The sequence below is a fragment of the Hippoglossus hippoglossus genome, chromosome 18 (assembly GCF_009819705.1).
Source record: "Hippoglossus hippoglossus isolate fHipHip1 chromosome 18, fHipHip1.pri, whole genome shotgun sequence".
Classification (NCBI taxonomy): Eukaryota; Metazoa; Chordata; class Actinopteri; order Pleuronectiformes; family Pleuronectidae; genus Hippoglossus; species Hippoglossus hippoglossus.
This window is the reverse complement of record NC_047168.1, coordinates 10,530,206-10,806,998: the sequence shown is the minus strand read 5'-3', so window position 1 is coordinate 10,806,998 and position 276,793 is coordinate 10,530,206. Positions and strand designations below refer to the sequence as shown.

General features: G+C 44.6%; 24 protein-coding genes across 44 annotated transcripts; 10 read left to right on the top strand and 14 right to left on the bottom strand.

Moving 5' to 3' along the window:
- Positions 1 to 355: 355 nt before the first annotated feature.
- ponzr1 (plac8 onzin related protein 1) lies at positions 356 to 2,815 on the bottom strand. The gene is made up of 3 exons (XM_034569242.1): positions 2,653 to 2,815; positions 2,243 to 2,388; positions 356 to 764 (listed from the first exon to the last, which is right to left on the bottom strand). Exons 1-3 carry the CDS (start codon positions 2,786 to 2,788, stop codon positions 624 to 626), a joined length of 423 nt encoding a protein of 140 aa, XP_034425133.1. The 5' UTR covers positions 2,789 to 2,815; the 3' UTR covers positions 356 to 623.
- A 1,960-nt stretch (positions 2,816 to 4,775) lies between these two features.
- Positions 4,776 to 8,170, top strand: zgc:194312 (uncharacterized protein LOC794943 homolog). The gene is made up of 2 exons (XM_034569212.1): positions 4,776 to 6,089; positions 7,211 to 8,170. The coding sequence occupies exons 1-2, from the start codon at positions 5,131 to 5,133 to the stop codon at positions 7,365 to 7,367; spliced, it is 1,116 nt and encodes a 371-aa protein (XP_034425103.1). The 5' UTR covers positions 4,776 to 5,130; the 3' UTR covers positions 7,368 to 8,170.
- An 896-nt stretch (positions 8,171 to 9,066) lies between these two features.
- acadvl (acyl-CoA dehydrogenase very long chain) lies at positions 9,067 to 20,596 on the bottom strand. 5 transcript variants are annotated; one of them, XM_034569188.1, is made up of 21 exons: positions 20,499 to 20,596; positions 20,178 to 20,277; positions 20,001 to 20,070; positions 18,312 to 18,383; positions 17,846 to 17,918; positions 17,673 to 17,737; positions 17,441 to 17,575; positions 17,165 to 17,309; positions 16,860 to 16,989; positions 16,617 to 16,742; positions 16,324 to 16,522; positions 15,626 to 15,730; positions 15,085 to 15,171; positions 14,686 to 14,748; positions 13,277 to 13,378; positions 12,136 to 12,233; positions 11,324 to 11,396; positions 11,047 to 11,119; positions 10,647 to 10,719; positions 10,430 to 10,505; positions 9,067 to 10,270 (listed from the first exon to the last, which is right to left on the bottom strand). In XM_034569188.1, the coding sequence occupies exons 2-21, from the start codon at positions 20,249 to 20,251 to the stop codon at positions 10,133 to 10,135; spliced, it is 1,977 nt and encodes a 658-aa protein (XP_034425079.1). In that variant the 5' UTR covers positions 20,252 to 20,277; positions 20,499 to 20,596; the 3' UTR covers positions 9,067 to 10,132. The 5 variants fall into 5 exon arrangements, with proteins under 5 accessions (XP_034425079.1, XP_034425080.1, XP_034425081.1 ...); XM_034569189.1 differs by having other exon boundaries at positions 20,178 to 20,274; positions 20,502 to 20,593; XM_034569190.1 differs by having other exon boundaries at positions 20,178 to 20,274; positions 20,488 to 20,586.
- Positions 20,597 to 21,548: 952 nt separating this feature from the next.
- dvl2 (dishevelled segment polarity protein 2) lies at positions 21,549 to 39,299 on the bottom strand. The gene is made up of 15 exons (XM_034569179.1): positions 38,682 to 39,299; positions 33,431 to 33,500; positions 31,191 to 31,345; positions 28,939 to 29,048; positions 28,583 to 28,712; positions 27,941 to 28,031; positions 27,665 to 27,734; positions 27,384 to 27,523; positions 26,840 to 26,916; positions 26,681 to 26,748; positions 26,467 to 26,601; positions 25,862 to 25,993; positions 24,247 to 24,423; positions 23,775 to 23,999; positions 21,549 to 23,247 (listed from the first exon to the last, which is right to left on the bottom strand). The coding sequence occupies exons 1-15, from the start codon at positions 38,840 to 38,842 to the stop codon at positions 22,688 to 22,690; spliced, it is 2,301 nt and encodes a 766-aa protein (XP_034425070.1). The 5' UTR covers positions 38,843 to 39,299; the 3' UTR covers positions 21,549 to 22,687.
- A 918-nt stretch (positions 39,300 to 40,217) lies between these two features.
- Positions 40,218 to 44,471, bottom strand: si:ch73-335l21.2. 3 transcript variants are annotated; one of them, XR_004611979.1, is made up of 3 exons: positions 40,748 to 41,655; positions 40,576 to 40,679; positions 40,218 to 40,540 (listed from the first exon to the last, which is right to left on the bottom strand). XR_004611979.1 is itself a non-coding variant. In XM_034569234.1 (2 exons), exon 2 carries the CDS (start codon positions 41,374 to 41,376, stop codon positions 40,735 to 40,737), a length of 642 nt encoding a protein of 213 aa, XP_034425125.1. In that variant the 5' UTR covers positions 41,377 to 41,470; positions 43,591 to 44,471; the 3' UTR covers positions 40,583 to 40,734. The 3 variants fall into 3 exon arrangements, 1 of the variants encoding a protein (XP_034425125.1); XR_004611980.1 differs by having other exon boundaries at positions 40,218 to 40,544; positions 40,580 to 40,679; XM_034569234.1 differs by lacking the exon at positions 40,218 to 40,540 and adding an exon at positions 43,591 to 44,471 and having other exon boundaries at positions 40,583 to 41,470.
- A 2,778-nt stretch (positions 44,472 to 47,249) lies between these two features.
- Positions 47,250 to 48,549, top strand: si:ch73-335l21.4 (RING finger protein 227). Its single transcript, XM_034569237.1, has 2 exons — positions 47,250 to 47,752; positions 48,138 to 48,549. Exons 1-2 carry the CDS (start codon positions 47,296 to 47,298, stop codon positions 48,194 to 48,196), a joined length of 516 nt encoding a protein of 171 aa, XP_034425128.1. The 5' UTR covers positions 47,250 to 47,295; the 3' UTR covers positions 48,197 to 48,549.
- A 274-nt stretch (positions 48,550 to 48,823) lies between these two features.
- LOC117752043 lies at positions 48,824 to 52,725 on the top strand. The gene is made up of 3 exons (XM_034569166.1): positions 48,824 to 49,326; positions 49,425 to 49,495; positions 50,097 to 52,725. Exons 1-3 carry the CDS (start codon positions 49,298 to 49,300, stop codon positions 52,595 to 52,597), a joined length of 2,601 nt encoding a protein of 866 aa, XP_034425057.1. The 5' UTR covers positions 48,824 to 49,297; the 3' UTR covers positions 52,598 to 52,725.
- A 10,117-nt stretch (positions 52,726 to 62,842) lies between these two features.
- Positions 62,843 to 106,416, bottom strand: si:ch73-335l21.1 (insulin receptor substrate 1-B). Its single transcript, XM_034569162.1, is given in 6 exon segments — positions 62,843 to 63,148; positions 90,433 to 92,446; positions 92,449 to 92,487; positions 92,490 to 93,614; positions 93,971 to 94,272; positions 105,045 to 106,416. Coding segments are annotated over 6 exon segments (3,906 nt in total). The 5' UTR covers positions 105,463 to 106,416; the 3' UTR covers positions 62,843 to 63,140.
- Positions 106,417 to 108,976: 2,560 nt separating this feature from the next.
- On the bottom strand, positions 108,977 to 123,289 carry agfg2 (ArfGAP with FG repeats 2). 2 transcript variants are annotated; one of them, XM_034569204.1, is made up of 14 exons: positions 122,815 to 123,289; positions 121,843 to 121,936; positions 120,230 to 120,345; positions 119,298 to 119,442; positions 118,819 to 118,939; positions 118,606 to 118,710; positions 117,990 to 118,022; positions 115,125 to 115,367; positions 113,170 to 113,242; positions 112,981 to 113,024; positions 112,688 to 112,786; positions 112,255 to 112,374; positions 110,254 to 110,324; positions 108,977 to 110,121 (listed from the first exon to the last, which is right to left on the bottom strand). In XM_034569204.1, the coding sequence occupies exons 1-14, from the start codon at positions 122,979 to 122,981 to the stop codon at positions 110,074 to 110,076; spliced, it is 1,479 nt and encodes a 492-aa protein (XP_034425095.1). In that variant the 5' UTR covers positions 122,982 to 123,289; the 3' UTR covers positions 108,977 to 110,073. The 2 variants fall into 2 exon arrangements, with proteins under 2 accessions (XP_034425095.1, XP_034425096.1); XM_034569205.1 differs by lacking the exon at positions 117,990 to 118,022.
- A 3,386-nt stretch (positions 123,290 to 126,675) lies between these two features.
- acap1 (ArfGAP with coiled-coil, ankyrin repeat and PH domains 1) lies at positions 126,676 to 142,806 on the top strand. Of its 2 annotated transcripts, XM_034569176.1 has the most exons (24): positions 126,680 to 127,433; positions 130,500 to 130,557; positions 131,460 to 131,579; positions 131,803 to 131,856; positions 132,025 to 132,083; positions 132,481 to 132,664; positions 132,999 to 133,043; positions 133,148 to 133,243; positions 134,193 to 134,267; positions 134,492 to 134,604; positions 134,751 to 134,802; positions 134,944 to 135,044; positions 135,188 to 135,299; positions 135,456 to 135,676; positions 135,767 to 135,836; positions 135,989 to 136,083; positions 137,720 to 137,913; positions 138,331 to 138,381; positions 138,551 to 138,732; positions 139,282 to 139,391; positions 140,450 to 140,560; positions 140,644 to 140,705; positions 142,026 to 142,186; positions 142,298 to 142,806. In XM_034569176.1, exons 1-23 carry the CDS (start codon positions 127,381 to 127,383, stop codon positions 142,121 to 142,123), a joined length of 2,316 nt encoding a protein of 771 aa, XP_034425067.1. In that variant the 5' UTR covers positions 126,680 to 127,380; the 3' UTR covers positions 142,124 to 142,186; positions 142,298 to 142,806. The 2 variants fall into 2 exon arrangements, with proteins under 2 accessions (XP_034425066.1, XP_034425067.1); XM_034569175.1 differs by lacking the exon at positions 142,298 to 142,806 and having other exon boundaries at positions 126,676 to 127,433; positions 140,644 to 141,706.
- A 1,136-nt stretch (positions 142,807 to 143,942) lies between these two features.
- Positions 143,943 to 149,899, bottom strand: slc16a13 (solute carrier family 16 member 13). 2 transcript variants are annotated; one of them, XR_004611977.1, is made up of 8 exons: positions 149,767 to 149,863; positions 149,390 to 149,508; positions 147,946 to 148,185; positions 147,258 to 147,401; positions 146,836 to 147,092; positions 145,985 to 146,516; positions 144,650 to 144,935; positions 143,943 to 144,611 (listed from the first exon to the last, which is right to left on the bottom strand). XR_004611977.1 is itself a non-coding variant. In XM_034569206.1 (7 exons), exons 3-7 carry the CDS (start codon positions 148,181 to 148,183, stop codon positions 144,709 to 144,711), a joined length of 1,398 nt encoding a protein of 465 aa, XP_034425097.1. In that variant the 5' UTR covers positions 148,184 to 148,185; positions 149,390 to 149,508; positions 149,767 to 149,899; the 3' UTR covers positions 144,638 to 144,708. The 2 variants fall into 2 exon arrangements, 1 of the variants encoding a protein (XP_034425097.1); XM_034569206.1 differs by lacking the exon at positions 143,943 to 144,611 and having other exon boundaries at positions 144,638 to 144,935; positions 149,767 to 149,899.
- Positions 149,900 to 151,318: 1,419 nt separating this feature from the next.
- On the bottom strand, positions 151,319 to 157,069 carry bcl6b (BCL6B transcription repressor). The gene is made up of 12 exons (XM_034569202.1): positions 155,661 to 157,069; positions 155,252 to 155,329; positions 154,956 to 155,164; positions 154,428 to 154,682; positions 154,174 to 154,293; positions 153,701 to 153,893; positions 153,376 to 153,587; positions 153,172 to 153,278; positions 152,940 to 153,083; positions 152,700 to 152,830; positions 152,324 to 152,461; positions 151,319 to 152,228 (listed from the first exon to the last, which is right to left on the bottom strand). The coding sequence occupies exons 3-12, from the start codon at positions 155,156 to 155,158 to the stop codon at positions 152,088 to 152,090; spliced, it is 1,644 nt and encodes a 547-aa protein (XP_034425093.1). The 5' UTR covers positions 155,159 to 155,164; positions 155,252 to 155,329; positions 155,661 to 157,069; the 3' UTR covers positions 151,319 to 152,087.
- A 1,812-nt stretch (positions 157,070 to 158,881) lies between these two features.
- On the top strand, positions 158,882 to 166,791 carry trip6 (thyroid hormone receptor interactor 6). Of its 3 annotated transcripts, none has more exons than XM_034569199.1 (11): positions 158,882 to 159,137; positions 159,641 to 159,685; positions 161,682 to 161,910; positions 162,394 to 162,497; positions 162,614 to 162,727; positions 162,825 to 163,418; positions 163,611 to 163,704; positions 163,800 to 163,969; positions 164,067 to 164,245; positions 164,368 to 164,488; positions 164,823 to 166,791. In XM_034569199.1, the coding sequence occupies exons 3-11, from the start codon at positions 161,691 to 161,693 to the stop codon at positions 164,952 to 164,954; spliced, it is 1,728 nt and encodes a 575-aa protein (XP_034425090.1). In that variant the 5' UTR covers positions 158,882 to 159,137; positions 159,641 to 159,685; positions 161,682 to 161,690; the 3' UTR covers positions 164,955 to 166,791. The 3 variants fall into 3 exon arrangements, with proteins under 3 accessions (XP_034425090.1, XP_034425088.1, XP_034425089.1); XM_034569197.1 differs by having other exon boundaries at positions 158,885 to 159,137; positions 163,608 to 163,704; XM_034569198.1 differs by lacking the exon at positions 158,882 to 159,137 and adding an exon at positions 159,154 to 159,487 and having other exon boundaries at positions 163,608 to 163,704.
- A 573-nt stretch (positions 166,792 to 167,364) lies between these two features.
- Positions 167,365 to 171,069, bottom strand: sst5 (somatostatin 5). 2 transcript variants are annotated; one of them, XM_034569243.1, is made up of 4 exons: positions 170,941 to 171,069; positions 169,713 to 169,874; positions 168,272 to 168,432; positions 167,365 to 167,908 (listed from the first exon to the last, which is right to left on the bottom strand). In XM_034569243.1, the coding sequence occupies exons 2-4, from the start codon at positions 169,735 to 169,737 to the stop codon at positions 167,699 to 167,701; spliced, it is 396 nt and encodes a 131-aa protein (XP_034425134.1). In that variant the 5' UTR covers positions 169,738 to 169,874; positions 170,941 to 171,069; the 3' UTR covers positions 167,365 to 167,698. The 2 variants fall into 2 exon arrangements, with proteins under 2 accessions (XP_034425134.1, XP_034425135.1); XM_034569244.1 differs by having other exon boundaries at positions 168,272 to 168,427; positions 170,941 to 171,068.
- On the top strand, positions 170,918 to 176,190 carry LOC117752051. Of its 2 annotated transcripts, none has more exons than XM_034569182.1 (19): positions 170,918 to 171,007; positions 171,203 to 171,250; positions 171,872 to 171,966; positions 172,043 to 172,167; positions 172,249 to 172,395; positions 172,596 to 172,646; positions 172,848 to 173,009; positions 173,087 to 173,183; positions 173,266 to 173,483; positions 173,603 to 173,756; positions 173,914 to 174,134; positions 174,219 to 174,336; positions 174,545 to 174,759; positions 175,024 to 175,141; positions 175,229 to 175,398; positions 175,479 to 175,576; positions 175,654 to 175,781; positions 175,881 to 175,922; positions 176,097 to 176,190. In XM_034569182.1, exons 1-18 carry the CDS (start codon positions 170,982 to 170,984, stop codon positions 175,907 to 175,909), a joined length of 2,220 nt encoding a protein of 739 aa, XP_034425073.1. In that variant the 5' UTR covers positions 170,918 to 170,981; the 3' UTR covers positions 175,910 to 175,922; positions 176,097 to 176,190. The 2 variants fall into 2 exon arrangements, with proteins under 2 accessions (XP_034425073.1, XP_034425071.1); XM_034569180.1 differs by having other exon boundaries at positions 171,002 to 171,116.
- A 2,007-nt stretch (positions 176,191 to 178,197) lies between these two features.
- On the top strand, positions 178,198 to 180,878 carry LOC117752166. Its single transcript, XM_034569357.1, has 12 exons — positions 178,198 to 178,335; positions 178,440 to 178,536; positions 178,619 to 178,836; positions 178,914 to 179,064; positions 179,128 to 179,336; positions 179,422 to 179,539; positions 179,615 to 179,820; positions 179,910 to 180,027; positions 180,102 to 180,274; positions 180,366 to 180,463; positions 180,536 to 180,654; positions 180,733 to 180,878. Exons 1-12 carry the CDS (start codon positions 178,198 to 178,200, stop codon positions 180,876 to 180,878), a joined length of 1,791 nt encoding a protein of 596 aa, XP_034425248.1.
- Positions 180,879 to 182,839: 1,961 nt separating this feature from the next.
- On the bottom strand, positions 182,840 to 187,077 carry LOC117752048. Of its 2 annotated transcripts, none has more exons than XM_034569177.1 (18): positions 186,831 to 187,077; positions 186,695 to 186,750; positions 186,532 to 186,618; positions 186,184 to 186,311; positions 185,958 to 186,098; positions 185,813 to 185,884; positions 185,554 to 185,724; positions 185,326 to 185,422; positions 185,026 to 185,243; positions 184,796 to 184,946; positions 184,524 to 184,732; positions 184,321 to 184,438; positions 184,040 to 184,245; positions 183,833 to 183,950; positions 183,586 to 183,758; positions 183,397 to 183,494; positions 183,194 to 183,312; positions 182,840 to 183,101 (listed from the first exon to the last, which is right to left on the bottom strand). In XM_034569177.1, exons 1-18 carry the CDS (start codon positions 186,851 to 186,853, stop codon positions 182,950 to 182,952), a joined length of 2,337 nt encoding a protein of 778 aa, XP_034425068.1. In that variant the 5' UTR covers positions 186,854 to 187,077; the 3' UTR covers positions 182,840 to 182,949. The 2 variants fall into 2 exon arrangements, with proteins under 2 accessions (XP_034425068.1, XP_034425069.1); XM_034569178.1 differs by having other exon boundaries at positions 186,695 to 186,746; positions 186,830 to 186,973.
- Positions 187,078 to 187,152: 75 nt separating this feature from the next.
- On the top strand, positions 187,153 to 191,949 carry LOC117752046. The gene is made up of 18 exons (XM_034569174.1): positions 187,153 to 187,302; positions 187,392 to 187,447; positions 187,522 to 187,611; positions 188,141 to 188,268; positions 188,367 to 188,507; positions 188,579 to 188,638; positions 188,730 to 188,894; positions 188,968 to 189,064; positions 189,144 to 189,358; positions 189,773 to 190,132; positions 190,247 to 190,364; positions 190,441 to 190,646; positions 190,739 to 190,856; positions 190,948 to 191,120; positions 191,230 to 191,324; positions 191,395 to 191,513; positions 191,609 to 191,764; positions 191,848 to 191,949. The coding sequence occupies exons 1-18, from the start codon at positions 187,280 to 187,282 to the stop codon at positions 191,892 to 191,894; spliced, it is 2,367 nt and encodes a 788-aa protein (XP_034425065.1). The 5' UTR covers positions 187,153 to 187,279; the 3' UTR covers positions 191,895 to 191,949.
- Positions 191,950 to 192,909: 960 nt separating this feature from the next.
- On the top strand, positions 192,910 to 194,652 carry LOC117752074. Its single transcript, XM_034569233.1, has 4 exons — positions 192,910 to 193,080; positions 193,189 to 193,309; positions 193,382 to 193,470; positions 194,108 to 194,652. The coding sequence occupies exons 1-4, from the start codon at positions 193,054 to 193,056 to the stop codon at positions 194,534 to 194,536; spliced, it is 666 nt and encodes a 221-aa protein (XP_034425124.1). The 5' UTR covers positions 192,910 to 193,053; the 3' UTR covers positions 194,537 to 194,652.
- A 664-nt stretch (positions 194,653 to 195,316) lies between these two features.
- On the bottom strand, positions 195,317 to 208,626 carry si:dkey-38p12.3 (rho guanine nucleotide exchange factor 15). 2 transcript variants are annotated; one of them, XM_034569164.1, is made up of 16 exons: positions 208,440 to 208,626; positions 204,174 to 204,702; positions 201,924 to 202,898; positions 201,757 to 201,811; positions 201,480 to 201,535; positions 200,699 to 200,961; positions 200,207 to 200,367; positions 199,846 to 199,998; positions 199,257 to 199,386; positions 198,424 to 198,498; positions 197,987 to 198,079; positions 197,742 to 197,896; positions 196,572 to 196,745; positions 196,373 to 196,458; positions 196,180 to 196,284; positions 195,317 to 195,769 (listed from the first exon to the last, which is right to left on the bottom strand). In XM_034569164.1, the coding sequence occupies exons 2-16, from the start codon at positions 204,598 to 204,600 to the stop codon at positions 195,600 to 195,602; spliced, it is 3,078 nt and encodes a 1,025-aa protein (XP_034425055.1). In that variant the 5' UTR covers positions 204,601 to 204,702; positions 208,440 to 208,626; the 3' UTR covers positions 195,317 to 195,599. The 2 variants fall into 2 exon arrangements, with proteins under 2 accessions (XP_034425055.1, XP_034425056.1); XM_034569165.1 differs by having other exon boundaries at positions 196,572 to 196,742.
- A 2,405-nt stretch (positions 208,627 to 211,031) lies between these two features.
- On the top strand, positions 211,032 to 225,857 carry hdlbpb (high density lipoprotein binding protein b). The gene is made up of 28 exons (XM_034569163.1): positions 211,032 to 211,293; positions 214,180 to 214,259; positions 215,417 to 215,518; positions 215,803 to 215,954; positions 216,231 to 216,446; positions 217,725 to 217,931; positions 218,217 to 218,432; positions 219,817 to 220,023; positions 220,166 to 220,273; positions 220,564 to 220,668; positions 220,774 to 220,852; positions 221,001 to 221,140; positions 221,222 to 221,326; positions 221,436 to 221,549; positions 221,640 to 221,726; positions 221,948 to 222,079; positions 222,218 to 222,436; positions 222,543 to 222,764; positions 222,874 to 223,092; positions 223,487 to 223,628; positions 223,859 to 223,992; positions 224,075 to 224,179; positions 224,317 to 224,451; positions 224,645 to 224,788; positions 224,911 to 225,090; positions 225,180 to 225,296; positions 225,418 to 225,576; positions 225,718 to 225,857. The coding sequence occupies exons 3-28, from the start codon at positions 215,443 to 215,445 to the stop codon at positions 225,808 to 225,810; spliced, it is 3,813 nt and encodes a 1,270-aa protein (XP_034425054.1). The 5' UTR covers positions 211,032 to 211,293; positions 214,180 to 214,259; positions 215,417 to 215,442; the 3' UTR covers positions 225,811 to 225,857.
- Positions 225,858 to 228,812: 2,955 nt separating this feature from the next.
- On the bottom strand, positions 228,813 to 244,831 carry neurl4 (neuralized E3 ubiquitin protein ligase 4). 3 transcript variants are annotated; one of them, XM_034569156.1, is made up of 29 exons: positions 244,627 to 244,831; positions 239,250 to 239,772; positions 239,087 to 239,152; positions 238,530 to 239,005; positions 238,328 to 238,439; positions 238,139 to 238,227; positions 237,841 to 237,913; positions 237,314 to 237,587; positions 236,570 to 236,751; positions 236,342 to 236,427; positions 236,059 to 236,221; positions 235,761 to 235,971; positions 235,306 to 235,382; positions 235,062 to 235,158; positions 234,773 to 234,942; positions 234,532 to 234,660; positions 234,270 to 234,415; positions 233,856 to 234,074; positions 233,242 to 233,340; positions 232,948 to 233,100; positions 232,679 to 232,846; positions 232,368 to 232,526; positions 232,044 to 232,223; positions 231,750 to 231,843; positions 231,458 to 231,565; positions 231,233 to 231,377; positions 231,027 to 231,139; positions 230,717 to 230,876; positions 228,813 to 230,603 (listed from the first exon to the last, which is right to left on the bottom strand). In XM_034569156.1, the coding sequence occupies exons 1-29, from the start codon at positions 244,789 to 244,791 to the stop codon at positions 230,399 to 230,401; spliced, it is 4,842 nt and encodes a 1,613-aa protein (XP_034425047.1). In that variant the 5' UTR covers positions 244,792 to 244,831; the 3' UTR covers positions 228,813 to 230,398. The 3 variants fall into 3 exon arrangements, with proteins under 3 accessions (XP_034425047.1, XP_034425048.1, XP_034425049.1); XM_034569157.1 differs by having other exon boundaries at positions 234,270 to 234,412; positions 244,627 to 244,791; XM_034569158.1 differs by having other exon boundaries at positions 235,062 to 235,140; positions 244,627 to 244,791.
- Positions 244,832 to 245,998: 1,167 nt separating this feature from the next.
- Positions 245,999 to 249,875, bottom strand: shbg (sex hormone-binding globulin). Its single transcript, XM_034569209.1, has 8 exons — positions 249,694 to 249,875; positions 248,927 to 249,024; positions 248,327 to 248,516; positions 248,047 to 248,208; positions 247,354 to 247,510; positions 247,005 to 247,141; positions 246,705 to 246,918; positions 245,999 to 246,425 (listed from the first exon to the last, which is right to left on the bottom strand). The coding sequence occupies exons 1-8, from the start codon at positions 249,793 to 249,795 to the stop codon at positions 246,292 to 246,294; spliced, it is 1,194 nt and encodes a 397-aa protein (XP_034425100.1). The 5' UTR covers positions 249,796 to 249,875; the 3' UTR covers positions 245,999 to 246,291.
- Positions 249,876 to 252,613: 2,738 nt separating this feature from the next.
- zbtb4 (zinc finger and BTB domain containing 4) lies at positions 252,614 to 275,954 on the bottom strand. Of its 4 annotated transcripts, XM_034569145.1 has the most exons (4): positions 275,850 to 275,954; positions 271,351 to 271,481; positions 270,764 to 270,857; positions 252,614 to 260,515 (listed from the first exon to the last, which is right to left on the bottom strand). In XM_034569145.1, exon 4 carries the CDS (start codon positions 260,497 to 260,499, stop codon positions 255,019 to 255,021), a length of 5,481 nt encoding a protein of 1,826 aa, XP_034425036.1. In that variant the 5' UTR covers positions 260,500 to 260,515; positions 270,764 to 270,857; positions 271,351 to 271,481; positions 275,850 to 275,954; the 3' UTR covers positions 252,614 to 255,018. The 4 variants fall into 4 exon arrangements, with proteins under 4 accessions (XP_034425036.1, XP_034425037.1, XP_034425034.1 ...); XM_034569146.1 differs by lacking the exon at positions 275,850 to 275,954 and having other exon boundaries at positions 271,351 to 271,482; XM_034569143.1 differs by lacking the exons at positions 270,764 to 270,857; positions 271,351 to 271,481; positions 275,850 to 275,954 and adding an exon at positions 267,009 to 267,089.
- Between the last annotated feature and the right edge of the window lie 839 nt (positions 275,955 to 276,793).

The following is a 276,793-nucleotide window of genomic DNA, read 5'->3' as shown; positions in this document are numbered from 1 at the left end:
TCTCTCTGTATTTCACAAACTTCTCCGGACCTTTTAATTGTCTGCAAAGAAACAAAGGTTCTTTTACGGCTGCTTCACAATGTGGTGGCACTGAAGCGTTTAGGCAGCACCACCACTTCCTGTTCTTAATGTATTTAGTGAAGAGGCAGGATGTGGTCTGTCAGCCACATTCCTCCTGTTCTTGTTCTTAGTGATCACATCAATCTGGCAGTGTCGCAGTGAAAGCTCTTTGTGTATCGACGACATTTTGTGCCATTTCAACATCATGAATAAAGACAGAAGTGACGTTTGTGACTCAGGGAGAAGGAGGGTTTTTTTTAAGCTGTTTGAGAGAATAAAGTGATTTTGTTGTGCGATAAAAAATTTATTTGAAAAAGATTATTTTGCTTTCAACACAAGTTATACAATGCAACAGCAAAGAGTGTGAAGGACGGGGGTAATATCAGTCAGTATCACAGAATGTAACATGGTCAGTCACGACGGTCTAAATTAAAACATCTGCCGAAAACAAACGTGAATCTGTCGGCTTCCATCTAACACTGATAACAGAACACTACAACTACAACTACAAAAAGGCGCATGAAGCTATTATGACCTGGTGTCATATTCCCGGAGGTTGCATCCTATACATTGATGACCTGCGTGGTGACCACGGTGGAGGCGCCGCCCGGCCTGGCGCCCCTGATCTTCAGCTCTCGGTGCATCTGGCACCAGACTAACATGTAACACCAGTTGAGGTCACAGCAGTCGCCGCAGCACGAACCCTGCAGGAGGAAAGAAAGACAGAGGGGATGGATCTGTGTAAATTAACATTTTACCACCACTTGATAAAAACTACGATGCGCAGCAAGAATGAAAATACACTTGTTCCAAGTAAAATCATTTATGTCCTGTTGACTCCACCGCCTTGATCCCCATTGTCTCATGTTTGCTTCATCAGAACGTCCAAACACTCGTCATTCTCAAGCCACTCATTGATAAACTTCAGTTCATAAACTAGTTAGCCCGCCGGCATGAGAGCCATCAGCTTTAGAGATAAACTAAACCAGAAACTACTAATTCTTCTTCAGTCTGGCACAGTAGAGATAGTTTCTCTGTCTTTTAGGGACACAGTGACTTTTGACCTTTAACCACCAAATTCTAATCTTTTCCTCCTCCAGTCGAAGTGAATGTGTCAGATTTAATAAAATCCCCTGTGGACAGAATTACATGGAATTGGTTTCTCACCAGCCCTCAGTTGCTGTGTGTATTTAAGCTCAAGTCTGTTTGAGCTACGGGGGTTTGTTTGGCTTTCGCAATATTTGAATGCTCTGAATTTGAATCCCTAGATACACAGCAGCAATCACGCACATTGTGGACTATATCGGTTCATCGTCTCCTCATTGTCACTGTTAAAAACAAGTTTTATGCAAATAAAAGATGTAATAAATAAGATATATGTTGGGCGACGAGACGCTGATCCGATTTCTAATAAAACCTCAGGGAATTGTGTTTTTAGTTGTTACCTATCACAGAGATTGACCCAGTGGATGTAGCAGTTTACAATGAGTGAAGATTTGTACAGTTTTTCTGCAAAGGTTTATCTCTTTCTATTAAAATCCAAATTCAGAAAACTCTTCCTCTTGAAAGATGCAGATGGGGCAACTGAGTAAAAGTGCAACTTAAAGTCCAACAGCTGAACTCCCAACATTTGAAATGAAACTCAGTGCTGGTCCTCAGAGAAATGCAACTACAGCCGTTACTGGATGACAAGAACAGAAAGTTCCTCATTTTTCTATTACCTAACTACAGATATTAAACGGTTTACGGTTACAATTTTGTTTGCCATAATTTTCAGTAATTAAAAACCCCAAAACTCAACATTCCACAGAAATCCAGATTTGTTTTCTTTAGTTTGTAGTTTGTTTGATATGTTTCTCATAGTCATTCTTGAGACTTAGGGGAGATACCTTGCTAAACTTATTGAAAACCCATAAAAAAAAAATACATGCACAGATATTATGATAATAACAATAGCAATAATAGCAATAACATTTTCCTCAGTTGCATAATAACAAAAGTTAAATATATATAAAGATTATTTAGGCATAGTAACAATGTATAATAGATAATTGGTTTGAATGATCGACATCAGATCTGTAAAAACTTTTTTCTGTTGAACAAGTGATTGTCATCCTCTGCTCTAAAGACAGAGGATGACCCCCCCACCCCCACCCCCCACCCCCACTCAAACCAGCCTTACGTGGATGCCGTGGCGCTCCCGAATGGAGGCGCGGAGGCAGCAGGACACCACGCAGCAGACGTCCAGGAGTGGCATACAGCAGCACCAGCCATGCATACTGGCTGTCTGACACTGCATGCAGGGGAAACACCAGAGCCCACAGCAACCTTCAGAACCAAGAAGAGAGAGAAGAATTAATGACATTTAGCAGGAGACATTTTCCTAACAGTGAGAACGCAAACGTACGGGTCAGATGCTCCAGAACGAGTGAGCACATGTGAGAATACAGCAGGAAAGTGTCCTTAAAACCGAGCGAGTGGGCGTGTCGATGACATTCATAACACAAATCGACGGATGTGAAACTGTGAGGAATAGAAATATCTCAGCATGAAAAAGAGATGCAATGCACAGACGCAGAAGAAGATACTCACAGGTGCCCATGTCACTGCAGCAATCGCAGAGGCTGGTGCTCCATGTCCCGTGGCTTGGGACGTTGGTGGTGGTCACCGTCACCACCTGGGCTTGGCTGACGGGCAGAAGAGGGGCGGGCTGCTGGTAGATGGCCATGGCTGGAGGATACAAGGGAGGAAATTCAGAAACTGGGAAGGTGGGACTGGTTGGTCCCAGTACAGAAATAATCTCAGGGTGTCGGTTTCTTATCACTAAATCTCTTGCAGAGCCTTCACAGATGAGAGGAAGTTGTTATAGCAACATGTTACATGTGTTTTATTACAATGAGGTGTTGGACGATCACAGTTGGTCGGTGTGGGACACAAACATGCGGTGAGACAATGCTGTTTGAGGTTTTAACATTTTTTTTACAAGGGCATTGTGGGTAATAATGCAGATGCTTGATATTGTGGCAGTATTGAGTTTTAATATTATTCCTGCACTAAAGTGAAGTCTCTTTAACTGGTGTTCAGCTGGATGCACTTTATTAGTGGGAGACAAAATGGCAGGAACACATCCCTGCGTGCCTCCCTTCACTCTTTCCCCCTGTTGGATTTCGTGATTATTATATAGTTATATAAAGTTCTTCTCTTGGTCTCATCCCTTAACAAAGGGCGCGGCCGAGTCCATTGAACAGACAAATGCTCCACTGGTTTCAAATCCCTCTTTTCAAAAGATGTTTTACAAATTACAGCAATTGGCTCTTATTAACAAGGTTGTGGAGGAATGCACAAAAACTACTAGATATACAAAGCTACTATAAATAGTACTATATTAAAAGACAGAAAGCAGAAAATCATCCTGAGCTAAGCTATTTTAGCTAATTTAGAGCTACAGTTTTGGCAAGCTTAGCTAAAGTAACAGGTTTAGCTAGCTATAGCTAACTTGGAGCTAAAGCCACATGCTCTAGCTAATAATGTTCAATATACGTTGTTTTGAACACGGGTCGTCTCGTGCATTCATCTTGTTTCCTCACACACTCATTATTGCATATAAATCTAAGGTGTTTAAATAACGTTAAAATCCAACGTTCATCCTCTAAATCGGATCAAATTGGCCTTAATCACATCAATGGTTTGGATAATGGGTCTAAATGTTGGTTTAGTCCCATTAACTACCACATTAAGTTGTTAAAGAAGAACTTTGTTTACTCTAGTGAAGAAGCAAAGTGAGAATAGAATCAGTTGTGGTCAGGTTGGAGCTACTTAATGGTTCCCGACTTCATTCTCCTGTTTTAATGGAGAACTGACAGTGAACCAAAGTGACTGATGTGGTCAGACCAGCTTCCCACGAGTAGAACAAACCGTGACCACAGTTTGACTGAGACCGATGAAACAAACGTGCTCTTACCTTTCCTTGTGGATCCGTGACTCAAGAAGGGAAGTAGTGTGCAGCTCCAGCAACCTGACTGCCCTGTGTGTGCGTGCGTGTGCGTGTGTGTGCGCGTTTGAAACAAAAAAAAGTTTAGTTTCTGTTTCCCGTGAAAACGAGAGAGTGAAGCAGCGTCACAGCAGCACGAGCATCTTCACCCCGAGCAACGCAACCTCGTTATTATATTACACTGATCGAAAATAAGAAACACTGGAGGAAAGTAAACAGGTAATAATACGTTTTTAAAAAAGAAACAAGGTTACTATCAGTACCTGCGATTTAAAACATAAATAAAAGATGTATCCACAGGGTGATGCTGCATTCAGGTACTGTTAGGCTTTACACGATTTAAAATAATAGAATCGAGTACTAGAGTACAAGTATAATAGAGTACAATAGAATAGAAGAGAATGAAGTAGTGTCAAGTGTAGACTAGTGTAGAAAAACGGTATCTAACATTGTGGAGTGGAATAGAGTAGAGTTGATTAGAATAGACTAGAATAGAATAGAGTAGTGTTGATTAGAATAGAATAGAATATGAATAGAATAGAATATGAATAGAATAGAGTACTGTTGAACAGAATAGAATATTGTTGAGTATAATAGAAGTATCATTCGTCTTTTTACTTTTATCTAGTTCTAACCTTATAAACTCATTTTTATTTTGTATAATCTTTTATAAATATTTTACTCTTCCCATCTGTAACATCTTTATTTGTGTATGTTGGCACCTGTACTTGTAACACCTGCTCTGACCGCTTGATGGGGCCATGGGCTCAGGTACAGGTACGGGTTGGTATCTTGTCATAAAAACGGAAATAGATCTAATTTAAAATTGAGCAAGACAATTTTGAGAGAGCGACAGACAGAGGGAGACAGAGAGAGAGAGAGAGAGAGAGAGAGAGAGAGAGAGAGAGAGAGAGAGAGAGAGAGAGAGAGAGAGAGAGAAACGTGAGCAGCGGTGTTTCTGACTCAGTCTTCGGTGAAAGAGCAATGAGAGAGGATCATGCAGGGGATAAGTGTTCTTTCCCATCTTCACCATCACCATCATCATCTTCATCTCCATCAGTCCATCCAGCCGAGGGATCATGTCAGTGAACAGCACCGAGGCGACAGCAGCGGCGGGGAGGGACTACACCTGTGTGCGCTTCTACGTGTCCACCGTCTCCTTCTCGGTTCTCCTCTTCTTCAACCTCCTCATCAACTGGACCATCTTGCGCGAGGAGCGGCTCCGGACCCGTGTGCGCTTCGTGCTGGTCTTCCAGCTGCTGGTGTCGGCTCTGCTCCACCTGGGCATGAGCAGCGTCTTCTACTCCCAGCTGCACCTTGACGCGCGGCCGGGGCGCACCGCCTGCCTGCTCATGGTGACCGTCCTGATCAGCAGCGCCTCCTGCATCCTCCTGACGCTCACGGTGATGGCGCTGGACCGCTACTGCGCCGTGTGCCACCCGATGCGCTACACCGACACCTGCACCGCGGGGCACTGGCCCTGGCTGCTGGGTGCGCTCACCTGGATGGTGGCGCTGGTCATCCCCCTCAGCCTGCTCCTCCAGCCGAGCCGAGAGGACAACCACCAGGGGAAGTGTGGCACGGAGCAGCTGAGGAGAGGCGGCCTGCAGAAGGTGCTGTTCATCGGGCTGTGCACGATGCTGATTCTGTACAGCTATGTGCGCATACTGGTGGAGGGGCGGAGGTTAGGGGTGCTCAATCGGCGCAACCGTGCCGGGTGTCGGACCATCGCCCTGCACGGCACCCAGCTGGCCGTGTACATCCTCCCCAGCTTCGTGAGCTTCGTGCTGACGACGCTGCACAAGCACGATCTGATCCGGACGCAGACCCGAGAGATGTCCGCGGTGGTCACCTTCGCCTTCTTCAGCCTGGCGCAGTGCGTCGCGCCAATTGTTTACGGTTTGCGCAAAGAGGAACTCCTGGAGAAGTTGAGCTACAGGTTCCCCTGCTGCTCCCGGTACCTGAAGAGTGTCCTGGGCTGGACGGTGCGAGGCAGCTGGTTACCCCCCCACCACAGAGCACGGTACGACCCCTACAGGTTAGTGCTCACATTTAGTCTTTTTCTCATATAAAAGTTCTGATAAGTTACTAATACTTTGGATTATAATCGGTAAGAGTAACTTTGGGGTAACTTTCCCTCCCCTCTCTCCTCTTCTCCCACCCCAACCGGTCGAGGCAGATGCGTAAAGGGGAGTTTTATTCTCTCAGTCTTAGTGGAATCTATCATTTTGTAGTGTCTCCTCCTTAATATCTAAAGTGCCTTGAGGTCATGCATGTTGTGATTTGGGGCCACACAAATAAAATTGAATGTAATTGCACTGTTGCGAGTTCTATTAGTGCAGAGACATTGATTAATAAATATGTCTCACCTTACAACCAAAGGTTATCAAAATCAAAGTCAGTGTGCATTTTAATTGTGTAATTAAGATCATTTTAAAATCACCTTTTTCACAAATGATAAAAACACGACTGCACAACCTTCTTAATGGGCTCAGGTTTAAATTACATATTATCAAAAACCCACATATGTACGAGCACTTCTACAAAAACTATGCAAAACAACATCTTGACCAGGAGCAGTGACTCTGAGGTTTATGATGAGATAAAACAAGATCATTTAAAACTCTTCCTGTCATTTTATATTAAACACAGACGTCAGTGGTGGAATCAATCTTCTCAAAACGTCAACAAAACTGCAAATACGTGTGTTTTACAAAATGTCAAAGGATTTCTTTAACTTACACCAGTACAGAGATCATTTATCAATATTTTATAAACAGTACATTCATATTGCAGAGGCTACTGTAAAGGTCGTGAACAGAGTATGCAAAACTTTACAGGGAAATACTGACTTGAGGTGTTGTAGTGGAAAATCGTCCCTTGTTCAAAGTGAAGGACGAGTAAAAACAAGACAAGGGGACTTATTTGACCAAAACATGCAGAACTAGTTCATTTCCACGAGGCTCAATATTACTGTGACTACTGCTACTGCATAACTAAATGAGTCCTGCTACATGCTTTTTTAGAATCAAACCACAAACAGACAACACTTCCCCTTTCAGTGTTTCGCCTCTTGCCACACAACAAAAAACAGCACACAATTTAATCCCTGAAACTGTTGTGTAACTTCATGTTCTCTCCCCCCCCCCCCCACCCCAGGGAGCGAACACACACAGCCCAGACGATCATCTCCCAAGAGGTTCCACAAGTCCCAGAGGAGGAGGAGGAGGAGGAGGAGGAGGAAATGAAGCCAGTGTCAGTCAGGAGTTCCTCACATGACTCCCACTCATGTCAGGGTGATATGGACAATGCCTGATGGGGGGGGGGGGGGACAATCAGGTCGCTGCCGGGATCCTGAGTGGCACAGGGACGTTTGGGGAAGTGGCTGGTTTTCTCAGGGCCTCGTGGAATCTCCTCGGACTTCATGAGGAGAACATTCAAACCAGGACGTGCAGCAACGTTATATTTTTGACGAATCACAAGCACAACATGTGGACTGACAGCAGAGCACAGTGTGGTTCAGGTACTTAGTTCTCTTACTGTGAAATTACCTTGGCTAGTCCAGGGATTTAAACCTCAAACTCTTCAGCTCACAAGTCAACCTCTCAGACCTCTTGGCTACAAACAGTCCTGCATCATGTGACTGCGATGGAGGAAAATGTTGTTTCCATGTGTTCTTTACCTTGTACATATTAAAAAAAGGAAAGCTCTAAGTCTAATGGCCTTGATCCACTGAAATATTTCCACCCCCCACATACTGCTGACATTCTGCCACCTTGGTCGATTTGTGGCTGAGTTGCAGAGTCAGTCACGCAGACTTTTAGTCAGACGGGGGGGGATTTTCCACCTTCTAACCACACGGCTCCTGAAGCAGTGGCTCAGCATCTCCATCTCGTAGCAGCGACACTTAACAAGTGTGAAAAGGTGCAGGAGGGAGTTCCTGTTTTCAAGTTCACGGCTGCAGAGGCCCCAGCAGCCATGTGGTGGCAGAGCACTTACTGGTGTTCCTGTAAAGTGAGCGTGGAAGAGTCTGGGGCTGCAGAAGTGAAAGCAAACGCTGCAGATAATAATAAATACCGAAGAAACAGGAAATATGTCTGGCGGGAAGGGGTTTGGAGGAGATAATATTGGGGTTTTTTTAGGTTGGATATTTAATACGTTTTTACAGGTTTAAAAGCCACATCCACTGAAATGACAGAATGAGTTACAAGAACCAGGTCATTACTATATCCCAGTTCAGGCAAAGGCCAAACAAAAAATATGTTTAGTAAATATAAAGTAGAATCCACACAGACGTCAGATTAATGGCCATTTTATTTATTAATCCCGATAGAAGTGCGTCGTTACACCACAAAGCTCAAAGCAGATCTGCACAAACATCCCAACTCCTCTCTTCAATCATCGGGTGTGTGTGTTCATATCAAACAGCGGCTCTGTCACAATACAAACACGGAGCAGATCCTTTGAAGTTGTATGGATCCTGAGCAGATACAGTTTGCGATGCAACAGATAACTATTTACAGTTAATGATACCGGTCACCTTCAGCAGAGACCGTAAACTCTTGCAATTTGGAAACTGAAGCTCACCTCAAGTCATAACAGGAACTTCAAACAGCATCTGTGGACCAGTTTGTAAGGCAAAGGCTTCTTTAGCGTGCAGAAGACCATGAAAGTACACAAACTATTACACTGTATGTACATCTCAACACAACGCAGACAAAAGTGTACAGATTCAAAAGGCTAAGTTTGATCTTTAAAGCCCCGTTGAGTATAAAGTAAAACAGATTTGTTCAAAGCTTCCTGTTAACTGACCTCCAATCTCAGAGTTGCATTGTTGTTATGTATAAATTCATCTAGTAATCACACAAATAGAACAGCATTAGTTTCATGTTTCACCAGATTAAATGAAATCTGATCTGAGGTGAATTTACTCCATGCACCTGTTCCTATCTTGATGTGTCCTTGAAATTACAGTACCAGTAAAGTACAGCACCACTGACTTCAGACAAGGTTTGGTTGGTTAATCACACCTTTGCGTTTCGCTGCCTCGAGGTAGCAACATGCCAACAGTTCTCAGGTGGGTGCAAGTGTGTTTGCCATTTAAACAACATGGCCGCTGGACGGGAAACTCAATGACGAATTAGTCGGTCTGAAACTAGCAAAGACATTTTAGTCGCATCGTTAAGATAGGGCCAAAAACTGATGACAATGCAGATAAAACATAATGGAGAACGCAGCGTTGACAACAACAGGAGAATATCAGGAACATTCAGGCAAGGTGTGGCGCCTGGGAAGAGCGTGAAGGAGGCTGGACATGACGTGTGCATTCCGCTGAGGAAAGCGCAGTGTTTTTGTTTACAGCACATTGACATCTGTTATGGCCCTTATCGCCAAAAGCTCTCGTGGTGTTTCCAAGTTCACAACTCCGTCAGCATCTCTTACGTGCATGACAGCTCTTTTTCATCCTGAGATATTTGTATTCTTACAATTTTGCGTCCTTTGCATGATGGAAAAATCATCAACATGATGGTCGCTGTGACTTTCAAAGACATTTTCCTGCTGTATTTACACGTGGGCTCACTCGGACATTTTCCAGACATTTTCCAAAGGGGCTGCCAGGAAAAGTCTGGACTGAATCAGACATTTGAATTCTCATGTATAACACCCCCCAGGAAAATTGCAGGAAAATGTCCAGCCCTTAGTACCTGTCTGAAAGCAGCTACAGTGTGCTGAACCAAATTAAAGATTAAAATAATGATTATTCTATAAAAACTATGAGGTTGCAGATGTATCTCACTACATGAATGCTTAATCGTACAGAGGGGATCATGAGCTTTGACCCCCAGCTTCTCCTGTCCACAAGTCAGTGCCCTTGAGCAAGACAAAAATGATCTTGCCTTATGTACATGAGTGTGTGTGTGTGTGTGAGAGGCAAATTGTCCAAAGGCGCTTGGGTTAAAAGCCTTACATAAATACAGCTATGATGTGTCATCACCGTGGTGCAATGATGAATCTAAATTTGATCAAGTGTGAGAAGAGCTGGCACAGTTGACAAAAACCAAAAACCACAGCGTAGTGTGTTTAGAAACCCAGAGGGTGGGGAGCCACCACTCCTCCGTTCTCCACCATGGCGGCAGAGATGGAGCGCAGGTTCTTGAAGAGTTGTCTGGACTCACTGGATCGCAGGTTCTTGGTGTCACGCATGATCCTCTCATAGGCCTGAGGGACAAAAGGAAGCGTTAGAGAATAATAATAATTTATCAAGAGCTGTTGCCAAAACAAAGAAGCACTAATATTAGATTGTTTTTTCTCACTTTCACTAAACAACAATCAGTCTAAATGTAGAATTAAAACCACTTCAGGCCTCGTCAGTCTTACCTCCACACACCAGGTGTCACACAGCATCTTCTCGTGCTGAGCCGAGGCTTGACCCTGACTCAGAGAGCGTGAAGCCCTGCAGAGGACAAAGAAATTAAAGAAACGTTAAATGTGTACAGAGGGTTAATCATGTCTTGTAATTCTCCTCTCCCTCATTCACTTCTATTTTGAGCAGAGCCAGTTCCTTAAAACTTCTCTTATCTGATTTCACTCATACCTGGACAGGACCACCACCATGGCGTAAAGGTCAATGGCGCAGTCGGCGACTCTCATTAGGACAAACTGTTCATCTGAAACAGGAACATGCGTGTTGAGTTGACTCATCACAAAACAAACACACCTAAAGGACAAGAGGATTCCTCATTTGTTACCAATAAACCATAACATTGAATTTGATTGTGACAACGTTCGGCGCAGGTTTGTGTGGACAAATCAGAATTCTTCTTTTATTTCATTATTACAAAATCAAACACATAAAAATGACTTTACCCAACAGCAAAAATGTACCGGATGGGGATATTCCTTACAACCACAACATCTCTCACCTTCACACATGCACGCATACGCGCACACACACACACACACACCCACACACACACACACACACACACACTTACCAATGATCTTCTTGCCATGTTTGATAAGCAGCTCTTCAACGACGCCTCCGAACTGTTCGATGGCTTTAATTGTCTTAAAAGGGGGGAAAACACACGCATACAATCAAATGGAACGTGGTAATTAAAGGCAACAAAAAAGAAAAATCCTACATCACACCATTAGTAAAAAAAAACTTTGTCCTGACAAACTGTCATATGGATACCCACCCACTCACTCACTCTTTCCAAGCTAGCTATAGGGAAACCCCTTAAATCAATGGCTGAATCAGTAACGTACCAGTTCACCGCTCTGTGCCAGCTCAGGGTGCACAGTTCCCTGCAGAGTCAGACCTGTGCCCAAACCTGCCTTCCTACAAACACATCAAAACATACAGACACGTTGTGGTAACAGCTCAACAGCGTTCAGTTTGGCATCAGTGTCCGCACGCTAAATCTTTTCAGCCACAGGACGACTGTGCAGTGTGAGGCATTCAAACACTGCACATAAACCGACACGTCAATATACAATTATGTTTCCTACTCAAAGCCAAAGAAAACAGACTTACAGCCTAAATAGCTGCTTCGAGTTGCAGTTACAAATGTCAAGTGAAGCAGGAGCAATTACACATGTAATTTATTAGATTATAATTAGATGGATGACTGAAATCTATATGCATTGTTTGTAAAGGGTCGGGCTAATTGCATAAGAGGTACTTTATATGACGTGTTGTTCAACCACATCAGAGACTAAAGTTGTTATGGATGTTATGGAGTAAAGAATTTATAACATATGTATATGTAACCTATATATATATCTCATAAAAGTGAAGACGGATATCTGTGGCCACTGTGTGGTGGCAATACATAAATGTAAGTCAACAATCTCTACACACAATTCTTAGAAGGAGGAAGTGAATATGAAATATAACCAAATCCTGGAAATGTGGACTTTTTGTATTACGGGAGAGCAAATATCCACTGATGAGCAGTCAGGTCAAATCTGTCATGAACAATAGAGAAGGACTCCATCTCCCTTTTTCAGCTAAAGCAGGTTTGCTCTCTCCCCCGCGTAGAAGAGACAAAGAAAGTGAAGTGTGTGTGTGTGGCAACCTTTTAGCTCTCTTGGAGATTTCTCCTGCGAGAAACCCAGCATTGCCAAGCGGGTTCTTCAGGGCCTTCTGCAAACTCTTCAGCTGGTTCCCAGCATTCTAGAAGGAAGCCGAAAGGGAAGCACGAGATAAATCAACAGGGAGGGAAATTGATTCAAGGTGTTAACTTTGATCGTGGCTTATTAAGTCACAGATATCTAATGTTGAAATCAAAAGCAAGACGAGAAGTATCTTGAAAAGGACCTTTAAAAAAAATGATATTACATGATACACTGTGGAACAAGCTAACGAAACTTCTTGCATCATTTCCCTGTTAACCCGCATATATGAGACATGCACTTTTCTCTTTTGTTATTTAAAGCAACACAAGGTAAGAACTTCCCTCGGGTACATTTTGGCATCCGTATAAGGTTACAGCCTATGTTTGACTGTGTCATCAATAACTCTGGCAGGGATGTTTACTCTGTCGGATTGTTGTCACCAGTCCAATAGCAAAAATATTAGGTTGGCATCTGTCCTGCATCTTCTTTGCCTGTTCAAGCTCACAAAGAGGGGTTCTGTGAGCTCTATGGCAATGACATAGATGCCATTCTCCCTCTTAGAACTCCTCAAATCTACTCCCCACATTTACAGGATAATCCACGATTTTGAATAGGAAAATGGTGTCAGTGTTGCCAGATGTGGAAATTTCCACTAAACTATTAGGATCCTTTTATTTGAGTAAGTGATACCAATTTCAGCAACTTTTTGACTCATTTGAATTTTTTAAGTTACATTATCATTGGAAGGAACTGTCCCTTCCTCTCCCTGTCCCTTCAGAGATGCTCCCTGTATCCTCTTTTAAGAAATATAGGGGAAGAGAATGAAAAGACACTTGGCATTAGGAAACACAATTTTAACACAGACGCTTGGTGTTCAAGAAGAAAAAAGGAAGCTGCGTCTTGATCACCCGTTTTAAAAGTTACGAGACGCAGCAGTGTCTCGTATAGGAAGTAGTGTTAAGAGTCTTAGATGGCAGAGATCACTTCCTCTAAACAGAACATCTGTACTTTTCCACACAGACGTTATCAGATCACCACAGCTGAGTCCGCAGAAAAAAAAAACAACAACAAACCAGTCCAACAAAAGGGGTTTCATGTTACCTGGAATCCATTGAGGGCGACAAAGAGCCTCAGAATGTCGTTGGTTCCCTCAAAGATTCTGAAAATCCTCAGGTCCCTCATCACTCGCTCCACTCCAGCATCCTTCAGAAACAGACTCAGACATTTACATTTCTCTTTCAACCAAATCCTGTGCACACTTCAGCAGCAACAATAACATGTAACCCATAATTTAAGGCTACATACATACAAATATGTTTTTATCTTAAAATAAAAACAATCTCTGGCCACATGAGTGTTAAGCATTTCCGTTGACAAACTAAAACGGAGTCATTTCCAAAATTCTGTTTTAGACCCTCGTGTGCAGCAGCCGTAAACAGTTACGAGTTTAGAAGCTACAACACAGTAGTATGGATGGAGCCTAATTCTAAAAAACATGCTGCATTGAACTTGAGAAAACTCTGCACTGCAATCTGCTCTTTATTTCAGTCTGTGGACAAACCCTGTATATTATCTATATTAAAACTTATAGTATCTTACACATACAAGACATTTTGACGCATGCAGGTTAAAGAAGGTGGTGAAACTGCAGCTGCAAACAGTCAATAAGGCAACATTTGTATTTTAGGCAGCAAAGATGATATATTCTGTCCAGAGGAGCAGAAATGAAAATGTATCTGACTGGTCCTCCCTGGTGAAATGAAACTCTGAGTCAAAATGATAACTTGGAGCAGAACTTATATCATGTTGGTATCACTGTTTCTTAACCTCTTCCTTTTATACAGCTCATAGCCCACAACTAATTTGACACTTATCTTGCAAAAGCATGAAGGACGAAAAGCATGAACCAGGGTTGCCACCTCTGCAGTTATTCAAGTGTTGTTTCATGATTGGGCATAGTTTCCACTGTGCTGCACGTCTGCTCTAGAAGTGGCCTCCTGCATTGTTTGGTTTATTTTAAGAACAGCAACAATCTTGTTTCCATAACTTCACATAACTTCCATAACTTAACATCACCCACATATCTTTAGCTACTTCGTGCACGCTCTAGTCTTGGGTGCTTGCCTGAGGAAACAATTATTTAATGATTTAGTATTTTCTGATCATCTTGCACGCAGCAACAATATAGCTCAACACCAGACTGGTAAAATAAGAGCATATGCTGCTGTTCCCATTACTAAAACTATGTACTTGTAGTAGCAGTTCAATGCTTATAGTTCTCATCTGGGTTTTTTTCAATGTTGAGTTCATCAAAAAACGTTGCTACTGATTCACACATCGCTTCTGTAGAAAAATGCACAAATATAACACAAAGAGTTCAAGTCAACTGTTCTATTAAATCATTGTGTTTGCTTTCTGTGAGCTGTATAGAGAAGTATCTGCTTCCACTTGGCGTCTTCTTTACTTTGTTATCTGATGTATATGTAGCAGGATGTAGACTGAGCACTCACCTTCATGAAGCCCATGCCGCCCATAACCTGAATACACTCGTCAGTCACGGTCCACGCCGCTTCCTGTAACAGTTGGAGGGAGAGAAGTTTTTGCTTTGACAAATACAACAATTGTATTAATTCAGTAAACAAGCCTCGAAACTTCCAACTTCCCTTTCTACCCCGTTTCTTCAGTTTTCCAAAGAATAAGGAAGATTATAAATGTTGTGAAAGATGTGGCTTTTTCCCAGAGCACTAAAATAGAAGTAATTAACATAAATACAAATATAAGTCCTCGCTGATTACTACAGGAGATAGAAGCAATTAAGCACATACAGCCGGGCCCCTTGAGAAATATTATCACCTCTACCATCTCTTCCTGTTAAACCAATGAGAGTGTTGTGCTGCAAAAGCTCTTACAGAAGCAAAGATCTTGCTGATGGCAGCTTCAATCTGGAACTCAGACGCTCCACTGTCCATATTGCCACTGATCATGTAGGCCATCGACTGCAAAAAAAACAACAACAACAGAGGATGCAATGTCAGTTATGTTTTCACTTGTCTCGTTGTTGGTTAATTTTTTGGTTAATTTTTTGCTCTATTTTTGAGCAGGGTTACACAAAAACTACTAAACCAATTTCTACCAAACTCTCTGGAGGCCTGGGAAGTTCCCATTAAATCTGAAATCAAATTAAAAGGGCAGATCCAGGGGATCTTTTTCTCTTCTTTAACACTGGGGATTTTCCAATTTTTCATTAAAATTTTTAGGGAATAATGCATGAATATTGCTTTAATTAATTGACTGTATCATTTACATATTTTGCTATGATAAATACATCTGTGTTTACTTTATTTCTCTAGAGCAGATAGATGTAGTTAATGCGAACTGAAACTAAACATCTGTGTTAAAATAGATGACTTTTGGAGAAGGGGAAGAAAAAGCACTGTTAGTTACTCTGACCTCAGTCACATATTCCAGCATCGCCATGCGCGCCAACTTCTCCTGGATGGCTCCGTAGTTGTGGATCTTGCTCCCAAACTGGGTTCTGTTGGCTGCGTGATCCACCTGATGTAAAGAGGGGAAATGATGCTTACTGTCAGAAATGAGGTCACAGTTACGGGCTGTAGCTTCACCTTAGAAACAGGTCGTTCCTCTTACTGTAGCACATGAGATCATATGCTTCTGCTGCTCAGCTAATAAAATATACTGAGGACAGAGATTCCCTCGTATGAATTTTTTCTATGCATCAGTATTACAAGTTCAATACGAAGGATTCAAAATGATCAGATACACAGCAGTTTTCTTTTTCTGTACTTGTAATTAAGAACCTTAATAAATGAAGCTGTTTCTGACTCAATGACAGACATATTTGACAGATCTGAATCGTCGCCGCCAGTTAACTCAGCAGGAAGTTGCAGCGCAGAAAAAAGGTCACACTGAACTACAAAATGGGGAGTTCCCACAAACCCACAACGAAAGACATACATGGGTGAAAGAGGGGGTGTAACACAGACAACACAGATGAGAATTTGATGCAGCACATGCAGAGACATAAAAGAAGATGAAGAAGAAGCTCATCCTCTGCTGTCACACTTCACACCACAACACTTCACTTCCCTTCCTGTCTACATATATTGTGCTGCCTGTCGTTTACTCACAGCTTTGGAGATGACTCCCTTCATGGTGCCGGAGAGGGCGGCCGCCATGCCGAAGCGCCCGTTGTTCAGGATGTTCATGGCGACCTTGAAACCTCCACCGACCTCGCCAAGCAAACAGTCGGCTGGCACGCGGACATTATCGAAGTAGACCTCGGCCGTGTTGGACGCCTTGATGCCCATCTTCTTCTCTGGGGCGCCACTGCGAGTCAGAGGAGAGAAAACAGACAACGATTCATTAAGATTAAAAAATTAAAACAATCAGAGCTTGGTGACAAACAGAAAACAATGCTCACTGCGTCACTCCTCCAAAGCTCCTCTCCACGACGAAGGCTGAGATCTTGTCCTTCATCTCGCCAGTTTTGGGATCCTTCATGGGCGTCTTGGCGAACACTGTGAAGATCTCAGCCAGGCCTCCATTGCTGAAAAGTGAAATTGGTTGTTTAGTTAAAGCAAAGCTCCACATCAGCTTCCAGCCATTACATCATGTTACAGTGCTGCCTCCTTGTGGTGAAAGTAACAAGAGCCTGTTTCCTCACCTGATCCAGATCTTGCTTCCACTGAGGGTGAAATATTGTCCGCAGGGGGACTGGATAGCGGTGGTCTTGATAGAGGCGGCGTCAGAGCCACTGGCTGGTTCCGTCAGACAGAAGGCCGCTATATGCTCGCCTGCAAGGACAAGTACACACAAGCAATGTCAATCATGCACAAAACAGAAATGATAAGCAGCTCTCAATCTTTCCTCCAGTGAATTAAATAATTAAGATAATGGTTAAACTGTTAGATATCAAGCCTCAGTTACATTTCTTTGTCAAGGGTTTGACAATAACAATAGGAATCATACCTGTGGCGAGTTTAGGCAGGTACTTCTGTTTCTGGGCTGGATTCCCAAAAAGCAGAATGCCCTTGAAGCCAATAGACTGGTGGGCGCCCAGAGTGATGCCAACGCCCAGGTCGTGACTGCCGACGATCTCAACCAACCGGGCATACTGATGGACAGACGGATATTATCGCGTTAGACACACGGCTCACGCCAGTTAACATCTCTGTCAGACACAATATTTACTCATGTGGGAGTGTAACAGAGCAAATAGCCATAAGTCTAACGACCAGACGTTACCTGTGTGTTTGAGAGGCCGAGGCCATTGAGGTCAGCTGGCACCTGCAGGCCAAAGGCGCCCATCTCCTTCAGGCCCTCCATGGTGTGATCCTCCACCTTCTCCAAGGCGTCATTCTTGGCAGCATCATTCACCTCCTGTTCACAGGGAGGACAAACACAAAAGGTGAGGGGTGAGTAAGAGGGTTGTAAAGCATGTGATCAGACAAACTTGTCTATGAGCTTTCAAATTTACCTCAAAAAATTTGGCAACGGGCCCCACAAGCTCTCTGAGGAACTGCTCCTGCTCCTCATTGAGGGCTACGGCACAGATAATAGTGATTACACTCTTTTAAGTTATACAGAGATATTTCATCAATTGTTGCCATCTTTTAAAACAGATATTAACAGGAACATCCTCTGATTTACCTGAGGGGTAGGGAAACACTTGGGCAGTGGCGATCTGCCCCTTGAAAATGTTGACAGCAAATGATTTGGATTCCTGTAAAGAATGAAGTTAACAAACTTGAGTTTTCTTCCTCTGAAACATTTTTAAAGCAGATTTGTAAACATGCCACGATCTGTGTTTTTTTTAGATTTATGTTGAGTATCTTGCGGTCTTCCCCCCCCCGGGCCTGAATTGGCACAGTGGAATAGTGTGGAAGTATTGGTAGGACAGAGAGTTGCATCACCCAAAAGAATGTGCATGCGACTCCAAATAAACAGGAACCCATCATTAAAAACACTTATCTTCAGCAGCTCAAACATTCCACAGAAGATTTAACTCTCAAGTTGTGGTCAATATAGATTTGTGCGTCAACAAAGGCTTAGTGTAAAATACTCTTTAGAAGCCACAATTAAACATGATTTAAAATATAATAATAAAATAACATACATGAGAAACTATCTTCTTTTCAACTTTAGTGGCAGCATCAGTTCCGACTGCTGCTGTCTTCTCTATCACAGCCTGAAGAGAAACAAGCAAAACAAATTAAAAGAGAAACAGACAATGAAGGTGCACAGAGTTCAGCCCAACAACTGAAAAAATAAATACATAAAAGAAGCCTGTCCATTGCACATGCTGCCTAAATAAACTGATACCTGTCAGGCTGATGAGATAACAAACGTATCTTACAGTAAGTCTCGTGTTTCTTTTAGCTGGCAATACAAACTTTCATCTTAATGTGTACTTTGCTATGTTGAGCCCTGAGATGAATCATCAATATATGATTCACTGTTGACATGAACTGACACCTTGGAGTGAACCTGTTATATAATTGTGTTTGTCAAAAGTATAATACAAATAAAATAAAGCGTTGAGGGACTGAAGCAAAGTCATATTGACTGTAGAGAATCAAACATCACAATGAAACGGAGTGACTCAACTGAATTGTTCAGCTTCATTTCAGTCATAGTGAGAGCTAAGCATTTTAAATTCAGAGCCTTAAATATAATAAATACCTGTGTTTTTATGAGCAATTAGACTTAATATTATTTTTTAAAGATGCACTTACAAACATTTTCACCACACACACCTGCCATGATAAGACTAAGGCAAAGAGCTTAACCATCTTTGTGCTGGGCTTAAACTGAATGAACATTCCACTGTGACTAAATTCGTTTACAGAAGGTTGTTTTTCCAGTTTATCCTGCAGGAGTTTCTGGAGGCTGGGGTTACAAGTTAACACAGAGGAAATAATTTCATGAGTGAGACTGAGTCCGTAGCGTCTCCTGATGATTATACTGAAGAAACGAAACAGATGTGAAACAGCGAAGAATGACACGTTTTAAAAGACAATTTTGTTTTATCATAAAATTCTCCAACTTGTTCAAAATACCGCAGTCAGAGTTCTTACAAAAACTCAAAAGCATGAGCACATCACCCCCTCACTGCACTGGCTACCTGTCACACTCAATATTGATTTCAAACTTATATTACCAGGTTTTTAAATCTCTTAGTGGCATTGCCCTGTCTCATATCAGTGACCTTCTAATGCCGTAAATACCTGCTTGTAATCTAAGGTCTGCAGATCAACTCTCTGTTCCCAGAGTGAGGCGTCCACGACTATGGAATAACCTTCCACCGGGAATCAGACACGCTACCTCGTTGTCCTCTTTTAAAACTTGCTTAAAGACTAATTTGTATAATATGGCTTGTGCCTAGACTTCTCATGTCTTTGTGTGTGTCATTTCCCCGTCTCTATGTTTGTGAAGCACTTTGTAAACTTGCTTTTTGTTAAGTGCCACGTAAATAAAGCTTATAAGTAAATAATAATGATGAGATGACATCTTCCAACAGCTGAACCCTGTCCTGGAAAAAAACTCGGCGTCACCCACATGTGTCACCTTTACTAACCCAGTCACGTGACCAGTGAACCTTCACCCACTTCCAGCGGGAGGGGATGGCAGCGTTATGTCACCCTGACACTGCCATCACCAAAACAAGGCGAATGAACAGACACTGGAACATCCCAACCCCACAGAATGCAACATGTACCTCTGACGGAATGTGAATTTAAAGAGTAAACACTGTTAAAATGTGATTTAAAGCGTAAACACTGACTTAAGGGTAATGTTACTGTACCTCTGCAGCCTGGCTGGCGTAGAGACGGGAGCTTTGCACCGCCGCCACAGCCCCGACCGGACGGTGACCTCTGTGGTCCAGACAAGAAACGACATTAGTCCTCGTTTCTCTGTGGACACGCCACAGTCTGTCATTGTAGCCTGGAAGCTAACGACGGCGGCTTTGAGAGATACGTACCCAGACAGGCCGGGGGGGATCCGGAGAATGGAGCCGCACAGGGCGGAGGACCGGCTCACCTTGCGAAGCAGCATGGTTGTAATGTGTTGTTGTTGTTGTTCTGTGGAGGAAGAAACACACAAGATAGTTAGATCAATAACACACCGGCTGCTAGCTAGCGGCTAGTGTGGGTTAGCTAACGGCTGTTTCTGTGCGCAGCGAGGCTACGTACTGTTTTCTGACTCCTCGCACAATAAAGCGGGTAATGTCGGTTTTAATGTTTTTAATTCATTCCGTCGCGAAACGAAAACCCTAATAGTTATTAAAGTACCTGCTCACGTTACGTTTGTCACGTCCTCAAGGTCCTGGAAGACGTCGACTGTTCGATTCCCCCGATTTCTCCTCTACTGTACTCTTCCCTGACCCGCGGTGCTTCCTGGGAGGTGTAGTTCTAGTCCAAGAATTTACAGAACCAAAATACATTTAAAAGAGCTACGACACCATTAAGGAGATTTAAGAGATTCTAAATTGTCATATTTATGCAATGTATACATTTTACTAACACATATCTAAACAAATAAATAAGTGGGAGTCATATTTATTATATTTATTCTACATATCGACAATATATATATAGTGTTCTGTGATTTTGTCCTTTGTCTCCCCAGTACTTTTAATATTGGATAAACCCTTAAATATTATTCTGACAATATTTGCTTTATTGATCCCAAATTGGGAAATGATTGGAAATGATTATTTATCAAACATCCCATTCCAGATTTATTTAACAACCATTAACCTCGCATCTACAACCGAGACCCATTTCCTCTTGATTCAACTTCCCAGAATAGTTAACATGCAGGCATCTTCACCTGATAGAAATCTTCACATCAATAATTCACAGTTCTCAGTAGTTTTAAACTGAACTGGGGCATTTTTATTAAGAATAATAATCATTTGGATTTTCAGAGGGGCCTTTAAAGATGAAGGTCACTTTACAAAGTTCTGAAAATGAAAAATATAAAAAAGAACCAAACCAAGGACAGAAATAATAGAAATGTTTGTGTTCTCTGTACTTGACCCATCATTACACCTTGTAGTGACCATTGTGGATTGATAGGTTTAGTTTTTCAACTACACTGAATAAATCCTCCTGATGTTGTCACAAAGCTGTAATATGTGCATCTTTACCAAATGTACTCAATGCACGCCCTATACTACTATTTACATTTAATGCTTACAGAGTTTGTCCATTTTCCATCAACCTGATTGGTCAGTTGCAATGATGAACCTAGAGCAACAGTCAACCACCAAAGTCCTTCTTAACCAACCTGTGTTTCCAGCTATCTGGCTGTTTGAGAGGTAAATATCTTTCACAAACTGAAGCCTGACCAGAGTGCGAGTATCAAATTTATTCTCAAATACACAAACAGAGGTGGCAATATGAAATCAAACAATGTGACACTGTCAAAATGTCATTCTTTCTTTTTTTTTTTTTAATGTTGACTCTTCATTTAGCACCTTAATAGTTGGGTTAAAAATGATTTATATAGTCACTCATACAAAAAATGAAATAGGCGAATAATGCGAGTCAGTTACATAAAAATAAGCACGAGGAGCCGGGGGCATTTGGATCACAGTTACTTAAGATGTACACTGTATGTAATCAAAAAGTACCGTCTTTCAGTATCTCATCTTCACTGACTAGTACCGTAAAGCCTCGACAGTACCAGACCACAAACCATAGCACTCCTCACAATACATGTTTATTTGAAGACTAGGCCTAGACAGTGATTACTAAACACAAGTTCACCTGACATATTTGGACCTATTTTCTTTTCACATTAGAGCTTGCTGTTCTGTATTATTGCATTTACATTGGAGTAGTAGATATATACAGAGAGGTCATTGTCAAACAATGCTGGTACAAGAGGAGTTGTTTCTATGTACTTGGGAGTGTGAAGATGAGTAAGGCACTTGATAAACTCCGGTGCTGCCAACGACTCTGGCGAATATGATCCAGATCTATGTACAGGATTGAATCCTTTTCAAGTACACGGTGTGATGGGCGCCCTCTAGTGTTAAGCTGTGGTCTGTGCGCTTCCTGGATGGGCTGCTCTGACATTCATGGCTGATTTGTGAAGGTGCTCAACCCTCCTAAAATATATTTGGAATTGAAATAAGCAGAGTGCTAAGCAGCTCTGGCAGGCACTCGAAAAACTTTACTGAGAGTTTGCTCCGACGAGCTCATTGCAGGGATTAAAAACTGGTCTTTGTGGATTTAGGAGTTATTTAATGATTTTGAACTGACTGGACGTTGTGAATGCATCTAGTCTGACCATTAATTATGCTCTAATTTTGTCATAGTTTCTTTGTCAATGTTAAACCCTGTTTTCACCAAATTTGTAACAAGCGCCCCTCATCCAATAGGAACTTGCGAGCTCAACAGGCTACCACCAGACCCTCGTCAAAAACAAGTGGGAACCGTACACTAACTTCACATGAATTGTCACTCAACACAGACTGAACGACTACATGACATCCACAAAGAACTCGCTGGGGTTGCCCATGGCCAGATGGAATGACTGGCGTGATGCCGTCAGCTCTGGCGGTACCGAGCCGAGGTCACGGGTGGGCGGGGCGCCGGGAGGTCCCCCCGGAGTGGAGGAAGGGAGCATAGGTAAAGCTGGGTGCATGGCTGTGGGCATTTGCTGCGCGTGAGGGAGAGCGTGAGCGGCTGCCATGGCCGCGTGCGGGTGCTGCGGCACCATCATCACCATCATGGGGTTGTAGGGCAGGATGCCCGGCGGGTATGGAGACATGTGGGGGGGTTGGGGGATACGGTGATGATGCGAGCGCTGGGAGGAGGCGTGGCTGTGCTCACTGGGCGCAGCACTGTGGCCTCGCCGCAGGCTGCTGCGGGTGGAGTACTCGGATTCGCTGCCGCTGCCTGAGCGCGAGTCGGCCCCGCCACCACCTTCTCCGACACCGCCAGAGGGAGATTTCTCCCCTCCACCCACAGTGCTGCCGGGACCTTTATTGTTACGACGTCGCTCGCCTTCGCTTCTATTCGATCCACTGCTTCGGCTCCCTGCGGTCAAACAGAAAACGTGTTTTAGAAAGAAAATACTGTCCAAAACAGCTGTAATGGTAGAAACTTAATCCTTTACTTAAAGATAGATGCTAAACAGCAAAAAGCCCAAAACTGAACATTATCTTTTCCACAAAATCCACTTAGCCTTTGTTCTTCTGGGTTTCTTACAACAACGCGGCTTGTGAATGGTTTATAAATGGTACTCTCGCTATTTAATACTGCAGTTCCACAAAGTTGGAGGACTCTTAAAAGACAGATTCAACATTTAACGATAGAAAGGCAATAAAAGTCTAGATATCCTGACTTTAAGTTCCCAGTATTGGTCCAAAAAGACTTGATCCCACAAATTTACAAATGCAATTCAACAGTGTATTTTATAAATAATCCTGATACCATCAAGAACCACAGAGGACATTACGCAACTGTACAATTGCAGTGCCTGTAAAACAGGCACTACAGAAATGTAATCAGAGAAGGCGATCAAAGAACACAACATGCGTCTCAGCTGATCAGACTGTTCTCACCTTCACTGTGCTGGCTGCCGGTGCTGCCGGGGGCGTAGCTGTAGCTGGTGAGCTCGTGGTAAGGAGGCGGCTGGCTCGAGTAGGGATGTGTAGGGTAGGGCTGATAGGGGAAGGTGTGCATCATGGGCCACGGGGAGGCCCCAGGGAGGGGCAAGGGGGCCAAAGTGTCCTGGTCTGAAGCCCCGCTGGAGCCATCATTGTCGTTCAGCGACAGATTGGCCATGTCTGGGTGGGAGATAAAAGGGAGGAAATTGATAAATGGGTATAAATTATACTACTTCTGCAGAAACAACATGCTCATTTCTGTTTTTCCCCTAGTTTTTGGTACAAAAAATAAAATTTAAATTGTTCCATAACTGAAATGTCACAAGATTGACCCCTGCAACAGCCAGTGTGGCCTCAATAGGCCAGTGTGCAAAATGGGAAAAGTACCAACACTCAGCAGGTTGAACTCAGCCGGTCTGTAACTCACAGTTCTCACAGTCGCTCAAGTCTCCGAACACGTAGTAGCACTGTTCAGAGAAAGTGATCTTGTTGACGGTGTGTCGAATGAAGCCAGCCTTCAGAAGGTTGCTGGCGTACTTCCTGGCTTCACGGCGGTCCTGGAATCCCTCGATGTGATGGAACAGCCACTCCACCACGTCTGAGCCTGGCGGACGCAGAGACAAGGTAGAGAAGATGAGAGAAGTTCACTCATCCCGAAGGGAATGTTTCAACCACAGAGTTAAAAAATGTATTACACATAATTGATGACAGAGTATTAGTGCTGGGCGCCCTCTAGTGTTAAACTGTGGTCTGTACGCTTCCTGGATGGGCCGCTCTGACAGTCATGCCTAATTTGTGAAGGTGCTCAACCCTCCTAAAATATATTTGGTATTGAAATAAGCAGAGTGCTAAGCAGCAGTCTTTGTGGATTTAAGAGTTATTTAATGATTTTGAATGAGAGACTCAAGTATATAGGGGTGTGTGTGTGTGTGTGTGTGTGTGTGTGTGTAAGTAATAGTACACTGCATGTGCAGCCTTGAGCTATACCTGATAATTGAAATCTCCTACTTTTCCTACACGCCACTGTTTTATAATGTTAATAGTTTTTTCTTTTTATTTATTACTTGAAGGCTACATAGCCACTGTGGTTTTTTGTATGTTCAAATATTTTTTATAAAAAGGAGTATGTGCTGAAGTAAATGGGATTTATTGTTTAGTTTTTTCACATGGTATCAAATTGGACATCGAGAATAGTGGAAATTTCATGGTATTGTTATCTAAACTACTACTAAAGTTTTGGTATTGTCCCAATCGCAGGCAGCCACTACCAAACAGCAGAATTCGATTAAAAGGGGGTTATCCTGTACTCAATGTGTAATGCAGCACAAGTTCAGCAGCCGAGAGCAACATCCAAGGGATCCAAAAAATCTGTTCTACTCAGTTAATAAGTAGCAGTACAAATCAGATTTGTGTGATCCAATCTAGGATTACATAACAAAAATATGAAACACAACCCCCTCAGTCTGTTTGTATTGCAGCAAAAACAGTATTATTTCAATGCACTGGGCGGCAGTTTAAGTCTGTTGTTCCCATGATACTTTGTGAGTAAAGTCGGTAACCATGCAACACCTTCAAAGAGAATTTGGCATCATTAAAATTTTACAGACACAACAAACTGTAGCCTCTAAATGAGCAGCTGAGTTAACATCTCTGACATTCCCAAAGAAAATATATGATCTGCCTGTCTGAGCAACTATAAGCTGCTGGATTATTACTGTATTAAGAATGAAAATAGATGTAAAATCAGACATTGCATACAACTCAAAACTTCTCCAAAAAACAAAACGTTGCAAACGTGGTTTATGTAATTACTTCTTGTGATTCTGTTGCAGGTGATTCCAATTTAACAGATGTTTCCAGTCAAAACAGGCGCTCACATTAGTTCTTGAGGGGTTTTTTTTTTCCTCCCACAAGTCACACGGCTTTAATTCTGTGAACATAATGGCTGCCCTGTAAAATTCTTCGAAGCACAGAGTGTTCGGGAAGTTAATGTCCTCTCTTTTTTGCCCTTCTTTCCCCCCCCACTCTTTTTTTTGTCTTACCGAGGAAAGCATTGGGGATGGTGATCTTTAGCCACATGCGGTCCCGGACCTCCAGACCGGACTCCGGGGAGGCCATGGCCTTCGCAACCGAAGCCATGTCAGAGTGTAGTGATAAGTTGAAGTCGTCAAAACCTGGAGGAAGAGAGGGAGGAGCACTTTAGGAAATCTGAAGAGGAAGAAGTGCAGATGTGCAAGAATAAATGAAGGAACGACGGAGAGACGAAATCAGAACTGGGTCAAAGCAAGGCGGCGAGGAGTGGAACTTTGAAGAGAAGATCAAAAGCAGGAGACATCATTTATCACATCGGATTCAAGCGGCGTCGGCGGAAAAGTTAGAAAAACAGATGTGAAAGACGAGTCCTGTGCCAATGTCATTACACGAGAAAGATGGAAGACAGAAACAGGAAGAAGGAAAAAGATACTTTACAATAACGACCATCACTCAAGCCGAAACCATGACAGACCGACAAAGGAACTTGGCTCGGTTTAGCATTGGATACAGTTTTATGAGAAGATTCTATGGATGTGAAAGAGCTAAGAATAAAGAGGAGGGGTCGGTTACAGCGCGCACAGAAAGGGAGACGATCACTGAAAGAGGCTCTCACGTTCAGTCTCAGTGACGGAGGAGGAGGAAGTGATGGTGCTGAGGGAGGAGCTGCCTGGGTAGGGAGGGTAGGCCCCGGTCATAGCCACAGAATGGCTGACCCACGCTGCTGGGTCGATGGGTCGGATCGGTTCATCTACTCGGGGAGAAAAGACATTAAGAAACTCAGTGACACAGACATCAATAAGAGATAAACAGTTTTTTCAGTTACTCACTGCGAGGCAGAGTGAAGTAGCCCTGAGGAGAGGGGTCCCAGCACTTAGCCACTGTGAGGATGATGGGTCTGGAAAGGAAAACAAAATCCTCCAAGTTAAAAATCTGTTCCCAATAATGTTGATCTTATCACGTTCGATAAAGGAGAGCAGTAAACTCACCCAGGCTTGTGTACGATCTCTCTCAGCACTCGTACCGCATCGTCGTTACTCATGTTTTCAAAGTTAATGTCGTTCACCTTGAGATAAAGCACAAGAAAAAGATTTTACTCCGACACACAGGCACTAACTTAATTTTTACCAGTCACAACAGTGTAGCTGGTGTTGCTTTCATCTGGTGTGTTTGTTTGTGTGTCTCATCAAGGAAAAATGTGGTCCAGGAGATAACTTAAGTAGCAGAAACTACTACAGAGGCAGTTTGAGGACTTGTTTTCAAGATGCGGTCATGATTACACGTGTAGTTGAGATCAGAATGATGGCTGAGTTTGAAATTGTGTAAAGTCAAACCCGTGAGTACTCGTGCAATATGTAGGATGGTCTTGCAGGATGGTCTCTAGTTTGTATGTAAAAAAGACAAAATCTGTTTCTTCTTTATCTTTTTCAGAAGTTGTACAAGTGTACGAAGGCGACTGGACTTGCTTGTGTTCCTTTGTGACGTTTTCACAAAATATGATTTCATAAAGGGTTAAGCCTGAGTCACGCTCACCTGCAGCAGCATGTCACCAGGTTCAATGCGTCCGTCTGCAGCCACCGCTCCTCCCTTCATGATGGAGCCAATGTAGATGCCTCCGTCACCTCTTTCATTGCTCTGACCCACAATACTGATGCCCAAGAAGTTGTACTTCTCTAAATATTTTAAGAAATTAGAATATTGTCAATGCTATGTTCACATTTGTCAAAAAGAAAGTCTAAAATTCTCAACTAAAAAGTGGAATATTTGGCAAAGCAACTTCCTATAAACACTCAATAGATGAGGAGTTCACAGACCCATGTTGAGAGTGACGGTGATGATGTTCAAGGACATGGTGGAGTCTGTCACGCTGCTGAAGGAGGAGGCCTGGAGATGAAAAGCACAAAATTAAACCATGAAATCTGCTTACAAATTCCCTGACATACATCTGACAGCGATCTATTAGAAAGCCCCCCCTCTAAGAATTCTTGATTCAGTGTGGTACAGCAGGGGGCAGTCACACAAATACATTAAGACTCAACCCCCCCCCCCCCCCATAAAACATGAGAAAAATGTGAGGCTTATGTACATACCCTCTCCAGGCGTGGAGGGCGCTGTTTCCTGCGTCGACGGTGCCGCTTGAGAAGCCTGGAGGCTGTGCTCTGCTCTGTTGCACTACTGAACCTACAAGTTCAAGGGTCAACAGGAGGGGAGAGGTCAGATGTAAAACTTTTTATAGGCGTGTTTCTGTCTCCCCTTTTGTGTTGCTATTTGTGTGTGAAACCCAGTAAGATAATGAGGAGGTTAACTGGGGATTCGTGAGCAGTTAAATAGAATTAGAACACACGTTAAGAAAAGCTCAACTGGCGACTAGAGGGTTTTAAATTGGAGACACAAGAGTGTAAATACATCAGATCCATATTGTCACATAGTCCAGAAACAATCAGCTTATATTATTAAAGCTGGCCAAGGCAAAAACAGTCATCTTCTTTTTACAGACAAACATTAATTAAAAATAGTGTTTTTCAATTTAGCACATGGATGCACAGAGATCATTTTTAAATGTATGCAAAGTTAAACATTAAGTGCTGTAGTCATAGCAGACTTTAAAATGAACGACAATTTACAGAAACATCATTCAGACTACATCTCCTGAATTAAACTTAAAACGACTCGGAGATTGAATTCCTTAGTAAACGCCGCCTCTCATCTTTCTCAGTTAACCCGCCTCTCACCTGCTCATGGTGTCGTCGTCCTCAGAGTCACAGAAGCTGGTCGTTTCCAGCTCGCTGCTCATCACCGTGCTGGAGCTCTCGTACCCTGCCAGATGGCGCTCCAGACGACTCTGGCCATTCAAACGAGGCCCTGGGACACCACAGGAGCAGCCCCACACACAAGGAGGAAGGATACACACCGTGAATTTTCATGTTTCTGGAGTGAATATTTTTTTTAAACATTCTTTGCTTCTCAACATTCCATGATTAAATCTCAATCTATTCAGTGTTTGGATGTTGGGAGCGGGCCAGATCTTGATTCGAGCTCCATCCTAAAGCAGCATTTTTCATCTGCGCTGTGATGTTGCGTTTCTCACCGTGTTGCTCCATGCCCTCTCTGTGGCGAGGTCTCTCTCTCCTAAAAGAAACTACAGACTCAGTTTCGGTCTGGTCGTCCAAAGTCTCCACGCTGCCGGTGGCGTTGGGACTGTGAAAGAAGAAACAGGAGCACAGTTGGAATTAGAGCAAACCACAACCAATTAACCTATTAACTTAGAAGTACTCCAAACGCTTTCTGCATTATCCACAGTACAACATGTTCCCCTCAGCGAATCAGGTGTGTTGTGCTGTGCTGTGTTAGTAGCAGCTAATATAGCCCTAAGCTGCTAGCCTCCAGCAGATGAAGACCAGGCTACAGAGACATGCTGCCTACTAAAGTCACTTCTTTCCATCTCCACACCAGTTATTGTTTTCAAACTTGTCCCCTTCAGCTCCACTGATGTTTCTATCACACTCTGGAGACACAGAATTGGACTTTATGTCGTCCTGTTCACAGACTTTGATCATTTAGCAGTTACTTCTGAATATATTGGATAGATCCCTTTTTTAAAACACTTTGCAAACTGCAAACTCTATAAAACAGGACGAGCTGGTTCAATGGCACTTATGATAAAACCTCAGTTTTATAGACAATGTGATTCCAGTTTCACTTCAGTGCAGTTCTTGTTAAACTATAATAAGGTCTGATACTACGAGATCAAATTACATGGAATTCAGAGATGGTCTGAAACTGAAACGTTCATGTCTTGTGGCTGAACTTGAACAGATCAGATGACTGACTGTGTATTAACCTGTCAAGTGTGAGCACGGCTTCATGTATGAGGACTATAAAGATCAAGTTCAGGTTTTGACTTGGAGTGATTTTAATGATGAGGACATAAAGTGGGTATTTGTCCTGGTTTGCCGGAGTTATGATGTCGCCCAGACTCGTTACTACATCACCGACCACAATGAAAATAAATCATTTGACATCTCTGCAGCTGTGTGTGATTTAATCTCCTTCTCATGCTGTCAAGTACCAGTTGAACTAAAAACATGAAAATCAAATATTTAGCTTGAAGTCACACATCAGACTAAAAGCAGCAGGGACAAATTGTTTGTTGTATCTCGGAAACACACTCAGCATTCTGCATCAATGTTTGTCAGATTTTTATCAAAAATGTTTGCAGTCTGTTGTAATGTGCAGAAATCCACTGAAGTGAGTAGATCTTCGATGTTTCCCATCCATAACTGGTAAGAGGCCAATACGAGTATAGCACCAAGCAAATGTCCCAGTAAAGCCACATGGGGCAGCAGACCTCAGCAACATGCACACACCAACAATTTAGCTAATTTCACAGGTAGACAGAGTTTGTTCATGAGGACAGCGAGCTAAAAAAAAAAAAGACTTTACATCATCAGCCATTCGCAGACCCTGCAATTAGTATAATTACATTTAACTTTCCACTATAAGCTACAGCGTTGAACCAGCACGGAAAATAATAACTACTGTGGCTAATTCTCCAGCAGCTGCAAACCACAGATTTAGTGACGTTAAAAAGAAATAGTTTGATTTGAAATTGGATCAGACCAACATCCAGAAGCCAAAGGAGACAGACAGGTCCAACGTAAGTGAATGAGGGGAGTGCGGCCTTAATGAGAGGTTGCACTGATGTGTGTGAACTCCAAACGACCCCTAAACCCAACGTTATGAGCTCCAGACAACATAGTTTCAGGATGAACTTAGAGCTGCGGTAAAAAAGTAATTTAATTAGTTTGTTTTTGGACTTAACAGGCCATGCTGAAATTACAGTAATACGTTTCATCACCTCCGCCAAGGAGGTTACGTTTTCGTTTTGTTTGTCTGTTAGATAGTTAGCAGGATTATGCAAAAACTAGTGGACGGATTTAGATACTGGAGGTAAGATCCCGTAAAACTTTGGTGCGGATCCGGGAATTTTCTTTAGTAAAATATTGAACTATGTGTGAGAATAAAAAAATCAGACTGTTGGTGTTAAGTGTTTTGAAAGAGCTGGTAGCTGAGCTGGTCATAATAACCAGGGCGTCCCCAGCTAAGATCGGGTTCAAATGAGCTGCAGTGTTCTTTTTATTCTTCTTGTAACCTGATAATGAGAGTGAAGGAGATATTCAGGTAAATGATACAGTGCTTACATTACAACTATGTGAGAAGCATGGGTGCATGTTAAGTAAGTTTTCAGGTTTTGAGAAGGTTTTTAGCCTTGTGCTACTCCTCTCTGGGTAATTGTACAGGACAGGAAGTGCCTGAAACGAGTATTCGTGTAATGCTTACTGGAAGGAGGGCGGTCTGGAATCCCCGATGCCCCCTGTCCTCTCTACAGGTGGGGGAGGCAGGGGCGGAGGAGGGGGCGACGGCTGGGTAGTCGTTTCCACAGGGGGGACCACTGCCACTGGAGGCTCTGCTGCTGGAGTGTCGGAAGATACCAACTGAAAAAGAAAGACAAAAAAAAAAAAAAAAATTCAGAGACAAAGAGAGACGGGGTGAAAAGTAGTGAGGGAAAGGATGTACGTGGAGAAAGCAAAGTGAGGAGAGAGAGGAGAAAGGGTGAGAAATTGAGAGGAATGAAAGGAGGAGTAGGAAGGAGGTAGAGGGTACAGGGAGGGAAAACGGCTAAGATGTCAATTACTTTGACACACAAACACTGCACTCTTTTCAGCTGGACGTCTCAAGGGCATACTGAAACGCTATCCTACACTTAACCTGTCTCTCTCCATTATACAACAGAAGTGCCCACAAACGTGCACACACATACAGAGTCACACACAGTAACAATTAGGCTGAGAAATCACACAGAATCCATTACGTGAACCACAAAAATAAAAGCAGGAAAGGTATAAAATGGAGTTAAAATGATCGACTAAAACACGGAAAATGGAAATGTTATTAAAATCCATGCATTTAACCAACAAATCACTGCAGAGCACTTTGAAACGCCTGCGTTATTACACTGTTCTTTCCATGTTTTTTGGAAGTTTTGTGCATTCACAGACTTTGGATAAACACACTTAGCATTACCTGTCAAAACAATTCAACCAAATGGAGTCCATCAGCCTTCGCAGACTGACGTTCGCCCTCTTTTCCGAGTCCCTCACAGCCCTTTCCCTCCCCACTAATGGCCATGTGACAGCGAAACACTCGTCTTCTGGGATCCCTCCGGCCGACTCGGCGTGCAGATCACATATCAGTCCCCCTGGTCTCCGAGCTTTGTTCGCCTCTCCCTTTAAATACCTTCCCTCGTTCTTATGCACTTAACAGATGCTTTGGACTCAAACCTGCTTATCTGGGCCAAGTCCCCATGTTTTTGTCTCGCATTCAGATGTAACCTGCTGGGTGGGGTACAACAACTGCAGACATGGAAAGTATGAAAACCCGTACCTGGCAGTTCGGTGTACTGTAACAAGCAGTGCTACTCGAAGCTCGCATGCTCGAGTATCGCAATGAGAGAAACACATATCGCACACAAAGAAAACGTGGCTGACAAAGAACCTTCAATGCATTAAAATGGATGAACATACAACTGGGAATTATTGTGATGGAGAGAATAGCTTCACTGCAAATCAACAACAACACAATTGTCTGTCCATTGACATAAAATGTTTCCTTTTTTGTAAATCCTTTCCTCTGCCTCTTTTCGTTTGTATGTCTGTCAGCAGGATTATGTGAAAAACTAGTGAACGGATTTACTTGAAACTATGTGGAAGGGTGGGGTAGTGTTTGTGTAATCCTGCAAACAGACAGGCAGACAGAAAACTGCAATGAAAACACAACAAACACTGGAGGTAACCAAACAGGAGCACGATGAAAGACTCAGATGATGATGAACGGACAGTGTTTGCTATTGGCTACAGTGACTCACATTGTGGCTAAAACTTTCTCATAGATGTTTTCTCTAGTCTCTCTCGTCTGTTTCATGTTTCCCACTCTTTCCAAAAGAGTTTTCCTAACATATTCTTTATCGAACACTTTTCCACACGCGAGCCTGCACAACAAAACACTGAGGCTGCAACACAATATGCAATTATGCTAATTTTGTGACCGAAGTCTGAACTTTAATTACGCCCATTTTATTGCTGCTCATTAGACGAGAGCATTAGTCTGAGAGGGGTCTGGGGGAATGCACAGGAAATGGCACAGTGGTTTGTGAAAACAGCCTGTGGCTCATAATGTTGGCTGGCATTTGAAACAAAAGCTTGACATTTTCAGACAAACATTTGCGGGTATTGGTTGAAATTAAGTCATTTCTGAATAGGCCTTTTTTCACAGAAGTCATTTTGATGTATCACGCTGGGGAAAGCACCGGTTTACTTAATTTACTTCACATTATTGGGACTGTTGAATAGAATGGACACATCTTTAATGTTATCAGGAACATCAGGGTCTTTCCTACGGTGACAAGTCAAAACCTCGGCTGGGAAAAAAGGGCCTGTGTAGAACAATGGTCACCAGTGAAATGTAGAAAGCTCCCATTCCCCCTGATATGAGAAATATGCAACAGGTTTATTATTTCTTACCCATGACACCACTCTGCCGTTGAAACATGGCAACTTGGCACTGTCATCAGAAATCTCTTCTTTCACCACCCTGAAAAAACAGAGACAGAGCGAGGTTTAGGACGTATAAGTTGTTCTGCCCTCACAACGTTTTGGAATGGTATGTGGTGTCTGGATGGTACAGCAGAGCGGAGGAATGAAGGAGGGGAAACTATACCTTGGATTTAGTGTAGTCATAAAGAAAAAGGTAAAACTGCAGGAGATTTAAATGGTTTACATTGCTGACACATCACGTAAAATGTATTAGGCTGAAATAAATCAAATACCAGGCTTATGACATTTTCCTTTTAGTGTGTGGCTAACACAAGTGAACAAAGTGGCTATAAATGACCAGTTTGTCACATATAACACAAAGGCAGAAAACTCAAGAGCAGTTTTGAGTGTTGTGTGTATTTGTGTTTTGTCACACTTGCATGTCTTGTGTTATATTGATTTTTCACCATTGGTCCACATTTTCAATTTGTTTTGTTTTCACCTTTTTGTCTTTAAAAAACAACAACCATTCACTCATTTAGCTTAAATCTGCATCATTAAAACAAAATCTCTTAGTTATGAATGTACCATTACATGACTGAGATTATACTCGGATATTATTACCATAAGACCACCCACGCCTGAAGCCCTGACTCAGCAGAGCCAATATCAAACAAAAGAACAAATTAAACCAATTTGCTTCCTCTGGAATGTGGGAGACTGAATGAGATTTCTTCCGTCTCGGCGATGAGCTAAATAAACACACTTTTACTGCTTTTATGCCTCCGTGCAAATTACACAACCTGGTCACTAAATATGTAAGCAAACATAACCCGAGCTCTGCGTGGGACAAAGCTCCTTAAAGGTAGCTCCCTCCTCCAAGTTTGCCAGAAAGACAAACATTGGGCTTCAGCTGTGTTATCCCCCCCCCCTCCTAGCAGACTGCCAATACATTGTTACAGAAGTCTGTCTGGACAGGGGCCGGGTACGAGTTCCACTGAGAGGACGCTAGACTTCTCCAGAAAACCTTCAAAACGTTTGTTTTTCCAGCTTCATCTGACAACCTCCTTTCCTGCGTGTGAGACTTGGTCAAGCTCCACCGGGCTTTCGTAAGCAGCTGCTGAGAGCTGGTTTTGTGGGCGAGTGTTAGCATACGGCCAGATTGTTGTGGGCACTGGAGGGGAGCTGCTGTGGAGGTTTCAGAGCGGCGTGTACGGCTACTGAATGTTAAGCTAGCAAACAAATATCCCCCCCCCCCCCTCCTCCTCATACGCCGCGAGAGACTGCACCTCCACGGCGGATGAACACATGCAACATTCTTCTCCTGAGAGTGTAATTGTCTTCATTCCTCGGCCCTCCAAACAAACAAGTGACCACAGTTGATTATTTCACGCACACTCTGAAATACCTCAAACAATGCACAAGGAGCCCGGAAATATGCTGAGTCCAGTTGGGTTTGCTAAAACCTTTAAAACTTCACCCCCACTTCCCTTCTCCCCAGTTCCCTTGATACCATTAAATTCCTCACACCCAGCACCGCATCTCATTTCTTACAATTAATCTTACTGAAACAACTCGCTGAGCACCCCCCAGCCCCCCCGCCATGCAAATGAACCCAGCAGAATATCCAATAACTTCTAGTGAACACCAGCCCACTCCTTCTCGTCTTCCTTCTCCCCGTGGACAACCCCAGAAACCCAGCAAATGGCCTCTGTCCAGCCCCTGGTTCCCAGCATCGGTGCTGGCCTGCTCTGCTCCACGGACACCCCCCCCCCCACTGCCACACACACAGCTCTGCTCGACAGCTGGCCTCGTACCAGGGCAAATGAAAACATACACTATTACACACTCCTCTCCTGGGTCGGAGAAGAAGAGGCGGAGGGGGGGAGAGAGAGAAAACGTCCCTGCTTTGATTGGACAGCTGACTCAGAGCTATGTTTGAAACGTTTTCATCTGAACTCAGCTGGAGATATATTCAAATGGGCTTGAGATGTGAGGCTGTGCGATCTAAAGACCAAAAAAAAGGGAAATGTTCTGCCATGTTCACGTTGAAAGACTTTAACTCGCTCTGTGGACAGAGTTTGGCACGGGTGGCTCTTTTGAGATGTGGACATTTTGCCTTTGGAAAAACACTGACGTGCTGTGCTCACTTTCGGGCGAGCAGAGTCTTAACGTAATAACGTCCAGTTACACAGGGACAGGCTCCAAATTTGACAGGAAATGACACTGGGGACTGTGGTAGGGCTCGTCAAGTTTGAATAATTGAGACCATTAGACGCCTCGTAACGGTTGCAGATATTAGCATCACAGTTTACGCAGTTGTCAGTCAATTGTGTAAACCTAGTCAAAGTAATGTAGTCTGAATCAAATCTTCATGAAGGTTATAATGTTCAGTTTTCTAATCTGCCCGTATTAATATAAATGCCAGAGACATTGTCTATCCATAGAAACAACATTGAACTGGACCAAATTGTGGGAAGAATGTTCTGTTTCGACACTGGCGTCGGTCCTTATCGCCAAAAGCTCTAGAGTCCTGTTGTGTTTCCATGTTGACATCTTTGTCGGCTTCTTCTAAGCACATAACACCTCATTTTCATCCTGAGGTATTTATATCCCTCCAGTTTCGCATGTAATGTCAATTTCAGACATTCTCTGGACTTTGCCCTGAACATATGAACAAACACTGGAGGACATTATTAGAGTTAGATGCTTAGAATGATGCATAAGTAGCGTGTTTGGTTTACAGCACAATGACACACATACATCATCAAAACCTCTTAAATCTAATTGTCTTTCCAAGTTGACATTTTCGTCGGCTTCTTCTACCAGACGACACCTCTTTTTTATCCTGATATTTTTGTGTTCTTCCAGCTTTGTGTCTGCTGCATGTTAGAAACCTCATCAACGGGGCCAACTCGCATTCACATTTTCTCAACAATTTACTAAGGGGCTGGCAGGAAACGTTTGGAAAATGTCCAGAGACTCTGACTCGTACATTTGTGGTCTCATACACAGCCCCTCCAGAAAATGTCTGGACTTTAGTGCACATCTGAAAGCAGATAGCGAATATTATTCTGCAATTACTCAGATAATAGCTTGTTTAAGTGGTTTTGTGATGATTTTAGTTTCTTTTCTGCAGTCAAATTAATCTCTTTAAGTTTCCAACTGATGTTTGAACAAAACGATTCCTTAGAAAATGTCACCTGGAACTTGAAATGTGCACTTCCCAAAAATGCTCAGTATAGGCTAAGGAGATCTCTTCTGTAGGGCTACACAGGATTAGTTTCATTGTCTATTATAATCACAGTCTGAAACTTGCCAGATATAAGGCAGAAGCCAAAAAACAAATCCCCATAGCCAAAAATGATGTTGTAACATAGCGTAGTGGTCTGGGCGAGCACCATGCATCATGATGCGGCTCACTTCATTTGATAAACTGTATGTTTACTTGATCAAAATGGGTTTTAATCCCATGTTTAATCATTTTATATAACCCACAGTCAGATGCTAAGTATTTTAAAAGTCACTTGAAATAGCTTTTCTAAAACAGACATCTCTACAAGTCAGTTATTAATGTTGCTGCCATTAAAGTTCCAAATGATCCCCATATGTGGGGCAGCCCCGGCCAGGCAGCTCGGGCAAGAGCCTACTGAAAAAAGCCTCTCATCCATTTCCTCTCCGTGTTGCAGAGTTGATATTGCTGCTCAGCTTGGCACAGGTTTCCACGGTGCCATCCAAAGAGAAAAAAGAGGCAAAGAGCCCAGGCGTAAGGCTCATTCAAGACTACAATGCATTTAACAGAAGCCCTGAGGGTCTCACTGGGTGAATAAACCACCAACATGCATTCCTCTGCAGGAAAAATGCACAGCAGCAACACAAGAAAAAAAAAAAAGATTAATTGATAGAGGAGAGGAGACAGCTCTTTCTGGAGGAGAAAAAGGGGGGGGGGAGAGGGACGGGAGGAAGCCAGGGAATCAAAGGATGGCTAGCAGGCCAAAGTGTTAAAGAGGGGGAGACAAAACCCTGGCTTCAGTCCTGAGAGAAAGGAAAGGCGAGGATTTCACAAGATGATGGACTGAAGGAGGGAGGGAGGGACGAGGATTAGGGTGAAGAAAGGCAGCAGGGACAGGGAATGCCTCCCATTGTAATGATGATGTTTTCTGAGAAATGTCCCCGGCCTAAATACCCTCAGTATTTATAGAAGCACTCAGCATATTCATCGGCAGTGATTATAACTTAGCTGTTTGTGATTAGGGGTGTGTTTTGTTTCAATGGGGATTGGGGTGACTTCATTCAAGTTCAGTGTCCCCGGTATAAGTTATTACCTGTGACAAATACACAACAGCCGGTCCCAGGGTAGGATTGCAGGAGTTTTTGACAAGTAAAACCCAGCATTTCATGAAAGATAGATATATTGTTGGCTTTTAAATGAGCTTCAGTTAAAGTGCTTCTATTAGGAAAATAATAGGACATTTTAATTGACTGTTTTCCAACTTTTGTCATATGCATCTGTACTAAATACGAGGCGTTTACTGGATTTCTACCAGGTTTTATAAGCCTTCATTTTGTATGCAAACCACTCTCAAGGTTAGGTTTTAGTCATAAAGTATTGTTGTGACATGCATCTGTACAAAATAGAAAGGTGTTCTTCTATATCATGTTTTATTAGCCTTCATTTAGCATGAAGGCCACGAGTATTCTTAGTTTATATTCAGGTTAAGTAAAAAAGCTTCTACTCTACGGATTGTTTTCATGTATCTGTACTAAATATGATCTTTTATAATCCCTCGTTTTTCATCCAAACCACTGGCATGGTTAGTTTGTAGTTAGGCCAAGTTATAGAACTTCTACTGAGAAAAGTATGGCACGTTATAAAGTATTGTTTTCCAAACTTTTGTCACATGCATCTGCGCCAAATATGATCTTTTATCAGCCCTCAGTTTACATGCAAACCACTAAGCACCCTTAGTTAGAAGTTCAGCTTCTATCCAGAAATAAAACGGCACGTTATAAAAGGGATTGTTTCCAAACTTTTGTCACATGCATCTGTACCAAATATGAACTTTAATCAGCCTTCATTTTGCAACCTAAGCATTGTTTGGGCAAAGTTAAACAGCTCCTACACATTGTGAAGGGATTGTTCCCAAACTTTTGTCCCACGCATCTGCACTAACTTTTATCAGCCTTCATTTTGCATGCACACCACACAGGCTGGGGGGGTGAAATCAGTGCTGCTCACCCGAAGTCCTGGTCCATGGACTTGAAGAAGAATTTGTAGTTGGGCTTGTTCAGGACCTGCTTAAAATCCAGCAAAGTGATATTTTCGGCAGCGATGGGTATCTTCACCAAATACGGCGTCTCCTCCTCGTCGATGTGATAAATGATTTTGGTTTCCGCCATCGCTGCGGTTGCTTGGTTTTTCCCCCTTTCCCCACCTCACCTTCCCTTCACCCGACGCTGGAAGTCACCGCGAGAAAAACAGGCGAGCGACCCGAGAGGCGAGGCGGCGGCGGCGGCGACAACTTTGTTGCGGAGTTAGCTCGCTAGCTAGCTCGGTGGCTAACGAGACGGCAGAGGTGAAACGATGATGGCCACTGGGGTTTTTTTTTTTTTTTTTTTTCCTCGGTCCGAAGCCGGAGTGAGGTTGCAGCGTTAAAAACAGGAGAAACTCGGCCGGGAAAAGCTCGATGTCGGTCCGTCTTCACCGAGCCGAACACTCCGCAGGCCCCCTGGTACCGAGGGGACACGCTACATTCACACGACCGGGACCACCGACTACTTTTCCCCCAACAAAAACACACAGGGGAGGGGGTCCGAAAACTTTTTTCTCCACTGCATGCGAGCCAACGCGGCGTGTGACGTCAGCACGTAGCCCCCTCTCCTCTTACGCACTTTCCCCAAGCCTCCAACTTTTGGATTATTATCTTAAATTATAAGATAAATTATATCAATATTATCATAGAAATGACCATATATCATAATCATAGACTTGTAATTTATATTGTAATACACGATATATTTACATTTATATTGATTGATTGATTGATGTACTTTATCAATCCTTAATTGGGAAATAATGAATGATGTAATATACAAATATATAAGCTATTGGCTATGATGGATTGTTTTTATCAATGATGTCCTTTGATGGATAATGATTTTATGGCTCAATAAACAGAAGATTAGACTTTGAGCAAACAGTGGGAAATGTGTTATATAATGCTAAGAAACTTCCTCCTTTTTATGTTTTAGTTATTGAATATCTTAGGTAAACAAGCACTCAATGATGGCACAATAATACAGAAAAAAGTGCACACAGACACGCAGGGGAAAGCACAATAAGCCTTCAACCACTTCACGTTGTTACTCTGATATATCTGTGACCTCTCAGCTAGATTCATCACCAGTCAGCCATAAAGAATCATCTGGAAAAGGGACTTGGGAACTGATTAACCACTACAGCGTCTCGCATGAAGGGTTTAAATCACCTAGATAGAGTTTATAAATAGCCTGTGAAGGGCCACAGATAACAAGGGTGGACACACTGCTCCATTGAAAAGTGGTTTTGAAGAGTTACTGTGTCACATAAGGTTGAAACTTATAACTCATATTTTAGCTGCATTGCCGAACTGCAAAGGAGAAAAAGAGATAATTGAATCTGTTAAACAAATACACCCACTGTCTTTCTTCCACACACAAACACACATACACACTCCATTATGATTACCTGCCCTAGTTTTCTGTAATCTGTAATTATCTCAATCAACACACTTGACACAGTTCAAATGTGCTACGTAAGCCATTTCTATTTTATTCAGTAATGGTACAATCATCAGCTGTGGACTCTAATAACATCATCAAACAGGGACAAAGTGCAAACAACATTGAGATTGACAATAAATAATAAACATCAGTGAGAAGAACATTTGACAAAATATTAAATATCATTGATTATTATTTGTGTGAGCTTAGTTTATCTATTTCCATATAAACCACTAGAGGACACTCTTCATCAGTCTAATTTTCACCAAAGAGCTACATATATTTGGGGCCGTGATTAGGGACGAGTAAAAATGGTGATTTGGCCTCATAAAGAGTGAACAGCAAAGACAGAGGTGAAAAATATATTCATAAAAATATAACTGAAAAGCAAATTTTCTTTTATGAGCTCAATAATTTCCCATTTCAAACTTGAACATGTGTTTTTCACAGTGTCTTCCAGTAGAGTTAATCACAACTTTATATCAAGAAGTCCGTCTGCTACAAAAAGGAGATAACTTGTATTTCCTATATTAAAGTTTCTTGTTTAAGAAATGTGGCCCAAACACCACCCCGACCACGCAGGTGAAGACAAACAGCACCCAGAAGATGACAGCCAGCAGCTGCACACAGAACAGGGTCTTCTTGCTCTGCTCTATGACCTCGTCCTCGCCCACCAGGCCTGGTGCCGTGCCGTACGGCCTGTCCGGGTGCATCTGCTGCACCCGCAGGCTCACAGTGGGTAGGATGATGAAGCGGGTGTCCCTGTTCTCGCCCTCCAGGGAGACCACCACTCTCTGGGTGACCGTGGCCAGGCGGGTCGCCATGGTCACAGGCATGCGGAAGGCCAAGGGGGGCAGCCTGGCCAGGATGCGAGAGTTGGAGGGTAAGGAGAGGGGATCCCCGGATTCTAGAGGGGTGAGGTGGCGGCACAAGGGGCAGGGGACGGCTGGTGGGATGCGGGGGTCCGGTGGCTCGAAACGGCTGAGCTGGATCCTCTGGAGGCACTCGGTGCAAAATACGTGGTGGCACTCCAGCATGCGGGGACATTTGTTGTACTGGTTGTACTCCTGGTAGCAGATGGGACACTCCACATCCATGGGCTCCCCAGGGGTGGGTGCAGATGCAGCAGCTGGGCCGGCCTGCTGGGATACTGGGACAACATCCCCTGTCATGGTGGAAGCGAGGGTGAGCGGAGTCAGCTTCGGGGGAGCTCAGTGATGGCAAGATGAAAGTTGTAGATGAATATTTAATGGATGAGGGAAAAATCTGTAAAGAGAAAAACAACTTCAAGATCAACTTTGAGTCTGTGAGAGTGAGAAACCTCCAGAAGCTCACGTGGCGTTTACAAACACCAGCATCTGCTCCCCCAGGGATCCTTATGTGTTCCTTCTACGTTTTATTAACAGATTCCACAGCGTGTGAGTCATAGCAATCATCCAGTTAACCACTCCAACCATCAACCCCACCAGCAAACCCCCCCCCCCCCCCCCCCCCCAGACGCACTGTCCCCCTTGCTCCGTGTAGTGTGTGCTGGCCTGCACGTCACAATCAGAGACAGTCCAGGAAGTTGGGAAATACAAAAACAATCGAAGCAGCAGAGGAACTGTTGAGGGAAGTAATACGTCCCTGCACTCAGACTTTCAGCATGTGTTTCTGAGCGTTTAGATCTGTTTTACACCGGTGACTCACCGAGGAGATGACACAACTCTGACAGGCCCCAGACGCATTCAAATGAATTAACAGCCAAACCAAGCAGCCAAAACGTGAGAGTGAGGGTCAAATAAATGTTTAGTTAAAGGATCAGTTCCACATTTATTGAAATATCCAGATTTACAGTCCTGTGTCTCTCTTTATGTCTAGCATCTAGTCAAATATGCCAAATAAAAATACAAAAATACATATAAAACTTTTTTTTGATCTGATAACTGTAATAACAGACTGACAAAACATACATCACACATGGACATACATCAGTTTAATAAGAACTACCTTAAAAGACAGAAACCATCTTTAAGAAAAAACTAATGGACACACACTTTTACCTTTCAGTTTTGCTTACGTCTCATCTGATAACATGGAGGAAGTAGGGTTGATGTAGTTTACTAAAAAACAACATTGTCTGCTGCTCGGAAATATGAAACTAAAAATGTTTTCCCATAATATCCATGACCCAACTATCGACCCCAACTCCCTCCCCCTGTTTGTTGCCACTCTATGTGACTCATTCTTTCCTCCGTTCTTCCCGGCAGAAAAGAGGCAGAATTCCAGAATGCTATCAAACAAAATCTAATTTTGCTTGGGGGCAATTGATGAAAACAAGTGATGTGTTTGTTTTTCATGGGAGGACAATATTCAACGAAATATGAAAAATCAAAAGTGGAAAATAGGTTGCAGTTTTCTGTGGGTGGATTTTATTAGCTCGCTGTTTTATAGCCTTCATGCTAAGCTAAGCTAAGTGGCTGAGCTAGGTTTTTTATCGGATAGAGAGACATGAGAGTAGTATCAAGCTTTGAGACTTGTCCCTCCCAAGAAAAAAAAGAGTGTCACTCGTTTCAGGAAATGTCCCAAAGAGATGGGTGTTTGTGTTCGATGACAAAGCCCCCTGGTGGCCAGAGGAGTTCTGACTCCTGTCTGTTGGGAACAAATGAGGAAATGGTGAGTTACATAAATTGAGAGAGGGAGTCGGGGTCGATAGTTGGCTCGATGAAATGTTGAGCTTAAGCGGAGGAGACCACTTAACGTTTCATATTTCCTAGGAACAGATGAAGGGACAAAGGGGACAGTGGTTGATGTCATCGTCCAACTTTTAGCAGGAAAACAAATGAGCGTATTTCACGAAATAACAGTTTCTGTGAGTTATGCAGTCTGATCTGATGCCGATTCATATTTTCACTTGGCACAGAAGCCATATTTGAAAGTTTGTTTAATATGACTTAAAAACATCATTGGATTTTTTTGGGTTATATGAACACATTTTTATCTGTTGCTCACACGGGACCATAAGGAAACCCATGCTGCCTCATCGGGGATTGTTGCTGAGCAGACGGGGTCTCCTTTGGATTCGTCCGTGGCAACACGTTTGCCTGAAACCTTTTCTTTCAGAAGTAAAAACAATAGTTATGTAATCAGAGCTAAAAAGGTGGTTTAATACAGCAACAATAAGGATTTGGTTTCACTGAAAGAAAAACATTAAATATCTAATTAGACACAAGCTTTGAAAAAAACAACAACTCTGGCACCAGTTCTGGATGTTTGCTTTGTGTAAATAACTGAGCCCTCTTGTGTCTTGTCTCTGTGTCGGCCTCCAGTTTCAATCACAGTGTACAGACAGAGTATGGCAGCGCTCCATTATTACACACTGAGAAGCAGATAAGAGACGCACTTACCCTCCACTCACACACTCCTTTGATCAGAGCACTTTGATGCCCACTTCCTCTCACACTTCTTCTTCACATGTTGGTGCAGATCTCTTCCTGGCAGGGAGTCGTCCTCCCTCTCCGTCTTTGTGAGCAAATTAGCCGCTCAAATTTCTGCCTTAATACTCCGCAGCTACGTGCCTAAACCTGGCTCGCTTGTATCCTCCTGTTTTCACTCCGTCTCACCTGATTTTACTCATCCCCGTCTGGCCTCCCATGAGGCCTCTCTCTGCGGTTTGCTGAGCGATAATTAAACCCTTGGTGATCTGAGCGTAACCAGGACACACAAGACAGAAAATGACAGGCTCTGGCAAATCTTACTCTACGTGCGCCATACGTTATTATGCTTCCTCGTTGTCAGCATGTTGGGTCTTTGAAATAGCAAAACCTGGATTAGGGTGCAATTATTAATATTTTTCTATGTTTCAAGTCAAGTTAATGATGTGGAAAATGGTAATTTAACAAACTAAAGTGGTCACATTTTTTAAATTCTAGGGCATGTCCGGAAAAACTGGTAAAGGTAAATAAGCTGCGGGGACAGAACAGGACAGCACAGTGTGTGTGTGTCCAGGGGGGCTGTTCAGAACAGAGTGAATGTTCCTCTCAAGTGTAAATAGATGAATTATTGACAGATAAATAACATCACACGAGTCACAGCCTGAATACGTGCATGTGTCTGGCACTCTGAATGATTTACTTGTCCCCAGTTCGGCCTGTTCAGGCTTGTTGAACACCCAAGCTTCTATTTTCGCTGTAATTATTTGTTACTCACTATCAGACCGAAAGTAATCAAACTCAGGGGTGTTCATTTTACTCTCCCTGCCAGTTTCTTATCGATTTAATGGGATACTTGAAAGAAGGAATGCTGTTCCCCTGAGGTTACTTTAAGTCTCATGTTGTGTGACAGATTCCTCAGCTTTCACAACAAGTTTATGAAAAGAATTAGAATGAGAAGGTTTTACACTCACCACGTAAAACATTTAAATCTCATGTTTTATCTACAAAAGACAAGAGTGCAGTCTTATAACAATAACGTTAATTTGGCTAAGGAGTGTTGAAAATTTTGACCAGATGAAGGCGCTAGATGAAATGTCGGGGAATTACAGAAGCTTTGTTTTGAAGAAAAGTTAGGGGGTCGTCTATGTCAGTAGGATTCCTCCTCGAGAGACCATGGTTGTGTTAGGAACATTCCTAACTGAGGGGAAATGACTCGTAATTATTTCAGCAGAGGACATTATAAGAGCTGCTCAAATTCTCACGACATGTTCCAGAACTGATCCTCACATGATGGTCTGATTTCTTCTCTGTCACGTCTATCCAGTCAGGAGTCACAATTAACAACAGACATAGTGGATTTAGAGTTCACAACATCATCGTCACAACTGAAGAGTATGTTGTTATTTCCTGTGAATAAATGAGGATTCCATTTTCCATCTGTCTGAACGGAAAACACCTTTTCTCCAGATGTGTCATTCTGTTTTGGACAGGAAACGTTTATTATAACTGTCAGCACATAGTACCGTACAGTTTGTGGATACATGACTATCTGGATACATGGTTTTCACAGGACACTGCTGTTTGGACTTGTAGTAGGAAAATCAGGTGTAAATAATAATAATAAAACACAACTCTGTTCTATTTACGTGTTCCAGTAGAAACCATGGCAGTGTGACAGTGAGCCGGCAGGAACAACTGAAGCAGCTACATGGAATTCAGCCATCACGCATTGTATTTATATCTTTGATTGGCCTATTGTGACATGTTGAGACATGTTCGAAATTCAATATCGCTCCAAACTAAAACAAGGTTTCACTACGTCACGAAGAAAACAAACATCCTTCAGAAACTAAAAGAATAACAACACAACATTCATCCTCAAAGAAATCACACAAACAAGACACTGCTAGAGGCTAAATCAATTTATTGGAGATGTTACTGGAACTGTTGATATTTTTCTTTCCCGTAATGTTCTCCTCACTTAAATATAATTAACCTTGACTCTGGTTGAAAAGCCGTTTTTTGTATAACCTAACACACTTACAGTAAGCAATAGAATCAAACAAAAGCCGGGAAGGTCTAAAACAAAAGAAAATAAACACACACACACACACACACACAGAGAGAGAGACAGACAGACAGACAGACAGACAGACAGACAGAGTGAGAGGGGGAGCCAAGATTTCAGCGGAAATCACCATGAAAGGAGTTCAGGTTGAACAACTGCCAGCAGCAGGGAGAGGTTGTTTGGGGATTACCATGGCGAGGGAGGAGCTGACACGACGTCATGCCTGACACACCCTCACATGTCAGGGAGGGCAATGACGGCTGACAAAGTGCAATACAGTGCAGGAATCTTAAGAAGGGACTGCCTGGCTGGGGATTCCTCAAACACTTTTACTGAACTTCATTTAAAAATAAACTTCCTCAATAGACCTTGTTTAATGTCCTGCTTCCTCTTCTACCTGCTCATGTGTTATCATTATCAGGGTGGTTATTGGATCGTGTGTGGGTGAATGAATGATTCAGAAATTCAAACAACATGATGTGTTTAATGTCCGACTGTGGAGATACACATGTGGATGTGGGTTTTTGTTTGTATCTCTGTGTGTGTGTGTGTGTGTGTGTGTGTGTGTGTGTGTGTGTGTGTGTGTGTGTGTGTGTGTGTGTGTGTGTGTGTGTGTGTGTGTGTGTGTGTGTGTGGATGTGTGTACTTTTCTTTCTGCAGTTGTGATGGCCAATTGTAATTCATAACAATCGTTGTGAAGACATTTTGGTTGGTTCTCACACACAAAGTGTTGTTTGAGGGTTAAGACTTCAGTTTAGGAATCAGGCTAGAATTAGGCTTATGTTAGGGTTAGAATTAGGTTCATGTTAGGGTTAGAATTAGGTTCATGTTAGGGTTAGAATTAGGTTCATGTTAGGGTTAGAATTAGGTTCATGTCAGGGTTAGAATTAGGTTCATGTCAGGGTTAGAATTAGGTTCATGTCAGGGTTAGAATTAGGTTCATGTTAGGGTTAGAATTAGGTTCATGTTAAGGTTAGAATAGGTTTATGTCAGAGTCAGAATAATGTTTAGGGTTAGCGTCAGAATTAGATTCAGGGTTAGTGGTTAAGGTTAAGGTTAGAAGGTTAGTAGGCATGAATTGGTCATGGTTAAGGTATAAGGCTTTTGGTCAGGAGGTCCACGATGAATTTTAGGACTTCAGGGGATCCCATGCAAAAAGGGACATCGTATAATTTCACTATAATTTCATCAATAATCTACACACTGAGAGAATGTATTACTGTTCCTGAAAGAAAACAATGATATACGAATAAGGGTACGTGGTCTACTTTGTGTCAGTGAAGTAAAAGTAAAAAAAATAGTAAAGTAAACAAGCTGAATAGGGCAGTACAGTTTCTGTGTGTGTGTGTGTGTGTGTGTGTGTGTGTGTGTGTGTGTGTGTGTGTGTGTGTGTGTGTGTGTGTGTGTGTGTGTGTGTGTGTGTGTGTGTGTGTGTGTGTGTGTGTGTGTTTGTGTGTGTGTGTGTGTGTTGCCTGGTGACTCACTCAGACTTTCTGGCCCATATTCAAACCCAGTCCCTCCCACACGTGTCCTCTGAGGTATAAATATGTGCCGCTCACTCACTCACTCATTCATTCAACCCACTGAACCAGACACCACCGCTCAGCATCATGTACTCACACATCGAATGCGGGATCTGTTACCGGACCTACAACGCCGGTCGCCGGTGTCCCCGGGAGCTCCGCTGCCGTCACACCTTCTGCGAGGGCTGCCTCCTGGCTCTGTCCCGACCCGGCGAGGGAAGCCCGGGGGCGGACACCGCGATCCTCTGCCCGCTGTGCCGACAAACCACCTCCATCCCTTGCGAGGGGAGGATCCGATCGGAGCTCCGGGTGGATGAGAGTGTCCTGGCTCGGCTGATGGAGGCGGAGGTGCTCGATCAAGAGGAAGAGGAGGACCCGGAGGAGGCTCCGGACCAGGACGAAGACGAGGGGGCGACGCTCCAGGAGACTCAAGCCGAGGAGAGCGACTCTTCCGCGGGCTCCAGAGGCGGGAAGGTCCGGCGGTCCTTGAAGAAAGTTTGGAAGGTGATAAGCGGGAAGAGCTTACAGCAGGGCGGTGGACAAAGTGAGTACACACTGCATTAGTTCATGGTTCAAATAGTTTTACAAGATTATATTATTATTATTATTACTATTGACATCAGGAAGGGATGTTAAGTTATGATGAGCAGTGGCGGATCTATATTTATAAATCAGGGGCCATAAAGGGGCCTACAATTTACACAGAGGGGCCCAGTTTATAAAAAAAATAAATACTACTGACAAGACAGGGGCACTTCAGGGGCCAATCAGATTTCAACTGGGACCCTAGACCCGCCCCTGAAAATGGGTACTTTTTGAACAGGGTTTGGTGACTTTAAAGAACACAAGTAAAGGTTTCTGTGTTTATTACAGGCTGTGACATATTTTTGACTAAATCTGTGTCTAACACGTGTCCTCCCTTCTTCCAGACTGTATGACCAGCGATGACTTGAGGAATCTCGCCATGATGTCCTGCTACATGTTCTGAACAGGCCACAGCCTCACATACCCTGGATACAATGTGATAGCCTACTGTATTTACTATGCAATGTTCTCCCTGCCAACATGGACTGATGATGATGAAGATGATGATGATGATGATGGCTGCCAAGACACATGGACAAGATGATTTCAGCGTTCTGACTGCCTGTTGAATTGTTGACAACTTTGTAGATGTTGCACTCAAATAGGATAGAAAATGGAAAACTGTGATTGACCAAAGTGGCCCACAAATGTATGTGATATTTATTGTTTTCATAAATGTATTTATTTCATATTCTTTATATATATATATATATATATATATTTAAGGAAAAATAAATGAGCTCTTGTTAAAATTTTGACGTTTTCTGTGCCTTCATGCTGAGTGGTGGGTGAGTCAGCGTCTGCATCACTCAAGTCTAGACTAGAATTATTCTGTGCATGCAAATGTATGATGAAAAGAAGATTGCATAATGCTCGGCTCTGATTAAAATTAGATTCTAGAGAAATTCACGTCAGATGTCGAAACGATCCTCCTATTGAAAGAAAACTTAAAATACATGCAGAGGAAAGGATCTCAAAGATTTAAAGAAACTATGAAGTCTTCTGGCTCCAGCCCCCCCCCCCCCGTGAACCCACCGGAGTCAGCAATCACGTGATCAGATCACACGATGTGTCTTGTATGTATGTTTGGGTCCAATATTCTGATATACTACGTCAAAATGATAAATTAATTGACTGGCCATACAGGCAATGTTGTACAGAAAAAGAAGATACCAAACAAAAGCTAGTTCGACCTTTTTGTAAAATGATATATAAAGGCAAAATCACTCCTAAGGGTTAAAAAGAAGCAGTATAGATGGATGCATATTTCTACATTAAAGGGGCTGAAACAGGAAAACTAACCTTCACAGACAGCTCCAGGAAGTGGGTAACCAGAGACCAGGTGACCAGCGTTGCCTCCAATCAGACTCAACCAGCAGCAGAGCAGCAGAGCTCCTCAACACCTCCTTTGTTTGACGAGTAAAACACATGGATCCACAATACTTCTGTGACTAATATTAACATCTGTTGAGGGTCATATAAAACCCGGGAGGAAGTGTCAACCATGTCCGGAAATCTTGCCCCTCGCTCAAGGTAAACATCACATTTTACGCATGTAATCATAAAAGTGGAAACTGTGGGATTCGCCTGCATTACAGCGATACCCCTCTCTGTCTTCTTTCTCTCCGCAGACATGTGTCTTCTTCACTGTCGCTCTGTGCAGCCGTCATGTTGTTTATCGTGTGTTCGGATGCTGCAAGAGGTGAGAGTCAACAGGCCGGTATCTGCCAAGGCCAAAACCACAGAGTCAGCAGTTTCACAGGCCTTTAACCGGGCAAACTTATGAGTTTCATATATATATATATATATATATATATACATACTTATATGGGGCAAGCAAAAGCAACTGTTCACAATATTTAGCTCCATTTTAGTCACATTTATTTGCAAAATTTGTAAATAAATATTTGTGAAGTTTGTCATATTTACCTTTTTTTGTAAAAGAAAATATATAAGATAGTGGAAGCACTAAAGTAAAAGCTTGATGATCCAGGGCCTTCCCCTATAGCATATATATATATATATATATATATATATTGTGTGTGTGTGTGTGTGTGTGTTGGTTTGTAGTAAAATAATAGCAACTTATTGTAAAGGAATTGTATTTCCTGGTGTTGTAAATTTAGTGTATAAAATGAGGATAAAATATCACATTGTGGTGCTAAATATAAGATAATTTGTGATAAAGTGAAGTAACTGCAAAGACTAACACTTTAAACCAGATTTTTCTTGTATAGTCTATAAGTGATGCCACAAATATAAGGAATGAAAGATTATATCATATTTCCCCTATTCTTTTTCAGCCTCAGCCAGTCCCATATCATCACAAGCAAATAGTGGAGTGAGGCAAAACATCCTGAGCTCACTTTTTCCCTCAAACGACCAACACCATCCCCTCTCCACTGGTCGGCTGTCACCTGAAACTGGAACTAGTAGTGGAACTGAGATGAGCAGGAAATCTGGAGAAGCTCTATCAATCGCCAACCATCAATCAAACCCTCCGTGGTATACAGGAGGCTTCTTTAGTTACAATCCAAACAGCCCGGACCGGAGACAACAGAGCCGAGGAGGAATAATCAGAGCGCAGAGGGGTCACGGCTCAGGTGGAGTGAGGCCGGCGAGCGAGGGTTTCATCAGTCACCCTGAGCAGAGAGGACAGAGCGCAGAGAGGCCACAATCCAGATTACATTACCAACCGCTCTCTCAGAAAGAAACGCAAAGTGGAAATTCGTATAACTCAAACCCATCAATTGTTAGAGTATCATCTCAAAATCTAATTTGGCATTCAAAAGATGCTCCGAAGTCTTACAATGAAGTAAAAGTTCCCGGAAACGAGGAAATATCTTGGGTGTCACAGCCCGGTATATATTGGAGTAATTCACTGTCAACTCCGAGAGGCCATCGCGGCGGCTATAAAGAGACGAATGAGCTGTCTGCGGTCGGAGTGCAGAGCACATCCAACGGGATTCAACTAAGTAAATTTTTCGGCCCTGCAAGTCAAACCGCCTCTCGTGCACCGTCAGCCGGCAACACCTTGGACACATCTGCTTTTAGAAGCAACCCCAGGACAGAAAAAGTGGCCCAGCTGCCGTCCGTCACAGATTTCTCCCTGCGGCTGAACTCGATGACCAGCGGCGATACGTCAAGACCCAAAATGGTGCAGTCGTATCTCTTCAAGGACTCCCAGGCCTCATCTATGGTAACAGGTGATGAGCAACAAGCCATGGCAACGATGCCACAGAAGCAGAGGGACTACGACGCTCAAGTTCACGGCAGATTTGCTTCGAATTTTGTAAAGTTACGCAGAAACGATCCGAAAGAGGAAGATAATGCCAATCCGCTGCATCTAGACAAGAACGTGGCTCAGGACAGGGCTCAGAGCCACAGTTTTAGGAAATATCAACCCGTCTCCATCACGTATCCTCCTGCTCAACCCTCTCTGCAACCCACCTCAGGCAATGACAGGACTCTGGAGAAGTTTATCCCGGTTCCTTTCGCTGCTTCCCAGGATAACTATGCCACAAGCAGAGAGAAGTATCCTGCAGGAAGCTCGGTGTTAACTGCAAGAGGGTCTGCACATGGTTACGAACCAAATAGATCCACAAAAAGCATCTATGGCCTGAGAGGGTTTAAAAATCTGAGGTCCAACTCTGGGCGATACAGCTTCGACAAAGGAAAGGTGTATAATAAATATCCCTCTTTGTCCTCAGGTCGAATCCAAGCCGTTTCTCCTCCAAGCCCGTTTACATCAGGTCTTAAAGACGTCCAACCTCTGCTGCCTGAAAGTGACGCCAGTCCGGACAAGAACCCAGATCCCACACAGGTCACAAGCAAAGTAATGTCTGGTTTTACCGCTCGACCACTTGAGGGAGCCAAACCTCCAGTTAGAGAACCAGACAGGCCTGCCATGAGCTGGCGAGGTGTAGAAATTGTGAGCTCGCAGACCTGGCGACACAAAAGCAGCAGGGTTAACACATGGAAGAATGATACAGGTGATTTGGAGGCAGAGAGCAACAGTATATCAACACAAAGGCAAAAAGAACAGAGCAGCAAAGATATCAAACGTAAATACGAGCACAGCAGATTTACACCAGACAAATACAAAAAGAAACACAGCATCTACACTTTTATGGGGTTTCAGTCCCTTCAAGGCAGAGTTGGAAGGGTACACTGGAATTACACAACTGCGGCACCACCAACTAGCATAGTTTCCTCATCTCACCTCCGATCAGGCCTCCACCTTGAATCCAGCCCAACAACAGAGCCCAGAACGCATGACAAAACCAAACCTGTTGCGACGAGGGCGAGGCAGTTCTACAGAAGCCCCAGCAGAATGGTGATCGGGAAACGTGTGCGAGCAAAACCCGACGAGAGCCAAAAGCTCAGCGGATCTTCTTTTCCCGCCAACGATACTGTGGACATAGCCATCGTCAGGCTGCCCAAGCTCCCTGCCAAGGTCAAAGCCCTCACGTTCTATGATATTATATTATATATTCTTGGAATCGTCTCATTCGGAGGTGAGACCAGGCCGGAGGAAGGCCTGAGTTCCTGGACCTCTGACGACAGAGTGCAGAGCGGGAAGAACACGAGCGGAGGTGCCAAAGATGAGGTGGAAGATTTCAGCAGAATTAAGGAAAAGACACCGGGGTTTCAAAGCCGAGCGTTTGAAGGTGGAATGCAAACATTAGATGCTTTTCTGGATAACGAAGGAAGTGGAAGCGGGGCCTTTGATGTGTTTGATGTTTTGTCTGCTGACCGCCCACAGAGTCAGAGCCTCAGTGAAGATTTGTTAGAGTTTGACTAGAGATTATCTACGAACAGCGACGGGGAACATCTCATTCAAGTCAATGAAACTGTCCCGACCTGAGAAATGATGGAAAAGTGTTGAAATGTGATCGACAGTTCAAATAAAAGCTGGAAATGTCATTGAGATTATGTTCTTGGCTTCACAATTACTCTTGAGGATAATGCAAAATGATGAAATAAGTCATTTTCAGGCTATTTTATATAATAAATGATATGGAATTATTCAGGCTCAGGGTCCAGATAAAATACAACACAACTACATAGAATAAAATACATACAAAAGCAGAAAAAAGATTAAAAAACATATGTCTCCACACCTAAATCTAATATTTGATGCAGCAAATATAAATAATAAAGTAGAGACGAGTATTCAATTTCAAGTTTGCTTTTTTTGTAGGTTGACCACAAGTGGGCAGTATAGAGAATACATATTTGCTAGATAAACTTTAATCTGAGTACTGAGGCATTTTCTAACAAAGTTCATCAAAATAAGGCTGCAGGATTTTCAATGTGAGGTTATTTAATGATGAAATAAATGTATTTTTAGCTGCAGTTCTGTCGTCCAATCGATCGCCAGAGAATCTACTATATGTGAAAATAAATGAAACAGCTTTTTAGACACTTTCCTGATATTTACCCGAGCCTCTGTTCATTCATTGAAGTAAAACCCACTCGAGAAGAAGGAAAAACATGACAAGAGGATGCTGGGAATAATGTGACAACACTGGGGGGGGGGGGGGGGGGGGGGGGGGGTATGGGGTTTTCCGAGCCTTGAAGTTCTGCCTCATTCTGCAAATGATTTGCATAATGTGAAGTCAAGTATGAAGAGGGAACTGAAGCAAGGTCGTACTCTGGGCTTTTTATAAATTGATTGTATTCCCATTCCTTGTGACCTCATTCCCAGGCAGTGGCCACTTCACTGTGCTGACACAGATTTTCCATCTGGGTTTTCAGCTGCATGCTGGTCTCGACAAGTCGTTTAACATGCTGAGAGATGAGGGGGGGGGGGGGGGGGGAAACCGTGATCTTTCACTTTGTGAGAGGAGCTTTTTCTAACTCTGCTGAAATGACTGATGACTGAATGACTAAGACATTTAGTTTCAAGTTTCAAGTTTTATTCGTCATGTGTAAGTTAACACAGGGTCGACGGTGGAGGACGGGTCAACTCAGCAATGTCATAGAGAATGTAAAGTAAGAAAAGAAAGAAGATTTCAATAAAGTAAAAGAACTCAATATGAAAAATCTAATTCAATTCTATAATACTAGAGGATGCAAGTGATAAGGGTTTACTGTATAAGAATGTGTGTGTATAACCTATGGCACATTTTCCAGACGTGAGTAAACAAACAGTACAAACAAACGTGCAGATATGCGGAGGATTGTTGAATAGTTTAGAAGCCCGGTGATAAAACCTATTCTTTACTCTTCACTCTTAAATCATTAAAACAAATACTTTGTGTTTTTTTCTATAGGTGTGCTTTCTCCCAGTTCTGATCTTTCTATTTTAATCATTTTCGTTTTATTTTATCTTGTTTTTACTCCTTTCTCGTTTCTTATTCCCGTATCTGTGTCCTATTGCTGTGTGATTTTCAAATTGCTTCTTATTGTTTAGCTTTTTAACTGTTTTCTATTGTTTGCCTTCAAATGTTTTAACTTAACAGTGTTTTGAAAGATGCCACATAAATACAGTTTATCATTATCTTTGAGGTGAACACTAACTGAGGTGAATGAAAAATGTGGATTAACACACTTTCATTGACCTGATTTGGCATTTACAGCAAAATCAGGCCCCAAATCTTCCACTAGATGGCGTCACTCACCCATTGTATTATTCCATGTATGACCTAAGGAGGATGTTAAAGTCCTCATGTGCTGCTGCTCCTGCATTAACTCTCAAGCAAAATGCAGAGAGAGGACAGGAAAACTACAGAATTATTGTTTTGGATTCGGCTGTTTTAAAACCTTAAATACGTATAATTAAGAGCAAAGCTGACGTCTGAGCCAACCACATGTTCTGTTGCAGGGGGGCATCGGGTCCACGCTGTAAGCCAGGATCCCAGTGCCCTAACATGTCCATTCACACCGACCTGACCCTTCACCTTTTCCCAGTCAGCCAGCTCCACCTAAATACCAAGCGCCGAGCTTGTCCTCAATCTTCAGGTCTGGAAGAGCATGGGGCCCCAAAGTGAGGAGGAGGAGGAGGAGGAGGAGAAGGAGGGTGGAAGGGTAGGAGAGGGAGGCTGGGGGGGTTAGATCTGCCAGTCAAAGTTAAAACACATTGTATTAATGCCCCCCACCACCACCACCTCCACCCTGCAAATACCCGTGGAAAGCGGGAGCGTCCACTTTCCCAGAGGTCTGAGGAGGCATTAAGGTGATATGATGTTGTAGCTGACATGTCGGGGCCGTGGCCCTCGCCGGCACCTTCAAAGTTCTCCTCTTTCTCTCTGTGCAGCCTTTTGTGTGTGTGTGTGTGTCTGGTTCACACACACACACACCTGCGGCCTTCTTTTCCTGATGTGTGTATACTTGCTTATAAAAGTCCCCCCCTCCTCCCCCCAAGTGTGTGTGTGTGTCTGTGTGTGTGTGTGTGTATGTGTTTTTGGGTGTGTGCGTTGATCACAGACAGTGTGCCATTCTCTCTCAAAAGCTGCCCCCACCTCACCCCCCCCTCCTCTCCCACTGTGAGGGGAATTCTGTACCATGTGTCTGTGGCGTTCAGGGAGCTTTCAAGGAAAATAATGCACAGAGGCCTCACAGTCGCCTCTCACCCTCCACCCCCCCCCCCCCCCAAAAAAGCCCTCCTCCTCTTTTCTCCCCCTCTCATTTCCCCTCCCTCCCTCTCTTCCTCACCCCATGTGGCACTTTTTTTTACAGTTCTAACCTCCCCTTTTTCTCAGACCAGCCAGCAGAGCTAATTTCGTATGCAGCCTGTAATAAAGCTAAATCCATAATCACGGCAAACACTCTCTCATGAGGCTAGGGAGAGGGGGGGGGGAGACAAGGGGGTGAGGGAAGGGGGGGGGGGGGAGAAGACAGAGAAAAGCTTTTTGTTTGGCTAAGTACACTATGTGAGGGAGGGGGCGTCGAGGAAAGGAGAGCTGGAAATACATTAGAAAAATGGTGGCGTCGCCTGTGGCATTTGTGTATCAGATTACCTCACATTCCACGGGGCGGACGGAACCTGCAAGCAGCGGAGCCCCCTCGCTTTGACCATGACTGTGTGTGTAAACTAACTTTATTGAGTCTACACAGTGATTAACTTTGTCCTGAAAGCCTCGTACGGAAGGACGGAGGGAGGGAGGAGAAAGTTGGGAGGATTAACAGAAGCAGCTTGCAGCACACTGACTTTAATCCACAGCCTCGTTGGCCTGGTCCACATACAGAAGGTCCTCCTAAACTAAAACACCTGCAGCATGTGCTGCACTGTGGCTGCTTGTGTATGGAAAATGAGTTAAACACATACACAGTTCATGTATTATGGTTTACATGTGGTATCTGTGTCTCTCTGTCTGTCTGTCTGTCATCCTTCCATCCCTCTCTCTCTCTCTCTCTCTCTCTCTCTCTCTCTATCAATCCATCTATCCATCCATACTAAACCAAGGTCTACAATATAAGTGTGAATGATCTATCCATCCATCCCGCTCCCTCTCACTCTCTCTCTCTCTCTCTAGCTGTCTTTCTGTCTGTCATCCATCCTTCTCTCTCTCTCCATCCATTCATACATCTATCAACACTAAACCAACATCTACTATATAAGTCTATCTATCTATCTATCTATCTATGAATGATGTGAAGGAATCATGGTGGGAGCATGTGGGAGCACGGAGCAGTGCTGACATGTAACCATTCCCACATCTGCTGTGGGAGCAAAAATCTATTTCCATGTCACACATCCAGCGAGCTTCCTGTGGTCTGAGCAATGGAGGAAGTCATAAAGAAGGGAAGACTTCCTGTATTGTTGCCAACGTGCAACAGGGAGGACTGTACACGATCGGCAGGGATGTTAACACCATAGAAATAGCAGCCTCTGCCCTATCAGGACGTACATCTGACCACAGAATCATACCACTACTTTCTACCACACAGCTTGGAGATGTATTTTTGTCAGGCTCAGCAGATATGTGACGATTCCAGCTTTTTTATATATTATTTATGGAATCATACATTTGATGCATATGCAACTTTGTCCTTGAGGAATACTGAACTGTCAACATCCTGTCCAGTATGCCTGTTGTCACTGTTTCTCTGTGCAGACCATCTTCTGCAGGTATTTCTGGCTCCAGAGCTGCAGGATCCAGATCTTATAATAAGAATAATGATGATATTAGGAGGAATAATCATGTCTGAGATGGGATTTCTGGATGTTTTCTCAATTCACCATAACGGTTAATATGAATTCCTGCTTCTAGATTCAAAGAGCCTTTAATGCCTAGAGATCTATAAGCATCACTTTTATAATTGTCACTATAACAAGCAGTCTGACAAACCGCACAAATATGACGGTTACACAACAGAAAGAGTGGAGGTGGTATTTTTAAGTTCTCTTTTGGCTGAAGGTAGCGAAGCCAGATTTTTTTGTAGAGCAGAGGAGGGTCTGTTCGTTTTTTTTTCTTGCCCTGATTTCGTAATACTTTCCTGCTTTTGGGACGTGCTTAACAATTACATAAATAGCTGCATCAAAAAGATGAAAAGCTCAGCCCCTCACTCACTGCTCCAATAATTTCCATACAGTTTGATTAGGAAATTAAAGCCCTCTCATGAAAGAGAGCGTGTCTCAAGTAGAAGGCATTTTATAATGAGTGTGACTGTTCTGCTCTGGATGTCTTCTGCAACTAAATTCATCATGAGACAGGAGGCATCAGGAGACGCTGCAGTTCAGAAATTGGGTTTTGCTTCTCGGGTTGTTTCTTTTGAAGGATGAAAAGGGGGGGAAATAAAAGCAAAAATGTGGGAAACATTCGCTAAAATTAACATTCATTCTTGTAAGAGAACTATTTTCTTTCTTTATTTTATCCCTTGAAACATTTTAAGGTCCTGACCCCGAGACGGAGAACTGCTTTTGAGCAGCCGCTCTGGAGCTTTCAATCACATTGTCGTCAGCACAGTTTTTCATTTGCCTTTGTTCAAATTGAATGTGATGCGATAAAAAGCTCAAGAAAAACCACTAAATGGCTCTTGTGGCTGTTGAGTTCCATCAGTTCACTCGACACTGTGTCCGCCCTGCCGTGTGTAAACAAGTACGGTTAGAGAGTCCAATTCCTGCCGCCATCTGCCCACATGTGCATCTAAAATAACTGTGTTTGGGTTGTCTCCACCTTTACACTGATGGCTATCTCTCTCTCTCACACACATGCACACACACGATGGGGAGATGATAGGCCGCCCACTCAGGCTCAACAGGTCTACCTGCCTGCACACCTCTGTGATTGAACTCTGTGTCCTCTTGTTTTGGCTCCCGTCCACTATCCCTCCTCCTCCTCCTCCTTCTCGCGTCCTTACCGGAGATGTTGCTCCCATAGCACCATACCCAGCACTGGCGCTACCTGTCTCCACGACAACCTGACGGCAGCCGTGTCCATTATCTCATTATTTAAAGAGCAGTACTGATAAAGCTGCCTACATTTCCCTCGTCCATACAGTAATAAGGATTTAGGTCAGATTTGAGATCACATGACTTCTCGTGTCAATCAAAAGCCGCTTTGTTGATCTCCGGAAGTTCAGGACTTTCTGTGGATTTTCTCCTGACAGTAAGAATGAGAAATGTCAGAATGAGCTCATGTGGAAAAACAGCTGTAGATCCTCCGAAGGATTTATCGCAAGCACCTCCAGAGATTTCTGTGTTGTTGTGAACGTGTCTGAGCGGAGAATCCCCCGCTGCGTTGTTCCCGCGTGAACGGCAAACTCCAGAGAAAGTCCGGAACCCAATTGTGCGGAGTTTCTGCGGAGATATTGTCTGAAAATGGCTTTATTGAGGGTGGAAAGCAACCACTTTCCATTGCCTAAGGGCGCATCACAAGAGCCATGTCATCCGTTGATTAAAAAGGTCATAGAGGGAAATTCTTTTGCTTGTGCAAAGTGCATCATGGGAAAAGAGGGGAATGCTGCAAACAAAATCAGATGTGGGGATGAAACCCTCCTGGGACTCACTCCCTGTGTAAGATGCAAGTGACCAAAGCGGGAACATGAGCCGTGAGGAAAAAAGAGAGCGGCTGCAGTGTCAGTTTCAGTAACCTTTGAGACAAGGGTGTGACGGCTTCTCCTGCTCTCACACAGGTGCCACCGGGCTTTTTGTTGTCCGCGGTAACCTTATTTATACGCGGCAAGAGACTGATCCGTGTGTGTTCTCATGTCTATTAATTCCTGCAGTGTCCCAGTCCGAGTGTAATCACACCCGGCTGGGGCTTGAATTACTTGGCCATCTGTGTGGCAGTGACGATACAAGATCCCGTACATGTCAACAATGAGAGGAGGAGTGAGACACAGATTGATCAGCTTATTTAATTAAGCTGAGTGTCGAGCAAGAGAGCAGTATCAAGTAAGACAGAGGAAGAGGAGGAAGAGGCCTGATGGTCGGTGTCACCCAGCAAACACGGAGTTGGTCAAATTACCAGTAAGACTAGTGATTAACTCCGCGGGGCAGCCTGCCAACCCCGGGTGCAAATGATCTTATCAATGGGAGTAGTGGACGTGACTAACGTGGCTAAAAAAGCTTCCCGGAGAACAATCAGGCTGTTTGCTTTCTCCACATTTAAGTGAGACATCTGCGCCGTGGTCGCGAGGCCTCCACGAGCGATCGAGTCAAAGGCGGCGAGCACGTGGCATCAAACGCAGATGTTCACACTAAATTGCGGCCCCCTTTTCTCCGCTCGTCCTCTCCTTCCCCCTGTCGATCGGCAGCCGTTGTGTTTCTGTCTCACTTCCCCCTGTTACATCTCCAACTCAGCAGCCAGTCACAGGAACAAAAAGAAACCACAAGTTTGTTTGTTGTTTGACTGGTTTTTTTTTTTTCTTTTAGTCAGATTTTTCTTTTCTCTCAAGCAACAGAAGTAAAACTGTTCTACATCAATGGCAAAAAAAAAACAATCCCACAATATTCCCATTCAGTACCATCCCTCAGGGGAACAGGAGGATGGGATACAAAATCTTTTTAGAACAGCAGCATTTTTCCCGCACCGTTTATGAATATCTCTACACAATGCAATGAATGAAGTCATGCAGCCACTTGCACTGTTAACCCCCCCCCCACCACCCCTTTATTCATGATATGTAGCTGTGACCATCGAGCCCTTTGCCACAGGGGCCAACACTTTCCAGCCTGTGTGCAGGTACAACAGTAAAAAAAAAATTGTTTTATTGAGAAGTTCATGAGACGCTCAGAGCTGGAAGGAGGCTCCAAACTGCAGGAAACTAACGTCTGCACCTGAATGCAGCATCTACTTGTGCGATTTCTCGACTGAAAGTACCTTCAAGCGTGTCTGTTTTGGCAGAAAACTGCAGTTTCAATATGAGAACATTTCCAAAATACAGTTAAACTTATCACGTGTTTGTTTGTTTGTGTGTATGCTAGCGTTTCATGTGTTTGAGTCCAATTGTTTTTTCCACTTCTGCATTACTAACCACTGTTATGGGGCAAGTCCGACCACAGATCCCAATCTGCATGTAATTAAGCTGCATTGTTGTGCTCCGGGGACGCCGACAGTTATGTAACCAGAGTGAGAAAGTTCATGAACTTCCCAAAGCAGGCAGATAAACACATGAGTACAAACTTAAGAGCTACATAGATGTATTTAGACATGAAGACATTTTGTTGTGGTTTTTTTTCACGGTGGCCTTGTCTTTCTCTTCATGCATTTCTTTTTTTTCTTCTGACGCTCTGGTAAAAGTCATAAGAATATCCAAGGTTAAAGCATACGCAAGTCTCCTCGATGACCTTTATCTCCGGGAGTCACATCAGCAGACTGCGAGGGGAGATATGTCACAGTTCTCTCCCCCCCCACACTGCAAAATAAAAACATTGGGGGGGACACACAAAAAAGGTTACGTCGTTAAAACAAAACAAAGCAATACGTCCAGACTTGAAAGCTGAAGGTTGCTTTTCGAGGTGCTGTCGGAGAGGAGGACAGCTGAGTCTTTTGTTTTTTTTGTCCTTTGTTGTTGCGATTTGGCACTGGTGGCCCCGCAACGATTCCCGACGAAATGAAAACAGTCCAAAACTCCACCGATCGGGGCCATGGCTGTCGGTCGAGTCATCTGATAGTTCACTGTCACACTCGAACAAACACCAACAAGTACATTTTTTTTTTGCTTTTTTTTGAGAACTGTACAGTCAAAAGAGACAAAAATAGACACAAAAATAGACTTGATATATTCTGCTAGGACAGCCCTATTAGTGCTAGCTGCTAAGGCGGGGCAGAGAGACAGGCAGGCAAACAGGACAGACAGGCACTTAAGTGCTGATGCATAGCGGAGATTAAAGTAAGACCTATAAGCAAAGACAGAGGAGGCGGGAGGACATCGAAAGTCTTAAATTAAAGGTTCAGTGTGTAGGAATTAACGATCTCTAGTGGTGAAGTTGCATGTTGCAGCTGAATATCCCCTTCCAAACATGAAAGAGACCCTGCGGCAGCCTTCAGTTGTCATAAAAACTCAAAAGATGTTTAGTTTGTCTAGTCTGGGATACTGTAAAAAACATGGCAGCCTCCGTAGAGAGGTAAATATAAAGTATTCCAATATAAAGGGTCAATTCTTGGGTAAAGAAAACAACAATTCACAAAATTTACGTGATCACACACTAGTGATTTATATTCCATTTCTGCCAATAGATCCCTTTCACCTAAATCTTACACACTGAACCTTTAAAGGACTTAGGAACGACGTACTTTCAATTCAACCTGATTAAAAATTTGTGTAAAAAGTGTAAAAACTTTCTTTCATAAACGTTTTGGTACCTTAATGTATAAAATAAGTGAGGACAACAAATTAGGAGTTTCTATAAACTGACATTGTAGAAATAACAACTGAGCCCCTTTCCGGTGCTAAAAGCAGTGTGCTGACCGCTACAAAGCTAGCATTAGCATGGCTATAGATAGGGTCTCTATCCTCACTGTACGTACCTTATGTTATTTTGCATCCTGAGACAAAGGGGATTAAGTGAGACACACGTGTATGGAGCTAATAGCACTAATGGGATTGCTTGGCTCTGTAGCAGGGGTCTCACCCTGAGCTGGTCAGCAGGTTGGTGAATTGACGTCCTGGCATGGTGGTAATGTCTTAATCTGAGCTGGCAGCCTCCAGATAGCGAGCAAGATAGTGTCAATGCTGACAGAAGTGCCCTTTTTGTTTTCAAGCCTGTGTGTGTTTAATACTTTCGGTGTATGGCTCTGGTTCGAAAAGTTTAAACGTGAAAGAAAAGGGAGACGGACAGAATAAAAGTGACACAAGTTACAATGAGCAGTAAGCTAACAGTCGCTATGCTAATATTTCTCACAGTAGACAGGAGGTCCTGTAGATTGCTAGTACCATTGTATCAGTTATGTTAGCGCAAATGCCGCGTTCACGTCACAACAGGTTCATCGTTTACTACGGTGTCATTCGCATCAGCTTAAAAGTGGTGATTACGTGAGAGGAGAGGCGTGACCCAACTAAGAACCCATTTAAATTTGGAGCGGATACGTTTTGTTTTACTGTCTTTAACATATAGGCTGAATGTGAGGTAAGAGACCTCTGAGCATCCTTTTAGTCATGAATAGGGGAAACTTGAATATTTATTAATAACTTGGCTCAAAATTAAACAGAAGTGCCAATAATCCATAAAAATAGATGCCTCACATCAGCCAAAGCCCTTCATTCACAGTAACCCAAATTTAATGGATAGTGTTTATATCGACAACATACCATGGATCCTATATGACATTAACGCGGCATTAAGTGCGATTCACTTTTGTCAATATCTTCCCTCTGCATATTTTTTGAAACTACATCAAATTAAGCACAAAGAAAGAATCCAAAGTTTAACTTAGTCAAGGCTAAGTTGAAAGTTCTTTGCAAAACAGCTACAGTCTGAAAATGAGGCACTTTTTTTTAGCAGTTACTGTAAATAGTTCTATATATATTTTCTTTCTCATACACATGATAATCAGCCACCTTTGTACTCTTTATGATTGGATGTTTTTTTTTTTCCCTTTGAGGAAATCTAGAAAAAAAACAAAAACAAATCTAAACAAAATAAAAAATACCATTCTCCATTTTTGTACCTTTCTCTGATTGGCTTTCACTCAACGAATGAGAGCAGAAAGTATCTTTTCAAGAATGTCATTTGGCACACGTCTCCGCTGGTTTCCGTAACCAACCAGATGAAAGCGAAGAAAGAAAACAATAAAAAAGACCCTTTTCCATCAGTCTCTATCAAAGTGCTTCATCGGGGGGCGTGTCCGATCCAGTTGCTCCTTTAATGCAATTGGTTACACGGAAAGGAACGGGCGGGGCTTTCGAAGTGAGTGGTACCAGATTGTTTCCCCCCCAAGGACGACGCACCAACATCAGCACTCTGGAGGGAAGAGAAACACAGAGGGAAAGGGGAAATGGTTTGGTTAGATGCAGAGTAAACAATAACTGTGATATGAAGGAAGAAATATTATGACATGTATACACAGCGCGTCTTGCTTATCGGGGTAATTATAATATCTTTTGTGAGATACGTGTCTGCTTATCGGCCCGGGAACACCGTGACCTTCCAGTGAACAACAGGAAAATACAATAGGGCTAAATAGGCGTGAAACAGACGCAGACATGAAAGTGATGAAGAGAACAGCAGGAAAGGAGAAAGTGAGGACACCTATTGCTGCAGGCACAGAGTCAAGTGTGTGTCTTTGTGTGTCTGTGTGTGTGTGTGTGTGCCAGCAGAAGGGAAAACTGAGATCCAGAAAAGATGTCAGGTCGTCAGCGCTTCACATCACATCGAACATACGAGCACGTAGGCACGCGACGTCTCGAAAATGTCACGTCTCACCAACACAAACCCGGACGACTGTTCCCTGGCCTCGTTTGCACAGTGGATATGATTATCAGGAGCGCAGACTTGATAAATCTGCTTCAGAGCAGATACAGCAAAAGAATCGCGTGACGTCACACATCAGACATCTGCCTGTTTATATGTTGAGCCCTGAACCAGACACTGTGCAGTTGGAAAAATACGTTAAGAAATGAAAACACAGATTCAAATCAAACATTATCTGCCGCGTACTGATACATCAGGAGCCTCAGGATGTCTCCACAGTGTCTCCCAACTTGTTTGACAATTTCTATGACATGTTCCTTAACATCCACTTATCTGTGCAGAACGGTAAACGAAGAGGGTTTATCTCCATTGTTTGTCACGTCTCTCGTCAAAAACATAAACAACCAATCTGATCTGGGCATTTGAGTATGAAAGCCTGCGTTGGGTCAAGCTATGCTTAGCATAAGCACCGTCTTTCTTTCTTTCTTTCTAAGGATCCCCATGAGCACCAGCATAAGCATCAGCTTTTCTTCCACAGCCACATAAACAACCAAAAAACAGCTCATCTCATTAAATCGTTCAAGTTCATACAGAAGACATTTATGATTCTTCTAAAAACGCGTTTTCCCTAAAAAATTTGAGCTTCTCTTAAATACTCAAACTCATTGACAACGGATGGACCCATCTGTCATCGTCGGGCTGGTCATCATGGAGCAGCGTGAGAAACCCTGCTACAGCGTTGGACCATCAAAAAAAAAAAGAAGACCCACAAAGTTTTTACCATCCCTGTCACACACTTTCCCCTCCCTCTCTTTCTGCTCATGAGAGTGAGCTGAGTGGTAGTTCTGGGAAATGGCTCACAGTGACGGTTGTTGTTTGTTTGACGCAACGTGAAACAATGTTGTATATACGCCAATCTGTCACAACATGAAGACCAGTCACCGGTTTTCATGTTGTGGTTGACGACTCTTTAAACAAACTGTCTTCTGTTCATAATAATGTCTTGTTTAATAAGATTGCTCCGTGCAGCACTAAAGCTTTATCACACCTCCAGAGGTCATGTATGTCACAACGTTTTTTTTTATTAACGAGTCAATGGAAAATGCTAAACAGTGGGTTGTAGACTTTGCAATGGAAGCAGGATCATGACCACTATAAAGATTAGTCAGTGCTCTTTAAACTGGGTTGCTTTCTGTCAAATGTGATGACTCACACTAAAGACTCGATGGCAGCCGTCGGCCCGAATAACAAATCTACAAAGCCAGTAACAGAGAGCGGGCTCAGAGAGAGTTCCCCGCGTCGCCTTAACCAAAATTTCCCAGCAGTGCTCGACTCTCTAATTGCACAAGATTACTCTACATTTACATCCCTCCCTCCCTCCCTCTCTCTCTCTCTCTCTCTCTCTCGTTTGTGTTCTTCCTGGTGCAGTGAGCTATATTTAGTGCCCCCCTCCCCGGTGCAGACGGTGCTTGCCAGCCCGGCCAAAGCCACGGTGGCCTAAAGCTGAGCAGAACGGAGCAGAACGGAGTGCGGAGTGCAGCGGCTCCCTGGTTCAGGCAGCCAGCTCGAAAACAGCAACACAAACAATCAAAGCAGCCAACCAGGGGGACCGGAGGAGACAGGCAGGACACACACTGGTGCACTGCCATGAACACACACATGCAAACTCTCATGAAACCCGGGACACAGAATGCGGCGGGCGGGAGGAAGATGCTATAATTACGCGGTCGACATTCGCTTAATGACGACCTGTCCCTAAACACAGACGTGGAAAATGATACGCTGAAACATGCTCAACAACTGCCTCATCCTAATGCACGTGCACTCTCAGAGACGCAGCTACGCAAGACATGTTCCCTCTTCTGGCCGCAAGCATCAGTTATTGCCTTCTTATTTTCCCCAAGCCGCCACATCCATCGCTCTGTACCCACCCTCGGCGGTTTGTCTATTGATCGCATTCATTTCCCCTGCATCGTTTCTCCATCTGTGGGCAAATCGATTTAATAATGACCGTGGTAACGATTGCGTGCGAGCGTATGTGTGTTTCTGTTCCTCCATCCTCTCCCAGACTGTTTAAATCAAGAGGTTAGACAAGGCTATCTGCCTCCGCACTCCGTGTCTAGCCAATAACTGTTCTCTAGCCGCCTGGGTATGTGTGTATGTGTGTATGTGTGTGTGTGTGTGTGTGTGTAATTAGGAGAGTCTGGGTCTATGTGATGTCTCAATCGAGGGCTGCCTAAAATTTAAAGCCACCCTGTTCTCTGGTTGTAAATCCAGTGTGTCAGTCTATCATTTTCATGCCGCCCCAGCTCCCGCAAGACACAGAGCTGGTCTATGCAACACGATGTGAGTCACTGAGGTCACTGGTCATTCGGTCGGTTCGGATTAAATCATGTTTTATTTTAAAAGGAACGTGCTCGGGATCAGATTCACGTTCGTGCTGTTTGAGTTCATCGTCTTGTTACAATAAATGAAAACCGCAGCTGAGGAAAAAGGCAGAACGAATGCTGCGGAGCGGAAAATCATAGGATGCCAGCATGTGGACAAAAAGCATGAGGCTGTAGTAGGTTCTGTGAACTTCAGTGGAAATCCCCAATGAGTTCATCACACCATCTCATCTTTTTTACAGACGTCTCATTGGCCCCGGGGCAGAGAGAACGTAATCCTGCGGTTTTGAAAGATTTATCATCACGTGCAGGACTCGCACCCAGCCGGGCAGAAACAACTCCCTTCCAACTCCAAGAGTAGCTACCCCCCCGACCTTTGACCTGCACACTGAGGAAAGCAAAGAACTTTCTCCTGGAAAACATTAGGGAATTGTATTAATACAAGGATGTGAAAAATCCCCCTGCATTCCCACTCAAAAGTGTTTTTCCACAATGGCAGCGATTCTTTCGTTCCAGCAGCTTGAGCTTTTTCGCAATCCTCCAGCACTGTTATTATACTTGACTCCATTAAATCATCAATCCTGCGAGGAGGACGAGCGGGCGAGAGGTGCAGCGGCGCAACATGAGCCGGGATCCTGCGTCAGGACAGCTGCAAATACGAGGAATGAACACTGGCAGTTCGGAGCAGCGGGGTAGCTCCTGTGTCGCCTCGTTTGATTTCTCCCAATGACGCCAGAAAGTCTGTCGCTTATGAAGATATAATGTTCTCAGGCTGACCGCGGTGCATGAATCAAATCTCACAGTTCTTATTTGTTAGTTATGAGTCCGGCCCGTATGCACATGGCAATTTGTGCATTACACGTTTGCCTCCTGTGGGTTTCAAAGGTGATGTTAAAGACTTCGGCTTCTTCATGGGGGGGGGGGGGGGGGGGGCAGCAGCTCGGTTTCACGACCGTTACAATGAATTCATATCTTGACCCAGTTTCCCAGTGAAGCAAAACTTCTGAACCGTCCCCTGCAGCACAATCCACTCCTGCACAGAATTATTTCAGTGTTATATTAACTTTAATTCTTAAGCACATGCTTTCACTTATGCTCTGTTCCCTCCACTGGGTCAGCAGCATCGAGTCGAGCGCGGTTCTGGTCCAAATGGAGAAAGGGCCTGACTGAAACAAGCTGGTTCTGCATACGACGTATTGTGCAAACACGTCTAAAAGGTTAAAGTGTTTGTAGCGGCTCCAAAAGACCCCATTTTAAAGGGTCAGGATGCGATAATGGCTTTAAATTGGGATAATGGGGCACAATTATCCACATAACAGTCTTTCCTCAAATGCGTCCACAGTGTTTCACTGGGTTCTGTGTAAACAGCGGTGATATAACAGGTACGGAAACAGCTGCAGGAAAATAAAATGTGGGGGAAATACAAAGAAAACGTTACTTATGAACGACGTCCAAATATAGAACTCAGTGATTACAGATCTGGGGCCAGTGGTTCAGACCGGTTTCACTGTAATAATGTGAAGCCATTCTGCATCAGGTTCGAGAGGAGTTCAAGGAGTTCAGTTCACACATGGCTTTCTCGCATTGTGCTGTGTCCTCTGAGGTCTAGAGCAGGTCACTAGGAGGGGGGGGGGGGGGGGGGGGGCGTCTAGACCTGGACCTAGAACTGAAAATTAATCAAAGGAAGAAAAAGGGAAACTTAATTTACACCTTTTATTTTTCCCGAAAATGAAGTACTTTTGAAGATGTACTTTTTAATGAAAGCTTTCTGTTTTGTACAGAAATCATTTATTTTATTAGAGCACTTATAAATCATTTCTCCTGTTCAATGTGAAAACTGACGATAAAACCACAAACTACAACCTTCACTCAGGAGCAAAAATCTGTCTTTAAACTGAAAAGAAATAATGTGACATTTATCGTCATCATTGACATTTTCTGAGGACGTTTGTGTACGTAGCACGAGGTTAAAGAAGTTTAGTAAAAGTTCATAAGGAGTGTAATAAGAGACTAATTCGGAGAATCTTCGTCCGACCCACCCGTCACCGCACTCAAACAAAGTTTTACATTTTGCCGACGTTGGCCCTGAGGGTTTAAAACACACTTCAGAATAAGTTGTGTTTTGACCCTGAGGGCCAACGTAACATGCTGCCCTGCACAGGCCCGGAGCGGACGCGTCTTTTCTGGGAAAAGTCCTCTGGGACACGGGAAACTCTTTTTAAGTCTGTAGAACCACCAGCAGCACTTTGTTTGGAATAAATACAAGAAGAGCTGATACGTGTACGTGTGTGTGTGAGTGTGCGAGTGCGTGCGCATCCCTCTTCACACGTTCGAATGGGCCGCAGTACCATCCACCACACTTGACTGACAAGTGATTCCTGGTAGGTGCAGTTTATGATAATGTCGTCTTTATGGAAAATGAAGGTGCTAACCACACAGCCCATAAATGCGAGCAATCAATTATCTCACTGGAAGCTTTTTATTGTTTTAAAAACACCCCCCACATTACGAGAACAGTCAACGCAGCACATTTTCCCTTTATGTTCAGCCGTAAATTTCCATAGAGCAGGGTGTGTGTGTGTTGAAAGACGAGTGCTGTGTGTGCTTATTGCACTTTCACTCACTCTCTCTCACACACACACAGACACACACACACACACACACACACACACACACACACAGTCATCCTGCCAATGACAATCACACCCACAACGGCTACAACAGCCACGTTTCAAGGTATCTCTCCAGGTGTGTGTGCATGTTGGAGTGTGTAATAAGTATGTAAACAACTACGACGAGGCGCCATCAAATCTGAGGGACCCAAAGCGATCTTCACTCCACATATTAAACGATATATCTGAAATTAAATGTTGTAATTTCAGTCTGTAAGTTGTCACATTTTCTCGACGTGATGATACAATGATTCAAGTAGCAAAAAAAACTAAAAAACATTAGGCCTGAGGCGAGTTTTCATTATGCACAAGCGACAGCGGGAGAGAGTAAGTGGGTGTGGGTGTTACGGCACACAGACGAGCAGGAATGTGTGGGGACAGGAAGAGGCAGCGCAGCAGTGCTGAGCGGGGGGGAAACAGGGGGCGGGAGAGTTGCCCCACGTGCTGCTTACTTAGATCGTCCTTGCGCAACATCTGAAGTTAAGAGTTTGCGTTCCTCATCCTGGCAGCCACGTCGGCCTTTGAAATATTTGACTGGCAGCGAGCTGTAAATTCAAAAAGGCTCCATTTAATTTAGGAAAGTATTTTAAGAAGCCGGTCACGCTGCTTCAGAGGTAACCGCACGCTGAATAGGCCCCAGAGAGTGTGAGAGCAATCTGTGCTGTCCTCAGGTACGACATAAACTAAGTGAAGTGCAGCTCAGGTTGTGATTTTCTGTCCGAACTCGGACCCAGACCCGAGAGGCATGTCGTTTTTTAGCGTCTGAACCCGACCCGAGCCCGATGTTTTCACAGATAACTGACGTGCGCAGTGTAGAAAAAATTTGGACATCCCAGCCAACTTGGCCAAACTCGACCGGAGCACAGATATCATTTCCAAATTTTTTTCTCTGAACCCGACCCACAGGAATCCCTCTTGGATTGAGTGTCCACACTCTTATATAAAGATGGACAACATGACATCGCCCAAAAAACTAAGTCAAAGGGGGCTGCGTGACAGATCAGAAACCCCGCCTCCTCCATGTTAGTGGATCAAATTTCCCGTAAAGATGGTTTCTGGTATTTTAGATAGTTCTAAGAAGATGTTTGTTCAAGTGCTTGTTATTCCAGTAGGATTTGAATGACTTATTTTGATTGACAGCTGAGACTGACTCATGATTTGTTGACTACATGTATTGGCCGGGCCCTCGCTGTCGCACGGAATGAAGTCCCCGGCATAGATACTATATCTTCATTTCTGGACTGTGGGAGGAAGTTGAGACACGTTGACCATCCTTATAAATAGTTTATGGCTGAGACGATCAACGATAAGGGGATCATCAGTAATTTGGAAATGATTTATGAGGTAGAACCGGAACATTCTCTGGTTTGTGCATCTTCAAATCTGAGAAATTTGCTGCTGTTCTCTATTTTGAAGCGTTTATGAAATCCAATATCTTTGTTGGTCGGCCATTTTATAGTCTTGAATGGGTTAGCTGCAGCCCTACTTCTCATATCCTTGTACGTCTGTCCGGAGACGGTTTATAAAAATAGAAACTGTGTCAGGTAAAAAAAAACTGCAATTAGGTTTATTGGAACAACAGATTTACTGAGTCGGTGCCTGGAACTGTCTTTATCTGATAAGAGAGGACGATTGGCTTTAAAGTGCCAATAAAACATGCTGCAAAAACAAATGCTTTGTGGGTAAATGATTTAACTGCATGTCCCACATTCAAATATGTGCTTCAAGAGAAAAGAAGATGTATTTGTATTTTCTTATAAGCTTAAACCTGTTGGTTTGCCTTTAGCGGTTTTAAATATAGCATTTTAAAATGTGGTTGTCCTTGTGTAACAGAAACTGGCTTCTGTGCTGAAATCTGACATGGGACGTCCTGTCCCTGGACGGGACACACACAGTTGAAGCCAGAGGGGGACTAACGGGTTTGAAAGAATGTTATCTCGTTCAGTCTCTCTCTCTCACTCCTGCACACTTTCACCGTTTCCAGTCTCAGATCAAAAATGTCTCTCGGCCTCGGTGTCGTGCCGCTCCACCAGTTCCGCCGCTATCTGTCCACACACAAACACAGGCTTACACTTTTTTTTGGGGGGGGGGGGGGGGGGGGGGGCGTCTCGGGTGACATATGGAGTGATAGCATGAGCAGGTGGGGGGTCCTCACTTCTGAGTAAAGCTTTTGCCCAGCTCGCTCGGACTGGAAGGAAACACAAGACGCAGTTGCACCACCTTTTAAGAAAGAAAGCCAAGTGACGGAGCTGCTCTTGAGACGTGTCCGTGTCACCTCACTCGACCCCCGTGTCAGATCAGAGTAAATTAAATAAACAGTAAACTCAAAGATCCCTTTGGTCTTTGGAAAAGTTACCACAAAGCTTCCACTTCAGTCGGACTCAGATCTGCTTCACGCTCACTTCTGCTCAACTGTGGATCTTCTCCCTCTGACGACACCGTGCGTGACACTGACTAAAAAAACAAATATTCCACCAGACTAACTCAAACCTTTATTTTCCTGCTGGCATCAGTATTAACTGTGTTCCTCAGTGAACTACTAAACCAGAGCCGTTTCACTGCTGAATCATTAAAGTGATGACGGGGGCTGACGGTGCAGAAACAGAATTGTGTTTGGAAACTGATGCCTATCTGTGTCCTGCAGTGTGTGTGTGTGTGTGTGTCCACGTGCCAGATGTTGCTCCATGTTGATAAGGAATTGTGTAACTATTAGTGGAGACACCACACCGCAAACAAACACACACACCCACAAAGACACACGCACACACAAAGCCTTCCCACTCGTATTAAGTTATATTATATAGAGCTCTGTGTTTAGAGGAAATAACAAGGAGAATGATTGTAAATGTGTATGTGTGTTTGCGTGTGTGTCTGACTGTGGGTAGACGGCCAGACTTGGCCAACGGGCACCGCAAATATTTATTTATGCACCTTCTGGAGTCTCCTGTAGCAACGCTTCTCTCGCCCTTTCCTCGTCTCCACAGGAGGAAAAGAAATCAGTAAAAGAATCTCTTCTTCTTTTCTTCTTCCTCGCCCTCAGCGTCCTCGCTCTGCTCCATCCCTCCCCTCCTCCCTCCGCAGCCCTTAGCACGTTTACTTGAAGCTGAAGTTCCCTCTGCACTTGTTAATGGAGGAGTTTCTGAACCAGCGGTTTGAGCTCTGCTCCAGCAGATTGGATGTGAAATGAAATAATAACTATGTGGTTTCGACTTCCACTTTTAAAGCTACACAAAGCGTTATCTTTGTATCAACACTGACTCGATGTGACACGGTTGCCCCCATTTACACCCGAGTCTCTGGGACTGGAAAGTGCTCAACCACATGAAAGTGGAATCACCAGAGACGCACTGAGGCCTGATTGTGATCTGATTGGCCAAACCGCTTGTGGAGATGAGACCATATTCAACGCAAGTGTAGATGCTATTGTGTTGACAAACAACAACTATGTAGGTGGAAATTTCACATCTACATTGATAGCATTTTTCCTGTAGGATTCACAGTCCTTTTCTGCCATATTTATTTTAAATTATTATTTAAAAAATCGGCCGATATGAGCCTTTTGCAGGCACATCGGTATCAGCGTATCAAAGATGTGTATTTAAGTTATTTTTCTTAATTCAAGTTTCATATATTTTATTGCATTCTTGTTTTATTTTTATTCAAATTCATTTGAAGTATATTTTATGGTTCAACTGTAAAATATCAGGCCACAATTACATTTCTTTGTCATAAGGGTTTGATAACGACTTCTTAAGAGTCAATGCCAACTTTTAAAAACATCTATATTTAGCGATATGTCATTATTGGAAATGATTCCCTTTCCTATTGTTTGAAGTAGCTATATTTTAATCAGCAGACGTCTAGTCTGCATTTTTTTCGTAATGCAGTGCAGACTGTTTCTGATCGATCTGGAGTTCAAAGATCATGTGACTTGGACAAACACCAGTCAAACGTCTGCTCCGAGATTTTCCTCTTGTACGGAAGCAAATGGAAATCAAAGAAAATCCAAAAGCTGAACACACAGACGCATGGTTCGCATAAAGCTGTGAAGTAAATCTGACTCGTGTTAAATAGACAAAAACACGTAAAACCACTGGTCTGGTGCTTTAACCACATGAGGACAGAAATTCTGAGATTTATTTGAGTCTGAACTGAGACAACTTGTAAAGAGAGAGCAGCCGTTAAAGAGATATAAATGGTGACATGCAAGTGTCAGACGGATTGGTTACAGGACACGCCGATCACGTGTGTAAAGTGTGAGTCAATGAACCGCAAGCTGTTGGGAAATGTGTGTGTGTGTGTGTGTGTGTGTGTATAGAGTTGAGGTGGGCTGTGAGGTGACAGTAGTTGCAGGTTGCACAAGCATATTACCACATGGACTTCTATCTTTGTGAGGACACTCGACATGATGTGTTTACGAGCACCTTGAGGCTCATTTGCGTTCAACCCCTTGACCCAATCCTGACCTTAAACTAATTCTAACCTGAATCCTACCGCCAGGGTGACACGGTGGAACAGTGGTTCGATCAGAGCAATACAGTTGTGTGCCTCTGTAAGTTTACAGTTTGCATTTTGGCCCTGGGATTCGCTGGCGACCTGTCCAGGGACGTACCCCGCCCCCGCCCCCTGGTATAGATGATGCATTGACCCTAAAACCAAGTCTCAACCCTTAAACAGCACATTGAAGTTGTGAGGAGCGGGGTCCTAACAAAGATAGAAGTTCAGGCACACACACCACAGACAGCAGGTGAACAACGTCAGCCAGAGAAGAGCAATTTGGTGTTTTTTTGCTGTGACCACTCTTTCCTGCTCGCACGTGCATTAGTGATATCCCTGCAGACACAAAGTCCCCACGTCATGTAAGTGAGCAGCGGGATGACGCACGCCCGATCATAGCCCTGTGTGTGTGTGTGTGTGTGTGTGTGTGTGTGTGTGTGTGTGTGTGTGTGTGTTGTTTTGGTCAGGAGGTGATGATTCATATTCAGATTCTGCTGGACTCCAAAAAAAAGTCCTCCCCTCCCCCATCGTCAGCGTGCACAGGAAAGGAAAACAAGCCGTTACCGTGCTGCGTCGACGTACTTGCTGCCCTCCGCTACGCTCACACACACCTGCAGACGCTGTGGACCATTCGTGCACGTGCAAACAAAAAAGGTTTTAATGAAGAAAGCATGTCACGTTCCTTTTAGCTCCTCTGGACGACAACTGCTCATGAATACAAACAATTTCATTAATGGCAAATGAAATTCAGCACGGACCGAAGCAGCAAACAGGGAGCGTGCACGCGCCTACGGAGAGCGTGCGCCGCCTCTCAATCAACCCTCGCTCATCCACTTTCCTCTCAACCTCCTGACCTTCCATCTCTTCCACATGCAATTTCTGCTTGTTTGTTCTTGACCAGGTCTGACTAATGAGGAAACAGGGGAGCCGAGCACATGTCATTTCCTCGCTGCTGCCGATTGCGAGGCTTTTAATGCTCTGGTTAGCGGCTGAGGGCGCCTGCAGCCCAGAAGAACATTGTGCTATTAGCAGAGCAGGAGTGTTGTTGGGTGTAATTGAAGATTCCAGAGAAGGTCTGTGTTAGGGAAACGGAGGCAGAACATTGAGTTTCTTTGAAGCAGAAAAACGATGCAAAGATTTAAAGACGTGCACGATGAACAGCTCGTAGGCAGTCGGCCTGCAGCAGCGCATATACTTCGATAAGAGTTTAAAAACGCACAACACAAAGCAACACACCTGAAAACACGCGAGTGGTGGAGGAGTCTGAGCATATGTGCAGGAGATCACACCTACAAACATTTCAAGTCTGGGAAGTGGAAGGCGGAGGTTGTGCCAGTTGTGTGTTTTTCCCATCATTAACATCTGGCAAGTGAAAAGACACTGTACCTTTCCCACAACCTGAATATGAAATGAAAATTTAGCATTCATGATTATTAAATATAAAAGAATAAATATGCGTTAGAAATACTGTTAACCTGAATTGTACCCGTCTGTCTCTACTACAGCTCGTCCTGCGCAGGGAGCTTCACCTGCGCTGCTGGAGCGTGTTTGGTCCTCAGCTGATCAGATTTCTGTGTTAATCACTTCTGCCACCACAGCAGTTTTCTCTGCCCCTCGCTGCCGCCGGACGTTTGCAGCGAGACCCGGCGGTGCGTGCACGTCCACCTCAGCCGACCGGTAAGTGTGGTTTGATCCCTGAGACCCATCGTTAATTATGTTTTCACCCCTGTTGATTTGTTTGTCAGCAGGATGATGCAGAACTTGAACTTGAACTCCAGAGGAGCTTTATGTGATGATGTAAATGTCAGTTGCTCTGGACTTTTTCCAGAACTTTAATAATGATACAAATTCAATATTCTTTATATTTGAAACTCATTATTGACTTAACTGATTATTGATTACATGGTTTGGCTCAGCTAAAAGTACAGACTTGTCTTCTAATGCGGAAAATCACGAACACTACTTCCAGTCACATACAAAAACACACACAGACCAATTAGCAACTTGTACAATTGAATAAATGAGACCCTGGAGAGCACGGGAGGAAGCTGTTAGTTCTACCTGCACGTCCCTGGTCACCGCGCTGACACCGGGGGGGGGGGCGAGGGCGAGGCAGAACTCTCTAAAGGTTAACGACCGTTTTCAGGCCAGTAATGGCAGCGGTGAGCAAACATCCCTGTTCCCTCGTTCGATCGGAGTTACATAAAGCGAGGCGGGCCGGGGGACTGTTTGTTCTTTCCTCTCAATCACATTATAGAAGATTTCAATGATCTCAAGACAGGAAAACGTTAGGGTGGAGGGGGGGTGGGGGGTGGGCGCTGCGAGTAGGGTTCTGCTCCTATTTGCATGAACACGGCTGGAGGGTGTAAGTGGGAACTGTCGGGGGTAAATCTAAAACTCTCTGTCCTCGTTGTGCAGATTGTAATAATTATCCTCTTTCCTTTCTCTGAGGTGAAAACAGAAGAAAAAGGTTTTGACTCTATCACTCGAGGAGAAGCGGACCCTGAAGGTCGCCGTGTCAGAATTAGGTAACTGACACGCAGGCTGTGTGTGTGTTCAGCCTATAGCCCCCCCCCCCCTTCGAGGCCGTTAAGAGTTGAGCAATCTGTGTGAAGCTGAGGGGGAGATGGCCCCACAGGTCCCATGATCCTCGGCTCTTTGCTGCTAATTTGAAACACCCAATGTCCAAACTCGACTTCTGCTTTGCAAGAGAGCGCTCCGGGCTCCGTGCGTCAGAGTCGTCCGGCTGAAGCTGCAGATAAAAAACTGCTCAACTTGCATTCTCACTTCATGCTCGATTTTTTGTTTTTAGAGATAAAAGGAACTAAATGTTCTGATAAAGTCTAAACCTTCAACCGACATGATAATTAAGAGATTATGAAAAGCAGATAGACCTGATAGCTGGATGTTTTTCATTGGTTTGTTTTAATCGTATGATTGTTTTTCATTTGAATCGACATCTTAACAAGTTCTCGAGCGACAGATAACTTTTATGTCACACTTAAGCTCCATTCAGACATGCACTGAAACTTTCCGGAAATTCCAGAGTGCACCCAAGTGAGGATACAGCAGGATGAAGTCCGGAAAATGTTCAGCAAGCGAGTGGACGCATTGATGACGTTTCTTTTCAGCTGCAACCAATTCAATGAAGAGGAAAACACTCCTAAAAGTAATGAAAGTAAAATACTTGGACAAAGGAAGAGACAGAATTACTAAAGATGTCAAAGATTAATAAAATGGTGATAATCTGAATCAAGATGTTGGCCGGCAGCGCTGCGACTTATTTCTTCATCATCAGCAGACACAAATAACATTTTATGTGCAAATCTGATGTTTCCACATCACAGAGACACTCAAATGTGGGTCTCGTTGGTTGAAAGGGAGAGTTGGCTGTTGAGGGAGTTGCTCTGGGCAGCAGTGTAATGAGGCGGAGGCCATGAATAATATACCGAAAACACCATGGTAACGCCAGTGATGTAACAAAATTAGGTAAAAGTTACACGACAGTAACTGATGTGTCGTCCCAAACTGTCATTTCTGAATCCAACAATAAGACAAATGACTCAGTCGAGCGCAAACGTCTGCCAAGGCACAACAGTCACTACACAGTTGAATTCACTCAATCTAGATTTCTATTTGGATCTGCCCCAAATCGCACACACTCATAAATAGCGGTCCCCTAAGCATGTCAGTTTTTTAAAAATCAAGATCCATTAATTATTTTCAACAATGGAAGACCTGGTTTGATGAAGTGGTGATGCAGCGTGGGATCATGGGAGTTCTTCAATGTTTTCCGATAAAAATCTACCTTCACAAAATCATGTTCATGGATGAGGTCATGTATTAGCATTTTATTCCCGTAATGCAGGCGACTGGCTAACGGGGCTAACAGTGTGTTTTTCCCTCGTCATACATCAACAAAATATATTACATCTTATATCTTTCAATAGGTTTTGCGTAATCCTGATGACAAACGGACCGGGGGGGCTATTTGACAGAGGTAAATATTCAAGTGTCATGTGATCACCTGTCAGTCGGCAGCCACAGATGTCGAAAAAACTGCTTAATTGGACCCAATTCAAAACAGTCTAGTCAGATCAGGGCTCTACTGCCAAAGCCCGACTAGAGGGAGCGAGGAGGGAAAAAGGGATTTGATGGCAGCTCATCTGAGAATAACTTGACCCCCGTCACAGGAGTCTTATCTGGATTCACACCCTGTTGTCCACGTCAGCACTTCGGCTGACCCAGAGATCAACTCTGACCCCTCCTCATCCACTGGACCGTCTCCACCCCCCCGGCCTGAGCACAGCTGAAGACACACACACACAAACACACGTGTGCTAAAGCCCACACCCAGCCACATAAACAAATAACGCAGTACACACACACACACACACACACACACACACACACACACACAGAGAGACTTCAAGCGAGAAGCGTCTCATTAGTAGACCGTAATCAGCTTAGTGGTCTCCAACACCCACTGGCACTAAGCTCTTTACGGACCAACCCAGTTAGAGAAGTGGCAGCTGAGTGATGTCATGGCCCGGGATCCAATAAGACACACACACAGTCAGACGCACACAGATCAGAGTGGAGACATGGGGAGAAACACTGCGGCTATGTTGACATCAAGACAATCACCTGAGAAGAAGTAGTGTACAGTGTACAGTGTGTGTGTGTGTGTGTGTGTGTGTGTGTGTGTGTGTGTGTGTGTGTGTGTATGGGTGTGACCAGGGAACAAACTCAAGAGCGTGAAGAACGCAGAGAACTTGTAGCTCGAATAAAGCAAAAGGAAGCCCAAGCGTTTTCCTGAGGGAGTGTGTGAGAATTGAAGGAGACAAATAAGTGTGTGTGTGTGTGTGTGTGTGTGTGTGTGTGTGTGTGTGTGTGTGTGTGTGTGTGTGTGTGTGTGTGTGTGTGTGTGTGTGTGTGTGTGAGAGAGAGAGAGAAAGGAGGGGAAACATTCCCTCCCTCCCTCCTCCTCCTCCTGTGGACTCAGTAACCCCAGTGGGTTGGTGGGTGGCTTCTCCGTTCTTTTAGGAGGCACCCGATGCTCTCTGAGCCCGGCATACATCCCATACCACAGCGCACAATCAGCACTCTGTAGCCAGGATCCCGCTCATACAGGGCGCTGGCACGCTGCCAGGCATGCACACGCACGCACACACACACACACACACACACTGACGGGCACAAACATCTCACACACTCATATATATATATCGAGATGGAAACGCACACATACACAGAAGATACTTAAACTAAAAAGGGACACACTGTATACGTCAATGTAAATTGACCAAACCACAATGAGCGGCTGCAACTAACAAATCATTTTGTCTGTTTAGTCTATGAAAACTGAAAATGGAGAAATTGCACATAAACATATAAAAGTCACTTTCCCCAAATAAAGGATTATTTCTGTCGCGGACTAATCCAAACCCATTTTGACTCCAAAGAAAAGCAGCAGAAACTGTGTAAAATGGTTTTAAGCATAGTTAAAAGCACTTTATAAAGAAAATGCTAAATTATAATCATTGTCAATTATTTCACTTTACTGTTGAACCCCTCAAATCATTGCTAACTGTTTCTACCTGTTTTAAGTCTTTATGCTAAGCTAAGTGATCTAGCTGTTGCTTCATATTTATCGTTAAGATAATTAAGGTGGTAATGATTTCACGAAATACAAACAAATGCACCAAAAATTCAAACTATGACGAGTGTGTATTATGCAACAGAGTCCAGTTATGAGAGATGCATTCAGCAGGTGCTTCACCTTAACTTGGCGGGTGAGCCGACTTAATGAAACAGGAAGTGTTAGGAAGTGATCTCCTCCTAATGCCTACATGCTCCGCTCAAATCTTTCCTCTGATCTAAATCAAATCATGTAGTTTATATTATATCTGATGGAAGTTCCTCGGGCCGCGGTGACACGACAGGAGCTTCATTCATTCATTCATTCATTCATTCATTCATTCCAGCACAAACATCTCTCACACACACTCCCCCGCCCGAGAGCTTCGTAATCTGCGCGACATGATTGTGAGAAAGACCCCCCCCCCCAAAAAAAAACAACAACTGAAAAGTCGGATGTGAAAATAAGAAAAAAAAACAGAGCAAACAAAAAGTCCAAAGAGAAAAAGAAGAAAAGGCAGGAAGAGGAGGGGAAGAAAGAAAGAGAGGTCTGGAGAGTGGAGGAGGGAGGCATGGTGGGGGGGAGCGGCTTTGTTCAGAACAAAATGAGCAAAACAGTATTGACAAAAGAGACAGGAGGTGTGTGTGTGTGTGTGTGTGTGTGTGTGTGTGTGTGTGTGTGTGTGTATGTATGTATAGACAGGCTAGACTGGGGGCAGGTAAGTGAAGGTTACTTTGGCCATTAGCTGAGGAGCTTTTGGCTGATCCCTGCTTCCTGAAAGGTGATTGGCCTGGATGATCTGTCTCAGCTTTTCCGATTAAGAGCAGCAGTGCCTCGAGAATGTGTGCGTGCACGTGTGTGTGTGTGTGTGTGTGTGTGTGTGTGTGTAAACCAAACAAACCCCGACTTTGTAGTGTTAACCAAAGAACTCTGAATTGAAAAGAAAGCACATACAGGTGTGGCCATCAAATACCTTTCTGTCACATCAATGACAAGTTCAGGGGCCAAAGTCCTTAAGACAAACACACACACACACACAAACACAATCACAGAGACATATAAACACACACACAAGCACACAGCGGCGGGGGAATGAATTGTATTGGCAGCTTGGTCAGTCAAAGAGGCGCCTCTGGACAAACGAAATGTGTGAATCTGGTGGGTTTGTGTGTGTGTGTGCACGCCAAATGGATGTGAATAAGCCACTAGTCAGTCAAAACCTGACTAGAGTACTGAACTGTTAGCTGAGGTTTTACTACCTAATTAACATTCGCTTGGCCGGGCAGCTCAGCTCAGCTCTCTCTCACACACACACACACACACACACACACACACACACACACACACACACACACACACACACACACACACACACACACACACACACACACACACACACACACACACACACACACACACACACACACACACACACACACACAGTAGCAAGGGCCGCTATTGAGTTCCTGTCGAGGAGCCCTTGAGCAAGCTGTTAAACCCTCAGCCGCCCATTTGGCTGAACAGGAAGTAAGTGAGGGATTAACAGCTGAAAAAGAAAAGTTCAACCATGAATAGATGAGCAATTTTATAAAGTTTTTCTTAAGTCGAGGTAGAGCTCGTATGTTCACGTGATGATGTCACTCAGGTTCTGCTGCTCTGGCGCCGGCCTTGGATAAGTCGCCAAAGTCACACGTTATTTATGTGCCACTATCAGCAAGATCATTCCACGCAGAAAGAAACCCAGCGTGTTTATGTGTGTGTGAGGAAATAAAATCGCCTGTGGTGAGAGATGAGAATCCAGCCTTGTCAAGGTCTTGGGAAGATAAGTGAGTGAAAATAAAACAAGGCGTGGGAGAGAAGCACAAACACAACAGAAAGAACAGAAAGAAAGAGAGAGTGACAAGACGTCAAGAATCAACAAATGAATGAGTTTTCTTCACTGGTAAATCACCACGGTAACAAGCATGTGACACACAGCTCCCTCTGCTCCCTGTCAAAATTGATTTTTCACAATAAAGCATATATGAGAGGAAGAAAAATGGACCATTCAAACTCCGGCATAACTCGCGTCAGCATTTCCAGGTCGTAGAAGTCTATATTTCCATTTTAAAAGTTTTCTTTCAATGACATCCTCAATGTTCCTGCACACAGAGACTTCTGAATAATCAAATAATACTAGAGCTCATTGTTCATCAACTTATTTTTCCCCTAAGTTTGGTATTTTCTTGAAAAAAAAAAAAGATATTTTATGGATTCGGTCTTTATTTTATTGACAGTGTTGGATGATTCTTGAAACTCTGATCCCCACGAGGCTCGACCAACGTTGCTTTCAAAAAGAAGTCAGTCAGAGGCTAAAATCAGAAGTGACTGCCCGGCTCTGTAGTTTCATCCGAAGCCGACCCAGAATACACAAGAGAGCTGATTCAAGAACGTTTTTAAAGTAGGGCTGCAACTCATGATTATTTTTATTAAACCGCCGCCAAGGAGGTTATGTTTACACTCCTGTCTGTTTGTTTGTTTGTTACCAGGATTATGCAAAGCTACAGAACATATTTCCACGAATCTTGGTGGAAGGATGGAACACGGGCCAAGACAGACCCAATTAAAAACGAGCACGGGTCCGGATTAAAGAGGAGATGCAGATCACTTCCTTTAACATTATGAGATAAGGCTTTTTTTTTTTCACATTTTCAACAATTTCCATGGGAATAATTCCTGGATCCTGATGAAAAAAAAATCAAGCCTATAGAAAGGGGTGGATACAAATGAGTTTGTGCAATGTGGTGCAGCTTGATTTAATTCCAAGGGACCGCTGGGCACTGGCGGAGGAATGCAAAACGTTGGAAATCCAGAGAAATGTCCAAGATACCGTTCTCATTCGTCTTGTTTTGTCCAGCCAACAATCAAAAAACCCAACAATACACCGTTTTACGATAAATGGAGTATTAACATCAGTTATCATCATCGATTCCCCTCAATTAAAAACAAAACAAAACACTTGTTTCCAAGGAAAGCCACAGATGTGCACCCGTGTTCTGGAACAGCGCCACACAGAGGCTCCCGAACGCAAATGATTATTAAATTCCTAACGAATGACTATTTGGCGCCATTTGTGGCATCAAAATAAAGTTTGGCCCGAAGGGGGTTTTCTGTTTGTACAACTGTTGGAGTAACTGCTCGTGATTGTGTAACGTTACATAAGACCCACCATGGACAACCGTATCATACCACAAGGTCACGCTCATTTATTCGAAGTAAAGAACAATTTTGAAACTCTATCAGAAGAGGATCTTATGTAAGAGCCGTACAAGGACGCTTTCATAGCCTGATGCAGCTTACGTTCACATGATGGACAACATGCGACGCACACGGTTAAGACTTAGGCTCCATTTATTCATCCTGCAAAATCAAATCCAGCCGTTTCCTCTTCTCCCCGACACTGTCGTCAAACATTGCCCAACCAATGCGCCATGAAGGAGATATTTTAGATTTTTCTCTTCTGCTTTTCTCATATGCAGCTATGAATACTTTCCTTCTTCCTGTACAGCAGGAAACTCGTATTTCCCCAAAGACCCATCTGATTGATTTTGTGTTGAAGGCTGAGGCACCACCATCCATCACTGGATTTCATATTCAAGGGACGTATTCATGACAACTGCACATGCAAACGGGGAAGGAGCATTTGGAACACTTCATTGTTGAGACGCAGCATAAAACGATTGGCAGCATAATATTTCCTCTGTGTATCGTTTTGGCGTCTAAGTCTTCAGATTCATGGACGTGTCACTCAAAGCAGTTTCCCTTCAACACTTTTCATCATTTTATCCACATCTGCTGCAGCAGGGCCACACCAATGCACGCCCACGACATTTTGCTCTCACATGATATCACTAAAATCTAACTAGGGTGCTGGCAGGAACCGCTCTGGGAAACCTCCAGACCATCGCACTCGGACATTTGCACACTCAGCTCCTCTGGAAAATTTCAAGACAAAATATCCAGACTTCAGTTTGCAGCCTAATCGTGTGCGGTGGTTTCGGACATGTCTGCTCGGGTTGAGGCGGACAGGCAGATTGGGGTTCGGTTGATTGGAGACTCTAAATCAAGCGTAGGTGTGAATGTTAAGACGGAGGATAAATCAATTCGCACCAGAACTCCAAAACCCTTTAAATCCTTTCCAAGGATGAAGCCTGGATGACTTATTGATCGACAGCTGATTGTCACACTAACATGCATCCAACAAACTCAAGGTGAGAATGCATGAAAAAGGTACCCTGATATATATCCCCCTTACAAGATCAGTGAGAAGAGAAAGCACCAGAAACCTGCACAATACTGTCTCCATTAGAAGTAAAGAATAATAATCGAGCAAACATCTTAAGTTAAACGCTTGTGGCTGTGACATGATGACCTGTAACATCCCGTAAACTCCCTCTGCAGCACATGTTCTCCAGGTGTTTGCCCTGTTGTTCAGTGGCTGTTTTATATTTAGCACGTTATTTGCACAAAGCCAAACTCTCCAGTGGAATCTCCATGATGGCGCCAGATGTGGCTGGCGGTAAAAAAAAAGAAAAAGATTTGTGATGCCACTGCAAAGCCTGTGCCGGCTGCTATTGTCCTCTATTCTTACACGGTGGACATTCATTGGCTCACACAGGTTTGTAGAAAGCTACTAGAATAAAGCCGCTCTGTACTTCTAGAGATTTGCACTGTTGACCCCATACTGCTGAATGCTGTCACACTGCATAGTGTTGTGACCAGTGTTGTGTGTGTGTGTGTGTGTGTGTGCGACGGCTTGATCATGCATCACAAATCAGTATATGTGTGTGTGTGTGTGTTAGCAATAAACTCGGATTACTCCTCTACCCCTCTGATTCGCCTAATTGGACGAAGGCGAGGGGGCTGCAGTGAGACCATGCTGCCGCTGCGGCGCACGCAGATGACCTCATCACATGGTCCGGGGCTTGAAGTCAGTGGGAAAGGAAAACGCCTCAGACCTTTCGAGTCCTCTCACACTGATATGTTGCAGTGGGACAGTTGCACACACAACCTTCGAGGCTCAAACCCAAACAGAGGAGAGTGTGAGCTCAGAGACTCGCTGAGCGGACCACCCAAACAAAGCAGACTGGACCTCGGAGAACGACACGTCCCTGACTTCAACCAAAACAAACCCTGCGACCGTGCGTCTGACCTCCTTCGTTTTCTGAAAGGATTCACAGCCAGATAAATGAGTTTGGGGGGGGGAATAAAATATTAGTATGAAAGTATGAAATATGGCTTTTGTTTCCTCAGACTGAAAATCAAATAGCTGTGGGCTTCTCTGCTGTCCACTCACTTTGCATCCTCCCGTGCATTGGGGCAAATCGGTTGTGTAACTCCGTAATTAGGCTAATGAAGGAAAGTTGAGTTTGCAGTGTGGAGCTCATTTCCAGCTTTGTACAGATTATGTAATCATAAGATTCAGGGGAGGACCTCCTGCCTCGTCCTGTTTATTTTTATATTCAGCTGATTATACAGTCCAATACAAAGGAGCTGGAAGTCTCCAAGGCCAATTAGTTGCTAAAATTGGAATTTATCAAGCTGCCGTAACTAAACGATCGTTTAGCTTTGTCTCTCTTTACCTCAAAAGGTCCCCGGCGAAATAAAGAAATGATCAAAGATGCTGGAACTATAAAGATAACAGCGCTGACTCATGAGCAAGAAATTAAGTGGGTTTTATTTTCCAATAGTCAAATATCAGTCTTGGTTTTGTCCTCCACATGTTCACTTCTGCTGCCACGGCTCCACATCTGTGCTGCTGTGACACTCAGCGGAGGAGGCGGGAGCTCCGTCTGCCTCCAGCACCAACAACAAACACAAAAAGAGATAAACAACACACGCACTTGCACACTCAAACACAATGGTTCAGCTGGGATTGATTGTTGTTAAGCAAACTAACAACCATAACCTACACTGTAAACTGTAAAGACTTAGTCCCAACATCCCAAAAATAAACCAAAATATCCCGGGTACAAACGCTGCCATCTTGCACATTTGAAGCCAGAGGCTGCACAGTAGTGATTGGAGGGTGGAGTTCTCTCTCTGTGTGTGTGTGTGTGTGTGTGTGTGTGTGTGTGTGTGTGTGTGTGTGTGTGTGTGTGTGTGTGTGTGTGTGTGTGTGTGTGTGTGTGTGTGTGTGTGTGTGTGTGTGTGTGTGTGTGCCCGGAGCCTCACCCTCTTTAGGGGTCACGTCCCGTCCACGTGGTCGTGTTTTACGTAACTCCACCAGAGCTGTTAGTCTTTGGCCTGCGTTACACACACGTCTGTCATCTCAGTCTATATCAGTGTGGAGTGTGGAGGGGTGAACGTATGTCACAGTGTTCGTTGCATAATGGATTTCCATAAAGAATATATTATACTTAATGAATGTAGTGCTTTCAACAATGCCAACCCTTTACATGGGTTAAAAACTGAGAAAGAAAATCATTAGAAATATAAACTCTCAGGTTAATTTAAAGGGAAAATCTAAGGTCAAAGGTCAAACTATGACCCTGAATGTTGTGTAAATGTCGCAGCGCAGTTTACAGATCGTCTTCCAGCTTCAACTTTGCCCCGACACACTTAGCTTTCACAGCTTTCCTTTTCAATGATGGATTATTACTGACACTACCGATGCATTCACGCTCTGTTTTACTTCCTAATAATGTGGTTAAGTGAAGGTGTTGGCTTCTTCGCAATTTGTCTGATCGTGTGAGGGCTTGTGCCTTTTGTCCCGTCACTTATCGTAACAAAAGAAAAAAAGGTTTCGCCAAAGCGATGAGGTCTAAGATGCAAATAAATGTAATCTGCTTCAGACAGGTGAAGACTTATTGCTGGAGAAAACGTAGGAAACTGCTCCCTCAGACAGAGATAGATAGATAGGGAGGTAATGGGATCAATTACACAGCTCTTCTAATGTCTATAGTGAGCAGGATTTGGTCAGTGAAAGAACTTTGTTGTGTGTGTGGGTGTGTGTGTTTTCCTGGTCGCTTCACTCACTGACTTTAAGTGAGCTTTACCTCTTCGCAGCCCACATAACCCTGAACTCTGAGGATGTGGGAATGTGCCAAGCAGCTGCCAACTAGGCCAAGGAATCCTGCAGCGTCACCAATAAAACAACGTGCTGCACAGAGAACCAGGGTCGATAAAGTTTCTGATGTTAAATGTACTTTATCTTTAAAGTTCAACTTTAGAGTTCAGCAGTAGATCTTACTTGCCCTTTTAAAGTTTTTTATTTGAATGGTTAATTTGCATATTTCAATTTAATTGATGTATTTATTTGCATTTAATTCATTTATGCATCAACAGATCTCGCACATAAATGTTCCAGGAAATATATAATTTTATATGAGAAAACATTTTATCTACAGTTTTAGAGGTTAAAGCTTTCACTTGGGGCGAAAAGCTGTCTTTAAACTTAAAAATTAAATAATGTGACATTCATCGTGATAATTCTTGATTGACTGATAATGAAAAGTTTTATCTTGATATAATTTTTTGGTCATAAATCTATAACCTGTGTTACAACGTGACAAATGATGAGTCTAGACACAAAGCCACACACACACACACACACACACACACACACACACACACACACACACACACACACACACACACACACACACACACACACACACACACACACACACACACACACACACACACACACACACACACACACACACACACACGATACTGATCCAATTGGTCAGTTATGCATGAGTTTTGCCCAATTAGGCAACAGTAAACAAATGTAAACAGCCTCGCTCTGTGAGCCGTCAACAACAAAAACAACAGAGTTCACGTGACTGGGAATCGAAGGACGAAACGCGACAGCATTGATTTCCGTTTCCATCCGACAATAAAATTCAAGTCACAGTCTGAATCATGGGCTAAATTCTATCCTATAGATACATATGCATGGACGTCCTGCAGGGGGAACTAGTCTCAGGGCAGGACTTTTAAAAGGCTCGATGTTATTTTGAGACTGGCACACACGTCTTCTCCCTCCAGATGGAGAAGAAATAAAATAATAGTCTGGGAAGGGGACAGCTGCGAGCGCGGATAATAAAATTCTCTCATGGGTTTCTTGAGGGGGAGATTTGTGGGAGTGGTGGCTGATTTAATTCAAATTAACATTTTGTCCCGAAAATAAAGTAGCAAGCTCACACTGTCTGTTCGGCTCAAGGTCACGGCAGTCCACTCCGTCACGTGGGAAACACACACACACACACGCACACATGGATCCACACGGCAAAGTCATACACGCATTTCCGCCACTGCTCTTAAAAAAATACACATCACACAGTGTTTACTGCATCCACACTCAAATGCGTGTCACGGGGCGAAAACGCAGACACACATCACATCTGTTGCAGTTGATTCGCTCTGATTCGATTCTCGTCTTTTGAGTTATTTGGAGTGAAATGACTCCCCCTGCGTTTCCTCAGTGTCTAAATCATGGGAGGTTCATTTTGGCCATTACATAAGACGTTACCAGCGTCCAACACAGAATTGTTTTTGGCACATATCCCACTACTGATGTCCAGATTTAGCTTTCGGGCCGCATGTGCCAAAACTATGTACCCCCGAGACATACACACACTCTTTCTCCTATACAAGCCGGTGCCTGTCGGAGGAAAAAGTAACCCTGTAATTACGACAGACCAAAACTCTGCACAGGATCCACACAAGACAAGATAATTAATAGTTTTTGAATGGTATTTTTGTTGGTAGATTTGTGCCATCTCTGTGTGGCCACTTTTCTTTTCTGTTTTTGCCTCTTTCGCTCCCTGTGTTTTGGATGCTCAGAAGCAAAAAATAAAGAGAAAATCTATTTCGAAGTGCCTCTGCAAGTATTTAAAGGATGGAAGGAAACACAATGTGAGAAGGGAGGAGGACGAGAGGCGTGAAGACGAGCGAGAGAGCGAGAGAGAGAGAGAGAGAGAGAGAGAGAGAAATAAGCTGCACAATAGTGAACAGAAGGGAGGGAAGGAATTTCAAATATCCATCTGCCTCGATGTTGGAGCAGGGTGAAGATTGTGAGGAATGAGTAGGTGTGAGGACAAGTAGAGAGACACAGAGATGAAGTGGAAAATGAGGTGAGAAAGAATAAAGAATAGCAACACACACAAATGATAGAGTGCGAGGGGAGAAAAACAGTTTCAGGAGAGTCCACCCGTCCCGGGGCTCGGCCCTGCAGAGGCCCGCCAGCCCACTGTGGTAAAAACACTCAAACAAAAGGATCATTTATTGAAGGAGGAAAGAGGGGGAGGCGGAATGGGGGGGATGAAAGGAGGGGGGGGAAGACTGTACAGAGGCATTTGAGAGCTGTGTGAGTGAAGCACTGGCCCCATCTCAACATTCACAGCCAATGTGTAACATTCTCCCCCCCACGCTGCCCCGCTGACGTACGCGGCAGCCAGATCCCATATGGTCCCGCAGCGGTAGCCTGCAGCACTTCCATTTAAAATACACCCAACAACCGCTGCATGCTTCCACCAGCACGGCTTCCACTTCCCAATAAAAAAACTCCCAACACTTCGACATATGGATGCGGCCTGATGCTTCGTTTCCATGTGGGGAATCTATGAAAACCAACTGTGGAGCTCAGACACTCGCCGCAAGATCCCGTGATGAATCTCTGCTAATGCCTTAAATTCTTAAATCCAACTTCGGGGGCAGAGCTATGAAATGTTTACCGCAGAAACCCGGGAGGATTAAGTCCAACACAACCTACAGTGCAAATCATGTGGAAGCTAGCGGGGCTACATAAACAGTGGTGCTTGGCAGGGTGCATTCATCACAAGAGCCCCGCTGTGGAAGGTTAAGTAAGACTACTGAGCGTTTTACTACATATAAATCCACATCTCTATTTAAATGCCGCTCTATCTGCTTATACTGCAGACATCCACTTCTTAACAGGCCAATTTAGTGCAGACAGTGGCTCAAAGGGAATGTTTCTCGATGAGGAAACGTCTCACTGTGACCTAGTTGAGGCATTGTTTAGCTGTGTTGGTGCCCCACAGCTCGAAATCTGCCCCGTGCAGGAGGAAAAAATGGAAATACAATGAAAATTCATAGCCTAACCTTATTGACCCCCCCCCCCCCCACTAACAACTAAGTTACAGCACTGTAAGTATGCATTTTATATTATACTGCACATGTATATTACCAATCTGTATTTCATGGACATATTGCATACGTATAAAGTGTTAATTGAATATTTCAGTTTTTACCTTGTTTCTATTTCTATTCCATTTATCTATTATTCTATTATATAATATCAGATACATACACACACCAACACTAACAAAAACCTAGTTCGAGGCTCGGTAACACACTTATCCTCAGTATTGTATTTAAAGAATCTACAGACAGTTTTCTATGGTTCCTTAATGAGGTTCTAGTGATTATTGAGGAGACTCTAACATTTAAGTTTGTCAGTGAGAAGGTTTTAGACGTTTCAAGGAGGTTTGGAGGACTTGGTGGATCTTTACGAGGGAGCACAAGCCCTTCAGGAGGTTTCTAGTGGGCCTTTAGCAGATTGTTAGGGGTCCTCCAGATGGTTAAACACCTATAGGAGAGCACCACCATCAACAAAACATCAAATGAGGGAATGTCTTTTGCAAGAGTGCTGCTCGAGTTCAGTACACTTGAAGAATTTATGACAAGGAGCCCTGCTGACACACTTTGGCTCCTTTCCCTTTTACTTGTCCCCAGCACAAGAAAGCAAAAAAACAGGTAAGCCAGTTTGAATGTCTGCTTACTTTACTTTATATTATCATCATAATTTTTTAATTGGGGAGTGGAAAACTCCTAAATTAACCTAAAATAAAATCCCCAAGATACAAGGAAGAATCACTTTTCTCCTCCATAGCTGAATCTTAATCTGACAGGTCAACACAAAACAAGGTCAAAGTTCTACTTTATTGAACTTGGAGTAAATAACCTGTATGAAGTCTCAATTGTTTCCTTTGCTGAGAGTAGCACTGCAGTGAGATGGAAAAAACAGCTCAACTGAAGCAGAATGATTCTTCTTGTCGTAATAACTTGAATATAAATATATACAAAACAAACGTGTATTAAATCTGCACCAAAACCCACGAAAAAAACCTGGATTGAGGAGGTGCAGCACTGGGAAGCCTCAAGAGGATCAATAGTCATTTCCAGAATATCGATATTCATTGTTATTCCAATAGGTTGTCTGGCCTTCAACACCTAACACAATCACATCAGGTAAAAAGTGGTCTCTTCTCTTTAGAAGTAAACCAACCTCCAGACGAGGAAACCAATTAACAGATTGTCAGCACAGGTGATCTATATCTCATACTGTGGACTATGGGCACAGTCATACAAATCAGACTAGTGTCCACATTTTAATATGGCGCCAGGCGAAGTTTTATTACAAGTACAGATGGAGAGGGAGACTGTTCTCCATCGGATTATCTTGAAAGTGTTGTTTTTTTTTCATCTGAATAATGTGACAGAGCAGAAGGAGGAAGACAAAGAGAGAGGAGGACGACACATACTGAAAAAAGTACGATCACAGTGTGCATTTGTGTGAAGAGAAAACTGGAGAGACATGATACTGAATAAAGTCTAATCAGCTCTTACCTGTTCCCTCCTTGTTTCCATTCTGATGTGTCCGCAGCTCCTCTGATTTGTAGAAGTCAATGCTGGCATACGTGTTGAGGCTGGAGCTGCTGCTGCTGCTGCTGACTGCTGCGCCCACTCCCCCAATCCCAGAACCTCCACCCAGTACGGAGAAGAGGCGAGAAGGGGCCTGGCTACCTGAGGGTCCATCCAGGCCCAAATGGGGGCTCTCTTTGTTGACCAAGTCCAAGTCAATATAGTTAAGACCTTGCTCTGTGGATGAAGTCTGAGTGTTCGTGGGAAGGGACTGTTGTCCAGGGAGGGGGCACTGAGTGGGGGTATCATTCGCAGCACCATTCCCCCACAGCACGCTTTCAAAGCCCAGCCGACGGGCCACAGCTTGGGTGTGTTCGGGAAATAGGGAGGCAGTGGACGAAGAGGAAGTGGACGTGGAGGTGGGGAGGGAAGGCGAGGCCAGGAAGGTTTCTGAGCAATGACGTCGGCGTCCTTGGGGGTCGGCACGGATAACTTTAGCCCCGTGGTCTGGATTGAGTCCAGGTTTTGCGAGGGAGAATTCAAGACCCCGTGACAACACTGGAACCGAAGGATCAGTCCTGGTGGGGGAAGGGGCTTTGGGAGAGACACTGGATGATGACCTAGGGACAATGTTGCTATTTAAGGAAAAGACCATCTCTGTGTAGTCTCCACAGGATATAGGGGACACGGAGTCAGACACTGAGGGAGCACTTTCTCTGCTCTTCCTAAGTGGGGCCTCGGCTACTTCGGCTCTCTCTTCACGGGGGACAGTAGGACCCTCATCACAAGATTTGGGGGCATGAGCAAGAGTTGGAGGCGTGGGAGGGGTGTGGAAAGATGGGAAAACTAGTGGGGTAAGAGAGAGGGGTGAGGGGGACGGAGAAGGGCCCAAGTCCATGTTGACATATTCAGAGGCAGCTGGGGGAGTGATGGGGGCAGAGGGGCTGCGGGAGAGCGGGGCAAAGTTACCTAGGCAAGAAGTTGTCCTGTGATGAGGATTCTGGCTGCTTGGGCAATGAGGCAGTGATAAGCCATGCCTGAGACCCCGGCCACGTCCTCCTCCAACCCCAGTCTGGCCACACCTCTCCCCCTTAAACTCAATGCTTACATACTCTCCAGGGCTCTTCGGTTCTGGGGGCAGGGGATTCTCACGGACTCTAGGAAGGGTATTAGCTTTAGAAACATCCACAAACAGACTCACTGGTCTGCTTCTAGTATGGTTACCCTGCTTGGACAACCCGCTGGAGCCCCGTCTCTGCTGGAGCTTAATCCCATCTTTGGACTGAGTTCCCCCAGCCACTGACTGGGTAGCTCTCTCCTCGCTCTCCCCAAGGCTCTCGCTGCTAGCTGAGCTAGAGGAGTACGAGGAAGATGAGAGTGACAGGTGGCGTCCCACCGCTGAGTTACCTGATGCTGGTTGCTCCTGACGCACTCCCATCGTCCTACCTCCACTCATTCCCCTACTACAACTCCCATTGGGCCTTCTGCCTCGTCCTGGCCCATCGTCAAAGTGTCCAGCAGAGGGGTTATGTTTGTATGACCGGGGAAGCGAATAGTAGGAATAAACCATCTTGGGGGCATGCTGTTGAGAACTGGTCTCCAAATGAGCAGTGTGTTCAGGGGGTGGGGGGCTGCCATTTACAGAACGAGCGCTGATAGGAGACATGTTCATATAGTCACTGCCTGCCCTGCTGTCTGCACTGCCACTGCCTATCCAAGCTCCTCCAGAGAGACCACCACGCTGGTCAGGTGAACAGCTGCTATTGGGGGACATTATCATATAGCCATCAGAAGTTGGTGGAGGCCGGATTTGCTGTGGAGGGGACACACTGTTGTTAGGGGTCATGGCCATGTAATCATCAGCAGGTTTAGAATCTGAGTCCGGGACAGAGACAGCCAGAGACTGGGACAGGGATTCTGGAGGCTGAGTGACGCCAGGCAGCATGGACATATACCCATTGTCTACACCTAAATCTACACCTCCACCTGCTCTCCACTCACTTCACTTTTGAACTCCACCACATCCAAGTATCCTCCTCCCCTGCTGAACCAGCCCCCATGACAGATTCCCTCTGTGTGGAGGAGGAGGGGGATGTGAAGGACTCACGGCTGGTGCTCCTCGACATGATGGCATAATCAGCTGAATCTTCATCTGCTGGTTCCTCAGCTCTACGCTGATGTGGGGCCAGCCTCTCCAGGGCCATAGGAGGTAAGGAAGCCCGTTTACTCAGCAGCCTACGTTCAGCTTCACTTTCACGACTTGACGAGCGACGCAGCACTCTCCTGGTATGGGACTGGGAGCCACAGGGTGGTGTTCCTGGTGCTGGCACGGAACTGGACGTCAAGCTCCCTTGATTGCTGTTGCTACCACTGCCCCCACCACTACGTTGGCCCATCAGGATGTAGTTGGCTCCCTCATCACCAAGGGATTGGCTGCTGACGCTACCTACAGAGCTTCCAGGGAGGCTTGGGGAGGGAAGGAGCGTATGATCACCAGGACTAGAGCCATATTCATCTGAGGAGCCATAGTCACTGGGTGAGCCAGAGACGGAGGCACGATGGGTTGGAACATGGCTATAGGTTCCACATCCCGGGCCAATAGTAGCAGAAGATGTTACACCTCCAAAGTCAGAGCCATGCCCAGAGCTAGATGAGAGGCTTTGGGCTGGGGAGGGCGCTGGGGTGGAGATGGAGCGCATCAGCCCAAGAGGAGTTTTAGCAGCTGTGGTGGGGACTGAACGGACTGACTTCGACCTGAGGATTGGGGTGGTAGAACAGGAGCCATTGGTGGAGGGACTACAGCTCGGTCCTTGGAGCGGTGTGGTCACAGTTATCCCATCCTCACCTTTCCCGCCATCACTGGCAGTGCGAGACCTCGGGAAGATATCCCGTGGGGTTGGAGAAGCATTGGCACTGCTGCCTCCTGCTCCACAGTTAGTGCCTCCAGGAGGCTCAGTTCGGGGCCGGCGGGTGAAGCCCACTTGGCTGGGAGGAGGGTTTGGGTGGTGGCGGCGTGACGGAACACTGATGGGGTTTGAAGCAGTAGCACCTCCTCCAGGGCCGGAGTTTGACTGAGATTTGCTGCGTTGGCGGAACTCCTCGCTCAGTGCCTTCATCGCCTCCAGCAAGGTTTCATGCATGTTCTGGGCCACCACCGAATCATCCACTAAGAAGTGACAGAAAAACCTCATGTACAGTAAACTCAAAACACAATCCTGGGAGAATCTGGGTTTATTTAAGAATTATATCTTATTTCTTTTGGGAGTAAAATTTCTATATAATTATTTCTATTTAAGATGCATCATTGAAACAAGAGCTCACTTTTTCCTTTCATTTATAACTGCCTTTAGGTTTATTTTAACTACATTGTTTAAAGTTGAATTGGACCATAATGTAGGGTTACATGAATGCTAGCCTTAACTTTGCAGCTTCTTTCCCTCAGTTGATTATAGGGTCTTAACATTTATTTGGGATTGGAGGCTGAAACTGTCAACATAAAATGGACTGCAGATTACAGGCTCACCTGCATCCAGAACTCGCCCGGGCCTGTCACGGCGGAGCGTCCCACCTCGACAAAGAAGAAGTTTTCTGAGTGGCCGCAGCGTCTGACGTTCATGAGCTGCAGCACCACAGCAGCAGCATCAGAGTTGAGCTTGACAAAGTTGACAGTCTTGTCAGTCAGGCAAAGGCGGTAGATGCCCACCAAGTTCTTGGCCTGACCCAGGCCTTTGGGCCACACCTTCACCTGCCAAACCTCTTTGAACGCAGGCCCAGGATTGGGCACGCCATAGTCCCCCGCTGCCGCACTGTCGGAGAGGTTCTTACCTTCAGGGGCAAGACAGAGAGAGAAGGAGATTAAAAGGTTGCTTCAGTGAAAAAGAAAAATAGAGGATACTGCATGTGGGGAAAAAAGAGAGAGGTAATTAAAGTGTTACAGATGAGGATTTATGAAGAACACCAACAAGTGCAACTACAGCAACAAAGCCCAGGATGACCTTCATGGATGTGTGACCAAAGGGAAACATGAGGTGAAACCACCACTATTTACCTGTTAGTGGAGAGCAGAGTGCCTCTATTATGCAAGCTGTGCTGATATTGGGCTTTTCACAGATTTTTTCCCCAGATATGAGTCCAACCAGAGCATGCAGCAGCTTGTGAGACAGGCTCACTCTACCTGCAGACTCCTGGGGTCTCATTTGTCATCCTGACACCCAAAACACGCACACATACCAGTGTGGAAAAAAAGAAACACAAAAAAAACTGTTGACAACTGAAGCCCTGCAAAAGAATGATGACTGCGGGAGTAAAGCAACCGTCGTGGAAAATCTAAGTGAACCAACTTGGAAAATGCTTAACAAGTGAATCTTCTCCGAAAACCAAGCCAAACAATGCCAGTTTAGACGGCTGGGGATCTAAGAGAAAGCTCTCAATAAGCTCCTCAAGAGCCAATTTCTAGAGCTGCTCTACTGACAATAAACCGCCTTTGTAAACTAATGAAATCTAGTGTTTTTAGCAAGACTACAGGCAGTCCATTCATCCTTTGTGTTGCGTGCTCTGTGCTCAGACAGTAAGGAATTAGTGAGGCAATGAAACACAGGAGAGAAAGCTCTTGGTGAGACTTGAAATCTGAGCTGTTAGGGGCCATACAAAGGCAGCAGACTTACTTAAGCAGTTAACAATATTTGGTCACCTGTTTGGTGTTTTAAGTCACTGTATTGTTCGAAGATCTGAAGCAGGAAATGTGCCCATTACCCCAGAAAATTACCGTAACTCTGTCATGTCATGCAAATCATTGAAACCGCCTCTGAATATACCACAGATTTACCTCCAAGCTCTTTTACTTGAGGGACCAGGATTATAGGAATACCGCGATGTGTGACTCATGCTTTCACCCTAAAATGTTTCTTAAGCAAGGCCTCTTTCCTCCCATGTACCGCATTACTTTGTTTTCTCTGTCGAATTGCCAGGCTGGATAGGTCTGGGCATGAAAACTACACAATGTACAACACAGATTCATAATCTAAATCACGACAAGACTGAAGAAACAAACCACCTCAACGATATACTCACCTGCTCCCTTCACAGGAACAGGATGTTCTTTGTAAGGTACTGGTTAACTTGCACCTGACTTATTAACCTACCACATCTGGCATATTGAAGTAATGACAGCAAAAGTGTTTGTTTTTTTTGACGAGTTCCTGAGTGACTGACCTTATTTTGAAGAAGCTTGTGTGGTATTCTACCTTAGGCATTGGTTTTGGTCCAACCGGGATAAACACAGTGCGCCCTCACCGCACAATTTACAAATATATGATTATGTCTGCGTGCGTTTGCTCTTCTTTTCTCATGCCTCTGCTGCAAACCCTACAATGACAACCATGTGTAGACAAGAGGTCCCAGCACGCACAGTGGACACCATTTTAACCGAGCTTCCGTTTCCGTGACAAATAGTTCCCCCACAACCTCTTCCCAAAAACATTTTTTACTCATCATTGCAAAAGAGGGAGAAGTTTCTGGCTGGTTGCTCTTCAGTTTTCCTCCCTAAAATTGGGAGGCTCACTGACAACTTGAAAGAAACTTAGAATAGATGTTTTGTTGAAAGCCGTGGATGCTGTGGCTTAGTGGCTGTGTGTGTGTGTGTGTGTGTGTGTGTGTGTGTGTGGCGGCACTCCTCCTGCATTATTAGATGACTCATTCAAGGACATGCATGGCTGTTTCGTGTGCAGCTTTTCTAACTGTGTGTGAGGAGCTGCGTCCACGGAGCCCTGTTTGCCTCCTCGATTTAGATTTACAACAGGAAAGGGGTGGTTTGGGGATTTTTCAGTGGGGACAGAGGGAATGAGAGACTGCGGGAGATTGCAAAGAGATATCAAAGAGCCATTAAGGACAGAGAGAAGGGCTTTTTTAAACGGAGGAAAAGAAGGTTTATTTAAGGATTGCTTAGATTAAAGAACAATTAATCACAGTCATTATTCACGCTAAACTTTAACTTTTCAGTTCCTTGCTTCTCGGGATTGACTCAGATTGCTGTCCAACATGTTCCTCGAAGACTATATTTTCCTTTTCAAGAGCCCATTTAGAATTTCTTGAGGAGAGCACAAGTGTGTTGTTTGTTCCGAGTACAGTGCAGCCTTAAACCTCAGCTGTGCCCTCGACAGCACTTGCATACACACACACACACACACAAACACCCTTGATCTCAGGGCCACTCCGGCTGCGGACTCTTATCGACAACTCTCAAAAGCACTCAAAACATTTAAGAGGTTTAGCTGGAAATCCTGCACCACCCTACCACCATCGGACATCATAGATCTTCCTTCATGCTTACATAAAGTCTGGGCTGATGCTACTAGGAGTTGTATGAATTATAGATCGCTCCTGGCTTTCCTGAGGGGGGCTCAGTGTGGTGCTCAGAAGAGATGGCTGGTGAGAAAGCAGTACTCCCCCCCCCCCTTTGCACTGAGGTTATAAGTCGGTCAGCTTCTGTGCACTACAACGCCGACCCTATACATCATAATGAGCCCACAGGAAAACATGCACAGAAAAATGGCCCTTAGCAGGAGAGGAATCCGAGGACTAAAGCCAAAAGCACATGAAAGCAAAGTACACCTGGAGGTAATGAAGCATCTGCGTTGAGCTCCCCGAGTGAATAGGGGCGATGTGTGAACAACACTCAGCCAACCTTGATACAACCTCGATGGAGCGCATATATCCGGTGAACGAGTTCATACGAGGCGACTAGATTTATTTCAAAGTGCCAGCATAGTAATTCCCCCTTTTTTTAGCAACTTGAAAACAACTTACACTGGCTTATTGACGGACATGTTGTTTACTTCACTTTTGCCTCGACCACACATAAAACCTGCGGCCTACAATGACAACCTACACGGGCAACACTGCTATCTATTCATGCCGATTTATTTGCTGTGCCCGAGCTGCCTCCCAGGAGATCATAGACTGTACATAAGGAGGCAGTAATCTAACCCAATTTTCTCCAACTGGAGGCGGCGCTGTATCTGCCTTGCTTTCTTGCTGCCTCAGGCAATAAGAGAGAGTGTGTGTGTGTTTAGGGTGAAGCAGGGGTATAGGGGTGCAAAATTTTCCCCAGGGGCTTCCAGATGCCTGCTGGGATATTGACAGCTCCTCCCTGAGTGACAGGTGGATTATTGTAAGGGTTATCACACAGGTCCTAAAGGAAGTAGGTCTTCCACAGGGGTCTTGAACAAGAACAGGGGGTAGGGGGCTGTTGTCATTGAAGCACCACGGCACTGGCTGGGATCCTGGTGTGATTAAAGCTGCTTTCAGAGGTGCACTGAACTAAGATAATCTTCTGGAGGGGCTACATGCAAGAACGCAAATGTCTGGGTCAGTTACTCAGGACAATCTCTGAAGTTTTTCCTGCCAGCCCCTAGGAGAAACTCTGGATTTTGTCTGGAGGGATTCACCGCAAGCGAGGGAGCGTGCCAATGATGTTTCTGAACATCACCAAGAAAAAACAAATAGAATACAAATATCTCAGGATGAAATATTCGCCGACAAAGATGTCGATTTGTGTGCTCAACGAGATCCAAGACATACATATACGTAGACATTATACGTAGAATGGATACGTTACTTCCGGCCTCCTCATGCTGCGTCACCCCTCGCCTAAACGCTCTGGGGGAATTTCCTATTGTTGTTAATAAATCTGACCAGAATTGTAAGGAATTGTGCAATTTCATTTGCAAACGGAATTTTAAAACTTAAAGGGCTACCCAATAATCCCCAGTGTTTTTGCTTTCCAGTTTCAGAGGCAACAACTTTCCTGTTGTGCATTTCTGTGAAAAACTATTCCGATTTACTGAAATTTATAGTGAGATCATAATAAAAAACCCTTTACTTAGCTAATGCAGCCTGTAAATCAGGGAGAACGCCTCTGGCAACGGAGCGGCTGCCTCTCGCTGGGTTCTGTTTCAAGTTTCTGACCTCACTGCCCCAGCATGCTGTGCTGTGCCATAACACCGCAAAAACACTGCACAGGAACTTCTGAAGACTAAACCCCATTTTTTTCCACCACCTCCTTGGCTACTGTGCCCCTATAGCACCACCCCCCCACCGCCGTACCAGGTTACCAGCGTGGATAGATAGCAGACAGCTGTGTGCTCTTTGTCCGAGCATGTATCTGAGAGAGGCAGAGAGCGAGCTTCCCAGCAGGGAAAACAGTTGGTCTAATCTCTGGCTGCCATGTGTGCCCAATGTTCCTCTTTTTTTTTTCCAACTCCTCCACTTCCTATCTTCCATATCCACCCATCAGAAATCCCCCTATCTGGGCCCACACTCAGGGACCCAGTGCTTCCCCAACACCAGCATCTGCCTAAGGTTCATTTCACATGTGGTTCGTGTTAGCCGGAGGAGCGTGCGCACACACACGCACGCACGCACGCACACACACACACACACAACGTACACGTAAGCGCATGAAATTACCGGTGACGCATCCAAGCTTTGTCGTCCCTTGACAAGACCCGAGAAAAAGGCCCAATAGAAGAAGAAGAAAACCAACGATTTCACAAAACCACCTCAGACGCCCCTCAACTAACTGGCAGCCATCTTGGACAGACTTCGTAAACACTCTGTCTGTGTATTATTAAGTCAGACAAGAAGGTTTTGGAGAATCAGACCAAAGAGTCCCCAGAGTTAACTTTATTATGTGAACAACACTGAGTTTTATTGTTTCAGCCCAGAGTCATTTTAGCCCTTAACGTCCAAAAATGTTTTTTTAAAAGCAATAATACTTTTTCTTGAGAACTTGAACGTTGCGTTCAAATTTTCCAAAGTGGATAATCTTTTACAGTAAGTTTTCATTTTAGTAGCTTGACAGCAAATACAGAGCATGAAATGGAAATGAATGAAAAAAAGTACAGATTAAAAGACATTTAGAACATTCACAGCTTAATTCAATTTACATCAAATTACACAAAAGACATTACGTCAAGTTTTCAACTAGAGCCTGACCAATACGCTTTTTTTGGGGGGGGATGCCAAGGCCGATATTAGGGAGTAAAAAAATTCCAATACCAATATATTGGACGATATCAAAAATATAAAAACAAACCCTTTAGACAAAGAAATGGAAATGAGGGTAGATATTTTTCAGTCTAACAAAATATCGTAAATAACAAAAAGAAAACACAAATAAAACCAAATATATATAACTTGAATTAAGAAACAAATAAAAATAATAAAAAGATCATAACTAATATTTAAATGGATCAGTCAAAATCAATACAAGAGGATTTCTTGAGGATTTCAACTTTCTACTGTTTCACTTTCCCACACTTGCAAGATCCAGTTAATGCAAAGCTCTGTATAGAAGCATTGCTAAGTGAAGCCAAAGAAAATAGGAAACTCTCCAAAAACCCAGTATATACACGTGTGTCTGAGCCAAGCCACTTTCACCTACTTCTGCTCCAGACCTCCTGGATTTGATTCCATTCCCAAAACCAAACGTATAGGCCGGGGGTCTTTTCACATTCTTCAGATGCTTTGAAATGAAATCTAACAGTAGAATATAAAGTGGGTGTGTGTGAATTTGTACTGTACACACAGAAAATGGCAGGATTCCTCTTCTGTCTGGACCCTGGTGTTACAGGACGTCCAATCAATGCAACATCCTGTATTGAACCTCCCTGGGGAGGAGGAGGAGGAGGAGGAGGAGCAGGAGCACGTCCCGGTTAATGTGGAAGCTTTTTTTTTCTCCTGCTAATTTCTCTCCATGTTTCTCATCCATTCACTGATAACTCGTGAACTTCCTGACCTCCACCGTGAGAGCGCTAATGTGCCGGTATCAACACACAGCAATCAATACAGCACACTATAAAAGGTTACTATGCGTTTTAAAGCCCCACGGCTCTATAGTGCTGAACATATGGGTGTTCATCGACTAAATGGATCATGTCCCCCCCCCCCGGCCCAGCCCGAGCTGTCGATCGGAACCAGAGCACTTAATTGACGGACGTCCTCGCCGGTGAGCAGACAGCGGCGCACATGAGGTGCAGAGCTCGAGGCCATTTCAGGCTCGCTTGCGTTTCACTGCGACTGTGATGCAACGAGTCGGAGCCGGTCGCGCTGAAGCCAGGCAGGATAGATTGTCGTGTTAAATGAAATTACAGGGTGTTAACATGCGCGGAGTGTTTGTGCAGAGGAAATACCCGGTGGCAGCTCACCGCCCCTCAGTTAGAGTCGGACCTCAATAACTGGTTGACTGTAGAGAAAAGAAAATGGTTTAATCACTTTACTTGAACTTTAAAACTTTGTCCTGTAACGACGGCATCCGCCCCTGCAGCCTCTGCTCTTTGACTTCATTAGCACCATCTCCAGTGTGCCACCAGCGGCTGACCCCCCCCGAGACAGTAATTACCAACTAATTAGGGAGATGAGCAGTGCTTAAGCACGGCTTAACGTTTAATCGGCCGGCTCATCGGGCCACTGGTGAGATCCAGATCACATTGGCCAAAGCAACAGAGCGTGTGACAGAGTCTTTCTAATTCATGCTTCTTTTCCACTGGTCCAAGAGCCCACTAAGCTGAAGAAGGATCCCGAGAAGGATCAGCCCATTGGAGCCCTCGTTTTTTTGGAGGGGTGGAAGGACACATTTGACATGGGACAGCCTCGTCATGCCACTGTCACACAACCAGCCTTTAAATGCAGCTTTTGGGGTTTTTTAAAATCTCGGGAACAACGTGCAACAGTGATTTTATTCTTCGTATCGTGCAGACAGCAAGTTTTCTGATTTGTCGTTATGTTGCACATGAATCACCAGGGGGAATAAAAACTGAACGCAAACTCAACGGGAAAGCAGTCAATTGTCTTTTTTTCATTAACTCGCTAATACTTGTAATAAAGAGGCTTGACACACAAGACAATTCACTGAAAACTTTGATTTGCTGACATGTGGAAATATAAGCTGCAGCTCCGTCTGCCCTCAGATGCATTTGTTTTGTGGTCTTTAAAGTGTCAAAAATTACGTCACGATGATCCACAGACCGAAAACAGATTCATACAGCGAAGGGGAAAGTGTTCACACTGAGGTCTGTGGATTAGCATGAATAACCATATCATTACATCTGGAAGCAGATGTTGCTCCTCAGTGTTTCGCATGTCACGTCTTTTTCAAGCTGTGAACAAGGAAAGCTGAACTCAAAAGACCCCGGTAACGACACAACAAAACCTCGAGGCTGCAAAACAAGGATTATTTACAATATCACTTAATCTGATATTTAATTCCTCCAACATTCGTGTGTGTGTTATGCTCAGAAAATACTCAGGAACTGCTTTATAATTTCCCAGAGCTCGAGCGGATGACTTCAAACGTTCCAACAACTTCCCAAAACCCCAAAGACATTCAGCTGTAATTAGAAATGACAGAAAAAAGAAGCAGCGTTTTTCACTTTTTAAGCAAAAATGTGAAACATCTGCTGTTTTTAGCTTCTCAAATGAGAGTTTGCTGCAGATCTTTGCTGTCAACAAATACAAATTATTTCAGCTTGAAGATCCATTCTTGACCTTGGAAGTAACTTTTAAACACTTTTGAAGTACTTAATGATTATTTCAATTTGTATAGCACAAGGGACCCAAGGATGCTTTACATGTTTAAATGTTTATCTTATCTGCACGTTCATGCGTTTGTAGATAGTTTCTCTCTCGTTCGGTGCCACCAAGTCCAGACCTGGACTCCAGGTCGCTGTGTTGACTTCTCGTCGCGGTGCCTGAGCTGCGGGACAGTTTGCCTGGCAGACGCCTGGTTGTGGTGCCACACCTCTGCCTGCCTTCGCCGAGGTTAAGCTTTTACACACTCCGCTGACTCTTAATAGATGAGCAAATAGCTGCCCTCAAGCCTGATACTGTCCTCGCTGCCCAAAAGGGTCTTACTGGACTCAGCTGAATAAATAACTGGGATCCTAATATCGCCGTGGACGGCAGCTGGCTCGTGTTTGTGTAATTACCACCGGCTCGAGAGGTCAGGCGGCGCGATACTGGAGCGTTGCTGTGCTGCTTTAAGTGAGTTTCCCAGGCCTGTGGCACAGTATGTGGGCAGTTGTGCTGTACAGTATGGCTGCATGGATATCCAAGGTATTTATTGTGCTTTCGCTGTACGCATGCTCACTTATCCTGCAAGCCGAGGAGTCCCTCGCTGTGCAAATTATTGCAAACTTCAACCCGAAACTTTGATTCCACCTCCAGCTGACGCCTCACGCAGGGAACCTCACCCCCTGCAGCAACTGACGGAGCTCAAAGGAGGCGATAGGAGCAGCTACACAGGTATCAAATTAAAGGAGGGGGTCCCCGTGTGAGGCCCCCCCGACGCAGCATCTCTCGCCTCGGTGCTCTTTCAGCTTCTGCAGGGATGAGTTGAGGACACATACTTCACTGCAGTGGCAACAGCAGAGGAGGAGTGTGAAGACGAGGCAGGAAAGACAGCGGGGGGTGGTGGGGGTGGTGTGTGTGTGTGTGTGTGTGTGTGTGTGTGTGTGTGTGTGTGTGAGTGTGAGTGTGTGAAGGGAGGGGTTCGGTCAACACGCAGACACCACCGACTTCAAACTGTGTATGAGCTGCACATACCTGAGGACGGTTATTACAGGCAGGAATCCTCACAGTGTTCAACGTGACTGTGTGTTTAAAGCTATTTTCGCACAAGCAGGTTTAGGCAGCCGTTGGCCGTGACCTTACACTCCCCCTACCCCCCCCTCTTTCTTACAAAACTCTGCTTGTTCATGCCTGGATCATGTGTGTGTGTGTCTGTAGTGTTTTTGTGTGGCCTCTTTTTTTGTGTATGCAGTGAATCTGCGTATGAGCTGCAGCACATACCACAACAAAATGCCTGCCAGCGTGCGAGTTTACACAGCGGCCGGCCGCAGCCCTTTGTCATTGTCAGCGATGGTGATTTACACGAGAAACCCAAGACTTGGAGCAACACAAGCAAGAGGAGCGCTGCACACCGGGACCTGTAATTTCAAAGACGACTCAGGGCGGCGATGGCGTGACGATACTGGTGATGATGGCGGATCCAGGCCTGCACGGTCGTCTGGTTCCCTTGGAGGGCCGAGTTCCTCCCCCTGCTGAGCAGCTGCCCCGTAAAAAGAACAGGATTTTCTGTACATCTGACCTTTGCACACTTAGCAACTGTAGTTTGGATTATTTGCACTTCTCTTCTGAAATGCACAAGAGGTTTGCACAGGGAAAAGGCTGCGGAGTCAGTTTCCCAGGCTTTTGCGTCTGCGCTCCAACATCTGTCTATTCGCTCCCCCCGTCTCGCGGAAACTCGTCAAATACTTGGGAAGGAGTGGGTTCACAGAAACACACACAAGCCACAGTTGTGCTAGGAGGCAACAGGAGAGGGAGAAGGGGAGGGGAGGCCACAATGTTGACAGCAATTCCAAAATCTGCAGGGTAACACTCGATTCCCCTCTAATGGACCTACTGGCACCGTGCAACTTTCTTTTCGGTCGCTTATGAATCATCCAAATATGTCCTCCGCTTTGCTCTCTGTAGCTAGAGTGTATTAAAAATACGTCAGGAGCGGTGCGAGCTGAGGTGGCCTCCTTCCCCCCCTCAACCTCAGGTGTTTTATCCCCCCCCTCCCCTTCCACCACTCATCTACTGCCTTATGTAACAGCAGCAGCAGGTCATGTGTGAGAAGCACCTTGAATCTTCTGTTTGCCAAGATTGCGTCATGTGTCCCCTGTGGCCTGTCTGGTCTCCCTCCCCCCCCCCACCACACACACACACACACACACACACACACACACACACACACACACACACACACAGGAGAAAGGCCGAACAGGTGATTTTTTTTTTGGAAGTTGCTTTGCTCACCACTATTGCTCCAACAGCTGTGTTTACACTGCGGCTGATAGACACCATTTGAGAAAACACTACAGATCCTCTTGATGGGACACTACAAGCTGCTTCCTCATTATTACCGATCAATCAATGAATAAATATTCATCTTTTAATAACTGATTTGGTTTTTTTTTTCTTTGGGGACATTTATTCTCGTCCTCTTCGGGGATCAATGCCAAAAGTAATATTGCAGTGTCAGCAGGGGAAAGTAAACAGGAGGGCAGACAGGGGTGTGTTTGAGCAGCCCCCCCCAAAACCCAGAGAAGGACCCAACAAGTCTTAGAACAAACTGGGAGCAAATATCAAGCTTTGACACCGGTGTGATTAGGAACTGGGGGGGGAATAAGCTCCAAGGTGCTGCGTAAAAGGCGCATGTTTACGCACACGCACTCCTGTCAAGAGAGGCACTTGTAAAACAGTGGAACCCATGCAGCAGAAAATCCGTATTGTTTTTATCATTATTATTATTGTGCCACCACACACACACACACACGCACGCACGCACACTCTCACACTCTCTCTCTCTCTAATTAAAGTTGGAGAATTGTAATAGTTTTCAAATGATAACCCCCCAAAAAACACTGGATCTCTGCATGCTCTGCACACTTTGCCACGTTTCTCCACTCCTGCAGACCCTCATGCACCATTTAGCAAGTGTGTGTGTGTGAGTGTGTGTGTGTGTGAGTGTGTGTGCATGTGCGACTTTGGCTTACTTTTGCACTGCAGCTCCACCATGGCCTGGTACCACTCGTCCTGGTCCGCCTCGTTCTCCGCGGCCACGGCGAAGCTCTCGGCCCGCGTGTACAGCACGATCATGTGCTTGTTCTTGGCGTCGGCCCGCTTGTTGATGTTGAAGCACGTCTCCAGCGCCACCGCCCGCTTCGGGACGGGGGCCTTGCCGCGGAATTTCTTCTCGCTCTCGTAGTACTCCAGGCGGGCCGGGCCGAGCTCCGTGGCGGCGCGGAGCACGAAGTACCGCCGGTGCATGGACTTCTGCTTGCGGAGGTAGCCGCTCTTCCGCACGTCCTCGCAGCAGCTGTGCGGCTGCTGCTGCGGAGGAGTCGGTGGAGTCGGCGGCTGCTGCTGCTGCTGCTGCTGCTGCTGCGGCTCCTCGCCCGCTTGTCCCTCCATGACCGCCGCAGTCTCCTTCACTTCCAGCTAACAACTAACTTTTTTCTGTCTTTAATGTGTCTCGGGGTGTGTGTGGAAGTTCAGCGGGCTGACTCAAACACCCCCCCGGCTCCGCTCCCCTCCCTCGCTCCCACACATCAACGCAGGCATGTGAGAGGAGGCAGAGGTCGGCGTGCTGCTGCTGCGAGTCCCCGGAGCTCGAACCCGGTGCAGAGGTTTGAAACCGCAGCCGCAGGTTGTGGTAGTTTCCCTCTTGTTCCCTCTTGTTTCCGTGTCTCTCCGGTGGACGGGGCAGCGCAAGTTTCCCAAGCCGCACACGGGCGAGCACATGCGGCGTCGCTGGGCGCGGAGCTCCCCCTACTCTCCACTACTACTACTGCCGTCCGAGCGCGTTAATCCCGTTTGCCGCACATTGCGGAGCACAGAGCGGGTCCCGCTGCACGCTGCCGGTGTCTCAGAGAGTCCGTCCCCCCGCACGCACACCCCCGGCTCGGCTGAGGAGCTGTGGCCGCGGTGTGAGAGCAGCGGAGCCGCGGAGCAGCGACCGTGGGGCAGGACTGTCACTCAGCGAGGGGCGTTCACTGACTCCGCCCGAGCTCGGACACCGCAGCGCCCTCAACGTGCGGGACAACTTTTAGTTAGTTGTCAGTGATGGTGACTTGTATCAACACAGACACAAAACTGTCGCGATAATGTGAATATAAAAGAGAAATATGATGATAAAAATAATTAAAAGTTGCTTAAAACTTAACTATAAACTTAGCTACAACAAAAAACTATGGCCAAATATATTCTATGCAATAAAAGTCCCTGGTATTAATCTGCACATTACTACAACTCCAGTATTGTGTATTGCAGTGTATTGTCATTATATATTCGTATTTAGCTGCATAGATACTTGGGAATAACTATAAAGGGTCTCTACCTACAAAAATCAATCAATCAATCTATCTATCTATCTATCTATCTATCTATCTATCTATCTATCTATCTATCCATATGCAGTATGGATAACATATTTTACAGGATAAACAATGCAGAAAAGATTTTGCAAGAAAGTAATGTGTGTGTACAGGCAGTTAAAAAACAAGTGAGTATAATGCAGAGATCGATGCAGTAAGATGTTGGATAATACACAGAATCTCATCAGACACTAAATATTTCTCTGAATGGTTTTGTGGACTCAAAAAAGCACATGTCTGGATTATAGACTGTATATAAATATATATGTGTATCCAGTCTATAGTCTGGACCGACCTGTGAGTGTGTGTGTGTGTGTGTGTGTGTGTGTGTGTGTGTGTGTGTGGGGCCCCTCTGTGCATTGTGTGCCTCCAGGTTAGCGCACACAGCTGACTTATACAGTACATGGACGTTTTAATATTCACCCAGAGACCCAGAAAGCAGCCCGAGCTCTAATACTGGAAAATGTGACATGTTAGTTTGAGGTCACATGATGAATCACAGCTCTGTTTGGAAAACTGCACCATATTACTCATATAGAAAATAGTAAAGCTGTACTTAACAAGACAACTCACACAGTTAAACAACGACACATGAACTTACTCACCTGATTTGATACTTTAGTGAAGTTACACCCTAACATGTTATCAGCGTATCAAAGTACAAACAACCAGTGATTACACAGTGAAGAACGACTGACCCAACATGAATCAGTTAAGTTTTAGTCTAGTTTTTTTTGGTATTTTGGTTTATTTAAGTTTACTGTTTTCATAAACTACTTTTATTTTATTCTCCATTTGTCTTTTTTGACTTTATTTATAGTAATAAAGCTTTTAGATTCACACTACTTGAATAATTCTGTTCAATCAATTCTAACAAGTGCTGCAGTGCGTCGTGTGAAACAGCTTCTTATTAGTTCATTTTGACACATGCATTGACCCCTGACCATAAGTAATCAATTGTAAAAACAAATCATATCTCCACAGACATCACAACACGAAGTAGAACAGTCACAGAGCAGCAGTTAAATGGCCTTTTAATCGAGCCACTCCATAATACCACAAGCGGTATTTCCCACAGCCCCTGAACGCAGCGTGTGTGGAGTAAGATGTCAGTGTTGGCTCTTCCCTGAGTTCACCCTGTTCTATTTACTGTTAAAAAATCCCCTTCTGTCATTTATTCATACTCTAATACAAATACACAATCATTTCCATCACCCTGCACAATCTGCAGTATAAACATTTACAACGTGAAGTATCCTTATTTATGATTTTATGATGCTGCATGGAAAATATCTCTCTTGAAATGAAAGGGGTCACAGTGAAGTCATTGGACCACTGAGCTGCTCGTGTGATTATTGATTCCTGCAGAGGTGCGATCAGGGTCAGATTAAGGTTATGATTGGATAGATGAACACACAGGGTTATTCCTGCCTCTCGTGGTGTCTGTACACACGATGTTCTCTCCCTGTCTAGACTGAGCAGTGAATCCTCCTCCATCCCTCAGGGGGAGAAATAAAAAAACAAAAAACTGCCTGTAATCCAGATTATTAATCCACGTTCTGCAGATGTAGTTACACTCTGGATTTTTTTTTTTTTTTAAAGCCATAAATGCTTCAGATGGGTCTCATAGTCGCGGTGCTGATAGCTGTGCCGGGGGTTTCTATCTTTGTACTCCACGCTGATGCAGTATGTATGTTGTTATGCAATATGCATCCAGAAGTCACCTCACTCGTGAGGTCAGAGGGAACTGGATGCAGTGCGCCCCCTGCTGTTGCAAGGCGACGTCACGGCCTTTAAAAAGAAGTCAATTCAATTTTATGCTTGGATTTAAATTTATGAGATTATTTTAATACATTTACATACAAATTAGGCAGAAACACACACACACACACACACACACACACACACACTTCTATCTTTGTCGGGACACTATGCTTTCCCTGGCCCCTTTCTCCACCCTCAACCATCACTATAGCACTGCAGGCCCCTGCTTACATCGCTGACCTTGAACTAGAAAACTAAAGGTGCTTTCAAAGTTGTGGCCCCGACACAATGGGAAACTAGATTTACATTGTGTGAGCGTGACTGAAAACGAATTAAGTCACACTCATCCATGTGTTTGTCTTTCTGTTGCATGTTTTTCACTGTTTCTATCGCAAGTATTTACTTTCTGGAGTTTTATTTTATTAACATGAAGCACTTGCTGACTTTGCTCTGAGAAAATTGCTTTATTAAATAAACTTTACCTACAAATAAATGCATATAACTACAACCCTAACTGAAACTCAACTCTAACACTGACCTTCAAAGCAATTCTTCACCTTTAAACAGTCATTTGAAAAAAGTGAGGACCAGCAAAAATATCCTTGCTCCGTAAAAGTCTCTGTTCCTCACAAAGATATAACACACACAGGTTTGTGGACAGCCTAAACAAAACCTCCTTGGTCCCCATGAGGTCCACTAGTCCTCACAAGGTCAGTGTTGGAAAAAAGCTTCCACAGACGTACAAACACACATACACACACATGCATGAAGAAACCTCCAGAGCCAGATTCTTAAGAAGCAACAGACGTAATTTTATGAACATGGATACTTGTCATTACAAAGACGTTGTAACATGAATCTCCTTTCTTTTCTTTTTTTCTTGGCAAAATGAGAGAAATAAACTTCCATGTCAACCGAAGAAAAAAAAAAGTTAAAACCCCCAAAACAGCAAACTGAACATTTTGGTCCGGTCAATGAAGCGATGACGTTAAACGTGCACATTAATGTAAGTTATTCTGAAATTGCTTTTACATTCAGTAGCATCTCCTTTTTAGCCCTCGAAGCGCATGCAGCCTGAGAGTGGAAAACATAAATTCTCCTTCGATTGGACCAAAGAAAATAAGAAAGATCTATGCAGGTGACCTATGCAGACGTGTTCCACGCATCCTTCCACGGAGAAAGGCTCGTCTTAGCTTGTGGACGCTAGCTCACATGCATCAGGAGGCTGTTAAGGCTGTAAGAACCATCTGTAGAGAACTCATGATGCAGGGTCCCATTCTCAACTGGCTTTTCCTTTTCGGAGAACTCGGAGATTCTTCAAAGCAGAAGACAACAGTGGGCGTGTTCACCGGGGCGGGCTGGAGGAGTTTCTTTGCACTTTTTTTTTTAGCAGGAGATGAAAGCAAAGTAGCAGCAGCAGCAACATGTGTATAATATATATACTGTATATGTATGCATGTGTGTGTGTGTAAGTGTTTGTTTCTGCAAAAATCATAGAGGCGTCGTTTCCCCGTGACTCCCACAGAGCCCTGAGGTGGCGTCGATACTGGCACACAAACACCTTCGGACACTTGTCTTGTACAAACACAGCAAGCCAACACTCTCGTACACACATGGGTTTCTTAATTACATTCACACATTGTTTTTTTTTTTGTCCTCTACAAACACGTAAACACAGACGGAGAGAGGGCGGCGAGGAAGGGGGGGCGGCACAGGGCAGGGTCCTGCGGGGACGCCGCGCCCTCCCTCCCCGAGGATGAAAATACTCCAGAGGCATTGAAATGGCAGCGACTCCTCAAGTTCACTTCTCCCTCGGTTCCCAGAGATGGGATGGGTGGGGTGGGGGTGAAGTAAGAGGAGGCAGTGGGGGTGCTGGTGGGGAGGATCAGATGAAAGGGTTCCGCGACGTCCCTCGACTTGGATAAATATTCCCCTGGAAGGCAAGAGAGGCAGGGTGAGAACCAGCGGCGAGGCCTTTACTACGCCTCCTGGTGGTTTGCAGAAGAAGAGAACTTCACCCTTCACTCCTATTCACTTGCTTTCCATGCTGGGAAGCGATACTCACAGTAAACGGGTTCACCGACATCGGCCGGGCGACTTTGGGTTGAGAGTCGGACGCAGGGAAGGAGGCAAAACCTGAAACGTGCACAAGTCAAACAACTGGTCAAACTTTGAAGAGATTCCCTAAAAATAAATCAGACTTGAGATAAGCATCATGTTCAAGAGGCTAAACACATGTTTAGTGAGGTCACGATGACCTTGACCAGTCAAATCTAATCCATTCATCTGAAAAATGAGTCCAAGTGAACATTTGTGCCAAATTTGAGGGGATTTTTCTCAGGATTCTCTCCCGAGGCATTCTTAAAAATGCCAGAAAAAAATGTTTTATGAGGTAAACCTTGACCTTTGACCTCCAATTTCTGCAACTGAACGTTTGTAGCAAAATTTCCCTCTAGGCGTTCTTGAGATTGAACAAAACTATGTAATGTTCGTGCCAGATGTAATGAGATTCCCCGTGGGTGCTCCTCATAGTTCAGAGTGACCTTCCACCATCAAGTTCTAATCAGTTCATCTTCGAGTACAGATTAACATTTACACGGACGAACATGCAACCTATCGCCGGCGTGGACGCATTAAAAAAGTTCAGCCCTGACACCAGAAACTGCAGCTGACAGCAGCAGCAGCAGATCCTCACTGTCTGTGTGAATCTGTATTCCTGCGCGGTCGCCGCCGCTCGCTGTTGAAAATAATGAAACATTTGCAGTGTGTCGGTTTCTCGCAGCCTCACAGTGTTTGATCTGCAGCGTGTGCACACAGAGTGGATGTCCCACAGGCTGCCCCAGAGTGGGATGCAGCTTTTTCACTGTTTCCTCAGGTGTTATAACTGAATGTATGGATGAGCGGGCGGAGGGCCGTCATTTACCAGAACACACTGTCGTCTTTCAGTTTTCAGAGCAGGAGACACTGTTACAGCCGCTCTGGCTCTGAACAAGCTGTTCCCTTAGTACTGTACGAGGAAAGAGGGTTTACTGATTTATGTTACAAACCTAAACCTAAATAGTATTATCAAAATAATTACAGATTGGGACCATATGTGCTGTTAAACCTGCTTTCAGACCTGCACTGAAGTCAGTTGCTTCAGATGTTTCTCAGGACTTCTCCTGTCATCTCTCTGGTAAAATATCAGAGTGAGCTCATGTGAGATTACAGCAGGAAAACGTCTGGAAAGAAATCACAGCAAGCGAGTGGGCGTGTTGATGATGTGTCAAACAAGCGACAGGAATGAAGCAATAAGATTACAAAAATCTGAGGATGAAAAACAAGAGGCGGACACGAAGAAGACGCCGACGAAGACGTCAACTTGGAAAGACGACGAGATTCGAGAGCTTTTGGCGCTTATGTCAATGTGCTCGCTTGATTTACACAATCCTGCCTCCTCTCACCAGACGCCAACCCTCGCGTGAATGTTCTCAAAGTGTGAAAGTCAAACTCTGGAAAATGTGCGGACCCAATTTTCCTCATTTTCCAGAGTTCATATCTAAAAACTGCCGGTTGTCAGGTCCACCATTATCCTCAGTTAGAGTCAGATGTATTTTAACAGTCTCCTTGAAGATTAAGTTAGTCTTCTTGTTATGTGAAACAAGTGTATTTCAGATCATATGTTGATTTGCGGGCTGTATTTAAAAAAAAACACAATCTCTGGTGCCTCCTTGTGGTCGGATGATTACAGTCGAGTTCTAAAAGCGGGGACTTTGTTTGCGGCAGAGTTTGGAAAAGACGACAAAGTTCTTAGTTCCATTTAAGAAGTGTTCTGCACCGCAACAATATTCCTTTAGAGTCTTATTAAGTCCATGTGGGCCGAGGGAACTGAATGTGCACGACACAATTAACTGCTGCTCTATTCTTCTCTGCTCCACCTTGTTACAGGAGAGATTTACAACAACGCATGTGCTCCTTAATTATTAAAAATGACCTCAAAAGCTGCACTGTTGAAATTAAATCACTGTAAAACATGAACTCCCAAAAAACATGAGATTAGGACAGAAGAAATAATAATAAACTTTACCATTGGCTTCCTGGCTGCTGGCTGACTCGTGAGGAAATGCATTCTGGGTGGTGGGCGTTGGGAAGGAGGCGGACGCAGGGAACACGGAGGTGGGCGAGCTGACAAACGGGCTGGAGTCACCTGGAGAGAAGAAACGGCAACACGTCGGACAGAGTCATGAATATTAATATGAATGAATTTAAAATAACACGACTGTTAGTGAGCATCAGAGGGACAAATGGTCAATCCCAGAAACTCTACAATATGACAGGAAATCATACGTTTTGATTATCAAGTTATCATATTCGTCATCATTTAAATATATGAAACAATCATTTAAATAAAATCTACGTCTTAAAAGTCTAAAACATGTGTACTGGTGTTTTCCGATCTCGACCGCCCTCAGCAGCAGGAGGCAGCCGAGTGAAACGTCTGTGGGAACACGGGTCCTCACCTCCTGAGGCGTTGCTGAAGGGGTTACTGGGGGAGAGGGCAACAGGCTGCTGGGAAGCAGAGCCGGAGCCGGAGCCGGCGCTGAATGGGTTGGGGAAATCTGAGAAACACACACACACACACACACAGGGGGAGAGTCAGGGGAGATAATTCTCAGTGTGTGGGGTTAACAGGGAACATTCCTGCCTATTCAAACCAGCACTGCCTCGAGTCACACAGATGAATCCCAATCGGGGCTCAAACACTGAGGATCTGATTGTAAATACAGTGCAGATCCACGTGCTCTGTACCTACTTGCAAAGGTCTGGGAGCTGGACCCTGCATCGACACCGGGGGAACTGAGGGGGAGAAGCAGAGAAACGGAGGATCAATCAGACTGTGACCTTTGTTGGGCTCCGCACGCAGGCGCTTTAACCACCTGTCACGTCATCACAAACACAAGCGGATTTGACGAGATTAGGGATTTTTTTTCTCTCCTCCTACCTGGCAGGAGTGGAGCTGGAAGAGAGCCTGCTGCCGAAGATGGTGCTGTACTGCGGGGGGCCAGCAGGCGGCGCTGCAAACAAGCATTTCACACACAGACAAGACTCAAATGGAGAATTAATTTAAGAAATCAAGTGCAACTATTATCTCCGAGCGGCGAGCGGCCATGTCACGAAGAGTTCAGACAGTCGATGTTAAGCGTGTAAGTCATCTGAGAACAAACGAGCATAACAAACAGCCTGAATAAAACACGCTCCCCACGTTAAGCTTGATATGAATCAAAGGGAGCTGGAGCAGAAAATCAATAACCTGCTTTCCTGTGCCAGGCAGGGGGGGGGGGACAACAAAGCCCCTTGTAGGATATTCTCAGGACTTCACACATGATGAATCCCATGCATCTTGGTTATCAGAACTCAGGTGGCAAAAGCTTTTACTCAAGTAGTAGTAGTACAGATACTTGTGTTGAAAAAATGACTGAAGTAAAAGTATAAATACTGGTTCAACCTCTTCACTCAAGTAAAAGTCTAAAAGTGGAATGTCCTCAAAGTATCAAAGTCAAAACGTGGCCCTGTGAAGGTCATTTCTATCGGCCGTGTCTGTGCAAACCATCGTGTCCCATTAAGGGTTAGGGTAAGTTTAAAGACTATTAAACTTAAACCATTTTTACTTTGAATAAAATTAAATATAAATACTAAAAACTGTGGTTATTTAACCACTCATACTTCAAATTAAAAAAAAAACAATATTCTAAAAACAGGGGCTATTTTAACTTAAACCACTCGATTGTTTTTAATTTTATTTCTACATCCTAAAAAAACGGATAACTCCCTTGAAATTCATTAAAACGAAATTAAGAAGCCACTTTTGAAAATGTAAGAAATAGAAAGTGCAGATATTTGTGTTAAAATCTAAAGTGACAAAAATATTTGTGCCACTTCTGCAAATTTGTTATGAGACAAAATCAGATAATAACAAAAAACAGGAATCGACGAGGTGCCATGAATGAGTGTGCAGCAAACACAATGAGCAGACTTCAGCCGCGGCATTTGGAGTAAGGACGTTATGCAACCGGGCTGAGCCGTCCGTGACAATCTATATCACACGCACACTCAAACTCCCCCACTGCCTCTGTGTCTATGTATAACAAGCGGTGGAAGAAGTGCTCGGGTCAGTTAGTTTATATAAAAATAGCAATACAACAATAAAAAACTACGCTACTATAAAGAAAGGTTCCACAGTCACAACTCTACTAACTGGAAGTAAAAGCAGCTGCAGAAAAATGGCCTTTGAAACTGATGTATTAGTATTTAATGCCTTATGGATTTGTTAATGCTGATCAATACGTGCATGTGTAGCAGTTTTATGAAAGTTTTGAATATTTGGTGGTTTAGTCCAGAGGTAGATTAATCTATAGTGATGGTGAGATGATTAACGGGGCAGAAAAAACTCATTTATATTAATGTTTTTGTCTTTTCTATTTAATTTGCTTGTGAAATCCTGGATAATATAATTAAAGATGTGAGATGTTAAATATCAGAAACATGCAAGGTATCAACAACAATTAGTTTAATCTGAAACAATGTATCATCTTCTGTGAGCTTATTATATGTATTAATGTAAAATTTAACTCTCAGATAAATGTATTCGAGGAAAATGTGCAGTATTTTCCTTTGAAATGTAGGAGAGTACAATAATAAAGTGGCTTAAAATGGAAATACTGCTAATAAATACTGCTTACCGGGACCTCAGTACTTAATTTCATTCCCTCTCATGTACCTCATGTTTTGGAATGACATCAAAATCTACTTAGGGTAGGTCTTAAAATCCAAAATCTTCTAAATTCCAAGTACAAAGAACAGAAACTGAGTAAATGTACCTTCCGTCATTTACAAAATGTTTTCTTACTTAACGATCTCATTCAGAAACTTCAGGTACAAATCCAAACATTTTCCAACCTGTGGTCGTAGGCGGGTCGGAGAAGACGATGTCCAGCTGGGACACGGCAGCGTATCTGTCCTGGCCGGAGCGGCCGACCGGCGGAGTCGTCTGGCTGCCACCGGCAGGATGCTGCTGAGGTTGGGACAGCGACTGGGGCAGACCCTGTGGCTGAGCGTGACTCAGACCTCCAAAGTCCACGCTGAGAGACTTGGGGAAGGCCCTGAACGGCCCCGTGGCCCCCGAGGCCGACACTGTGCGACCTGAGGGAGAGAAAACACAGACTCAGTGAGAAGCAGATTGAAGCAGAGAGGCTCTGCTGATGCGTTCAAGAGCAACACACAATATGTCGCTTATAGACCTTACAAGTTGTACTGAATTTTATTTAGATCATTCATAAAATTGTGAAGGATTTTACATATTTATATATTAAGTTAATTCAAACTGCATTTCTATTGAAAGCAAGCAAACAGGCAAATAAAAAATGATATAGTAAACTTATATTATTATTCCTTCTTAGATAAACACAAGCTTCTAATTTCTTCTGTTTTGGAAGAGTTGAGAAAACGATCTCAGCTGAAGTCCATGTGATGTGATAGAAAGCTCCAGAACAGATACTAAATGGTCGTGGAGGTGAGAATAATTCTTCAGCTGCTGTTTTCAGTCGTTTCACATGATCATCACCAGTAGATCTCCTCGGGGAATGAGAAGTGATCTCATTTATACAGCAATTAGTTTTCAATCTGCTCAGGAAGACCATGGAATATGGTCAAAAGCCCAGAATAGCAACTTAATGGCCCAGACAAACTGTAATTTCAGCTGTTTTGTCCAAGATTGAAAAATAATTTTGAGCCTCACAAGGACAAAATAAATCTCCCTACAACGTCCACTTAGTAACTGTTAAAATCACATGGTCTTTACTTTTAGTAACATTTAAATCTAAATTGGAACTGGGGAAACCCCATGTGCTGAGGAAGTAACTGTACTTCCACTTAAATGTAAATAAAGGTAACGTTTTTTTAAAAGATAGAAACAAATAAGGAATAATATTTTAGAAATTGAATTTTTTAAACAAGCCAAGTCCAGAACGACTCATGAATATGATACAAAAAGAAGCATAAGCCTTAAGTTTATCCACATAAAACATACGCAATATAAAGCAATTTATCTCATGCTACGTAAACATTTTCATGCTACGAGACCAGTGTTGCCAGATGTACGATAATAAGCGTATTTGTACCATAATTTTGCGCTCACTACGATGTACGATCAATAATGCATGATGTAGAAATGATGTAATCTGGACAGTAAAATATGGATCACGTCTGTGTTTCCACGTCTTTCCAGCAAATCATCCATGTTGTTGTGATGAACGTGAATATGGATCCCTACGTTTGTATGTACGCCGCCGTCTCATGTGTCGGAATCTCGACTCATATTCGAAACATCTGCATTGAGTGTCCCATCACTACTCTGGACGCGTATGATAATTTTCCTCAAAATACGATAATTTGAAGCTTCTGGTACGATACTTCTGGCAACGCTGTACGAGGCTCAACTCTGCCACGATTAGCTCGACATATCAAGTAGCATGTGCTGTTGTCATGGTTGCATGAACTAAAATATCAAAAGCCCAAGCAGGAAGCCAGCAGCTCTCTGGGTATTCTTCAAAAAACACCCAAAGAAATACAATTGTTGGACGGTAACAAAGGCAGGAAATCACAGTAAACATGGTTCCAGCTAGCAAGCCCTCATCAAGCATTAGCCACAAAGCATGCCAGTGCAACGTTTGCATGGGGTTGTATAAGTAAAGTACAGCTTGTTGTCCTCCGTCGAGACACAGACCAGACCAGACTTGAGCCGACACAGATTATCTGAAGATATAAAGCATTTGCAAAAGTCGGGGCCGCATGTTTTTGGAATGTGATCATACGTCTACAGGAGGGTTCACAGATACAGACGATCTGTACACGAAGAAACCTAAACAAACTACGATACTTGTTTGTGACATTGTTAATGTATGTTGCAGGATTACATCTGCGCCCTACATAGTTCCCGAGTGCCTCAACGCCAACATGGGGAGATATATTAGCAGGGGGGGTGGGAGCAGCAGCAGCAGCAGCAGCAGCTACGGCCTAAAAATAGCGTTACTTTAAACTTGTTCTTCTTCCTCTGTAGGGACAGTGTGTGTGTGAGTCTCCTTGACCCTCTCAGCCTTCAGGTCTGGGCTTGGAAGAGGGGAAAGCTGACTGATGAGGACAAATATCCAACCCTATGGCAGCATGTGACACCGGCCAGCCGTGAGTCGGACAGATAAATGAATATAGAGTTCAGAGTCTTCTCTAAAACTGCTTTAAAATAAGACGTTTTCAGACAAGAACTGTGGGAAATGTCTGAAAAATAGGGCCTGAATATTTCGTTTGATTGAGATTGTCCGGACATGACGTAGAAATTCCACTGCGGATATCGCAGGTTTTTCTTGACAGCAGCGTTGTCTCTTATCACCAAAAGCTCTCGAACCTCGTGTACGACACCTCTACGTGTACGACACCTCGGAGATATTTGTATTCTTTTCGTCACATGTTAGAAATGTCATCGATAACGGCCACTATTTAAAAGGAGGGCTGGCAGGAAGAGTTCTGTCAAATATCCTTAGATAAACAACTGGCTCGGACATTTGCGTCCTCACATTTTTAAAATGTCTTCTTCAGTGCATGTCTGAAAGCAGCTTTATAATCTAATTCACACGCTCGTGCACGGCCCGGTCAGCACCAGCCCCGGCTCGCACATTGGCCATGTATTATGAATGATGCAGCAATGAAAAAGCTTATTGATCGCAGCCATTCAGCAAACACGCAAATGCATCGGCTGGAGCCGTGTCTTACCTAAAGTGAAGTGGTTTTTGAAAGAGCTACTGGCTACGAGGAGAGGAAGGAAAGAAAGAAAGAGGGTTAAACAGAGGGAGGAGAGGAGAGAATAAAAGAGGAGTAAGTTTCACTGGTGTCATGTTAAAAAACTGTTGTTCCTGCTCGTGGACACCTCGGCAGTCTGTTGAATTTAGCTTTACACGAAAAGCAACCCAGTGTTCTGCGATGACGGCTTTTTGAACCCAAGCGATATGATGGAAAAACATAATCAAGATGCAGCCGAAGTGCTTCTCCCTCTATGTCCTTCCAAATGTGACACTTTGAGCCGACAGCCATGAGAGCACAGCCTCATCGGTGAGAATCAGTGAAGATATTCTACTGCACAACACACTGACACTGTCCACTGCTACATGTTCTCGCTACAGGCACATCGCACAGAATAGAAACGGACATAGAGTCATAGTCTCACTTTCAATATGCACCAGAAACAGTAGATAAACAGTTCAGGCCTTTTCTAAATCATTTCATAAAGAATTTCTCAATACGGGTTATTTGGAAGCATTTTTTCAAAATCAGACTTTTCCGGTTAGATTGAGACAAGGAAAGGAAACAAGGCGTCTAGTGGGGGACACACCTGATGGTCGTGGGAGGGCGGGGAAGGAGGGGGCGTGACTCTGAGCCCCCAGCCCTGAGGACAGGGAGCCTGGCCGCTGTCTCTCTATCCCACACAGGGTGGGGTCTGAATCAGAGAGGGACATCAGACACAAGAGAAAAAAAAATGGTGAAGGTATCGATCAGATTTAGTTCAAATCTATCTATTCCTCCTGTAAAGATCAACCCCCCCGACCTTTCAGAGTGGGGTCTCTGAAGCTTTGCGAGCGCGACGGCCGAGCGGTGAACACGTCCATCCGCATGTCGGCGGGCGAGATCGCGGGCACTCGATCCCACGGCGGCAGCTGGGCCTGGGACTGGATGGGACGAGGGATGAGGAGGAGGGAAGGAAGAGAGAGGAGCAGATGGGAGGTAGAGAGAGAAAAGACAAAGGAAGAAGAAGTGAGTCTCTTTCATGCGTTCTCAATAATTCATGAGCAGCAGCTTTGATGTGGAGGATACCTGGGCGCTCGTCGCGTCCCCACCCATCAGTCTCTGTCTCTCTGCTGCGGCGTGGAATCCGACTCAGGTCATTTGTTCACCTCCTATTCTCCCTTGTGGCTCTTTGAACTACTTGTCACTTCCTCATTTCACCCACTTTCACTCCCCTAACTTTATCTGCATCACTCCCTCAATCTGTTTCATGCACAATTAGAACACGTGTAAGCCTCTTACCAGGGGCCGTGCCGATCTGGCGTTGGGGGGCAGGTTGTGAGCGGGCGCCTGGCTCGCTAGGGGACCATGGGAGGGTGGCATGGCCTGGACCCCCGGGCTCCACGGACCCTCCACGTCCCTCCGGTTCTTACTCTTGGAAAAATGCCTGCGAATAATGGGAGCATGAAGTGAGTCTGTGTGACTAAGCAGCCTCTGGAAAAAAGATAAAAAAATACACAATAAACGCTTTATTCATCAAACATCTCGACTAAGGATATTTCTTGAGCTTGAAGCTTAACCCAGAACTATTTTTTTCAACCACGCACAGAAAGCAGCTATTATCCCTGAGCTACTGTTTCTGAGTCGGAGCCTCATTTTCAAACTGTGGGCGTCTAAATTTGGGACAAACATCATTAGTTGTTGTTTGGATCTAATTTAGCTTTTATACATTTTCACTTCGAGAGCTGAAAATATGTAATAATGTAGCCGTGCAGCTAAATGTACTGAACGCTAACCCTATGTCCGGAGTGTAGATCCTGTGAGATTATCTGAATTGATCGTTCTGGGGTCAATATTGGATTTTTACTTGGGTGTGTGTTAACAGTTTGTTTACATGCCTGGAATTCTTCTCACCAATCTGGAGATAGTTTTGAGGTCGGAAATTCCAGATACGTCGGACTCTGAATAACAAGTCGGAGGCTGACGTGAGTGAAAAATGTCAAACGTCCACCTCGTGGCGGCACTGAAGCAAAAGTCAGGGGGGAAATCCCAAAAATGTATTTCTCAAATTGAATATTTGCTGTTTTTCTTCATTTTCATTTTAGAAAACTGAACATTTTCTTACTTTCGTACAGTTGTGACACTTTTACTCACCAAACAATGAATCTGGAAAAAGAATTAGCAGGATGAATCAGTATTTTAAAATGAGAATTAGCAATGGGACTAATCCTCACCATTTCTTCTTCTCATATTTGTCCTGCAGGAACTCTTTAAACTTCTGAGAGTCCTTCATGTCGGAGCAGCTGTCCGTCTTTGGGTCAAACACACACAGCCAGGTCCTCCTCCCGATCTGAGCACACACACAAACACACAAACACACACACACACACATTTGAAAGGAGAAGTGAGAAATCATGCGGCTCGCTGAAAGTCACACAGCATCAGAAGGGGGGGGTCTGTGTCTAATTGCTGGAGCATGAAATCAAACGACAATCACTGCTTTTGTTCGGCGTTTAGTCTCATCCAGTCGCTCGCAAAAACACACAAACAGGCTTTTTTTATCACTGATTCATCTCCAGCACAAGAGTCAGAGTGCTGCAAATATTACTGCCTGTGAATCATGACTGGCCCCAATCGCTCCTCAGAGGATGACGAGGAGGAGAAAGAGCCGGACGACACACTCTGCCTCCACCCTCACATTATACTTGATCCACACACACACTCACACTCACACTCACACATCCTGGGCTACAGCGAGCTGATAAAAATGGACAGCACTCATCTTGAAAACGCTCCACACACTTCATGTGTGTGATGTAAGCTCAGGAGCGAGCGCTGGCCTCACCAGTGGTTCCCATGTGTGAGTGGGAGCTGTCTGGTGCCTCGTTTTTTACAAAAAAGACGATACGTCGTCAAACTGATCAAAAAGACAATAAATATTTATATTTGCATATTATAAACGTGACACGTGGTCACATGACGGATCAAGGTGGTTGTCTGGCTAGTTGTCACAGATTGGTTGTCATAGCAACACAAGCAGGAGCTCAACTGATGCTGGATTGTTGAGCCCGATGTTGACATTTCAAAAATTGGATTGTGATTTATCAGATATATCTGCCGGAGAGCGGACACAAATAAATATATTATTACTGTTGTTGTTTTTTACAGATATAATGACAAATATTAATTTACCAACCAAACTGGATATTTTTAAACAATTATGTGATTTAAAAAAACACAATTCTTTGCCATTTTCTTACATTTGACAGAAGGATCAATCGAGAAAATAATAAGCTGATTAAATGTTACGAAAACTAACCCTAAGTTGTTATTTATATAAACATACAACGAATGTTTGTGAATAACCCTTAAGTTACATTTTTGCTAGAGATCTTTGGCCATAAAATGTACTGAGTGAGATATTTCTCTGTGAAGCGGTGCCCTGGTTTAAAAACAGTTTGGGAACCTCTGTCTTCCCAACATAGAAACACTCACTCACTCACACACACACACACATGCACACACACACACACACACACACACGGACACAGAAAGGAAATAGATCGTGGTTTGGGTGGGACAAACAGAGCTGGTCCCTTTTGTTTCTTGGCACCGTGCGAACCCAGTAGCAGCATTCTTCCCAAAAACAGCTCGCCCACAAAGACTGGTTGAACTGGTCCCTACGAGGGACGTTTCATGTTCCACATCCTAAGTTTGAAAAAGCTGAAACACAAAACTTATGCTGCCTGCCGCCCTGTTTTTGCCTTCGTGACCTTGGACGACCTTACAAAGTTCAAAACAACACGAGAAAGTCCCCCCTGTCACCTGAAGGATGTCGCTCACTCACCTCGTTGCCATGGTTTTGCAGGAATTCCACTTCCTGTTGGGAGAAGGTCGTCATGGAGATGGACTTGACTCTGTGGGGAGGGTTGAGGCCTCTCCTGGGACACGGAGGAGAGATGGAGAGAGGGATTTAGAGTCATGTGATTCAACCATAAAAGAGGAAGAAGAGGAGGAGGAGGAGGAGGAGGAGGAGGTGCGGTGATTCCTGGTCTCTGAGAGGAGACGTGAGGACTGAGCAGGTGGAACTGTTTGACAGGTGACAGGGGAAGAAGGTGCCACACACACACACACACACCCTGCAGAGATACACATGTTTGCAGTCACCACAACCTGCGTGTGTGTGCGTGTGTGCACGTGCATGTGTGTGTGTGTGTGTGTGTTCTCCATGCTGTGGGGGGGGATACAAAGTGGGACACTGCTGTAAGGTGTGCAGGATTGCGCAATAATAACAGTGCTGAGACCTTCTTCCTGATGAGGAGTGCTGGGACTGTAGGCTGAACATGCACACACACACACACACACCCACACTCACTCATGTGCACGCCCACACTGGAGAGGAGCCTAGAGAGAGAGAGAGAGAGAGAGAGAGAGAGAGAGAGAGAGAGAGAGAGAGAGAGAGAGAGAGAGAGAGAGAGAGAGAGAGAGTGTCAAACCTGCACCATGACGAAATGAATGAGCAAGTAGCTGACAGAGAGAGAGAGAGAGAGAGAGAGAGAGAGAGAGACTGCGTAAATGAACGTGCGCACACATCCACCGCTGCTGTCGCGCCGCACCAACACTCCCCTGTTTACGCAGAAAAAAAGGGCGCAGATGAGGGCGCACGGTTAGAAATCAGTGTGTGCACGATGCGATCACAGGCCCCGCGCGACTTTTCTCTTACTATCACGCTGCTGCCGATGCGGTGGATAATGTGCGGGGGGTGGGGGGGGGCAGGGGGGCAGTGTGCGGTGGATGCTGTGCGGGGATCTCTACTCACAGCATTCCGGAGCACGACGTGCACACGAAGCTCCCCACCGTGACGTCGGTGTAAGTCACCCCGGGCTGGCTGCACTCGAAGCAGTGTTTGTTTACTCCGGACTGGGCCAGCTCGCGGACCTTGCGGGCGCAGATCTCCTGGTTGTCCCGGTGCTTTCGGTTCGACATGGTGCCTGGATCCTCTCTCTCTCTCTCTCTCTCTCTCGCTCCCCGCTCTCCGGTGCCTGGTGGGCGGACACGGGCTCGGTGCAGACGCCGCTGTCCTCCTCCTCCGCCTCCTCCTCCGTTCACCTCACGGCCGCATTATGGAAGCGCTGCTCCTGCGGCTTCACCCACAGAGAGCGCGGCTGAGGAGGCGTCAAGAGACACGGCGGCACGCAGACACCGAGCCGGAAGTGGCCTCTTCAGAGTAAACGCGAGTAACAGGTGGAGTAGTACGGCGGCCGAGAGAGCTCAGCGCGCTGCAGTTTGAGAAAACACAGGGGAAATGGGAAGAAGATTAAGAAAACAACTTCATCACATGAGCTGTAAAAAGTCACAACACGTGCATATAAGAAAAGGCATCTGGCGTGTGTGGAAAATGCTGTTAAAAAAGAATTGAATCAGTTTGAAAACAAGTTCGACTTTAGACTGGGCGGCTGTGGCTGAGGGGTAGAGAGGTCGTCCTCCAACCTGAAGGTCGGCAGTTTGATCCCCAGTCTTCCCCACCTGCATGCCGAAGTGTCCTTGGGCAAGATGCTGAACCCCGAATTGCCCCTCATAGAACAAGAAAGTGCTGCTAATAGATGCACTGTGTGAATGTGTGTGTGAATGGGTGAATGTAAAACTGTACTGTAAAGAGCTTTGAGTGGTCATCAAGACTAGAAAAGTGCTATATAAATACAAAACCATTTGTTCAAACACATTGTTCTGATCTCATAAATATGTATTACATCTAAATTGAAAATAAAAACTTGTAAAAAGCTTTGTTTGTCATTAACCCATTTGTGTATTTGAAAGAAACAAGCATTGTTGCTATTCTACAGTGGAGCCTAGACAGCTCAACGCACTGCAAATTAAGAAAACATGCAAATAGAAGAAAAACACATGCAAATTAAGAAAACAACTTCAACAATTTGACAACACATGCGCCTGCAAAAAGTCACAACAGATGCAAATACAGAAACATGCTGCGAATAGCAAAAACGACACATTTTTTCCAGGAATCCCAAAACAGTTATGGACCTGGTTGCAGTTCAATGCTTTGTGAAGTTATTGAAATGTCTGCTCCTCGTCAGTGCCGATGGAACACTAACTTTTGTGTTAATCTAAATAAAAAATACATTTGTTTGCTTGTTTTTGTCTAAAAGTGGTTTTGTGGTTGCTCCTGCATTTGATCTTGATGCCTTGTCTTGTACAACAACCCTGTGTTGAAATCTAATTTGCCTGTTTTTGTATTATTTGATTGTTTTGGCCGACAGCGGAGAGATGACAGAAAACAGGAGGGACAAAATGAGGAATGACATGAAGCAAAGGTCTTTGGCCGGACTTGAACTTGTTTGATCAGACCTTTAACCCCTAAACCACCGGATTATCACCAGCATCTGTTTCTAATGGTTTTAATATTAACACTAAAGTGACACCAGGAACCTGTTAATTCAGCATTTTTATAATCATAGACATTTGACATTCTGTATTTATTTCATTTAAGCTTCACTTAAGAGGGGCTCAGGAGGTAGAGAGGATTGTCCGCTAACCAAAGGGTTGATGGTTTGATTCCCAGCTCCCAGAGTCTGGATAGTGAGCCCCACCAACAGTGTTTGAATGGTGTGTGTTAAAGACTGCAAACAGAAACATGAATGGGTCAATGTGACTTGTAGGCTACAGTAAATCTGGAAAAGTGCCTCACAAATACAATCACTTTTACAGTAACCTTTATCAAACCGATGATAAACCAAGTCCAAATACTGTCCTGTAAAAACGTATCAACTCTAACCCTGTGTTCAAAGGAGCTATTGGTTATAAAAGTCAAACCTTGTCTCTGCATCTTCCAATCAACCCACTCGTCCCATTGCTGTTATTTTTGTAAAAAACCCACCGGATGTGACACCTTGACTCCTGTCCGACTTGACGCTTGGACAGACGCGTAGGGGATCTCCTGTCAAGAGACAAACGAGAACCTGTCGAGCAGCACAAGTTTTGCATGCATCTGAACCAACGTGTTATTTCCTCTGTCACAACCCACGTTCTGTCCTGTGCGTCTGCGCCTGCTGCGCTCGGGCCGTGCGCCATTTACGCACACCTCCTCCTCCTTGTTTTGGCGCACCGCTGCGCTCCTGACGCACCGGCGCGCTCCAGGAATTATTATTTTTAGGGACTCAGTAAAGAGGAAGTTTTGTTCGCTAAATTTAAAGCTGTTGAAAAAGTTAATTGAGATCAACTCTAGTGTTTGTTTCTAGAAATCATGATTCTTTTCCTTTTTAAAACCCTGTTATTCTTCAGCATGGAAGTAATATTCCCACTGGAGGTCGGTGGAGGGCAACATTTGAAAGCTATTCGTCCTGGACTATTTATTTTGATGGAGCAACCTAGCAACACATGAGGCCTAACTACGCCCTTTCCGTGACAGCGTCTGAGAATTTCCCTGTTTGGCACAAACATCGTGACCAGTGGTGAGGTCAGTGAAGGCAGCAGAACAGTACTGTCATCCTCTGAAAGATAAAAAACAAAGATCATCTGAAACATCACATGAACTGAAGTGAAGGAAGAGAGAATCCAAACAAAGTCAGGCTCTGTGAGACTGCAGTGACTGGGTCTGACCACCAGGGGGAGCCACACACACCTTCGTTTACTAGATAGATAGATAAACAGACAGACAGACAGACAGACGGATAGACAGACAGATAGATAGATAGATAGATAGATAGATAGATAGATAGATAGATAGATAGATATAGAGAGAGACAGATAGATAATTAGATAATTAGATAGATAGATAGATAGATAATTAGATAATTAGATAGATAGATAGATAGATAGATAGATAGAAAGAGAAGAGTCAGACGTGAGCTGCAGTCAGTTTCTCCTCTCTGGCTTTAGAGCGTCTGGTTTCTCAACCACAGTCTTCAGTTTGTGGTGATGATGACAAAGTGCAGTTGCTTATTTAAAGTTGCTCAACACACTGAAACGCTCTGTTTGGTCTCTTTCTGTGACACCTGTGAAGTATGGAAGCGTCACTCTGCCAGAAAGAAAGAAAACAGCGGTGTGATAAAAAGAATGTAATACGTATTGTGAATTGAAATTGTTGTATGTATTGAATTTGACCCATTTTCACATCACACATATTTCAAAAGTTTAAAATTACAACTACTAAAAACAGGAAAAGAGAACATGTCACACCTGTAGAGTCTCTGTCAGAGGATAAATATAGAAAACGTGATTTTACTATTAATTAATTCATGTATTTTTGTAGCATTGGTCCAGACAACCCACATCCGTCGTGTAAGGCTTGTTATTGTGCCTATATCATGTATGTCATGTCTAACGTGAGGTTGGGGGTATTCAGCTGCAACATGCAACTCCACCACTAGATGTCACTAAATTCTAAACACTGAATCTTTAAATCATATTTATGTCTTTATATATTTATGTTATATTTGGTTTATATTTAACATTATATTAAGTCACATTATTACCTTTGCATTTCAAAGTTTCAACCTCACAAACCCATATCACTATTCATCTATTTCTTTTTTATTTCTTTTTGTTTCTTGGCATGCATGGTGTTCCCTACCAGCTGCTCAAGGGCTTAAAGTGCCTCCTCTGTGCAGCTCAACCAAAACAAAAGGTTGCCAGACAAGAATACACACCCAGAGTCTGAGCCTCACACTCACAAGGAGGAGTGGAATACACACACAAACAGGCAACAACACACACCAGGGGCCCAAGTGAAGTATCAAATGATTATAGGTCTCTGAACTCCTCATCTGGACATGACGCACCCGAGTGGATTCAAATGAAAACTTATTAGAGGCCTGTTTTTCTCAAGTGCAACCTCTCATTTGGTCTCAGTTTCCTACTTGAACAACCACAATTTGCGTGTACGAGTGAGGAGAAGAAACCCGGAAATGTGAGCTGTGAAGTGGAGGGGGGTGGACCTGTGTGCGTGCGTGTGCGTAAAGGAGAGCGAGAGAGACTATTCCTCCAGTGTGCGTCCGTGGGAACAGCTTCACATCCACTCCTCAGGCTCTCATCTGATTCCAGCCTCCTCTACTTGGGATAATTGGAATCAACTCGGATATTTTTTACTTCTGATCAAACTTTTCTTTGCCCTGACTGTTTTTGCTTTTTGCTGGATGAAATGGAAATTACGCACGCCTCCTCCCCTGCGCTCATTCATCCGCGCTGACAAGTCGTGTAGGAAGGCGACGATGATCCAGGCTGCTGATGTGGAGAGTTAACACCGAGGAGGTTTAGTGTTTTCCTGCTGCTGCTGCTGCTGCTCTTCTTCGTCTCTTCACCTCCACCACCTCCTGAAGTGAGGTCCCCACAGATTCACTCAGGTGTTGGTGTCATATCTCTGAGCAGGATGACAGTCAAACTGGACTTTGAGGAGTGTTTGAAAGACTCCCCGCGATTCAGGTAAGAGTTTCACCTGCTTCACCCGTTTCTCACTGTGATGATGGAGTAACTAGGAACTGTGACTCATTCAATTTATCGATTTAAGATTAAGTTCCAGGAAAGTTGACACAATCTCAATTTCAATCCAACTCAGTTTGATTTGTTTGGCATCAAATACCAACATAAATTATATCAAGGTTCTTTACATTGTGAGATCGATACCTTACAGAATTACAGAGAAACCTCGCAGTTCACAGGGTGAGAAAATGAGAGAGAGAGAGAGAGAGAGAGAGAGAGAGAGAGAGAGAGAGAGAGCTGTGATAATTTGCTCTGTCAGATTGGTTATTATAATAAAGAATAATGATGCTTATATAGTGATGTTATGATGAACAGTAGCACCGGTAAGTAGGAGTAGTAATGACACTAATAGTGCTGATAATAAATATAAAGGTGTTAATAATTAATTTTGTAATTTAGCCTTTATTTAACCAGGAAGGTCCCACTGAGATACAATATCACCTCTGCCAGGGAGTCAAGATGTGCAGCATGTGAAGTTAAATAAATGAAACATCAATACAAGCAGGGACAAATAACACACACACACACACACACTACACAAACACACAACATACATAGACACATGTCGAAATCTGTGGCTGAAATGGATCATGTAAAATAAAAAGCACACGTTAAATGCAACAAGATTGTTCAAATGAAAACTAAATGGTTTTTAAATGTTCCAAAAGTTGGAAACAAGGAGAATGTTCCCTTGTTTTAAAGCTACTAATAAAACATGATACATACTCACTTCACAGTCACAGTCACGCAGGGTGGTTTTTATTGTGTTGTTGTGGCCTTTCAGGCTCCAAACAACATACAATTGTGACGCTGGAAATCCGTATTTCAGGGTCAAGCCGTGTCATGTCATTGTAGGTGTTTGGGGTCAATAAAGGGAACAACACTTGCAGGCCTGAAGGGCAAAAATCCCAGGTTTGATTAAAGTCTGTCACTGAGCCACAGGAAGCTTCTACTGCCCTGGAAAGTCAGAATATTTCATTAGAACAATCTTAATAAAGGTTAAAAGTTGTAATGTCAGTGTTAAAAACATGAATTTCAAACATTCTTCATGTCACCATTGCTCAACAGCGTATTTCAAAAAGTTTCGAAAGTGCCTAACCGAGCTGTCACTGTAGTTCTCTGTGTGTGTGTGTCTGCCACATTCAATCTTCCTTTCAACACAGTATCAACATCTGGTGCAACCAAAAGGGAAGTGTCACTAAGTTGGTTATGCAAGCAGCTCCTGACGCTTTGGCAGGGCCTGGGTGTGCCCTGATCGCTCTCCGGCGTCCCGCCTGAGGCCCGGTGGCTGCTGTCGTCCCCCCCCCCCCCAGCTGATTTGGCATATTTCAGCCCTGAGTCTCGGCCTCACTTTCTCACCCCCCCACCCCCTCCCTCCCTCCCTTCGTCTGCCTCTGTTGCCCGTATTGGATTCAAGAGACTCGCACAGTGGTGGAAAGTTTGAGTCGTGGCAGCTGCGGCGGTGAGGTCTCGTGTCAGGGTTAGGGAAGCAGAGGGGTGAAGGGAAAAGGGAGGAGAAGGACTGAGAAGGAAGGCCAGGAGATAAACGAGCAGACAGACAGACAGAAAAGTGAACCGACGGTGCTGCCTCCTGTTGCTAGGTAACGGCGAGAGGTGGGGGGGGCGACAGGAAGTGAGGCGAGATGTGCAGAGGTGATCTACAGGAGAAGACAGGAAGTGTGTGCTCTGCGGGGAGAACCGCGGCGGAAACTCAAACTAATTCGCTCTCGTACTCTCTCTCTCAGTTCAGGGAGAAATGAAAAAGGAGGTGTCGCTTTAACGTCCCATCTCCCCCCCCTGTGGCCTCCTGATGCCCTTTCCCGTCCTCCCCTGGCTTTCCATCTCTCCCTCCCTCCTTATCCGACACATTTCAAGAGGCCGTGACCTCAGGCTTTGATTCCAGCATCCCCGCACTAACAAACACAGGAACACAAACACTCACTGTCTCTCCAGGCTCTCCTCTCTCTCTCTCTCTCTCTGTCTCTCTCTCTCTCTCTCTCTCTCTCTCTCTCTCTCTCTCTCTTCTCTCTCTCTCTGTGTCTCTGTACTGTCGGTGGAAGGCAACGGAAACCACATAGTTGAGCTGTTGGTTTGAGAAGGGACGATACTGACTCTCTCACCAAAAAACAGTCATGCACACACATTTCTGAGGCTCTTCTGTGCAATCAATCCGACGCTGCGCAATAACAACACTGGGTGTTTGTCTCTAACGTCTCAGTGTGGCGTCCTGCAGGCCCGACACAGCAGCCCCATGACTGAGGTGTCCCCGGGCTGCGCTCAACTGCCACAGGGATGCTTTTTAAATTCTAACCAAGGGGACAGAGTTTCTAAAAATACCAAAGACGTCGAGCTAAATTGTAGTGAAGTGACTATAAATAGATGCACGTGACTTTAAATAGCCCCCTCCATGGAATCTGTGGTGGCACTGAGTCATAGTAACGTTGGTAACGACGATAGAAAGCTTAAAATAACAAGACACAGTGTTGAGTGAAAAGTATTTTTAAATTGATGTGGATTTTTTAAAGATGAAGAAGAGAGAGTGTCAACTAATTAATTGTCCTGTTGGCCACTTTTTAACTTATAAATTATATATTTTATTTTATTCAATTATTAAAAAAGGACAGTTCATATAACTGTGTTTATATATTTTATTATTTATCCCTTATTTGGATAAGAAATCCTTCTCTTAAATTTCCTTTTCTTGTTTTGAACAACAACAAAAAAACTAACAAAAGTTGCCAACAAATTTCAATTAACTGTGATTGTTTGTCACATTCACACGATAAACGACCCAAATAGTTAGATTAAAGGACTCATCTTTTCAGACCCGAAAACCATTGACTGACTTCAACTTCAGCCAAACTGACTACATGTTTGACACTGATTTGTCGTCATAAAGATACGACAGCAGGAGTTTTAACGCACTAAGGTTCACGTGATACCGTGTATGTATAGTGACCTTTGACCCGAGATCCCGTGTGTAACTCTGTGTGAATCTTCCCGTTTCAGAGCTGAGATTGAAGTCGTCCAAACTGACGTGAGCGAACTCGAGACGCGGTTAGAGAAGGTGAGACACACACACACGCACACAGACACACTCCCCATGTGATTAGACAGTGAAGTGAGAGGTGTGAAGTGGTTGAGGTACATTCACCTGGAATCAAACAGGAAGTAGCTGTAGGTGCTGCTTCCTCTTTGTATTGTCCTGGCACACAGAGAAGTTCTGCTTCGATTCAATAAGACATATCCCACACAACGTTTTTATGTTTGTTTGAGAGGTCACATGCTCTGTGTGTGTTCCCTGATATTTGATATTTATACGTCACTCTACATTATTTATAACTTTATGCAACACAGGTTTCTATGTGGTCTGTAGTTCATTAAAAAGAATAGATACAGATTGTAAGTCCTGTACATGTGGGTGATTAAAGTGCAGCAGCAGGGAAATGCCGTCGTTTAGACAAACCGGATGAACCAGGTTCGAGCCCTTAGGGCAGCTCTGCTTTGTGCGAGTTCCCTTGAGCAAGACTCTGTAGCAGCTCCAGTGAACTTTGACCTCAGTGTCAAAGAGGCAGAGAGATTTCCCCGCCGGCTGAAACACCAGCCTCGCTGCGTCGTTAACAAAAAATCCCCAAATCATAGTAAAGTTTTTCACTATGGCCAGAAATAAAACACACATCAGCTTGACCTGCTTTTTACGAGGCGCGGTTACGTCAGTGTTGTGTTAACAATTTGTTCTGCCTCCTCCACTCTGTAAAATATCTCATCCCAGTAAGTAAATCCAGTTTTTAAAATCACATTCCAGTCTGTAAAAACCTCTCCTATAGCTTCATTCATTAACGTCTCGCTCTGATTGTTTCATTGCTTGAATGTGACGTCTCCTGGACTCACTCCTCGTTACCTTTTAATTTTTTCACAACTGATTATGAGTATTCAGGATGACAAGTGTGATGTGTTTGCGTCCCGCAGCTCGTGAAACAATGCCAGGCCATGCTGGAGGCCGGCAGAGCCTACTGCCAGACCAGCAAGAGCTTCGTCAACGGCCTCCGGGAGCTGGGACACCAGTGCTCCGGGGACAAGATGATGGAGGTGAGAAGAGCTCATGTTATCCCTCATTTAGTGTTAAACCATAAACTGTATATAAAGATGGACGGCGCGTCTCCACTTCCTCGCACTATCCACAAAGAAAGCCAAAATATACCATTATTTCCCTTCTAAGATTGCAAGAGAGTCCAATACTGAATATTTCATACTATTCTTGTTTAACCTTTATTTGTTGGAGTGAGTCTAATCTTGAATCTCTGTCCTGCAGGAGTGTTTGGACATGATTTCCAAAAAGCTGTCTGTAATCTTGGAGGCACAGGGGGTGAGTCTGTCTGTCGAGAGCATTTGAAAGTTTCTGCCTTCGCACAGAAAGTTTCCACTCCAGTCGTGACGCTTATCAGCGCTGCAGTATGTGGTCAAGCAAGATTGCAGCGAGCATTACGTTTGACATTTACCCGTTGTTGTGCTTGTGTCTCCTACACCCTGTCAGGAAGTGATCGAGACCACACAGAAGTCTGTCAAGACTAAGCTGCAGAACTTTGTCAAAGAGTGAGTGAGCTGTTTATATCACGCCTCCTTTCTTGGTTTTTGCCTCCTCTCTCCCTTTAACCACTCGACCCGTCTCCCCTGCATATCTGCCAACTAGTCTCCCTCTGCATGAGCCTTCATTTTCCCTTCTCCTCACACTCTGTCTTGCGTTCTGCTCTCATTTGTGGAAACTATAAGAGTCATTCTTTCCTATTGGATGTTTAGCCAGAGACACATTCTCTCTACGTTTCTACGACGTGTCTCTGCTTCCTCCCGTTGTCATGTGATCGCTATTTACAAGGCATATTCTAGTGCGCCCACCCTTTCACAAACATATCTGTCAAATAAAGATTGAATACACATGTGAGCAGGATGAACCGGAGTTATTTTCCTCTCTTGTGCCCTTCCTGCCCCTCAGAGATGTCCGTCGGTTCAAGGATGTGCGCAAGGATTTCGAGCGCAGCAGCGAAACCCTGGAGGGGGCGCTGGTGAGAAACGGTCAGGCCCCGCGGGGGAAGCAACACGAAGTGGACGAGGCGAGCAACGCTCTGCTCAACGCGCGCAGGACCTTTCGGTCCGAGGCCTTGGACTACGTCCTGGAGGTGAGAAATCACAGTTTCATCAATCCATTCACTTGTGTGTGCTTAAAACATAAATATGAACATTTGGTCTACAAACAAAAGAGGTTTAAAGACTTCCAGCATCTACACAGCACTAATGACACCTTTCAGAGCCTTTAGCCTTCATATAACCAGTGGATCCAGGTATACAAACACAGAGCCGAGTTGTGCCTCTGCTGTTTTGAATAATAACAGGTTTGCCTCGGGGCTCCTCTCCAGCTCTGTGGTTGTCTCTCGTCATTTGAAACAGCCTGGATGAGTGTCTGGTTGTGGAAACATGAAGTTTTTCTGAAACCGCTGCTTCCTTTCGTTCCAGATCAATGTCATCGAGGCCAAGAAGAAGACCGACATTCTGATGGCAGTGAGTTCACGCTGGCCTATTTTTTTAATCCATTTCTTTGTGCCTGTAGCTCCAAAATGTTAAAGTCAAAGAGTTGAATGTAAACGTCTCGTGCTTCCTGTCAGATGTTGTCACTGATGGAGTCTCAGGCCCAGTTCTTCCAACAAGGACACCAGTCTCTGTCAGAACTGGACGAGTATCGACAGAAGCTGAATGAAGAGGTAACTGATAGAGCCTGAATCAACAATGCATGGACAAATTTTCACCACATTTAGTAGAAATATTACATGCATGTTTGTGTACAATTGTCCACATGGTTTCTTTTAATGATAGGATATAAAATGGTGTTTTTATGAGGTGGGGGGATGGGGCTGAGGAGTCACAAGCTGACATCACACTTCCATCGTGACAGGAAACAGTGAGCAACAACAGGAAATATTTCAAATGTCTGTGTGTGTGTGTGTGTGTGTGTGTGTGCTAATCCCTGCTTCTTCACTTTGGAAAAAAAACAAAAGTGTTGGCACCGTCAACCTTGAACTTCGGCAGATTTACCGTTGAGCGGAGCTGTCGCTAAATGAAACAGGATGTGTCATCTCTCAGTGGCTGAAATCAAACCACAGAGAAGCTCTTCCTGTTTCGACAGGAAACAACAGGGATGATGAGACAGAGCGATGGAGAGACAAGGACGAGTAAGAGATGAGCAGTGGCGCCGTTGCTCAGTTCGTCACGGGGTGTTCACCATAAACACAGAAAAGGGAGCGTTTCCCCATTAGGCAGAAAAGATCGAACAAAACAAGAACATGTACTTGTACTTGAGAATTTTACAGGTTCTCAGATCACTAATCCTTAAAGAAGGAAAACCTCTCAGCGGTTTTCCTTAAATTTGACATTTGTCTTTACTTCTCTAGTTTTTCACCAGTTGTCACTCGGACTCAAAGATGAACAGATTGGATTTGAATGGTCAAAGGTCAAAGGTCACGGGGACCTCACATGAATGTGGGAACAAGATGTATGTAGATGGACACTGCACAGGTTGACTGACGCATACAGCTGCAGGACTGTAGTTCTAGTTTAAGTCTTAACAAATGTATTTCAACTCAAGGAATATAAGGAATAATCATTTGAAAAATCCATCAGGAGAGTGACTTCCCTCCACTTCTGTTTGAACAGCACACCCAGTTTGTCCTGAGCGCAGCCAGAGAGAAGAGGGACATGGAGCAGAGACACGCTGCCATCAAGAAAAAGGTAAACAAGCACGTTTGGTCAAATCCCAAGATAAAATCCTGCCCCTCCTACAACTACAGCTCTCTACTCCCTTCCTTATATTTAATTATTTTTATATTTTTATCTCTATAAAATTACAACTTTATTCCCAAAGTGTTAGATTTTTCTTTTCTTCCACATGTTCCTTATACTGTCGTACAGATAGATAGATTGATTGTTATTTCATCTTTCTAAAATATTCGCAGGACGTCTCCTACGATGACTCCATCATGGATTTCAATGCAGACTCAGCTAATGGGATTGCCATGGAAGGATACCTCTACAAGAGAGCCAGCAACGCCTTCAAGACCTGGAGCAGGTATAAGTTCACTTGTGACATAAAAGAAACCAAATATCCCAGTATTGTGAAGTAATAATATTTGTAAATGTCCAGTATTTGTCTTTTCTGTCTGCGCTTGAGCAACAATGAACCCAAAACCTTTTCATTTTCTTTCTCCTCTCCAGACGCTGGTTCTCAATTCAAAAGAATCAGCTGGTTTATCAGAAGAAATTCAAGGTATATTTCAAACGGCCTCTTTAAAAAGCCTCTGTCATAGAACATGTCGATGTATTTAAAGACAGATGTGCACATGTAAGCGAGCACACGGCCGCGGTCTGACCTCTGTGTTGGTCCTGTCTGCGTCTCTCTCTCTCTCAGGAGCAGCCCACAGTTGTGGTGGAGGACTTGCGTCTCTGCACAGTGAAGCACAGCGCGGAAAACGAGAGGCGCTTCTGCTTTGAGGTGGTCTCCCCGTCAAAGTGAGTTTGCATGAGTGAACGTTCGTAATGACGTTCGTGCACAAATGTGTGTTTTCATCAGCGTTAAGTGCACAGGGATAAAGGGTCCTGCAGAAAGAAATGAGGTGATTACAGTGTGTGTGTGTCTGTGTGTGTGTGTGTAGGTGTTGTCTGTTGCAGGCCGACTCGGAGAGGCAGCAGCTAGCGTGGATCACTGCCGTCCAAAACAGCATTGCCTCAGCCTTTCAGGAGTGCAGAGAGGACACACACAGCCCAGTGAGAATACACACCTACAGAGACACACACACACACACACACATTATTATCTTCTATAAATATTTTTTTATGTGGGAGTTATTCGCCTTTTGTGTGTGTGTCCCCTCACTCTTTTATGTGTCTGTGTGTGTGTGTGTGTGTGTGTGTGTTTATCAGAGACAGCGCTGCAGCTCGGTGTCTGCGGGCAATTTGTTAAGCGGGGGAGGAGGAGGAGGCGGAGGAGGCGCAGATCAGGTGAACGGGGGCTACAAGGCGCTGGAGGAGGTTCAGTCGATCCCGGGGAACCGGCACTGCTGCGACTGCGGAGAGCCCAATCCCGACTGGGCCTCCATCAACCTGGGCATCACGCTCTGTATCGTTTGCTCGGGAATACACAGGTAGAGTGCACATACAGTATACACGTGCACACACACACACACACATGCACACACTTGGCTTGAGCTCTAATAGTTCTGCTGCCTTAACAGGAGCCTGGGGGTCCATTTCTCCAAAGTGCGCTCGCTCACTCTGGACTCCTGGGAGCCAGAGCTCGTTAAGGTAATTCAGTCTTTTAACTACACAACCTCATTATTGCCTTTTCTGTGTTAACACAACGCTCCAGTGATTATGCGAACACATAATGTAACAGCTCACTTCAACCAAACTCGACTCAATTGGCGGTGAAACGTTTCTTTTCTTCATTTCTCTAGTTGATGTGTGAATTAGGAAACACGGTAATCAACAGGATCTACGAGGCGCGCATCGATGAGATCACCATCAAGAAGCCACATCCCAACAGTCCCAGGTACGAATCATCAATATCCATCCAATCTGCAGACACTAAACGGCAGTTCCACCGATTCTGCTCGGCCCGTTTAGTTTACACAAGCCTAGCACACTGAGTCAGATGTTGCCTGAATTATGAAAAATACTGTGTATAATATATCGTACAGTATTGATATGTGGTCAAAGTATTAAAATGTATTCATCACTTCGCTTGTTTGCTTGTTAAAAAACGTTATTTCAAGAGGATAAAGCAGCAATAAAACAACAATCAAAAATATATAAATAAAAGTAAAAATTAAAAAAGCTTTACAGAGAGATGAAAGCTTTTTATTTTAAATGAACGTTATTAAAAGCTGTACTGGTACCATTCCGATCTCAGCTGCTGAGTCATCCCAGAGGTTAGAGTCCTTTAGCCTTTACTCACTTAGACTTCAAACCTGTCGTTGATGATTTTCTTGCATCAGTATCTGTGCCGACAGCGAGGCAGGTGTTGTCTTCTGTGTGTGTGTGTGTGTGTGTGTGTGTGTGTGTGTGTGTGTGTGTGTGTGTGTGTGTGTGTGTGTGTGTGTGTGTGTGTGTGTGTGTGTGTGTGTGTGTGTGTGTGTGTGTGTTAAAATGTGGTCCTACTGAAGCAGAAACCACCACAGACGTAGTTTGGAGAACTTTGGCTGGAGCTCATACGTCTGTATGTGTGTGTGTGTGTGTGATCGTAATAACGTCACGACTGTGCACGACACAGCCACAGAACTCCCCAGGCGTGTATTGTAGTTAAAAGAAGGGTGTGTGAGTGAATACTGAGTCGTCATGTTTAATGCAGTAATGAGTTCTGAGTACTTATGGACTGGAATGTCAGTGTTGATGGGCGGAGCTGAGGAATCAATCTCTTCCTGCTGTTTTATCAATGGCTTCAAAACAAAGAGGATTTAATCCATATTTGTTTTTGCACTAATATTAAAACGGATCGGCTGCAGCTCTCCACAGCCGACAACTCTCTTCACACTTATCTTTCAACTTCCTCTTCTCTCCTCTCATGCGTTGCAGCAGACAGGAAGTGCCAAAGGTACGCGATGCACGTGGTTAACAGCGTAACTTCAGTCTGGAAACTTGTCGTGAAGCTGCATGAAGTCTTGTCATATGTTATTTAATCATTGTAGTGTCTCACTCACATTTTTAAATATAACTTTTTTGCCATATTTATGTTTTTATTTTTTTAAATGTATATATATATATATATAGACTTGTGTGATGATACACAGCTGATACACATGGATTTAAATATTCTTTACGTTATAGAAAGCTTACATTTGTAGATAGATTTATTTTTAGCTGAATTTATGACTTAATTAAACTGGAATGGCAGGGAGACAACATTGTGTTGTAATTCATTCTGTAGTTTGTTGCACAATCCTGCAAACTAACAAACAAATGCAGATGAAAATACAACCTCAGTTCTCAATAGACCTGTGTTTAACATTCTTGTTGCACAGCAGCACAACCAAGTAGTGGAGTCACACAGAGTGTGTGAAACAAACTGACAAACACAGCCCTGCATGTTGTCGCCTTTTGTTTTTTCTACATTGTCTCATCTGTCAGTTTATCTCCTCTTCAGCTCGTTCACACTCTTTCTGTCCGATCTGTCTTTTTCTGCCCCTCAGAGCAGACAAGGAGACGTGGATTCGATCAAAGTATGTCGAGAAGAAGTTCATCCAAAAGCTGCCGGAGACCGGCCGCAACCCTCCGCAGAGGCGGTCCAGCGGCAAGAAGACCCGGACGACCACGCAGGACCGGACCGTGCAGCGGCCGCCGCTCAAACCCAAACCGAACCGAGCCACTCTGCCGCGGGTCACAGGTAAAGGATGAGAGACGAGACGAAGGGGGGGCAGGAAGTGAAACATGTGGGCTGATAAAAGTGTAAACACACGGCTGGTTTCATCTGAGTTCATCTGTTGCTGATGGTCACAAAACACAAAACACACACACACACACACACACACACACACACACACACACACACACACACACACACACACACACACACACACACACACACACACACACACACACAGCAGAGCATGTTTTAGGATTATCAGCTTTTGCTGGATCACCAAGTCTGGGACACCAAGACTGTGTGTGTGTGTGTGTGTGTGTGTGTGTGTGTGTTGCTTGGGGTAGTCAGCAGGATAAACCAGTAATCATGGCTCTCTCTCACTCACTTTCTCTATCACCCACACACACACACACCCACTGTGTCTCTCTCTTTCCTCAGGGCTGACCCCCAGTGACCTCGTCCAAAAGAATAATACAAGCCCTCACAAAAGTAAGATCAAACACACACACAGATGTACACAGTGGGATTAACATGGACCGGACATGTGTCATACCACATTAAATGTATTAAATTAGGTCATCGTCATGGCTACACTATCATGTGTCTCAACGTCATTTCTCCTTTGACAACAACACAAATGAACTCGCTCCTCCCTCAGATGTGGAGGAGGAGGAAGAGGAGGAGGACCTGAGCGGACTCCACCCCGGAGCGCTGCTGTACCGGTCTGCGGCCCTGCAGAACTTCCCCGTCATGGCCGACGCTCTGGCTCACGGCGCCAACGTCAACTGGGTCAACGGGGCCGAGGAGTCCAGCACGCCGCTGATACAGGCCGTCTCATCGGTGAGGGGAAACCACTGTTACACATCCACCCAATAATATTTACACTCGAGAGGACGGATCCTGAAGATGTTAACCCCTCTGACCTTTGCTTCAAGCACCACCTGCAGGCCAATTTGTACTTGAGTAGTTATCTAAAAACAAGTTATATTTAATATTGTGGAAAGTTAACATCCCCAGAGGATAAACCCTAATGATGCTCTACCTAAGTTCCAACTATTACACAAGCAAAACCAAAGATGTAGATGTCATGAAGTTGAACACAGCCGTGCTCTTGACTGGGGGACAAACCTCTAATAGCTTTCCTGTTGCACCACCCACCAATTAAAATACACTTTGCACTAAAAATATCTGAGCTCATTCATGCAACTTAGGGGGATAAAGCCTCGGGACAACCGTGGCATTTTTTAAACTGGGACAAGTCCAAGAATAACAAACCTGTCGTGAGTTATCCCTGTAGGTGCCACCAGCAGCGTTTTATAATTTTAGTCCGTAGGTGAAAGTAAAGGGAAGTTGTTTGCATATATGACCGTGTTGTTGTGTTTGGAGCAGAACGCTCTGGCTGCCTGTGAGTTCCTGTTGCAGAACGGTGCCAACGTGAACCAGGCCGACAGCAGTGGGAGAGGACCGCTGCACCACGGCACCATCCTCGGTCACACTGGGTACGACGCACTGTCTCACACACACACACACGCACACATGCTGTCAAGCATATGTCGAAGAGGGAGAGACGTGACCAAGACAAAAGGGAATGTCTCTCAGAGATTTTGCAATTCAAGAGACAACAAACAAGCTACCAGACTAACAACAATCAGATACCTATCCCTCCATTATCTGTACCGTTTGACCTTTGAACCTTTGAACTGAGCTGTGAGACAAAAAACATACAGAACAAAATCGCAATTATGCTGCAAAAAAAGTCTCAACTGCTAAATTACCACTTCAGTTTGACATCTTGTGATTAATAGGTATTGACACAGGTTCGTTCTTCAGAGAGAAATACGAGGGCAGATAAAACTCACACAAAATCTATTGGAGCCTCCAGGCACGGAGCCCAAATCCATCAACAGAGTTAAATAGATTCACCCTCTTTGCCCAGATGACATTTCTATGTTGTGTGAAAATCTCAGCGTAAAGGAAAACGTGAAGTGAAACAAGCTGCTGTCGCTAATGTAACACTTCACTTTTGGATGTATTAAAGAACTGAGGTCATCTGACATGATTTCTATTTTTAGCTGTGCAGAAACACTATTATGACATGAACGTGACAGTTTGTTTGACACACGTTTTGGAAATGGAAAGTATTTCACAGCTTATCAGAACGTGAAGGCGGAATCTGGCTCTTATCTCCTCGGGCCGGGGTCGGATTGCAGCGCGCCGACAAAACATGATTTGTGATAACGGAGCAAGAATGCAAAGGGATGGAGACAAACTAATCTGAGATTCCTGAATATTTGAGTTGTCCTGAAGGATGATTCCCCCCTTTTTGACCAAATAAGTCCAGGAAGTAAGAAACCACAGGAGCTTCGGCACATTTCTGTTTGTATTTCTACCCCAATCGCAAGAATTGTGAAGATTCAACGAATAAAAAAAGAAGAGATGCAGTTTTCACACATAATCAAGCCACATATTCTATAGGTGATGGTCATGCCACACACACACACACACACACACACACACACACACAGTCTATTCTGATGCATCTCTTCTCTTTCTCCAGGTTGGTTTGTCTCTTCTTGAAGCGAGGAGCGGACTACAACGCCAAAGACAAGAACCAGAAAGACCCCATAACTATCGCCGTGGACAACGCCAACGCCGACATCGTCACGTTGTGAGTGTTCCCGAGGCGAGAGAAACCCCCGACGTGACATTTGGACAGCAGCGACTCCTCTAACTGATGCTCTCGTGTTTCAGGCTGCGGATCGCCAAGATGAACAAGGAGATGCGGGAGATGGACGGAGCGTTCGGCCAACCAGGTCACTCAAAGGGGCAGGGATCTGGGGGGGTATTGGTCGGGAGTGGAGGTGGGATGGCCCACACCAGAAAGAGCCTGCAGGCTATAAAGAACCACATCAGTGGCTGGGCTCTGGGGGGGGGAAATGGCTAGTGGGGATAAAAATGCGACCTGCAATGGGATTGGAACCATCACTTGTGGATCTTGAAGGAAACGGAAAAAAATAAACTTGGTTAAAAACAGAAAGATAAAAGCCACAACACGGGGTACGATTGTTCAAAGGACATAAATGAAAACAGATTTGTTGATATGTCGGGAAACAAAGAATGAACATTTGTGTGAAGTTTGTCTTCACATGCACATCCACATGCACTTTGAGCTACAAACGCACATCATCCTGCACTTTGAAAATCCACACAAATCTCCAAAGACCAGAAACAGAAAGTTGTGGTTGTTTCCAATGTTTCTCTGTTGTGTGCTTATGTGTGTGTATATGTCTGTATGTTTTTATGATATGTGTATTTGGGGTATTTTTATATGTGCAGATGTTTTTTTATTAGCTCAATTCAGTTGGGTTCGGTTCTCAAGGACTATTCTGTGAATAGTGCTGCAGTTTGAGCTTTGACAGTTTTATAGCCATGTTCTGTATTTTATCAGAACTTCCTGGTGCTAGGACGAGCTCTGTGCTTCAGGTTCACAGTGGGTTGTGTTTGCATTTTGTCATTTGGCTCCTTGTCAAGCTGCAGAGTCCATTCTTTCATGATCGAGTCACGGCTTCTCTTTTTTTTTTCGAATCCCGTTTTCGGTCTTTCTCTCATGAAGGAATGGAAACGTGAGGCTTGTGTCTGCTTGAAAACAACTGCTGGTCAGTATCTGATGTGCTGTGCTTTTTGTCGTTGTGTGTGTGTGTGTGTGTGTGTGTGTGTCCTTGTCGAACGCACTCGTGTGCCTTTTGCCCTCTGCCCGCTGAGATGCCTGGCCGTCAACTGCTTGTTGAGTGTGCCACCTACTGAACACTAAGAGGTACAGTGCACGTGCATGCCCTAATGTGAGTTCTGTTTGTTCAGCTGCATGCTTCCTGCTGTAGGGCTACAACTCAGGAAATAGCTGGTGGAGTTTAAAGTCATTCACATTAAATATATCCCCTTGAGCTTGATGTAGCGTTTAGGGACAGATGTTAAGTTTCAAACACAGATGTGTCTCATTATGTGCCTCGGAAAGAAAGGTACGTTAAACCAAGAGTTAAAGAGCAAGAAAAGATTATTTGTCAAAGCATGTTTGATCATCTTTTAAAAAACGTGAGGGTTTTAAGGCTCATGTCGTCCTCTGTGATTTCTCCCAGGTGACGAAACGTACCAGGACATCTTCAGGGACTTTTCTCACATGGCCTCCAACAACCCAGAGAAGCTCAAGCGCCGCAGCGCAGACCCCAAGTTCTAACCAGCTGCTGCCTCAGCCTCCCGTGTGCAACGCCACACGTACAGACAAACCTGCTCAACTCAACTCAACTCCACACACACACACACACACACACACACACACACACACACACACACACACACACACACACACACACACACACACACACACACACACACACACACACACACACACACACACACACACACACACACACACACGCTTCCCCTGGCAGCGTTCCCCACGTTCCGTCATAGCTCAGCTGGTGTTGACTTCAGAGGGGCACATACACACAACAGCGAATTCTTTGTGCGAGCACGTCAGAGCAGAACAATCGCGTTGGAGTGGAAACGGCGGAGCAGCTTTATGAGAGCAGCGTGAGGTGTCTTCATGTCCAGCAGAGGGTAACGCCATCACTCTGCCAACAGTTCCTAATTAAATCCAGTAAATCTGTTTTTTTGTTTTTTTTTAAACCAAAAACATCTGTTTTGTGTTCCTCCTCCATTTCCTTCCACATTTTACATGAGAAGTGAAGACGTTTGTTGGAAATGGACTCAAAAGGTGTTGTTTTGTTTTTTTAATCATCCATTGAATAATAATGTATGCAGATTTTTACATTTGAAAGATTTTTATGTCCGTTTTGTGAAAAACCACGTGAGGTACTTGAGATTTGTATCATCAAATAAAGTGAATCTTACTTTTAAGTTTGTTTTAAATGTTTCAAACTTTATCAGAGCCATCACCACCAACACCAAGGCCCAACAGTCCCCTTAAACTCAATTAAGCTGCACTAAACTCCACACACTTGTAGATATCAGTCTTCTAGAGGTGAATCCACAAATAAAGAAAATGTTGAAAGTCTCTTTTTACAGAGAAGCAGAAAACCTGGATCCACACCAAAACTTAATGACTTCTTCCCTGACCCATACCACATCCTTCTACAGAGTTTCAAGGAACTTGTTTAAGTGTTTCTTTGTGTTATCCTGCCAACAAACAAACAAACTGACAGGGATGGAGGTGATGACGAAATAAATCTAAGTTTACATTCAGGTTTTGAATGATACTTGTTCGTATGTTTTGATGTCAATGGTACAAAGCTCCAGCAGAGGGAGCTGTTAGCTTGGGACGGAGCATTAGAGACTGAGAAACAAAAAGTAAAAAAAAAAAAAACACATTAAAACAATAAAAATAGCATTTTTTTTTTTTAATCAATCATCTTAAGTGAAAAATATCTCATTTTAACATATAAGAGTGACTGCAGGGAGTCAGAGAATAACGGCTTAGAATCACTGCCAGGAAAAATATCCACCTCTTTACGATTATTGCAGCTCCATTGTTTAGTAGCTGCCATTTGGATGAAGTCTAATATTGGTTTAAACTCTATTACCTCTGCAAGGATTCTGAAATCCTGATGCCTGTGTTCATTCAGCGGTCTCTGCTCTACAAAGGTTTACAACAGTTCAAAGTGCTCATACACATTCATGCTTCATTAGAAAAGGCACTCGAGGATTCACAGTCTGGTTTTCCTGCCCAGCGCTTTGATGCACTGGTGGAAAGAGAAGTTCCTGAGGCTGAGAGGGCGAACGGTGCCGCTGCAACAGCTCTGACAGAGCAACTCATCAGTGGTTCTGCTAATTATCAAGACAACAAGTGGTAAATAATCATCCACATTTCTCTTCATACAACGTGGGGCTAAATGTCACAAAGAATATACGGCCGTGGAAAAGAGGCGTGTGAAGGTTAATAATTAATTATGTAAATGCAACATATATAAAACTGCTACAGCTAATTTTTCCAACACAGAGGAGCACCAAACAACATAAAACGGTTCCATCTCGTGTGCTAACTCAACGGCATGTGTACAAATCATACAACAGTTCCTTTCTTTCATGCAAACCCACTACACGTGTAAAACAACCAAGGTTCTGTTGAAACACTTCCTATTTCAAAGTAAAAGCACTCCAGCTTTTCTGTTGACGGAATCCATTCATTTGTTTTAACAAGGTACAACAAATCATTTTTCTGTCTTGTTTTGGTAGTTCTTCTCACACCGATGTTTGTTCAACTGTTCCTTTTTCCTATGAGTTTGGTTTTAATTCGGTTTTTCGATGCTATAAAACACAGTGAAGGTGACGATTGACACCTGAGGCTGACTTCTGATTGGTCGAGCACGTGTATCCACGGGACCTTGCAGCCACAGACGCATTCCCCCGATGCAAAGAGGGCAGCGTTCGTATCCGGGATATTTTAAGCTTCATTTCTGGAGGAAGTGGAGACGCGTTGTTTATCTTTACAGACAGTCAATGATCTGTATGTTGTCAATAAACTATTTCCTGTGGATCACAGGATCTGGTCTGAAAGTTGACTGAGGTCAGGATGTGTAACAGAGAGAAACTCTGTGGTCCCCATGTGCTGTCCTCTCCCACTGAGTTCCACTTTGGGTCTGAATCTCTGAGGTGTAACACAAACACGCAGCCGTTCAGCAATGTGTGCGACGGTATACTTTCTGGAGGCGGCGTCACGGCGATGCCACTCTAATACTGACTGATCTGGAGAGTGTTAACATGACCCTTGAGCTCTTTCCTCTTGAGGTTAATCCTCACAGATCATTGACCTCCTCCATGGTTCGTGTGGGGAGGTGAACTATTGATCTGTTCCAGCTCTAAATGTAAACTCTTATCTTTTTCACCATGTGAGGGTCTGCGAGGAGCCGGTGGATCAGTGCAGGAGAAGTAGTGAGGGAGGGTGGTCATGGCCAAAGTGCCGAGAACGACGAAACCGCCCGCGACCACGAAAGAGGCGGTGTAGGTGCCTGTGACATCCTTCAGCAAACCTAGAGACAGGAGAAATGAAAACGACATTTTATTAGAAAACAATAAAACAGTAACATTAACAAAAGAGCATATTGTTGTGCATCAAGTGTAAGAAATACCTCAAAATATCTAAAAACAGATAAAAACTACAAAGAACCTGAATAAAGTGTGAGTCGATCATATGATAATTAACAAAAAGACTTGAAACCACACAATGATAATTAGAGGGAGTCCTGTTTACACCTTGCTTCTTATCACTGTGCTTTTTTTATACAATTAAAGGGAAAACAGAAGCTACAGTTAGCAGCTTAGTTTAGCATAAAGAATGAAAATGGGGGATAGCTAGTAATTCTGTGAGTGCATGCTGGGGTGTAAGGTTTGAACATGTCCTGGATGTAGACTGGACCCGATCCGTTCGCAGCACGGTACGCACGTACTAATGTTTTGAAACGGACGCGGTGAAGGGAGCGGAGGAGCGGAGTAGTGTGAGTGAATTTATCTTGGTTAAAGACCTGCAGAGGTCGGATGGCTCTAGCAGGTAGACCAGCCAGGAGGGAGTTGCAATAGTCTCGGCGTGAGATGACCAGAGCCTGGACCAGAACCCGCACCGCCTTCTGAGTGAGAAGGGGACGTGTTCTCCTGATGTTGTGCAGCATGTATCTACAGGAACGTGTTGTTGCAGTAATGTTGGCAGTGAGGGAGAGTTGACGAGTGTCACACCCAGGTTCCTAGCAGTCTGGGTGGGGGATAAGGAGATAGTCTCCTTATCTGGATCGGCACCAAAATGTAATGAGTTCTGACCCTAAACCACACGACATCCCTTCACCAGTTTTGTGGAAGTCTGTCCAGTCATTTTTTGCGTAATCTTGCCAACAAGGTGAAAATATAACCTCCTTGCTGAAGAACACTGCCTGACCCTCACTACTCCAGTAAATGTTTGACTACTTTCAGCTTCAGTGTATTAACCTGTGTTTCAGGTCACTTTAGATAACACTCACACAGCTCAGACTTTCTCTCCAGCAAATAAAACTCCTGTAACTCAGAGCTCAGTGTCAGTCTGCTCTCCTACCTGACAGAGGAGTCCCCAGCAGCCCGGCGCCGCTCTCGATGAGCTGCAGCAGCCCGATGGCCCCCATCACGCGCTCCACGCCCACAATCATGGGCACCACCGCGAAAACCAGCGAGGTCAAAGCCCCGGAGCAGAACCCGTAGAGGAGGCTGATCACCATCAGCACAGCGTAAGATCCGGACAAGGAGCTGATGGGCAGCAGCATGATGAACACTCCCGCCAGCGCCGTCCACAGGCTCAGCAAGTGGATCAGCCGGAAGTGTCCCAGGTCAGAGAACCAGCCCGACGCCACGCGGCCCAGAATGTCTGAGGCTCCGGCCGCCGACATGACGAAAGCAGCTTGGTACTCCGAGAAGCCGACTTGGCGGCTGTGAGCCACCAAGTGGAAATATGGAACGAAGTAGCCGACGTTAAGCAAAGTGACGGCCAAGGTGTAGGTGAGGTAAGGCCTCTCCAAGAGCAGCGGCAGCTCCAGGTAGGACGAGAGTCGTCCAAGCAACGAAGAACAAGACGAGCTCTTCTCCGAATCCACCTGGAGGAAGGACAAGAAGCGACATGATGAACTTTTGTCTCTTCACGATGAAACTATAAAACCTTCTTAGGCTACATCCACACTGATTCGTTTTCATTTTAAAACCCCAACATTTTAGGTCCGGATCAGTGAGAATCCCAACACACATGAAAACACATTATCACAGAACCATTAACGTAAATTGGATCAGTCCGCCCTTTTACTTTATACTACATCCAGTAGAATCCTCCCATGGAAATCATTTACTGGTTTTATCTACAACTTCCCTGCTGTGTATCTGTAAGATTGAAGAGTTGGAGACAGCAGAGTCTCGTCCCACCTTCTCTGGGGCTTTGGAGCGTCGTTTGGGACGGACGAGGGCCCCGCAGGCCACTATGTTGAGGCTGAGGCCCCCCAGAATCAGCAAGGCCCCTCGCCAGGCGTACGTCTCCACCAGGAACTGGAAGAGCGGGTTGAAAATGAAGGAGACGATGCCGATGCTGGAGAACCCCAGTCCCAACGCCAGGGCGCGCCGCCGCTCGATGTTAGCCACGACGGTGGCCACCATGGGAGTGAAGACCAGCCCCCAGCCAAAACCTGGAGCAGAGGGGGAGGGGAGGGGAGAGAAGGTGCACTGTGAGGTCAGTTAACAGGTTAAACATGTAACTTAAGTAAACAAAGGACTAACAGTAAACAGGAGGTGCTTTCTCTTCCCATAGGAAGAGGAACGGAAGTATTTGGTTACTTATAATAAGACTTTACCTGAAATGAGACCCATGGTGAGGTACAGATGAACCAGGCACGTGGCCTGAGAGGCAAGGATGAAGCCGAGTGCTGCGAGGAAGCCGCCGGTCATCACCACCACCCGGGTGTCGTACGCGTTACACAGAGCTGCACCCAGAGGACCTGAAGCAAACACACACAGGGTCTGCAGGAGTCGCAGCAAACTGACAAACTACAGGGAAAACTTTTTATCTCATTCTTCACTCAGCCAGTAAAGGACATGGTTTGTAAATGTAAGACCTACGATATGATACTGAAAGATATAAGATACAATATGATACGAAAAGATACAATAAGAATCGATACGATTTGATGCAGTACAATAAGATATAAAAAGAAATATCTTACAAAGGAATATCAGAGTCCCAGAATTATTGTATCTTCCCCATAATGGAAGATAAGGTGAAGTAGAGACTAAAGCTTTCACCACTTTAATAATGTTTGTTTATGATTCATATTTTAAACATTCATCATTCAAAAATACTTTACATTCATTGCATTCAAAGTTAAATCAGTGTAACTTGAATTTCTAAGTTGTGAACTGTATCAATATATCGTATGCATATTTTCACTATTTTCTTATCGCTGATTGATAAAGTGATTTGGTTTACTGTTATTAAAAATTCATAATAACAAGTAGCTGCAGGCACGTGCATGAGGGACTCACTGAAGAACTGCTGCGCTGCCAGGCCGGTGGAGGAGATCCAGGAGATGGACTGAGCGCTCGCCTCAAAGTACTGGACGAACTCCACGAAGAAGACGCCCAGGCTGCGCATCAGGCCGAACACGAGGCTCGTGCTGACGAACAGAGCGCCGACCAGCGCCCAGTTCCAGTCTCCATCCTCGGCAGCTTCAGCGCCGCCGCCGCCGCCGCTCTTCTTTGCTTTGGGCTCGTTGCTGGTCATGTCTGAAGATGCAGTAAAAATAAATAGAAAGCAGAAGAACTGGGAAGCAACACGGACGGGGAGATAAAATCCTCTTTCTCCTTCAGGGTGTGCAGAGCGAGTGTCTGATCCTCTCTGTGGCCATCCACAGATATAATCATTAACTCCCCACGGGCCAATAAAATCCCTGGTTGTGCCATTGAAGGGTGACTAGGTTTACTAATTAACCACTAATTAACAAGTGGGTCTTCATCTGAGAGGGAGATATACTGTGGGTGAGAGGTGAACTCTGACCAGTGTTCAGAGGTCGACTATGAAAAGTTCAAAAAGGTGTCAAATACGTGAGATACGCATGAAGTTTCTCAATGATCCAGGTCCTGGTATTTTGATTTCAAGAAAAATTAGTGGGTCAAGTTCTGTATGTTTAACTCCTGAAGGTAATGAAACAAGGTTGACACAATTTAGTTTATTAATCATTTACAAAGTCTGTTGTGCGTGTTTCTGTCACCGTGACCTGATTCTCATATGACTCACTTCACCTGCTGCAGGAATTACAAATAAACCCAAATGTGAAACGTGCAGTCAGGGTTTCACCATTTGTTTGTGCCTCTTAAGTTGTACAGAGGCCTGTTGTCAAGTGAAGTCTGTTTTTAATATAAATCCTATAAATGACTGCTGCACAGGTCATACATCCCACCTCCTCCGTGTTAGTGGATGGGACCTGGACCAAACTAAAAAGGGAAATCGCACTGATGTTCAAGGTGGGGACTCAAACGCGGTGGGTATTCTGAAAACCTGCTTTTTACATAAATCATGAACAATTGCCAAAGCAAATTAAAGAATTCTATGATTCACTCAACATTGTTTCATTCACAGCAGAATCCAGAAGCACATAGACCTTGATGTTGAGGAATAACATTTATCAGAAAAGTAGTTTTATTTGGTAATGGGAGGTCAAGCTAAGTTATCGTTTTATGATTCTGTTTTTATTTGTTTTGTGTTGTATATATTTTTGAGAAGCACTACATTAGTAAAGATATTATTATCATGCACATTTTTCTGATTACGCTAAATTCACGAGATTAAAAACTACTTTTGGACTTTTACTCCATGTTGAGTTTCTTCTTTAAACCAAATGATATATACACACAATACGTATAATAATAATAACATGTGTTGACTGCATGCTGCTGACACATATTCACGTGACACTGAACGCACACTGACCTGCTGTTGAGTCTCACTCCGCTACATCCGTGTCAGTCATGCAGGTGCACGGTCGTGAACGCGCACTGGAAAGAGCACATGACTCTGCAGGGCGCATGCGCACTGGCTGTCACGCGCAGCTGGACGCAAAAAACCCACAAAAACACAACTTTCTGAATTAAACACACACTTTGTGATGATCTATCACGCTCATGCATTTGATGGTGTATTTGATTAACTGTGACGTGTCTGTAGCTGTGGAAACACAAACTGTGCAACACTGACTCGTGACTGAATGAAGCCTCTCTCACTGGGACCCTGGTGAAATTGTGTTAAAGTGAAAAATAACCTGAACAGAGACGCACAGCAACATCATGGAGGCTGTTTGATTTACTCACCGTCTCCTGAGTTCGTCTGACTCCGCAGCAGAACATTCTTTAGTCTCCAGCTGTGATAGTGAACACGGGTCCAACGAGGCAGGGCCGCGTGCACAGGCTCCACGGGCACGCGCCCAGTGAACATGACTCCCCTGAGGTCCAGCAAAACAGACAGCTTTTCATTTAATCTTAATATTTGCCTTTAAATACCAATAATTTAGTTTATTGATAATTTTGTGTACATTCCCTCCTAAAATATTAAAAACAAACTTATATACAATTATTAATATTGTGTTTTATTATGTATTATATTTCACTTTCATTTAAAAGTTTAATTTAGTTATTAAATAGCAGATTGTGACATAATTAAAATGTGTCAGTTGAACGACATCTTTATAATCTGTATTATGTATATAGAATAATCTCTTTTCTATTCATTTGATTCCTGAAGTCTGATTTTTGAATGTGTAATAATTAGTATTGTGTGAATCAAGTCTATTTTCCTTTCTGTCTATTTCTAATAACGAAACACAAAGTAGGAGTTTGAATATTTGCGTGATGAGATTCTCTTTTCTTGCCACCCCCCCCCACAGTGAAATAATATTCCCACCCAAAGTTACACAACGTTAACATTCAGCGTCCAAAACAAACCAAGTGTTGCTTCTTGGTGACGGGAAATACTTGAATTACTTGTTGGGGAAGCAGAAGAGAAGGAAAACAACAAGCAAACCAACAACGTGTTCAGGAGACTGACGCTAGAGGGAGGCAACAAGATCCAAAAGGTCGGCTGCATGGAGATTGTGCACTGTTTTCTTGTTTCCTGTGCCCAGAGGAAAATAAATATGCTTTTTGATAAAATCATCAATAAGTTGCGCACATTTTCTCGTTTTATTTCAGTTTTCTGACAAACTTTGACCTCTGTGAGCCGATTTGAAGGGAGACCACCCTCAAGGCCTCAGATTGACGATAGGGGAAGAAACTACATGTCACCGCTTTCACAGCTTTTTGTTTGAGTGAGGGCTGAGGGGGGGTGAAGGTTGGAAAGTCCCGTGTAACTTCCAACGTTTGTCTGCCGAGTGCGGACAATGAGCCACCACGAGCCACAACTCATCAGGGAGCAGGAAGCCGTGGATGACAGAGGGTGGGAGAGTTCAGCGGGAGTCTGCGGCCCCTCTCCACTACCCGGCACCACAACACGACACCCGTGTTGTTGGCTGCTGGTGAGAGGACCCTGGAGGAAGCAGGTGCCCTCTGCCTCATTGTTTCCACACAACACAAAGTGGAGAAAATGGCGAGACGTGATTCATGGGCAGAGAGAGCGTGTTAATGAGAGGAAGGAAGTCCAGGGAGGAGAAAGGCTGGAGGAGGGAAGTGTGGCAGAGAGAGAGAGAGAGAGAGAACACACATTTTATATTCATACACAAGTTCAAACTATTTCCCATTTTTATTTTCCCATCTATGTATGTATGTATGTATGTATGTATCTATCTATCTATCTAAATATCTAAATATCTATGTATCTATGTATCTATCTAAATATCTATCTAATATATTAGACTCCAAAAATCAACAGTCCAATTGTTAAAAAAAACGATTTAATTTAACTTGTAAGAAACCATCTTTGTCCAGCAAATGAACCCATAAACATACAAAGTTAACATTATTATTATCAATCATCCAATTCATTACAATCGTCTTTTTTCAAACGTATCATTTCAGAAAACAACACATCATTGCATTTTTCTACTTTCTGTTCACTATTAGAAAGCTAAGTCCTTTGCCTGCTTGGACCGTAAAAGCAGATGAAACTGCATATTTAAAGAACACACAGGCCCCAGGCCTCAAGCTAAAGATAAATCTGAGTTAAATACACGTTTAAAGAAGAAAAACTTCAATACCTCAACGCTGACTAAGTGCTTCTCCATGCGTCAAAACAAAGTTTCATTTTCATTTACTCTGAACAGCTCCACTGTCTCCTTCAAAAAACTTGCTTTGTCTTTCTTTCAGACTCTTCACATCCTCACATATCTTCATATTTCAGTGTATACACATCCTTCCTTCTTTTCCTTGTCTCTTTCTCTTTCATTCTCTCCCTTCACAAACCTTCAAAAACACTTCTGAATACCATCTTCATCTTTTAAATCCCAACTCCCAACTAATAAGATTCATATTAATATATTAGCTCCAAACCTCATCCAACAACATGTTGATCTTTTCCCCCAAACCTATTCCATTTTAACCCAAAAGCCCAAACTGACATTTATAAATTATCACCCCATATTTGAAGAGAATAAGAATAATTATTCCGGTGTTATTCTGCTCGGGGTCGCAGGTCGTCCTCCTCAGCAGGCCTGCAGTAAAGGCTGGTAGGGCTCGGTCAGCACCTTGTAGCGGATCTTGGTGTTGGTCACCGCCCCGTGCTTCTGCCGCAGGTGAAGACGCAGCTGGCTCTTGTGGCGGAAGTGCAGGTCACACTTCTCACACTGAAGAAGAAGAAGAGGGAGAGTCATGAGGTTCAGAGCAGCGGGGGTTGTGACGGGGGCGTTGTTGTGTGATGCATGAGGAGCAGGGGACTCACAGTGTAAGGCTTCTCTCCAGTGTGAATGCGCAGGTGGCTCTTCAGGGTCTGCAGGTGGCGGAAGCGGGTGCCGCAGGTGTGGCAGGGGTACGGCTTCTCGCCTGTGTGGATCAGGACGTGGGCCCTGAGGTGGGCGACCTGTAACGCCACCACACAAAAGAGGAAGTACAAAGTAAATAAAGATTTGTTCTAAAAATAGGATTAGCTTCTACCATCAGGTCCCCAAGGCTTTGGAAGGAAATAATGAGAGTATACACCCTGGATCAGGTTTAAAACTAAGCGCAGTCTTTTTATTAGTACTTTACCAACAAGGCCCAAGACATATAACTATATAACTATATGTGATTTAAAGGCTCTATTGGAAATCAGCCCTCACCTGAACAAACCGTGCGCCGCAGGTGTCACAGCGGTACGGTTTCTCTCCTGAGTGAATGCGGGCGTGAGTCTTCAGGTTGGCGGGTCGGTTGAACTGGGCGCTGCACACGTTGCAGCGGTACGGCTTTTCACCTGTCAGAGCAAAGGTCACTCTTGAGATAAAGGCTTTTCATTTCTAAAACAAACACAGAGACGGATTGAAAGAAAGAATGGGAGATAAAAAAATTAAGAAAATCCTCACCTGAGCTGGTAGACTTGGTTACTTGCAGGTTGCCAGAGTAACAGTAGGGCGCGTAGAGGTTCTCACGTTTGATTGCAGGTTGGTTGTGGCGGGCAGCTTCTGGCTCAGTGGGGTCCAGTTTGGGGAAAATGGTGCAGGGTGAAACTGGAGATACAAGCATAGACATGTTTAACACACCACTACATTGACTGACACAGAATAAAATGCTTAAATTTACTGTTTTGCTTCATACCTGTTCCCTGCTTGTGAGTGGGGGGCACTTTCAGGGGATCCACAGAGGGGGGTGGCCCGAGGGGAGGGGCTCGGCCAGAACCCTCGTAGCAGGAGGCCTGCCCCTGTCTGAAGGAGAGGTTCACAAATTTGGAATTACAAACAAACATCCTGTTTTTAAGTTCTCCCAAATCAGCTTTTAATTCTCACTATTTAAGTTTCGTACCTATCAATCTGACCAGGCACTTCTCCAGACCACGCCTCTGCAGGGGCTTTGGGTGTCAAGCCGATCGCGTCCTTGACGGGCGATGTTTGATTTTGGGGTTCGTCCATCTCCTCCTCCTTCACCGTGGTCGCAGCACAGAGAGGGTTGAGGACGATGTACTTGTATTTCTTCCAGTTGCAGGCCTTTGGGTCTGGTGAGGCTTTGGTATCATTCTGGAGAAATAAACAAGTTGCATTATATAAACGTATAAACTACAGTTAAAGGAGACAATGACATTCTTCAGGGCTCCTTGGACACAAATGCACATGATTTTCTCGAGACGCACCACAAGGTTTTTGTTACACGTGTTGGACTCGGCTGGAGAGCTGGGTTGGCAGCTGGAGCGGGCAGGGCTGTCCGGCGACGGGGTCGGGGTGCCCACGAGGGGCGACTCTGGCCCTCCTCTCTGCTCCTTTGACCCAGGCTGGCAAAACGGGAAAGCCCCTTGCTTGAGCGAGCCCCCACCCTCCAGTGGGAACCTTACAGGAGAAACACAGGAAGGGCCGTAATGAGCTAAAGCTGTCAGACAGACAAAGGGACACGAGCACAAACCGCCAGCAGACACACTCATGGAAATCTGTGTACGTATCCTCACACATGTTAATATACTTTCGTTGCCAGTGTATCAACTGATCAGAAGATGAATCAAAACCAATTTGAAAAAACGAAGAAATTAGATATTAGTAAATGTAAGAGACACGCCCCTGATGTGATTCTGCCCTTCCTTCATCTCAATGAGGAGTTTTAGATTTCTCTCACCTTGCTGCTGCTGCCATCGGTCCTGGATGAGGCAGATCTCCTCCTTTAGGGGCCACAGAGGCGACAGACACACTGGAGTCCAGCTCCAATCGTAGGTGTCTTGCACTTTTATTCCCCGTGCTGAAAAACAGAGAGTCGCCCAAGTCAAAAGACGTTTTTTTTTCATTTCTTAGCATTGTGCATCATCTCCTACATTATGAATCCACAATAATACAGATGTTTTGACAACACATGTTTTTTTTCCAGCCCCTCACCAGTGCAGGTTCATGAAATCCCTGCAGGTCTCGGCCACGTGGTCCATCTGCAGGTAGGTCGCCACAGCGAGCACCCCGGGGACAATGCCCGGGGTCAGAGGGAGGCGGGAGGTGTACATGAAGTCCAGAAGCAGGGAGACGCTGGACAGATCCAGGGTGTTGGGGAGGGACACAGTCATGAGCTGCTCCCCACTACCACCAACACCACGCCCCTGGAGCAGCACACGGCGGGAGTACAGCGAGTAGAAGAAGCCACTGAGAGAGAAGTGAGAGGAAGGGAGAAATATTCTAGGTACGATTTTCAATGTATCTGCATTGTCTGGATTCATGGGTGAGTGCATGGTGGAGGAAATAAAATAGAAATGCAGGGGAAAAGATGGAGAGAAGACAATGGAGCAGGAAGAAGTGACTAAGAAGCAGCAGAGGGAAAAACAACAAGAAGTGTGAATCAACCAGAGGAGATGGAAGAGAACATTACAGAGGACTGTGTCATAAAAGAAAAATATTATTGCTTCAAATGGCACCGACCTGCAGGCCACGAGCACAGCACAGTGCGCCTGTAGGTGCACGTTCCCAACCACCAGGGTGAAGTCGGTGAGGATGTTGCGGTGCCTCAATTCGTTCAGGTTCAGCAGCACGTCGTGGGAGTGGCGTGTGAACTCCTTCACGTATCCCTCTGGCCTCAGCTCCATGTCTCTGTCGCCCCTATATCCCCCCAATACCTCCATCATGCTTGTCTGAAATTTAGAAAACAAATGATTTATAAAGAGCAGATTTGGTATTTGTGGAAAATCTGGATTCAAAGGCCCGAAATGAAAATCTACCTTTGTGTGATTGAAAGAATAAATACACTGGAGTGTCCCAGACACATCTATTAGGTGAGACCAGCTCCCTACTCGTACCTGCACCAGAAAAAACAAGGAAAATCAAACTTAATCCACTTGATATTAATATTATAAATATCAGTGGAGTTGACAAACAGCAAAGTGATCATTTCAGATAGCTAGTAAGATATTAAATATACAAAAATACAAAAATTCAACCATTTGTAACTTGAAATATACATTTAAACTCAAATATGTGGATACCCTCATTTGAAAAAGATGTGATCTCTTTTTCAAACTGTGCAGGATCAATCAAGAACAGAGAAAATCCTCTTCAAAACCGACCCAAGCAGTTATCAAACAGACTAACAATAAAAGAATATAAAGAGATAACAGTCTTCCAACTCACCCCGACCAGCAGGGACGAGAACTGACGTGCACCAGGCTGACGTCAAACCCCCTCGCCTCAGAGTTCAGTCTACAGTCAAAGACGTGGAGCAGCCTCCACTCGCTCTGGCCGACACTGAAAGGGGAGGCTGCAGGGAGGGGACTCTTTATAATGTTGCGCAGGAAGCCCCCGTACAAGCAAAGCTGCTGGTTTCTTCCTTCCTCAATGGCCCACGCGCACACATGGAAGCAACGCAGGAAAAAGGCCCCGGCCCAGGCTCCAAGTATTTTTAGTGGGCTATTAGTTTTTCTAAACCCCCATAGCTCTGAGCAAAGTAATGGCAGGAAAGCAAAGTGTGTTTGTGTGCCACGTTGAGAAAATATATACGAGGACCCCTCGGGGAGCTGCGGTACGTGCCTGGCTATCCAGGGGTAAGCCAGAGAACGTCAGGCTTCCCCCACCAACGCTTTCCTACCCTTCACCCCTCTCCAGGTTCACAGGAAACTGACTGGCAGGAAGCTGGAAATCGTTGTAGCGTAAACAAGCGACCCCCACATCATTGAGATTCTGTCTTATCAAACAACTTTTTTAAATGATTATCACAAGTTTCTGAGATGTTGGTGCATGGTGCATGATTTAGTATTTCACCTGCAAGGGCATTTCTTTGATATAAGGAGGAGTGGTTTTTCAAAGAGCAACTGTGTCACTGCTGAGTTGACTGGTTCAGGTAAATGGGGATTAATACGGGCTCCACAACAGTGTCCGGAAGCTTCTGGCCTGCTGCCTGAGTGCAGAGGCGTTGTGTTATGAGGATGAGGAGGAAGGAAGCGAGACAAAAATCGATCGTTCTGGATGGGAGACACCTTCTCCTGGTGCTGAAAAACAACCTTTTACCCCGCCCCGGCCGGGAGAGCTGCGACCGACAGATGTACAGGAACTGCCCTTCAATCCCCCCCTGCAACCACCACCACCACACACACACCCACACACTGATGTAGGCATCCTGCGAGGCTGCTCAGAGACATGAATGAAAAAGCCTGCGCAGGACATCCGTCAACAATAAAGTGAGCAGAAGACAAGGGAGGAGAAATGGAGATGGGGCGGTGGGAGAGGAGGTGGGGGGCTGTCAGAGGTCACCAATAACTAAAAAAACAAGTGGAAAGTTACCTCATTTCTGACAGACTGCAGCCTCTGGGTTCACAGAGGAGCTCTGCAGAAATGAACTGTGAACTGTTTTCCTTCACATCAAAGTATTTCACAGGAGGAGACCTCGTCTGAATTTGAATCGTGAGATAAGCGTGCACACTGATTGATTTAGTGCTGCAGCTACATGTGGGAAAGCAAACAGGGAAAAATCCTTGTTTGACTTCCAGCTGCAACTCCCCCTACAATGTATAATAGTGTATACAGTTTGCAGGGAACCGGCACAGTGGTAAAGTGGTTAGCACTCTCACCACACCCAAGAAAGTTCTGGGTTCGAACCCGTCAGCCCACCATGTTCTCCTCGTATCTGCAAGGATTTTCTTCCATGGAAAAAAAGATAAATACGCGGAGCTTTGGTTCCTTGGAGATTCTAACAAACTATAGTAATTTACATTTTCAGTCTTTTAGGTGTTAAGTGTATTGTGGAGAACAGCACCTACAGTAATACTCGTACATTTAATCAATCAAATTTGATTTGAATAGCCCAAATTCACAATTTTGTTCTGACTAAAGACAGAAAAACAGAAACAACAGCCAGTAAACTCTTGGGATTTACATGAACACGTATGGAATGACAGTATATACAGAGACTGTCAATAGACAGAATGTCAGTTAATGAATAAAAATCCAACTACATGACTGTATTTCGATATAAATCCTTTGTAAATGTGAATCGGAAGTGTTTGCAAGCGGTGAGGAGCTCGTGTGCGTGTCTTTCTGCTTTGATTTGTTTGGATGGAGGTTGGATCTATTGTGCGCTTTGTTAAAAGTAAAAAAAAAAGCATTAAGGAAAACAACAATTAAGAAAACAGAGAGGGAGATGTAGGTCTCGGCTACTTCCAGGCATTGTGAGAAGAACGGATGAAGGGAAGGGGGGGGCGGTTGAGGAAAAGTGAGAACATTACTAAACAGGTTCACCAATGGGCGGAAAACCATTGAGCCTATCCCGTTGGCAACGCTGGGCAATGCTCATAGTGACATCCTGCATCGTACCTCGTCTGTCAGCGCCCGCTACGACCCACTGGCCCTGTTTGGTGATAAATACAAACCCTCAGTAGGCTTCTGAAGTCCAGAGCAAAGTCAATTTAGTTAAATATCATGATGATGAACATATTTCACTGCTGTCACTGCCTGTCACACAGAACAAAGACAGGGATTCCCCTGGTTTTGTTGGTTCCCGGTTGCCTGCCTAGAACCACATTGTTCATCTGATAATGATGTGGACTGAGGCCATGCTTTGACTTCAAATCCTCCCGTTGGTGCCAAAGTGTTGATGGCTCCTGCAACAATAACAGATCTGCCTCGACTCCCTCTTCCTGTGATCGCAGGGCACTCTGGACATATATGGGCAAACGGCACACAGCTTCTGGAAGGAAGAGGAAGCGGGGATATCCCAGGGAGCAGCCCTGGTTGTTTGTTCACTCACCGGCAGAAATAAAGTGAGAAATAAAAGGATAATTGATGGTTATGAAACCTTTGCTTTTGGAGATGTGCCTTGGGGAGAGCAGTGGGCCTCCAACATGGAGGAAGAGGAGTACATTGGGTGGGGGTGATGGGAGAGGGACAGTTGACCCAAATCTCATTAACTGCAAAATAATAATAAGCGAGCACTTGAACTTCATATGTCACTGTTGCTTATAGACTGGTAAACAACAAGGTACAACAAGGTACCCTATATAGAGGAAATACACCCATAACACAAAACTCAAAGTAAAGCTGATATATTTACAATCAAATAAATAAAATAACCTTAAATATCAAAACAATAAACATAAAGCAAACTTTGACAGCAGTGAGCCAATCTGAAAAATATAAAACACCATCATGTTGATTGTGATTCAACTATTTACTTAAGGAGCAGTTATAGTTTTGGATTCTTTTTTTTGTTCATATTTATTTTCATTTCATACAGTGACATTTTGAACCGCAACTTGTAAAATTGTGACATTTAAATAAAGATAACAAATTTTACTGTACATATTGATATATTAGTATAAAGTGTATGAATGTGTGTATATATATATTTGTATATATATACATATTAATACCCCGTTAATACAATTATTACATTTAATTCATGCATCACCCCATAGAAATACAGTGGGGTCGCATTTACATACAGCTGACTCTTGTATTTCTATTTTGAAAACTGTGTGTGACAGACCACCCACCTCTCTGTCTCCCCCCACACACACACACACAACACACACACATGTACACACACACACCAGCTACGTCACACGTCGGGAATGCGGAGCTGCCGCTGCTGCTGAAGGCCTCAGGATCCGTGACAAAGTAGGTTAACGACGCCCGGGTAAAAAAGAAAAGTTGTCCCGGGACAACTTCCACCGACCCGCGGACGGTTGGACGGGGGGTGGGGGGGTGCAGGGTGTGTTTTCTCCGGCCGGGATCGGACGCTGGGTGTCGGGTTAACTCTCCGCTTCCTCCTCCTCGGTGCGTCGTTAGCCTGGAGGCAAGGCACGAGCTCTGCGCGAGTTCCACACGGGCTAACAACCGAGTAAACAAGCTCGTTTGTTCAAGTTAACTGCCGCTAATCGTGCTAACAAACAAGTAAACAAGTAAACAAGCCCGTTGTTAAAAGGAAACCGCCGCTGATCGTCCTCCATTATGGCTCATTCCATCATGTAAGTGGCTTGTTTTACACACGATGACAGATTCGGGACGAACACGACGTTGATAACGATGAACGGAAGTAACTCGACCATTGAGAACAAAGCAAACATCGTGTGTTTAATGTTGTTGTTGTTGTTTAATGTCGCCTTGTTGTTGATCTGCAGATGAGACCGAAGTGAAGAGGAGCCGCTGTGAAGCTACTGTAAAAGGTAGGACATGCTAACAGGTCGCTACTGTTCATTAGCGGTGGTGTTCACGTTTCATTTTTTTCTTGTTTCATTTCCCACAACATTTTTGCTTTTATTCGTGGTTTGCGTCTTGCTGTTTTAACCGTTTCAGCTAGCACACATAGCCACGTCAAGCTACACGGTGTCAACGTGCTAAGCTAGCGGTTGGCTTTCGCCTTCAAAATAAACAAGATGCCGCGTAAAAGCTGTGAATACCAACAATGGAGGAGGCCCCCCCGTCGAGCTAACGTTGGATTTAACGTATTTTAGCGTCGCTGCGTTGATTCTCGATTGGTTTGTCGTATTTTTGACACGCCTGAGTTATAGATATTTTATTTTGAAATGTAAAAAAAAAAACACCGGATGTCCTGTCCACTGTCCAGCAACTGTGACATCAACTGAGCTGCAGCACAAGAAGCCAATAAACAGACCAATGCTCCAGCTTTGTGTTTGGAATCACATGTAAACATCCCACTTTGCCTTTAACACATGTGATCAAACCCCGTTGAGATTAATTTCCCAGCCTCAGCCATCCCCGGATTTGAGTGTGTGCTCATCCGGATTCAGACCGGCGTGCATCAGGTGGACAGTGGAGGTGGTTGGTGGTCACTCTTTTTCCTCCACATGGCCACAGTGTCAGGGTTTAATCGTACCTGCAACAACCTCATGAATATAAGTAATAAAAGAACGAAGAATCGGATCAAAAGGCTTAAATCCTGTGTTTGGAGCGTTGCATTATTGTTTGGCTGCATCATTCTCATCATCCGTCATTATAATCCTCTTACCGACAGGGATTTATGACGGCCACACACAATCAGTCTGAGTGGGCGATTCACTTCTCCGCCCGGACAACACAGATTTGCTTGTGTCTGTGTTTTCCGGAACTGTGTCAATCACACCGTGGATTAGTTTGTGATGCGTAAGCCTGATTTGCTTCGTGCACCAACGTTTATCACAGTAAAATGTGAGTCAATCATTCGTACTTAAGTCCCATCAGAGATTCCCAGAGCACAAAGGGATGTGTTAAAATGTCTTCCATCGCCAAGAGGTTATATTTTCATCTGCATTTGTTTGATAGTTAGCAGAGATACGCAAAAACAACTGGACGGATTACCATGAAACTTTGTGGAAGGATTCGATATGGGTCAGGGAAGAACCCATTACATTTTGGTACAAGTACAAAGTACAAAAATTAACAAATCAATGATCAACATTAGATACATTCTCTTTCCTTCTCTTTCTTTCCTTCACTCACACCACTATCCCGAAGTCAGCACCTTGTCGGCTCAGCTGTGTGCTCCCGTGTTATTTATCCCACAGAGAATACATAATATATTGTTATGAGCCAGGTGTCCACATGTACACGGACGCATTTCATTGCACAACATTTCCTGCCTTGTTTTCGTGTCCGCTCTATTTGGAAATCGGTGATACTGGTGTGTAAACACCCGCAGACAATAACCATTGTGGAGGATCGCAACAAATTTGCACCTGTTTGTGTATCTGTATGAGGGTGTACTACATGTGAGCTGGATATATATATATATATTTTTTTTTTTTTTGTGTGTCTCGAAGCGCACAAAAAACACACACACAATTTTCTTTTTTTTGTGAGCAATGTCTGAGCTGCTGGAAATCCCCATGTATTTCAGAGTGGCTGCTCTCTTCCTGCTCCTCAACTAGAAACCTATTGTTCCGTGTGTGTGTGTATGTCCTCGTTGCCATAGGAAACAAAATCTGAAGCATCCTGTAGTTACCATTGGTTACTTATGACATAAACACATTACAGCTACAGCTTTGTTCATGCAAATCATGGATGAATGCAAAAAACTTAATCACGCACACTAACTTTCAGCAAAGCAAAAGCAACATTGTACTAGTTTGCATTCAGGATGCCATTGTACTGACACAAAAGAAATGCATGCAGCAATTATTCAACAAAATAAAGAAGCATGTACCTTCCTCTTTCTGATCTCAGAAGCGTGCCATGTCCGGTCCCACCTGGCTTCCACCGAGGACTCTGGACAGCCCAGAGCGAGCCGTCCCACAGATGTCCCACTCTGCCGGGTCCGCAATCTACCGAGCCCCCAACAAGAAGAGCTCGTCCGAATTCCGGCCCAAATATGGTCCCTATGACCAGAATGGAGGAGGAGGTGGAGGAGGAGGTGGAGAAATGGTCAACAGGTACATGGCCACTGGACCCACAGGTAAGACAATAACACAAGTCACACACTGGAGTTGGTGATTGGGGTTTAAAAGTATAAGAAAAACCTTTTGTGATACAGCTACACAGGCAGTAGTTTTGAATTATTACACATCAGATTCATACTTCTATTCATTTGTTCTCGCTGCACACACAGTTCCGCATCACTGCCTCAAATGTGGTTATTTATGGCCATTTTGGGGAAGAGATAACTTGCTCTGAACCGTGAAACCTCCGTCATGGCAGCATCATCAGTAACTGTATCTCTGCCTGCTGATATTTTTCTAACATCACTAAGTGGGAACTATACAGTAAGCAGACATTAATATTCTAAGGGAACTGTAAGGTAATCATGTTCTGTAAATGTTTTTCAGGTGTAACAGTAAAACTTGAAAAACGTCCATTTTCGGCCACCTACTAATCAATGAAGTCATTGTGTTTTTGTCGAAGATTAATAGTTTTGCAATGTCTGTTCTTTAATCAAAAGGTGGACCCATTCATCATCCATCTAGCGATCACTATTACCCTCCTCCCCACGGTCCCAAGGAAGATCGCCACTGGAGCCCTCACATGGAAAGCTACGAGCTGATGGTGGGTACATACTTAAATCTGGATCCTCCACTGGAAAAGTGATCCCAATATCATGTAGTAAAGCCTGTTCACGGTTCTTATGTAGTAATGTTTTTCTCATTTTATTCCGATGTTAGCACCGTGGATCTGAAAAGCCTGTGGGCTATCACTCTAAAATAGATGCCGATATCGATTCCCTGACCAGTATGCTCGCTGATCTCGACAGTCACCCACAGGACCCCAGCACACAAGTAGGAAAATACTGTGTGTGTGCATGGTTGAGATAATATTTGCATCATCATTGTTGTCATCATTATTTAATTTTATTATGACTCCATCTCTCCGCAGCTGTACGACAATGTGCCTTACAACAAATACCTCTCAGGGGATCACTACAAGCCTGCACACCAGAGCGCAGCCCCTCCTCAGGGTCGGCCATCCATGGGCTACCCCCCTCACCCCCATAGCCAATACCACCCCGCACCACCCTACCCCAGCGAGCACCACACACCTCAGTACTCCACCTCCCACCAGCAGGACTACTACTCCTCCTCCTCCTCACCTAAACCCTACCCCCAGCCCGTACCAGCCTCCTACACCACCTCCTCCACCCCTACCGGGCCCAGGTTCAGCGTCCAGGTCAAGACAGCACAGCCCGTCACCTACTCGCAGACGGGCCGGCAGGCTGAACAGGCCTACACTCCGCCCCCGCCTCGCCAGCATGTGTCACGCCCCCAACACCAGACTCAGGCAAGTCCCCAGGGCTGGTACCCGCCGCACCCCGGTTCACAAGGTCAAGATTTGCACTCTGACACGGGGTACAAGGGGAGTGGCCCGGGGTCTGGAGGAAGAGTCAACCAGGTTCCGATGACTAAGAGAGGGATGGAGACTAATCAGACGGGGGCAGGAGCGGCACAGAATCCTGCTTATCAGTCCGGCAAGGTAGGAGCAAGAATCTGTATCTCAAGTCTGTTGTAAAAACAAAGCATCATGACTTAGATTCTCTACCTGTCTACTAAGATAATAATGCAGTTAAAAGTTTATATCTTCAGCAGGTGTGATTTCATGAAAGTAAGTTTTTGGTTTTCCAGTTACTTACTTAATGTAATTTTATGAATTCTCTCTTTTCAGCAGGGTTTACCAACAACCCGGCCTGAGGAGGAGCTGGACCGACTCACCAAGAAGTTGGTATATGATATGAACCACCCCCCTGCAGAGGACTATTTTGGTACAGTCCCGTCTTGTCCCATTAATGACTTACGACATTACAAAAGCGCTTCAAATAAAACAAAACCGGTTTGTGTTTGATCCTCTGCGTTTCAGGCCGCTGTGCCCGCTGTGGGGACAACGTGGTCGGGGACGGCAGCGGCTGCATCGCCATGGAGCAGGTGTTTCACGTGGAGTGTTTCACGTGCATCACCTGCCACGCCCGTCTCCGGGGACAACCCTTCTACGCCCTGGACAAGAGGAGTTACTGCGAGAGTTGTTACATTGTGAGTTAATTGTTTTTGATGATTTATATTGAAATATTTCCTGGTAAATTGTGATCGTTGCTGTACTTTCCCTAACCATTTCCATGTTTGTGTTCAGAGTACACTAGAGCGCTGTTCAAAGTGCTCCAAGCCCATCCTGGACCGGATCCTGCGCGCCATGGGGAAAGCCTACCACCCTCGCTGTTTCACATGTGTGGTGTGTAACTGCTGCTTGGACGGCGTGCCCTTCACCGTGGACGCCACATCCCAGATACACTGCATAGACGACTTCCATAGGTACCAACACCTTCACACACACCAAGCTGAATATTGTTAAATATGCCTGGTTTATCTTTTCTTGGAAGCAAAGCAAAGTATCTCTGATTTTCACTAAGTGAGAATTTTGATGGTTGTTGCAGAAAGTATGCGCCGCGCTGCTCGGTGTGTGGCGGGCCTATCATGCCTGAACCGGGCCAGGAGGAGACGGTCAGGATAGTGGCTCTGGATCGGAGCTTCCACGTCAACTGTTACGTCTGTGAGGTGAGTCAACAAAAATGACAGAATCGCTAAGAAATAAGGTTGAGAGTTTAATTTGAGTCGACTCAGGTTCATTTTGGTTTTAACGTAGGCGAAACAAGTCTAAAAACACCATTAAACGATGAGACTTTGAAGTTAACGTGTCTCTGTAGCTCTTTTAAACTTAACGACTTTAGGGACTCGTAAATAATTTATTCAACGATCCTGAAGTTGGCTGGAAAATGTCGGATTAAATTTCCATAAATTATCACATCATCTACAGTTGAATTCACTCGCACTGTGCAAATATTTACAGTACGAGTCCATGTGAAATGACTGGAGTGTCTGTGTTGGACAGGAATGCGGTCTCCTGCTGTCGTCTGAAGGGGAGGGCCGCGGCTGTTACCCGCTGGACGGCCACATCTTGTGCAAGAGCTGCAGCGCTCGCCGCATCCAGGACCTCTCGGCCAAAATCTCCACTGACTGCTAACAGGCGTCCTTTATCCTCCCAACCTGCAGCCCCACTGTTACAAACCCACTGACAGTCCCCGTGGTGTACACACGATCGATATCACAGACAGGATTCACCCCCTGCTTTGTTCTGTGATATAAATTGCTTCTTGTTTTTTTACATTTTTTTTTTTTATATGTGGTTGCTCTGTTCGTGAATTGGCAGACATTGCTGCAGCGCCCTCTGGTGGCCTGCTGTTGCAGTTACATTCACAGAAAGACATTTTCAGTTTCAGCGTTGCCGATACAAGTGACGACGGAGCAACCATGTCGCTTTTTCCCCGTCATTCAAATATCCTACCACATTTTCTGTATTTTTTTCTTCATACACAACTGCCCCTGCTTTTTACACTCAGCTCAGTATTAGTACAACAGAGGCCTGACCTGCAGGCAGCTTGGGCTCCACTTAACATGTATTCATTCTGGTACTGCTCATCTGGTGGCTTGTACGTTGTTATCAGTGATAGAGATCATGGACATGGAGGTATATGACTGATTCCGACCTTAAAATTTGTATTTCGGAGAGAGAAGCGACATAAATGAGAAGCCGGCTGTTAAACTATGGGATCTGTACATTTGTAAAAGTGCAGAACTGCCTCAAAGCAAGCATCTTAAACACACACACACACACAAAGCAACTGTGACTGTACATAACAGCCTGGGTTGGTTTGTACAGCATGTAGTGCCGTGAATCTTTGCAGTGAGTAGCCTCGTAGCACAAGAAATGTAGACGAACGGATTGTGTAGTTACAAAACAAGGGTGTTTCTCCTCTTTAGCTTTTTACTGAACGCTACTACAACATTTGCTAGAACACATCTCAACATTCAAAGCTCTTAAAATGACTGTTGTTTCTTTTTAAATCACGCAGAATAACCTTTTTGAATGTCTACGATACACAATCTTGCTTTGGTTCTGTTTTGATATTTGTTGATTTGGTTGATACTTGACTGTTACGTTGAAGACAATGGTGCAATGAAGTCCAACGCTAAAGGAAAACAGGGTGTCAGACGCACATGTGGCGCGAAAACATCAACATGTGAAGAGTCTGTATAAACAAACTGAAGTTGTCGTAAATTTCAAAGATTAATTTACTTGACAGATACTTTTACTTTTTTGACTTAAATGTAATGAATTCCCCTCTAGAAAGAAAAACATTAATAGTATCTTAGGATCCTCACATGTGAAGTTTCTTTTGATTCGTCCTTGCACTCACGTGGGCCGAGTCTCACATGTTCAGAGACTTTGGAGCAACAGTGTTTGTCACGATCGCATTTAACCGCCGTTTTTTTTCCGTCCTCCTTTTTTGTACACGTGTAACTTAAAGGGCTAGACATTTGAAAACAGCCTTACCTCAAGGACGTCATTCAGTTTCATAACGACCCTCTTTCTTTCTTTTTTTTTTTGAAACTGTGAATTCTGCTTATTGTGCGACAGAACGTGATCTCGCTTAAAAACGGTATTGAGTTGTTAATTTATCTCATGATGTATATACTGCTTTTTGTCATTAAGGTGATCATTTCGATAATGTGTCATTTTAAAAACCTGTAATCATGCCAACTCATTCATTTTTTTAATATCCTTACTGGGTGTTCTGTCTGAAATGCTGTGAATTGGAGCTTGTAGATCAGAGCCCACGGTACCGCAGCAGACGTCAGTCCGCTGATGAATTCACGCCGAGGAGCAGGAGGCATGTTGGTCTGAATAAACAGACTATTGAAGTAGAAATGACAGCTACATGCATGTGAACCCAGTGGTGGATTTTTCTCCTAACGCAGGTTGTAGCCACATGATTTGATTATTAAAATGTCAGAAAGTTCATCTGTGTGTTTGTCACTTTTTATACAATCGCTGTCATGTTCAAAACCCTTCGCGTGTGGAATTTGTTTTTCGCTTCTGGTCAGGAAGCTTTTTTGAATCATAACGAGGCTGTTTAGGTTGGTTAATTGCTGTCTGTAGCGTTGCTGTTGGAGCAGGTTTATTTCAACTTATCATGTTTCCTTGATTCCTGATGATGTGTTATGGTCATTTTACAATATTTTAGAATAAATTGCTACACATAGAACCTTTAACACATCAAGTTCAGTGGATAGTCAGAGATTGGATTAGCCTGCGTTAACCATGACATCTTCTGTGGCTCACTTAAGCCCCAAACTTCCACCCTGGTGATGTCATATTGATGTCAACAAGGGTATTTATCAGGTTATTAGATCTTGGGCTTGGATACAACTATTTTTGTAAAAGATTATTGAATTTTAACAATAAATTTAGTGATAAAACAACACTATGTAACTCTTGAGCAACAGCGCCCTCTGCAGCCACACATGGAGATTAATTCTGTTGGGCTCTGAGCCAGTAAGGTCTACAGGTCTAGTTGTGCATCATGATCTTGGGGAAAAAAAGGATAATCTCATGTTTGCTGCTTCAATTTTTGACACCTTGTTTAAATTGTCTTCAAACGTCATGAATGTGCACATTCTAAATCCCTGAAATGCCACTTTAACACACCAAGTATTACAGCCTGACAAATTTTCCATTTTAAATCAGAAAATTTTATTTCATATACTGTGTACATCCCTGCCAGTCTTTAAAACATACATCCGTATTATTGTTTACAATCACCAAAACCTGTATATTTGACATCTTGCAGTGGTTACAACAAAAGGGACAAACATGGATGAATCTATTCTTAAAAGTTTCAAACAAAACTATTCCAGCTCTTGGTGTTAACACGAGGTGAACGTCTTCCAGAAAAAGTTGCGGCAGCCTGCTTTGCGTTCTCTTTGAGAGAGGGGAAGGTGCCGCCGCATCACCTCCACTCTTCCTCCCGTCGCCCCCTCCTCCTCCTCTTCTTCCTCCAGCTTGGGCAGCATCTGTTCTACTCTCGTCGCCATCAGCTCAGAGACAAACTGCAACAGCAGCAAGTGAGCGAGAGCCTGAAGGAGAACGGGAAAGGAAATGATTGAAAAAAGAAAGGAAAATAATTTCAAGTCATAAGAAAAAAGAAGAGTGAATCATAGAATCTATCTATATATCCATTCTTATGTCAAAGAAATGAAAACTAAGCACAAATACAAACTAAATATATAGAACTTAACTTAAGAAAATGATAGATATTTCTTTTTATGTCAAATGTAAATATAAATGCATCTTTTCTGAATTGTTTATTCTGTAAAATAAAAGTTTAAATATCTGCAAACAAACATTAATACTGATATATCTGTGAAAGGGTCAAATCTGCTGATAACATCACCCAACCGATACACCAGTGGCGCTCTAATGTGAAATAAACCAGTTACCTTGTCGTTTGTGAGTTCTTCTCTCGGTCTTCTCGTCTGCATGTCCCTGCGTGGAGCGCCGCTGACCAGCAGCACAGAGGAGAGCAAAGCCACCAGAATCACCTGCACCTGCGAGCGGAGCATCTTCACGTTGCGACGCCGAACCGAAGATAAAACCTGCTCTTATAAAAAAATATATGACCTCTGAGCAATGAGCGAGGAGGTGGTGCAAGAGTTTAAACGTTGTCAGTGTTTGAGCGGGGAAGTGTTGAGCTGATAAATACGTCTCGTCATCCTCGCATCCTCCTCAATCCCAGGCCGAGCGAAGGATGTGATTGGTGGAGGGGAGGAAGCGCTGTTGAGGGTGTGCGTGGTGGAGGTTGTGGTCATAAGTGTCATTGGACGGGATAAGGTCATCACCGGTCGTGACAGCGAGGATCAACAATTCCTGGAATGTATCCAACCGAACCTCCCAGACCTGACTTTTGCGTTTCAAGAACTTTTTAATTGAAAAAATGAAGTGTTGAACATGAGAAAACACAACAAACTGAAGCTTTGTTGTGAATAACTTGTGTCAGCCTTGATTAGCTCGTTAGGCGTCCTGCACAGCACGACTTCCTGTATTGTGTGGAGTGTTGCTAATGACACAATGTGACTCAAATGTTAATGAGGCTGCCTGGACAGTGTGAGCCAGTCCAGCTCTACCATCACCATGCAAGCCGTCACTTTGAGGAAAATAAACAAGGGAGATTCACGTGGTATTCAAAGAAAAACCTGACGCACGTGTTTTGTTTACAGTCTGGATTTGACTGGAAGGATTTTCTATCGTCTTTTATTTTGCCCAGAATGAATATTTTAATATCCTAATGTCAAAAGAAAGGGAACGGTCACATGCCTCCTAATCCAGGTGAGGTGTGAGACCCCTGAAAGGTCATAAATTCAATCTGAGGAGTCAAGATATGATTCCATTGGAGATATTCACTCAGAAATTATACATTTCTGTTGGACGGAAGTAAAATCCGCCAATTACTTTGTGTTTTCAGCTTAATTTACTTTGACATCTTTACTTGCACCTCTGCAGGAATCTCACAAGCGATACCTTTATATACATGATTTTTTTGAATGCTTCGTAAATTAGAAAGCAGAGAAAAATCCTGCTCCTTCCATCCGCTTTAAATCAATTTTTGTTTTATTCAGCCAGATATCAGAGAAATTAGATGAATAAAACCTGATACTAACAAGTACATGACTCCGATCTTTGCCACATCATACTACAAACTATTCTCGACGCGTTTTTTATTTTGTATTCTCATTTTTCATTTGGAAATTATTCAAATAAAATTGGGAAAACAGCTGTGTATTTGAAATATTACAGGTTTAAAAGGAGGACATAATCAAAATCAATATCTTGTTCATTAACCAGTATCATTTTCACTTTCTCGTTCTTTAAATAGACACTGACCTTTTCCCGGGCCGAGTTTTCCCATTTCTTCTCCACAGGACGCTCGCTGATCAGTCCAATTACTGCGTCTTTAATCACGACACGACTTGTTCTTGACTAACATTTGCTCGTGGAGTGAGGAAGCGGAGGATGTGGTGACTGCAGGCGTCCAGCTGTGCCGCCCTGGATGAGGGAGAGAGCTCCAGCTGTGATGATCTCACAACACACACACACCCAACGCCCACATATGTGCTGCTACATGATACAAAAGAGTGCCAACATTGTGTCAGAGAGGATTAAATAACTATATTAAATTTTAAAAAAATCTTATTTACTGACAATCTTCCCCAAATAGTTTCCCTCGATGTAAATCATGTTGAGAGGGAACGATGCTGGAACATTTTTATTCCCTCGTCACAGCAAAAATGATTAAATATAAAAAATGTAATAGAAGAAAAACTGTTTACTCAACCATTAAAATGAGGTTAGTCAATGTATATTTAGCATAACCTGCATTTAGAGAGAAATACTTTGTTTTAAAAGACAAGAACTGACAATTTGGTTGAATTTGACTTTCTCAAATGACTAAAACTAGAATTGAATTCACATTTAACATCTTTAAAACAATTCACAGCAGAAAAGCAAAAGATTGACTGAAGAACAATGTGACAAGGAGATATTGTCCTGGCTCCTTTGTGTACATGTTTTTACTGGACATGTGAACATAGTCTGTTCATTAATATAAAGGTGTCGCCAGAGGTGGTAAAAGTACACACGTTCTTTACTCAAGTAGAAGTACAGATACTCGTGTTACAAATGACTCAAGTAAAAGTATAAGTACCGATTCAAACTCTTTACTCAAGTGAACGTATAAAAGTGCATTCAAGCAAAAGTAATGGGCCTGTTTTGAAAATATAAGAAGTCAAAAGATCTGATATTTGTGTTAAAATGAATAAATACTCAAGTAAAGTACAGATACCTGAAAAATCTACTTAAGTACTGTAACAAAGTATTTGTACTTCACTCTGGGTGACTCCTTGCATATAAATGTACACACAGTGCAGATTGTGCTGTTTCTTCATATGAGCCAGAACTCACTCCGACCACTAGGTGTCACTGTAAGACCACATCTTAATCCAGCACCTCACTGCGTTAAATGAATGCGTTTTTGAAGCTAAACGCAGTTTTTACGTAAAGTCCAACTCAACTAAAACGTTAACAACGACTTACTTTGACTTCGTGTACTCACTCAGCAGCGATGAAGTGTGTCTGTGTTCATGAAGATGGAGGATGCTCCTGCTAATTAGCTCCTACAGGTGAGTCAAGATGGCGTCACTTCCTGCAAGGTAAACACAGGTCCCAGTTTTCACATCCACCACTTCCTGTTTTAGAAATGAAAATAGCAGCGTTCCATATTCAGAGTGGGTGAGTTTTTATATGTGAAAATAAAGTGTAGTGAGTGTAGTAAACTCATACAGTGACGTGTGTGTGTGTGTGTGTGTGTGTTTCAGTGTTGTGTTGCTCCTGCTCTCACCTCTGAGTGTCTCCAGTCCAGTGACAACAGGAAACAGTGAGGACAAAATACCTGTTTCATTAATGTACAGACGTTCACATGATCACACTGGGGAAATATTCCTTCTTTGTGAGATAATGCACAGGATGTGGAGGTAAACAACGCAATATTAAAAAATGCAGTCTGCGATGTTATTAAAGCAAATACTGGAGAGAATATTACATTGTGTTGTGGATTCAGTAAATGCGATAATGCATCAGACCCACACGATAAGAAATTCAAAGGTTAGTCTTATCATCCGATTTTGATGTGAGATTATGAAGTGTATTTTATATTTGAACGTGTATATGAAGTGTATTTTATATTTAAATATGTTCATGAAGTAGATTTTATATTTTACACAAGCTTTTTCTTGTTTTTAACCTATGTAAAGAGACTTTTAGCACTGTTAAAAGTACTATATAAATAAAATGTATTATTATTTTTTATGTGTAGGAACAGGACATATACCTAAACTTAGTATTAAGATATTAATTCTAATAGTAATAAATAAATAATACAAGAATCAAATGTATAGTTCCACTGTTATTCATCAAGTCTTAATATGTGTAAAATCTAAATATTACTCATATTAATATTACGGATTAAAAATGCCATTAATAATATTTCCAGGAGCTTTTCAGACCAAATGCCTGGAGCGTCACTTCTGGTTGTCTGTCAGGTCCAGCTTCCTCGGCTCAACGACCCGTTTAGACTTCCAGGGTATGCGTCTTAATTCTCATCCAGATTTGTTGATGTCCATTTACTTTCATTTACTGTAAACGTCTGTCGTCCATAGACGGGTCTGGATACCACATCCTGTCTGACCGGGAGGCCGCTCTCTGTGGCTACACCGTCCTGATCAATGACGTCGGAGACCTGGTGTTTCGAGCCTCCTTCCGGGCCTGTCACGTCCACACCCAGGTGCATTTGACAGACATTTTGTACTTTAATATGTTATACATTTGGTGCCCCTTTATCTTTAATTGTGTATCTGCCCTACAGACGGGCACAGACTATCACCTGCATGTCTGGTTTGTGAACCTCCAGGCGGATGGGAAGGTGCTCGGGCTGCTCCCCCTCCAGCTCACCTGCTCCCTCCAGGAGCAATGGAGCTCCAGAGAGATCGTGTGTGAGGAAAACTACATGGAGGTGATTTACTAACCCACGCAGTCATGTCATCAGGATTTTTTGGGAGGATTATCCAAAAACATTAACAATGGTGTTTGCTGTGATTTGAAAACATGAGGTTGACATTTTTTGTGATCAAAATTTGGTGGTCAAAGGTCAAGGTGGGCTCACAAAACTTGTTTTTGGCCTCTTGTGAATGAAGACTGTTATATTCTCTCTAGGTGTCCCTCTATCTACCTGCCCTGCCTGTGAAATCTGAAAATGACGAGAAGGTAAGTGATGGCAGATGATCAGACATGTATTTGTGTCACGACTTTGCATTTATTGTCTCTATCACGACCCAGAATTCCTAAAACGAGAGGAAATTTTGTAAAAAGGAGAGTTTGCCAAAGAAATGTTCATCCAAGATGTTTTTTCAGCTGCGTGTCTTTTAGAATAGTGTCAGATGACTTGATTGGATGTCCCTCACTCAGGCAGAGATGGCTGTGATGTTCCACAGATCGGACCGGCCGTCAGAAGAAGCCACGGTGTTCTCCCTGACCGAAGCTGCTGCTCTGAGCTACCACGTCTCGATGAGTGGCTCACGTCTCACCCTCCGCTGCCCCTACTCCTCCCCTCTCTCCTACATCACAAAGGTACTCGGAGGAAATATCGTTCACTGAGGGTTAAACCAGCATCATTCGCTTATAAGTACTTTTTGTTGTTATTGCAGGTGAACGGAGTAGATTTGGAGATTGTCAGTGCAACCACGCTTTACCGACTCCAGAGCAACTTCCTCGCTGTTGACACCACTGTCGCTTGTGTCCTGAGTTAGTACAGTTTAATACAATTAGGCTATTTTTGTAAATACCACAGGGAAGGGTTTCAAATTTTCCCTCTCCTCTCCCCCAGATGAGGCGACAGCAGATGGGTCGGACATGTTGTGGACTCTCCCTTTCATTCTTTCTCCTCTAGTTCACGGGCAGTTCAGGGACAGAGGCGTGAGGGTGGGGGTCAACGGCCGAGCTCTGAGTGAATCTGACGCCAAAGAGAGACGATACAACATCGGCCTGAAGGAGGGGCGAGTGGAGGTCAGGATTCCTACAGGAGCCTCTGGTGGACACATCAAGGTACATGAATAAATAAAGTCATAAATACCTAAAGTAATACTGTTAGCGTAGATATATCTTTTTGTTATATTTTATTTATTGTTTTGTCTGTAGTACGACTGCTGTGATTTCTTTTTCAGAGCGGTGTTGTCAGGGGACAGTACGGACAGCACATGTCCGTCGATCTGTTCTTCATGAGGCAGTGGGCGGATGAGCGTTGGCCTCTCACACAGCTCCGCTCCCTCAGGCTCCTGAAGACTCCACTCATCCCTCAAACCCTTTTCTTAACCAGGAGTAACGCTTTTTTAGATCTCAATCATATTTAATGCAAATTCTGTTGATAAAAACGAACAAAAGAATTAAAAATACATCAAATTACACACAGAAACCTCATTGAATAGTTTCCATTATGTTGAAGGTATCACTATTACACATCTGTCTGTCTTCACAGAAACATCCGAGGGATTCTTTTCTGTTACCTTAGGCCAGTTTGCTCCTGACGTCTCCATCCAGAAGGTGACTGTAGATGGTGGCGGTGACGTTTTAACCTGGACCCAAAGCCGCCAAACGCAGAGTGGCGCCGACATTGTGGTTTCCAGACTCTCCCACGACAACGGGAGCGTCTCCTTCCAGCTCAGTTTCCTGGTGTCGCACCCAAAAATAATCCCAGAGGTGAGAAACACGAAACACGAAACATCTTTATCATGTGGAGAAGTTTAAAAAAAACATGTGAAACGATGTGCGGTCTGGTCCCAGTTTATAGGTGCTGGGTATAAGACGTACAGCTTCACTTTCATCTTTACTCTTAACATCTCACCCAATAAAGAAGTGTTTTACCATCAAGTTGCCATAGAGCATAGTGTCGAGTACACAGGTGAGTTATTCCTTCTTTTTGTTTTGGGGTTTTCTATTCTTATACATGTACGTGCATACGTTAACTCAGTACAGCTCGATTGAATCTCTTTATCTTTCACAAAAAAGTACATTATATTCATAGTTAATGGTATGAAATTCCATTTGCTGTGATTGCGATATACAAACTAATAGTGGTTAATAAAGCCTCACCTCCTCTCCCGCCGCAGCCCCAGATTCACCCAGACTGGAGGGGAAGTGCACAGCGAGCAGCCTGCTGGTGCTGCTGCATCACAGGGCCCAGGACGAGCTGCAGTGGGAGCTCTACCTCGGCCCCTGGAAGCTCGACTGGGAGCTGGTGGAGATGGGCGGGTTCTTGGTGGAGGCTCAGGACGACTACTTAACTGTGGAGATCCCTCTGAACAGCCCTGGGATGAACTACGAGGTCAATCAATCCCCCCTGCACACAAACATAATTAAATTCTCATCTGTCATGCCTTTGTGATTTACATTGCTTTTAGAGGTTATCTTTGTTTTCATCTCCAGGACCATATTGAGTTTTATCTTATTATAGTTAGATACGTTCTCAACCAATGCTTTCAAAACAGATCCACTCTGTTTGCTGTTGTTTAACGTGTCATTTCCTTCACCGTCACTTATACTTTGCAGCTGTTTGAATGCACATGTTTCCTCTGTTTCTCCCGTGTAGGAGTTGACCTTGTGGAGTCTCGTTGCCGGAGTGAACGTGTTCATTGTGGATGCAGAGTCTCTGGAAGTACAGGACAGCCTTCTCCACAAATGCACGTTTCCTGTGACAGAACTTTTAGGTACAAGACAGAAGCTCAAACTGCAGCTGAATCTATGAACGTTTTTTTCCCCCATAACATCCCTCACACTCAGTTTGTCTCGGACAGTGTGTTTGCCAGAAGGGAGAATGATGGCCGTGGTCGACACCACCCACACCATCCCGCCTACTCACCCCAACCGGACCACTCTGCTGGACCCCAGCTGTGCTCCAATGGAGACAGACAGTGCCAGAGCTCTGTTCAACTTCAGCCTGGACTCCTGCGGGACGACCGTCACTGTGAGGGACTTTCATTATTCAGACTCCGCTCAGAAAACATACTGTCGGGCCTCTGCTCTGATCTCCTCGTGTTTCTTTAGACTGAGGGGAATTTCCTGCTCTACGAAAACCAGATCAGCTACAACCAAGATTTTCTGCCTCCGGATGATCCTGTTATACACAGAGATTCTCCGTACAGGTGAGGAAACAACGCTGAGCTCTGTTTGCTTTTAGAAAAAGTCTCATTATGTTGGAGTCACGTCTTGTCTGTTGTAGACTGACGATCCAGTGTCGCTACCCTGCAAACGACAGCAGTACTCTGTCTATCGAGCATCCTGTGTACTCACCTCTGGACCTTTTACCCACAATGCCGGTCAATCGTACACGCAGGGAAGCCAACACAGGTATATGTGTGTGTGTAGTAGTAAAATAATTAAGATCTGCTCATGATTTGTGATAGTTATCTATGAAAATGTGTAATATATGAATTCCTCCCTGTCCAGGTCAAAGAAAATGGAGGGTGAATTTGTAGGAACAACATCAAGGTATCGGTGGTGTAAAACTATTAAAATCATTAAAACTGTGCAAAATATTTTACATATTTACCTCAGTCTCATTCTTCCCTCTGATTTTTCTCAGTTCAATCATTTGAATGATGATGTTTAACCTCTGTCTCCTCTCTTCTGGAGTTTCAGTGAGGATCCCATGTCTCCATCCTGCTGCTGCTCGTGCTCCACACATTTGTTTCTACATACTGGAACTGAAGCAAATAAATAACAGTCTTGCATTTTCTTTTAGTTTTATATCTGTCTTCTCTCTATATATATTTTTTTTTTGAAAACTGTGCTTTTGTTGAAGTTTCCAATAAAGACTGTTATGATAAACTCTAACAGAGGCTTTGAGTTCAAGTTATTTGAGTTATTTAGTCACAGTTATTTTCTTGACAAATGACTTCCCAGAGGAACATTTTGCTTCTCATGATTGTCTTGTTTCTGTCTAATGTGAAATAAATCATCTCCTATTTAAACATGACTAAATCCTGATCTGTTTCTCATAAACACGGCCTTGGGGAAATAAGACGCATAAGATTAGCTAAATCCAAGATACATTATCCCAAATGTAAGAACAGAAATGGGAGCATTTTAATATCTTAAATAAGGATCTGACTGAGTTATATTTATCAGAAGCTAAATAAATGAAGAAGGCCGAAGGAAAATAGTATAAATTTAGTTCAGGTATGTCTAGAGGAAAAAGGCAAGGCAATCTTATTCAGATTTTTCCTTTGCTCTGGGTTCTCCTGAAACACCAGTGCCAATGAAGGTGACATTTTAAAATATGTATTGAATTTTGGCGCCAGACTACAGTGTATCGATAAAACGGGAACAATTTGTTACACAGAATGAACAGCACATGACCGAGAGCCTCTGATTGGTGGCTGAATTAACCAGGCTAATAATAAGAAACACACTGATCAAAGTGCCACAATGTGGTTCTGCCCCCCCCTCACCTGCTTTTATAAGATAATAACTCGACCTCATGACGTGAAGTCAACTCCCGACCTGATCAGCCGCAGGTGATTGGACGTCCCTGTGATTGCCAATGAGCCGCACATGTGTCTGTCACCTGATTGGCTGGTGAAGGAAGTAACCTACAAAAGCAGGTGAAGGCGACAGAAGCACATGTTCCCAGCCTGATCAGGTAGTATCAAGCAAGTGTTTGACTGTAGCGTGTGTTGGTCAGTAGGTGTAGTTCGCTAGCAGCCAGGCTAGCTTTAGACACTGCCAACACGTCAGCAACTATGGCTTTAGGGTCCAGCCTCGTGTAAGAATCTTTGATCATCATTTACAAGTATTTTGTTCACCTGTTTGCTTGATCTATTTACACATGGGTTTTGACTTTCAGGTTCGTCCTGCTCTTGTCCGTGTGGTCAACTGCAAAATGTGACCAGATTCCCAGTGGTAAGAGTTAAAGGCTGCAGACGCACTGATCTGCAACCATTGGCATATATTAAGCTCTTGTTGTTTGTTTATACAGACGTTCATCGTACGGAGTGTCGTGATCGCTACTTCATGATAGCTGTTGATCTCGCCTTCGCTGGAGAGGAATATCACTTTGAGGCTGTCGGTGAGTCCTGCACACGTGGAGTCCAGCGTGAAAACCCAGTCGCGAGTCCTGAAGGAAGTTCATGATCAAACTGATGTGCTTCTCTTCCAGATGGAACAGGCGTGTACTCCATCAGTGAGCAGTATGCAGCTCAGTGTGGCTACACTGTCCGTGTTCTCCCTCTTCAGGGCCACATCGAGCTCCGAGCCTCCTATTTCAGCTGTCACACTGACAAAGTATACACACGCATACACGGGTCTTCTGTGTCAAAATAGGAATGAATATAGAAAGCCCACCGACATTTTCAACTGTCTTTTTAGGATGATGAAGTTTTCACATTCAACTTCAACCTGATTGTAAACCGTGATGATCGGTTCATCACCTATCCCTTGAATGAGACCTGTTCTCCCTCGCTCCCCTGGTCTCCAAGAGAGGTTACGTGTGAGGCCAACTACATGGAAGTATGTTTGGTTAAACTTTTGAAGTAATGCATTCTGGGATCAGTTTCAAGTGCTTGCTAATTGTGGTCTCTGCTCAGGTATCTGTGAAGAATACAGTCACCTGTCCATCTCAGACAACGGACAACTGGAATGCTGCTCTAAAGCCTGTACGTTTCAATTTCCTGTCGATATGAGCAGACTCTAGGCCAAGCAGGGCTGTTTTTGAAATGATTCTTCTTCCCAGACATATGCCTCAGCCACCGCAGACTGGCAGGTGATGTTTCAGAGAGAGGAGGAGCAGATGATTCCTGGGAACCTTTCTGAAGCTCGCACACAGGGCTATGTGTTTGACCTGACCGAGGGACGGCTTGTGTTTCGTACACCGTATGGACAACCAGACTCGTTTAACACTGAGGTAAACCACAGCATGTTGCCATCTAGTTCATGGTATTTGATAATTCCTCAACCCTAATTGTATCATCATCCGGTAACTACAGTGTTTGACTTGTCTCTCTCCAGGTGAACGGTGTTCCAGTAGAGGTCGTCCATGCAACTCTGCTCTCCAGACAAAGCTGGGTTGTCCTCATGGTCCACCTTGAGGCTGCTTGCTCCATTTGTCAGTATCCTGATATTCTTATGCAGTGGCTTGTTTCCCTTGATGAACAAGTAAAGGTTTTATATTGGTGTCTTCTCCACAGCTGAAGGATCATATGATAATGCTGGATACATGGTGTGGGAGACTCCTGAGGTGTTGTACCCGCTGGTGTCTGGTCTGACTAACACACGGGTCAGCGTCGGTGTCAATGGTGAACTTTTGGAGCAGTCGGTTGCAGAGGAGAGCGGCTTCATTGTGCAGAAGCACAACGGCTCAGTAGAGATCAGCATCCCCTATAATGCTGAAGGAGGATACAGGAAGGTGAGGTATAGAGGAGCATGATCGGTTGTGGCATGTGTTCTGACATGATGGCGTTTCTTAAACTAAATCTTTTTCAGAGCTTTGTGTCTGGGGACCTCTACGAGTACTACATCTTTCATCTCTATCTGGAGCAAATCTTGGTGGATGAGGATCATGTTGACACCAGACTTCGCTTTCACACGACACTTGCAACTCCTCTTCTGGCACGTCCTGTTTTTACAGAGAACCGTAAGTCTATCTTTGACTTAACCTGTATTGATACGAGCCCAATCTAAACCTCTTTCATTTCAGGAACAGTCCTTGAGGAACGAGTTTTCACAATCTACCTGGGAGATGTTCCTGAAGATGTCGAGGTCTCTGCTGTTCAGCTAAATGAACACAAACATATTTATAAATTTGGACATGAGAGCGGCCACAGCATCACAAAGGTTGTTCATCCCAACAACACCCATGGCTACACTCTGAAGGTGCCTTTTGATGACCCTGCTGTCATTAAGAAGGTAAATGGTCTTTAAACCTTGGCTGGTTTACAAGTGATGCTGTCGTCCAGCTAAATCGGTAAGAATCTGTATTTTCTGTCTGCAGTTCTCTAAAGAAGATGAAGCTATGAAGCACATACTGGAAGTCAACTACACACTGACCGTTCTGCCTGAGAATGAGACGTTTTTCCACCTGACCTCAGTCTTGGCACTATCGGACATCAGTAAGTCACAAACCTCGTATTTTTACTGTCAAACCAAATGGAACATCGAGTTATTCATTCTACTGTATCATTCAGCTCCTCCAGAGTTTGACGCTGTCTGTTCTGAGTCTGGCATCAGCTTCAAACTGGACCACCGGCCTTTTGACTACCTGTGGCACATCAGTATCGGTTCTGACCTGCTGTCGCCAGAACTGGCAACCCAGCACGGCTACATCATGACCAACAATAGCCAGAGCCTGCTGCTCGAGGTGCCGCTCTTCACTCATGGATACGTATACGAGGTACAATGACAAACTACATGAGCACAGACCTTAGTGCAGGGAGCAAGTTGTTTTGAACATGTGAAGTTTTAACAAGCCGTGTTTTGCAGGACGTTGCTCTGAAGGGATTCCTTGGCACTTTTGAAATCCTCATTCAATATCAAGGAACATCAGGGGTCCAGAGTTCAACTGTCAAGACGTGTCCATTCTCTACTGCCGAGTTCGTTTGTAAGGGCATCCTGTCTTTTTACTATGACAACAGGTGGGGTTTGACGCATTGACTAAAAGTGGTCTCTCTGCAGTGTGTTCCACTGATGGCAAGATGACTGTGGTGGCTGACTTGTCCCTGGCCATCTCAAGTGGAGGAATCCCTGCTAGATCCAACCTCCTGAACACACACTGTGGACCCAAAGAAGTAGACGACACCAGGGCTCTGTTCTCTTTCCCCCTCAACAGCTGTGGCTCCATAATAAAGGTGGAGTTGATTACTAAGGTCCAACATAACCGTAGCACTCATTCATCAACTACATTTTAACATTATGTACATCAAATTCTTGTCTTTCCAGCTCGGTAAGGAATATGTGACGTACGAAAACGAGATTTCCTTCAGCAGGAAGTTCAATCTTCAGAAAAATCCATCAGATTCCAGCAATGAGATTGACAGGTATAGATCTACAGCCTCCAGTTCTTTACCCCTCTCTGAACTACTGACTGCATCACTGACTTTGTCTCGTAGGGTAACGGTGAAGTGTACGTATCCTCTGGCTGGGCTCCATCGTCTCTTCTCGGTTTACAAGTTTGATTCTGACACAGCGGTTGTCGGCAACATTGTTCATTCTTCACTCTTAACTGAAGGTAAGTAGCGCACTGGTCGGAACGCATAAATCTCCTAATCCTCTTGATTACTTACTCTTTGGTTTTATTCGCCTCTAGTTCTACAAAAACCCACATTGGTGTTCGACACGGTGCTTCAAACTCCAGTGCCTGCAACCAGACCTGTTTTGATGATGCCTGGTCACCGACCTCCTGCTCAGCACATCAAAGTATCCACGTATCTAAAGAATCTTCCAAAAAGGTAAGGTTACTTATTTAAAATGTAGTCAAGTATGAATTATAGGACTTTCATTAACCTTTAATTCTCTTCACAGGAGCCAGAAGAACATTGCAAGCCAAAGTGATGCCAGATCTTGGATTGTAATTTAATGCATTTTGAATGATTTTAATAAAGTTTGCTCTAAAATACTCTTGACATTGGAGAGTGGCTCTAACTTTGTTCAACATGAAACATTAAGAGTTTGGTTAATCAAACACTTCAGTGGAGGAAAAGCTGGTTAACTTTACTAATTCAACTTATCTTTGGGGTTAAACCTTGGGTTGTGACAAATATTATTCAAAAGTTTGGTTGATCCTTATGGCTAAGGGGACTGTTTTTAAACTTTACAAAAATGGCTTCAAAACTGGTCTGGGGATGTTTCCTCTTTAATCTCCAGTCAATATCTTCATCTCTAACTTTGAGTGGGTATGATCTCCTGGTTAAGTGTGGAACTAACTGACCATCACAGCGTTTGTCAGCCAGTTAAAGAGTAATGCTGAACTGTAAATCCAATAAAATAGCATCTCATTAAGTGAGGAAGTATTAATATATGAAAAGAGTTCAAGAAGCTGGGGATCATGGGTAATGTTCACTGAGTAGAACTATCCAGAGATTAGCTTTTCTCCACATGAAAATTGCACAGCCCAAAATAACTCATGACCATGTGGTAGAGGGTGCTGTTTATTAAAAATGTTTTAGTTGATTGAAGCATCTTCCAATTATGATTCAGTGACTTTGATTTCCTAATTACTGCATGAGATGTTTCAGGATCTAACTGGGACGTGTCCACTAAATACCTGTCAATGGGACTCAAGTTTACTAATCTTGTCTGCTATATAAATTTATAACATTAGACTATTGGTTTTAGTGTGTTCACCAACCCACTCATTGTATCACACTTCACCTTCATGGGGTCAAAATTTAATACTTCCACAATCCGATTCCATCAGACCATAAGTTAATAACCTTCAATTTCTGATCAGACTACATGCCATTAACAGCTCCTTTTCTACATGTCTACCTGATAATGCTGTAGCTAAATATAAGGAAATGATTCCATACATTTTACTCAGTTTTAACCAATGAATTCTTTAAAAACCCCAGCTCCACTGAGATTGACCATCTTGTCGATAGCTCTGTAAACTCTAAAAAAGCAGCATGTAAAACAGTCAATTAGCTCCCTGGTATAATTCCAACAGTTAAATTAATACAAGCATGTTGAAAACCCCCTATCCTTGAAAGAGTGTTAAGGGATACAAGGCCCTCCACAAAGCAAGAGCTGCCACTACTCCACAATAGAAATCCAAACAACCCCAGTTTTCTCTTCAGCACTGTAGAAAGGCTGACAGTCCATTGACTTTCATACCATATGACAAACTGTTGGTTACAACTTAGTGCACTAGACTTCATTACTTCTAAATTCTCTTTAAGCTTTAGGTTGTATCTATGGTTTTATAGGACACAGATATGAAATCCACATTTTTGAAATACAAATAGTTCCAAGTTAAATACCAAACTTATGTAGTTTTGGACATAGGTAACAAGGATTTCAAACTACTGCACCATGCAGTTTAAGTTCAAATAGTCTTCAATGCACTTAAGTATTCATGACAGATACAAGCAATTATCTTACTACCAAGTACAAATATTTTGTATCTCTACTCAAGTTGCTGAGGCACCACTTGGAACTTAAATGCAAGATACGTGTTCCTTTACTTAAAGTTAATTCTTACACATCAGTTCCATTTATCATCCACTACAAATCACCCAGAAATAAATGTTGCATGCAATTACCAAAATTGAAACACTACCTCCAGAATCAAAATTCAGTATCGGCATCTTACATTTTTCTATCATTTAAAACAAGTCAGTTCAAGCTTTATCACTTTGAATCAGCTACTCAAGCGTTTGAGTTACAGGTTCAAGAAAGAGAAACAAAGGCTGGAGTTTTTTTTTTTAACCATTTTATTATCAATTGCATTTCAAAGTCAAGTCAATCTAAAATAGACCCAGATTGACTTTGACTTGTGAAGATCCTTCAGGTCTTGGAACACACCTTACTCTACTTTAAAGAGTGACTGGAGATACTGTAAATGTGTTGGCACTTTGAGTCGGTGACCAAGCTTCACCAAAACCGGTCTGTTACGTCTGGTTGCAGGCACTGGAGTTTGAAGCACCGTGTCGAACTCCAATGTGGGTTTTTGTTGAACTAGAGGCAAAAAAAAAAAAAAATAAAAAAAATAAGTGTGAGAAATCAAGACGTTTAGGAGATTTATGCGTTCCAACCAGTGCGCCACTTACCTTCAGTTAAGAGTGAAGAATGAACAATGTTGCCGACACCCGCTGAGTCAGACACAAACTTGTAAAAGGAGAAGAGACGATAGAGCCCAGCCAGAGGATACGTACACTGCACAGTTACCCTACAAGACAAAGTCAGTGATGCAGTCATGAGTAGTTCAGAGAGGGGTAAATAACTGAACGAACTGGAGGCTGTAGATCTATACCTGTCAATCTCATTGCTGGAATCTGATGGATTTTTCTGAAGATTGACCTTCCTGCTGAAGGAAATCTCGTTTTCGTACGTCACATATTCCTTACCGAGCTGGAAAGACAAGAATTTGACGTACATAATGTTAAAATGTAGTTGATGAATGAGTGTTACGGTTATGTTGGACCTTAGTAATCAACTCCACCTTTATTATGGAGCCACAGCTGTTGAGGGGGAAAGAGAACAGAGCCCTGGTGTCGTCTGCTTCTTTGGGTCCACAATGAGTGTTCAGGAGGTTGGATCTAGCAGGGATTCCTCCACTTGAGATGGCCAGGGACAAGTCAGCCACCACAGTCATCTTGCCATCAGTGGAACACACTGCAGAGAGACGACTTTTAGTCAATGCGTCAAACCCCACCTGTTGTCATAGTAAAAAGACAGGATGCCCTTACAAACGAACTCGGCAGTAGAGAATGGACACGTCTTGACAGTTGAACTCTGGACCTCTGATGTTCCTTGATATTGAATGAGGATTTCAAAAGTGCCAAGGAATCCCTTCAGAGCAACATCCTGCAAAACACGGCTTGTTAAAACTTCACATGTTCAAAACAACTTGCTCCCTGCACTAAGGTCTGTGCTCATGTAGTTTGTCATTGTACCTCGTATACGTATCCATGAGTGAAGAGCGGCACCTCGAGCAGCAGGCTCTGGCTATTGTTGGTCATGATGTAGCCGTGCTGGGTTGCCAGTTCTGGCGACAGCAGGTCAGAACCGATACTGATGTGCCACAGGTAGTCAAAAGGCCGGTGGTCCAGTTTGAAGCTGATGCCAGACTCAGAACAGACGGCGTCAAACTCTGGAGGAGCTGAATGATACAGTAGAATGAATAACTTGATGTTCCATTTGGTTTGACAGTAAAAATACGAGGTTTGTGACTTACTGATGTCCGATAGTGCCAAGACTGAGGTCAGGTGGAAAAACGTCTCATTCTCAGGCAGAACGGTCAGTGTGTAGTTGACTTCCAGTATGTGCTTCATAGCTTCATCTTCTTTAGAGAACTGCAGACAGAAAATACAGATTCTTACCGATTTAGCTGGACGACAGCATCACTTGTAAACCAGCCAAGGTTTAAAGACCATTTACCTTCTTAATGACAGCAGGGTCATCAAAAGGCACCTTCAGAGTGTAGCCATGGGTGTTGTTGGGATGAACAACCTTTGTGATGCTGTGGCCGCTCTCATGTCCAAATTTATAAATATGTTTGTGTTCATTTAGCTGAACAGCAGAGACCTCGACATCTTCAGGAACATCTCCCAGGTAGATTGTGAAAACTCGTTCCTCAAGGACTGTTCCTGAAATGAAAGAGGTTTAGATTGGGCTCGTATCAATACAGGTTAAGTCAAAGATAGACTTACGGTTCTCTGTAAAAACAGGACGTGGCAGAAGAGGAGTTGCAAGTGTCCTGTGAAAGCGAAGTCTGGTGTCAACATGATCCTCATCCACTGCGATTTGCTCCAGATAGAGATGAAAGATGTAGTACTCGTAGAGGTCCCCAGACACAAAGCTCTGAAAAAGATTTAGTTTAACAAACGCCATCATGTCAGAACACACACACCACAACCGATCATGCTCCTCTATACCTCACCTTCCTGTATCCTCCTTCAGCATTATAGGGGATGCTGATCTCTACTGAGCCGTTGTGCTTCTCCACAATGAAGCCGCTCTCCTCTGCAACCGACTGCTCCAAAAGTTCGCCACTGATACCGACGCTGACCCGTGTGTTGGTCAGACCAGACACATATGGGTTCAACACCTCAGGAGTCTCCCAGACCATGTATCCAGCATTATCATATGATCCTTCAGCTGTGGAGAAGACACCAATATAAAACCTTTACTTGTTCATCAAGGGAAACAAGCCACTGCATAAGAATATCGGGATACTGACACATGGAGCAAGCAGCCACAAGGTCGACCATGAGGACAACCCAGCTTTGTCTGGAGAACAGAGTTGCATGGACGACCTCTACTGGAACACCGTTCACCTGGAGAGAGATGAAAGTGAAAACCTGCTTTAGAACAAAAGCTTCACAGGACAGACTGTATAGTTGATGATACCATTAGTGTTGAGGAATCATCAAATACTATGAAATATAGATAAACATCTTTGGTTTACCTCAGTGTTAAATGATTCTGGTTGTCCATACGGTGTACGAAACACAAGCCGTCCCTCTGTCAGGTCAAACACATAGCCCTGTGTGCGAGCTTCAGACAGTTCCATAGGTTTCAGTGGCTCTTCTACTTTCTGAAACATCACCTGCCAGTCTGAGTTGGCTGAAGCATATGCCTGGGAAGAATGTTATTTAAAACAGTTTTTAACAGCCATCTTGAGTCTTTACTTGCACATCTCCCAGAAAGCAAAAGGGTTTAAATACAGTTTGGACAGCAGCATTCCAGTCGTCTGTCTTTGTCCCAGTCGGACACGCCACATCACTCCTCACAGAAACCTATGGAGGATCAGGGTTAGCAAGCAGCAGAGACAGTTCTTAGTTATAAATATTACAATGCAACCAAGCACACCTCCATGTAGTTGGCCTCACAGGTGACCTCTCTGGGTGACCAGGGCAGAGTGGGAGAACAGGTCTTTTTCAAAGCATAGGTGACATCCTCTCCTTCATGGTTAACGACCAGGTTGAAGCTGAACGTGAAAAATTCATCATCCTTGAAGACAGTGAACAAGAAATGTCAAGGGGCGAGTCGGCCACATGTCCTGTGATTGTCTTTGTGTGGATAAATGATTGCGTACTTTGTTGTCAGTGTGACAGCTGAAGTAAGAGGCTCGGAGCTCCACATTGCCCTTAAGAGGGAGAACACTGACAGAGTATCCACACACAGCAGCATACTGCTTTGTGATGGGGTAAACGCCTGTTCCATCTGCAAAAGAAACATTAGCTTGAGGCCCAAACTCTTATTGCACTCCCCAGTGAAAGGTTACAGATGTCTTGTTTCAGCTTCAATTTAGTCCTAATGCGAAACTACAAGTCAAGAACTACGTAAAAATGGAGTTACAGATTCATTGGTTGGGTTAAATGGCTTCCTCCACCCCTGGGATATGTTAAATCCCTGCTGTAGGGGTTAAAGGTGCAGGACTCACCAATAGCCTCAAAGCGAGCTTCATTCCCAGCGAATGAGAGATCAGCAGCTATCAGGAAGTAGCGATCACGACACTCCATACAAACTTCTGTATGAACAAACAACAAGAGCTTAATATATGCCGATGGTTGCAGATCAGTGCGTCTGCAGCCTTTAACTCTTACCACTGGGAATCTGGTCACATTTTGCAGTTAACCACACTGACAACAGCAGGAAGAACCTGAAAGACAAAACCCATGTGTAAATAAATCAGGCAACAGGTCAACAAAATACTTGTAAATGATGATTAAAGATTCTTACACGAGGCTGGACCCTAAAGCCATAGTTGCTGACGTGTTGGCAGTGTCTAAAGCTAGCCTGGCTGCTAGCGAACTACACCTACTGACCAACACACGCTACAGTCAAACACTTGCTTGATACTACCTGATCAGGCTGGGAACATGTGCTTCTGTCGCCTTCACCTGCTTTTGTAGGTTACTTCCTTCACCAGTCAATCAGGTGACAGACACATGTGCGGCTCATTGGCAATCACAGGGACGTCCAATCACCTGCGGCTGATCAGGTCGGGAGTTGACTTCACGTCATGAGGTCGAGTTATTATCTTATAAAAGCAGGTGAGGGGGGACAGAACCACATTGTGCCAGTGCTATCAGGTTGTATTAAGCAAGTGTTTGACTTTAGAGTGTGGTAGCAGGTGTAGTTTGCTAGCAGCCAGGCTAGCTTTAGACACTGCCAACACATCAGCAACTATGGCTCTTGTGTTTTGGTTTGGGTAAGTTGGTTTGGTGGCAATAAAACAGGGTCGTATGTAAAACTGACATTCAGAAGAGTCGGTGTAAATTATGTGTATTTGTCTTGCAGCATGGCCTTGCTCCTGTTTGTATTGTTGCCTGCAAAATCGGACGACATCCCTGCCGGTAATTAAATGAATGCGTGTAGGCTTGTTAGACTCGGGTGATTTGTAGAGAAGTCAACTTGTTTGTTCATACAGGAGCTCATAGTACGGAGTGTCATGATTGCTACTTCGTGATGGCTGTTGATGTCTCCTTCACTGGAGAGGAACTTCACTTTGAGGCTGTAGGTGAGTCCAGCACTGGTTCATTAGGGCGGAACTTTGGGTTGATCCAACGTCCAATACTCTTCTGGAAGATTCCTATTGTCAGATAAAAAAACAATAGCTGATGGCCAAAGTACATTTTATTGTAGATTATTTGTGCTGCAAATTACATTGAATCAGGAAAACCTACTCAATTATCTTTTAAAACTAGATTTTATTAATTCGATGTGATGGTGTGATTCTTTTGGGGGGTTGTACAGGCTGGTTTTGATTATTGGTGGAGTTGCGCCCCCCCCCCCCCCCCCCCCCCTTTTGCTGTACATTATGCCCTATAGCCTGCAGAAGGGGCAAGCAGCCATTACAGGGAACTAAATCATTTTCATTAAACCATGCTTTACATAATCCTGACACCTATTAAATGACTACATGATTATTTAGAGAAGAAATGTTACTCTTAACGTTTTTAAACAAACCCTAGATTTAACTTGACTTTGCAGAAACTGATTTTTAATAATTATGATGCTGGTTTTATACTACTTTCCATTTCTTTCAGATGAAACAGGCGTGTACCCCATCACTCAGAAGTATTCAGCCGAGTGTGGCTACACTGTCAGTGTTCTCCCTCTAACCGGCCAAGTGGAGCTCCGAGCCTCCTACTTCAGCTGTCACACTGACAACAAAGTACATTCAAACGCACACAATAATACAGGTGTTCTGTGGTTAAATGGGAATAAACTGAAAGCCATCCTCCCAATTTATTTTTCTACACTCTCCTTCAGGATGATGAAGTGTTCACATTCAACTTCAACCTGATTTCAAACCATGAAGGAAAGGACGTCACCTATGCCGTGAACAAAACCTGTACTCACACTCTGCCCTGGTCTCCCAGAGAAGTCACCTGTGAGACCAACTACATGGAAGTAAGCTTGTTTATATTTTGAATACTTTTTATTGCGTATTCAGCTGTTGACACATCTTTATTTCTCTGTAGGTGTCTGTGAGGAGTGAGGTGGCCTGTCCATCTGGAGAGATGAGTGACGATTGGCATGCTGAAAACCCTGTATGTTGAAACATGGTTGAATGCAACTGATTTTGTTATCTCTAGCAGCCATTTGTATATTTTTATTATATTCCAGAACAAAGCTTCAGCTGCTTCAGACTGGCAGGTGATGTTTCACAGAGCGGACGAGCAGTTGAAACCCATGAACCTCTCTGTAGCTCGTAAGCAGGGCTACTTGTTTGACCTGACGGATAGACGTATTGTATTTCGTACGGCGTATGGACAACCTCACTCATCCAGTCTGGAGGTAAACTGCAGTGATGCAACGTCTTTCTTGTTGGGCATTTATTCCAAAACGGGTTCTGACTCTTTCTCTCTAGGTGAACGGTGTTCCAGTAGAGGGCGTCCATGCAACTCTGTTCTCCAGACAAAGCTGGGTTTTCATCATTGTCGACCTTGTGGCTTCTTGCTCCATGCGTCAGTATTCCAATCTTTGATGCTGTCACTCTTTTCCCCTTGATGAAGCTGTAAATGTGCATTGCGTTAATCTCCACAGATGAAGGATCATATGACAGTGGATACATGGTGTGGGAGACTCCTGATCTGCTGAACCCGCTGGTGTCTGGTCTGACCAACACACAGGTCAACATCGGTGTCGGGGGTGAACTTGTGCAGCAGCCCGCTGCAGAGGAGAGCGGCTTCATTGTGGAGAAGCACGACGGCAAAGTGGAGATCAGCATCCCCTATAATGCTGAAGTAGGATACAGGAAGGTGAGAAGGCACCGACATCAGATGGATGTCTGAGGATTGAAGGACACATTGGCCTTTGAGACATATGCTAAATTCCAGGTCCACAAATTAAAATATGTCAAGATTATCTTTTTCGAACGTGTATGGATGACTGGCTCTAAAAATTATTATGCCGTCGAGGTCAAAAATGGCTTGGAGAGGATCTTGCTAACATAGATGTCATTTAAAGAGACGGCATGTCAGCTCTCCAAAACTGAAGCCAAAGCGCCTTGAGCACCACCTGGTGGCTGATGTGAATAATTGTAATGCATTAAATATTTACAGCAGTCATGCGTATCACTAAATACAAGTGTGCTGCTTTCTTTGCCTCTAGTAGCATTTAAGAAAAGCAGTAGTACAAAACAATTGAATTTTGAAAGTTAACTTCTCTTGCAGAGCTTTGTGTCTGGTGGCCTCCACGAGTTTTACGTCTTCAACCTCTACTTGGAGCAAATCTTTGTAAATAAGGATCTCGAAGAGACCAGACTGAGGTTTCACAGGACGCTGGCCACTCCCATGCTGCCGCTCCAAGTCTTCACTGTAAACCAAACTGTTGTTGAAGAGCACACGTTCACCGTCTACCTCGGAGATGTCCCTGGAGACATTGAGCTGTCTGCAGTTGAGCTGAATGGCCACAAGTGTATCGCTCCCTTTAAAAACACAAGCGGCCACACCGTCATCGAAGTCTTTTATCCCAACAACACCCATGGCTACACTCTGAAGGTGCCTTTCGATGACCCTGTTGTGATTAAGAAGGTAAATGGTCTTTTTTTTTTTTTTGGGGGGGGGAATATTCAGTGTTTTCTGCAATTTTTGTACTTTGCATTTTCAGCAGGAAATGCATTTTCTAGTTCTATTTTTCTCTCCTAGTTCTCTAAAGAAGATGAAGCTATGAAGCACATACTGGAAGTCAACTACACACTGACCGTTCTGCCTGAGAATGAGCCGTTTTTCCACCTGGCCTCAGTCATGGCACTGTCGGACATCAGTAAGTCACAAATCTCGTGTTTTTACTGTCAAACCAATTAGAGAATTGAGTTCTTGATTTGTACTGTATCCTTCAGCTCCTCCAGAGTTTGACGCTGTCTGTTCCGAGTCTGGCATCATCTTCAAACTGGACCACCGGCCTTTCAACTACCTGTGGCACATCAGTATTGGTTCTGACCTGCTGACGCCAGAACTAGCAACCCAGCACAGCTACATCATGACCAACGATAGCCAGAGTCTGCTCCTCGAGGTGCCGCTCTTCACTCATGGATATGAGTACAAGGTAGGATGAGGACAATTGCACTTATTACGAATCTGCAATTGGTTAATGGAACAAATCTTTGTACTAACAGCAAAGATTTTATTGTATCGCAGGACATATGTTTGAAGGGCTTCACTGGTACTTTTGAGATCTTGGTGAAGGATCGTGAAACATCAGAGGTGCTGAGTTCAGCTGTCAAGACATGTCAATTCACTGCTTCTGAATTTATAGGTAAGAATGTCCTGTGCTTCACTGGATTATTTGTAGACTTGACACACAGATGACTTGTCATTTTTTTTTTTTTATGTTTGTCTCTCTGCAGTGTGTTCCACTGATGGCAAGATGACTGTGGTGGCCGACTTGTCTCTGGCCAGCCCAGGTGGAGAAATCCCTGCTAGATCCAACCTCCTGAACATGTACTGTGGACCCAAAGACGCAGACGACACCAGGGCTCTGTTCTCTTTCCCTCTCAACAGCTGTGGATCCACAGTCAAGGTTGTGCTCATACCATTAAACAGAAGCTTAACAAAATTAACCCTGCCCGTAGTTTATAAAGTTAAGATGTGTAAAATTCTGTTGTTTTTTTTTAATTACACCGTTTTAGCTTGTGAAGGAAAGGGTGACCTATCAAAATGAGATCTTCTACAGCAAGAGGCACTTCAGTGAGAGCAAGGCAGCCTCCGAGCCGACTACCGAGAGGTGTGTGTGTGTATCACTTTTTAAATTCCTCTGATGGATCCATGGCGGTAATTCAGTCCTTGTCTTCCAGGTTGATAGTGCAGTGTATGTACCCTCTGGCTGGGCTCCACCGCCTCTTCTCTGTGTACAAGTTTGAGGCTGACACGGCCGGCGTCGGCAAAATCATCCGCTCTTCCCAGTCCACCGCAGGTACAGTAGAGAGTCACCTGCTGGACATCATTGGCCGTCAGTTGTCACATTTGTCGTAGTTCGTGAGCCTTGTTCTCGTTTGTGCTCCTGTGCAGAATCTCAACAGACCACCACCGTCAAGCTGACTACGGAAACCACACCGGCTGCCAAAAGGACAACCAGAGCACTTGCAGTTTTCAAGCCTGCTTTCCACCCGACTGCTCTCTACATCAGAGTTTATCCATTTCAGAAACATCTTTCAATGATAAAAGGCAAAAAAAACAACCATTGTACAATCAAATTTTAAATGCTTATGGTCTCTGTTTGTAATTTTTTTTAATATGTTTCTTCACAGGACTTAAAGGAGCTTCACAAACCAAACTGAACCCTGCCCAGATTTAAAGGATGTAAAATTTCATATTTGTAAAAGATGGAATTGAATAAAGCAGTTTTCTTAAATTCTGTTTTTGTGCCTTTTTTTTATTAACACATACTGTATCGACAAAAAGACACAGGAAGCTGTTAAAGGTCTGTGGGGTTAGATCTTTATTTAAAGATCAAAGTTTAGATTTTGTACATCGATGCGACTCACTTAAAATAGTTAAGATGTGGTTTGGATACAAGTGGGACTTTTGAAGTCAAATGGCAGTTTTAAAAAAAACGCACATTTCAAAATGAAAAAATGTGCACAAGTTAATACTGATGTGAAAGGCCCTAGATGCATTTTGCTGTTGTGATCCAACAATTTCAAAGTACACTATGCACTTAATGCTTCCTTGCTATTATGGCTCTTTTTGCATGTTTTATAGATTAGAACACTTTGCATATTTTGCTGTATAAGGGCTTGATCATCATTCTAAACTGATTTAAGGAACCTCGGTGTGCAGAACAACTTTGACAAACTTTTTTAAAAATGTGCTGATGGAGGAAAGTTTAGGGCTCATACCTGGGACATCTCAATAGCACTCACTCTAACATGGTTAAATCGCTTTATGAAACACAAGACAGTGAAACAAGAAGGTAAATATTAAAATCAAACACAAAAAGGCTTCCTTTATAAAATAAAGCAATTTAAAAACGACTCTTGTGCTGATAAATTTAATACAGCATTTTAATTGTATAGTTATTTTAAGAATAAATGACCAATAAAATGAACTTTATCTAATAAAATATCTGGCACAAATATTTTTATCTTCAAAATGTGTTTGGAGGGGATCATTAAGGTTGTCTGATCATAAACTATAAAATTTCATTTTTTAAATTTTACTGTCTTTGGTCAGATATTTTTGGCATTATTTGGTGACACCCGGTTTGCTTAATGACAAAGTAGGAACATGAGGACATTTACACCAGGTTAAAATGACCTTTTTAATCAAAAAATTGTAATTTGTAAGTTTGGCTTCATTGGAGCCGTTCAGTCAAACATACATCCACCATCAGGGGGCGGTAGTTGTCACGGTTCCCACCTGTTAGCAACCAGCATTTGTAACTTTTTGTTTATTTCTTCTTCTAGCCACGCGCGACTGTTTTCGAGCCTCAAACCAAAACACAAGAGTCCACCATGAACCTCCGAGAAGAACATCCACCCGTGAGTCCCCCCCCACTTTCGTTTTTCACCTTAAATGCAACCTTGAAAACATGCTGCTGGATTATCAACTACATTTCCCATGTCCCCCCCCCCCCCCCCCCCCGTCAGAGGTCCAGGCTGCCGGTGGTCCCCCCCCTCTCCTCCCGGACCCTGCAGCACCCCTCCCTCCTGCCTCTGTACCTGGCCGCTGGGTTTGCTCGACTTCACGGAGGCTGGGACAACCACACAGGTGAGTCCACATCTGTGCGACAGCGTCACGCAGCTGCGCAACATCTGTCTCACTCCGGCGTCTCCTCCCCAGTCCACGCCATCACCCCCGAGGAGTTCTACTACACTGACCCCACCGTGAGCTGTGGGAGGAGGATCCCCAACATGGTGACTGATTTCGGGGTAAGTCTGCAAAGTGCTGGGCCATTTTTGACCCTTTTCATGTGTTTGAATGAACTCCTCGAGCGTTCATCAGGTCAACTTTAAATTCAGAGTGTCATCTCAAATGCAAGGAGACTAAAATTACCTTGATTTTCTTAGTTTAATACATGTTTTTTTCTTTGATGCACAGCTCCTGGCTACTTTACAATATACAGCTCACATGAGCTCAGACGAGTCATAGGACCATGGTCAGAATTGTGATCTTGCCTTTGATCAACATTTTTCTACCTGCATGCACTGCCGAACTTCAAAGTCAAAAGCTTGCCGCTTATAACTGTCAGAACTGTACAAACCCGTCCACGGCACAATCAGTCAGATAACTGCTGGATGCATGCAATCTTCTTGAATCGTGAATTAGGTAATATTCAGAAAACACTTTCTTCTGCTTTAAAAAAGAAATCCCAATTTGGAAATTGATCAATTAAATCAGGGTAGGGCTAATATCTGTTGTCAAGTCACATTATTTCTTTGAAGTTTTGAGACAGATTGAGGGTTGAGTAACAATATATTTCCTGTTTACTTAAATTTTCAGTACCTTTCTATGTTTTTCAGCATTTAAACTCTTACAAAAACCTTTCCTTCCCCCCCCCCCTGTAAGTTTTACGATTGTTTCCAGCTCAACACTCCACCGCCTTTGATGTCATCCTTCGTGACCCCATCGTACAGCCCAGACCCATTCAGAACCGGGCCTCACCCCACTAGAGAACTGGGCAGCCCGAATTGGAACATGAACCCCACCCATTTACCAGTGAAAACAAGCCGGGCCATTCTCCAGCTCACCCCCGAGGAGGACCAGGCCGTCACTAACCTCCTGAAACTGCGCTACCCAGAGTTTGGGTCAGATGATGAGACCCCCACTAAGGAAGTGTACCAGCCCTCCTTTGGGGACGGGAAACATCCAAGTCAGGATGATTTCGGGAATAAGCTGCAGGAGGGAATATATTGGTCGGAAGCAGAGCTTGAAGCGGCTGACACCCTTCTGCATTTCTATAGCTGCGCGAAGGATTACAGAATCAGGGCTCAGTGACACCTCCTGATCCTCCGCCACACCAGGATATGGATTTGACGTTAAGCACCGAAACCTAACAAGGATTCGAGAGTTTAACTGCATTAAGAGCCACTCATTCTTATCAAAATGTCACGTGTTTTCTATGTTTCACTTTGTAATCCATGTTTCACTTTGTAATCCATCAGTGTTCAATAAAAATAAAAAAAGATCCACACTCGAGCTTGTTATTGAGAAACAAACAGACTGTAGCTAAAAGGTTTTTATTAAAAGCACTGCAAGTGTTTTTCGAAGGAAAAGAATCCCCCACTCATTATTTACAACATATTGTACATTTACAGTTAATACATAAATAATACAAACTCCTCACTGCAGGTGGAGCTGCAGCATTACTCCACAACGGACAGTGGCACAAGCTAACGTGCTCGTCAACAGCGACGGCTCCTGAAACAGGAAAAACATCTACAGCTCAGCTACCATTCACATGCATGTCCGAAGTCTGGGGTTTGTAGTTTTTGATTGAGATTTATTGACTAGATTCTCCAGCAGTCAATCTCCAATCTTTCATATCCAATCACAGAATGTGTCACATCTTAGATTCTCGCTGACAGCTGACGTGTTGTCATGCGTGACAGGAATGAGGAGGATTTAACTCGGGTATGCATGTGAGTTATTTTTTTTTACAGGAACGCCCGTCTCTTTTCTCTGCAGCAGGTTTGACTTTTGTGCGAGCTATTGCCGGAATGATTAGCACGTCGGTTCGGCTGTTTGGCAGCCGTGCACGAGGTTGGTGCAGGGCTACCGTGCATGCTCGCAAGAAGAGGCTGGTCTCAGTTATTGAATGCAAACATGCACATACCACATAGTTGCTTGGAGCATCAGTGATAAATGATTTACGTCAAGTTCCCAGGTGCTTAAAAGCACAGGCACACACGCACACACAGACACACTGGTAGTATAAATAAATGATGATTGCAGGTCTTTTGTGACGTCGCCCTTTCCTCTTTCATTTCCCGGGTGATAGAAACACACTTAAAACCAATAAAAGCCCCTGAATAATCTTTGTACAGCGTTAACGTCCATTTTAAGTGACGGCGCGGGCCTTGGTGTTGGAGACCGTGCTCGCAGCCTGAATGACCCTGTAGCGTTCTCGGAGGTTTCGCCTCCGCACGTGCTCGTTGGTGATCTCTATGACGTTTCCCACGGGGAACCAGCCCTTCTGCCCGTCTGACAGGCGGCTGCCTTCGTACCAGCCTGAGAGAAAAGAGAGGAGAAGCAAGAGAGGAGAGGAGAGGAGAGGGAGGGAGGAGAACAACAAATAGGGGAAGATTGGAGGCGTCTGTATCGTTCATGCAAGAAAGTCAAAACAAATCAATAAACTGCTAAGGTGGAGGGTGGAGGATTGACGCAGTTTTGAGGATCAGGGTGTTTAAACGAGCAGAGTAAAGAGAGGGGTCATGTTAATGATACAAAATCACTTCAGTTAATTTGACTATTTTAATAGGAACCCTGACTCTACTGCATTTTACACTGATAAATAGAAATAGAAAAATAGTGTGGTGATTTGATGATCTTGCTGAGATTTATAAGACCAGCTTTCCTCTGCTACACATAAATAAATAAACAACTCTTCCTCTGTCTCGGGAGTTCCCACACTTTCTTACCTTCGTTGGTTTTGCGGATGATGTTGACGATCTCAGTGGGCTCCAGGGTGAGCTCGTCCGCCTGCTGGGCGATGTACTGCTCCACACACTGCACCTGTGGACAGTCTGACACACACAAACGAACGGAATCTCAAAAAACTATAGCGTAGATAGATGCTTCACTTTTTTTGTGCTTGCGTTTGTGCTTCCTCACCCCAGTCTTCATAAATCACTTCGTCTTCATCGGTGGCCGTTTTGGTGGGGTTTGGGAAAGCCGCCATCCACCTGTGCATGTCTGACCTGTTGACGAAAAACGGGTCGAATGTGTCACGCGTCTCGAAACATGTTATGACAACAATTCCACGCTTCTCTCTATGTTGCAAAATGAGGCTCGTGTTCTGTTAACAACTCACTGGGAGGGCGCTTTGAAGAGTCGCTCCATCATTCGCCCCTGGTGGTTTTCCAGCAGGGTGAGATTGAAGCAGTGGTCGTAGGGGCCGCCACTGCCGCTCCCGCCTTCATCCATAGGCTGCAACTGCACCAGAGAGCGGTGGGCGTGGTCGAGAACCACAAAACGCTCCGCACTGGTAAAGAAAAGATAAGTCAAAGGTTAGTGCTCCTGAAGCTGCTGAAGGGATTCTGCATCACTTTCCCTGATGGGTAGAAGCTTTAGGAGATACTGCTGTATTTCATATAACAGGCACGTTGCATTCGTTTTGGTGTTTCTTCTATGTGGCATCGGTACCACATTAAAATTCCGCTTCTCAGTTCCCCTCACCCACCACTTCCTGCTCCCTGTGAGGAAGTGTGGGGTAATTCGACCCCCTGTTGTGATGGTCACATTCATCATTGTTGAAGTGGCTTCATGACAGCTCATTAAAAAGAGACAGCAGGGAATCTCACCCTATCTCATTTCTACTGGGCCAATATGACATAACAACTGAAGAGGGAGATGAGTCACAAGGTTAATTATAAGCTATGATTTATTGTGGCTTATAATAATAATATGTGCTGTTTTCCAGAAGATGCTGGAACGAGGTTTACTTTCACTTTCATAGTCAACTCTGTCTCATTACTTACATGCAAAGCAGCTGCTTGTTTAGGGCACTAGAGCAGATTGAGATGCCTGAATGAAGTTAGTAAATTACTGTTTGTGACAATATAATGCGATAAAGAAGATGGTCGGTAATGGATTTAATAAGATTTGATTCACATAGACTCATACTTTGAGAAATTGTGTCTATAAAGTGAATTAAAAACCTGAAAACATATCTTTGTAAAGCGACTAAATCATTTTTCAAATCATATCTATTTGAATTATTCTATGTTTTATGTGATCTTGTTTTTACTCTCTCCTCCTATTGCTCCTATTGTTTGCCTTCAATTCTTTATTTTTAACTTGTACAGCACCTTGTGTGTTTTGAAAGGTGCTATATAAATAAGGTTTATTATAATAATAATTATTATTGATAGAAGTATTGAGAACATGTTGGTATCACTCGGCCCCGCTCTCTTGCGGTTTATTACTGTGGCAATGTTTATTTTTCTTATCGGTGTTCAAACACCACACGATCCTGCCTCACCCCTTCTTGGCAGCAATGACAAGCAGGTCGTTGAAGAGGAAGAGGTAGACGGGAATGAACTTGGCCCTCATGTTGAACAGAGTTCCACCTTTGGACATCTCCTGCAGCTCTCCCTTCTTCTCCAGGAATCGAGTTTGAGAGATGATCGGGATGGCCTGACGACGGCAGAGGCCACGGACAGAAACGTTAACTTCTTTACTTCAAGTCCGGCGAAAATCTACGTATTTACCGTCGCCCGAGTTTACCTTGAGCTTGTCAAACTCCAGTGTCTGAGAGACGTGGATCAGCTCCTCCATCTCTCTCATCTTTCCCACCTGAGTGTTGCACTCGATGATGATCTTTGAGCGAAGGAAAAAAAACAAAATTATCAAATAACAGCGGCATGCGTCAGCGTCAAGAATGTCAGTATCTTTCCACACCTCATGTTGCCTCCAGCTGCCATTATATAATACTGTCTGTGTCTCGCAGGGAGTATCAGGTTCATTCACTCTTTTGAGGAAAATCAGGCTCTAACTGCCATTGTCCCCACTGACACGAATGAGTCACTGTCACTGCAGCGCTCGTTCAATAGGAAATCCTTCACGCAGACAAAGGCTGACGTCAAATTTCCTGAGGCGTGTGCAGCAGTTAAACACATGGACCTGTGATCAGAGGAGGAGGGTGAGGAGTGAGGGACGTTTACCTTCGACATGGAATCCAAAGCCTTGGAGGCAGTCTCCTCCTCTTTCGTCCCCTCCTTTGTCCTCTTCACGATGTTCTGCAACGACAAACAACTACTTTCAAATTCTGCGATGGACAAACAGCATCAATGGGACGCATTTTTTCCATCTACGTTTGAAAAATAAATAGATAAAAGGAGGTCATGAGGTCGAGGCGAGGCGTGTCTGCCTCGCCTCGCCTTGTCGGTCAAGAGGCGGCGGCGGGATAGATTGTGTTGGAATGAGGAAATTCCACACAGCGCCACACTCCGATGGACTCAGACTACTGCCTGACAAAAGCGCCGGGTCAAGTATACTAAATATTCTGCAGACTTCTGTTTAGAGAAGTATTTAAAGGTTGCAAAGGCCAACTGCATAGTAGTCACGCTCCACTCACATTTCCATGACACCGACCTTCGTTTTCCACCATCAAACCAGTTTCTTCCTCTGTGGTGAAAAGGTACTGACTACAAACCATGAACGTATTCAGACATTTCAGTCTATATAACATCACGTAGTCATTTTAATGCTAAAATCAAACAAGCACTTGAAACGCTACAAACGTTTCCATGGACACCAATATTCGGATATTAACCCCATTAACAAAAGTCTGAATAAGGTGTCATGTAAAGACTAAGACTCAGAATAAGCAATAATCAAATTAATATATGTGCAGTATTCTGATCTCAGGTGAATTATGTTTAGTTTGTCCTCAGTGTGCAGCCATGAAGCTGTTTTCTAGCAACAAGTGGTGTGTGTATAAATATGCCCCTGCTTTTAATACTTATACATTATCAACTTATCATCTTAAACCCACCTCCGTGAGCATTTTGATTCGCGTTATCCGCTGGAAGGGCAGCAGCAGAAAGGACATGAAGGGCAGCCGCTGGCACTGCGGCAACTCCTGGAGACGAGTGATGACGCTGGCAAACGCCACGTTGTTCTTCCTGTAGACAAACATAAATGCACAGATTAATGCCACATGCAAGGCAGCTGAACTGTTCCTATTCTTATGCAACAGGATAAAACTTAGTCTCCCTAGCCTTTTTATATGTGTGCTTTATTCTATGTCACCTTTTTATTCCTCTGTTTTATCTTTCTCTAACTTTTATCCCTCTTTTTTTACCCTATATTTTCAGATAAACCCTATTATACTTGCATCAGACAGCTGTTTTCAGTTTGTCTATGTACAGTGTGTCTGTTCCTAACAAATAAACCATAAATACATACATAGATAAATAGCGACGAGCTTTCCTGCCATCTGCAATATGATGTGAGGGAAAAATGCTGAATTCCTGGACAATTAAGCTAAAAACAATCATCTTATGAATCTCAAATAAAGTGAGAAAAGTGACATTTTAGAGATTTGAAGCTTGTGGCAACAGTTACACAGTGCTGCTTCTTACATGAGGGCAGTGAAGGTCTTTTCTTGGTAGATCTGGTTGCGAACGTAGTCGATGTAGGCGGGGAACTTGTGTTGGGCGTGGTAGTGGATGATGTCACAGATGTCGGGGAAGACCAGGTCCTCGAATATGCGCTCCTCCAGGTCTTTCAGGAACCTGTGGAGTCAGACCAACAGAAAAATCTGTTTAACTCGTGGAATTGTCTCGTAGTAGTAGCAGCTTTTATTGTCATAACTTTTTCCTGACCACCACATGGCCTAGAGTCAGAAAATGACTCATCACAAACGCCGAATGACCTCCCGGTGGCTCAAAGTCATTAATCATCCCCTTATTTCCCCTTTTCCTTCCTTCTGCCGTCTCTCACCTCTCGCTGACCTCTCTGACCTTCAGGATGTTGGAGAACAGAGTCTTTTTGTCCCGGATGATCATCGTGTCCTCCAGCTCGCGGCTGTCCAGGAAGTGTTCGGTCAGGACTCGCAGGGATCGAAGGTACGAGGTCTCCGACGTCAGGACCTCAAACATGCTCTGCCAGGAAAACAGAGGGTGGAAAAGTCAGTGGTTAGTTTTGTTTGTTTTTTTTGGGGGGGGGGGCGGATCTGATGTTGCAAAGTCAGAAATGTGACTGTAAAAGCTTTCATGAACTTCATATGGGGCAAATCAATATAATGCGAGTGATACAGTGAGGGAGAATGGAGCTTAACTCATATAAAAGCTCCACATTATTACTTTAAGATGTGATTGACAACTTTCATTATAACTATACTGCATCTCGAGTTTCTCTCCTCGCTGCCTCATTGATTTTTTCTTGATGGGATCGCTCCTCTGTACATTAGCCTCCGCCCCTCCCCCATCTCACCTCCTGGTACTTGCACTGCTCGGGGGTGAGTTGCTCCAACACGCCGCTGTCCCTCACAGCCGGGAGGTCCTGCCACAGAGTGCTCTGATGGGGCGTGGCCACAGGGCTGCCCCTGGGGGGTCCGCTTCCTGTCACGGCTCCGGAGCGACGGGCCGACACATCCATGGCAAAGTCCACGCTGGTCTTACTGATGTTACGGCAAACGGTCTGCCGTCGGATCTCCTTCTTGATGACACTGGCGCGGTATGTTTGGTAAAGAGGCTCTGAGAGAAACAAGGAACATAAAGAGGTTCAGCATGGAGCCGGGACACGTGTTGTCCTCAATGCATGATACAGACATGTTTTACTGACATGTTTAAGCCAATCACAGTCATGAGTCCCTTTGCTCTGAACTGGAGCAGCGGGTTAAATATTGAATTGCTCACTGAGTTACTGGTTTACTACCAATGGTTCAAACTCTACCAGCTGTACGTAGTCCATAGTGTGTTTGGTTGCAGTATAGAAGTGTAGACTAAACATTAACCCCTAAACGTGCAAAGAAACCAGAGAGTTACACACAAACATTAAAGCTAAATTATAATGTTGCGTTCACTGACATTACACGTGGTGCTTTCGCTGACTTTTTATGTTCTGTTTGTTGTGGTGGAACTGGGATCTTTCTAAATCAGGGGCCGCAATTTACACAGAGCGGCCAATAACATGTCCAACATCCAAGTCCTGACTCAGTACAGTGCATGTTTAAGTCATTCCTTGTTTACTGTGAGCTGTGTGTCAGTCTTACCATCCTGCAGACGGGACTGCCAGCTGAACAAAGACTCCCTCCTAAAGGAGCTGTTCCTGAAACAGGAAGTAAGGACAGAGGACAAAGGGATCAGAGAGTGAATCAGACAGTTATCTATTCCTCCATACACACAAAACATGACTAGTCAAATTATATATTTTTCTTATTATCGACAGATTCCATAAAAACACCCAAACCATGAAAACCTGAATATGTTCTATCTTTATCTATTTCAGTTAGCTTCATCTTGTTAAAAATGAAAGGTCTTAAAACTCACAGCTCTTCCATTAGGTCGTCTTTATCTCCTTCATTTCCTCCATTCTCCTCTGCTTCTTAAAAGAAAAGTAAATCACGTCCTCGCTTTCAATTACACAGAAAATTGAATTTGTGAATCATTCACATTCTCATCTCAGGCGAGGATAAAACTGTTTGTTCGGAACAAACCTCTCTTCGGCGCGAGGGACTGCATCGAGGCGCTGCTGAGCCTCCGGGGGTCTGCCTTTGGTGGCGGTGGAGGGGCTCTGTGAGGCTGCAGGGGCGGTGTGATGGCTCGTTGGGGGCTCAGGCCGCTGGCAGCGGAGCCGCAGGGCGATGAAGGTCGCAGGGCCCGCCACTCCTCCAGGGTGGGCTGTGGGAGAGGAATCCCGCCTCGGTGCAACGGCGAGAGGCAGCGGATGTCTGGAATCACAGGCATCCTCGGCGGGATGGCGGGCGGCAAGTCTTTCGGGCTCGAGAAGGGTTCAGCCTTCATCTGAAACTCGGATGTAGGGTCTGAGGTGCTGTAGGACAGTTTAGATCGACGCGCCGGTTTGCGTACCTTGATAAGAGGAATATCCAGTTCCTTGCACGCAGGTGCTGTCTTTTTAGGAGCAGGGTTGACAAATGGAAGCGTGGCCTCGTAAATATTGTCTTCTTCTTCTTGCAGAGGTCTTTGGTGGACTGGGGGCGAGTTAGTTCGTTTTGGGGGAACAGGCGGAGACTGAGAGCGAGTGACAGCGAGAGAGGTGAGGACACTGTGGGGCCCGGGGTCCGACCGCCGCCTGTGACCATCGGCGATCAAAACGTCCAAAGACTGGTTGAACTTCGACTTCTCTTGTTTTTGCATGTCGGTCTCATCGGGCTCAGAAAACCCGTCCCCGTCCTGACCGCCCCCATCCAGCTCTATCTCCTCATACTCGTCCCCATCCTCCCCCGTCTGCTCCTCCACATCAGTCTCATCCTCCTCCCCGCCTTCAACCTCCTCCCCACCGTCATCCACTTCCACGGGCACCCATACCAGTTTCATGCCAGGCCGCTGGCGGTGGCACACGCAGCCGCAGCTCAGGTCACAGCAGGGACTGAGAGGCGTGTCCGGGCTGTGCGCCGCCTCCGCTTCACCTCCTCCAATCAGCTGCAAATCCACCTCCTTTCCATCAGGCGCTGCATCGAAAAAAGGCAACACACATCAGCTGCATTGAAATGAAAAGGGGACAAAATGAATTTGACTTCTTCCTCTGGTTCCTATAAGTTTCCTGCCCACTTTTTTCTTACACGTGCGTCCCCAGACAGAACAGCTCACTTTGATTAAGAGCCCCCTTTTTACAACATCTGCTGTTACGCCACATGCTGGACTGTCGAGTCAGCAGTTCTTCACTACACAACGCGTAATGTGTCTTTAAATATTCATGGAAAGTTTGGATCATTGAAAAGGAAAGATCCAGTATTGACGAGAGGAAATGGACGAGGTGGAGCTGAACTAAATGTCTAACAATTTCTCTGTTTGTCAGTACAAATATATTTTGAACAACATAGTTCAACCAAACACAGATTATTCTTTTCACTCCCTTTTAATTGTCCCTCGAGTGTTTTTGAAACTTTTAAAATAGAGTTGTACACGGATATAAATCAGATTTAGCCTTTCAGACATTTTTAAGTGAGTTTAAAAGGCCACTTGACCCTTGAAAGTGGGATCAGCGTGTTTCACCATTATATTTAAATTTTAAGTCTATATCAGTAATTCATTAGTCAAACTATAGTCAATATATGCGTTTGTTGCAGCTGTACCTCAATAAGTATAATATTATTTTAAAAATCAATACATATTGGCAAAGAAAAGGCCTGCTGAAATGCTTTCTGTTTCGGACAAAAAAACAAAACAAGGAAGTGATAACATGCGTTACTAAGAAGTATTTATTTATTTAAATATTTACACGCAAACAATAAAATGTCACTTCTTGGGTTTCCTCTTTTCTGGAGCCTGCACGAGGTTGATCAGTTTGACATATTGAGGAACATCCTATATTATACAGACTGAAACTGAAAGAATGTCAAAGTGTTTAATGTGATTTATATGACATCTTTATATGCTGTAGAATCACCAAGCAACAAACCCATTTCTGCTCTGAACCCTGAAAACGGAAAACTTAACCAGAAAAGGACAAACTGATCCTCACAAAGACACAGGTACACACACACATGCACAAACGTGTGTGTGTGTGCCCGCGCGCGCGCTCAGGTAATCAGCTGACCGGCAGAACCTGTTAATGGCTGTCAATCAGCCAGCGGCACCACACCCGTCTCTGAAAAACACTGACAGTCCTCTAAATTTAGCCCTCACGTACTTTCAAGATCTAGTTTTTCCTTTCAGTTTTATCAACGGAAATCAATCTTGATGCAAAACTACATTCAGTCTGACATCTGTGAAACTCACTGTACCTGATCGACCTCCCTCCACGCTGACGCCCTCGTCTCCTCCCACGCTCTTCGTCGGTTTCTGCAGGATGCGACTCCTCTTCATAGGCAGCGGAGGAGCCTGCTCTTCCTTTATCTGAAGCTGCAGGCTGCTGCGGCCTGGTTTGGGCTTTATTGTCGGCGGCCTCTTGAGCCGCTTGCTCGGTGTGACCTCCGAGGTACCGTTGGCGGGTCGTTCTTCTGTTTCCTCTGACTCAGAGTCCTGCCTGCTGAACTTGTTTACAATCCTTTTGACTTTCCCAGAGGAAATGCTCGTACAGTCGCCTCTGTCTCCCAGAGGTGGGGAGCCGGTTTGAGTTGAGGGCTTCGGGGGGATCTCTGGTCTTTGCTTGGCCTCGGGTTTGAGGGTTGCAGGCAGCGTCTGACTCCGGGACGCTTCCTGGACAGACATCGTAGCTGGAGGGTGGTCTTCTCTTACGGTGTGTTTCACTCAGCCCTGACCAATCAGAGGTCAGGCTTCGAGGGCAAAGGTCAGTGTTAGTGTCATCGCCACCTGATGAAGAAAGAGAAAAGAAAGTTGATGCTTTTATCCTCTTGTGAAGCAACTTCTAACTTGTGTTATACAATTGAAGCTAATTATTATTATGATGAACATGCATTTAAGTTCCCTGGTTAGGCTGAAAGTTTAAGTTTCAAGGTCCACGTGTCATAGTTCTCAAACTTTCCGGCTCGTGGCCTCTTGCGTTACATGGTTCACTGTAATTATAGTTATTTTCTGTAGCTGAAGCAAACATCTGCTACAAGGCAATAAGCACAACACAATTTCAGTGTGTTCATACGTTCCCAAGATCAGACTGTGAGACTCACAGTCGACAAATCCCTCTGTAAGCCCTCTGAGCAAAATGAACTTTGCCCATTTAAAGAGCCCAGTCCTTCCTTATTAGATTACGTTTTCACATCATACAACAGGGGGTAATGTGAAACCAGATGAGTGGCTGAAAGTCATTGGTTTACAGCACTGAAAGATGACGAAAGGGGAATTCCTCTCAGTCCCTGAAATCTCTCTGCGACTTCTCAACATGTTTTCTAATGATCAGAGCTCAAACACACAACTTGGTTTCTTCATTTACTGCCTTCAAGGCTGAGATGCATCAGAACATCTTCATCCGTTTGCTCTCGATTCGTGTGTAACACAGGTTTGAATGGTCGGATGTGATTAATGGTATTAATACGTAACCACTATCTCAATACAGAAATACAGATGTACAGTAAGAACCACCCGCTCCACCCTGTCCACTGTTCCCCTGACTGGTTGAATCAGCTCAATCGCTTTGTTTTACCTCTCAGACACTTGCTCATTAACTCCTTATACTGTTTGTTCAAATCGTTGCTGAGCAGGTTTTGTTTTCACCCCTGTCCGTTTGATTGTGAGCAGGTTTACCCGTCCTGGTGGAGCCAATCACAAGTGTCGAGCTCGAACTTTGTCACTTCACATCTGGCATTGGAATAGTTCCCCTGTCAGCTCACTGTCATTTCTGTCTACCAGTACAAGGTGTTGTCTTTAGCCAGTCTGACTGTACAGATCATAAGATGTACAGATCATACAAATCATTTATAAAGATGGATGACACGTTTCCACTTCCTCCCGCTATCCTGCAATGAAGCCAAAATATCCTGGACACGAACGCTGCCATCTTGTGCGTTTGGAGCCAGAGTCTGCGCAGTGGCCCAACCAATCATGAGTCAGTCTGAGCTGTCAATCATGACGTTTCACCCTGTTTTTAATAGCATCACATAACTAATTAAAATCAGAACTACATTAAACGACACACACCCTTCATTTTTCGTTTGAGTCTGGTCAATGTCCCACCCATCAACACGGAGGAGGCAGGGTTTATGACCTGTACTACAGCCAGCCACCAGGGGGCCATCAAGACGCTTTGGCTTCACTTTTGAGGAGCTGTTATGTTGTCCATCTTTATGTACAGTCTATACGTGAATAAACAATTACGTGATTTCTGTTTGCAAACACTAAATGATGTTTTCAGCCAGTCTACAGATGTGTTGCGTTTCCGCCAAATCTTTAATCCTTCAAACTTAAACCTCGACAAACTGCCACACTCACATCTCAAATCCGTCAAACCAACACTGAGACTCTTTTCTTCCGCCTGTAAATGTCTAATAAAAGAAATATGGTAACATGAAATTCATTTTCCATTCTGGGCGACCAAATGTCCACGCTGCAGATTCCTCTCACCATATGTTTTAGTGGCGTGTGCGCGTGCAACAGCTGATGCAATATCAAACCCAACGAGGGTTACTCATCTGACTCATGCACAAATGAGAGAGCAGTTATACTGCACTGATTTGAGTGACTCTTAAAAAGGGGAGCGCCACCTATTTTGGACCTATTTCAGTGAGAGCTCGGAGAGAAACCGCCATCAGGAAATCAAAGCTTCAAACTCGAGGTGAGGAGTTTGACAGAGGAGGGAGTTGATAAGTAGCAAAGGTCTGAAAGATGGAGTTGGAAATGCATTGTGGGAATTGTAGGATTGTGTGTTTTTGGAGCTTGATCAATAAATCTGAATAAAAGTCGGGATATCAGTGCCTCTGCTGCCTTCTCTTTTTTTAATCCGCCCCCCCTGCAAGTCAAATCTGCAGAACACACCGTAATAGGACATTCACAAAGTGGTTTACTGCTGTATGACACATTTAGAGGCCTTTCATTTCATATCAGTGCCTGGGATTTTCGTAGGAAGTGGCGACCGCACCAAACAACACGTTTAAAAGACACGATCGGCGACACAGCCAAAGACCAGCAGGTAAACAAAAAGCTTCAGGGTTCCTGATCTAACTTGACTGGAGCTGTATGTTTCTGAGAAAGTGCACCGGCGAGTCGGACCAGTTTGAAAAGAGATGCTCCTGCTGCTGCACAGTCACCGACCTTACAATAAAGAGACAGACTGGGTGTCACGTTTCAGTCTGAGGGGAAACATTTCTGTTTTTGTGGCCGACAAAACGTACAAAAATAATGACAACACGACAAAGCAGGACTGAGCAGAATCAAAACTGAGTGGAGTTGATCATAAAAGCGACTTCGACCTGTGCATCTGATGTATCACAGTGTGGGTGTGTGGGTGTTGTAGGTTTGTAAAGGTTTTGGCCCTCTGGTTATATCATTGTCCACGAGGTGACACATAAACCTAAAAAGAGGGTGTGTACACTGCTAAAGCACTCACAACACATTCTGATATGTAGTACACTTGACACATACTCCCCCCCCCCCGTCCTCCCTTGACTTTCTCTCAATCAGCCCCCCCCCCCACCAGACTTCAGGTCTTTTGTCCGACCATCTTTTTCGACCTGGTTCGCTCAATAGCTGCATCCTCTGGTCGACTGGACTGGTCACAGTCCGGCTGGGTCAGTGGGCCACTCATTCATTCCGGCGGGTGTATTTGTCCTGGTGAATCCAATACGTATCGGATACGGTGTGATCCCTCCAATCGGGGCAGCTCGACAACAATCCTTAAGTGCTTTGAGAGGGGGTCCATCAACACAATGCATGTGTGTGTGTGTGTACAGTTTACCATCTGCTCTGGAGACTAAGGGGGCAGTGTGTGTGTGTGTGTGTGTGTGTGTGTGTGTAAGTAAAATGGGTAGGGGGTCTTTAAGAGAGCTGCATCAACCATTATGATACATGTGATGTGCCTGTAAGCTCCACGCTGGCCAGGAAGCAGGGACGGAAAAGGTGTGTCGGAATAGAAAATACACACACACACATAAATATATATACACACGCACACAATGGTGCAGCCCACTTTCCCATAGATCTGACTGGAGGACCACATTGTAAATATATTGGTTGTCTTAGAAAACTGTGTTCTAGGTAAATATCACAACTTGGACACACAATGAATCTTCCAGTAGTCGTCTAACCTGTATGTGTTTGCAATACAAATATTCATAAACATGAGTTAGGTGTCATGGACATGTTTGTATATAATAATCGTATTTCTATCTCTTATATGGTCTGTAGAATGGGAAAATCTGCTAAAAGAGGTCAAATAATATTGTACATAACAGAAAACACTGCAGTTTATAACAATGACTTTACAGTATAACAGTGTCAGTTTAATCTTATACCGGCTTTCACAGAAATCTGCGGTTTCCCATAAGGGAACAGGTGCTTTCAGACTCGAACAATCCCAGTTCAACCAAACTCCACTGGAAGAAACCACCAATAATCCGCTCATCTCGCTTGAAACATGAATGAAAGCAAATCAAACTTACCAGTGTTATTCAGACATGTCTGCTGGTGTCTCCTCAGCTATTCGGCTCTAGTGTCCGCGGTCCAACATTGTGTAGTTTAGTGTTTCCAAGAGAGAAAGCTGCGGGTTCAAATCTGCCAGCGACGTCAGAGTAAGTTTATGCCTGAATGTTAAAATGATGCACGAGACGAAGGAGACGCGGTGAGTGTCTCATTGTTTGAGTCTGAGCGGAGCTGCCATCATCCCCCTCCTGCCCCGACGTCTCCCCTTTGTTACCCGGTGCTCCGGCTCTGTGAGAGGGGAGGAGAAGGGAGGCAGGAGGGGAGGAGAGGGGAGGAGAGGGGAGGAGGGAGGCGACCAACCAGAGCAGCCCCGAGGAGAGGAGACATGATTTCAAAATAAAACACTGATTCGTACTCTGGTTTGACAGAAAATAATATTGTGGAAAAACAATTATTGTGGTAAAAAAAGAAAGAATAAAACATAAACTTGATGTTACAGAAGTGAAGTTCAGCCCTGGTGTCTGGCAGATGAAGGCCCACAAGAAACAAATCCATTTACAGACAATCAAAGAATCAAAATGACAATAGCAGTGTACAAAAAACAATGTAAACTATATTAGAATATGTTATAACATACATAACATAAAACAGATTCAATTTTTAGGCATCTTTCACAGCACTCAGTCTTGTAAAGTTATATTTATTTAATATATCAAATAATTACAGCTTCACATGTTATATTATTACATTATAATTATTATTATATAATACAAAACATTTGCAGAGCCATGTAAAGTTGTATTCATTACATGTGTTGAATAAATACAACTTTACACGAACCCTAACTTTACATGTTATACTATAAATTATAATACAATATATGTTATTACTCATCTTTCTTTCTGGTGGACTTTTTCCAGTTCAATCCACTCCATCATTGTGAAGTTTGATTTGAAGAACGTCAAAGTGTGTACTGTAACTACTGTATTGGAAAATTGTACGTGAACGGAATAAACAAACATAATTGAAATGAATAAAAAGTGACTAAAGAGGGATTTAAATAAAAAATAAAACAGGGTTTGTGCAACAGCGCTGCAGTGCCATTAGCTAAAAACGTTACGTGTAGACAGATTTACATGTAGGATTAGAACCCTTAATTCTATTCCCTTATATTTTTGAATGAGATTCACAATTGATCGAAACCATATTGATTCATGGTTACGAGAAGGAGCTCTGTAAGTCGTGCCAATTACTTTAAAGGTATTTTCTCTTATTCTCTCGTGATTTATCTTTTTTATTATTGTATGTCAATGTTTCTGAATCTGTTCTCAAAAAGAAAACTTGCTTTAGTGACATCAGGGTGATATGAGGCCTTGTATTGAGACTTTTATTTTGAAGAACAAAATATCACAACAGTAGCAGTTTCCGGCTCTTCAATGTAAAAGTCAACAACTTCTTACTTCTGACAATCAAGTAAACTCATCAAAACCCTGAATATGTATTTTACTGTTGATATTACAGATGTATCATATTATATAAGTCTTTATTCATCAGTATTAAATAGAGATCAATTATATTTTATGACACATTTTAATATGGTGATTGGTGCCTGTAAATAAAAATCACATGATATAGTAAGTAAAGATACATTTTAAATAAATAAAAATATCACTGTGCTTGTTTTCATGTTCAACAGGTGTATAGAAGCAGGTGCTTTTCTTCTACGTCACTGCCCATCACCTCTGTTGAAATGATATCTCCTACCGCCATCTAGTGGCTGAGCCATGAAGTGTTAAAACTGAAGAAAAGATTACTCAGGTTTTATTGTTCTGTAAATATGTAATTTATGGTATGTTGAAAATAAAAATACTCTCAAGTCAGAGTTTAAAATTTAAGTTTAACTGCCAATTCAAGATTTGTATTTATTTTTTATGTCAAAAATCTAACTGTAAACTGGTTATCTCACAACTTTCTCAAAATAATAATAATAAACAATCTCATCATTAGAGTGTACTTATTCAAAGTTTTAGATGGTCGATCTCATTAACTGACTTTCCATCTAATCATTTTGAATTTTCCACTTAATTGAATTACTTTAATAACTTTTATCTAGAAGCTCATACATGTTTTCCATCTCATGTTAAACATCTAATCATTTTGACTTATACTTTGTCACAATGTGAACTTGCCGCCACTTTTACAATATAACTCACAATATCGACTGTCTCATGAAGCACTTTACACTAAGGCATACTTTTGATCTGCAAATGTAAAGATTATCATTATATTAGTTGTAAATATACAAAGTCAAAAATATTAGTTGTTAGATATAAGATTACTGACCAAGAATGTACATTTGTATTACATTTCTTATAATACAGAATTCTTATGTTGGAGTTGATCATTTGGATTTTTGACCTTTTATCATAATTCTGACTAAACTTTCCCCTAAAAACTAAAAAATTTTTAGTGACATGTTCTGTCGAGAACTTGAGAAGTTCTGTGCCTCCTGCAGAGCGCACCAGGCCCATTATGAATGAGAAGTAGACCCGGTCACTCTGATGGACGTGACACGCTGCAGGACCTAATCACTTTAGACCCGCTTCCATCGATCGATCAACTGACGGGACACCGCGCGTGGGTCCACGTCGGTTCAATCGATCAACAGAGCGAGCCGAGTGAGACACGCGCGGCGCGACGTGGGTCTATTCGACGTGGAGGCCCCCCGCTGCGCACAGATACTGCGGCATTTGCTCTAAACCGGGTGTGCGCTCGTGTCCCTCCGCCGACAGAGGAAGTGCTCGCAGACCAATCACATCTGTGTTTACACCATCACCTGTCACACACACACTCCGCTAGATTTCTCTCTGTCAGGTAGGACTCCGCTATTTATGTTATTCTGCCTTTTTTTCATTTCCTAAAATGTCCGGAGGGAGTCAGGGGCTGGATGTGGCGGGTCGGAGGAGCCGGTGCGTCCGGAGCGACCAGCGGCAGCGGCAGGCTGGGTTAGCCGGGTTAGCTCCCCCGGTGCTAGCGGGGCTGGTTATCTCCCTGCCCCGGCTTGGGCTTTTTTTTCTCCTCCTCCCTCCAGCCGATTATCAGAAAGTCCTTGCGCCTAATCATCCCCGTGCTGAGGTCGGAGCGCCGCGTTAGCTTAGCCCGCAAGGCTAACGGGTGGGGGGGGGGGGGGGGGGGTTTACCGCATTTGGCTGCAGCTCGCCTGGCGTTAGAACAGCCCGGGCTAACATCCTCTAGCTAGCAGGTGGAGAGATGTTGGTGGAGAGATGCTGGTTGTTCGGGCTGCACCGTGCACGGACGGATTAATGTCCCCCCCCCGTGCACGGTTAGTTAGCACCGGGAGGAGAGGGGGTAACCCAGCGGTGTTGTTGGTCCCGGTTGTTCGCACGCACGCACCGAGCTCTTTGTTTCGGTCCTCTCCTCCAATGAACAATAACTGAATTCACTCATCTGATTAATCAATACAATGGATTTAAATCCAGCAGTTTGACTTAAAATTCAGAGCAACGTAAAACCAAGTAAATCCATGCAAACAAAGTAAGAAAAATGTAATTTAAATATCTAAAATGATTAAGTTGAGGTGGTGCTTTATTCATAACACATTTATAAAAGGTAATACGATTTGTATGAACAGTCTTATTCTGCACTGCAATTATACATGTGGATGGATGTGTAGATTGAATAAAAGGTATTGATATTTGTTGTTTATTTGTATAAGCCTTTATTTAATCCGATTAGTTTCTTATAACAGTAAAAGTAAAGTCATCAGACAAACACATACATTAAAACTCTATCATATACAACTTACACACACACACAACCTGGTTTCAGGAGGTTTTACCAGAGCTTTACACTTGCCAAAAAACCTACAATCTCTCTTTCACGATTTAGTTTGGACTTTGGAAACAGCAAATCGAAATGTTGTGACGTACAAAAAAAACGCATTCAATATCACTTGGTTGCATTCACAGCTGGTTCAGTAGATATAAAGTCTTCAGTTTGTCTTTGTAACAGACTGCACAGATCTGCAGGTACTCGAGGACTGCTTTGGGAATGTGTCGCTTGCCAACCACCAGAATATAAATCTGATTGACCAGATGTTTGCCACTTGAAGCTTGTCTGCAGTTTTATTTTCATATTCGTCCGCTTCTATCGTTTTCTCCACTGTTGACCGAGTAGAATATTTCTGCTGAGATGATCCTTCTTGCTGTGGGTTGTATTGTTCAGCGTGAGAATTGAGTGCTGCTCTTTTTTTGAAATAGGATTCCATTCCATCCAGATGTGCATTTGGAAACACTGCCATGATATGAGGCATTTATCACTGATCATTTTGCTGTAGTTGCTCCTTTCTCCTTCATAGTTGCTCCACTTGCTCCTCCAAGCAGCACTTGAATGGGTGCAGGGTTTTCTGCTCGAAGTCGTGCAGATGATGTTGTAGACTTGCTGCTTTTTGACACATTACTTTCCCGACCTGAACCTTTATGGGAAGAATGAGACTCAACATTTCAAACGCTGTCCTGAGGCTCCACGTTAACCATCATCAGGAATATTGACACTTTCAGCGTTAAGCATTGCAAGACAACAGTTTGTTTACATCAGCAATGAAGTCATCGACACTGAGCATTTTTTACCTTAAACCACATTTCATGCTTTTCCATCAGTTTCATGTTTTTCTTTTCCTTCACCACAGAGAACATTAAACCTCTTTAAAGCTTTGATCATCCTTCAAATCCACAATTATCTCTTTTCTGTCAATTTGTCTCAGTTAAAAGTTCAGAATCAGGAACGTGTTCTTCATCCACAGTCAATTACGCAAGTTCATCTTTGTGAATACGCGCTCAGTTCGTTTATATCGTAACTACCAATGCGTTGAAGTTACGTGCGCAACGCATTTACACTAACGGTCTTTCTTTTGCTGGAGTTAGCACTACACACATACCTTTGCGTTGCGCCCGACATGCGGGTGTTCTGATGTTACGTTTTTCCTCCGTGCGTGATCCGGTGCGCACGCGCAGAAATCCAACGCTGTCCTCAATGAAGCAGTTTTGAACTTAATGTAGCGACCACGTTGCCAATGAGAAGAAGCCATCACGGTTACTGATTATTTGTGTTTGAATTGTGTTTGAATTATTTTGACACGTGCAGAAAGTGTCCAGCTTCTAAAACAACAATCCACTTCCTCTGTGATGAGTCGATTTCCCCCCAAAAAACTTAGACACAAGAAATCACAACCTTCCTTTCGCAGCCATTTCCCCCATTAACTGTTTGCGTCTTACCAGCAACACCTGTGTCAAGTGACCCCCCCCACCTGATTACATCAACCTCCTGCCTCATTGAGAGTGGCACTACGCCCCCTAGTGGTGGGAGGCTTAACAAAACAAAACAATAACAACTCTTACAATCAGTCTTTGGTCACACAGCACGAGTCTGTGAGAAGTTATCTCTCTCCCCCCCCCTTGTGAACTCAGTGTAAAACAACAGGGGCTGAATTCACAAAATATTTAGAAAGAGATGCATTTTTTTTAAAGTTAAAAACTCTCAGGGCCGTTTAATCGGTGAAAGGATAACGCGGTGACCATTGGTGGAGAGATATGGACGAGGGAGGGGAGAGGGAATCGGATCCACACAGTGCGAGGTGCAGTGCAGTGTGGCTGTTTACAGTATCACCCAGTGTCTGTGCCGTAGAGCCTTTATGGATTTCACCATGTTCACCGCTCGTCTGTTTCCTCCCCGTGCATCCAGGAGCTGAAACACACACTCACACTGAAGCGACCACGGTAGCCACTAACTGGACGGACTCTCTGGCAATTGACCTTTTGCAGGTAAGCCTGGACTCGCTTTGCACCGTGTAGACAGACTAAGCTACTTCTGCTTGAGCTCGGAGCTTACACTGAGCCTTACTGTATATTTCCCGAATGGTTTGTGTTTTATTTTCCGCCACATCCGTCTTGCACTGTTTCCCACCGCTCTCTCTTTGCTTTGAGGCGGCGTCTTTACTGGATTTCACATGACATTCTATAATCTGACTACACACTGGGAGCAACACAAAAACACTTCAAGAGAAAAAGAGAAACCCCACTGGAACATTTCATAGATTTGAGATAAAGACACAAAGTCCCTGTTGTGCTCAGCCAGAAGCATCACACAACAGATCAGCGCATGAATTTGCATGCCTGGTTATGAAAAACATCTCTGCTGTCAACACAAACATGAAATAATACGGAATAAAAGTAAGTGATCAACGTCATCGTGGACAACAATGATAACTTCGCAACATGAGTTTAACTAGAAAAACAAGTGAGAGACATAAGAGCTGTTAATTGGAGACTCATTTTGATGAGGAGCTCGTAAACGTGTGCTTTTAGGCGTTGAAACTATTTTTAATTTGCTTATAAAAAAACACAATATTCTCCCTAAATTCCCAAGGCTGTGTTTGCTTTCACAGGGTCGGTCTCTCGTGCACAGTCATTCGAGCAGCTCAGAGATTTGCAGATTTTGTTTATTTTTTTGGGGATTTCACTCTTTAAAAATGCTCATGCAAAACGCAATGTAGTATAACGTAACCTGACAAGATCCTGTGATTCTGCATCACAAGGAATGTGAGCATCAGTTGTTTATTAGCGGAGGGGCGGCTCTGAGTGTGTGACTTGTGATAACCCTCTGTCCCTGAGGCTTTGTATCACTGTGTGTTTGTCTGAGGCCGGTGGAAGTGTTAATTGAGCACCTCAGGTGGGGGGGGGGGGTGCTGCCTCAGTGGCAGACTATCAATACCACAGAGGCGACCTCAAGCTTCAGGAGAGAATAGACAGCAGCACATTCAAGGGAGGGACAACACGAGACACAGTTCAGTTCTCGATTGCGCCGTCAGTACTTGATGAATATGAAATTTCATGCAGATGCAGCAGCTAATTGTCTCCTCAGAGATAATAGGGTCTAAATTATTCTTGTTTCTTTGTTCACCATCCTTCTCCACATTCAGTGGAATAGCGGAATAAGTCTTGAACCATGAGCTCAGTGGCAGTGTTGACCCCGGAGAGCTTTGCAGAGCATCGCAGCGGCCTCAAGGACCAGGACATTACAGGTAACGTCACCCTGACATCTACTTACCTCTTTTTACTTTTTTTCCCGAAGAGCCGCCTATCAGCCCGAGAGATTAGGGAAAGGAATTTAGATTTTCTCTTACTTGTGGTTATGCATTTGCTTGTTTCTTTTTATCCTGTATGTGATGTTATCTAGAGACAGGTATTATTGGCATCTCTCTTTTCATCTCGGTCTTGTACTCGATCTTGTTTTCCTTCTTACATGCACTCTGTTATTCTTCCTTCATCTTTACCTTTTTTTTTATCTTGGTTTCTCCGGGGCCAGGCTGCGTCCCGGAGGATGAGGCCTACATCCCCACCTACCTGGAGGCCTTTCCCCCGCTGCCGGAGAAGGGAGCACCAGGGGAGAAGACCGGGGAGCCGGCTTCAGCGTGGGGCGGCAAGATCAGGCCCATCAAAGCCTCTGTCATCACCCAGGTCAGTCAAGCAGCCACTGAACACACACATAGTAGTTGCATGTACAAATGTTTTGAGTGACACGCACAAACATATTGAGGAAAGAAGAAAATGGCTTTCAGTTTCTGCTTTGCAAACTTTAACAGAAAATTTCAATTTTATCGTTACCACACGTCGTACATTTTTCTGGTCTTTAGATATTTTTCTGATAGTAACTAAATCTTCACCCATTTCAGTGCCGTTAAATCTGCTCAATCCCATGTGCACCTCCTCCCCTGCAACCTGCCCTGTCCCCAGGTTTTCCATGTGCCCCTGGAGGAGCGTCGCTACAAGGACAACAGCCAGTTTGGGGAGGGCGAGGAGGCCAAGGTGTGTCTGGAAATCATGCAGCGGACGGGGGCCCACATTGAGCTGTCCCTGGCCAAAGACCAGGGCCTGTCCATCATGGTCACGGGAAAACTGGAGTCTGTCATGAAGGCTCGCAAGGAAATTGTAGCTCGGCTGCAGACGCAGGTAAATCTACATCTGCCAAGGAGGGGATGTTTGTCTGTTTGTTTGTCAGTAGGATTACGCAAAAACTACCGAACCGATTTTCTTGAAACTTGGTGGAAAGATGCATTTTTTCCCCCAGTTTCACTGATTTCTCAGGGAATAATTCATAGATTTTTATTGAAAAACATCAGGCATATTCAGGGAACTGATATGAATTAATGGGACTGTTTGGCCTTGGGGAAGGTTTGCTCTCTACTTGGTGCCGAATCTTGTTCCTCTATTTTTTGTTGTGTTTATATAATGTCAAAATGCTTCATGTTGTGGTGCACAAAGTTTTCTAGCCTCGAACTGTTGGGTTACATAAGCAGATAATTAAAACACAATGCATCCCATTATAATATGGGATGGAATAGGAAACTACCAATGAAGCAGCAAGTACAAGCTTAGAAAGGTTTAATCAGTTAGTTCCAAATAAAACACATAACATGGATATCAGTGCATGGCTACTTTAGCCTGGAGTTGTGATATTGCAAGTTTTATTTCACAGTTGTAGTTGTGCGTGCTGGTACAGTTTGTATTTATAGAGATGTTAAATCCTCATTAGCTTGACAGAAATGTAGTTGTGCAAGTTTTTTTTTATGTCCTGATAATGAATACCTCTGGCAAATACTGCAGGGCAGGAGAGCACCCCCACTTCAGCTGACGAATGGGACCTGACAAGTTTTAATGCAGCAATCTTTTACTTTTATTGGTGTTTTTCCGTTTTTCTCTGTCACGGTGCTTAATTTTGAGGAGATGGCTACGTCCACAGATAAACAAGGAGGCTGAGGAATTAGCAGCAGAGAGAAAAAAACGACTTGCTCCGCGGGTCGGCCAGTTTGGCGAAGAAAAAGGTTGAGGTGAAAAATGACTGTCAGCTCCCGAGGGCGGCCTTTGTGGGCTTCAGCGGCAAACGTGCTGATTTCCACTTCAGTAGGTGCACCGAGGTCCACCTGTTTAGCTGAGCTGCAGTTTTTTGATACAATAGAAAGGAAAAACAATCTGTCCTCTTCGCAAAGCTTCTGTTTTTCTTTCCCTTCTGAGTGAGCACTTTATGAGAAAACTGGCATCTTATGTGGGAAACTGAAAAAATTATGTTTGTGCCTCTAATATCAAATTAATGTGGAATGTGAAACTGCCACATCAACAACTGCTTTTTAGATACGTCTGAACCTTTATAGATATTTAAATAATGCGAATAAAATCAGTTCATCCCGTGTTTTATTGCTCTTGTTCACCTTCTCCCTCACGCCTCTCCAGGCCTCGGCTACGGTTGCCATCCCCAAGGAGCACCATCGGTTTGTCATCGGCAAGAACGGCGAGAAGCTGCAGGAGCTGGAGCTGAAGACGGCCACAAAGATCGCTATTCCACGTCCCGACGACCCCAGCACCAACATCCGCATCACCGGCACCAAGGAGGGCATCGAGAAGGCTCGCCACGAGATCCTGCTCATCTCCGCGGAACAGGTCGGCATCAATCTGTGGTGTGATTTTAAAAAAAGGAGTAGGTTAAGAGTACAGGGATAAATGCATGATAAATGATTTTGGTTTCTTTCCCACTCTGTCATTAGGTGTCATGAAGGATGAAACTGTCTGTTTATACATAATTAATCTTACTCTTGATAGAATATTGGATCACGTCTTGATACTGCTGCCTCTCTAATAAGTCTCCTTCAGTATCTTTGAAAAACCAATATTTACATATTCTGTTGTCTGACCGAGTGATTGCCGCCTCACACACCCACTCACCAGGACAAGCGTGCGGTGGAGCGTCTGTCCCTGGAGAAGGCCTTCCACCCCTTCATCGCTGGCGCCCACAACCGGCTGGTGCAGGAGCTGAGCCAGGAGACGGGCGCCCGCATCAGCATCCCTCCGCCGAGCCTGCCCAAGGACGAGATCGTCATCACCGGGGAGAAGGAGGCCGTCGCCCTGGCGGTCAACCGCATTCGAGCCATCTATGACGACAAGGTAATGTCCTGCTGGTTCAAACATTATATCGTCCGAGGCGCTTCTGTTTCTTTCGTTTAATGCTGTCGCAACTTCCTGTATTTGTCTGAAAGTGTGAACTATACAAAAACAAAGTGTTCTCACTCTGCTAACGAACCAAGATTTGGTTCAGTGTGAGCCAGGCCGGGCTCCGAGCCACTTTTCACACCCGTTATTTTTGGGTCAGACCAAGTGTAGAAGGTGCGAAGGTCAGGATCGAACAAGGTATGTGTGAAAGCACCCCTTAAATAACAGAGCTGTGATATTCATACGTGCTAAAGGCAATTTGTAATCCAGCTGTGGATTCTGGTGGTTGAATTTAAGGGGAAAATCTGGACCTTTGTCTCTGTCCCTTCTGTCAAAAATTGGGTGTAAAAGTGGTCTTTAAAAATCTTAAATGCAATTTGTGTTGTCACATCTGAATCGAAAATATCAGTTAATTTGCATCTTCTGAAATTCTCTTTGCTGCTGCTTAACTCCATTTTCTGTCTATAATCTTTTTAGGAAGGGGCTGAATATGTTTTCATTTTATCAATCAGTCTGGTGATGATTATTTCAACTGATGTTTTTTTGGCTCTTTTTCATCCAAATTTCAAAGCTTTCTATATTAAGAAAAACACAAAAATATCAATTGAGACACAGAAAGAAACACAGAATCAAAAACAAGGAACAAACCCAAACAGTGAAGCAGCAGGTTGTGGACAGATTCTCTCCGCGGCCTAGATCCTAAACCTCCTCTATTATAAAAAATGTTTGATACAGTTAGACAACGTGTGTGTGTGTGTGTGTGTGTGTGTGTGTGTGTGTGTGTGTGTGTGTGTGTGTGTGTGTGTGTGTGTGTGTGTGTGTGTGATTTTGGAACGAGAAGCTTTCTATCAACGCTGCAAGAAACTATTAAAGATGGACGGATGAAGCGCGGAGAGGAAGTGTGTGTTTGTATGTGTGTGCAGCAGATAAGCGCTGGGGACAGGCGAGCCGGAGATAATGTGGAGAGAAAATTGGATTTTACCAGGGAACAACAGGATGAGAATGCTAATGTAATTTAGTTCATATGTATGAGAGGCAAAAACAAATGAATTTCTCTCTGTTGCCTTCATGCTTTCAGTCACTCACTCTCCTCGCTCCCCTCTTGCTCAACCTTTGTCTGTTTGTTTCTCTTTCTAAATCCACGTTTACCCTCTTTTTCACTTCAGCTTCTATCTGTTCTATCTTCCCACTTCCTGTTTTTGTCATTTCTCTTTCCGTCACCTCTTGTGTTCCCAATCCGCACCTCACGTTGCTCTCAGTTCGTCCAGCTGCCTGTCCTCTGACTCCTGAGTCTCTTCTTTTCCATGCTGCTTATCACAATCTCGTAATCCCCCCACAGAAGAGGAAGACCACCACCATCTCGGTGGAGGTGAAGAAATCTCAGCACAAGTACATCATTGGTCCAAAGGGCAACACCCTGCAGGAGATCCTGGAGACCACGGGGGTGTCCGTGGAGATGCCGCCGCTGGACTCCTGCTCAGAGACCATCATCCTCAGGGGGGAGCCCGACAAGCTGGGACCAGCCCTCACACAGGTCTACGCCAAGGTGAGGAGGAGAGGGGAGAGTGTGACATGGACGGAGAAAGAGCAGAAGTTTGCTCTTCTAAGGCAGAACAATGTAAATGCCGTTAAAATAACTGGAAAGGAGGGATACATTTTTAATGGTGGGTTTTTTGGTGTCTGTGCAGGCCAAGAGCGTGATGGTGGTGGAGGTTACCGCTCCGGCCTGGCTGCACCGATTCATCATCGGCAAGAAAGGACAGAACATCGGGCGGATCACACAGCAGCTACCACGGGTAAGAAGGAAACACAAATCCCACATCCTGGAACATGACAGGCAGCGTGTGCGACCTTCCGTGTTGTAGAAGTAAAAAACAGTGTTTCAGTACTTCACGTAGGAGGTGAGGAGGGACGAGGAGTTGGCAGCGGAAAGTGACAGCAGCTTGGCAGAGGAGACTTAAAGCTGGAAACTGAGACGTGTTTATTGAGCTTTGGGATTTAGGAGAATCAACACAAAGTCGGGCAGGACAAGTGGCTCTTTGATCGAGTGTTCTTTGTTTGTGTGTGTGTGTGTGTGTGTGTGTAGGTGCACATCGAATTTACAGACGGTGAAGAGCGCATCAGTCTGGAGGGGCCGACGGAGGAGGTGGAGCTGGCTCAGGCCCAGATACAGGAGATCATCAAGGACCTGGTTGGTACTCATTCATTCATTAGCCTTTTTTTAACAAAACCTCCGGCACAGAACGTGAACAAACCAAAGACTGGTCCAACATCTAAAATCTCCCTGTGTGTGCAGCTGGTGAGGATGGACTACACTGAGGTCATCATAGACCAGCGTTTCCACAGACACCTCATCGGGAAGAACGGAGCGAACAGTGAGTAAACTGGGGCACCTGCAATGCTGGGAGGAAAGTTTCACAGCATAAAGATATATAGAAATGTAGGAGGCTGGCGTTTCATCCTAAAGAGATGTAGGATGAAACGTTGCTGTTACATCACACCATCCTTCCCGCCCCCCTACAGTCAATCGGATCAAGGAGCAGTACAAAGTGTCGGTACGAATCCCCCAGGACTCGGAGCGAAGTGGTCTGGTCCGGATCGAGGGAGACCCGAAGGGAGTCCAGCTGGCACGCAGAGAACTCATTGAGATGGTCCAGAGAATGGTGAGAGGATGAGCTCTGCGTTGTACCATGTGACCATGTGACCTCTTATCTCTTATGTTGACACTTCTCTCCCGTTTCCAGGAAAACGAACGCACCAAAGATCTGATCGTGGAGCAGAAGTTCCATCGGACAATCATCGGCCAGAAGGGAGAGAAGATAAAAGAAGTTCGAGATAAGTTCCCCGAGGTGGGTGTCCCCCCCCGCCACTTTATCTCGCTTACTCATCATCTTTAAATAACTTGTTTTTGTCTCCGTTCCGATTCAAAGTGACGAGCATTATCTCCTCTCCCTCCAGGTCATCATCAATTTCCCCGACCCGGCGCAGAAGAGTGACATCGTGCAGCTGCGAGGGCCGAAGAACGAGGTGGAGAAATGTGCCAAGTTCCTCCAGAAGATCATTGCGGACCTGGTACGAGCCTCTGCTTTCTGTGACTGTTCCGTCTCAGTCTCTCTTCTTCTTCTTCTTGACTTCACAGCAGCAGCGTTCTTTCTTTTGTAGATCGAGAACAGCTTCTCGCTCTCTGTTCCCATCTTCAAGCAGTTTCACAAAAACATCATTGGTAAGGGCGGCGCCAACATCAAAAAGGTGAGACTTACATGTTTGACCAAAGTGACTTGGAATTATTTGGTTCTCAACAGCTACACAGGGATTTAACATCATTACATATCATATTTTATTTTAATTTGCTTGTCAAAGCTTGTAAATCTGTTGAAAACGACCGTAATCATGTTCAGCCTGAAGATCTTTCCAGTGTTACATCACGTTACAGACTGAAAGTAACAAAATGTTGTTTGTGCCACCACCAGATTCGTGAAGAGACCAACACTAAGATCGACCTCCCGACAGAGAACAGCAACTCGGAGATGATCGTCATCACCGGCAAGAAGAGCAACTGTGAGGCGGCGAGAGAACGAATCCTCGCCATCCAGAGAGAGCTGGTGAGAGTTAGTCATCTGTGCTGCTCACAGGTTTTCCTGGGAAGACAAATACTTTTTTTTATTTAATTTTCCTTCATGGTTCCCAACTTGATCTTTAACTTGCAGATATTCTCCATCTGTCTCTCTTCATCTCACCAGGCAAACATTAAGGAGACAGAGGTCGCCATCCCAGCCAAACTGCACAACTCTCTGATCGGCTCCAAAGGCTGCCTGGTGCGCTCCATCATGGAGGACTGCGGCGGCGTCCACATCCATTTCCCCTCGGAAGGCTCCGGCTCCGACAAGGTCACCATCAGAGGTCCCGTTGGAGAAGTGGAGAAGGCCAAGAAGCAGCTGCTGCAGCTGGCTGAGGAGAAGGTTCGTGGGAGGTTTTGTCTTAAAATGACTCAGAAGTGAGGAACTGCAAAGAGAAGGGGAATAGAAGACAAATACTTACATCCTCTTTCCTTCCCACGGTTTTCAGCAAGTCAACAACTTCACAGCTGAGCTTCAGGCGAAACCAGAGTACCATAAATTCCTGATTGGCCGTGGTGGGGCCAATATCCGCCGCGTGCGGGACAGAACGGGGGCGAGAATCATCTTCCCGTCACCAGACGACACGGAGCAGGAGCTGATCACCATCGTAGGGAAGGAGGAAGCCGTTCGTCACGCTCAGAGGGAGCTGGAGAGTCTGGTCAAAAACCTGGTAATCTAAATACACTGCTCTTTCTAATCTCCAAAAATCACCAGTGTCATATTTTTAAACATCTACTTTTTTAATGCAAACACTTTTCTGTTCTTCCTCCTTCCTCCAGGATGACGTGGTGGAGGACAACATGGTCGTGGATGTCCGCCACCACCGCCACTTTGTGTGTCGGAGAGGCCAGGTGCTGCGGGAGCTGGCGGAGGAGTACGGCGGCGTGGCTGTGAGCTTCCCTCGCACGGGGGCCAACAGTCAGCGGGTCACTCTGAAGGGAGCCAAAGACTGCGTGGAGGCCGCGAAGAAACGCATCCAGGAAATCATCGAGGACCTGGTCAGACACGTTCCAGAAATTACATTGTTGCCAATAATGATGAATGACTTTTGGCAAGAGACATCTATAATCTTCAATATCGATGTTCAGGTCAAAGCTAAATCGAAATAGTCTAATGTAATTATTGCCAGTAGTATTGGCATATTACATTATAGGCAGGATCAGGAAACAAAGAGGTTGTATATTGTCCTGAAGGACTCTGCAGCCCGGAACTGTGACCACTTGGCTGCCATGGCAACCAAATGACCTTGTGTCCTGAGAGCAGTGTGAGCAGCATCTAGGAATTGATGGAGCCAGTTCCCCTGAAACTCTGCGTTGTGTTTGGTGTCGGCACCGTTGTCACCCAGATGTCTCCTCCTCTCATCCCCCCCCCCCCTCTCTCTCTCTCTCTCAGGAGTCCCAGGTGACCATGGAGGTTGCCATCCCTCAGCGCTACCACCGGGCCATCATGGGGCCCAAAGGCTGCCGCATTCAGCTCATCACCAGGGAGCACGAGGTTCAAATCAAGTTCCCCGAGAGAGACGACAGCGCCGCAGGTCAGAAACAAAACACGCAACAGAAGAGTAGCTGCAGCTGTAAAACTTGTACAGAGAAAACACAGCTCTCTGCAGGTATAGGGTTTCTGATCTCTGCCGTTACTCCATGGACACAGTATTTACCATTTATTACTCAATCACGGTTAGTAATTGCAACTAAAGGAAATGTACGTAACAAGTTTTTATTTGGGAAACATGTCTTGTTTTGTAATCTTTTTTTACTGATACAGTTTCAGGTCAGGAGCCTCCACCACAAGAAAATGGCGAAGTCAGTCCAGAGGCGGAGTTCGTCCCCCGCAAGTGTGACGTCATCGTCATCTCTGGGCGGGTAGAGAAGTGTGAGCCGGCTAAAGCCGCCCTACTGGTGGGCCCCATGTTGTTCTGTCTCTTTTCCCCCCACCTCTCTATCATCCTTTCTCTAATCTTGTCCCCGCCTCCTCCCTCAGGCGTTGGTGCCCATCACGGAGGACGTTGAGGTGTCGTACGAGCTGCATCGCTACATCATCGGTCAGAAGGGCAGTGGAATCAGGAAGATGATGGAGGAGTACGAGGTGAGCTCACACTCTGGCGCCCTCTTCTGGCCAAGAGACAACACACTGTTGGACACACTTGGATATTGTGATGAATTAAACTCAGTGCACGTAAGAGACAACGTAAATGATCTGGGATTGATTGTGTGCACGTGCAGGTGAACATCTGGGTGCCGCAGCCTGAGAAGCAGCTGGATGTGATCAAGGTGACGGGTCTGGAGGCCAACGTGGAGCGAGCCAAGCAGGGTCTGCAGGAGAGGGTGAAGGACCTGCAGGCCGAGCAGGAGGACAGAGTAAATAACACATTCATCTATCTATCATCCATCTAGCTTTCAGAACACGTTGACTTGTTTTGAGCTAAAGACGTGCACACAAATATTCTGATAATTGACGCACTGGTCATTTTATTGCGTCCACAAGAGACCTCGAGACGTGTGAACATATCTTTGATATCTCACTGAACCTCCCTGCTTGTTTTCCTCCCAGGCCCTGCGGAGCTTCAAGGTCACCTTGTCTGTGGACCCCAAATTTCATCCCAAGATAATCGGCCGCAAGGGAGCAGTCATCTCTCAAATCAGGAAAGACCACGACGTCAGCATCCAGTTCCCAGACAAAGGAGACGAGCAGCAGGTTTGTGCTTTTAACTCCTCATTCCTCCTTCGTCTGATCCAAAATGTTTCCTCTTCCTTCACCTCTATTTTCATGGAACTATCGGCTTATTTTTCCTTCCGGCGCCCGGCCTCCCTTCCCAGGATCTGATCGTGATCTCTGGGTACGAGCGGAACGTGGAGGAGGGGCGTCAGGCCATCCAGCAGCTGGTGGCCGAGTTGCAGGAGATGGTGAGTCAAGACGTGCACCTGGACCCGAGGACCCACGCTCGCATCATTGGAGCCCGGGGCAAGGCCATCCGCAAGCTGATGGAAGAGTTCAAGGTCGGATTGGTTTATATTTAAAAGCTGTACTGGGAGTTTTGTGTTCGTTATTGTTTAATTTACTGAATCCTGAATATGTCTTTTTCCAGGTGGACATACGGTTTCCTCAGCCGGGCTCCGACGAGCCTGACAAGGTGACTGTGACGGGCCTTCCAGAGACTGTGGACAACGCCATCGACCACCTGCTCAACTTGGAGGAGGAATATGTGAGTGCAGCCTCAGCTCAGCCAAGATAGATATGATATTCAGTGTTTCTATTCTGGCACAGAAGGTGATGGGCCTCAGTATCCAACAAGGATCTTCTTTTCCTTTCTTCTCCTCTCTCAGATGCTCAACGTAACAGAGACTGAGACCTTGGCGGCGTACATGAAGCCTCCATCCCGCTGTGGAAGTGGAGGAGGTGCAGGAGGAGGGGACGATAGCAGCGGAGGTCCTGCCAAGGGCTTTGTGGTGCGGGACGCTCCCTGGAACGATTCAGGGAACAAGGTGGGAACGTGCTTTTGATCTCTTTAGCAATTTCTCCCTCAGTCGGTTGAAAGAAGAAGCTTTTCACAGAAGTTGTGTAAAATGTAGATTAAAGAAAAGAGAAAGTAAAAAAAACACTTTATTTCACTTTGTTTGTTCCAGGCTCCTGACATGAGCAGTGCGGAGGACTTCCCTACGTTTGGGACAGGCGTGGCCCCGAAACAAACTTCAGCCTGGGGCCCCAAGAAGTTCTGAAGCTGCTGCGTGGAGGAAAACAACAACAAAAAAACTTCTGTAAAGTAGATGAGAGACAAAACAAATCTCTAATCAAACTGCTGCTCGCCTTCCTTCCTCCTCCTTAGTGACCTCCCCTTGTCTCCCTTTCTCTGTAAACCCCCCTCGAACTTTCCTCCCATAACCAGCCACAACGAATTATGGGAGAACCATTTCCTTTTGTCCTCATCTGTCTCTCTTCTTGGTACCTCCACCTCCTCCTTGAGGATAAAAAAAAAGAAAAAAAAGGAACGTGGAATGCTCCCTCCATAGTTCGGCTGTCCTGCTCTGCCTCCCGGGGTCGCACCCCCCCCCTCCAACCCGACTCCTGAACTCTCCACTGACGTGAACTGTCAGCTCATCAGAGTGAGTTAAACATGTTGAGTGAAGTCAGAGTGCACTGGGGAAACAAGGGGGCAGGGGATCATGCGTCCAAGTTGCAAAAGCTAAATCTTGGATTGTTTTTTGTAAGCTCAAAGAAGATAAGAGGGCAGCCTGTGTTTTACTGTTTGTAAACTACAGCATCTTTTAATGTTCTTTTCCTGTGTTTCTTTTTTTGTATGAGGTTTCTTGTCAGCTCAACCTTTTTAGTGTGGTGCAGTAGTTGAGACAAGGAGCTGTGTGTGTGAGTGAGTGTATGTCGGCGGGAAAAAAACCAGCTGCTGCCGCCGACTCTGCAGGTTTTAATTTAAAAATCCCGAATCTACAGATGTGGAAGCTTATTGTTTGTAAATGTTTTATTTATTCAAAAAAAAAAAAAAATAAGGAAAAAGAAAGAAAACGGAGCCATTTCGTTTGAAACTACTGTGATGATGCGTTTTTTTTTTATAAAAGCAATCACTGTAGCTTGATGCTGACAAACTTGTGTTCGGGAGCGAATGTTGTGCTTCAGGGTTTTGGAAAATGTTACCAGTTGTTGTTGTAAGTGTACAAAGAACTTTTTCGCTATTTTTTTAAACTGTGGGATTTTTGTTGTTAGTTTCTGGCATATTTGAAAAAGACTGTGTGTGTGTGTGTGTGTGTGCGTGCGTGCAAGTTAAGATGTATATTTGAATGAAGCTGAACCAAACTTTTACGTCGTCTTTTGTCAGTTTTGTGTCTCCTCTCTGAGCCGTTCTCGGAGCCAACGAGTTTCCGTCAACATGCACACAAATGCTGCTTCAAATCCGCGATCTGGTTTCCTCTGGTACAAGTGCTTCAGTGACATTTTGTAGCAAATACCTCCGTTTCCCCTTTAATTCCCCTTTAATTCCCCTTTTTCCAGTCCTGAGACTTTAAAAACTCAAACTGCGCTGTTCCGTTTGCCCGGATCTCAATTAGTCTTCACCCCCGGTGGTCTTAAAGGAACAAGACGAACACTTGTTGGTGTTCTGAGAAGATCGATGCTGCTCTGATGTCTGGGTGTGAAGAGTCGATTAACGGAGCTCAGGATTAAGACTGAAACCAGGAGGAAGAATTCGGAAAAGAAGACATTAAAGGTTCAGTGTGTAAGATTTAGGTGAAAGGGATCTATTAGCATTGTATTAAATGTTGTTTTCTTTATCTTAGAATGGGCTCTTTATATTTAAATAAATTATATTTACATCTGGAGCAGGTCCTCTTTTTTACAGTAGCCCAGACTGAACAAACTAAACACCTTTTGAGTTTTTATGACAACTGAAGGCTACCACAGGTTCTCTTTCATATTTGGAAGGTGAGGTGAGGGGTGTTCAGCTGCAACCTGCAACTTCACCACTAGGTGTCACTAAATTCTACACACTGAACCTTTAAGGCGTTAAGAAAACGTCTACAAACACGTAAAACTCACATTTTTATCTATCTAGCTATTTATCTATTTAGCTATCTCGTTTGTGTAATTCGTACAAAAACAGAAATAGAAATACTGCAATTTTTGGTTTTACAAAAAGTTATGTGCAAAACATTTTTGGAGATAGAAACGATTGTGATTAAAGTAAAGTTGGATTTTTTTTTCCAGTTCCGCTAGCTGTTTCCTCATGTCCACGACTTTATGCTAAGCTAGGCTAACTAATCCTGGTTTCAGCGCCGTACTAATCACCCAGACGTGACAGCGGCATCCATCGTATCATCTAACGCTCAGAAAAGTAAACAACCACATCTCCCAGAATGTTTCAAGAGCTCGGAGTAAGAGTGAACAGCTCAAAGTTTGCGTAAAATTCAAACAAATAAATAAAAAGGAAGAAAACTCAGGGTCCAACATAAAAAAAACGTCCGAGCTGGTGCAGAAAGATTCGTGACCTGAACTATGCAACCCAACAGGATGATCCAGCAGATCACCGTCTGTTACTGGTTGCGTTACTTTACTTCGAGTGAGTTTGTCTCATTATCTCGTTGCTGATTCTCTTCATTCATTCGTTTTTCTAAATCGCTTCACGTATCTGTTCTTGTTCCCGGAGCAGCCGCCGCTTCTGTAAAGAGAGAAACAAACAAACCACAACCCACTTTTGGCCTTAATGAGCAATTAGTCTACAGCATTTTGGAAAAGGTGTGATTGTGCAAAGCTGCAATAACATGTCAGTGACCGAACGATTTTTTCCTACTCTTAAATAAAATGTGAAGAAACAGAAACACGAGCACCAGTAGGTTTTGTCTTTTTTCTTAAATCGCATTTTTCTTTTACACCCCCCCCCCCCCCCACCCCTTTAAGAATAACGCTCTCACCCATCCTTCTGTGCATACTGTCTGTCAGTTTATTTTCATTTTTTATAAATCAGGAAGATATGATTTGTTATGTAACAGCCTGTACAACGCAACATACAGAAAAACAAAAACAAAAAAAATGATACAAATCAAATTGTACAAAGCAGCACTGGGCCATAAATAACCCATAATAATAATAATAATAATATTTTTCACATTTTTTTTGATTGGAAGATTTTTTTTTTTCTTCGCAAAAAAATCCCCCGTAGATCTTCTGTCAGTCCGATGACAGCAACTCTGAGAAGGTGTCTGAGCTTCTCTGTCGCTTTTTTTGAGTTTGACTCGTCGGAACTGTGCCTTTAAAAATAAAAAATAGATGTTAGGGTTTCATGTTCTGCAGCAACAAATTGGCAACAGGACTGAGAACGATGAGGGGAAAAGACAAGATAACGCTTTGGAAAGCCGTTCACATCCAATCAGTCTCTAAGTGGATGTTTCAGATGAAGTAGAACGCTCGTATAAACATTTATTGACCAATGTAAATCAGCGATGTTTGACCTAGTGGAACCTCAGAGCCCTAATTAATTAACAATAACATTCACGTGTAAACGCGGGTCGCGGCGTGCAGACGTCCTGCTGATCGCGTCGCTTCCTGGGCTGTGGCTCTGAAAAGGTCCCGCACGGTAAACAGTACGACATGACGGATGGGGGATGGGGGGGGGGACACGCTTCTGGCTTCTGTCTGTTCAAGTAACTTTTAAAAGAAATTAATGGCATTTGGGGGAATTTTGATGCCACTTGTTTCCTACTGCCACTACAATGTAACGTACAGCCGCTTCCCTAAGTCGTCCCGGGCCGGCGTTGCTCCGGAAGTAGCTTAATATTTACTGCACAGACATGACAGTGGTGTGATCTTCCTTTTTTTTACCAAAATGTCTAATACTTCCATTGAATCCTTGTGTCGCAAACCACCGAATATAGACGTAAATAAATTTGTAGCACTAAAAAAAAAAAACATCACGGGTAGCACAAAGGCCGGAGCGGGATTTCCATTTAATATCTATTTTTAGCTTCTTAAAGGTGTTAAATGTTCACATTTCTTTCCAGTTTTCCCTCTGTTTTTAGGAAAAAACGCTGGGTCCTTTTAAAAAAAAAAAAAAAACCCGCAAACATGGTTAATAAGTTAGCCCGACTGTTAATGTGGGGACACGTAGAGGACAGCAACATACAGTGGTACATGTGTAAACATTATTTTCTTCCTCCAGTTTTTAAAATCCGCACGTAAAGAAGTCACAATCACAAGACACTCTCGGGTTCAGTCTCAGATTCATGTATCTGCGTCTTTTATATTTGTGTGAAAACATTGTCTCTTCTTCTTGTTTTTGTTTTTTTTTACTTGCCCCACGTTCCTTCTTTTTAGGCGACGGTCCGTTAATGTGCAGGTTGGCAGGGGACAGCTCCTCCTAAAGTAAAACACTGACCAGAGCAGATGTCATGATTGTTCAAATAAGTGCAGAAAGAAAAAAAACTCTGTTTGTGAGAATGAAGGGGGAAAAGAAAAACTGCAGCGAATGAACAAACGTGTCGTGTCGATGAGAAGTTCATTTTTAAAAAATCGCCCACGAGTGTCCGAAACATAAAGTGCAGGCAGTGTCTGTTCTTCTTTGAAACCGCCGTAGGCCCCGGCCGTTAAAGGAGTCCGAGAGCAAACAACCAACAAAATAAACAAAAAGAAAACAACAAAAAAAAAATCAATAATGCTGAATTGTCAACAATCCACAGCTGGATTCCAGAGGAGTCTCTCGCTCAAGGCAGGGGTTGGATTTGGTTGTCAGTTTATTAAAAGTACGAGGAGCGCCACGTTGGACGCCGCCCTCTCCCTTCCACCCGAATGCCTCCCTCGTTGCTCCGTTCACTCGATCCGGACGAGCAGCCCGTACAGGAGCGTGCCGCCCTGCTCCTTGGTGATCCACTCGATCTCCGAGTTGCTGAAGCGCGGGTCCAGGGGCTCGCTGTGGCCGAGCGTCTGGGGCCCCACCTTGTAGGAGCCTGGACGCACGCACACCTGGAATCCCACCTGGGCCTGGTGGCTGCGGTGAGAGCGGGGGTCCTGAAATCTGGAAAAAGGAGCGTTTAGGTAAGTGCTCTGTCTCTTTACTGTAAAATGTAAAAACACAATTTCTCTGGGTGTCTCAGGGTTTTTCATTCTGTGTCAGACAAGTGGACTCACTGCACTTTGGGAGCAAAGATCTCCAAGCCGGAGTAGCGCATGGTGGGGGAGAGGCGCACTCTGGGAACCTCCCTGCCGGGGGCGCTGTTCTCCTCTGGCTCGCTGTACCCGTTGGGCCCCTCCGCCTTCACCGGAGACACCGAGAAGATGGACGACGTCCCTGCAGCGTGTAAATTACACGCACCTTCAGTTTCAGGTACACACTTGATGCAGGTGAGTGCAACACTAAACTCCAGTCAGTTTCTGGAATGATTTATTGTGAGGAAACACAGATGCGTGCAGAGAAAAGAGGAATCTGAACTCTTCCTACCGGGCAGCAGTTGGCTGTGGTCCAGCGTGCGGCGCAGGGCTCCCACACTCGTGCCGTGGTACGCGATGTGCCATTTCTTCAGTGCATTAGAAACCTCACAGTGGGGCTTGATCCTGCACAAAGAGCACACACACACAGTTCTAGAGAGCCGCTACGTTTTCCTCTCCCAACAATAAACGTGTCTGAGTGAGAGACCGTCCTCTCACCTGAGGGCGAAGCGGCACCATCCGAAGGGCAGGGCGTAGTCCCGGGGCGGCTCGCCTCTTTTGTAGTACGCCTCGTCGCCTCGGAGCTTGTGGCAGGACTCACAGTAGCACAGGTTGTACTTTGCGTCTTCGTTGAAGTAGCCGTCTGAAAGACAGGTGAGGGGCGGGGGTGAAGACAGGAAGCGATTGTTGTGGTTTTAGTAGAGAGGCGGAGCTAAGACTCACCTGGTAGCGTGAGCAGGTCCTTGAAGCGCGAGCACAGCGCCTGGTATTCACACGTCTTGTTGGGGTTGACCTCGGGAGGCGGTGTCCAGCACACACTCTCTTTGATTCCTGCAAATAGAAACACAACTCCATAGTAAAGGACTAGTGTGACACCTAGTGGTGAAGTTAAGTACTGTAAACAACTTTTTTACACCAAACTATACTATGACATCTTTATCACATTTTGGACGCCTTACTAGACTGTGATGTTTTCTGGTCATCACAAAAAATAAATACAGAAAAGTCTTCTTACCGTCAACCATGTCGGCCTTCTCCATGTCACCCTGACAACGGGCCTCGCCACTCTCTCCTCCCACCGCTGGCACATTGTTGGTTACTATGGTGACCTGCCATGACAATAAAAGATTCATGAGCCTTTGAGTTGGGTTTTAGGTGATAGCGATGTAACAGCTGACCACTAGATGTCACTAAATTCTACACACTGAACCTTTAAAAACCATCTTCGGTGAAACTAAACGTGACTGTGGAGGACAAATATGATATTTACACCCTATAAGATACCGAAATGGAAAGTAGGTGCACAGACCTGTTCACACTGGCCGTAGAGGTCGATGAAGGGGTAACAGGGTGAAGGGATGTCCTGCGCCGCCACACCCTGGTCCATGCCATTGACATAGAGGTGGAGACAACTGTTGGCGTCCACCAGCAGACCCAACACCGTCCCCTCTGGACAAGTGTCCAGATTAGGACCATAGTTCTCACATATCTGAGCAGGAGAGAAGAAAAAGTCGTGTTGGAAAAGAAAGGAAAAAATTTAATGAGTCAGGGGAAAAGGAAAATATTTTACACAAGATTGATTAAACATTTTTGACATGGCTCAGACTTTTGTGTCTTAAGTGTGTGTGTATACCTTTAGCGAGTTGTGGAAGACAGAGTCTCTCTGCAGCAGCCAGGCGGAGCGTTTGAGGCAGCACGCTGTGGAGGGGAAGTTGAGCCGGTCGGGGGAGTGGCCTATCACCCCTAACGACAGTGATGACGTCCATGATGGGTTGAGACGATCGATCTGAAACTGGAAACCAAAAGGAGGCTGTTGATGCACAGTGCACAAAAGATATGAGCTTTTATTTAGCATTATCAATTTAAGTATTATATCAACAGACTATAAAATCAATTATCTGAATTAAAGGAATTCAACGTTACAGGCAGTAAACCGTGCAGTACCTGTAACAGCTGCTGGCGAGCCAGCGGCAGAGCAGTGACCAGCAGGCCCTGGTTGTAGCTCGACACTCTGGCTGCTGTCAGGTTCTGGTTGGACAGCTGGATGTTTTTGCCGTGGTTCTCCAGGAACGCCATGACAGTGGGCACCAGTGCACACGGCTCAGTCTCAACCTGGAGACAGCAAGAAGTGACACAGAGAGTAATGTGGTGAATAACGTTTGATAGAAAATATTCGAAGTAAAATCTGATTAACCGATCCTTCAGGCTCTTACCTCTCTGACTGGGCTGCTGTCCTCCTCTCCCTCACTGCAGCTCTCTGAGGAGAGCGAGGGCTCCTTCACACTCTCCATGTCCTCCAGCAACGAGGAACTGACGATGGACACCGCTGTTATCCGCCCGTACAGGTCCAGTACTGCATAAACATTCTGCAACAAGCAAGAGAACAGGGCTGAATGAAAAGTCACTCTTACACAGAGTGTGTGCAGAGAGAGAGAGAGAGAGAGAGAGAGAGAGAGAGAGAGAGAGAGAGAGAGAGAGAGAGAGAGAGAGAGAGAGAGAGTGCGTACCTTGGCCACTGCAGTAGCAGCAGATCCCATGTCTTCTCCGTCAATGAAGATGTGCATGGTGTCATCACTGCACCTCTTCACACCCACACGGTTCCCAACCTGGATTCACACATTTAGATTAGATTTACTGTGTCAGTGGAACCTGAACAGTGTTGACGAAGCAGAAAGACGACTCATCTCTTCAGCTCAGTTTGTCCAGACATTTCAGAAGAGGGTGCTGTACAATGCATCATGATATGTGCTGAAATAAACTGCTGGTGAAAGATGTGATGTTTCAAAATGTGTCATCTTTTCAAAAATACATTGTGAATATTGAAAATATAAATTGTGAGAGGAGGTAGATCCCGATTTCTGTCTAAGCTTCTCAGGAAGAGCAGGACAATCTCAGAGCTCTGTCCACACCTTAAGTCAGGGATTTGAAACAGCCAGAGGGGCTGTGTCAGTGAATGTGAGGCAGGAGACAAGATCAGAGACAGTTTAAACCACCTAACTTTGCTTTAAGCGATCCTTGACATTTTCTAAGGATTGTAAATCTGACTGATATCCATGAAGAGCTGCCAGAATTACACACATGTGGCTTCTATCTGCTCAGTAGCTCAGAGGGTGCAGCTTACCGTCAGCCGGTCCAGTGAACAGCCGTAGTTCTGGCGCTGCAGCACCCCGTTGCGACGGACCTCAGAGCCGCAGAGCAGCCAGGTGACCTTGGTGCGCAGGTGCGGGAGGGAGGGCGAGAGACCGGACAGCGGGCAGGACGGCAGCTCCGTGGGCGCCAGTGTGGTGAGACCGATATGCAGCGAACCGCACCACTGCTCGTCCGCTTCATCAATCCTCACCTGCAGAGAGACACAAACGGAGAGAAGAAATCAACTACCAGCTAGTAAAGACAGAACATTTTTATTAAAGTACGTTTCTAATAAATGTAGCTACCAGTCTTTAAGAGATTAATGTGGCATATTTAAAAAAAATAACATACAGAGTGGGTATTATGTTCATTTCCGGGTAAACTGGTTGCTCTGAACGTCTCTTACCTCAAACAACTCGTCGGCTTTGAGTTCCTTCGCACTGAACACGATGCCGTGAGCGTAACCACCGACTCTGACGGCCTGGCAGCCCTCACCGAGCAGCACCACGTTCTTACCGTGTTTACCGTGGAGCCGATGAGCAACGCCTGCTACTACACGTACACAAGAGAAGAAAAGAGATGGACATGAGGCTTTGCAGACAATTGATATGCAAACACAGATCTTATGATAGTTAACTCTAAACCCGTGTAAGGACCATGTTAAGTACCTGGAGAGTGGATGGGGAAGCTCTTCTCAGTGATGTTGCTGGTGCAGAGGCTGTTGTCCAGGGGACCCGAGGAGCTGGTGATGGACACCTGAACACACTGACCATACAGGTCGATGACTGCAAACACCTCTGAGAGACAGACAGGGATGGAAGAAGTACAAGATGATCAATAAAAAGTTTCAGTCAGTGGTATCTCAACTCCATGTGTCCTGATTCCACATTTCTGACTTTTATAATCTACCTGGTGGCAGACCGGAGCAGGCGACACCCTGGTCCACGCCATTGATATAATAGTGGAGGTCACCAGTGGCTGAGCGCATCATGCCTATCCGTGAGCCCGTGGTCAGAGAGTCCAGGTCACAGCCGTAGTTGTTGCGCATCGTGTTGCCATCTTGCATGATGGCTGTTCCACTGGAGGAGGAAACAAAGGACAAATCTTCAGTTCAATGGTCAACACTGGACAAAATGCAAAAAATTACAATATTATGATAATGTGTAGTGTTTTTAGAACTAGTAAAAAGTTACACTACCTTAGCATCCAAGTGTCGTAGTCAATGTCAGTCATGGTGTTTGGAAACTCAAGCTCCTCGGGCCTGATGGCGGTCACTCCTGCACACACAGACATGGCTGATTGAGTAACGCAGCCGTGATTAAACATGAAATATAAACACACATCAAACATCTGAAATGTTGAATAAATGTGAGGTAACTTCGATCAGAGCGAAGGAAGAGAAAAGATCATGTGGAGGCAAATTATTATTTGAAATTTCTCACCTGCTTCTATTGAACCCGACCAGCGGTCCACCATCTTCTGAATAATGATTTCGAACAGCTCTCCCTCTCGAAGGCTCCTACAAGGAGAAGACACATTCAAATCCACTGCAAACCAAATACTTTCCTCTACATCTGTTGATTTTAACACCTTGTCAAACTAAGTATTACTAAATGTTCCAGGACACGGGAGGCAGAAGACATGTGGAAGCTATTCTGGTTAAACCTGAAACTTACACCAGCAGCTACAAAGTGATACTTCTGAGTTTACATGAAATGTGATGCCTAAATTGTGCTGGTGCATCAGCAACAACCACCACAACAACAAGTTGGACGACTTTTCTCTATAGCAGAATCTGGTAAAAGTATCTATCAACAGTTGGAGAACCGCTTATTATGTTTAATGATCCATAGATGAACAGAAATAATCAAAAGTTACTTGTCACTTGTTTCATCACCTGTTGGAAATGACGATAGCATCGTTGAACTCGCTGCGGCAGTTCTGACGCAGGGCGGTGCGCCCCCCGTTTGTGATGACGGCGTTGGTGCCGTGTAGATGGTGGAAACGCAGGTCGCTGGTCGTAGCGATCCCAGCCACTGAGCAGGGGCTCCCGGGGGACATGGCCGTGGGACCCTCTGAGCAGTCTTCTGGGAGAGGGGGGAGGTCCACTAAGAAAGGAGGTAAAGAGGGGAAATGGTTACACGCTGGACTCTCAAGTTATTTTAGCTTCCAAAGTATCTGCCTCCCTCTCTCACCCATGTCGTCCATGATGGTGGCCTGAGCCGCCTGCCCGTAGAGGTCGACCACGGCGTAGACACTGGGGGGGACGTTCCAGGCGGCTGGGCCCTGAGCCACGCCGTTCACAAAGAAGTGGAGGCTGCCATCTTCTTTCCTCACCACACCGACTGTGTCACCCGCCTGCAGGAAGGAAAAAAGAAAGCAGAAAGAAAGCGTAACTAAAACTTTACTGCAAAGGAAAGGCTCAGGGTGACGGGTAAATAGGCAGGAAGTGACAGAGTTATAAAAAACATCACTCACCTTGAGCCGGTCCAAGTTGTGTCCGTACTCGTCCAGTATTGTTGTTCCATTGTGCATCACGCCGTTACCCGTCATCATCCAAGTCCCTACAATAAATGTTTCACATTAATTTTGTACAGAATCCTGGTGACTGAAATTTATTCTACAATCTTCCACTTGTCATCAGGTACATCAGCAGAAACCGATGGTGAAAAGATCGAAACCCTGATTTCTGGGTTTTATTTTCACCTGAGCGCAAGTTAGTCATGGTGGAGGGCAGCTGCAGGTAAGCAGGGTTGTGCGTTGTGACACCGATTTCGATGGAGCCTGCCCACTTGTCCACCATCTTGTCGATGCGTACCTGGAACACCTCATTGGAGCGCAGGGGCCGGCTGCTCAGGACCACGCCGTGGTTGAAGTCATCAGTCGCACTGTGGAAGTAGAGACATTCGTTTGTAAGTGCATTGATGTTTTGTGCTAAAATGACTGAACATAAGGCATTTGTACAAATTAGTCATTGTACACTCAGGGTTTTTTTCACATCTACATTTACTGGTGATTAGTAGATGTTTTTCTTCTGGCTGGCTACAAAAACTGTACTGTGCTGCAATCTTTTTTTTTTTTAATATTCCTTGATTAAATATTTCACATTATATCCAATCTTATCTGGGCAAAGTTACTGTTGAAGTTTTGTTCTAAACAACATTTAACATTTGGGGTTTGTTGTCTTTGAGTAGTGTCTTCCATATACATTTTCTCTTCATGAATGTTGTTATTAATGTGTATTTTGTTCAGCAAAAAGAACAAAAGTGAATAAATAAAGAGAAAATGGTCAGTGTCATGCATAAGAATATAAACAGTCGTAAGACACATGTAAGAAAACCACAAAAACCAAGGTCTTAACAAGTCAAAATCGAGCACGCACACATAAAAAACCTGTAAATAATTCAGGGTCAACAAGACGACCCAGACGCAGAAAGGAGGTGGACTCACTGTGGCCGCAGCGCTGTCCTGCCGTCACTGATGATGGCCGCCTTCTGGCCACAGTTGGGGTGAAAGAGCAGGCGGTCGGGCCCGTCTGCGTCCGGAGTGAGGGAGAGAGACGGCCGGGGCCGACCGACATCCGGGGATAGGGCCCTCATGATGGCGTTGTTGCGTCTGAGGCGGTCGCTGTGGTTGTGGTTGTGGACGATGGTGACTTTGACGGCCATGCCGTAGAGGTCGACCACGCCGTAGACCACGCCGGGGGTCTGGGCTGCCGCGACACCTGGGAGGAACAACAAGCGGTTAGGGGTCGAAACAAGAACATTCTCACTCACAGTTTTTTAACTTACATCTTTAATAATATTGACAACATAAGGATAAAAGAGATAAGAATCTAAAAAAACATATGTTCATGTTGTACTCGGCCAAATTATTTCTGTTCTGAAAGTTGTTGTTTATAACCATCACAATCATATCACTCCCCCCCCCCACCACTGAGCTTTCTTCCCCTCATCAGGCTTCTTGATGCGTCTCACCTTGGTCGATGCCGTTGATGTAGAAATGAAGCGCTCCGCTGGCTTTCCGCATCAACCCTATGAGATCTCCCTCCTAAAACATGATGGGAGTAGTTGATGGAGATATAAAAACAGACGGATATGCACAGTAGGTGGCAGAATGAAGTGTGTGTGTGTGTGTGTGTGTGTGTGTGTGTGTGTGTGTGTGTGTGTGTGTGTGTGTGTGTGTGTGTGTGTGTGTGTGTGTGTGTGTGTGTGTGTGTGTGTGTGTGTGTGTGTGTGTGTGTGTGTATCAATGTCTGCGTGTGTGTTGTCAAACCTGAAGCTCGTCAAGGCTGAATTCACAGTATTCCCTGCGGGTTCCTTTCCCGTTGGTTAGTATCCCACAGCCACTCATCATGATTGTACCTGAGGAGAAAAAAAGAATGACTCAAACATCTCTGTCAAGGATCTTTTATTTTGTTAAAGACAGTTTCTTTGCACGCGCGTGTGTGTATGTGTGTGTTACCTGAGCGCAGATTGGTCATAGTTGCAGGATAGTCCAGGTTGTTGGGGTTGTGTGTGGTCACACCGATCTCTATCGAGCCCGACCACTTGTCCACCAACTTATCAATACGTATCTGAAAAAACAAAACAACGTAAACACATTTAATCTCTTCTGGTGACGATTGGTTTTCATTCTTTTCATTAAGTGGTGTGATTGTATTCACCTCGAACATCTCGTTGTGTCGGAGCGGCCGGTTGGTCATCACCACGCCGTTGTTGAACTCGTCCAGCGGTCTCCTCCGCTCCGCCGTCTTGTTGTTGTTGCTCAGTTTGATCAGTGTGCCACATTTCTCGTGGAACAGCAGCGCGTCATTGGTGGTCATCCCTCCGGTCAGAGCTCCTGGCCCCACCCCTCCATTACTAGCGGGACTATTATTAGTATTTCCACTTTCGCCACCATCACCACCAGCTCCTCCTCCTCCTGATGTCCCTGTCCCACTGTCACTGTTCACTGCTCCTCCTCCGCTGCTGCTCCCTCTGTCATTTCTGGATGAGATATCAGTTCCTGTATTTCCTCCGCCACCTCCCCCTCCTGCTCCTCCTGCTCCTCCGCCATCCTCCCCTCCGCCCTCGTCCTCAGAGCGATAAAAAGATACTATTGCGTTGTTGAAGACGTCAAAGAGCTGGTGCTCCGTTAGAACTGAGGACAGAAAGGAAGATGAGAACAGTTGATGGTCGTGTTGGAAGTATGCATCTGCTGATCGGAGGAGGATTTCCTTACCTGTGTCGGGCTCCAGGGTGTTGGGGAACTTGTCTGGTCTGCTGTGACTGCAGCTAAGCTCAGGCACTGACAGGAAAGCAGAGGAACAGACACGACGGATGAAAACAATCTAACATACAGTGCTAAACAAACAAACAAAAACATGGATAGAAATGCTCCCTACCTTCATCTCCATTCATCATTCCATTCATTGCTGCCACATTCATCAGTGCCGTGATCCCAGCATCCTCCCGACTTCCACACACCACCACCTCTTCCTCCTCCTCCTCCTCATCATCTTCCTCATCCTCCTCCTTGTCCCGCTCTATTGTCTCTCTCTCCCTCTCGGCAGAGGGTGACGGTGGCTCACAGCTCACCACCGTCACTTGAGTGCACTTGCCGTACAGGTCCACCACGGCCCAGAGCTTGGGCGGCAAGCCGCTGGCGGCCGCCCCGCAGTCCTGCCCGTTGACCCAGAGATGGAGCTCACCGCGGGAGCTGCGCTGAATGCCCACACGGTCGCCCTCGGCTAGCTGGTCGAGGTCGCGGCCGTACTCCTCCAGGACAGAGCGGCCGTCTCGCAGCACTGAGCAGCCCGACACGATCCAGGAGCCGCCCTTGAGGCCTGTGGCGCTGCTGGGGAAGTCCAGCCTGGCCGGGTCCAATGCAGTCACGCCAATCTCAATGGAACCGCTCCACGAGTTCACCTGAGGGGAAATAAAGGAAAGATTCAGGGCAAGATGTTAACAACAGATTCAGGAGGAGACTGTAATGACAAAACACTTCTCAGCAGCTGTAACGCACTCGGAGAGGAACCATCTGAGCGGTGATGTGGGAGTGGGACCGTTTGAAAGAGTCAGGTACTGAGCTAAAAACAGGAAAGCATCTATCTATGGAAAACAAAGTCTGCCTTGTTGTATGATCCATCTTGTTATTTTTAGTCGTTCTGTCAGTGAAGAACGGAGCCAAAGGAGCGCCGCTTTGAAAATGAAGCAGGACGGAGTGGACGCGTTGTACCACGTGAAATAAAACTGATCCACATGACGACAAGTGTAGTAGTGAAATCATTGAATCTTTAAAAAATTAACCCAGGGTGTAACAAATGTACTTGTCATTAGTAGAGCAAGAACAGAGAGCACTGGTGCTGCTCCATCCTGCACGACGTCACCTTTCAACATCCAGAATGAGACGTTGAAAGCATATTAGTTGTGTGCACATCCCGTCCTATATTTAGCCCTGGTGCAGGAGACCAGATCAGAAAAAGAGAGTATTACATCCTGCCATCACAGTTAATATGATCTTCTGGCTAGAAAGTGCTACACATGTTTTGTTTGAACAGACGACTGTGACATAGGAATAATAATAAAAATGTTGTGTTAGTTTTGTGCCTATATACAGTACATATACCTGTCTTTTGTCAAATATATTCACTTACAGACAGAGGGGGTTGAAATGTTAAAATGAAATAAATGCACCACTACTCATTTCCTCTAAAGATTAATAAGCCAAATATTTCATTTCATTAAAAAAGTATAATTTCTGGAGGCCCCACTTTTGACAAAATGCTATTTTAGCACAAACATGTTGGTCACACACTTTTATATTCGATGTGGATCTTTGTGTCTCTGAGGGAATTTTAAGTCCTCAGCTTCGTGAGTTGTCATATGACAGGTTTTCTAAACAACTACTTAGAAATGTTCCGATACCATTTTTCCTTACCTCTTAGGTGATAAGCCATTCTGCAGTTTCTCTTTTTTCACAGAAACATCATTGGGAATGTAAACTAACACCACTGATGCTCATGTGTTCAACATATGCACACAGAGCTAACAATATTTCAGCCTCACTTACATGATCTTTTCCACCACACAAGCACTTCACTGCAAAACTCTGTCTTTGCACGGCATTGAACTCATATCACATAACAAGCAGCCTGAGATATCCTTTTCTTCCCAGAAACATAAAACTCAACATAAGCTCTCAATAATGTGTTAAGTCATTGATCTCTGGGGGTAAATTCCATTTTTTTCGTGCAGCGTCAGCTAAAACACAGAGTCGATGGAGCTGGTGGAGATTCACAACCTTGCTTGGAGATGCTTCAGCCCGGCAGACGTTTGCCGACACAGGGGCACGAACCCACGTCATCTCACTGAGGAGTGATCTCCTGGCTTCGCTCCACCTGCTGCCCGCCGGAGAAAGACAACATCTGACGAACAGCTATGCGGTTTGTACCTCAAGCAGGAAAAAAATGGAATCAAAATGAATCTAAAGTGTGAGACGAAGCCCCTCTTCTGTCGTCTTTCCCTGCTGCACCACAGGACTCTAGTTTAAAATTGGCAGAAATCCACATCACTGAAGTGACCTTGGGCGTAACATTGAAGCCCAACCAGCTCCTGGGATGTTTTTTTTTCTTCCCTGCAGCTCATCTCTGTGCCAAAGAGAAAAGCAAGAAAACAAAATTTCCTTTGAGATCAATATTATTTAAAAAATGATGTCCTGTCCTTCCTCCTCTCCTTCATCTGCTCCCCTGGCGTCCTCCTGAGCTCTGTGGCCGTTGCTATGTAAGGTAGTGTGCTACGACAGCCCAGGTATGTGGGTTAACACATTTAGTAGTAACTCAGCCTGACCGGGTCACTGTGCGGAGGAGACAGACATCTCCTTCCCTCGCTCGGCTCACTTATGTAACAGCCGCCCGTGGGTGTCTGCCTCTGAAGTCGCTCTCTCTGTTCAAAAGCCCAATAACTACAGGATACAACCCTTCCCGCCAAGTGGGACCACTGAGCTGCCTTTTCAAACAAAGAAAAATATATTGCATGTGTCGTAAATTCAAGAGCAGTGTCCGAGAAGCACCGACAACGAGGCTGAACGCAGAGACGAGAAAACTTCTCAACAGCTGAGCTCTCAATTCTCACAAAAACAAGCAGTACATTGAAATATTAAAAACTGCTGTCAAGATCTAGACAAATGAAGAGTCACACAGAACGCATTAGAAATAGGGAGCATTGATTTGTTTTCAAGCTTCTAAAAATTTGAACAAATACGTATATTTGTAAGTCAAAGCATTATTATAGCTCTCAGTAGAGCACCTACCCCACCCCCCCGCCGAGGCCCAATAGGCCCTTTAAATTCACTCAAGCTGCACCACATTTCACGCATTAGTAGACATCAGTCCCCTAAATATGTCAGACTTTTTTCCACCAAATCCATGAAATAAACCCTGGATTTATCTGCACCCAGGTCTAAATTTTATGTGTTCTTTTTTTTGCACATGCCTCATGTTTCAACTAAATTTCACAGAAATCTATTCTGTATATTTTTGCATAATCTGAACAGACAAACGTAGAGGGGCACAAACACAACCTTGTTGACGGAGGGAAACAAGTAAGGCTTTAAAACACTTACTGATAGCTGCATTGTATTGATCATTTATCAGTTGTATTATTGTATAATATGATCATGAAGTTGTATTTTAAGGCTAATGTTGTCTACAGGGCTGCAACTGAGGGTCATTTTCAATATTGATTAATCTGTGGATTGGTCTGTGCCACTCAGCGTTAGCTGTTTGGTCAATAAAATGTCAGAAATGGTTTATTACAATTTCTAAGATCCCAAAACAGCACATTCACGTAACTTATTTCCTCCAACTAACAGTCAAATCCTAAAAGAAATTAGATTTAAGATTATTTTTTCTATAATTGATTGACAAATTCAACAAACTGTTTCAGGCTACAGGTCATCTCCAGTTTGAACTCTTTACCTAATACACAAAATACATGATGTGCCTATTGCAAGTTTCTTTTCTTGCCACGTTGGACCATTGGTTTTTTGGATCACTTTCTAAACCCTCTCTCGCACTCACTTTCCACCTTCCACTGTGGCTGAGCGGGCGTCAGCAGACAGGATGGGCAGTCATGCCAGTCTGTGTGCTCGGTGATGGAAAGTTATTGATTTTCAGACAGACAGTGCATGCCATGACAGAGCAAGAGGCCGTTTATCGGAGCCCTTTATCGGGCCGGGCATATAAAGGATAATCACTTAGGCGCTATTCACCTACAATATAAGATGTTTAGCTTTACTGGAACTCCTGCAGCTCAGCTGGTGCATGGTGATTTTTAGGATTAAGCTTTGTCCATTAGTCTTGGCCTGACACATTGCCATTGTAAGTGTGTGTGTATTTGTGTGTGTTTGTGTGTGCGAGTGTGTATTTTGGCATTGGCACCGGCTCCAGAGCTGCCATGTTGTCGACAAGCCCAGTAGGTTTCTTTGGCAGACTGCGCAGGAAGAAGCCATTACAACGGACGAGCTCTCCTACACTGAACGCAGCCAAAACGTAAACACTGCACAGCCATTGACCCGATATGGAAAGACAAGTGCAACACAGCACCAACCTCAGTTGACCGCCAACGCTAAAGCAAAACGAACACCACATGTTCAACTGTCGGGGAATGAAGGGAATTTGATTGGAAGAGATTAATTCTTTATTCCCTCACATCTCACATAATGAACAACTTCATACGAGACCACTGTAGTGTTTAAGATAATGTAGGCACATGACTGCTAAGAAGGAGATTAGATCTCTGTGGTAGTAGTATGTGTGTTGTAGTAGTATGTGTGTTGTAGTAGTATTACAAGCAACATCAATTTACACATGGTCTGCAAAACTGGTGTAAAACAAAATCTAGATGAAATACATGAACCTGGGTTATTGGATGATGTGATCCTGAGGATTGAGACTTTCCCAGAGAATGTGAGGAATGGACCAACCAACAAGGATCAATCTAATGACAACATAGGCTGTAGAATATAAAATACATACAAGATCATGTTTATGTTTCTCAATTTCTGTTGTGAAGTATCTTTGAATTGATACAAATACAAAGTGAGAACGCAGCAAAGGTCCAATCAATGGGGGACTACATGTTTACAGATGTGTTATTAGTGAGGTTTAGCTTTTTAGTGGCGATAACGTCTGAATGTAAATATTGAGGAGACTCATATCTTCAACATGCACCTCGGTGTGTTATCAGTAAGACAGGAACCAGAAAGCAGCAGACAGACTGATCTGAGAGCAGTGCTGCAGCATCACTAGCCACAGAGACGTTGCCTCCTTCACAACACTGACCCACGTTAACAACTCGGCTCCTGTGGCACCGAACACAACAACACGTCCCCTGTCAACCGGCCACACAGCCCGGACGGACATGCTACCCCCGGTTAGCACGGGACCGATGCTAGCGGTTGATTAGCATGTCCGTGCCGAGGCTCCACATGCAGGTCGCAGTTAGCTCGGAGAACCGCGTACCGTCTCCACACATAACGCGCTGATCATTCCGCCTCGCTCCACCGGCTGAATGAATGGCCGTGTGTGCAATTCGCCGCTGAGCAGACGCCACAGCCGCGGTCGGTGTCAAGCCGTGCGAAGCGCCCCGAGCCGCGGCGGCTCGTCACTGCGGAGGGTGACAGACCCCCGGCCCGTCCCACCAGCGCCGCTCCCGCACTCCCGCTGCTCTCGCCCCGCTCGGCAGGAGCGGCGGCGGCGGCGGCGGCCTGGTGTTGTTTACCTTCTTGTCAATGCGGACGGTGAAGACATCCCGGTCCCTCAGCGGCTCCTTGCTCAGCACCAGGCCGTGGTTGAACTCCTGGACCGGCTGGTTGCGCTGGGCGGTTCGGTTCGAGTTGGACAGGCCGATAAGCTTTCCGCTCCGCGGATGCAGCTCCGCCGCCATCTTCAACGGGCGGCCAGTGTGTTCACGACAGTCGGGGTTTGCGACAGCACCGTCCTGACTTACGGCAGAGTCGTACAAGCGATACGATAGGACCACACCACACCCCGAGGCGCGCGAGACCCGCGTTAACCACTATTATAACTTTCATTTCATATTGATGTTCACAAGCTCATCGTCATTCGTTATTATGATTTAACTTTAAATTCAAATATTTAACATACGAAACATTACTTTTTGTAATCGCTGATTTAGATCTATTTAATGTAATGATGTGATCATGATGTCTGTTCAAAGTAAAATATTCATGAAGGAGAACAGCAGTTCGTGTTATATGAGTTGATTTTATTTGCCAAATGAATTCACTTAGGATTGAAGTGGGAGAATTTAGTGGATCAACTTCAAAAATCTCCAGTTTACTGAGAAAACAAGGTTTTGACCTGATTCATTTATTGGAATGAGTTAATGTAACATTAGTAAAGTGATCTGATCTTCATCTAAGTCTCAAGACGAACACGATTAATCTAATATGATATATATATACTGTTTGACATAGCTTCATATTACACCAAATAAATAAAAAATGTCTGTCCTAAAATGTTTATTAGTTTCTGAATGGTAAAGTAGAAAAAACTGTAAAATTACTCTAAGCTACTGTATCTCTAAACTCTCTTTAATCAAACCACACATATTTAGGCCATTATATTTGACTGTTTGAAGTTTAAAGTCCTCTGCTGAAAGATACCGTGATGGAGGGGCGTCCAGATACTAAAATGAAGTGGAATGAATTAAGCTACCTGCAAAATCTCCAGTTTACGGAGGACAAACAGGCCTAAAAAGCTTCCAGAGATGTATTTGCTCTTTTAACTGCTTCCATGACAGATGACTTGTTCTGGGGACATGCGATATATTTAAGTACAAGCATATTTATTGAAAAAAATACTCTCTAGCATTGTGAAATTACTGTATTTACTGTTTTAATTTGACATTATCCAACAGGTAATTTTTTTATCAGAGTGTATCATGTGCAGAATGGATGGTAAATCTAACACTGTCTGTAAAAGTCCGCTAGAGGGCGCAAAACCCATGTCTTTAATCTCCTCTCTTCCATCCTGGCCACGATTTCTGATGAATATTTATTCACAGTGTCTGAATCTCCTCAGAGCAGCGTTAACGTTTATTTGTCCCAAATTGCAGAAATACACTGTTGCAACGTCAGAGAATCACTCACATTTATTCCACAGATGAATCTGCATATTCTGTTACAATAGGACTAGTGCAAGATATTTCTATTTCTATTTAATAGAAAATTCTCATCGCTGTAGAGGTTAAAACATACAAATCCCACATTCCGCTGAAGAATGAGTATTAGCCGCCTGATCAGAAAGTTTAGCGGTTATCAGGTTATAGTGAACAGCATTACATATTGTTAAAAATTTTGCACTTAACATACGTGGTGTCCACCTGCAAACATCTGTTCCACATATTGTACATGCAAACTTTCTACGCAGGGCAACTGTGGGAGGAGACTGACTTCAGTGTGATGGCTAAATCCAGATCCAGGTCCTTCCCTTGGACCTTGATTTCCTTCAGACAGCCCGTCAAGAAGTGGGAGCCAACGTTGTCGTCACCTTCGCCTAAAAGTCAAACGGAAAGATGACATGTGACTGAATTCCTTGTAAAACATTGCGAGATCGGACGTTTTTCTGACATTTTTGTTGAATTTTCAGAGAATAAATTCACAGATCTCGATGAAAAAAATCAGCAATGAGCCAGTTTTTGGTGCAAATCCAGATAAAAATGTGGATTTATTGGATCTAAATGTGGTTTCATAACTGTTGGGTCTTGGCAGAGGTATTCACTCTCGTGATACCGTTCTAGTTGAAGATATAAAGCCGGTAGCGGTTTAATCTCACCCAGGAGACTTCCAATGGCCAGACGTCCCTCTCTCCATGTGCTCCAAACACCAGGGTTTCTCAGTAAAGTGAGATCTACCTCAGTGAGATCTACCTCAGTGAGCTTGGGTTCCTCTTGAAACACTTGCAGTAACTCTGGTTGAAACGTTAGCACCAGTCTCTGTAAAGTTTTGCTCATGCTGATCCTTTGTTCGCCCACAGTGAGCGTGACCTCCTGCGAATCCAAGAGAGAGACGAAATAAGTAACTTTGACAGAGCCGAGCAACAGTTTGTGAACTCCCGTCTGAGGTGTGTGCGTACCTTTGTGTTGTTGTTGGCCACTAACGCGACCGTCAGCTCTCGCCCAGGAGCCTTGATGCTGAAAATGGTCCCATCCATGTGACTGAAATCTCCCGCCACTTCAAACCTGACCCCATCGACCTCGTCAAAGGGGAAAACTGCGAAATAAAAATAACGATAAACGTGATTAGTAGAACTTGTGTTGCGGTGACCTTTTGATCCTCCAGTAAAAGCCATGTTCAATCTGATTAAATCACATCAAAGCTAAAAGGAAATATTATTTATGCCTCAGATGCTTTGTCATGCAAGAACGCATCATCCAGGCCAGTTGGAAAGCTTGTTATCAAGTGTCAGCACCATGTGTTCCCACCTGACGTGTCGAAGATGGCGACTCCAGAGCCGGGGAAGTAGCTGCCAGGCTGGATGTTTTCATGGCAGGGCCAGAGCTCGCTGGCCTCCATCTCCCAGGGGCTGTTGAGGTTTAGCCAGCTGCCTTCCCGCACACAGCCGTCCATGCGCGGCTCGAACTACACAACAAGGAACGCAAGAGTGCATTTAGAAGGATGGGGGGGGCTGGCACCTGCAGATGGTTCTGATGTTTGAGGTCATTATTCATCACACGTGCAAAGGAGAAGAAAATAGTCATATAGAAACAATAAAAACACACAGACTAACAAACTGTGATGAATAAATACACAAAAATTCTCATTTTTTTTATACGAAATCTTAAAGGAGAGGTACAGTTTCAACTTCAAAACATCAACAGAAACTTAATTTAAAGTTTTCAGACTTTACAGATATTAATACAGGGACATATCGACAATAGAAGAAAAGGACAATAGTCTCTGTGTATCAGAATGAATTGCAGCCACCAAACGGCATTTGTATTGATAGAGGAGTAGACTTGTTATATTTCAATAACATTGTGCTTAGTTATCATTACTGCTCTGCCTGGGTTCATGTTCTCTTTATGGGGATATTTATAGCAAAAATATGCCCAGTAGATAAGTTTATAAAGACTAATGTAGTGTGTAGAACGGGGCAAAGGAAAATCCGACTTTACCGCCACAATCATCTTGTCCTTGTTGATCAGGATCCCGCCTAGAGCCATTCGGAGTTTCCCTGAAATGACCTCCTCCATCAGTTTGGACTGCAGGCCCACCACCAGCCCACTGGAGCCGTCCACATCCAGGATCACAAACTGCCCCTTGTTGCTCACCTCCAGCTTGGTGCAGCAGGGGGAGGAAGAATTAATTCAGACCCAGAGTTCCGCTACAAGTCGGTTCTAAATGTCTTGTTTGAACAAACTGCCCATTTTGTCACATTCTGCACCGGGAACTCACCGTGTGCCACTTCCCGTCGTTGAGTTTGGGGCCTCCTGCCACGCTGACCAGCATGTCCTCTTTCCTCATCTGCATCAGAGGGATGCCGTCTTTCAGGGACAGAACAAACCAGTCCTCTCCGTCTTTGGTGTCTCCGTAGAAAATGACGCCTTCTGGGTCAAACGTCCGTAGCTGGAAGGACGACTTGATGCTGCAGGGACATTTGGATAAAATTCAATGGCTGAGAGGAAAAAAAGATCATTTCATATTTGCCCAGTTTACTGAGACCAGGGCCACTGCCAGAGAGGTAGAAAGGTAGTAATAGATCTAAGCGTCTGGAGAATATAATGCCAATATAACGAAGGGTTAGGTAATATTTATGTTGTTAGAAATATGGGATCCAGAGGCCAGGAACAAATTTGGGCCCAAAATTCCTCACTGCACCTGCACTCGCTCTCCCTGATTCTCCTTTGGTACTTTTTTCTGAAATTTTTTTCTGCCAAAATCAAATTAACTCCCAGCTCCCGTTCTAATTTAAACCTCTAAGAGGTTTTTTTTTTTGGCTCCCAAACCCCAGATTTTCCGCGGAGCAGTGGATATTAAAGCCCGGCGGTGACGTACCTGCTGACCTCACTGAGGTTGACTGTTGTGTGGATCAGTGGCCTCCAGATGTCTCTGTCCTGGCTGAGGTAGACAGTGGACCCGCCCGACACTTCTCTCTGGAAGACACGGGCAACTACTTTAACACATAACTCTTGATCTCGATTTTAGTCAAAAACAACCAAAGTGCTGTAAAAGATGCAAAATGCACGACAGGGTAAAATTAAATTGGATATGATGTAAATCAAATGTTGCATTTTTGTATTTTTCTTATCAGATTTATTTGTGGTTGAAACCAAACGTACGAGTGATTAATTTAATGATTTATTTATTATTCTATTAAAAATGATTGATTCAACATAAAGGCACTTTTACGAGCCTCAGTTTCTTTAACCCTAAACAACACAGAATTAACACAGTGGGTATTTTAGAGGAGAAAAGTATTTATGCCTCATTTAAATCTTTTTTAAATTCTCATAAGAAACTCTGCGACAGATAAGTCCCGCCGCTTATTGACTGTGTGACCTTTTCCCGGATTTTACAATGAGAAAAATCAATACTGGAGCTATTCATCCTTGTACAGCGCTTAACAAACACCATTCATCCACCATATAATAAATGTATTTCCTTGGTTTTTAATATAGCCAATTGATACACACATATATTATTTACAACACTAATCTCTACTGATGAGACTTACACACCTCACTTTGACATTTTCTGTCATTTCCCACTTTTTGTAATGCCTTGCTAGTGATTGATAAGAGAATTTTAACATCTGAACATACCATTCCACGTCCGTTCCCTTGCCCCTCGGCTCCCCACCCCAGCAGAGCCAGGCTCAAAGAGAGCAGCAGTCCGTCTGCCACGGCTTTGCAAAGCACGGCCATCCTTCAGTGCATTCACCCACCCAGGCCTCCCAGCGCACAGTGTCCGGAGCCCGTGGGTGGCCTGCAGACTCTGCAACAGTGTGTGTGTGTGTGTGCTGGCAGGCTGTCCCAAGGTCCAGAGGGCAAACATGTCATGCAAGCTATTGATCCTCAGGAGGCCTTCATGGCTGTGTGGCTGTGACTCACAGGGAAGAAATATGGGATGGTGAGAAAACACGGGATGTAAGCAGATGACACGGGAGAGAAGTGCTCGGTGAAAGTAGAAGAAAAGGTTCAGTTAGTATATTTTATATCTGCGTGTCCACGGTCGGCCTGTGCGGTGACTCATGTAGCGTACAGGACATGATTGCAGGCTGGGTGAGTGACCTGCGCCAGACCACTGATTTGTGTTTACCCATTAAACAGGAACCTTGATTCACCGCTGCTGCATACGGCTCGGTTGTGTGTGTGTTGTGGGATAGAGGTAAGAGGGGGATAGATAGAGCTGAGGTCACAAAACTATTTTTTCCTCTTTCTTTCTTCATCTGGCTGCATTCACATGATACAGGCTCCTTCTAGGAAGACTGCCGACAACTGGGGAAAAGGCCTATACTAGGAAAAGTGCAACACACACATAGAGCAGACAGTGAGAAAAAAAACAATCAGTAAACAGTCTGTTGATCAGATTTGAGGTCAAGATAAAAAATCAAATCTCCAAAAAATATCTCCCCCATGTCTATTAATAGTCACTGACATTTCACTTTGACGTGTCACAGCAGGAGAAACACGTGTTTACACATTTAAACTAATTACGGCTGAATCACATCAGTTTTTTACGTCCTGGCATCGTTCACGCTGAGTCATGGTCGTTGCTTATGACGACACTTTAATAGAACAGGAAGTAGAGAAGTGGCTGCTGCTGCTGCTGCCCCCCCCCCCCCCCCACTCCCCACTCCACCCCCCACTCCCCACTCCAGCCCTCGTTTTAAGGCCACAGTTCATTCTCTGAGACATTAGATCAAACTACAGGGACCATCTTTGAATGAGATCACACCAGCTGTGATGCTTGTCAATAATGCAGCGATGACTCCCGAGTACCCATGATGCAACGTGTTGATGAGGGGCCAGTGTGATCTCATCACAAGATGGACTCCAGTAGTCATATGTTGTTGTTTTTTTTGCATGGTTGAAAGTTGCAGTGCCTGGTGTGAAAAGGCTCCGCAGAGAAAACCATTAGAGCAATGGGACGTTAAAACTACAACCGCCAGCCCATAGCTTATTAAATGCTAGTTAATGAAAGTTAATTAAAAACTTAATAAAAAACTTAACGAAGGAGAAGTTAATTGCTGATATTTTCATCTCATCTGTATTTCTGGGAGTGTTATAAAAAAAAAGCCGGAGTCCCTCATCTGACTGTTCCTGTTAAAACCACTGAGTGTCACTGGTGGGAAGGAGCTTGTTTGGATCAGCTCCTGACTCTGCTGAGAGGAGGCTGTGATGCATGCATGGTTTACAATCTTCAACCAAATCACTGTGTGTTCTTATAAATTTAGAAAAAACACACAAATGTGCCGTTTATAATATTACTAAAAATAAAAACCGCGATGGAATGTGTAACCAAGTAGAATCAAGCACACATCTCAGCCAAGGCCCAACTTTCCCCTTTTGAAACCACATTTAAAGTCACTAGATCCAGCTTTTTTATTTGGATCTGCACCAAATTGCACAGCTCATAAATATCAGTTGCTCAGGAAAAATGTTTTCATCAAGATCCATGAATTATTCTCTGAGAAAAAAAATATTCCATCTCACAATGTTAAATAAAAGTGAAAAAGGGGAGAAAACCGGATTTGAACCAACAAACTTTCCTCTAAATCGGTTGAGCAGTTTTTGCAATATCTTGCAAAATAACACAAACAATAAAACTTGAATAACCAATTCACTTTGTGCTTAAAGGAAAAGCAAAGAATCCCCACTCATTAAAAAAAAAAAAATGTAATTACACATTTCACTTCAGAATTCCAGCAATGTGAAACCAGGAATCTGCCGGCTTCAAGCACGTGGATTTCAGATTTCAGAATCAACACGTAAAGATTAATAGACAATTAAAAAAAAAAACGTGAGACCGGACTAAGACTGATTTCATTGGGTCATCAGGTTAATACTTTATTTTTGTTTGATTGCAGCAAAGAGAAAGAAAGGGAGACGGAAACGAGAGGAGAGAGAGAGGACGAGGAGAATATGGGAGGAGGAGGAGGAGGCTACAGACTTTGGGAGAGCTGTGGCTACAAGCCTTTGTATCAAATCTAAAGACAAAGTCATCAGGCAACATTAAAACATCTCTTAAAAATAACATGAACATATTTTTGTGGGCTCTATATGGCACAGTATTACCCTAGACATGTACACGATACCAAAAACAGTTTAGCCACACCCCTACGTCTATGAACAGCTTCGTAGCAAACAAAGCCATGAAATCTATCTCCAGATCATCTCTCAAGGAAAAAACGCTCATTTTTGCTCCCCAAAATTTCTTATGCCATAACAAGGCACCTTAACCAGTTGAAATCTGGCAGATCCACGTTGTACGATAGATAATTATCTTTAATATCAAAGCAGAGGCACATTCATTTTAAACTAAAACATACAGTAAGTAGTTGTATATTACCACCAGATTCCAGTCCAGTCACTACAATACGTCGATTTGCATGCTTTTGGTCTGTATGATAAAACCGTGATGGCAAACTATGGCATAAGAAATGGTCAAAAAAAACAAAAAAAAACACAAACATGTCCATCTGCAGGAATGACTTGAGATTGTACATTGGAGACAGCAAGGCTTTTTTTTTTCTTTTTCTTTTTTACACTGAAACGTACCCCACAGAAAAGTGTCAGACAACAACATAAAAAAATAACAGGTGGCCCATACGCTGTCCAGGGATACGCTGCTGCTCAGGCAGATTTATTTTGGTTTTTCTTGTTCACGCACTCACTCGCTCGCTCTCGCTTCACAAAGACCTCACGCACGCAATAAAAAGGCTTGTAACCACACCCAAGGGGATGCTTGTGCGCCCCTTCAGTTGGTCACGATGTGTTTTTTAAAAAACACTCCGGCCTGATTCCTAAAAGGCGTCCCGGCACCGTCGACCCCCTGCACATGCACGCACACACTGAGGCCCGCTGGGGGGACTTCACTCAGAGGTGCAGTGCACGAGTGTATGCTTGAGGGAAGAGGGCGGATTAAAACAGCTTCTAAATAGTGGCCGTGAGACGTAAAATGTGGAAGATAGTTTTCGTGGAACTCCTCCAGACTGCTTTTTCGATAAGTGATGATAAAATATTAACGGATATGGAAGATTAAAAAGACCAGAAAATATAAAAGGAAACAAAAAAGCTGTGCGCACAGTGCCAGATTTGCCGAGGATATAAACGGTAAGGAAGCAAGTGTTGCTCATGCGTTGTGGATACAGAACCCAAGTTTACTGACATGTTCCTAGGACTACTGTATATATGCATACCAGACGTTATACGGTTGTTTTACAGGTTATTTGTGTCATAACTGAAACAAAGAGGAACTGAAACCAACTCTACCATTAATGCAGCTGTACTTCATTAACCTCATGACTAAATTTACATTCATATTTGTACGTTTACTCACCCCCCCCCCCCCCCCCCCCGTTTTTCACTGAAGCCACTTCCATCTGGTAAGAGGGCTAAACAACATAAAAACAACAACATAGTTCAACAGAACAAACATATAGAGATAACATTACACAACGAAAAGCCCCCAGGAGGGCATCTGGGGCAGTTTTTCAGCCACCACTTTGGCTGCCATCTCAGCCTTTTTCCTACCACTAGGTAAATAACAGGGCAGGAGGGGAAACAGTTCAGACTATTCCCATCTCCCTTCAGTCGGGGGAACAGGAACAGTTTATTTATCCCCCCAAATCACTTCTGTAGGGCTTCCAACAGTTTTGTGCCCATATATTTCCTTTTCCTATACCCAGAAATAACTCAATACCCTGAATCCATTTTTCTTTTTCCTCCCTGTCGCTCTCCTCTTCCTGGCTTGGGACACGGAGCCTTTTTTTCCCCTCTTCCAATCAAGGAGGTAAAAGCTACGCAAGGTGAAGGCTGTCTGGTTTTTATTCTTTTCCTTTTTTCTTGAAGGAAATGAGATGAAAAAAAAAATGGAAGTGCAACGGTCTACCAGCCTTCAATTCTTACCCAGTGGCCAGCTACATATCCCAAGCAGCTACAAGTGTCCCCTTTAAGTGACCACTACTTTTTCTACTTTGTGCACATAAGGTACAAACTATGGTGAATGCTATACAGATCCAACAGTGTCATCTGGCCACAAAGCAACATGGTTGAGACACGAGAAGCTCAGATGATCCGTCGTTGTCACGTTCAGCCATAGAATTGACTTCTTAATGATTTGGATATGAGGGATCACTTCTAAATGCACTTTTATACATTGACCTACAGTAGCTATTCCAACTAGAGTAGGAATGCTGTGTGCGTCTGACACGGAATGACCTAGCCATTCATGCACGTACACCCACCCACACACACACACACGCGCGCACGCACACACACACACACACACACACACACACACACTCTCACACATACGCAGAAATACCTGCTTAAGCCAACCTCTGCATGCACAAATCCCTACATACATGTGCATGTACATGCTCATATACATCTTTCATTTAACGACAGGTTACACCTGCACTCGCAGTCTCACCGACTGTCCTCTCATCCCTTATCATGCCCACACGAGCCTTCCCTGAAGTGTTTATCCTCGTTTTGCCACGACTATAAAGGGAAGCTGACTGAACTAATTTGTCACACAACACACACACCCTGTTAGAAGTTCTTATTCTTATATTATAGATAATATAATGAGAAGGAGAGGAAGATTAATCAAGCTCTAGAACTATGACACACTACAGCAAAACAGGAGAAACACAGGGAAAGGTGAGCAGGGAGTAAAGAGAGGGGAGTAATGACACGTCACTAGATTATCGGCCTCTCCTCCCCATTTCTTTGCTCCCTCTCCTCCCTTCACAGCTACTCCTGATTCAATGCCTAGCTCTGATCTCTACTGAATAAAAGAGAGGCAGGGGCACTGTGCGAGCGTCGTCAGTGACCCAGTGAGCACAGACCCCTCCTGCTCCTCCTAAACAGGCCAGGCCGTCCCCTTTGGAATATATTCCTCTTAAACCTCCTGTTGTACTAAGGTTTGCCGCTGCTGTCACGTTGCTTCTTGCCGCTGCCACTGCTGCCGCTGTACAGGCTGGGATTCGCCAAGAGGGGGTGGGGTGCTGCGCCCATGTAGGGCCCAGCAGCGGCTGCGTAGTTGAAGATGGCTGGAAGGAAAGGCAGAGGCTCCACCTTGTCCCCCCCAGGTCCCATCATGTTCAGAGTCACCGGAAGAGCTGCTAAGTTATAGGGGTAGGCCAGCAGCTGGGGCCCATAGAGCAGCTGGTAAGGGTCTGGATAAAATGGCAGCTTGGCCAGGTCCCCGCCATGAGGGACCATCACTTTTCCCAGTGGGCCAAAGGGAAGATGTCCACCAGGATAGGACATGAGCAGATTTTCATCCTGCTTCTTACCAGAGCGGTAGCTGTCCGGCACAATTAGGGGTAAGGGATAATCCTGGGCAGGGTAGCCCACTGGGGTGGCGCCCCCCTGCTGGGAGTCTCTGGAAGAAACAGTGTCCTGGTGCTCGGGCTCAGGTGGCTGAGGGGCTCGGGGGAGTAGCAGAGCGTGGGCAGAGGGGCGGTCGCCGACACCAGCTGCTCCAGTGGGCAGTGAGAGCCTGTCGAGTCCTTGTGAGCTGGAGTGAACCTGACGGTTGGCTTGAGATAACAGTCCAATGGTGGAGGGAGACCGACGCGGGGACTTGGGAGTGTGCCTGTGTGAGGAGGGTCCATTCATAGTGGTTTGAGTGGGGATGTGCTGGGGGGATTGCACAGGACTCAAGGGCTCCTCTTTAGGGACCAACAGTGCCATTTGGTCCTCTGGGGCATGAGTAACTCTGCTCATTTTCTGGGCCCTCTCTATCTCTCTTTCTCTCGCCTTTTCTTTCTCCCTCTCTCTCTGTCTCTCTCTCTCCCTCTCCGTCTCTCTTTGCCTCTCTATCTCCCTCTCTCTAGCTAGTATCGAGGACATGGTAAGGTCTTGTGCTTCATTGGGAGAGGGACTCCTGGACAGTGACTGAACTCTTAGATCCTGGACCCGAGGTGCTTCCTCATAACCTGCGTGCAGAAACATACCACTCCCACCCTGCCTCTCCCTGTCCATAATGACCCCATCCCGTTTCACGAATCCGCCCTCGGAGCTGGGAGCTGTTGTCATGGAAACAGGAGCAGCAGCAGCGGTTATTCTGGTCTGTGACGTCATGGGCACATTTGGAGAGGTGTTGGTGGGTGCCACGACGTGCACAGGGCTGGGTATTCTGTAGATCTGGCTGTCTAGGCTCTTTTTGCTGGGGCTGCGGTAGTCCAGACATTCGGCCCCGTTCATGACGAGCACGCTCTGGAGAGCGGAGGGTGCGGCAGGCGTGAATTCATGTTTAGTGGGCACGAGATTAACTGGACTTTCTAGTGGAGGGTCTGCTGTTTGTGGGCTGGGCTGTTTCTCTACAGCTGGATGTGTGAGCCCTGTTAGTTGGGGCTTGTCTGTGGATTCTGACCTGTGATGTTCAGCGGTCAGTTCACTGAGGCGGTCTTCGCGCTGCTGCGAGGCCAAACAGTCACCACTGATGGGCGGGTCTGGTGTTGAATAGCTGATAACTGAAACAGAGAGCGCACTGGGAGCCTTTCCCTTCTCCGTCTCTACGTCTCTGCTAACGTCATTAATAACGGTCTCTGTTGTTTTTGGCTCCGAGGCTTTATCTTCCCTTTCCCTTTCTGGGGAGCTGCTTAACTCGTGGCGTCGGATATGGCGAGTTAGTGCTGAAGATGTCTTACACACCTTGTGACACTGTGGACAGGTGTGTCGTGATAATGCTCGTCTGCTGAGGCGACTTGGACTAGAGTTTCTCCCTGCTAAACCCACATGCCCCCCCCTTTCTTCATCGTACTTTGAAATCTCTGGCACAGATTTGATCCCGACCCCTTCATCCTGTTCAACAAGTGCCACTTTAGGGGGTGCAGAGGGTGCGTCAGTGGGCTTGGGATGCTGGGCTCTCTGGTGGTCTTCCAACTTATCCCTTGAGGGGAAAGTGGCTCGGCAGAAGAGGCACACAAACTCCAGCAGATGGCTCAGCTCGTGTTTGTCTCGCTTCCTGGGGCTTGAGAACCAGCGGCCACATGTACCACACTCTGCTGCGTTCCCGTTAGTCCAAGGCCGCCTCTTTATTCCCATAGGAGCCCCTGAGGTAGACGGAGGAGGCTTTGGAGAGTGCAGAGGAATGGAAGCAACCTTATGACAGGCCTCCTGCTCTTCTGTGTCTTTGCTCTTATCCTTTAAAGGAGCAGAGAGACAGCCCCTCTTTTTCCCCTCTCCCTTAACTCTGTCAACTTTCTGGGGCTCCTCAGTCGTCTCATCCTCTTCCTCATCTTGGGATTTCTCTGTTTCTTTATTTTGACAGTTTTTGAGCCTCTCCGCCCTCCTCTTCAGCCGGATGGAGCGCTTGTATTTCAGTTTTCTCTGCCAGCTCTTCACCCTCTGCAGATGTGCTTGGGTCTTCCTTTTAGGCTTGTAGGAGTAGTAAGGCCGCCATAAATTATCCTCCATGTCATGGTCACTGTCCTGCTCCCTCACCTCCCGACGGAAGTAGTACTCCCTCACTCCATCGGGGGATTTGGATCTCTTTTTCCTCACCTCCTCCTCCTCCTCCTCGCAGTCTCCCTCCTTATCATCCTCCTCCTCCATGCTGGCTCTGCGGTGCAGGCGGTGTTTATGGTGATGGTGGTGGAAGTGAGAGTGGCGTGAATCCTTGACCTCTCGCACAGACGATGTTTCACTGCGTTTGGATTTGGGGGGAGAAAGGCTCTTGTCTCTCCGGAGGTCTGTCTCAGAGATGCTGCGCTTCACGATGGCTTCCTCGCCGATGCGTACAGTGATCTGGCAGAGTGGCCCTGCCTCTCTGACATGTGACCCTACAGATGCCGGTAGCTGCTTTGAGCTAGAGGTGTCGCTCTTGCTGTGGGACTTGCGTGATTTGTGAAATGATCGACCTGCCTCTGCCTCGCGTCCACCTCTTGAAGTTGAACCATTCTCTCTGGTATCTGAATTGTCTCTTGATCTCTTCCTATGGCTGTCCGCACTATCCCTTTGCTTTTTAATTGGCCTGGGGCTGGCCTTGTGTGAAGTTTGACTGTTGCTGGTTTCAGGGGACGGGCTGCTTATTGGGCTTTTTTCGCTTCCAGAAATAACCTGGTTGCTATGTACGATGACAGAGGATGACACTGCTGTTCCATGAACTATGACAGAGGGTTTTGTATGTCCATATGTTATCACAGAAGGCATGCTAGTTTCTTTACCAGTCTTGGGAGTTTTGGTTTTGTTGCTACTAGACATTTTGAAGTTGCCACTGCCTCTGCCCTGCTCTGACTCTCGGGCTTCGCTCTCATGGTTTTTAACGCGGTGCATGTCCGCTTGGGGGAGGGGTGTTAGTCCAGAGAGGTCCCTGTGTTCTGGAGCCACAGAAACAGGGAAGTCATCGGGGAAGGCATCTGGGTCAGGCTTAACACTCTGGGGGTGGGCTCCGCTGATTAGGCTCTGTAGGTCCCCAGAGCCCAGAGCACAGCCCAGACCGGGCAGGGAGAGGGGCGGTGTTTCAGTTGGTGGTAGAAGCAGGCCATTATGCAAACTGTCACTGTACGTCTTGTACGGTCTCTTCTGAGAACGCATGGGGAGAAGGCGGTAGAGCTTGAGGGCATTAGCTTTCTGCTTATAGCCGCCATTAGCTGTCTTTTCACTGGAGATGAGGCTGGGGTTAATCCCGTGAATGGTTTTCTGGTGCGTTTTGAGATTGTAGTAGGTGGCGAAGGCGTCCCAGCAGAAGATGCACTGGTAGCGGCGCTCTCCTGTGTGCCACACCTCGTGCTTGGTGCGGTACTCAGCCAGGGCAAAGACTTTGTCGCAGTAATGGCAGGGATATTTGCGGCGCCATGAGTGCACATTAGAGTGACGCTTCAGGCTGGATAGGGTCATGTAGGATCGCTCGCACACAGAGCAGAAGTAAATGACATTGCCATCAACCACCTTCACAAAATGGTGCTCATCACCCGCCAGTAACTCTGCGTCTGCTGCATCATCACCTTGGATACGCGCCAGGAGGCTCCGTGCTTTCTTTCCTGGCCGCGCCTTACTGATGTCTGTTTCTCCCACAATCATTCCCCCCTCCACTCTCACCTCACCCTCCTCGAGCGGCTCCTCCTTTGGCTGCATAGTGAGAGGAGGAGGGCCCAGGCTGTTGGAGGGGAGGCCTGGCATCTTGCAGGAGGCCTCGTGGGATTGCAGTCGTTTGCTGTGGATGAAGACTTTGCCACAGAAACGGCAACTGAGGGCACGGCTGCCACGATGCAGCCGCATGTGGACTGTGAGGGAGGAGGCCGAGCTGAAGAGCCGGTGGCACACACCACAGATCAGCTCAGGCTTCAGGCTGTCGGTCGGAGAGTAGGAGGACGAGTGAGGGGGGGCAGTTAGACCCTCAGATGGGGGAGGAGGAGGTGGTGGTAAGGGGGGAGGGAGGTGGAGGGTGGGTGGATGAAGGCTTGGTCCATGAGGGCTTCCCAGTTTCCCAGCTGGTCTTCCTGTTATCTTTTCTCTCCTCTCTGCATCCCCACATCTCTGATAGGCTGATGTGCCCAGGCTGAAGAGGATCTGGGCAGTTTGAGAGGGCGACACTGTACCGTTGGCGATCCTGTGCCTCTCGTCCCATCCATCGACACCATAACAGGCCCCCAAAGACCCGCTTGAGGATCTTGGGGGTGACCTCTGAAACTGAGTCTCTGGATTGAGTTTGGAGCATTTCAGAGGAGGCGGAGATTTTATGTCCTTCCTGATAAGTGCATGAACAGTCATGGGAGATGAGGAGGAGGAGGGCGAAGAGGACGGAGAGCTGTCGTGCCTCGGGGGCTTAAAAGGTCTGTGCTTTACATCCATGGTGGCATCCAATTTCCACAACGACCCCTCATCCGAGCTCTTGGAGGACGGACGCCGGCGGTGGGGGGAAGGAGAGGATGAGGAGGAGCTGCGACAGTGGTTTGGAGATGTCAGAGAGGCTGGGAGGGGGGCGGCACTAAGTGGGAAGCTTAGGGTAATTTTTGCATTTTTAGGTCCATCGACCATGTCCTCCAGTCTGTCCTCCATCATGGCTTCTCCCCTGCCTCCATGCCTTTTACCCTTCATCTCCAACTGCTCAGTTTCCCCTTCCTCCTCCTCCTCCTCCTCCTCTTCAGACTGAGAGGCCACCCCACGAGACCAGGCAAGCTTGTGTAGTCCTTCGATCTTTTTCAGGCCGTACAAATTGACAGGTGGGTGTAAGGGTGAGGAGGATTGAACTGCCTGAAGGGCGTCTAGAGCCACTAATGACAGTGGCGGGGAAGTCCAAGGTGTCAACCGCTGACTCTGGTGGCACGTGGCGTCCTTAGCTGCAGTATGTGGTCGGGGAGTTAGCCCAGGCGCCAGGTGCTGTTCACTCAGAGGTGACTGAATAAGTCCCGCGTGGAGGGGGTCCCATACCTTTTCACTGGACACCATGACCAGCCCCCGAAATCTGAAAGAGAAAAGAGACAGAATATATTAGCATTATAGACATCCTAAGGTAAATGCATGACACGAAAATGGACATCAACATAAAGTAAAAATGAACAACACACCGAAAGCTTTGTCAGAAGCAGTCATGGCGCTCATGGAACACTTGAGAAAAGGCTAAGAAAACCGAATGCCCTCGCAATGCTGAACTTCGACAGCTCAGCCAGGAATGGTGAGTGTGAGGAGGGAGAGGGTAGGGGGAAGGAATGAATCTGCGGCAGTGCTGGTTTAGATTTCAGCGTGCCACAGCCAAGCCTTCAGAAAGGCATTCCAGAGATCCATCTCCGTCGGCTGTGACACAACATTCCCTATTCCTAATTGGAAGGCGCTCAGATTTAATCAAGATTCCCTCGGAATAGAGTGTTGACTTAGATTCATGGCCCAAACACACGTAAAAATAGTCCCGCACTTTCTATTTGAGCAAGGGCTTTGTTAGCCGTTCCTGGCAGTGGCTAATGTTTGCCGGGCATGACTCTAACCATTTATTTGTGAAGGCAAAGGTGGGGGGGAAGCGGGGAAGAGGAGACGGGAGGGAGATTGCATGCATGTGCACCGACAGTTTTTCCGCCCTCTGCATCCGGTACAATCTCAGCTGAGCTGCAGAAGATGAGCGGCAGGCTATTCTCATTTCCATTCTAATTCAACAGCCACTGTGGTGGAAGCAGCAATTTCTCCTCATATAAAGTACCCGCAGATTCACATGCAATAAGCAATTTGCTGTTATTACTTATTGACAAATGGTTTCATTTGTTTACGTCTGCAGATTAGGTGGAAGAACAGAGACACTGTGAGGCCGTAATGATGCGACGAGATGAAAAATCCTCAGTCATGCTTTTCTGCCTGCGTTTTCAAGCAGCAAAGCAGCCAGGAAGGCAGGCCGCTGTAAAATTCCACAGGCAGCCCTGAACAGGCAGAAACTAGGTCAGCACTGTTATTGCAGAGGGAAGAGGAGGGAGAGAGGGAGAGAGAGAGAGAGAAAGAGAGAGGGGGAGAGAGAGAGAGAGAGAGAGAGGGTGAGGATGAAGCAGAATGAAAGGGTGATAGAAAAAGGGAGAGAGCAAGAGACAGAGAGAAGGAGAGAGGAAGAGGAGGGAGAGAGGGGGGGGTCTCAAACAGGAACAGTCAGACACACTGCACTGGCAGACAGACGGGAGCCCGGGCAAGCAAAAATACACAGACACACGCACACGCACACACACACACACACAAATAAACATGCATGTGCACACAGCACAGTGCATATGCTCATGTGTGCCTACAGGCAGGACAGACAGACATAAACAAAGTAGTTGAACGTGGATGGACCCACTTGTAAATGACATTCAAAACCAAAAGGTGAATCTGAGGCCAACATGTCCCTCAGACTCCGGCGGGCACAGGTGGAATAAAGTACAGTCAACAAAAGGAAAACAGAAGTGTCTAGTGATGACATACTTGGAGCAAACAGTGGAAAATACTTCTTGTCGTACGGAGACAAAAAAAAGAAAAAAAGATGGAGTTTGCTTCGCCAGTTCGTGCACAGTCAAGAGGATCTGTGTCGAGAAACGAGGATGCACGATGCTGTCTCCCCAGGCCTGCCATTTTTTGTTGCTCTGAATTGAATCAGGCCTTCACTGTCGCTCACATTTGCTGAGCGATAGATGTTGTGCAGGAAATCCCTCACGGCAAGCGCCAGCCTGCTACAAGTGGGCGGACACACTGAGAGACGGTGCTAAGGCTAAAAATTTCACCATCTCATCTGATGCCTGCGCTGTGGACAGGAAAATGCGTATGACGCCCCCTCGCTATTTTTCTTTATCTCCCTGTGACGCACACAGCCACAGCACAAGCAGAGCATGCACAACATGCTGTCTGGCTGTGACAGGCCGCTCTTAACACGCTTTAAACGCGCCGGATTTACTCGCACTCACAGAGATGTGTGCACAGACGCACAGGACATGCATAAAAGCACTGTCATGGCACATGCTTCAAACAAGTCAAACACACAAGCAAATGTGACCATGACTGTGGCATAACTCTCGAGCAAAGAAATCAAAATAAACAGCAACCGTGCTTCCACGCTACTCTGCAACAGGATGTTCTGCACAAACAAACATGTTGGCTGGCCTGTGAAGTGTTCATCTACAATATTTACACTTGTGGCACTACAAAACCACACCGCACCAACAGGTGCTCAGCAGGAGCAGGACAAACTAGACTCTCGTCAACATATAAAACACATTGGCTTTCACATGACAGAGGTTCTTCACTCACAAGTGGAAGAAACGTTTCGCCGTGTCCTGATAGAATTTTATTCCACATCACAAGACAAATGTGACAAATGGAACAGAAAACACTGTCGTCTTTTGATCCTGGGTATTTCCTTTTTGTTGTTGAATTTTAGGAACTAGAATGTCACTAAGCAGAGCTCATATTGGCGGAAAAAAACACTTTTGTCCGGATCTGTGACAAAATTTAATGGGTTTCCTCATGACCCACGTCCCATCCTTCCACCATGTGTCGGGAAAATCCGTTTGGTAGTTTCGCTTAATCCTGCTGATGAACCATTTAACCGATAAATACCATCAGTTAATCTGTTAAAAAAACAATCCTTGGACATAGGTTCCATCTGAGCAGCTTTTTTTCCGCTGTGCGTCACACAGTTAACAGACAGCGAACCCGACAGACGGCATGTGGACATGTTGCCATTTGTGAATAGAAACAGTAGAAAAGCTGATGAGGACTGAGTAGGCCTGAACATTTACGCAGTTTACCCAACTGTCTCTCCGGTGACAGCATGGATCCGGAAGTTATGCCGATGTCGGCCTGCGACAGCGAGTGGATTGTTCCTGACTGCGACAGCACTCTGTGTGTGTGTGTGTGTGTGTGTGTGTGTGTGTGTGTGTGTGTGTGTGTGTGTGTGTGTGTGAGGGAGCTAGTACAGCAGCACTGCAGGTATGTGACGATGAGCGAAACTTCATTTTCTACCGTTTCTGCTGCTGTTTGCATAATGTAATAATTAAATCAATAGTTTAAAAAAAAAACTTGCATTGGTATTTTTAGTGTCGCACGTGTCCATTGCATGACATTTTAATCTTGTTTATTAATGGTTAATAATTGGTTAATAAGTGTCAGATATCGTAAGAAAAAAATTCTAAACATCCGTTGTACCTACCAACCAACCCACCGACAGATAGGGGTGAAAACACAACCTGTTAGTCTCCATCAGCTCAGTTTAACGACGGGAAAAGCAGAAGCGCTGTTTGGCTCAATAAACCATTTTTTCCTGCTTGAATTTTTTTGACCAACGCAGATCAGTAAAAACATTTACCATTGACTTTGAGACACTTTTTCATTAGCATTTGAAAAAATAAAACATGGGACGACGATGACCTTGCAAGCCATTCATTAGCAATCCACTGCATTTAAATGGACGATCAGTCACCGGGGACATCACGGCTGAAGTGGCCTTGCATAACATAAGGCAGGACGGCAGAGGAGCTTGGCTGGTGCGCCAGCTCACGGGCCTTGAACCAGCCATTGAGCAATCTGTTTATTCCGCTGACACCCGTACTTGTGCTCACAGTCAAAAAAGTGTTAAAACTAATATTTTTTTGTGCAATATTTCCTCTCAAAAGGAAACTCCTCCACAGTCACACCACGAGTGCTGTAATATGATGCAGTTAAAACGAGAGCGTGCGCGCAAACTAAAACTTCATTTGGCTCTAAAATAAAGTGTTCAGTCCAATACTTATAGAGGACTAAACCTCTGATCGTAACAAACTGAATTTTTAATACTGTTATTGTGCTGATTAATTTACTTCCACACTGCAATATGTAAACAGCAGACACTTGTACCAAATCCTCATTAAATATAGTGCAGCTTCTGGTCCCAGTTTCCCATCACAATTTATTTTGATTTGAACTTGAGTCTTATTTTCATGATTTAAAGCCGTTAGCATTTTCTAAGATGTGGGAATAAAGCAACATTTCTATGGCAAAAGAAGATGGTTCAAGAAATATGATCAGCGAGGCTGTTAAAGCTACTAAATTGTGAGTTTAAAACTGATCACAAATGTATCCCTCTCTGCACAGGAAGCCTGTGTGTGTGTATAAAGCTTCAGTAAGCTGAAGTATCTGGGCATAGTTGTGCCTCGAGTATCTGCGGGTTAAAGCTAAACCAGGAAGTCGTCTGCATTTTGCATATTTGTTGTTTGCCTCTTATATTTAGCATCGTCATTGTTGGCATTCACGTATTTCATCAGTTAAGTTGTTGATCACGCATTACTCATAGAAACGATAATAGAAAGTCCAGAAATAAATACAAAGTTGTCATGAACTAAAATTATCATGAACTAAAATTATCTTTTGATTCTTCAGCAGTGATGAGCCATCATATATACGTACGTGTACGTGTGCATGTGCGTGTGAGGTTAAGGGGAGTGCCTGCAAGGCGGAATGTGGGGGGCCTCGGTTTTCCAGCCGGTGAGCCAGAGGCGAGGAGCATGTGGGAAGAGGAAGGTGTCGGTTAGGCTTTCTCCCCAGTGAGGGGCAGCCAGAGGGGCCCAACTATCAGAGCAGCAGTTGGTCTGTGAAGAGGAGGGTGTACGTGTGTGCTCGTGAGGGTGTGCACGGGCGGGCGGGCAGGCGGGGGGGGGTGGGCATCGTTAGCAAGAACAGGCTACTGAACTCTCCGCAACCCCCCGGCCAAGAGAGCATGGTGGAGCCAGCCAGATGGGATAGAGGGCGGGAGGAAAGGAGGTGAGCGGAGGGGAAGTTGGACCGGGTTCGGGGAGTGGTGGAGCAGAGGTGGCCGTGGTGGTTGTGGAGTGAGCGGGGAGGTAGGGGTGACTTCAAAACATGTCTCCTCCATGTTCACATTTCATGGTTTCCTTGTCTTTCTGATCCCTCTCAGCGTGACTGACTGCTCCCCCCCCCCTTCTCTCCCTCCCCATGTGTAAACTGTCGTATCGTGGTGTTTTTGCATGCCGCTCCACGCACCAGCGAACCGGCCCATGTCTAAAACGCCATTCTCTCCATGGTCTGTTAGCTCTCAACCCAGCACGTAATTCCCATAATTCTGCTCGCTGCAACACAATCAGGAGAGGCTTTGAAACGCTGCAAGGCCAAAAAAAAGTACCCCCGGAGAGCGGTAACACTATACCAGTGACCTTTTTGAGGTAATTTCCCCAAAATCATTTTCAATTTCATGCAGGGTCCCAGTTGAAGGGGGCGTGATATCCCCAGTGGACTTCTCGGTCTAAAACTACCAAGGAACATTTGATTGTTAGTATAGTTCAACCAAAGTGCCACATTATCATAAACTTCGACTGTGGCAGGTCGGAGAAAATGAAGCGCTGCACCACTTCCCCCGAAAACAACTAGACTGAAGTACGTCAACATCCTTTATAGAAAAAAACTAAACGAAGCCAAACCAGCTCCGTCCTGCAAGTGGCAAGCGAGCAAGTGACAACATCACAACAGTGCGCCGCAGCATCAAACTACACGTCTACTGTCTGACCTATGACCCCTGCCCCCGTGGCAGTGTGGATCATATTTTCCATACATTGAGCACATGGGGCTTGGGCTTGGCATCCATGGAAACCAGGAATGTGGAGTAGTTGGCAGCAGATGCTCTGTTGTTTTGGAAAAAAATAAAAAAAACGAAAAGTGAGGCTTAGGGCAGCAACAACCGGGGCCTGGTGACATCAACATGAGAGACAGCGTCCAGCAAACACAACACAACAGGCTGTTAAAATGGAGGACAAGCGGGACGGCCCAAATCAAAAGAAATGAAAAGACAAGAGGCAGTGGGGTGGAAGTGGAGATGTGTTTACGGTTGCCTGTGTTGCACGTTTCTCTCCTCTGACGTTGTCCCCAAGTTCATGCCCCCCCGCGTTAAGACCCCCAACAACAAAGCTCACATCATGTCTAAACGCCTGTGCTGACATGTGCTGGCTGACCCTCCCCTCCCCTCCCCTCACCTGCGGGTGGCTCACGGGGGGGGGGGGGGGGGGACGCGAGAGAGGCTTCGAGAAAATTAAAAGTTTCATCACAACCTCCAGAAAACGAGTCATCGCTCTTGAAAAGAGAATTGCGTGGTGCGCCAGCGACCAGCGACGGGAGGATGAGGGAGACGAGGCCTGTTCCTGGCACACGCACGCACGCACGCACATAAACGCGCTTCCAACAAACGCACACTGCATAAACACACACACACACACACACACACACGCGCACACCCACCCGCCCGCCCGCCACTCATGCTCCCCGACACACGCATGTTGAATAAAAAATAAATAGAAAACCTTTTCCTCCTCTAGACGCGTGAAGCAACTAGGGCTCCAGCAGCAGCAGGAGAGTGGAGCAGGAAAAACAAGCAGGAAAACAACAGAATTCAGCCTCTCCTCCTCCTCTCTTCCTCTCATTCTCTCCCGTCTGTCTCTCAGGAAGACAAGCATACAAGAAAAACGTACCTCGGAAAACCTCCTGCTGCATCTCTGCTGCGATGTGTTCTCTCCCCTCACACTCCCTCTCTCCCTCTCTCTCTCTCTCTCTCCCTCCCTCCCTCTCTCTCTCTCCCTTGGTCTGTGTATATGCGCACGACTGAGTGTGTGTGTGTGTGTGAGAGAGAGAGAGAGAGAGGGAGAGAGAGTGAGCACAGGGAGAGGCGGTGCACACACACACACACACACACACGCACACATGCACACGCACACACATACAGGCAGCAGTGTGTGAAGACAGAGGGCAGGAGCGATTCTCACACTCGAACTTGCTCGCTCTCCCTCACTCACTCCCCCTTTTTTCTTGCTCTCCCTCTCCTCTCTCACTCCAGTTTATGCCTCTGACACACGATTCTTAGTGTTTTTGCTCTTTTTTTTTTTTTTTTCCAGCAAGTGACCCCCCCCACACAGGCCCCCCCCCACACCCCTCCCACCCCACTGAATCCAATCTTCTTTTTATTTGGAAGTGTTGTTCTCTCTCTCTCTCTCTCTCTCTCTCTCTCTCTCTCTCTCTCTGCACACACATGCATGCACACACACACACACACACACACACACACACACACTCAGGCACACACACTACTTTATATACACAAAGCCCAGCGATAGGGAGAGGGAGGGAGAGGCAGAGGGAGACATAGTGGGAGAGCAAGCAGGCAAGAGGACGCCATTTAAGCAGTTTGTTACGAGCACTGCAAGTCCCCAAAATGGCTGAAAACAAACAGGAACCACGCCAACTCAAAAAACCTGGGCACGGGGGACGGAGAGACAGACAGACAGTGAGGGTGTGAGAGGAGTGCGAGCGAGGGAGACGTGGAGAAAAGTCAAACACGGAGCAAGGGAGAGAGGACAAACTGGTGGTAGTCTAATGGCGGATGGGAGCAGTTGAAGTGAAGTTGAGGGAAAAATGGAGGCGTTAAAGGGGCACTTCAGTGGCGTGGCTCTGCACTTTGGTAAAGTTTGGGTCCTTACAAGGAGCCTGAGAGCCTGCAAAAAAAGAATCGTCAAAATCAATGCATCAGAGGCTGAGATAACGAGACTTTACCGGGCCGAGCTCCAAAAAAACGCTGGGACCTACAGTTCCCATGATGCAACTTGATAGCGTCTTTCCTTAGACTCTGCCTGCCTGGCAAAAGCCCACATCTTTCACACACACCGCGTCCTTCGTTTCTAAGTCTGAAGGGCATTATCTAAAATAGCACGGTGGTAAAAGCGGCGTTCGCGGGCTGAGGTGGCGGGGACGTGTTCCTTCACGTATGAGGAGAAACAATTAAACCAGAAGCCAGAAAGGCCGGTCGGACCGATCAACCCATTGATCTGACGAAACGAAACACTGCACCATGGTTTTAAGAAAATGACTTAACAACTTTGGAAAGTTGTGGCCACGACAGTAATTCTATCCGTGTATTGACTGGCTGTCCGCTTACACACACGCGCGGTTTGAAAATTACAGCTGAATTTTTTAATCCTACAGGGCTCTTCATGCTGATTCCTGAGTACGGTGAGCGGCATTTGATATGTGTCGAAAATTAATGGGGGATTATGACGTGTGCCAACAGTAGCAAAAAGGCTCCACCTTCCTGGTCGTCCACAAACGGTGGCAAGAACATGACTCTACTTTGTCCGACTTTAGAAAACACCCTCCAGATATTATATAACTGCTTTCAGAGGCGGTGTGTGATTCCCCCGTGTAAGGTAAAAGGTGTAAAATATTTCTGAGAGAGAAAACTGGCTAAAGGTGGACAGAAACTGGGATAGAGTCAGTCTTCGATTTGTTCAAGCCGCTCAGCTAAAAGGTTCAAGGGATCGATCAACTGCTTTCAGTTCAGTGTGTGTGTGTGTGTGTATCTGTGTCTGAGCTAAAAACCACAAGTGACAAAGCTTCCGCGTTGTTTTGCAGCAGGAAAATGTCGCCTGCCACCACCAAAACAAATGGCACCGCTGCACCGCCACCGAGGCCTGCAGCTGGGTATCAATCATGATTCATCCGTATCCATGCAAACCGCCTCACAATAGCGACTGTCTTCTTTCTGGTTACTCTCGGGCCACGCACGTCACGGTCGGTGGAAATTCCACATATCTCCGTTCTCCCTCCGCTGGCCGCGAACCACTTTGGCGGCCTTAGATCAGGAGGTACTCTCTCAGCTGGAACAAGGCGGCAGAGAAATGAGGAGGGGTGGAAGAATGTTCTAGTTATGCTACAACACCATCATACTTCCCACTGTCCTTTTGAGTGGAACTGCTGCTTCCCCCCCCCCCCCCACCCCACCAGTACCCACCAACTGAACCTTGACGCCAACAACCCGCCCTCCTCCTACTCTTTCCCTGCCCTTTCCCTCTCTCCCTCTCTTTCATCACTCTCTCACCCTCATTGTACGCTGCCACACTTGTCTCCATGGGAACCGCTCTGGGATTGGGTGTTGTTCCTGTGACCTCTCTGGGTCTTGGAGTTGGAACACCCCCCCCCACCCACCCACCGCCTACCCCCCACCCATGCACCCCTGCACGTTTTCAAAGCAGGCTGCCTGTGAGTGGACGGGATATGTGACGGCAGCTGTGAGCAGGACGGGACAGTGCAAAACCTTCAATTATAACTAGAAGTGAAACGATGTGTGTGTGTGAAGCGATGGAGGCTGGGTGTGTGAAGCAGAGTGCCCGTTGGCAGAGACAATAGTATGTGTGTGTGTGTGTGTGTGTGTGTGTGTGTGTGTGTGTGTGTGTGTGTGTGTGTGTGTGTGTGTGTGTGTGTGTGTGTGTGTGTGATCCAGGAGTGCGTCCGCTCAGTCCACACATGTGTGTTGGCATTGTCCCGTGGCTGCAGCCAGCCACCAACTCTGTATTCAGAGGCGCCCCCGTTGTCCAGCCGTCCCCATTCATGGATGTTTGGCGAAACGTGATCATAGCTTTTCATGCTGTGCTACCAAGCGACACACACACACACACACATCTGAATGCACAAAGATGAAAAACGGAGGAAGCCATCTTGCACCTTGTAGCAATGTGCGAGAAAAAGAGGAGAAAAACGCAGGCCAGGGGGAACAATGCAGGTTTTGAGAGCCACGTGGGGGCGGCAGAAACAAGACATGAACACATCACGCTCATATTATTCTTTTTTTTGAGTTGATTTGGCTCACGTGTTGGCAAACAGTCGACTATTTACACACCTCCAACAGGTAGGGATCAACAGTAAGATCATCAGCTACTTTCTTTTGTGTCTTTTTTGGGGCTTCACTTACTCAAGGAAGAATTAAAGTTGCTAAATGCTAAATCTAAGCTAAGACTATTTTAGCACGCCTAAACAGAACGAATGAAAAAAAACTCTGCAGCAAGTTCTCTATGGCTCTGGATGGAGAGGAAACTGTATTAGCCCCAATGTAAGATGATATTGTTTTCAAAAAATGTTTTCAAAAAAACTGAGGTTATCTTATATTTCAGGACAATTACATGTTGGTTCACTGCAAAAGTGACTTAACAGTCTTTTACAGCGTTGCATTATGGGTAATTAGTGGCCGCACTTTGCTGCGCGGCTAGCAAGAGTTTTTCGCATCTTTACAGTGACGCCGTCAGAGGTAATCAACTTAAAACGTGTGACGGAGGAAATAAAAAACCAAGACGACTGAAAACAAGTTCTTCTGCCTCACCCCCGACGTCCTCACTGCAGAGATGAATAATGTGACTGATAAATTTATGTTTGAGGAAGGAGAGTGAGAGAGGAATTGACTCACCACAGTAACTCAGTCTGCTGACGAGTGGCCACTGGGAAAGTGAGCTGTCTGCAGACGTCCAACCCATACATAATTCTTTTAAGAAGCCAGATGACTGTGGAGGGAAGAGAAAAATCCAAATGCGTTTACTGCTAAAGTCTTATTTAAACAGTCTTGTTTTGTGTGGCACACACTAAGAACAATGTGAGGGATTAGTTCATCAGTGAGCATATGCGTTTCACTTTTCTCCCGACTAAATGATAGATAAATAGACAGATTCCCTTTATTGTGGTTGCACAGAAAACAAGAAGAGTATTTGCAACAGCGCAGTAAATTCTACTGTTGCCTTGAGTGCACTTGGAAAAACAAAAACCTGTCTTGTGTTTTTTATAAAACGCATCATGTGGAAAGCAGATTTTCTTTTCATAAAATACAGTATAAGGAAACAGTTATGCGATTAGTATTACTGACTGTATATAACATTTATTCATATCATAAATCCAGACTGAATTCTTAGTAATAAGGATACACATGTGTGTGAAAATACCCTGAGGCGTGCTCAAGCATTAGTAAACATCCTCAAAGATCTCAAAGAGGGGATGACTAACCTGCTCTCCAGCTGACTTGGACTGAGATCAAAGTGGGAAGTCAAACGACGACCGAAGAGTTCATGTGTCAGTGGTTTTCTTAAAGAGGAAGCCGGGGCTTTGCGGCGACTCCGACGCGGCGACTCCTGCTTCTGTGGCCTGCACGTAGACATGTGAGGACAGAGAGGAGGAATGAGACCACAGCACATGCATGTTCTACACGTACAGATAAGCAAGACAAATGTTTACATTTTAAGCTAGACACACATGGTGTTTAAGCCCTCAGGATCGTCTTGCAGACACGGGGGCGGGACAATGACTGATTTGACATTACCTCTTGAGGAAAAGGGAGAGATGAGCGTGCTGGGGCATGTTCTTATTATTAGCAAACACGTCTCTGCTGTGTCATTACAAAATGTAATGAGAAAATCCAGCCTGTGAACAGCTACCTTTAAGATGAACTTTCACTTCTAGTTTGAGAAAATCGCAGGGGTACAGATATCTAAAACACCAAAAATGTCCAATGTTCGATGTCTTTTCAACTTAATGCCTATTCACAAAAAAGGTGAAATGCAAACATCAAGTCAAAACTTAAATACCCTGTGAAAAGTTCACTTTTTGCACAGTTCATGTAATCTTTCCCAACTCCTTCATACCTCAGTGCAGAGATGTGATGTTTTCACAACCCCAAAAAAGATAAAACTCATATCCCCTCATCTATATCTGATAAAATGTACTATTGTCATTATATAACCACTCGTCCATCAAAATCTATCTTTGACAACACAAACAAAACATTTCCATCTTTTCCAGATGAATCAGGAAGTAAATGTACGTGAAGTATGCAGCCTTTAAAGGTCAGATGACATGTTTTTCCTATGGTGTTATACTGGGTTTCTCCGTATTACTCCACCGTACATTGTTAAAATGCCAGATACATGTCAAACATTCACTTTGGTTTATTTTTCTGTTCAAAATCTAACCTTTTTTCTTTCCCCACAAAGTCTCAAAATCCTTTCTTGACGCATCACAGGGTGAAGATAACCCATCTAATAAAATGTTACGAGAGACCTTGAGGTAAATGGGCTTCAACTTGGCACCGGTGAAGAGGATTTCAGCCGGGCCAACAAAAATGTAAATATTAGAGTTCTGCCCCCGACATCCTCTCTCACATGGGAAACATGTCAAACCTCATGCTGAGCGCTGCAGCAGACTTTACACTTTCATTACAGAGGTCACTGCCACCAGGTTGTTCTATTAAAAAATATAACTCTTCAAAGTTAGATGAGATTAAATAATTCAAGATAAATAAGTTGCGCATCAAGCTAAGCAACAGAGGTCTTTTATAGCCAGTTTTTCATGTGCGTATATAACTTCTTTTTTTTTTTTTGCTTTCATTATCACAATTCTACGCTTCCCAAACCACAGAGCTGGTGTCACAACAAAAATCTGAGGGGTTGTGAGATTGACTATAAACACAGAAAAGATATATATATATATATATATATATTTCTGCCACACCAAGTTGTGTTTATTTCACGAATTACCACAATCTTTTCTTCTTGTGAACGATTTAAGCTCGCAGCTACTACAAAGATTATACAAGAGATAAAATAACTTATTGGTTTAGCAGATTAGTCGTTTGACGCAACCACTGTGGAGCCGTCGCATGAAGTGGATACGATTTAAGGCGTCACAAGCCCAAAAAATGTTGGGAACAAATCTCGCAAAATAACAAAAAACGGCTGGAATCACAAAAAAACACATTATGTAACCTGAAGGAAACCAGTCCATGATGCTGACGTCACATTGAGAAATCATTTCCTGTGACAATTTGAAAAATCTTTACCCAGGTCCTCTGTTAGTTTTTGTACAAATCACTGCAGTGAACAAAAACTGCATTTCGACAGCAGCTGACTGAAACTGTTCGGTCATTCTGAGCTTTTAGGCTTCGGTAAAGGAGGAAAAGACTGAAAATGCCTGTAACGCTTTAGAGTTTCACTAGAAACAACTGTGAGTTCAATGGGTTCAACACTGCTCCACCTCTCGCCTGCAAGACAACACTGAAGGGCTGAAACACACACACAACTCAGAGGCTATCCTCAGCAGATGTCCACAAACTACATGCTGCAAATGTCTGAGTAAGACTCTAATGACAAGGGAGGATAGTCGCCTATAAAGTTGTGCAAACTTAATAAATAAGCGGAGGATCCAAAGTATCGGATGGCAGAAATGTTTTTGCATCAGCCGCAGTCTGACAGGCCTGATCCAGGTCCCCGGAGCAGACGCACTGTGCTCCAACAAGCATGTTTGTGTGAGCCGTGAAGAACTGCTGAGTCACACAAACTGTCCCTGGGCACATACAAGAGATAAAAGGCTAAAAAAAGGAATTAGAATGGGTGTAGGCCCCATGAGAGTTACAGTTGGCATGCGCTTAATAATCAGTTTGATACGCAAGAAACCACTGGCAAAATATAGTTGTATAACAGCACAGAGAAAGGCAAAAGGAGAAGAGGAAGACAGGGTTTGTAGTGTGGACGTTGCCAAAGGAGACTGGAAAGGATAGGTGGAAAATCATCTGGGAGGGGGTGCCTGATACGGTGTGGAGGAGAGAGGAGGGGGGGCGGCGGCTGTTTTTTCCACTGCCAGAGAGAGGGAACGGCTAAATCAAATTAATTAGCTCCTTCATCTCCAGGCAGCTACTCAGGCATGCTGTACTGGCGAGAACAGGAGGGAGAAAGGAGGGAGGCCTGTAAGCACAAGAGAATGGGAGAAAGCGAGATAGGCCATGGTGGCGGGGTGAAAAGCCCGCGGTGTATGTGCACCATTCAGGAGAACAGGGCCGCAGGGGGGGGGGGAGGAAGGGGTGCACAGCTCTCTGATAAGCGTGAGGGTTGTTTTCGCTGGAGTCTCTGTTGAGGAGGAAGTGGCTGCATGTCGGCTGACGCTGTGCACTGCTGCTGCTGCGCTTCGGGGCGATGCTACTTCCTGTTTCTAGACAGCCTGTACTTTAAGGGCACCGTAACCAACCCTGTCTCTGCACGCCTCTTTAAATAGCACGCTGACACTTCAATCAGAACCTCCCGGAAACGTGGGGTACTGAGGAACTCTTGCACAGACAAAGGGAAAAAAGAAACATGAAGTGAACTTGTCCTGTGATCAAAAATAAAACGGTAAATCACCACGACTAGTTGTGCTGACAAGAGAAGAAAGGGGGAAAAAAGGGACAGTAAAGAGGGAAGAGGAAAAAAGAAAGTGAGGCAGATGGTCAGAGGGAATGGCTACATGCCAGGGGAAACACAGCAGTAGGAGAGAAACCAAACACAGAAAAATGAGAAGAGAAAAAAGAGGCAGGGCGAGTTGTACGTTTGAGAATGAGCCACTGCAAGCAGCATGAGGCCATCTATGAGAGTGCAAGAGAGAGGGGATGGAGGGCCTGGAATGAGGGAACAAAAGACATTAGAAGAGAGCGTGAGAGAAATTATGAAGAAGGTTTGAGCATAAGAGGGAAGACAAACTTTCTGTGGGGGAGGTAAAGTAATTATGTGAGTACAAGGGTGAAGAGGAAGGCCAAGTGGATTCACGATACATAAATGGAGCTCCCCGAGATCTCAAAAATAGGTGAGAGGAGAGTGATAGGGGGGGGGGGGGGAAATAGGATGCAGGGCAAAGGAGATCCTGAAAGACAGCGGCAGGGGTCAAGACCTTGGGAGACGAGCACAGTGGACAGCTCAGTGCAGGGTTGCCCAGACGAGACTTGGCTGCACTGTGAGAACCCCAGATTAGCACTAAGCCGATTGCAACGCGAGGTGGGATCAAGAGCAATTAATTTAGCACCCAGATAGTTCCAGGAAGGGGCTGAAAAGAACCCTAACAAAAACGCAGAACTGCTGCAAAACTCTGCGGCAACATCTGAGTCAAATACTGGGTGACTTAACTATTCTTTCCAGTAAATGAGCCGCCTGAAAGGAATCCTTGCAGATGAGAACTTGGAAGGCCTGAAAAGAGTGTGCGGATGATGAAAGGATGGACAGAGGAAAGATGAAGACGCTTGGCAGGGGCTGACATCAGCCAAAACAAACACCCAAAGAACAGGACATTCTCTCGCGAACAGAAATGGGCCGGACTGTTCCAATGGGATCGAAGAGAGCATGCTTCTGACCTTGCGTCACCCATCTGTATTACAAAACATCCTGGTGCATAACTTAAGGCGAAATAAGACCTAAGAATGGGTTTTTTGTTCATCTAATGGGGAATTTACTTCTCGTCTGCGTACAAGAAAGAAAAACTCTGACAAGGTTTTGATCTTCGTTTTGATTCTGAGAATGAGGTAAACTGGGACTTTTTACAACCATAGTGTCCACAATGTGATTTACAAACTTACTACAAACCACGAAGACCGACAAAATCCATCATCACAGCCTTAAAGGACATTTTATATTTAGTTATTCATGCTCACAGTGATTGAATTCTCTTAGAAATTGTGAGTATAGTCAGTTTTTTGGTGGATTATACTTCACCTGCAATGACTCGCTTGTTCAATACAATAATGAGAATCCAGTTATAGTTTCGGCTTTTTAACTATAAATCACACAGAGAAAATAAATAGCCTGCGCCTGCCACTATGCTCTGCATCTGCCCGTCTCTCCCTCTCTTCTTGTTCTTTACTTTATTGTGCTACAAAGCTCCTCCCTTCCCCACCAAACCCTGACAACACACACACACACACACACACACACACACACACACACACACACACACACACACACACACACACACACACACACACACACACACACACACACACACACACACACACACACACACACACACACACACACACACACACACACACACACACACACACACACACAAACTCTGACATCATCAGACAAGAGCTCCCCCTATAGATACATGAATCATCTCCCTTTACAGGAAATCATGTGTCTGGAGGACAGTCACGTGGGCCACATGGGCTGTTGATATGTGACTTTGAATACATGGAAAGCGGAGGCCGAAACAAAAAAATTTAACCAATTAAAATCTGACCTTAAGATTTACACTAACACTTCACAGAGCAAACCACTGTCAACAACCTGTGACAAATCACGGCGTAAACGCCCAACTCCCAAAACCATCAGCAACTCCTCCATTTTAACATGGAACCGTTGGGTTGCATTGACTTGGATTATATAATTTCGAACCATTTATTTGCAATTCAAATCAATTAGAATATAAAAAATACCAATTCAACAAGTAAAAATCCAGCAATTTTCACCTAAGACGGAGTACTTGTTTCACGAGTAAAATATACTTACACTATCAGAAGTAAAAAATAAATACTGACTGCTTTTAAATAGTCTTAAATGGTCAAATGCATCATTATTATTGAAATATATTATTATGAAATATTTATTACCTTCTTGTTATGTATGCCACTGTATAATCAAATCGTATTTAACAG

Bases quoted from the DNA above. Each gene is read 5' to 3' on its own strand.
- LOC117752166 (XM_034569357.1), top strand. From the start codon at position 178,198: ATGTTTCAGAGAGAGGAGGAGCAGATGATTCCTGGGAACCTTTCTGAA. The intron at 178,336-178,439 runs GTAAACCACAGC...GTCTCTCTCCAG, and splicing joins CAGACTCGTTTAACACTGAG to GTGAACGGTGTTCCAGTAGA. The intron at 179,065-179,127 runs GTAAGTCTATCT...CTTTCATTTCAG, and splicing joins TCCTGTTTTTACAGAGAACC to GAACAGTCCTTGAGGAACGA.
- neurl4 (XM_034569156.1), bottom strand. From the start codon at position 244,791: ATGGCGGCGGAGCTGCATCCGCGGAGCGGAAAGCTTATCGGCCTGTCC. The intron at 237,588-237,840 runs GTGAGACGCATC...TGTTCCTCCCAG, and splicing joins CATCAACGGCATCGACCAAG to GTGTCGCGGCAGCCCAGACC. The intron at 233,341-233,855 runs GTAAGCTGCACC...GTGTGAATCCAG, and splicing joins GTTCACTGGACCGGCTGACG to GTTGGGAACCGTGTGGGTGT.
- LOC117752051 (XM_034569180.1), top strand. From the start codon at position 171,085: ATGAAAATAGCAGCGTTCCATATTCAGAGTGG. The intron at 173,484-173,602 runs GTACATGAATAA...TTTCTTTTTCAG, and splicing joins CCTCTGGTGGACACATCAAG to AGCGGTGTTGTCAGGGGACA. The intron at 175,782-175,880 runs GTATATGTGTGT...CTCCCTGTCCAG, and splicing joins ACGCAGGGAAGCCAACACAG to GTCAAAGAAAATGGAGGGTG.
- LOC117752048 (XM_034569177.1), bottom strand. From the start codon at position 186,853: ATGGCTTTAGGGTCCAGCCTCGT. The intron at 185,725-185,812 runs GTATTTAAACCC...CATTCTTCCCAG, and splicing joins GGAATGCTGCTGTCCAAACT to GCATATGCTTCAGCCAACTC. The intron at 185,423-185,553 runs GTAAACCAAAGA...ATCTCTCTCCAG, and splicing joins CAGAATCATTTAACACTGAG to GTGAACGGTGTTCCAGTAGA.
- LOC117752046 (XM_034569174.1), top strand. From the start codon at position 187,280: ATGGCTCTTGTGTTTTGGTTTGG. The intron at 190,365-190,440 runs GTAAGTCACAAA...TGTATCCTTCAG, and splicing joins CATGGCACTGTCGGACATCA to CTCCTCCAGAGTTTGACGCT. The intron at 191,325-191,394 runs GTGTGTGTGTGT...CTTGTCTTCCAG, and splicing joins TCCGAGCCGACTACCGAGAG to GTTGATAGTGCAGTGTATGT.
- ponzr1 (XM_034569242.1), bottom strand. From the start codon at position 2,788: ATGGCCATCTACCAGCAGCCCGCCCCTCTTCTGCCCGTCAGCCAAGCC. The intron at 2,389-2,652 runs GTGAGTATCTTC...TTGGTTCTGAAG, and splicing joins CTGCAGTGACATGGGCACCT to GTTGCTGTGGGCTCTGGTGT. The intron at 765-2,242 runs GTAAGGCTGGTT...TTCCTCCTGCAG, and splicing joins GGGAGCGCCACGGCATCCAC to GGTTCGTGCTGCGGCGACTG.
- zbtb4 (XM_034569145.1), bottom strand. From the start codon at position 260,499: ATGGTGTCCAGTGAAAAGGTATGGGACCCCCTCCACGCGGGACTTATT.
- sst5 (XM_034569243.1), bottom strand. From the start codon at position 169,737: ATGGGAAAACTCGGCCCGGGAAAAG. The intron at 168,433-169,712 runs GTCAGTGTCTAT...TTTTTTTATAAG, and splicing joins AAAACTCGGCCCGGGAAAAG to AGCAGGTTTTATCTTCGGTT. The intron at 167,909-168,271 runs GTAACTGGTTTA...GTTCTCCTTCAG, and splicing joins AAGAACTCACAAACGACAAG to GCTCTCGCTCACTTGCTGCT.
- si:ch73-335l21.2 (XM_034569234.1), bottom strand. From the start codon at position 41,376: ATGACAGGGGATGTTGTCCCAGTATCCCAGCAGGCCGGCCCAGCTGCT.
- slc16a13 (XM_034569206.1), bottom strand. From the start codon at position 148,183: ATGACCAGCAACGAGCCCAAAGCAAAGAAGAGCGGCGGCGGCGGCGGC. The intron at 147,402-147,945 runs GTGAGTCCCTCA...TGTTTGCTTCAG, and splicing joins GGCAGCGCAGCAGTTCTTCA to GTCCTCTGGGTGCAGCTCTG. The intron at 146,517-146,835 runs GTGGGACGAGAC...TCCTTCCTCCAG, and splicing joins GCTCCAAAGCCCCAGAGAAG to GTGGATTCGGAGAAGAGCTC.
- si:dkey-38p12.3 (XM_034569164.1), bottom strand. From the start codon at position 204,600: ATGTCTGTCCAGGAAGCGTCCCGGAGTCAGACGCTGCCTGCAACCCTC. The intron at 198,080-198,423 runs GTAAACGTCCCT...CTTCGCTCAAAG, and splicing joins CTTTGGATTCCATGTCGAAG to ATCATCATCGAGTGCAACAC. The intron at 196,285-196,372 runs GTGAGGAAGCAC...TGTGTGTGTCAG, and splicing joins AGTGATTTATGAAGACTGGG to ACTGTCCACAGGTGCAGTGT.
- acap1 (XM_034569175.1), top strand. From the start codon at position 127,381: ATGACAGTCAAACTGGACTTTGAGGAGTGTTTGAAAGACTCCCCGCGA. The intron at 133,244-134,192 runs GTAACTGATAGA...CTGTTTGAACAG, and splicing joins GACAGAAGCTGAATGAAGAG to CACACCCAGTTTGTCCTGAG. The intron at 134,268-134,491 runs GTAAACAAGCAC...AAATATTCGCAG, and splicing joins ACGCTGCCATCAAGAAAAAG to GACGTCTCCTACGATGACTC.
- agfg2 (XM_034569204.1), bottom strand. From the start codon at position 122,981: ATGTCGAACCGAAAGCACCGGGACAACCAGGAGATCTGCGCCCGCAAG. The intron at 112,787-112,980 runs GTAGGTACAGAG...TGTGTTTCTCAG, and splicing joins CAGCTCCCAGACCTTTGCAA to ATTTCCCCAACCCATTCAGC. The intron at 110,325-112,254 runs GTAAAGTTTATT...TGCACGTTTCAG, and splicing joins CAGCAGCCAGGAAGCCAATG to GTTTTGCCTCCTTCCCTGCG.
- dvl2 (XM_034569179.1), bottom strand. From the start codon at position 38,842: ATGGCGGAAACCAAAATCATTTATCACATCGACGAGGAGGAGACGCCG. The intron at 29,049-31,190 runs GTAAGCATTACA...CTTCTTTCACAG, and splicing joins TCCAGACCGCCCTCCTTCCA to TCCCAACGCCACCGGCAGCG. The intron at 27,735-27,940 runs GTATGTACATAA...TTTCATCTCCAG, and splicing joins GCCCTCCACGCCTGGAGAGG to GCCTCCTCCTTCAGCAGCGT.
- LOC117752043 (XM_034569166.1), top strand. From the start codon at position 49,298: ATGTCCGGAAATCTTGCCCCTCGCTCAAG. The intron at 49,327-49,424 runs GTAAACATCACA...TTCTCTCCGCAG, and splicing joins AATCTTGCCCCTCGCTCAAG to ACATGTGTCTTCTTCACTGT. The intron at 49,496-50,096 runs GTGAGAGTCAAC...ATTCTTTTTCAG, and splicing joins GTGTTCGGATGCTGCAAGAG to CCTCAGCCAGTCCCATATCA.
- zgc:194312 (XM_034569212.1), top strand. From the start codon at position 5,131: ATGTCAGTGAACAGCACCGAGGCGACAGCAGCGGCGGGGAGGGACTAC. The intron at 6,090-7,210 runs GTTAGTGCTCAC...CCCCCACCCCAG, and splicing joins GCACGGTACGACCCCTACAG to GGAGCGAACACACACAGCCC.
- shbg (XM_034569209.1), bottom strand. From the start codon at position 249,795: ATGGCCGTGCTTTGCAAAGCCGTGGCAGACGGACTGCTGCTCTCTTTG. The intron at 248,517-248,926 runs GTACGTCACCGC...ATGTCCCTGCAG, and splicing joins AACCTCAGTGAGGTCAGCAG to CATCAAGTCGTCCTTCCAGC. The intron at 247,142-247,353 runs GTGGGAACACAT...TTTATTTCGCAG, and splicing joins CGCCATCTTCGACACGTCAG to TTTTCCCCTTTGACGAGGTC.
- LOC117752074 (XM_034569233.1), top strand. From the start codon at position 193,054: ATGAACCTCCGAGAAGAACATCCACCC. The intron at 193,310-193,381 runs GTGAGTCCACAT...TCTCCTCCCCAG, and splicing joins AGGCTGGGACAACCACACAG to TCCACGCCATCACCCCCGAG. The intron at 193,471-194,107 runs GTAAGTCTGCAA...CCCCCCTGTAAG, and splicing joins ACATGGTGACTGATTTCGGG to TTTTACGATTGTTTCCAGCT.
- hdlbpb (XM_034569163.1), top strand. From the start codon at position 215,443: ATGAGCTCAGTGGCAGTGTTGACCCCGGAGAGCTTTGCAGAGCATCGC. The intron at 222,080-222,217 runs GTGAGAGTTAGT...TCATCTCACCAG, and splicing joins TCGCCATCCAGAGAGAGCTG to GCAAACATTAAGGAGACAGA. The intron at 224,180-224,316 runs GTGAGCTCACAC...GTGCACGTGCAG, and splicing joins AGATGATGGAGGAGTACGAG to GTGAACATCTGGGTGCCGCA.
- acadvl (XM_034569188.1), bottom strand. From the start codon at position 20,251: ATGCTGCTTCGCAAGGTGAGCCGGTCCTCCGCCCTGTGCGGCTCCATT. The intron at 17,310-17,440 runs GTAACGTCTGGT...TCTGTCCATCAG, and splicing joins TCGGCCTCTCAAACACACAG to TATGCCCGGTTGGTTGAGAT. The intron at 15,731-16,323 runs GTGAGTAAACGA...TCTTTACATCAG, and splicing joins AGGGAGTCATCTCCAAAGCT to GTGGATCACGCAGCCAACAG.
- bcl6b (XM_034569202.1), bottom strand. From the start codon at position 155,158: ATGATGGAGGTATTGGGGGGATATAGGGGCGACAGAGACATGGAGCTG. The intron at 153,894-154,173 runs GTGAGAGAAATC...TTCTCCTGTAAG, and splicing joins CCGATGGCAGCAGCAGCAAG to GTTCCCACTGGAGGGTGGGG. The intron at 153,084-153,171 runs GTATGAAGCAAA...TTGTATCTCCAG, and splicing joins CACTCACAAGCAGGGAACAG to TTTCACCCTGCACCATTTTC.
- si:ch73-335l21.4 (XM_034569237.1), top strand. From the start codon at position 47,296: ATGTACTCACACATCGAATGCGGGATCTGTTACCGGACCTACAACGCC. The intron at 47,753-48,137 runs GTGAGTACACAC...CCCTTCTTCCAG, and splicing joins ACAGCAGGGCGGTGGACAAA to ACTGTATGACCAGCGATGAC.
- trip6 (XM_034569197.1), top strand. From the start codon at position 161,691: ATGTCCGGTCCCACCTGGCTTCCACCGAGGACTCTGGACAGCCCAGAG. The intron at 161,911-162,393 runs GTAAGACAATAA...TTTAATCAAAAG, and splicing joins CATGGCCACTGGACCCACAG to GTGGACCCATTCATCATCCA. The intron at 162,728-162,824 runs GTAGGAAAATAC...ATCTCTCCGCAG, and splicing joins CACAGGACCCCAGCACACAA to CTGTACGACAATGTGCCTTA.